The sequence below is a fragment of the Sturnus vulgaris genome, chromosome 14 (genome assembly GCF_052056855.1).
Source record: "Sturnus vulgaris isolate bStuVul1 chromosome 14, bStuVul1.hap1, whole genome shotgun sequence".
Lineage (NCBI taxonomy): Eukaryota > Metazoa > Chordata > Aves > Passeriformes > Sturnidae > Sturnus > Sturnus vulgaris.
Window position 1 is genome coordinate 11,946,890 of NC_142256.1, and position 249,858 is coordinate 12,196,747.

General features: G+C 45.5%; 3 protein-coding genes across 11 annotated transcripts in view; 1 reads left to right on the top strand and 2 right to left on the bottom strand.

Moving 5' to 3' along the window:
• Window positions 1-45, bottom strand: part of HPRT1 (hypoxanthine phosphoribosyltransferase 1) — a 17,174-nt gene extending 17,129 nt beyond the window's left edge. The window contains exon 1 of the mRNA XM_014887360.2: window positions 1-45. This exon is cut by the window's left edge and continues 167 nt beyond it. The gene's annotated coding sequence lies outside the window, so the exon portion shown is untranslated.
• A 14,240-nt stretch (window positions 46-14,285) lies between these two features.
• On the bottom strand, window positions 14,286-37,510 carry PHF6 (PHD finger protein 6). 5 transcript variants are annotated; one of them, XM_014887349.2, is made up of 11 exons: window positions 37,373-37,510; window positions 32,264-32,443; window positions 31,989-32,090; window positions 28,872-29,005; window positions 28,533-28,576; window positions 19,630-19,793; window positions 19,309-19,452; window positions 17,984-18,088; window positions 17,047-17,180; window positions 16,322-16,451; window positions 15,894-16,032 (listed from the first exon to the last, which is right to left on the bottom strand). In XM_014887349.2, exons 2-10 carry the CDS (start codon window positions 32,399-32,401, stop codon window positions 16,322-16,324), a joined length of 1,095 nt encoding a protein of 364 aa, XP_014742835.1. In that variant the 5' UTR covers window positions 32,402-32,443; window positions 37,373-37,510; the 3' UTR covers window positions 15,894-16,032. The 5 variants fall into 5 exon arrangements, with proteins under 5 accessions (XP_088029270.1, XP_088029269.1, XP_014742835.1 ...); XM_014887332.2 differs by having other exon boundaries at window positions 19,630-19,796; XM_088173144.1 differs by having other exon boundaries at window positions 14,286-16,451.
• Window positions 37,511-90,653: 53,143 nt separating this feature from the next.
• Window positions 90,654-233,024, top strand: GPC3 (glypican 3). 5 transcript variants are annotated; one of them, XM_088173146.1, is made up of 9 exons: window positions 96,742-96,885; window positions 99,648-99,809; window positions 113,052-113,145; window positions 156,412-157,106; window positions 177,018-177,151; window positions 179,726-179,851; window positions 190,431-190,551; window positions 206,916-207,075; window positions 231,867-233,024. In XM_088173146.1, exons 3-9 carry the CDS (start codon window positions 113,103-113,105, stop codon window positions 232,040-232,042), a joined length of 1,455 nt encoding a protein of 484 aa, XP_088029272.1. In that variant the 5' UTR covers window positions 96,742-96,885; window positions 99,648-99,809; window positions 113,052-113,102; the 3' UTR covers window positions 232,043-233,024. The 5 variants fall into 5 exon arrangements, with proteins under 5 accessions (XP_014741445.2, XP_088029271.1, XP_088029272.1 ...); XM_014885959.2 differs by lacking the exons at window positions 96,742-96,885; window positions 113,052-113,145 and adding an exon at window positions 90,654-90,958; XM_088173145.1 differs by lacking the exons at window positions 96,742-96,885; window positions 113,052-113,145; window positions 231,867-233,024 and adding exons at window positions 90,654-90,958; window positions 209,843-209,874.
• Window positions 233,025-249,858: the final 16,834 nt, after the last annotated feature.

The window sequence follows — 249,858 nt, forward strand, 5'->3', positions numbered from 1 at the left end:
CGCTGGGAGCAGGAGGCGCCGCGCCCGCAGCGGCCCCGGCGCCGCCTCCGCGCCCTCCGCGCTCCCCGCCCTCAACATGGCCGCGGCGGAGCCGCCCTCAGCGCCGCCGTGCTGCGGCCCCGGCCCCGGGAGCGGTCCGAGGGACGGGGAAGAGGGGACGCATCACCGGAGCTGTTCCCTCGGTGGGGCTGTCCCCATCCCAACAGGGTGCAGTGTCCCCGCGCGGTCCAACGTCCCCACTCCTGCTCTCCAGAGTTGACCCTCCCTTCCCACAGCACCATGTGCGTCCCCGTCCCCTCAGGATGGCACAGGAAGGTGACAGTGCTGTGTCCAGTTCTGGGCCCCTCAGCTCAGGGAGGACATTGAGGTGCTGGACCAGGTTCAGAGAAGAGCAACAGAACTGGGTGAAGCATCTGGAGCACAAGTCTGATGAGGAGCTCTGGAGGGAGTTGGGGATGTTTGGCTGGAGAAAGGGCGCTCAGGGGGGATTTTATCGCTTTATACAACTCCCCACAGGAGGCTGTAGCCAGGTGGGGGTCGGGCTCTTCTCCCGGGGAACCAGCGACAGGACAAGGGGACACAGCCATAAGAACAGGTTTAGGTTGGACATTAGGAGGAATTTCTTCAGCGAAGGGGTGATTAGACATTGGAACAGGCAGCCCAGGGAAGTGGTGGAGTCACCGTTCTCTGGAGTTGTTTAAGGAAACACTGAATGTGGCACTCGGTTGACAAGGTGGTGCTGGGCCATAGGTTGGACTCGACGATCTCGGGGTTTTGTTCCAACCTAATTGATTCTGTGCTTCTGTGACTCCTATGTCCAGGGGAAACAGGGTGGGTAACTGCTGTCATTCCCGAACAGGCACAGGGATTCACATCCATCAGGTGTTCACGTCCATTGAGGGACTCCATAGACAGAGGTAAAATAATAAGAAAGCGTGGATAGTTCCAGTGGTCTCAAATGATAGAAAAAAGAAATGTCAAGTTTTCCTGTAGGTGTGGACAATAAGAACAATTAAGGAGAATACAACAGTGCAAAAGGAAATTTGTGATTTCTTATATAACAGCTGAAGACTTTCCTCCTCTTTCTCTAAGGAATGGAAACCAAGTTTTATTTTATGCTGCATGAAATCTTGGTGTCAAGTAAAGGATAATGATTCTTAAAAATAACTTTACTCATAAAGAACTGTAGCAATTGCCCTCTGATATGCATCTAACATTATTACTGTTGGCTCAGAAAACACGCTGAAATCAAATTAAGTGTTCCTTTGTATGAAACAACCAATTTAAGCAAATTTTAACTAAGCAAATGGGCACGATCCTTCAGGAGTACAGTATTGTTTCGGTCTGGGCGGGTTAACTGGAGTGGGTGGAAGGAACCTTTATCGAGTTGTCTGGAGCAGCAGAATGAAACACGCCCTGCAGCTAAGGGATATCAGGAACGTGTCATAGCTGCACTGTTTCCAGCAGGCCAGGAAGAACAGCTGCCCTGCCTAGTTCAGGGAGAGCCTGACATTAGTGGGCAGCATCTATGGAGAGACTCTGCAACCTCAGAAGAATTGCAGGATCTGACTGTATTTTAGTTACTGAAAACGTTTCTCGTTAATGACTAAAGTCAATGCCTGCCATTAAAAGTAGCATCCAACAGCACCTTTCTGATGGCATGCAGGAGTTGTTGGCTTGACTTCCATGCCATTTCTCCCCAGCAAACAAAACCATTAGTCCTGTTTTGCCCTTCTGGATGAGCAATCTCTTTGTCCTGCCTGCCAAACAGCACATTCCTGGATCCAAAGCATTTCTGGTCCTGCTGGCACCCCATTATGGAGGGAAAAACAGATTTACAAAAGCAAAAGTATTTGCTGATATTACAGGAAGTGGGTGAGCTGAGAGCAGCACCAGATTTAGTAGGTGACCAGTTCTGCTCTTGCTGGTTACGAGGCCACTGAGGCTTGCAGGGCCTCAGTGGGGAGGGTGAGGGAGGGGGTTCAGAGGTACCTGGGAACTGCCCATCTTCTGTCTAGATGATGCATAGGGTGGGAAAGCCAAAGATTTGATTTCTCTGGTCTGCACAGCTTTTTACAGGCAAAATAATGTAATGAATGTGCCAAGTGTTTTGTCTCTGAGTGGACTCTTAATTTCATAATTATTTTGTCCTCTGTTGCCAGCCAGGCATATCTCAGTGCTCAGGCCCAGTGAACCATGGCCTGTGTGAGCACCAGTTGTAAATAATTTTGTTAACAGACTTTTAAAAACCTTTCTTGGTAACTACATGACCCCACTGGTGGGGTACCTGGAGGTAGCAACTGAGTATTCATCTTTTGGAAACACCTGAAATGTGTGCTGGGTCAGATCTTCAGGTCAATGCCCATTCATCAATCCCTGCTCTTCTCCCCAGTTCTCCCTCCCAGCTTTGCCATTGCTGCTGGGTGACTCACAGAGACTCAGCAGAATTCATCTGCTGGTTTTGTTTCACGAAATAAATCTCCTAAAAAAAGCAAAGAGTACAACCAATTTTCAGCAGATAAACCAGACCAGCAGGACTCCCTCGTGACCAGAAATTTGTCTGTGCAAGCAGAATGTGGGGAAATGGAGAATTCCAGGGATATTAACCCAGTCCTGAGAGAAGCACCCCATTTTTAATCAAGAGGAAAACCAAAAAGAAATATCTGATTAAATTATATAGAGAGCATTCACTTGGATGTGAATTTAGCACACAAGCATCCCATCTTCTTCATGGCTGCAAAGAAATCTTTCCACTCTGACTAGCAGAGCATATAATAGCATATAATTATTTTTCTAGCCAAATGTTTCAAATGGGAGTGAAGCCAGATGTACAAAACGTCATTTAAAAAGAGACACACCCTTCCTAAGAAATAGGGAATAGATGTTGTTCATTGCAAAATACCTTTTAAAATCATGTTCTTGCTCTCTGTCTTGTTGATTCCTGTGAAAATTTGTCATGGCAGTGATTCTCAGTGGTGACAGTCTCCATGGATTTTGGAAAGTGATGCTGATCTAATTATTGGTTTCAAGACTGGGATATCCTAGATGGTGAGAGTTTATCAAGTTTTCTCTCCCTGCCCAGATAATAAATGACAATTTACTGACCAAAACTAAGATAAGCAAAACCTCTGAACTATGTACTTCTCTGGAGCTATAGATAACTTCTCTTTTTCACTAAAAATATTTTCACAGTCCAGGATGGCAACTGGGGGAATTACAGACATTTAGTCTGTATTCAGTACTGCAAGGACTGGTCAGTGACACAAAAATTACACAATTAGTACAAAACACTGAGCAGCGGCTGATCAAAACCGTCAACCATCCAGAGAAACGCAGCCTGGATTGCTGCAGACCACGGCGCTCTCTGGGCTGGTATTTGTGGCATTTATCAGCTTTCGTTTGCAAACATCCTTTCAGAATGATCCCAGTCTGGCTCAGCAGGACCAGACACGGGACAGCTCTGTCACAACAGAGCCCAGAGCCGGCGCTTGGCACCGCGCTCGCCCCGGCACCCGCTGCCCTGCCCGGCGGGACGGACCCGGGGCCAGCGGCTGCCGCAGAGGGCCAGCTCGCCTCAGGGCCCGCAGAAACTCAAACAAGGATTATGGAAAATGGCACAAAACAGGCAACGGCAGATCCCGACATGCTGGATCCCAGAAACCTGGGGTTTTCGAGCTTTCTGTACTTTCTGGCACTGACTGCCTGGAGAACACTGCGTTTGACCTGAGGCCTTGGAGATGGCTTCCAAATTTGAGTGATGTTAAAATCATTGGTGTGCAGTGAAATAGAAGTGCGTGCTTTCACATGGTAAAGGGTTTTACATTTGAGGGTTTTATAGTACAGTAATAGGTATAGGACAAGATGGAGGATTTTGGGAAGTGTCTCATTGTTCATCTTCCTTATTTTTCATGGGTTTCAGGTAGTAGTTTCTGGTTGGTCAGTCAGTGTCACACTGAGGGTCATGGGAAGTTAAATATTGGGTTAAGAGGATAAATAATATAGGTGTTAATTCTCTATTGGACTATTTAACTTTAAGAGACCTTGTAGCAGCTGGATCTTGCTCCATTTTCCTCGCTTCTAGCAGGTAGCTGGAAGTGCTACTGAACGCTCTGTACTTTTTGATAAGATTTAATAAACAACCAAGCCCAAACACGAGAAAATGCATTTCCTTTGTGTATTTTTTCATCCTGGCTCTGAGTGAAGGCAGAAGAGACTGAGACAAACCACGAATTAAGTGGTGCAAAACTCTCACCACTGTTACACTGCCACTGAAGCAGGGCATGAGCTCAGCACGGCCAGACCTGAAGCACAACCCTGTGCTGTGGGGCCTTGAGCCCATAGAGGCACCCTAGACTTTGGTAGCCCAAGCCCCACGGCTGTGACTGAGCACATGTGTGGTGAACCTTCCCAGCAGCTCTGGGGGCTGGGCTTGCTCCTCTCCCTGCTCTCCAGAGACCTTGTTCCCTGGCACAGGAGAGCTGTGAGAAGTGACTTGGATGGAGAGAAAGGCGCACCTGAAATCCAGAGACTTGCCCAAAGGACATTGTGTTTGTTTGAACCTGTCCTGACACAAGGGCTGAAGCCTGAGCAATGCAATTCCAGGAAGGTATTTTTCTTATTTCTTGTTGGAAATGGCTGTCTTCCGAGCTCAGCTTGACTCACTGGATGGTGTGTCCTGATGAAGTTGCTGACAATAAGAAAATGAGAAAATTCTTAAATACAGCCACAGCTCAGCACCAGCAGCAGAGCCACTTTCACCCTTTGCTGTATGAGCACCGTCCCTGCTGCCACACGAGGGGCACACCAGTATTTATCAGCCACTGTCACACGGCTCTGCTCACCTGTGAGAGGACACGGTAAAGCCCAGGCTGACCTCCTTCCCCTCCTCCCACACCTCCATTGACTGCAGCACAGCCCCTCCCACCCTCAAGGAGTCACCTGAGGTCCCCAGCGATTCCTCAGCAAAGCAGAACAAAGAGCAGGGTCATGGAAGTTACAACAACCAGATTCCTTTCTTTGCTCTACAGCAAGGAATAATGAGAGGTACATTTTCTCCAAGGGAACCTTTTCTGGTCCCCTTATTCAGCAGAATATACATCAAGAAGAAACCTCGGTGACCCAAAAGATTCTCTGAGGCACATTTCAGTGCAAACTCTACCAAGATTAATGTCACTGGTGGCAGCCACGTTACCCTGCTGGTTTTCTCAAAATTAAATGGTCTCTGAGAACACAGGAGAGGACAGATGTCCACAGTGCAACATGCACATGCAGCAAACTCCCAAGGCTACACAGGACTAAAAGGACAGACGGAGTAAAAGGGAGATGGGCTGTACATGGGAAATGCTCTTGCTCTTATCCAGCACATTATTTTAGCCAACAACTCAGTTAACACAGCCTCAGTTTTTTCAGTCACTCCTTAGATGGAAGCATGAAGCAAGAAACCAAGGGAACCCTGCAGCAGGACTTCAGCCTGGGATATCTGCGCTGGAAGCTCATTTGCACACACCTTCCACTGAAGCCTGAGGGAAGGCTGGACTACTCCAAATGCAGGTGGTTAATGCTGGCAGGTCCTCCCACTAGGGAAGGGTGATTGAAGTAGCAGAGTTGTGGGGTTCTTCCCCTTGCTCAGTTGTTTTCAGAGGAGTGAAGAGGTTAATCTGCTTCCACCAGGCACCTGAGTGCAGGAGCTGCCTGCAAACCAGGAGCATTTCTAAAAAGCTGTAAAACACCTGCTGTGAGTGGCGTGTCTGAGGTGTCTGTACAGCCACACACACGTGAGCCAGGTGTGATAAAAAACAAACCTGGAGCCTATTGACACCAGCATGGACAAAGGGGCCAACAGGCATGAGGACAGAAACTCGAGAGAAGGTAGGAGGCAGTGGCAAGGCTTTTGAGTAGCAGGGGAGAAGGAAGAGGAAGAGCAGCCCAGAGCACAGCCAGCAGCCTGATCAGGTAACTCGCTGACGAGACAGAAGGGCTGCACTCGCCAGGGCCGGCGGATCCAGCTGGCACTGCCTCAATGCACACTAAGCATCAGGTGTCAGGGCTCACATGCCAAGGCCCCTGCCTCCCATGCAGATCCTGGCAGCCGTTCAAGTATCTCAGAAATCTTCTCTGGGCCGATTACAAGGGAAGCAGAGATGAGAGACAAACATCAGGCCAGGAGGGAGCTGCACTTCAGGACTTTCCTTTGCAAGTCTTGAGTTGTGTGGTACGAGCTGGCAAGACTGTAATTCAGATCTTCAAATACGAAATGCTGTTCTAGGAATAAAACCTGATCTGAATCTCTATTTGTGTTAAGGGTGCAAGACTGGATGAGGTGCCTGGCAAGGACAGAGTCCAGTAGTTCAGTCTAAGAGTGCTTTTAGAACTCAGTTTATATTTAAAAGGGAAAAGAAATGAATTCTTAGGGTCCCAAGCCGAACAACCAGGCAGCAGGAGCTAAAGTTCCTGCTGTCTTTTACCCATCCAGAATCTGCCTGAGCCAGTGGAAAGCACCTTCAGAAATCCATCCTCAAAAAGTCCCATGAAACAGGGGTGGGACGGGGGAGAACTGCTCTTAAAGCACTGCCAGACCCCATAGCACTTTTTTCTGGGACAGAGAAAACAGGACCTCACCTGATCCCTCCCTCCAGACAGCTAGAAAGCTGAAGGTCCCAGAAAAAGAAGTAGGCTTGATGCTTTTTAAAGCTTTCTGGCTGCAGACACTGACCCAACTTAGTGAACAGTATGTTCACATGCTTGCAGAGCAGAGCACCTGTACCTGTGGCTGCAGAAATGCAAGATATCATAACGTGCTCAACAGAGATGACAATAGGAGAATTTTGCTCCAAATAACAGGTTTTTTTGCCAAACCTCTGTTCTTATCTCTTAACTGAAATCCATTCCTCAAATTGTAAATCTGTGATATCTGATGGGCTAATACAAGTGTTACAGTGATAGCATCAAGAGTTTTTAAATTTACCAAGGCTTATCAAAGTCTCAGGTTGCTTGGTTTCTTCAGAGCCTGGAAAAGTTTTCCAAAACTCAGTTTCCCTGCTGGTGTAAATATTGTTTGGCAGCATCAGAAAGGTTTTCCAAGGGGAAGTGAGACAGACTGGAGCTCCTGTCTCTTTGAACCCCAGCCAAATGCATCTTAAATTACAAACTTAGACTAGTGTGGTCCTGCTCTTGATGAGAGTTTAAAGAGAATGTGAAACACAGTGACACTGATCTTCTGTTTAATTGCCACACAAACCAAATAATTGGATACAGAGTATTTAATAATACAAAATTGCCAGGGAAAAAACAGCTATGCAAAATTACTGTGTTATCAGTGATTCTTGATCATTTTCATAGCTGAAAATGACCCAGAGATTCAATTAGTCTTGGAAAATGTTCTTCCTACAAAATCGTGATAAAGGAAAATGTGAATCTTGCTATATCTAACCAATCAGCAACTATTGAAACGAAGGAAGATTGATACTGAAACATCAGTCTTCACAGTCAAAATGTACAGAAGAAAGTGATGTGATTTATTTTAGGGCGAAATGTTGGCACTAATAAGCAGTAAAACCACTGGAAAATATGGCAAACTCAAATAGCTCCTAGGCTTCAATGCCTGAATGAATCACTGCTGTCATTCAATCCAATTGCCCAGTCTTGTGTTTATTCTTTTTAAAGTAGTCTTATTTAAGGAACCAACTTTCCAATTTCATATCACCACAGTGGGATTTAAAGATGTTTAGTTAACAGCAATTTAGAGAATTTTAAAACCTTCTGCAGCCCAGCTACTGCACTTCTCACTCTGCAGGAAAGCATTTTCTGGACACGTTACCTGAGCATTTCAGTTTTAGATGAGAGGCCTTCTCCCTGCTTTGAACTTTGCAGACTCCAGAGACTGACAGCGCCAGTCCCAACCGTGGTTCAGGTTAAAAAAACTCCAGACCTTAGATCCTGAATAAGCTACCTGCACAGTGGAAGAAGCTGAAATTGAGACAACACAGCAGGGAATAGTAAGATTAAAAGCATTTCTAACTGTGACTTCAGTGACTTTCTGTTTTGGAGAGGTATTTGGGTTTAAAACTCTCAGGCAGCTGCATGGCTGCCTGCCAGAAGGAAGTTCACTGCAAAGCTGTTTGCACAGCATCAGCCTATTTTTAGTGTATGGTTTGGGAGGGAGTTTCTTCCTCCCCCTGTCCCAAGCCTCTGAAATGCTCTTAACTGGCAGGCAGAGCCTGATGGGAGTCTTTGCACAGGAATATGGAATTTCTTTTGGCCAGCACAGTAAAACTGGGTCTTGCCTGTGTGCCAAGCAAGCTGCATGTCCACCCAGGGTATGAAAAGCTGGACAGCACCAGCCCCGGTTGCTTTCTTCTCAGCTGGAATGTTGTTATAGGAAAAATAAAAACAGAGAACCCAGTTTAAACAAAGTAAGATACCATCTTTGGCAAAAATTCAGATAAAGGTTTAAGATTCCTGCTGCAGTAACTGGGTAAGAGAGCAGCCACTCCAAACTGTGTATCATCCCACTGCACATACACACAATTAATAAGTGGTTTGTGTGCACTAATCCTACATTGATATGAAGTACTGCTGTCACTTTGCTTATTCTTGCACAACAAAAATGTACATTTAAGGTGTGGGATGCATTCACTGTGAAAGTTGAAGTACTCCCAAAACTTTGAAATGGAAGCATGGAGAGTGCCTTGCACTGGGTTATGTTGGGAGGTTTGGACTAACTGCAGATGTGGGCCACACTGCCAGTGTGCCCACAGATGTTATTACCACAAGTGCTATTTTAAAAGAAGGGATGAAAAAGGAAACACATGGCTGCGAGCCCCAGGGCTGTGCTCCAGAGCTTTGCCAGTGCAGTGTTTGCTGCAGAGCAGCTCTGGGTGTGAGAGGGTCACAGGGCAGGGTATGAACTGGGAGCTCTGCACTGCCCTTATCCCCTGCACCTCCAACCCTCGTCTGTGCCAGCCCTGTACCGTGCCCACAGACTTCTTTAAAATCTCAAATTCCAGAGATTTCACTGCCTACCCAGGAAAGGTATTCCAGAGCTTTGCTGTTCCTGCTGTCAAGACCAACTGCCTGTTTGGATGTCTCAGGTCAGAATCTCCTGCTGTAATAGAATTTCTTTTCCTTGTCCTACCTGCAGCAGTGGGAGAAAGTGTTTATTTCCTTCTTTGCACCTACCTCTCACTGATTTGAAAACATCTCTCCCATCACCTTGAAACCAGCTCAGTCATCCATCCTATCACCCCTCTCATTGCTTTTCTCCAGTCATCTCCAGCTGATCCCCATTTTTCAGGAAGTGCAGTGCCCACAGTTTGATACTATGTTCCAAGAAAGGAAAATTTTCTGCTGCCATGTGAGGAAGAGGGAGCACGCCATGTATCTTAGAGATTACATTCCTGTTCATCCATTCCACAACAACATTGGGGTTTTTTCTCAGGAACAAGATGCTGCTGAATCATGTTCAGCTGGTGACAGGCTATACCCCAGGAGAACTCTTCTGCACAACTGCTGCTCTAGCAGCCTGTCCTGTCCCATCCTGTATTTGTTCAGCTGAGGCTTCTGCTTCGAGGCTTCTGCTGAAGTCTACAGACACGCATTTGTCAAATCCACTGCTGGACTCACTGCATCACATGCTAACTCTTTTGAATTTGTCAAGTTCACTTTCAATTGTATTTGTCTTCTGCTCAGTCAGTAGTTAGCTCAAGTCTGGTGCTCACTACAATTTAATCAGCATATGCCATCCAAGTTGTTAAGGAAAATATTAAGTAATCTCAAATCAGAGAAGAACTGCAGAGAATTCCCCTCAATATATCCCTGCAGTGTGAATTTTTAATAATTACTCTAAGCAGGGTTTTCCAAACAGTTTTTATCACCTCACTTTTAAATTGGTGTCAGACCACATTTTCCTGCTATCTTATGTAAAGTCATTAGAGTCACTTAAAATAAAGCTGTGCTCACTGTTTCTCCTCTGCTCAAGGGGGAGACTTGTTAACTTGGTGCAGATTAACAAAATTTGATCTTTCTTTTAGACACTCACTGATAAAGTTTCCCTTTTCCATTAATTTTCCAGTTTAAACTATTGACCCTGAGTTCTGAGCAGGCAGAAGGAAGCAGAGAGAAGCTGAGCCTTCAGAGGTTACAGCAACCCCTTTGTCTGTAATGCTGGGAAGTAATTCACCATATGGGGTGTCCGACTTAGGCACAAGGACAACTACAGTTGTGCTTGTGCTGCAATCCCTTACACAGGGCAGAGTAAGCAGAGCTTGTTCAAGTGAGCACCTGACCCCTCAAAGCATTCACTGCTCTGCTCTGACATCACACAAGGACAATGAAAGTATTTTCCTCCTGTGCCTATGGGTGCCCCCTCCACTGCTAGAAGTGTCCAGCTGTTCCAGTGAGAAATCACATCCATGAAACAGAGAAGGCTATTCCACAATATCCTGCTCTTGCCTCAAAGATCTCAGGTGATTGAATTAAACCACCAAAAAAATCCAGCAAATAAAGTAAACATGCATCCAGTATTAATTTCCATGGCATCAAAAGCCATGTGATGAAACTACTCCAACATCAGCTTTGGTAACAGAAGTCTTGAATAGCCTTTTCAAGAAACCTTTACAAAGATGGCTGTGGATCACAGCATCTATAATTACACTCTGGGGTTCTCTTGTGCAGGGCCAGGAGCTGCACTCAAGGATCCTTGTGGGTCCCTTCCAACTCAGGATATTCTATGATTCTATGACTTCATCAACAAGACCTGATCATTTGGCAACTCTTAATTGAACATGATGCCCAACAATTTTTCCTGACACCTAAGTCTGTCCAGACGGGATATGATTGTTCTCAGGTCCCAGTAATTACCTACTATGCTCATTAAATCAACTCCTTGTTTTAGGGCGATGACATAATAATAAAATCTTCATCAACATGGCAATAGTGCCCTTTCTCCTATGCAGCTTTCCCAGCACATTTCTTGATACTTTAAAATCACTGACAGGTATCACTGTCTTACTCTAGGCAGTTACATATTCGGTTAAATCCAGTGATTTCCAAGTGATCCTTTGCTTTGTTCATCTCTTATACTACATTTCAATGGTTCCAAAGTGCATTCTGGATGTAGCTGCATGTGTGCAGTGTAATTAACTTGCACTGTCATGGAACCCCAGCTGGTAAGTCAGCCCCACACAGCCGCTCACTCACTGCTCCTCCTGGCAGGACGAGGGAGAGAACTGGAAGAGTTAAAGGGAGGAAACACATGGGTTGAGATAAGGACAGTTTAATGGTGCAGAAAAAGATGAAAATAATAATGGTGGTGATGACGATAATGATAAAAAAATTAGAATATACGAATCAGGTGATGCACAATCCAACTCTCACCACTTGCTGACAGATGCTTGGCCTGTTTCCAAGCAGCAGCCCCAGCCAGCTTTCCCCCCAATTTATGACACCATATGGTAGGGAATATCCCTTTGGGCCAGCTGTCCTGGCTCTGTGCCTTCCCAACTTCTTGTGTCCTTTAGCCATGAGAAGCTGAAAAGTCCTTGACTTAGCATAAACACTACTTAGCAGCAATGAAGCCATCAGTGTATTATCAACTGTACTCTTACACCAAATCCTAAACACAGCAGTGTGCCAGCTACTAGAAGAAAATGAACTCTATCCCACCTGAAACCAAGACATACTCTGCATTCCCTTGGTCTCTTAGTCTAAATTAATTTATTCTTGGGTTAAAAAAAAAAAAAAAGTTCTTGAAAGGTGAGAAAGGGAACGTCCAGCAAGTCAGTCACTTTGCATTAAGCAGGAGTAAATCCAAAGCAGCTTACCCAGTGCAGAGTTAGAAACAAATACACGAAGAATTACCAAGTGCCACACTGGATGCCTTCTCAGCTCTTTCCTGGTAATGTTTCCCCGGGCCTGTAACCTCAATAGGAAATACTGCATTTATGCATTAAAATGACAGTTTCAAAAGTTATACTTTTGGAAAAAGGACAGATATGCAAACATGAAATTCATAACTCATTTATTGAATATATATATGCAAGGATACCAATAAAAAGAAACTAATACTGCAAACTACAACTTTGGAAGTAAAGCCAATATAACAGGAACAAAATATACATAACATTGTAGATAGGAATGCATTTACCCTCTTCCATACATTCCTTGTCTTTACACCTAATGTAAATATATGCTAGAGCAAAAGCTGCAAACATTGGCCTAACCTGAGTGCTTTCTGACAAGCAACAGCTCTCCAGGATTCATTAAGGGCTGAGATGTCACTGCTGACTAATGGCTGTGCATACATATGCAGGTATAGGAACTGCTTCACCAAGTACATAAATCAAGAGCTGTGTTCTGTTTTTTCACCTCCATCACTAATATAGTGGAATCTGACTCTGGTGACATGGAAGAAGAGTTACTAATTGCTATCATGCACTTTCAGTTCTCTTCAGATTAATTTAATCTAATGAGGATTAATTTTCTTGTCAATCTGATTCAGCATATTAATATTTTTGGAATGCACTGATTATCACCTGCCAGATAAGTCTAATATTTCAAACAGATTATCACCTCTTCATTTTTCACTCCATTTTAGCATGAAGTTCATTTTCCTACAGGCAGGAGCAAGAGGCAAACTCTCTTCTGTGACATTACATTTTAGGGCCAGATTTGGCAGACTCAAACTATTCTAGACCAGCACAGCTCTTTGTACCTAAAGCTGAGACTTTGTGGAGTGTAGGTGTGACTCCTACTAGAGCCTTATCACAGAAGCTCCTGTGATCAACCCCAGCTGAAGGAGCAGATCCTCTGCTCACCTCATGCTCGGGAGCTGACACTGAACCAGCCTTTTCCTTTTCCCCCTGCCCAGGACAGCACAGCCCACAGCTAAGGGGTTTGACCTTGGGACTCTGGCACTGCACCAGCTGCATCCTCGAGATATTGGAACAGGATCCTTGTGATGCCTGTCTTTCCTTGGCACAGTCCTTTCTGGGAATAGCACAACCACAGATCTGTGAGACCACAGAGAAACAGTGAGTTGGGGAGATCTCTTAATGGAGAGGTGCAGGGAGCTGGGGAGAAACCTCCCTTCTCAGAGGGTTCCAGGCATCTTAAACAGCACACAATCCTCTTGTGAGCAAAAGAAATGCCCAAAGGCAAAAACGTAACAATAATAAAATAAAATAAAAAAATTTAAGTGAAACCAGTTTTTTAAGACAAGTTTTGTTGAATTCATGACGTTGAATTCTGATTGTGAGATGAAAGCAGAAGGTGCCTAGTAAAAAAAAAAAAATCTCAGTAACGAATTGACTGTATTAATTTAACTAGCTAATTTAAACATACCTAGTTCACCTATAGAGCACTTTCATTACTTCTAACATTTCTGGGAAGGCAGTAGATGCTCCGGAATAATTTTCAATATATGCTTGCAAAGATTACATTGCTTTACCAAAAAAAACCTAAAAACAAACAAACCTGCAAACCAAAACAAACCCCAAAAATTCAGACAGATTGTCTGAAATTCCAAGCTAAAATACACATAAAAAGACAGTAATGGCAGTATTTTGTCTTTTAGAAAAATGATGTAAATGTTGTATACTATGATACATTGTCATGCTTTTTAAAACTACAATTAAGGACGAAAGAGATGTACAGTAAATACACTGCTGAGGTACATTTCTTCTAAATATTAACACCACGACAGAATTACTCCCCAGCAGGTGATGCTACTTGGGAACATATAAATACAATTTTTACATTGTAAGGCACTTTTACCCAGCATACATGAGTTGAAGTCAGTTATGACAAATTTGAGGCTTGTAAGAAAAGGTTTTTGCTTTTGACTTTGCTTCCATGATTTCTGAATTGATGACAGTTTCAGCAGGCCATTTCAGCACACAGGGGTAACAGGGAAACCAGCCACTTGCTTTTCTGCTACCCGAAGGTAAAGTGCTGTTCTGGTTCTTCGAGGCATGGAATGGGGTCATTTATCCATAACAGGTGAGTTATTGGACTGAATATTATACTAAGCCACTGACACAATGAATTAGAGCTCAGTCTCAAGTACAGTCAGTATGCTGGCAGATCTACCCCATGCAAACTTAGTTAAATACAGTAGCTGCAAACAAAGTGCCTTTTTTCCATGGGAGGGCCATGTCCCAGGCACAAACTGAAGTAATTTAAATATTGAAGGATGCTATTTTGCATTCTAAAACTGTTCTGAGTGGCTGAAAAATGTTCATATTCTAGGAGAAACAAAACACCTTAATAGACAATTTCAATAATCGATCTGTCATTGCAATTCAAGTCACGCTTTTAATATTGAAAGTTACAAATACAAAATAAAAATGATCAATGGCATCATGTTTAGAGCAGTAACTGAATATTTTCTGTACACAGCAATACTTCTTTCCAAACGGGATTATTCTCCAGGAAAGCAAACAGAATTGTTTGAATTCTAACAGGTAAAATGTTAGAAACTCCAATATACAGTAATTGAGTCCCTCAAGACATTAAGGGAATGCATAAGAAGACAAATGACACACGTTAAATCTTTTAAAAATACAAGTAAAAAATGCTACAGAAACTCATGTTACAAATGAACCGTTTTTGCAATACCAATCACAGAAGAACTGTAGCAGTTTATAGTCAAATCAGTGTCTTTTGCTTGTTTCCTTCCTTCAAATCCAGAAGTTTTGTTGGGAGTTCAGAGTGAAACAAGTCAAAACCCTAAACAAACAATAAGGTGATGCGGTAGCAACAGACAAACATGTGGACTAGATTCAGCTTTTTGGTTTTATTTAAGTCTGAGGATGTGCTTTAACAGACCAATTCAAGAAGCCAGTAATCATTAGAAATGACCAGGTGTTTTGAAAGCAGTCAGAGGACTGTTCTGTTAGGTTTGGTATAGCCTAGATCTGATCGTTCCCTCAAGGAACATCAAATTCTAGCAAGTAGAATTCCATGATGTGATTGTTGACTTGACAGAGAAAGGAAAAAAAAAATCACTAAAACAGTAAGGATGATACAAGAAATTTCCCATATAGTGGTCACATGATTAAAAAATAAATACCAATCTAGCAAAAAAGGTTGTTTCCTCATTCTTCTTACAGAATATGGGACCTTTATGCACATTCTTGACAAAACATGAAGTGTTCCACACAACAGAGAACACCTGAGGTATGGACGTCAGATATGGTGGCTAAATTCCATAGTGAGTTAAGAGTTGTAACTCTCTGAAGTAAAAGAGATTGGGCTGCAAAGTCCAGACACTTATACAGTTGGGTTTTAATCACACTTGGTGAAGTGTTCTTTGTAAATCAGGACACAGAAGGAGGTGGATTTTTGGGGAAAGAATGAACTACAGCCCTTTGGCATGAGTTCTAAAGCTCACAGCTCAGAACCAACAGCTGCTCAAGTAAATCTCCTGCAAACAATGCCAGGCGGAATGAGCAATCACAACAGGAACAACCTGAAATGTTCAAGCGTGCTTCGTGTACACCGAGTCCTTTCCTACTGGGCGCTTCCCAAGCAAAAACAGCGCGGCTTTGCCATGTACAGCCTCCGGAAGTTGTGCAGGAAGAAAATGCAAAATTCACAAAGTACCAGCTCGTTGCCACCACGGACTTGTCCAGGTTGTCAATTAAACTAGCTAAGACCTTCCCTCATTGTGTGAATCCACTAAACAACTTACACATTCCAAATCTTAAAGTTTTTATTCAGTCCAGAAATATAGATCTTACTTCATTTCAATGTCTGCCTTAACTTTTGACACTGTACATATTACATATCATTTATATAGTGTTTCATTTTTTTCCAGACACTGCAGACTACAAACTACATAATATTGACATGTAAAACTCTGCCACTTACTGAAGGCTCACACACATGAACGTTTCAGGCAGTTCAATGAAATTTCTAACAGAGCCGGGTAGTAAAAAGTTACTAACCCTTTTCTGATTTTTAGAAAACAATTTAAAAGAATTAGTAGTTATGATGTCTTAGCCATTCCCAGTTCTATACCTCTGTCCCTTGAACCTGTTTAAAAAATGATGAAAACAATAGTAAATTTTAAATCATACAGAAAAGCATTTCACAGCTCTGATATTACATCTACATTTAGCAATAGAAATCAGGACCTCCCTTCTTACACTGTTACAAAGTCAGTCGGACTTATAAAACAACAAATCCTCCCCATTCTTCTACAGTATGCCAATAAAAAGTACTCTGCATACACTAGATTTAAATACTTCACTGCAGTAAACTACATTAATTGTATATTGCGTTTCAGTCTTGGTAACAGATCTGTCAGGAGTAACTTCCATACCTAGTTTCCATTGAGCTGCTGCTGAGGAATGTCATTATGGTCAGTGCCTGATTTGCCACGGCTTTTGCTTTCTCTTTCTTCATCCTCTTCATCTCTTTCATCATTTCCACTATGGTTTTTACAATAGAGTCTGGCACAATAAAAGGAACAGTGAGGATTTACACTGAAAATATCCATCAAAACACGACTTATCTATCAAATTGTTCCGAGATGTGCTACCAGTCGGTTGCAAACTTTTAAGTAATTCACGGCTTTCAGTCAAGCATCAGTTAAAGTGAGAAGGGAAACGGGGCTCAAGGGCAGCCAACAGAGCCGTGAGCAATCCCAGCCCTGCAGCACCGCCAGGCGCCGCTCGGGAACGCCCTCTGGTGGGCACAGCGCGGCCCTGCAGGAAGGAGGGAAACTCGTGGGGTCCAAAGAGCCCCAGAAGGAAAGCACAAACACATCAACGTGGAGGAATCATGACATCAGCTTTCTTGATCTAAATTATAGATTACCGGAGAAGGAAAATATAAGTCAAATAATTTTCTCATTTCTCCTATTTACAACATTACAGAAATTTGAAATTAGCAGAGTAACTGAAACGTTTTGCAAACTTAAAAATACCATTTTAAGTTAAATAATATCCTCTTTTTTAAGAACATATTGACTAGCCAAGTTAGGCAGAAGAAGTCATGAAATATCTTTACTTTCATAATAGATTAAACAACTACATAGGTCCTTACTTATAAATTCCTCGTGACATATTCTCAATGTATTTAGCTTTGTCTTCTACTCCACAGTGGTAATGGTATGTTTTTATGCAGGCTTTGATTTCACACCCAATAGTAGCACCAGGCTGGCTGCAGAGTGTGCATTTCTGTGCAGGGGAAAGAAGAGAACAGCAACGTTCAGCATCTCAGTCTTTTGTCTCTTAGTATTCAGTTTGGTGTTCCTGATATTTATTCCTAACGTTTTGGAACAGAGTAATTCCTCTGCAGATCATCCTTCCAATGACACGTTAATCAAAGACATGGTAAACCACAAACTGTAAGATACCAACCCACTAAAACACAAACACTAGGATTTACCTGTCTGTTGCAAAGAAAATTGCTACATGATAGCAAAACATGTTATTGCATGTCCAAGGCCATTTTATTGCTACTAAAGTTAGTATGCTAATATATAAAGAGTCTTAAATTATTTCTTTCAAGGAACAGTATTGCTAGTTTTTACTCTCCCTCTGATCCCACATAAATTTCTTAGCACTTTAAAAATATCCCTGAGTTTTAATAAAGAGTTGGAAACACTGGTTTGTTTCCAATGTTAGAAAATATATCCACTACATGAACTGCATATTCTCTAATTTTATGTGCAGATTCACACAATGTTTTCAGTAAGACAGGTCCAAAGCTCTTACTCTCCTATAGTTACAGCATGGCCAATATGAATCATATGATTCTGTGATAACAACAATTATTACATTGTCATAAAGAATTCCCAAATACCACATGCCCAAACACCACTAATATTCTTACCTGGCTGCCCTTCCCACAAGTAACAATCTATTTTAATTTTGTGTTTAGAAAGAGATGGAAAAGATTGCTCTATAAAAGGAAGGAGGCAGAGCTGTACAGACTTTAGCAGAATCACTAACATTCACCACATTCTGCAGGTACATACCATTCTTTTTCCTCTCTTGATTTCTTGAAGTACAGTTTTGATATCAAAATCACCAAATTCTGCCCTTGAAGTTGTTGTTAGCTGGACAGTACCAGAAGAGAACAACTGTAAAACAAGCAAGTCAAAGTAATGTTAAGTCACCAACATGATTGGAAATTGTTTTACAGGAATAACTGAGCACTGACCATCCTGTTTAGTGACCTCAGACAGCATGTGCTTGACCAACAAACTAGGAAAAACCCTATGGTGAGCAATTAAAAGTATTCCTTCTGATCCCCACTTGACTGCTTTAATTAGTTGTTGTTGCCTTGGAGAAATATATTTTAAAAGACGGAAGAGTACACAAGAAATAATGATAGGATGAAAACATAAAGTAGCAAATGAGCAATATTATCAATTACACTACTCAACGTTTTAGGAATATTCCATTTCCTTGCCTGTGGCACATAAGTAATTCAGGTTCAACCCTGATGTCAGTACAGCTATGAAGTCCTGAGGGATGAAAATGGAGGACAGAAGTCCCATCCCTTTCATCATTATCCTGGTATTTTCAGCTTTAACAGCCTTAAGACTGAAGTTCAGGTAGACAAAATAACAAAGAGCTTTGCTAGAGTAAGACTGGAAGGTGCTGGCACACACCAAGTCTCTGTTTAGTGAAGCTGGGTACAGAAAGTCAAGGAGTAACTCCACAGATTGCCTGGACTATTTATTCATTTTGAGGTACAACATGAGCCAGTGAAGTTTGTTACCCAAAGGCCTACCTCACTCATAGAACAAGTGACATGAAGGATGGCATTTTCTGCTCACATTCATTGCATTTAGATCCTGTTCAGGCTGACAGCTCTATAAACGTGATCATCTAAAGGCAAGAGCTTTCTAGAACTTCCATATCCCACACTCTATATAAGTCACACAGCCTCAATCTACACATCAGAAAATTAACAAAGTTCATGGATTCTTCTCAGATTGTGCCTGAATGCCTGTGAAGCTGTTTTATTCTTGGAAAGGATTCTTTTAGTTAGAACTGTTTTCTGTTTTCCTTTTTAAATACTTCATATGCATTTAGACCCTAAGGGAGCATTTTTAATAAGCTAAAGAGTCTCCCTGAGCTAATTCCATCTCTTAGCATGAAGCCAACTTTTATTCATATTGCCTGCAGTGAAAATAAATGAATTGCTCACTTTGCAACACTTCAGTGCTTAAGGAGATCATCAGCATACAGACAATACTCAGCATAATTACATGTGAGGGTACTGTATTAAAATCCAAAATAGCAATTCAGACAAAATTCACAAAATAAACTGGTTAACAGTACTGTTACTCACCATGCACTTATAGTGTGCTGCAGCCTTTTTGGCATTAAATATATGAAGCTTTCCTCTAGCTTCATTTTCTTCTTCACCTGCATGACAGAATCCACATTTAGGTTTTGTATCACTGGGGCTGCTTCTGTGGGGAGACCTGTCTCTCTGAAAGAAAAACATTTTACTAAAATATACTGCTAGGATACAAGTAAGGTTGCAATTTTAAAAGCCTGTGGCCACCAGCTGGAGGCTCAGACAAATGCAAATTTTAATAAAACTTATATTTCAGAGAAGAAATATGCAATTCTGTCTTCTAAGAAGTTTAGCATATTTACTGCTTACATAGGAACTGCTTTCTATTTCATCTGTGCCATGTGAGGACGTAGATCTAGTGTCTTCTGATTGCCCTTTTAAATTTGTTTTTCTTGGCTTTCCCTTACGACCCCTCCTTTTTCCTTTGGGAGGTGAAGGCTCCAATTCGTGTTCATTGATATTTTCTTCTAAATCTGCTTTAGAATTCAGAAAGTATCATTAAATAAGATTCTCCACAATTTTATAAAAAGCAAACTAAGAAAAAAATCCAAACCAAACAAAAAACCCCACAACCCACCAAAACCAGACAAGAAAAACAACTTGTATTTTCTGAATTTTAGTCAGAAATAAAAATAGCACCTTTCCCCCATTTATTACAAACATGCAACTGCAGATCCTGAAAACATTCCTTTTTATATATCACACAGATTTGCATCTTTATAACATAAGAAGGTTTGGTGTTTCTTAAAACTCCTACTTTCAGACCTAAAATGTATCCTCAGATCTTCACCTTCACTGAAAATAACATTCATTTACACTACACTGAAACTGGAAAGTATTTTCACCCATGAAATATGCTAATAATTTATTATTTTAAGATCTATTTTAAACTCCAATGTAAATTGCCCTTGATAGTATGCCAGTGTACTCAAATAATACCTCTTCCTTGCTTTATTAATTGATGCCTGTTGACTTAAGAAAAAAATTAATCCATTGGGTTATAACATTAACATCAAGCTTTAAAACTGAAAAATATTTTGCCTTCAGTGAAACAAATCTACAATTTTATGTCATTACAGAATATCTTTAGATCTGCAGCTAAAAGCAGCCTCCAGTTTAGAGGAAATCATCCTCACTGACACCCCATACCAAGTATTTCCAGACCATTAAGAATATAAGAACACATTTTTTTAGTACAGACATACCATGCTATAACAGAGCTGAGCCCAGCCTTTGGGCACAGTGTCCTTTGCAAAACTCACAGCTCTACAGAGGCCACAGATCAATTCTGCAAGATTAAGATTGCTTCCAATATGATCTAATTAAATGGTATCTGATAACTACATCTAACAATCAGCTCTATTCAGTCACTCTATTCAGACAACGATCTTACTCACAAGAGCATCCATCTTTTTTCTTTTAATATGTAGCATCCAGCCCTGCTTGAACCACAAACATCTTTCAGCAGACTTGTTTAAAGAACACACACTGATCCCACTGAAGGATTTTTCTTCTCAAAATCCAAGCCACAAACATCAGTATGAGCCCCCAAACAGAAGGAAATGGTACTCAGAAGACTTGGAACATTCATTTGATGGATATTGCCATATTGTTTTAGTATCCAGATAGGACATCTTAGTTGGAGACTAAATGCTGCCTTGCCAGCACTCTCCTTTCTTACCTACTATCACATAAAAATCAGATCACATTTCTATCTCATGATAACAGTGACTCAACTGCACAAAACTTGAAGTCCAAGTGCTGAACATATTCCACAGCCCCCAAGTGGGAGCAGAAGACAAGTGAAGTCCTGGCCCAGCCTGGAACACAAGTACACCCTGTCCAGCCCCACCTATTGTATCTGCCACTAACCCCCAAGAAAGCCACAGCTTCTGCTCAGTTATTGAGGAAGGACAGAAAACCCATCCAAATGCACCACAGCACGTTATACTGAAATTTATCTAGATTATTTTGGTTCAAACTTACAGATTATTCAGCTATATACAGATTTGCCCAAGTTGCTACTAAGACACATCAGTCTGTCTACAACATCCCTATACTTTAATATATAAACTACTCTTTTCTAATTACATGTCAAAAGCACCATTTATTTTTCCCTGAAAAAAACTACATACCTGATGACACAGATTGTGTAATGAAACAATACATTTTACATTTTGTATTTTCTTCTTAGTATTTCCTATCTAACATTATTTTTCATTTGTCACCACTTGCTAAATTCCCCAAGCAAGACTATGAAATTTAGATATTGACCTCTTAGACTGCATATAGCAAATTTTTTTACAATCCAAAAGCCTCATTCAAAAAGAATTCTCTTTTATCTTGTTCATCATATGAATTCTCCACTGATTATTCAAAGAAATTTGTGAATATTTTTCTGTTTTTATATTTACAGAAATTATAGACAGTTATTCCAGAAAAACAATCTTACAAAAATGTGACTATTGAGTCCATGACCCTTTAGATGGCATCAATAAGTTAAAAATATTCCTTCAAAATTAATTCAATGGACTTCTCTACTGTATTTGATGAAGCAAAACATAGCCCATTCACCATCACTCCTTATTTCTTCCAAAGCTCCTTTTAAATTTTGTCAGCCAAAATGCTTTCCACCTCAGTCCACTCTTATTTTCTACAATAACATTAAAGCATGTTCTGAACTCTTGACAGTGCCACTTACAAAACCAGAAGTCAGCTGTAATCGCTAAAAACCAAACACACCTTATGAAAAGCAGCTTCTTATAAGAAATGTCGGTCTCCTAACACACTAAGTTCTTAATTTTAGTCTATAATTATTAGTATATTTAAGATTTGAAAAGTAAAAATGCTGTAGTTTTAAAATATAGTTTCAGTGTAAGATAAAAACCCATGAAGAATGCACAGCTTTCCTCAAAGCAGAAACCCTCCTCTGTGCTGAAAACTGCAACTTTCAGAGAAGTTCAGACATGATTAAAATCCAGATGCTACATGACCCCCCTTCACTAAAATACAATTCCTTGAGGATTTACATCTCCTGCTTTAAGTGACCTGGCCCTATGGAGTAAAAGCACCAAGATGTGAGGATCTGCTCTAACACATCTGTCCTTCAAGACTGACACCTCAAAACATTCAAGCTCCTCTCATTTATACAGCACCTTGGACTTGCAGAATACAACAGGGAGGCTGTAACCAGCTGTCAAACACATCTGCCCTGATGGTCTTCATGTTGAATTTAAAGCTTGGTGGGTGCCCTATCCCTCCCCTCAAGCCCACTGCCAGCTTACCCTGTGTCCCTGGCATCTGATGGTTGGGTGTTTCCAACTTCTCATGTCAGCTTGAACTAAGGAAAACACAAAAAGTTGTTCAACTCCTCCCTGACTAGGTGATGTTTTATCATGGATATCACCCATTCTCTGAATCCCCTGAGATTCCCTAGAATCCCTAGAACTCCCTCTTCAACTACCCCCATCCCATATCCCATTACTGCATTCAAATCAGGACAATTTTCTGAATATCAATTTACCTAAAGTGTTCCAAGGAGGCTTCTATGAGCTTCCCTCAGAAGTCCCTAAATGCTAGATCTGAAAAGAGCCCAATACACAACACGGCCTGAGAAGGGGGGGTAAGGGTAGAAATCAAGAGGAAACAATCTACATTTTAAAAAGCACCTAGGAATATGATATTGTAAATTCAGATGAGTAGCAACAAGCCCCTAATTTGCATTTTAGAAATCCAGGAGCAGTACAAAATACCACAGAAGGAAGCCTGACAAAATGCTGTATTACATCAACTGTTAACAGGGAGATTCGGCTTCAGAGGGAAATCTAAAAATTCTCCTTTGATCATGATTAGAAGGAAAAAAGATCAAGACGTTTTGCTGTTTAAAATAAGGCTTGGCAGAGAAGAGGTTGAGATATCACTGATCCATACTGCATCAGCTTGGAATACACATGGAATCATCCCTTTCCAAAAGCCAGGTTAAAGCAAAGTAATAAAGAATTGAGTGATTTAAAGGTTGTGAAAGAACAAGTAAAAAGAAGATGTGTACAATAAATATTGCTCTACTGATATCCTACATTACCTAAAACAACAGACTAAGAGAGCCAGAAACAGAGGAGGCTGAGTTTGTATGAACAAGAAAAAAATCAAAATCACTGGCAAAATATATTTTGCAAGTAGAACTGGACATATAAAGAAGCAAAGCATAGAATGCTGAGGTGGCTGAGACATGCTGCTATATAAATCTGAAATCACACATATGCAGGTAGTTTTACAGTGCATTTGGGATAAAAGAGAAACTAAAAATTCAAGGAAGAAAATCAATTTTATTAGATTTTTAGAAGAGAAATGAATATAACAGAGAAAGAAAAGAGTACTTCAGCATGCTAGATAAAATCTCCTTAAACTATAGCTAAAACCCAATAAACCATATAAGCCAAGATGATTATTTTAAATGGAAAAGAAACGTCAAAAAAAAAACAAAAAGAGCTTTAATGGCTCAGTAGTTAATACTAAAAATGCAGATGCATCTATAAGCAATAGTAAGAACCAGGGATTTGTATAAACCCCCTTGTAAGCAAATACAAAATTGGGGAAATAACAGTAGTTTTTATCAGCAAACGATGTGAAATTAACAACCAAAATGTTGAATATAATTTTTGGGTTATCTTTTTCAATGGAAAAAAATATAAGTTACATGAAACATATCTAAACCAAAGTAAAAGTGGAGAGGAAAAAATTAAATTATCCCTTAGGTCCTGCCACTAATATGTTTTCCAAAAGTCCCTAAACTTCAAGGAACTGATGATTCTTTTCTAAAAGTTATTTGTTATGAGGTACTTGAGATTATTTCTTTAATTAAATGCATTTAACGTACAAAAATAATAAAATAGTCCTTACTAACCACACAATTTAAATGCATTTTCAAGCAAAGAAACACTGGCAAAGACTGAAGACAGAGGATGCACTTGGCTTATTTGCAGTCACAAAGCCTCCGACCTGGTCTGATGACCTTGTTGAGAAGCTCTGTGTAACGCCCTGTCTACATGGAAGGGAGAATTAGAACACCACAGGCCAGCTCCTCACACAGGACAAACCATTCCCCACATGCCTTTGCCATTTTTCCTTTTCCATCACCCTGTGGTTTTCCATAAGAAAAACCTGGTGTGATGCTTCTGCACAAACCCTGCAAACCTGTGCTGGGAGCAGTGCTACAGAAAATGCAACAGGGAACAAAACACTGCTTGAAGAATCCAAAGATGAATCAAATGTTACCTACCTAGAATGCTAAAAAGTTGCAGATGTTTTTCCTGCCAGTCTCAGGTTTTCACAGCATTTTGGGAAAGTACTCAGTGCACTACAGACTGCAGTGTCTCTAAATAGGTCTCAGAGAAAAATCAACCTGACTCAACTTACTGAGCAGTGTGAGAAGCACAGATTTCATGTCTGATCTTTAGAACAACATGAAAAGGATGTCAAGACAGGCAATGTCCTTATTTCCACTGTGGAAACATAATTCCCTGAGGCTCTGAGCACAGCTACAACAGAAATTACAGACATTTTATTTTCTGACCCCACATTTCTCAAGCATCTGCTTTAAACATTAACAAGAGAAGTCACACGGCTCTGTTAGTCTTTGTCTTACCACTGTGTAACAGATGAAAACACATTCTTATCTTAGTTCATAGTAAACTATTCCTCATCAGCTAAATTTGTTTCATTAAATTCAACACATGAGCCAGGGCAGCCTCACCTGCAGGAACTGAGAGAGGCCAGTTTCTTAATTTTTTAACAATTATTTCCAGTACATTGGAATAAATTCCAACAAACAGCTCCAAAACATTAGTTCAACCATACTTCATTCTTCAAAAAGAATAAATGCAATTGTATCAAATTGAACAGTATTTCAACTAATGGTTAGCTGTGATCATTTAAAAGCACTGGCATCAATTCCTGCAACCTATTAGGTACTGAAAACTTAAGACAGCTTGCCTAAAATTATGAATGAAGCTGTTACCTGAAGTTCGGCTGTTTAGTTAAATTTGTAACTAGCAAGGCAAAAACCTAGATGCTCTTCTTCCAGTTAATGGGAACAGAACAGAGAAAAATCACTCTGAATTACACAAAGGAAATATAGGAGAAACACAATTTTCCTATTCTGTCACCTAAATGCCAGGCCATATAGGTAACTTAGATAAACCCAACAACCTGTTGAAACATAATGAATTTAAGTGCACAGTACTCTGCTGCCATGTTTCACATTTTTATATTCAAGGAAAGCAGAAGGTAGTTCATCAAGTCCTGTCAAGTGAAGAAAAATTAATTCCCATCACTCATTAAATTTGTCTTGATGAGTAGCTACTAAGTCTGATGAATCCTCACGCCACCCGAATTTCATAACAGCAATAAAAAAAAACATCTCTGAGGTCCTTTTTATTAAGTCTTAGCAGGTAACTTAATTCCAACACAGGTCCTTCAACAACATTTCCATGCAGCCTCAAGAGATTTTCTTTAACTATTAAGTGTTTAACAGACAGTCTTTTAAAACTAGAACTTCTAACAAAAGTACACGAGCCAGATCTCAGACTCAGCCATGTATGTCCCCAGGAACATCCATTTTCTAGGGAAGGGAAGGAAAAATCTCACAGTCCTGCTACAGAGAAGAAACTGTTCTGGACAAACCAAACACTCCTAAAAACTCTTTGAACATCTACTAACATAAGTGACAGAACAAAAATACTTGGACTGGATTAAATCTGGATACAAAGAACCAAGCATAAGAACCCACAGATGTTCTAAACTGACCAAGAAAAAAAAAACTGCAATAAATTAATAATAATAAAAAATCCCCAACTAAAAAGCAATCCAGAAAAGGAGCAGTTAAGTTTCCACTAGAAAGGACTGATGGTTCCAGCACCTCCAGTGCACCCACACTGGGCGACAGAAGCACAGATAAGCTTTAACTGTACTGTTAGGAAAACACTGCTAAGCAAAGATTAATGAAAATGAAACTAAAACAAGATTTTAAAAAAGCCTCACTGTGTTAACATCTAGTTTTCCAGCCCAGTCTAGTCACTCTTCTCTGCCAAGTCCTTTATCTGGTTTCACACACCACCATTCTTTCACATTTAAATGCCTTCTTGATGTGCACATTTTCATCAAGAAACAAACAAAATACATATATAAAGCTTAATCTCACCATCTAACACCTTCCAGTTGTCACTTCACTGAGCACACTTCAGCATTTAAGTATTAAGGATAAAAAACCTCCCAAGTCCATTCTGAAACTCTGAAAACCACCCAGTAATTTCTGTCTGCTAAATTTAATTAGCGTTCAATGTAGCAAAATACCATTGCTATGGAAATTGCTTAGAGCATTGTATCAGGTATATGCAATATGGATTTCTTCTTTCTTTGATTTAAAGGAGGTCTATCACAAAAGAGCCCCAGCTTCTGACGTTATCAAATCTACACTGTAATTAATAATTATTTTATGGCTAACGTTTTCAAAACTGTATGCAATAAAAAGAAAACATATTCTTTGGGAAAGACCACTGGGTGGAATTTCAGTGAAATATTAAATAAAGAACTGAAAACAGCAATGTGAAGTATAGATACACATGGTTCTAGAGGTGCAAAGCTATTTCTAGAAGTGTAAAGCATGAGAGAAGTAAATATTTTAAACAAAAAAATGTGTGCAAAGTGCTAAATATTGTACTGCTGGGTTCTTTGGCCTCAGCTGTTCTGAGTGACATTGTCTACTTCTTCTCTCCTACCCTCAATCCAAGAGGCTCTTTATATGAGTCTAGATTAATGTTTTAACAAACTACCCTCACCAATATTTAATAAAAAACCCACTATTTTTTCCCAATATATCTATATAAAATTTAAAAGCCTTTGTTGTTAGAAAATGACACTACAAAACTGGAGATAAGTTCAGATCCTGTAAGGAATCCCAAGCAGAAAAAGTAATCCCTGCAGAATTGGAGGCATTTTTAAACACATGTCAAACACTGAGACATTTGTAAGTATAAACAATTATTTTAAAATATCAATTAAAGAGATTAACCTTTCTGGACTCAAAATGTCTTTCATATTCAGTGTCTGCTAACACACAAAGCAACCCCCAAAACAAACAAAGTGCCAAATTACAAGATAGCGTGGCCCCTTCTATTTGGAGAACTAATTATAACATATATATTATTTTTCTTGTTTAAACCCAGTAACAGTAAAGTTAGAGTTTGATATATAGGCACACAATTATAATTACGTAAATAGACTAAAATAAAGAAATCCATTTTCTTTAGTATTTTCTGCTGCCTTCAGAATCTTTCTGAACATAGAAATAACATCCAATCTTTTACAATTAGTAAGTCTACCACCCATAGAATAAATAGCAATATATTATCTTTAAAATACATTTGGCATAGAGACTGAAGTAATTTATGAAGTTAAATCTTCACTAAACAGTTGTATACTCCTCATTAGTTAAATCTGATGATGTTTCATTTAAAAGCAATACAAGAAGTAAACTACCAACTGTTTGCTTACCCAAATTCAAATACAGTAGAAAAAAAGAAAAATACCTTAGTAAATTCTCAATAGCACAACTAGTTTGGAATTTTAACAGACCACCCAATATATCTACATTTGTGGCATTTCACTATTCTTTTCTGCAAAGCTACACAGCTTTCAGGAGTGGATCCATAAAACTTTTTTTTAAAATCAGTATGATTCAGAAACTTATCTGCAGTGAACTCATCACAACCCTTTTCATTTACTATGACATATTTCTTTGTTCAAGAGTTAAATTCTATTTACTAGTCCAAAAAATAATGAATATTTAGGAATATTAGCAGTAGCAAAACTCAGCTTTTACCTGACAAAATATTTCAGATGTTAATATTGTGAATACTTAACTACAAATATAAGCCAGCTTCTTCCAAGAAGGGAATGCACAACTTCTACCCAAACTTTGGTTGTATGGAGCATCAGATCTTTTGAACATCCTAAAATTTATGGTTGGGGCTTTTCTCCACCTCTATCAATAATTTTTAGAGAAAATACAGAAATCAGATGGGCTTCCAAACTCATTGCTTCCCAAAAAAAATGTAGTTCTAATTTTTAATGAAAACATTTATATTCTCCAGAAAAAATTAAATTTAACCAAGTATCTTTCTACAATGGGAAAAATTTATATTGAATAATTTTACCTTCAGAGTTATGCGTAGTTTTCTTGTGTTTTCGACATAAAATCCTATAAACAAAGTAGTTGAAAACTGTCAAGTCAGTCACGAATCACAGATTATTTACTCATCTTTTAAATTTAAATGCCAGTACATTTTTCTCCCACTTATAAGTCTCACTGATACACAAATCTTGCAGTGAAAATATGCTTTTCTAGCACATCACTATTTTGAATGCCACAATCATAATTAGAATTTTTTGCAACAGTTTTAGTGGGGTTTTGTTTTGCTCTGTTGTTTGTTTTTTAAACAAAGAATGTAAAATACAAATTAAAAAACCAAACGTAACAAATAAATAATAGTTACATGTAAATGCCTTGTGAAGGTTTCTCTCTTATCTGAGCTTTATCATGCAAAGCACAGTAGTAGTGATATGTCTTGTGACACGTTTTCACATCACAGCCAATGGTCGCTCCAGGACAGTGGCATAAAGAGCACATCTGGAAAAGAAAAGAAAGCACAATTCATGGTACTTTTTGTTTAATACTTCTGAGTTCAAAAATAATGTATTTACCACTCCTGGTGACAAAACAAATGGATTTATGCACTTGGGATTACTCTTCCTGCTCTCAGGTGTTTTGCATAATTTATTTTAAAATTAAGAAATTTGTAAGAAGTGTCCAACAGTGCAATAACCATCAGATGCATTATCAACTCAACCACCATTAGCAACTCAACGAAGAAAATAATTTATTTTTCTGGAATGCATCTGATGAAAGTGACCCAGCTATTCACCTGAATATCCCTCTCACAAGGACAATCTGTTCATACCAACCATTTCAGTAAAGTTAAAATCATAATTGTACCTGTTTAATTCTGAATTATATTATAAAGGCAAGAAGGAAAAATTACAGCCATTTGAGAATGAATCCTGCAGCCAAAAATACTGATGACCTGCAGATTTACCTTAGCATCAGCAGCTAACTTGACTTTTTTTCTACAGTTATGTCCTTGAGTCCTTTCCAAAACACTGAATTTAGTGAAATATTTGTAAACACAATTAATTTATTTCAATTAAACCAAATTTTGCTCTTTATACTTATATTGCAAAAAAGATTAAAAGTGAGGCTGTTGCTTTACTCTTCTTTCCCATTAATTAATTCTTCTTGTATCAGACACATAGTTAACAGCAGCTATCTGCCTTCTAAATTGATCATGGTCCTTATAGTATGGTAGGAAAAGAAGTAATTGACAGTGTCACAGAATTTTTCTCTTTATGGTTCTCTACTGACTTAATATTCCCCCAAATCTCAGGATTTCCCATTAAACTCACTTCCCAAGACAACTGGAGCTTTTTCTTTGTATCCTGCATATTGGCCACACCCCCAAAAAGTTACAATCAATTGCAAATTTAAGTATGCAATGTAGGATATTTCCTACAAATATATGTATCTGTGGATACTTTTTTTTCCACTGCACTAGTTGAGTCAAGTTCTCCTTGCTACTCTCAAATACTCCAAAAAAATATACCACCAAAGTTACCAAATATACCACCAGCCTGTTTTTCAATTTTAATGAAGTCAACTGAACAGTAAAAATGTCAGTGCCTTGGATCATCTCCATGTACTCCTCTGCAAGCTCTGAAATGGTACAGTTATATACTGTTCCCTAGTTGTTATCTAATTTTTATGGGCATTTTATCTCATAAATCTGTTATACATTATGGTTTTATAGATAATAATTGCTGATCAAAGTCCTTTAGAAAAGCCTAGACTTGTATATCCAGCCAATCAAGTTTAGTCAGAACCTCAGTTTATTTGAAAGCCAGAAATGACTAAAAGAAAACTTTATTTTTATGAACACCATGATGTGTCTGTGAAACAGAGCACACACATTTTATCCATGTTTCTAATAAGTAATAAAATACTTATTCCATTGGCACGTGTCTGCTGTCCAAATGGTCACTAAATCAAGTTATACTGGGTATATAAGAAGTTTGATAGGCTGCAAATTAGGTATGTTCTTCAAAAAAACCCAAAACCTTTCCATTCACTGCTACTAGGAATAATACAGATAATTAAAATAATTAAGATATCAATGACTTGTACTTCCAAATATTTAGACTTCATAATTGACTGGCCTACCAGCAGAACCTGCCACCTTTTCTCAGACAGATCTATTACCATCAGAAAGCTTCTACACCCTGTCACTGTCAGTGCCCACCTGGCCAGCAGCACCTCCTGAGGGAGCACAAACTGAGCCCAAACCATCAACATATTCACCTAAACCAGTGCATTGGGGTTTTTGCTGAATGTGTTCTGCCAGAATGGACCAGGCTAGAGAGCTGAGAGAAGGGATTGGGCTCATGATAAACCTTTACCTCTAAACTTCCTACACACCAATGGAGAAAGACAAGCTCTTCCACAGAGTGATTCAGAGCTGCAGCTTTCTGACAGCTACAGAGACACGGTACCTAAGCTAAGATCTAAAATTATCTTGTTCATTTTTTCCAAAGAAGAAACAACTCAGGACTATGAATCCATTAGATTGACTAGAACCAGGTTTTCTACAAAAACCTGAACAAAGTGCCTAGTACACACAGCTGGTGAACTGCAAGAATGGAGCCGTTACAATAGAAGGAACACAAAGAGATTCAGAAGCAGAAAGAGAAACCACCAGAGACATGAAAAGAAAAAAACCTTTAAAACCCTTTAAGAGACACAGCAATCAAGAAGTTTCTTTATGATCAGTAGTTTCATTTACTACCATGTTCTTTGGAAAGTCCTAATCACAACATCAGTGACTTGTGTATAGTTATTTCTTTATGCTTCAGCTAATTAGAACAAATGAAATTCCCTGAATTGGAAAAGAGTCAAACAAAACAGTGGATGAAATAGTAGACTTATTATAAAATTGTAGTTCTACAATAATACTCTGAACTTCTGTTAGTGGTCCAAGAACTGGTAAATACATAGAGTGCTTTAAATAACTAAGGTTTTAATGTGAGGAGTGAACTGATCATCTGTTAAAATGATTTTAAAATAATAAAATGAGCCTCATTCATTTCTCCAAATGGAAAACAACTAGTTTTAAATAAATAAATAATAATTAAAAATTCCTCATGAATTACCTTCTCAGGGATTAAAAAAAGTCATTGCTGCTCAATCGCTTTAATTTGGCACAGCTGCAATGACTACTGTACCCACATACCTCATAAGCCCTCTATATTCACAGCATTATTTTTTAAATCAACATAAAAAGAGCAAAAAGTATATTTGGTAGTTAAAACTAGGTTTTGGCAGCAAACCCAAATACTGGTAAGGCACAGTAACACCCTTCCCAGGACCCTAGAATGTGGGTTTCTTTCTGAAATCTAACAGAAAATATTAAATAGATTAAATACACTCAACAACTTCCTTGCAAACTTTATGGAAGGCATGAAAATTCTGTCTTCCATTTTCAAGAGCCAAAATAGAGACTTACCAGTTTTGTGCCTCTCTTTATTTCTTTCTGAATATCTTCAATAGAGAATCCACCAAGACTCTCATTGTCAGTGTGTGAAGAGACCAGCGCGGACGAGAACAGCTAAAACGACAAAATCTGTGTTTTAATTTTTAAGGCTGTAAGCGATAGAGAAATTTATAGATACGAAACCCACCAGACTGCAGTGGTTAATCGTGTGTGCCAATTCCAATCTGGTTGGCTTTTCCACGTGTTTGCAGCGTTTTCCCGGCTCCATCCCATTCCCATTCACTCACCATACACTTGTGATGTGCCGCCACCTTCTGGTTCTCCGACATCAGCAACTGCCCACATTCGTTATCTTTATTCGACCGACAGAACCCACACTTCCTTTGTCTGGAGGAGACTTTCTTCTGTCCGACTGAGCTTGTCATGATTTTAAATGACCTTAGAATGCCACTGCAATCCTCTCAATGCTACAGGGAAAAAAACCTGCAATCAGCGTGTTAACATCAACAAAAGGCAAATTAACATAGCTTTATAAATACAGTATTGGATGCTTGGAAGTGATTTGTCTCTTTTCTTTATGCTATTTCAATATAGCTAGATAAACAAGCAATTGGCAGAGGCAGTATTTTGCCAAATTTTAATGAATTTTTTTCAGCAAGAAAAAATAGTTTCTTTATGCAAAAAAAAAGTTTAGGAATTAAAAAAAAAAACCTTTGGGTGCTAATACAAAAGCAGAAAATTGAAAAGAAATAAGTGGGAAAACAAGAGAATCACTGGGGGAGAAAAGTTACTGCAATTCATTTTTATAATTATTTATTACAGGAAAGGCATTTGTAGAAAAAATATATATAAATATATATATGGACATGCAATGAAATTCACTCTAGTGAACTTCTTCGAAAACAGAAGCAAAGCAAAACCCAGAGTCCAGCACAGCCTCCAGCTCAGGTTTTGGCTGTAAAGGTTCACAAAGTCTCAGGGCAGATGAGTAAAGAGTAGAGATGAGATGATAAAATGTTACCATTTTTGGTATCAGAGGTATCTTGTGGCTACTCAAAGCGCATTAGGAACAAAACTTTAGACACCTCTCTGCATTAGGAACAAAACTTTAAACACCTCTCTGACTGAGGTGCTGCACTGGAAACCTCTCTGTGACCCACGGTTACTTTGGCAGTACCACACCAGGTTTCACTAGGTGTACAAGAGCTGCTGCTCGCTGCTCAGAAAAGTAACTTAAAATTAAACTCAGTATGAATCACAAACTTTTCACGTGCTATCAGCAATACATTTTAAAATGTAACACTGAGGTCACAGTGCTCAATTCAGGCAGATACAGCTCATGCAAAAGTGAAAATACCCAACCACTGCATTAATTTCTTGGCCCAGTATTAAGAAGTTTGTGTTCATTTGCTTTTACCTCTACCAAGAAATTAAAAAAAAAAAATTCTTCAAATAGACTTACTTAGAGCTTTTTACTTGGGAGATTTGAGCCTTACTGTAAGAATTTGCCACAACTGCAATAAAATCCTCCTCAGCCTTTCTCTTCATTTGACTCGGCCACGTAAGAAAAGCCACCGCAGAGTTTGATATTTGTGTTGGAAAAAAAGTGTAAAATCCAGCCATAAATAAGAGAGTAGAGTTGCAAAACATCTGGACTGGGCTACAATGGCACAGATCTGCATGAAAATGCACGGCTGGTCTGTGGAATTTGCATGGGCAGAGCCGGTGCTCCCCAGTGCTGTCAGAATCCCATAATGCTGGGATCACTCACTCCTCTGAGAGAAAGCAAAGGAACGTCCTCGAGTTCACGGCTGCTGCCTCCTGCTCCTACAGGTTGTCACAGGTTGTAAATGCTGGCCTCGCACTGTTCACTGCAAAAGTCCTGCCTCAAGCGGTGCCTGTCCTGTCCCCCTCGCCTTTGCTCTCCTCTCTGCTCGAACTGCGGCGCCGCTGATGCACACTCAGATCAAGAATGCAAAGATTTCGGATCTTGCTGATTTGCACAAAAATTGTGCCAATCTGGATAAACTAGTCACACCCTTTTGCAGAGGCAATAGGGAGTCCTTAAATGTTAAGCACAAAAGAATTATTATACTGTATTCTTCTAAAGAAAAAATAAGACTATTCTCTAATCCCTTCTGAGGAAAAAGAATGGTTCCTGAAGAGACAAGACAGATAGGTAGATACATACATAATTATATATATACACACACGTATGTATGTATGTATATTAAAAAATTAAAATCTGAGTAATTTTTAAAACTTAAATAATATTTGGGAGCAGAAAAAGACCTACAAAAGACAAGCAGGAAGTAATACCACAAAGATTTACTTGTTTACATCTCACATTCAATAGATCAACATAAATCACACGGGGATGTTTAGAAATATACTAACGAAATAATATAAAATGCAAAAAAGTTCTGAGTTGGAATAAACAGTGTGGTATATACACATGCAATCATTTGGTCCTACCAGTTTCATTTTATATTCAGATTATATTACTAAAATATGACACCAACGATACCAGTTATTAAAAGGAAGATCAGGAATTTCCTTACACGTGTAAAGGTCCTACTGACTCTCAGGAACAAGAATTACTATTAAAACAGAACTACCCTTCAATTTAAGCAGCAAGTTAGTATTTTAGAAAGTGAAAGCAATTTATAGCACACATTAAAAAATTTTAAGTGGCTCTCATCATGTTTAATTTATAGGAAAAACAACTTTCCAAGACACAAGATTATAAAGAACCTTCTCACAGCTCGCTGCTTTCCACGTCCCAGTGCACTACAGGCACATCACTGCAGCAGCCCCAGAACATGACACAGCCTGACTTCCTCCAGTACTTCTGCATAATTAGATTTTTTTAAGGCTCACAGTGAAGTTAAAAATAAAGCCAATCTTTACTCGATACGTGGATGCTGATTTTTTTAAAAAAACAAATATATATTTTTAAATACTTCACCATTACAAATAATTTAACACTTGAAAAATTATTCAAAACTCAAACAGGCCAAAAAGGAAATTCACGTTCTTTTCACCATCAGATTAAATTACTCCGAAAGCATTTTACAAGGGTATCTAAAAGTTTTCTTTCCAACCCTGCATTTCTTTATTTGGGTTTTTTTTGTTTGTTTGTTTTTTGTTTTTGTTGTTGTTTGTTTGTTTCGCTGGACATTTACCCGATTTATACACTTTTAGAGAGTGTTGAAAAAAACCTGAGCATGAGAAACATCTATAGACCTCTCCATAAATTACATTTGCTTTTTCATAAATGTGAGAAGACACTACTCTTGGATCTCTTTTCTTTGTGTCAAAATGCACTTATCCTATCCATTAAAAAGGAAACAAAACATTTTCTGAGAAAGATGAACCAAGTTATACAGCTACAGCCCCACAATTCTGAATGCAAGTACTCAAAATTCTGTTTTCATCTCTCAAGTTAAATTGTCCAGAACAACTAATCTAGTTTGCCAAGTATCAAGCTACATTTCACTGGAATGAGAAAAAAAAAAAGCAACTTAAAAACAGCTCAGTATTTTGGTTTTCCATGTTTAAAAGGTTAACAAATGAGTAAGGATTACAAAAAATAGTGATTACATCTACTGTTGACAGCATCTTGTTTGTCAGCTTTGTCAAAGTCTCACAGACTGGATCACAAGGAGTGACGTACTGTGGAATCACTGGCTGGGAGATTTCACTATCTCCACCAAAATGGAACACACATACTACAAACACAAAGATTATTCCATACAGATCAATTTTCCACGGGCTTGATCTAAGAAATGAGAAGTTACATGTACCCTAGAATCACACAAGCAGAAATTCGCTCGACCGTTTTTCACCGAAAAATTCGGGTTCATTAGCATTCACATTTCTTATGTGCACTAAAGTATTAAATGTGGTGCTTTCCCTCACAGCATCTTTATTTTATCTTTAAGACAGCAGGTTTTACACCCTCCTGTAACTTCTGTGCTGCTTTACCGAGCTCTAGACAACAGATTCCCCAATATAAAAGTCCAAGTTTAATGACGCTCAGGCACAGAATGTCCTCAGTGCCCGAGACCTTGTTCAGCACCAAAGAATGGAAAGTAACCTGGACTCTAATTTCTACTTATTGCCCAAATATGTTTCAGGAGTCTGATTACAGGAGTTAAAAACCTCACTTGTATTTCCTAAAAATACAGTAACCTACATGCTGCACTTGAGAAGTTTGTTTTCCTTTGTGAACTGTACAAATCCCAAACTACATTTCAAAAAATCTGAATTTGTATTTGTGAAGAAAAATTTCAGACACCTAGGGAAAACCTGTGAGAAGTAAACAAGCTTCAGAAAATGCCACTGTAGATGCTGAAGTGGTTTGGTCTCTCAGGAAAAGCTACAGAAATTATTTCTGCTGATTTTTCCAAGATGCTCACTGGAGGTACCAGTCACAAGCTTACAAGTGCCTCCCGGTTTCCCGGGTCGGTCACCCGCTGTTGGAAGGTTTATTTTGGAGAAGTGAGGAGTGAAGAAGGGGAGAGGGAAAAGTATCCTATAGGGTTCTGCGGCTGAGAACCCAAATCACAGGTCCTATAGAAATATTTATCCAAGAGTTACATTCACACAGCATCCTACAGTCACTATAAAAAGTAGGATGGGAATTTATTCATGCAACTTCCTTAAAAAAAACCAAAAAGACACTGAAGAGGGGACAGATGCGAGGGGAGAAGGGCAAACCCTCGAAAGCCTAAACAATGAGAGCAGAGCAGGTGACTGAAAATGACACAGAGAGAGCCCGCGGTCAGGGAGATCTGGCAGACGGCGCTGAGGGATCTCCAGGAAAGTTTACATCCTCCCACGGGGAGCGGGAGATGGGCCGATAGCGGCACCTCCGCCGCCGCCTCCCCGGGGGATCCACGGGGCAGGACGGATCTCCCGGGGAGGACCCGCCCGAACTCCCCGCGGGGCCTGGCCGGCACCGCCGGGGCCCGACCCCTCCCCAGCCGAGGGGCTACCGGGGACAGCGCGGGGGGACGCGGGAAGGGCGACCCCCTCCCGATTCCATGAAATTTTGGGGGAAACGGGACCGGGAGACAAGGGGGGGCGGATCCTCCCTGCAAGGAGGGCGCGGGCCGGGGCGGGCGGAGCGAGCGGCACCGCCGGCCCAGGAAGGGGGCAGGGGGGCGGTACCGGCACCCAGGGCACCCCTGAGGGGATACCGCGGGGTGCCGCGACCCTCGCGGGGCTGCAGGGGCCGGCTGAAGCCCCGGGACCGGCGGCGGCTGTGGACGGGCGGGCCCCGGGCCGGGGGCTGCGGGCGGGCCGGGGGCGCCGCGCCTGCCCCTGGCGCGCGGCGTAGCGGCGGCGGGGCGGGCAGCAGGCGCTCGGCGGGTCGGTCGTCGGTCACTCACCCGTGCGGCGGGCGGGGTGCGGGCGGAGGAGCCGCTCGGCACGGCCCGTCCCCGCTCGCGGGTCGCTCAGGGCCGCTCGCCCGCCGGGACCGGCGCGTTCATTCGGGGCTCGGGACGCGCCGCCGCCGCCGCCGCCGAGCGCACGCACGCACGCACGAGCGGACGTACGCACGCACGTACGAACGCACGCACGGCGCGCCTGGGCCGCGGCGGCGCTGCGGGGCGGTGCCCGATTGGCGGGAGCCCGGTGGGGGCCGCTCGCGGCCTCCTTTGCGCACGCGCGACGACACACGCGCCTTTCCCGCTGCCGCCGCGGCGCTTCTCCGCGAGGTCGGGAAACGGAAGATGCGGATGTGTGCGGAACGGCGGCTCTGCGCATGCGCATCCGGCGCCGCCACTTCCCCGTGAGGTCCCGGTGCGAGCGCGTGGGGCTGGCGGGAGGCAGACACACAAGGAGAGGCGCGCATGCGCAGCGCTCACCCGCAGCCGTTGCGGAGGGGCACGCGGTACTCGCGCTGCTGCGGCCGCGCAGCCGCAGTGCCGCGCGCGTGCGCAGAGCGGGCGGCGAAGGGCGGGCGGCGCTGCGGCACCGCGCGCGCGCCCCTTAGGGAGGGGGGAGCGGCCTCGCGCGCGCTCCCTCACGGTGCCCCCTCGTGTCTCCCCCACCCCTCCCCCCCCCGCCGTCCCTCAGGCCCGCTGGGCCCGGCGGAACAGAACGGAACGGAATGGAATGGTCTGGTCAAGGCTGTAAGAAGACCTTCGAGATCATCAAGTCCAGCCGTCCATCCAGCGCTGCCACTACAACCCCTAAACCTCATCACTCAGCACCAGATCTGACGCGTCTTTAACACACCTTTGGTTCAGGAGGTGCCGTGGTAGTGCTGGGTGATGTGGTTTAGTGGTTTTGGGGTTGCATGGCAGCGCTCAGTGGATGCTGGACTTGATCTTGAAGGTCTCTTCCAGCCTTGACGGTTCTGTGATCTTAAACCACGTCACTGAGCGCCAGATGCAGACACCTCTTAAACACCTCCGGGGATGGTGACTCCACCGCCTCCCCGGGCAGCCTATTCCAATACCTGATCACCCTAACACTGAATTTTATTTCTAATATCAAATCTGAATCTCGGCTGTGGCGGCTTAAGGCCGTTTCCCCAGGTCCTCTCCCTGCAGACACGGCAGAAGAGACCGGCCCCACCTCACTCCTCCTGTCAGGGAGTGATGAGGATCCCCCGAGCCTCCCGGAGCTCCCCGGCTCCCTCATCGGACTCGTTCCCCAGTCCCTGCCGGAGCTCGCTGCCCTCTGCTCCAGCACCTCCATGTCTTTGTAAAAGAGGCCATTAAGAGATCCAGAACTGAACGCAGCACTTGAGGTCTGGCCTCACAATAAGTAAAAAAAATTACACTTCTTTTTTACAAAGTTGTCATCATATTGTACGTGGTGACCGAATTATAATATAGTGAGAAACCCAATATTTAAATTTTTAATCTCTTACCATTTTACACCACAATACATGGATGATTTATACACTTATCGCTGCAGAAATTATTCTGCCATCTTGTTGGTTTGTTCATTATAATTAATTAATTAACTTCATTAATAAAAATTTACTTCGTTTATTTCCAGAAGTCCCTGCATATCTTGTGGAAAACCTCTCCTTTTTCTTTGGTGTTTACTTATCAGTGAATATTTACTATCAGCAGTTGGGGAGGGAAATAAAGCAAAAAAAATTGCTTTGGGTTTTGCCTGAAAAATACTTTTCCAGTGGTTGTGCTTCTTTCTGAGTACAATTATTTTTGTTCCCCTCTGGCAATATTTTTGTCCTCCTCTGGCACAAGGAGTTTTAAAGGGTAGCATTTGAAAATACAACAGTGAAGATGTGGTGATGGTTGCATTTGGCTGCAGTTGAAGTCAGTGTGTGCCAGGTGCTGCTGTAGAGCCCCAGCACCTGTAGGGGTGGCAGGAAAAGCTTTCTGGGGAGAATCATACAGATTTCACATTCGAGTACAAGGCTGAGAACCAAAAGTGTGGAGCACAGGCTAGAGGTGGAGGCTACAGTTTGTGTGCTTTATCAGAAAGTGATATTTAGTCCTATTTTATTCCTGATTTTCCAAGCGCTAGTGTATTTTCTTTTCTTTCTAAAGGAACTTGGAATGAACATAGCCAGCAGCTTTACTCCTTACAGCACAGCATCTAAGAGCACTCTAGGGATGCTGCATCTCACAGGAATACCAAGTTCTTACACACTCATTTTCAACAAGAGGCTCAGCAAGGTAGAAGAATTAATGAGTTTTAGAAACAGCACATCCAGCTGACTTCATGCTTTGTTGTCATGATGTTTTACAGCCAAAGATCCCATGAATAATGGTCATGTGAAGCAGCATCACAGATCTAGTTTGAATTCCTAACACTGGGTTATGATGAGCCAGTTGGTTGGGGGAAAATAACAACACAAGAAGATCCAAACTTTATGGTAAACTATTTTGACCATTTGGCAAGGAGCCCATAGGCATTAACAACTGTAGGAGCTTTCAGAATTCAGTGCCTTGGGTTTGGCAAGCTCATTACCTACAAACTCGATTATTTACATTCACCATCTCAAGAGAACAAGAAATGTCATAATAAAGAACCTAAAAAGACTGAAATTATGAAGAGGAGGTTGTCATTTAGTCATAGACTCATCATTAACCCAGTTACTTTATAGACCTCAGACTTATATAGGAGCTATTTTATCTCTCATCAGAGACATGATCAGCTTTGTTGATTTTCTGTAGCCCAGCTGTAGTGCAGTCCAGTTTACAGTGACTTCAGTGTGTGCAGCTAATTATTTTAGTTAAAATGCTGGGGAATAAAAACTCGTTTATTTCCCATGAAGCACTGCCTGATTAAAACAAACTCCAAACATATAAGGCCTGTAAGAACAACCCGGAGGAGGGGGAATTATTTAAGAAAAACCTGCAGGTACTCCCATTTATATCTTATCAGAAGGAAAAACAAAAAACCAAACAAACCAATAAAACTTCTTGTAATTTTATTATTGGCCATTCAAATGCAGTTTAAAAATGATAATGAGTAAAGTTGATTCTGTGTCCCAGTTGGAGTCAAATATGGACATCAAACGCCTGTGCCAAGGGAGCTTGTGTCAGAAAGCTTTGAGCTCCACCCCAAAACACTGCAGGCAAACAAATCTCTTCTCTGATTTCACTGTACAACAGCAACTTGGTTTTAAACTCTGGAATAATTCTAAGCCAATGTTTATTAGATACTTAATTGCATTTGCTTGGTTTTGTACAAAATTGTTGATCTTATTTCCTTTCATTCTCAAAGCACCTACAAAATGTCCAGATGTTAAATCTAAGGTGAAGCAAAACAAGTCCCCATAAATCCCCTTCAAAAGAACAAATGTTGCCAATGGTGACTGAAACCCTAATTACTACTACTGATTATTTTAGCATAAAGATGTCTATAAAGGTGCAGGTTCCCAGTCCTGAAGCAGCTCTTTCATCTTCCACAATTACAAAATACAGAGGTTCCTCACTCACTCACTCACTCACTCACTCACTCACTCACTCACTCACTCACATTCCTGTTAATCGAGCTCGAAGCACACGAGTACAGCAGCACACGGGCTGCACAGGTATCACATGTGCACTGTATCCATAAGGACACTGGTTTCGTGTTCTGTCACCTCTATAGCTGCATCTTCTATGTGCCACATGCTGCTCTCTGGTGTTCTGGGATAAATGCTCTGTTAAAGCATGAACAGATGCTTTTCCCAACCTAAGCCCAAGGTTTGTCTCTCAGTTTCTTGATGTTTCACATCATACATGTTGTACCCACCATTAGAGTCTCCTGTCACTCCATCTCACTGCTTTTTTCTCTGTCTTATCCATATAGGTTGCAAAGGTTACAAGCAGGAGTTTCAATCTCCAGGCTTACACTGCAGCCAGCATCCTGCTATTTCCTCGGCCTCTAACTGCTATGTTATACAAGTATTTAAGAGATTATATTATTTGTATGGACAGAGGTCTAGGTCTCAGTTACTTGATTCCTTACCTGTACTTTGGTATCTTGCAGAGTTAAACATGACATAAACAACCAACTCGGTCCTGCTCCTGTTCCTACAATTCACAAACTAATCCTTAAAAGGAGATCAGCATTACAGATCATCAGGATATTATAAGTACAAAGACAAAATGGCAACAAGAAGTAAGAATTTCCCACCATTTATGAGGTGAGAGATATAAATCATTGTTCAGATTCTTCTTTCAGAAAAGAGAGAACTGAGATAAATGTGAGTGCTGTGTGTAGGCTTAACCAGGTGGAGTTCACTGCTAATATCAAGAACGTTGGATTTTTTATCCTTTTATTTACAAAAGTAATAGAACAATTCCAAAGAAATCTGAAAAGGATTAATACAAGTTGTACTTGTTTTGATTTAAGATGTAATTAATACAGATTCTACCCTTGTTTTAAATACACAACAGATGTTTGCGGTTATAGTCAGTAACTGGAACATGCAAACCATTGAGGCTGGAGGTATAAAGAAGATAAATTTAAATATCAGTGAAGGACATTAGAACCATTTGAGTTCTAGTATTTTTTAAATATTTTTTCTGCTAAAATAGAAATAGCTGATGCTAATCTCATTTAAATAACCATCTTTAAGTTTCTGAATTGACCAAGTCAGGAGCACTGGATAGGTCTGGGAGCCATTGTCAGAGCTATTGTTTCAAGCCATCTGTTGCTTACAGCAAATATCTTCTCCTCATTTGAATTCAATATATTTTTAAAATCATCAGCACTTCCTTAAAAACAAACCAATTTCAGTTGTACACCTCAGTTTTCCTTCTAGGAGAGGATTTCACAGCTATGGATTTAACACATCTTTGTGTTTTTTGATACAGAATATCTTCTTTATAGTCAGACAATAAAGACATCTTAGACCAGCAGTTCCTAAACTTTCTGTATGAACAAATACTGTTAACTTCTTTATGAATTAGGGATCACTGTCAGATGTTCATTGGTTTGTTAGTACTGGCAGGGACATTGCAGACTGTCCTCTGGGAATACCTGCATGAGACAGGTAAAGCTGCAAAGCGTGTGTAAGACATGGGTGTTAGAATGACCTTCAGAGTGAAGACATTCAGAGAACAGTCTGTAGTTTTGGTCAGGCTCCCTCAGAAGAGGTGGATAATCTGTGTATGTGATTTGGGACTTGACTTTTGCCTATGTGGAGTTTATACCCTTTATCATAAGGAATATAGATCCTTCTGACTCCCAGAGGAGATGCGAGTGATCGCCTGTATCTTTATTTTTATAACCAGCTCAGCAACCTTTTCTGACCGATTTTAGGCCAGCAGCTCTGCCTGAGCCTGGGAGTGACAATCTGTGGCTGGGGAGGGAACCCACTTCCATTGTCAACACAGTCCCAGCTGGGACTGACACAACTTTGGGAAGACATTTTTTTCAGGCGGTTTTTCAAAGCACAATAGGACAATTTTGGTGTGTGGCCCAGGACAGTCTGTTGTCTGGAAACCCACCTGGCCCCAGAAGGTAACTTTCTGAGGACCCCAAGCTCTCCCTATGAGAAAGAGATTACTGATTATTCATTAAATATCAGCCATCATCACCTCTCACACAACACCCACACACGACTGACTTGTTGCCAGATCTTGTCCCAAAGCTGCTGGCTTTGAGCTCCGCTGATACAAACCACCCTGCAGAGCTCTCATTACTTCACACTCCAGCAACATTGTCTGTTTGAATGGTGTGGAACAGCCGGGCAGAAAAGCTGTAAACAAAACACACACATTGCCATTGTGTTTTATTGCAGCTTCCATGGTTTTCTGAACTGAAACTGTGGACTTTCCAGCAAATTACATTAGTGCTGCTGCAAAGTCTTTGTGTATTGCTATTTGTTACCTGGCCAGAAGCACAGAGGCATCTCAGTGTTATCCAAAGTGCTTTCCCATTTCCAGTACTTTTGGCAATATATGTTGCCTTCATACTCTCGTATCATCTTGGAGAGGATAAAATTTAGTTATCACAAGAACTACTGCCTGGCAGGAAACCAGCCTTCTGACAGGTATAGCAAAGGCTTGTAACAATAAAAGTATCTGTGTGTGGGCTAAAAACTCACCAGGATTTTACATATTCCATCAAACAGTTCTTGCCAGTTTTCAGCTCATCCATGGAAATGCACTGCAGTTATGAGCAACCTATTACATTTAAGATTAAAAAACAAAAAGCAATTCTCAGTACAAATAGACTGTGAAATGTATTTGAAAAGCAATGTAACAATGGCAAATTATATTTTAAGAGCTTTCTTCTAACAGTAACTATCACACTAACAGTACAACATTGGAACACTGGGAACACTTAAACTTGATAGTCTAGCCAAAGGACGGCAGTAAGCTGCAATAAGGCTATAAAGTCATTACCTGGAGTACCATTTACCACGGTCTCACTTGTCAGAGGTCAAGGAATGGACAGTATTTTAAAGACCCATGTCTCAGATTCTGCCAGTGTACACTTCCATGCTTCCATAGTCTGAACCTGAGCATTAATTCTCAGAAATACCTCAGGAGTATGAAAAAAATGTGCTAATCAGATTAAGTGCAGTGTTGGACTTTTCATTTTAAAATAGTAAGCCTTACCTTAAACACATGGAAAATCTAGCAGCTGTTATAGTGCTGAATTTGTTTTTATCTCCCATTCTTTCTATGGCTCATTCGGTGACATCGTCTATACAACAATATTGTGAGAATAAAGCCCCAAAAGCATTTAAACCCATGAAACCCACCAAACCAATCATTCCAAAGAGATTGTAAATTAAATTACATAATAAACTTTCAGAGTCCTCCTTCCAGAACAGGCATGATGGAAGAAGTTGCAATGCTGGGCAACATTCTGCATGTGAGATCAAGGACCCCAAGGACTAAAATCAGCAAATGGCAAGTGAGGGAGTTTTACTGCAGGAGAGGAGAGAATTAGGGAGAGTTCACCACGGGAGTCAGGCAGGAGATTAGTTTTCATTTGGTTTAGCTTCAAGTCAAATGTGCTTCTAAATCATCACAGAGAGAGATGAATGCAGTTGTGATTGTGGGTCTGGGAGACAGAGGAAGAGGGAGAAGATTGGCAGCAAGATTGCCCTTGGCCACAAACGCCGTTTTTGCTTTACAAAAGCAGAGATGAATACTGAGCTGTGCAGGCTCAGCCCTATGTAGAGCAGCCTAGAGAAGACAAGCCTCAAACACAGTATAGGACAAAGGCCACAGAAAGCTGCTTCAGCCTGTCACCCCTGAACTGGATGCTTCTGCTTAAAATATCTCAAACAATTCCGCAGTCTCTCCCCTTCCTCCACTTACTGAGCTCCAGACTCGATTATAGTACAGCTGTAATAAAAAGAAATGAACAAACCACAACAAGTCCAAATCAGTGCAATTAATTTTACTTTCTTGCATCCATTTTTGTTTCTCTCAAATTGCCTCTACTCAGTTACTTCTCCATTTTGAATACTCCATCCCCTGCCTCCCTCCCATAAAATGCAGCCTCTAGCTATAGGGTAATTTCGTCCTATAGCTTCTTATAACTTGATTTTTTTTTAAGCTAGCTATTGTTTAATTACTACTTTGAAGTCAATTTAGCAGAAGAAAAATCCCTAGTTTAAGGTGGCTTTTTGCATCCCCACCAAGCTATTCAGCAGGGCATTCATCCAGGATACAAAACTAGGCTGAAGCTTTAGGAGTTGAATGGATCACTCCAGTAGAGATTTAATTTCCATGAAATTCCTCCATGAAAATCCACTCACTCCTCTTAGATCTGACAGACAGGCAAAGACCAGCCACTACCTTTGAACTGAGTAATTTTTAAATGCATCCCACCCCTCTTTGCCCCCCATGTAAATATGAATTGCTGAGGTTCAGAGCGCCCTGGTAGACTTTAAACCACTCACAGAGAGCAGGCAGGAGGGGATGCAAAGGCGGGCACATCACTGTGTGATGACTGAACTTAGGGTGGTTCGATGCATGAGCCCCGAATCGCTCTGCTGCCGGCTCTGTCCCGCTGAACCCAGCGCTGTTCCCGCAGGGGCAGCGGCTGCGGCACCGGGCCACGGTTCACGGAAATCTGCGGGACCTCGGGCAGAGCCCCGGTTCTCTGGCCCCGTGTGACATTGCCCGGAGATGCAGGGCCCCCCCGATGCGCCATTTCATTGCCGGGGTGTCTGCGTTTGTTAACCAAACTCTCCCCGCGGGCGCGGCGAGCCCGGCCGGGTGCTCATCGGTCCCCGAGAGTAACACGGGAGAAGCCGCCGGGAGCTCGGTGTGCGACCCGAGTGCTGCCGGCAGCACGGTGCTGTACGAGCGCTTCCTGTTCCCTTCGCAGCGGGAATCCTCATCCCCATCCCCATCTCCATTCCTATCCCCATCCCCATCCCCGTCCCCATCCCCATCCCCGGCCGTGTGCCGTGCGGATCCCCGCTCCGCCCGAGCCCCTCGGACCCGGGAGGTTTCTGGACAGGCAGCACGAAGCCGAGCCGCTGGTGCGGTGTGGATCCCGCACCTCTCCCCCCGCCTCCTTCCGCCCCCTGCCACTTCCTTCCACTCGTGTGTTTTAGAAAACGCTCACTCCGAAGTCACCACGTGCGTCACTTAATGGCTGGGACAAAACATGGGCGGTTATCTATTTATAAAGCTTTAATATACAAGGCAGACAAGATTTTTCTACATTTATTCACTTCACTTTTCTTTAGCAGCTGCCAGCTCGCTCCTTATTTTCCGGAGCGGTGCTGCGTCCCCACCTCTCTGTGCAAATCCTATTCCCGAGTCCTGGCTGCTGTTTTAACTTTGCTCGGACGCACACTTGGCTGTTCAGATTTCAGCTAAGTGCTGCTTTTCTTGCCTGAAGCAAGTCTTCAGTTCATCTCCTGAAGTTCGCTGGTTTTTCCCTTCCGCTGTTTTAAACCCTGATCTTTCCTGAACCTTGCCCGTTGACTCTGCAAGAGGGGGTGTCCGCAGTGAATCCCATTTTCCCATTTTCCGATTTTCCCATTTTCCCTCCTCCCATTCCTGCTCCCCCTCCCCGGAGTTCCACGCGCGGCTCTGAGCGAGCTCCGGCGGCTCCCGGGCATTTCTCGCCGCAAAGCTGCGGATGCCTTTGCATTCCAGGCACAATGACCCTCTGTTCCCTGGAAGCTTTTTTCAGCTCCAACATCTAAATCACCAGCCCCACAGCAGGCAGAATCCCCTGCTCTTTCCTCCTTTGAAATGTTTATCTTTGCACCTCCTAACTCAGGTTCATGTGCTCCAACAAGGAATTTGGGAACCCCTTCTTTTCCTTTTGAACTCTTTTTCCTCTAGATTTTTTGTAATTGCTGCATTGCAGAGGGTTTTTTTTGTTTGCTTGCTTGTTTGTTTTCACTCTTTTTTCTCCCTCAGTCCAATTTTTCAAACATCAGTGATTCAGATTGATTAGCTTGACTAAAAGAGTCCCGACTACTGAAATTAGGAGACGGTATCTACTCCCAGTGTTTTCTCTCCATTCCTAAAAGTTTGTTGGCTATCACAGGCGAAAAAAAAAATAGTTGGAACAATATAATTTCACTTTGATGTGAATGCTGACCAGTTTTATTCTAGAAAGGCTTAATACTTTTAATACCTTTCCTTAGCAGTCCTGACGTAAGGAAACTCACACACCAAGGTGGTTTAATTCAGCGTGAGAGGGGTCTGACAATACACCAACTAAACACACAGGAGCTCAGCTGTGTTTTAACTGTTGGTGTGATATTAAAGCTGTTGGTCTGATATTACTTTGCTGGAGGAAATTCTTTTAAAAACCAAATAAATGTTATATTTATTAATTCATTCATGCATTAAGACAAAACTTATTTTCAAAATTCAGTCAATTTTATAGGACTTATGTTTGAAATGTTTACATTTATGGATTACAAACTATATTTGTTGTAAACTCACTTCATTTAATCGCATCACCACTCAAACTCCTCAGAGGTTCTTACTTTGTTTTAACATTTGCATTGGGATCTGAATATATGAAACACGGCTGTGGTTTAGGCGCTAAGTGTTATTTAAGAACTGTGGAGGTGTCAGACCTCATTACACCGAATTACTAGAAAGCTCTGCAGAGTACAGACAGGCAATATAGGCTGCCTCTGGTAACCCTGACAATTGCCCTTTAATCCTGACCTACAGGATTCCTGATATTCCAGCCACAGCCCATTCTTTGCATACAAACTGAGCAGAGACACATTTATACAGAAACACATTTCTGGAGGAACTTCAAGGGTATCTCCAAATCCCCATCAATGGAAACTAAATTAGGGCATGAATCAAAACTTCCAGGAGTGAAAAATTTGGAATACATTATTATCATGTTTACTCAGAGTTATTAGTTCAGTTATGTTTTATTGCACTGTAGTGGCTGAACTGAGGAAATGAAAAAGAGTTGTTGTTAAAAATGGAAAAGCAACAAATTTTATCTGGATTTACATCAAAATCCCATAAGAAAAACTATAATAAATGAAATATATTGCAGAAGGGTTATGGTAAGTGTTTGTTCTCAGAATTGGATCATCTAAAGTAAAAAAAAAAAAAAAAAGAATTATGAGGGATGTAAATAATATAAAATAAGATTTTTGACACAAACTTTGTATTTGTGAATGAGGAAAGTGTAAACGAAATAACAGAGTAATATTTCACTTAACCAAAATTAAATAATTGGGCAGTAGTGAGTTCAGAGATGCTTTATGAGGTGTTGAGGTACCTCTCTGTGGTATGAGTATGAGTAAATTGAAATACAAATGCTACAGAAAGGATGTCTTCTGCTTCAGTTTCCATTTAGACTTCTCACTGACATTAGAGGAGGTTCAGTGTAAAGTGGAGGCAGTCTGAAGTCCTGAATTTCTGTCTCAGTTGACTGAGGATTAATAATCATAGAATCTGTCTTCCTCTTCTGTGGGATTTTGATCCTCCTGATCCAGCAGTGATCAGACAGTAGCACAGTTGTTCCAGCCCAGATTCTAACAAGCAGGTACCTCTGTCTCAGAGGTCAGCACCATGCTGGGCTCAGAGACTAAATTAATCTGGAGAGGAGTCTGAAGTCACACAGGAAGTATCATATTGATATAAGAGAATGGAAACTTCCCCTGAAGTCATCCTACAACACGAGTGATGTGCACTAAGGGTGCAGATGACAGAAATCTGCAGCCTGTTCTGCTGTGAGCAGCCTTTCAGGGCTCCCGAAGGGCAATTTGCCAGTGGTGCTTTTATGGAACAGGTTAGGAACAAACCCACAGCCAGATAAAGAACAAAGGGAAAAGGAAGAAAAGAAGCAAGACAGGATGAAAGAGAAAGAAAAGACAGGAAGGAAGGAAGGAAGGAAGGAAGGAAGGAAGGAAGGAAGGAAGGAAGGAAGGAAGGAAGGAAGGAAGGAAGGAAGGAAGGAAGGAAGGAAGGAAGGAAGGAAGGAAGGAAGGAAGGAAGGAAGGAAGGAAGGAAGGAAGGAAGGAAGGAAGGAAGGAAGGAAGGAAGGAGGGAAGGAAGGAGGGAAGGAAGGAAGGAAGGAAGGAAGGAAGGAAGGAAGGAAGGAAGGAAGGAAGGAAGGAAGGAAGGAAGGAAGGAAGGAAGGAAGGAAGGAAGGAAGGAAGGAAGGAAGGAAGGAAGGAAGGAAGGAAGGAAGGAAGGAAGGAAGGAAGGAAGGAAGGAAGGAAGGAAGGAAGGAAGGAAGGAAGGAAGGAAGGAAGGAAGGAAGGAAGGAAGGAAGGAAGGAAGGAAAAAGAGTTTGTAAATACTATTATTTATCTACTATAGTGCTAACCTTTGACTCATTCCAACTGCATAGTCGAAAACTCAGCTCTAAACTTTGGAAACAGGATTTCTGACCAGATTACCAATGAACAGAATTAGCCATGACACATTTGCTTCAAAATAAGTGTAGGCTTAGTTCCAGTGCAGCAAATTAACAAAGTAAAACCAAACAACAAATATGCATTTAGTCAGACACTGAAAGACTGAATTTTCACATGCCCCAAAGGACGTGGTATTGTGTAAGCAAAAGAAGCACTTCTAATTTCCTCCCACCATCCTCTGCTGAACTTTTCTGCATCCTTGTTCAGACTCCAGCCTTTGCTTCATGCTGCAATCAGCCAGTTCAGCTCAGTGAAGAGAAACTGAAGGAGAGCCCCCTTTGTACCCCTGTCCCGCTTCAACACCAACCTGGGCACGCAGGGAACTGCCCCAAGCACCCACACAGCTCTGCCAAGCTGGTTTGCCACAGAAACCTCAGCACGACAGTAACTCTGGATCTCAAAACGTTAGATACCCATCACATAAATCGATTTTATGTGAGACAGTGTACAATGTGACCTACAAAAATAATTTGTGCTGGCTTAATTGCCTGATAAATCAACTGAAAATTAAATAGTAAATGAAGGAGTTACCAAAACACTACTCTCAAGCAGATACAGGTACTCTGGGCAGCTTACTCCTCTTCTATTACAGAGGTAACTTATATAAATTCAAAGCAACTGCCTTTGGAGCTTCCCACATTCAAGCAGCAGCTCTCCAGCCATGTGCTGATGAAAAGCTCTGAAAATGCAACAACTTTGGTTCAAAATCTTTGGGACTGGAAGTTTATCCTCTCAGTTTTGCCCTAAAAATGGGCTTCCTTACAATATATATTAGACCTCTGAGCTAAACTGATAGCTAAGGGGCACAGGAGAGGAGGGAAAGAGAAATTCGTCAAATTTCCTGCTGCAGCCGGATCTCAGAGGAAGTTGTTGCTTCCTGCAGCTTGGGTAGGGGAGCCTAAAAGCCAGATGGAGATTCACTTCAAGAAATATCTATTTAGTAAAGTCAAAAGCTGGGCAGGAGCAATGAGAGAGAAGTGCCAAACAAGGCTGGAAAGAACACCACCAGTCACAGAATCACAGAATGGTCTGGGCTGCAAGGGACCTTTAATGATCAACTAGTTCCAACCCCCCTGCCATGGCAATGGGCAGTCCTGCCAAAAAAAAAAACCAAAAAAAACAGAAGACACCAGATCTTATGCTCTGCGGATAGATAATCCCATCATTATGTTATAGGAACATGGTGCATCCACAGTCAAGCCCTGTATTTGACAAGGACATTGTGGAGGGGAATGCAGAGATACTGCTGCCTCCAGCTGGTTACCTCAGTCCTCTGCCAAAGATTGCTGAGCCCACAGATCTAAGGACAGAGTGACTGGTACTGTACACTCTCTTCTTAAAAAATCTTTTTTCAAAATGCAAATCGGTTGGTGAAGCAGCTTTGGTTTGGAAAGTATCCCTTATCTGACCCTCTGACATCTGACTTGTGAAGAGCTGCGTTGCTCTGTGGGTTCCCAGGTTTTCCTGCAGGTTCAGCACTGTATACGAAGAATTTTCTTCTTAATATAAATATTTTAATCAAGATTTCTCCCCCTGCAGGCAGGTCTATGTCCCTTAAGAACAGTGGAGGTGTCTCTACCTGACATCTGTGATTTCTGTGGGTTGTTCTGGTTGTTGGACACAGAAGTCCAAGGCAGTGCTGGAAAAAACTGTTTCCCATCCTGCACTCCATCCTCCTGCAGAACAGCCCTGACAGGGTTAATGGGGGTGGGGGAGCCTACTGTTGCCCTTTCACAGCTGAAAGGGCACAGGAGAGCAATTATAGCTCTTCATACTCCCTTCAAGGTATTTTGCTTTTCCTCAAAACAACAAACATAAAATACGCTCCTGAGGCTTGCAATAGAGGATGATAATTTTTGTAGTATGTAACATTATGCATGAAATTTTAAAAATAATATTTAAAATGTAATTATATGGTTTGGAGTGTATTTTATATGTGACTTTCTTGTACACGGTGCAGGTTCATCTATAGAATATGTCATGGAAATGTGTGAAATATATTATTATGTGCTTCAGCCTCAACATTTACTTAGCCAAGACCTTGACAGAATGAAGTACATCTAATTTGTATAAATAGTGAGTGTTTGGTCTATATTGAGCAAGAGCTCAGTATATGAACATTTATTGGAATAAGCCTTCCCTCTCAGTTCTTTCAGCTTCTGTCCTTGTCTTAAATGGAAGCACTGAACAAAAGAGAAATAAACCATTCTTAGCCCCAAAATTTGTATTTTTGTGATATTAGTTTCTTTCTTTTTGTTTTAGGAAATCCTATTTTACATTACCCTTCAGGCTGAGTTTAGGAAAACTGGATCATCAAACAAGACAGGACAGTTTGGAGCAGCCAGGAACTGCTGCTTCATTATGAGTTAAACCTTTACTCACAAAAATCAGAGCCATCAGCTGCAAAGGAAATCATCTTCTTATGGCATAAATGAGTGTGATCTATACATTCAACCAGAAAAAATACATCCAGTATTAAATATCAGTGATTCAAGGCTGCTAATTTGGAAGTGGCTCTCCAGTTTGGATTAGATACAGCCAATATTTGAGTATTCCAGTGGCTGATAGATAAACTGGTTTAATGCAATTCAGGTAAATCAGAAATACCTTCCATTTCCAAATAAACAAGATATCTAAACAACACAAATGAAAAAGTCTTCTGCATGTGGATACTTGCTCTTTTCTTCCAATTTCCAGGTGCCCTCCATCTGCTCTTAGGAAAATCAGCATTGTACCTTGAGGGTTGAATTCTTGGGAAGGGGAGGGGCTACAGGGGATCCAGAAAATAGCTTTAAATAGATTCTCTTATCTTGTTTTTCAGGGGAGATTTGGGAGGCTTTGGTATACATTTCAGTACAAAACCCATTAATTTACAAACTGCAGTGCTTATGTTGGGAAATGCATCCTGCTCTTCTGTAAGCAAAACAAAATGTCCTTATCTTGACGGATTCTTAAAAAAAAAAAAAGAAAAGAAAAAAGTGAATGGATCACAGAAGCTTCTGCCTGCCTCATGGGAGTTAGGCTGAAAAGGGAAGATGAGAACATGTGGCAATCCACTGGCAAGTGCCACGAAGCTTTTTGGAATTAACTGTTCCAGGTTTTGCACACATCTGTTTTTTTTATTTATTAGGAAACCAAACAGAGCAACACTTGCTCAGAGGTAACACACTTTCCATGGAACACTTTGCCTTGGGAAATAACTCATTTTCCATCTTTAAAGGATGGGATCAGCCTGACTCCTGAAGCACAGAGGAGCTGACATGGCACTGCAGGCTCCAACACTTGGTGTCAATAAATAAATGAGGAGTCTTATCTCAGCCCCCACGGCAGGGAATGCCTCTCCTCTCTCCTCCTGGATCTCCCTCCAGGATAAAACCTCGTGTTGATCACTCCCCATCCCTTGCAGCCCTGCTCCAGCTCTTACCCAGCTTCTGCCTTTTCTCTGCCCTTCTTCTACTGCTCTTGCTGGAACCTTGGGAGCTGTGAGGATGTTAAAGTGATTGACTATTGCAAATAACAACATTTATTTAGTATGATTAATCTTATTTTAAGGATGAAATACACATATTTAAGAAATGTGATGATTTCTTTCTTGACAAATTTCAAAGGTGGGCTGTAAATTTCCTGTCTGAAATTTAGTTTTCATTAGTCTTTTTTAAAGTGTAAGAGGTCCTTAAGAACCATGATTTAACTGGAAGAGATAACGAGATAATATTTAGATAATAAAGAAAAAAAATTGTTAGTGCTTCACAACGACGTTATAAATACATAGTGAAGTTCTTTTAAAGTGAGAGTACAGAATTAATTAACCAATTTAATTACAGCTAGATATTAAAATAATATGATTTTTTGCTGCTAGGCAATCATTATTTGAATCCTAAGAAATGCTCTAGGATTAATTATGTGACTTTATGAATAGATATTTATTAAAGTTTGGATATTGAACTGTGTGTTTAATGAAACCTTTTCTCTTGAACTGCAATCTTAATTGTATTTTAACAAATCCTGCAGCTTGAGTTCTGCTACATGAAACACCCTCTATGCCTTTACCAAATTTAAGTGCCTTTTTATACAGAATTTTAGGCTAGGAGGAACAAAAGGATGCACTTTTCACGACCCTGGAACCCTGTGACCACTGGGAAATCAAAAGGGTGGTGACACGAAGGAAAACTATTGTCCACAAAAATAAGCTCTTCAAGGGGCACCAGGAATGCACAATAAAATCCCAGTTTCCTTTGTGTAGCTGTTTATGCCTATGGCTTGCATCATCCAGAGCTCAAGAATAGATCTAAACTAAAAAGGAATTCAGGTTTCTAAGAAAAATGTATATTCTTAAAAAGAAAAATCCAAAAACTATGTGAAAAAAATCATTTAAGAATTCATCATTTCATTACAAATAAAATATGTAAGTCTGAGGTAATGGAAATCCTCCTGTCCTCTCTGTGGGAATTGGAGAGGTAGATTTAAAAAGTGATTCCAGCAAGTAGGAGCAGATGGGAAAATAACCTGATTTGTCAGAACTGGAGGATTTAGTGAATTTGTTGCCTTCTTTCATTACTAGAATGTAGCAGCATATAAGAGCTTAATTGGAGAATGAGCTCTACTTTGACCTGAAAACATTTCAAGTAAAAAGGCAAAAGAAAAAAAAAAAAAAAAAAAGGACTGGTCTTAAATTCTTAATTAAGCAAAGCTGCAATTTAACCTAGTAGCCTTTTTTCCCTCAGAAGACTGAAAAATATAGAAAATTAGCAAACAAAAAAAAATAGAAAAATAGATTATGTGTGAGTCTCATGTTACACTCTCTGAAAATAATTTATTGTGTCATATTTTGTTAGATTTTTTTTTCAAAGTTATTGTTGTTTAAGTCTTATTCAAAGACTTTTTCTAATTCAACTTGAAATCAGTGAAGAGAAAAAATTCCATTGACTTTAGTAAGCTTTGTCAGGGAACTGCCTGGTAATTTATGCACAACATTATAATTAAATTTTCTTCTCACAGAATTGTTCAATAAAAATGTGTAAAATTCGCAGTTGCCACACTTTTGTTTGTGTTTAAATGTTACTCGAGTGTTTGCAGAGCAAAGTGAAAGCTGTGTGAGTGGAGCAAGTTTAGGCAATGAAAATGGTCAGATACTCCTTGTAAGCAAAAATGAAATCAACAGATTTTTCTCATTTCTCCTTCGAGACTTTCCAAAAAAGTAAGCAACAGCAAACTTAGAGAAAAAACTCAAACAAACAAAGCCACAGTTCAAAAAGCTGTAGCTTTAACAGTTTGCTTTTATATCAGGAAAGTGCAGAAGGTTTTTTTTAAAGAAAGATTGTTTTAAAATTGTATATTTTTACAATTAAACCGATTGTGAGAATTTATTAATAGGGAATTATGCTAAAAGCAGACACAATTTATGTCACAGCTGTTGTCCATCTTTTAATAAATATGTAAAATAATCACTTTTGGAAAAGACAAACTGTGCTGAAGGCAGTAATTTTTAAGCAGTTAACGCACGTGATCATTTTTTTGCAGTCATTCTCGGCTGTGGGTGTTTCGGGGGGAGCAGAGGCTGCGATCCTGCTGGAGCTGGCTGTGCACAAACCGGCACAAGCCGCGGGACAAAGCCCCGAGGAAGCCTCGGGAGCCCAAAGCCAGCAGTGACCTCTGGAGCCCCGGGGCACAAACCGCGCTCGCCCCCAGCGCTGCTGCAGCCCCGTGTGAAGTGAGTCACCACAGCTCCTGCACAACAAAAAAACCACATTTACCTGCAGTTCTGTGCCATCTTGTAACAGAAAGTAAAGAACTGAAGCGCTCCTAAAAGGTTGATTTTTTTTTTTTCACGTTTAATCAAAACTTGCTGTTACAGAGGTCGGAAGGAGATTGCAAACAGGCAAATCTCAGGGGGGAGGAATCTTGTTAGAATTCATATTATTCTCACTGAATCTTCAGTCTTCATAAAGTTTTGTGCTTTCTGGTTAGTAAAAAGAGGAACTATTTCCCTTCTGGGCAAGGCAAAGCACTGTCACAAACTACAGTGATGCCACAAGGCATGGCAGTCATCAGCATATTTTAATGCATCACTCATCAGAAGGAATTTAAGAGAAGAGGATCTGCCTAAATGAGTAATGTAGAAAGGAAAAGTCAAGCTAAATCAAAATAAACAAAACAGAAAGGCATACTTTCTTAATACTTTACATTACACTCTGTGTAAGGTACAAAATCTCTGATGCACTGAATGCTTAAATTATACAGAGGTTCATGTGGAAAATCCTACTGTAGGATCTGCACTTTGGTTTTACATGTGAATTTAAAAAAAAAATATATATATACACTGAGTGTACTCTTGTATTATGCCTTCAAACCTTTTATGTTCTTAACAAATTGCACAGGGCTTTTTTAAGAAGAAGAGCCAAAATCTAACAGAGAAATACATGGCAGAAAATATACTTTAAATGACTAAACTGATATTTTTTTTCTGCCTTTTAATATAAAATTCTGGGTCCATTATAACAAAAGGATGCACTTTGCACGACCTTGAGAGCCTGTGACCATTGGGAAATCAAAAGGGTAGTGACACTGAGGAAAACTATTGTCCAGAAAAATAAGCCTCTCCAAGGGGCACCAGGAATCCACAATAAAATCCCTGTTTCCAAGAAAATTCAGGCATTTCCATCAAAAAAGACTGGTAAGATAAATAGAATGTCCTCATAAGCCACAGATTCTTAATAATACAAAATGTCTAAGTCCATGGTAAACAAAGCCCCAAGGAAAACTAACATCTCCTAACTCAGGCTTCTCAAGACCCGGGTCATGACCCAGAGCCTTGTCACAAGGTACCTCAAAAGCATTTCTGAGCTGAAATTGCAGGGAATTTGTTGTGCATAACATATATTTCAGTTAGAGTTTCACTCCTTGCAGAGCTCATGAAAGTCCTACAAGTGTCTCCTCGCTCATAGATGTGATTTCAGGGTTAACAAGGATTGCTGCCGTTATCTTTTAAGGATTTCAGTTTCCATGTGAACACAAACACTGATCTGAAAGAAACCCCAGCATGTTAGTTTTAGTTGCTTTCTTGTTTGCTGCCCTTAAATTTTGTGCATTTTTGGGTTTTTATCCCCAAGTTTTTCAATAAATCCATTTGGAGAATTTAAAAAATCAATAGTAAATGAATTTTGCTATATATTTTTCATTTTGCTTTATAAATTGGTATTAAGACTCTTAACCTTTCAATTACTTTTTTTTTTTTTACTTGATTCTTTTCAGTTTCTCTTAATGATTTCATGGAAGAATAAAATATTTGTGATGGATTCAAATCTCAGAATGTCACTATTTTGTGACAAATGAGTGTGGCTATGGTGATAAAGTTGTTTGCAGAGCATCTGGCTTTAGGTTGAGTCCTGCCTGTAGCACTAAACTCACCTTATTCTACACTAATCCTGAAGGAGGCAGAAGCCAACAAATCTTTCATCATTTTTTGCTGTTCAAAGGCATTTTTGCTATTGAATGCCATGGTTTTGCTAGTCAGCACTAGCAAGAATTTATTGAACAAGAGAAGTTATACATATCAATATCTTTAGTTGATTTATACTTTTGAAAGGCTCATTCTGCAAATATTTAGATACATGAGCAAATCTGCTCACATAAATAAAATTACTTGCATGTTTAGGTGTTTGCAGAATTAACCTATAATTTCCATAAAAATATAAAGAAAACCATCTAGAGAGTTAATAAAAGGGCATATGTAATGGGAGGATGTGAGAACTTAATGATTTATTTATTAACTCAGTTTAATACAAATCCTTAAGAATTATTGCCTCCAAGAATTTCTACACTTTGGCTTTAATTTTAACTTTCTATTCCTGGAAAAAAAACTTCTGGGGAGCATTATTAAAGGTGGAATACAATGAGTTTCAAGGGCTGAATCACAATAATCTGTGTGTTTTCACTGATTTTTGCAAAGCTGACAACTCTGTGATGTAAACTGCAAATCTACCATAGCTAGTTGCATATGGCTCATGTTTATCCAGAAAATAATTTAATGTAAGGAGCTGCACAGTAAACAGTTCTTAAACACTGACAGGACCTGGTGTCTCGAGATGCGTGATTTACATGGAAAAATATCTTTTGTCCACACCAGTTTTGTGTTCTTTGTAGGTTAATGAAATTACAGCACAGAAGCGTTACTTCCTAATAGGCTACAGAGCAGGAGTAAATTTATGCAAACAGGGAGAGGGATGTCTTTGCCGAACTCACAACCCTGATTTCTAGTTAAAGGCTATGCCAGGACGGACGAGTTTTTGCACATCAGAGAGGCAGGAGCCGTGTCGTGGCTGGAAGGCGGCAGCACGGACGGACGGACGGACAGACGGACGGACGGAAGGCTGTGTGTCCGCCCGCGGATCGCCGGGGCTGCGAGCCAAGCTCACCAGCTCTGCAGAGCGGCTTTTCCTGCGCTGCCGGATCCTGGACTCCCATCGGATGCTGGACTCCATCACATCCTGGACTCCATCGCATCCCGGGCTGCCACCGCAGAGCTGCGCGTCCCCGTGCAGTGCCCACCTCCAGCCGCTTCCCCGGCGCCTCTGGCTTCACCCCAGATGTCCCTGTCCCTGCCTGGTACTAAAGCGAGTGGATATGATTCCGTCTTTGGAATACTTTTCTTTCCTAGTGCTGTACTTCAGCCTGTTTGCAGCCTGGGGGCAGAGCCACACCGGCTGGTGCCGGCAGCCGGGAGAAGCCGCTTCCCGGAGGGTTCTGCAGCTGGGACAGGTTCTGGACGGGGAATAATAACATCCCCTTCCCTCTGACAGATATCTAGTTACCTCATTCTGAGGCAGAAAGGAGCTTCCCTCCTAAAAGGATTTTTTTTTTTAACCCCATCTTAGCATGTTTTTATGTGAACTCCAGCCTGTATCCATCCTCAGCCTTATTTCCCATCTGGGCTGGATCTGTGGACTTTATTACTCCAAGTAAGGCCATTTTCCCACTATGCTGAGGTCGATTTCATATTCCTCTTCGTGGTAAGGTTTGTTTACCTCCTGTCATGCTGTTCTTTTCCAACGGAACATTTTGAGCTCGGCATAACAGGATCATCCTTTTAGTATGCACATCCCAAAATGTGTTAAACTACTGTTAATGTATTTTATCTTCTTAGCAGGTATCTGGAGCACGCACGACACATGCATTGGAAAAACGTGTTGCCTTGGGATGAGAGGTGAGATCCTGTGTTATGCCTGTAGCCATAGAACTGGGAATATACAGCAGGTTTAAAATAGTTTTATGCCCTTCTAATCCTGAGCTGCTCTGCAGGTTGGGGTAGACATCCTAGTGCTTAGTCAGCCTGAACCTCAATGTATTTTAACCAGCCTGTGAACTCAGCTGTTCCCTGAATTTACAAAATGCTCCTGTGAGATGCAATAACCTCTGCAATGCACCTTCCAGCACCCAGCTCCTGCACAAGTGCTGGGATGGGAAATCATTGAAGGGGAACTTTGACAAGCTGCATAATGAAATACCTCCCCCAAATGGATGTAAAAACTACTTCACACTGTCCTGCTCCAAGGAGCTCATGCTGACTGGCAGGATTTTGAATTTAATGAACACATACAGAGATTTCTGTCCAGGACATCTGCTCCGATCAGGGCTCCTGAAGCACAATCTGATGTTGCACAGAGAAAAGGGTCTGAGGGATGCTCTGGGTGCTGGGTGAAGGACGAACATCCTGCCACTTGCAGGTGGTTTACAGAGCCTGCCCTGCACCTGCACAAGTTTTGTACATTTAACAGGCAACCCGAGAGCTACTGTCTGTAACTTGCTCATGTTTCTGCTGAAAAAAAGAGAAGAATCCTTGCATTTCCTATTGCATGCAACTGTCAGAATTCAAGAGTGGAAACAAGTGCCAGCTGTTTTTTTGCTGTGCATGAAGATCAGGTGTGTGTGTGTGTGTGTGTGTAAACTCCCATATTTCTTACATGTACAATATCCAAACCTCTGCCTCTCCTTAGAGGCTGCCTGACAGAAAAAGCTCTAAAATCTAATACCTGCTTGACTCCCCTGAATGCACACAATCTGATTAACAGGGGAGAAGTGCATGTCTTCCCTGGGATCAACATACAAACCACAGGACACATTGGAAACATGAAGACAAGGTCTGGTCCCTGGGTCTTCTCATCAGGTCCTTACATCAAATATTAGTAATATATTTGGATTTCAGAGAAAAATGCAGGCAATGCTGTACATCACTCTGCAGTAACAGTTAATGAGCCCAACAAAATAACAATTTATGTATAACCTGGAGTCAAACAGCAATTTATTGACTAATTTCTAAACGCCACGTGATGTAAGGGAAGTGTATTTTGGAAGGAGATGTCTCGTCTAGAAATGACTTGAGCGTATTTTTAAGTTTAGGCACAGAAAAAAAAAAAAAAAAGGTTAAACCAGTCCTGTTAAGTTCCCCTGCCCTGAAGGAGGAATTCAGAGAGTGTACAGAGGTGTGTGCAGGGCTGGGGATAATTCTTCCTGTGCTGAACCTATGGATGGGCTGAAGCATCAGCAGGAGCACTCATGTCCAAGTTACCCACTATGTGTATAAAATGTGTAAGATCACATTCATGGTGCAGCCTGCCTTCGTAGCTTGTTTTGATGGAAAGAACACTGCTCCTCAAGACACAGCTTTCATGGTTTGCAAACTTACATAGTCCTCATTTAAACTCCTTACACAGTTTTAAGGGCTTGAGCACATATTTGGATTATGTGGCTCATCCAAATATTAAGATTTACACAAAATCTAGAGAGTTCACAACATATTCTGATTGCCAGCTGTGGAGAAATAAAATCTATCAAGCAATTTTACAAAAGGGGAAGTTGTGCATTGTTACAAAATAGAAATTGCACTTCAGAATTAATATACAGGGACATATGCATGAATTAAAATGCTGTTGTTATACACACAAATTAGAAAACTCATCAAAATACCGGTAATATTTGGCAAAATTGGAAACCTATGTGTGACAGGAATTCACCCATCTGGAGTGAAATGAAACAGAAAAGTTGTTACACAACAAAAGCCTTCTGAAGAGAAAGGCAACTCTCAAACCACAGGGACCTTAATGCAATAGTGTAGGCAGGTATAATCCATGATCTATCAAAACATCAGGAGGATGCATGGGGCATCTGAAAAGGTGTTTAACAAGACAGACTACTATCCAGAGAATCTGAAACAGAAAATAGATGGCCAGCATTCAAAACCCTGCCTTCCAAGAATTGATTTTGATATGAAAAAGTAGAAACCCTGTTCCTCAGCAAGTTCATGTAGAAAACATTTTTAATTTCAGCATTACACATGGCCCTATCCTGTACCATGAAAAGGCTCACTTAGTCATGCAAGTAGCTGCCTTTTGATTTGACAACTTATATCCAGTTTTCAGGATTTAACCCACCTGTAATGGGAAAGAAATAGATGAAGAACTGAGTGCTGTGAAAGGATGAGTTCATTTAACTTCCCATGATGTTATGAAGGTGGAGGCAACTCACAGAATCAAACCCTATTGAAATTGCATAAAAGAGCTTTACAGAAATGTAATTTCAGCCTGCTACAAAGTAATACAGAAACATAACAAATGAAAATATTAGAAAGCTAAATGCAGACTTTAATATACTTAGCTACCAAACTGTGAAGATAAATGAGGCAGAGATCATTCTATACATTTAAATTTTGTTATAATAAAGATGTTTATAATAAATTGTCAAAGAGCTCCTAAAAGGACAGGTTTGAGACATCAGTATGCAGCAGTTCTTTATAGCATGTCAGAGATACAGCAAATGTTACATTATTTATTACAGCAATCAATACAGTAAAAAAATTAGACATGAAGTCTATGCCATTACTGTACCCTTGTTCCTTATTTTATATGTAGATTGGTCTTATTTGGGAGAGAGCTTAGTGTTTTTACAAGCATACTCACTTAGCTAAAATGAAAGGTAACACAGCTTATTCATACCCCATTTCCCCCCATTAAATAGTTTTAAAAATGAATCAAATAGAAATTAAAAGGTGGATGCCAGTTTCAAATCCTTACTAATACAATGACAAAAGTGTGAAATCTTTTTAATAAGACCTCTACTGTAAGTAATTTTTCATGACAAGAGCAAGCACATAGAAACAACTCAGAAAACTAATACTGAATTAAATTTTTCATTGACATTGAGGAAAATCTCAAAATATCTCTTTTTATTCTGTCCTCACAAGAGGAAAATTTCATTCTACATCTTTTTCAGCTGAATGATTTAAAATAAAGACAGTTCAGCAGCACATGACAGGTAATCCAGAGTTACACAAAAAACCCAAAGTGTACAGAAAACAAATGAAGACAGACGTTTAAGGAACTCCACTGCTGCAAAGATTTACCAGAGTCTGACTCTGTGAGAATTCACAGAAAGAGTTTGCAGCCTCCCTATTATCCGGGGAATAATTCTGTAGCTAATGATTAAAGTGTCTTCTCTTAAATACTGCTTTGGGTTTTTTGTTCCTTTTTAAGATGACCTGATCTCTCCAAACATTTTCTTCCAAAAAGACTCCAGAACTGGCTTTAAAATAGGGGTTTGGACATTAATTTCTTGCTAGTGTTCCGCAAGTTTAGGAGAAGATCTTCAGGGTTTCAACTACTCCCAAAGTTTTGAGAAATAAGTTAGATTTTATTAATCTGACAGAAATCTTTCCATACAGGAATTGATCTTTGGATAGTTCGTTTTAAAAGAAACTTGTTGTTTCACAAAGATTCATCCCTCTTAGTTGTTTCTGATTTATTTTATGCATTTGGATAATTCAGCACAATTCACTGTGCCTTCTCCAGTATGAAAATGGACAGACAATAATTCTGATTTTGGTAGGAAATAGAAGTGGAGCAGAGAGTCCAAGGAAAGCCTTCATCATAGTTGTTAGAGTATGAATGAATCAGTAATCAAAAAGAAAAAGAACAGAATTATCTGCAGCACTGAGAAAAAAAATACAGTGAAGGAAACAGAAATACCTTCTCAGCACATACGCATGCATGTGGCTCCATTACAAGAAAAAAAATTCAAATTTCAGTATATTTGTTGTAAGGGTGAGGTATAGCATTTCAGAATAAATTGTGAAAGTGATTTTCAGTAATTAAAATTTTTTTTCTCTCATCTCTGGATTGTACCTATTTTAGTTTTGCTAACAGAGCTCCAAAACCTCCCCACAGTAATGTGTTTTACAAGCACCACCTTGCAACCTTTAAATCACCGTGTGCTTGAAAAGGCCATCAAAACTCTGCCCAGCTGACATGGCAGAGAACTGCTCTCACTGCACAGTACTTTTAAAATATTAAGAAAAGTTCTGCATTTTTTCTTTGACCATTACTTTTTTTAGCAACTGGTGTATTTGCAGACCCCAGGACTCCCTTCCAAGATACACAAAAACACAAGTCAAAGGTCAGCAGGAGGGTGTAAAAATACCATTTAATCTTATCTGTGCAACACTTCATGTAGACTTATTTCACCATTTTCAGGCTCTCTTTGTTGAAAGACTAATATATTTCTGAACTGACAAAAAGAGATAATAAATTTTCAGCATGAATTGAGTGAATGCTCCTACACATAACTTTATTGTTCTATAAGATTTGAATATGCTTATGATACAAATGTTTATATTAAAGAATCAAAAATCAATGCACAGCACATAAAACATTTTTATATAAAGAATAAAGTTTTCTAGTACTGTGTCATGTTTATTTGCTGCCAGTTTAAAAAAGTTTTGTTTTACAGAGTTAGTATCTTGTACTAGTATGAAGTATCTTTTCTCTGGGAATGTTTTCCCTGTTATGCACATAAGAGTTACTGGGACACTTCTGCATTTTCCATCGCTGTGTCAACTCACTATTCTGTTTCTGCAGGGGTGTTGATAACAACTTCACACACGCATGCTAAATTGCTGACTTTAGTGTTGGGCATTTTGCTCTCTTTTAGCATTTGTGGGTCGGGACCTCAGAAAGGCATTTTGCCTAATCCGGAGAAAATTTAAATTTCGAATTTGCGTCCTCCATTACGCGTGATCTTCCTGCAGCTCCGAACCAGTAAAATCCCTATCAATCCCGGGCACTACAACGCAAAAGTTTGCAGAGAGAAACAAAGCTGAGGATTTCGAGTGATGACGAAGAAACAAATTGCAGTTTGTGTAAGAAAAGCAGGAGCAGGAGCCCGCGGCCGGGTCAGCCTGCGCCGAGCCCGCCCGTGCAGCCCCGGCCGCTTTGTCTGAGGCCTCACACGCGCAGCACCTCGCCCAGCTCGCCCTCCAACCTGAGCCAACGGGGCTGCCGAATTCTGATCAAGAAATTAAACAGTAATAAATATGGGGACGACGACACAAAAGCTCTTTTCTCGTTGTGTGCGAACGCAGTCCCGATAGATACTGCCCGGTTTCCATGGGGACATTTTGTTCTGACTTCAGATCCCCATGATTGGGGTGAGATGAGGAGGCACTTTTGGGGCTTTTCGGCCGAACCGAGCAGAGCCCTGCCGGGGAAGGGGAGCAAAACTGTTCGTTATCAATCGATTTTATGTTATTTATTCTTTTTTAAAAGATGATTACTCCTAATCCCTGAGGAACCGTGGCCGCTGGCTGGGCACAATTAGCACATTTTTAGCATTCCTGCGAGGGCCGCCCGCCAGGGCAGGACAAACACCCAGCGCTGGGGTCCCCAACACGGGCTGGGCGCGGGGGTCCCCTGGGGCTGCGCCCGGGGGGGCTCCAGGTGCAGCCGGACCCTTCGGGCTGCACCTCTGGGGTGCTCAGGTGCTGGAAGGCCAGCGAGAGCCACCAGCAGCACCGTGCGAGCCCAGCTCGGCCGGGACACGACCCGCCACGTCATTTAGGAGCTTTTCACCCCAAAACGGCCCAAATGTTCTGCCATCACTGCGCCGGTGGCCCTGGGCGACTGCGGCCACGCCTGGCCGTGGCGCCTGCGGTGGCTCGCTTTCCACCAGGGATGGGCGCAGCCCCCGCCCCACAAAGTCTCTCCAAAATCCCTGACTCTCGATCCCTCACTGCCCATCCCCGCCGAACCCCGCGGCCGGCCCGCCCCGTCCCGTCCCGGCCCGGCCCTGCCCGGGGTCTCCTCCATCGCCATCCCCCCGCGGGAGGAAGGGGCGGCCGGGGGCGGCGGCTGCCATTGGCCGGGCAGCGGCGGCCGCAGCTGCAGGACACAATTAATTATGCTAATGGCGCGGGGAGCGGATGTGCTCGCTTCCCCCCGATCCCTCTCCCCGTTTTTGGCTGGCCGGGCGGGAGGAGCCGCCCTGGCCCGATCACATGATATTGTCTTCGCGCCACTTTCGTAAAACCCTTTTTATTCCAGGGCTCAGCTCGGCTCTAAGGTACCGTGTTTATCTTCCCCTTTCCCTACTCTCTCCTTCGCGCTCCTTTTTTTGTTTCGCCTTCCCAAAGCCGACGCCAGCCCAAGGGCACTCCCCGCTTTGCACCTCTTCTATTATTTTATTTATTTTATCGCTTTTCTCTTTTTTTCCCCCTCTCTTTCTCTCTCTGCCCCGCACCCTTCCCGAGCCCCGCCGCAATCAGTGCCGGCCGGCGCAGGCTGCCCGAGGTGGGGGGGACACCCACCGGGACGGGCGGCCCCGACCCCGGGCTCGGTGCGGGGGGCGCGGGGGCGGCAGCGCTTTGCGGGGCGCGGGCGGCCGCCACCCACCTGTAGGAGTGCGCGGGGCTCGCCCCGCGTCCCGCCTTGGCCAGCGGCTCCCCCGCACCGCGGGGCCCCTCGCGCCCGCCCCGTCCACGGCCGGCGGCTCCCGCGGCACCAACAATGGACGGGGGAGGCGGTGGCGAGAGAGGCCGAAACTCGGGGCGATGCGGGGAGGGGGTGCCGGGGATGTGGGACTCGGGGCTGGTTTTTGGGGGGTCCCCGCGTGTTCCCGCTGGGCGGTCGTGGGGGGGGCGTGTGTGTGTGTGGGGAGGGGGGGGTGTCTCGCGCCGCCCCCGCGTGGCCGGTGCGCGTGGGGCGAGGGGGAGGGGGCGCGCGCGCGGCGAGCACATGGCGGCGGCGGGGGGGGGGGGAGGTGTCGGCGGTGCGCATGCGCGGCGAGCGCGGGGTGCGCTGGGGGTTGTAGTGCGGAGGGGGGCGGGCCGGCGGCGCGCGCGCGCGGGCGGAGGGGGCGGTCGGGCGCGAGCCGCACCACGCGCTCGGCGGAGCCGCCGCCGCCGTCGGGGCTCCGCGAGATCCCCGCGCGCGCTCCCGCGGCGGCCCCGCGCAGGCAGGACCGGGCGGGGGCCGGGACGGCGGGACCGGGCGGGGCGGGGGCCGCGGGGAGCCGGAGCGGCGCGGACACGGCGGCGAGAGGCGGCCGCGGTGTCCCGTCGGGCCGGGACAAAGGGGCCGCCCGCGGCCGTGCGGAGCCGCCCTCGGTGTAACTTCGCGCTGCGCTCGCGGCTCCCCCCTGCCCCGGGGCCGCGGGGCGGGCCGGGGTCCCTGGCGGTGGCGGCGGGTGCGGAGGGGGGGCGGGCGGGCGGCTTGGCGCGTTTTTGGGGCTTTGAATGGAGGACTGCATTTCCCACCGTGCTTTGTTCCGCCGCGGCGGCCGCGCGCGGCCCCGGACGGGGCGGGCAGCACGTGGCGGGGCGCCCCGGGACCCCTCCCGGGACGGGGCCGCCGCTCGCCCTCTGCAAGTGCCGGGGCCAGCGCCGAGCGGTACCCCCAGGGATGCTCCCGTTGCACCGGGCGTGGGGGACGCCGTGCACGTGGCGAGCAGGGCCGAGTAATCTCGGTTCCCGCCCCCCCGAGCAGATGGTCAATGCTGGGAGATAACGGCGGCCCCGGGGCAGATAAATCCCCGCGGGGGTGGGGGCTCTCCCTGGCACAGCCACCGGCACCAGGAGCGGCTCCGCTTCGGGAAGAGCCCCCCGGGCGGCGGCCCCTCTGCCCCGGGGCATCCCCGACCAGAGCCTGCCCACCCCCGCGGGTTTGTAAGGCCGGGTTCTGACAGCGCGGCTCCGCAGGGAAATGGAAATTCGTTAATAGAAAATTTTACCCCCTCCTATGCGGAGGCTCCGTCGCTTTTGTGCCGTGCCGCAGCTCACGCATCATCTGAAGTACAGATACTTCATTATCTGATGGGGAGCATGCGGGATCGTGTGTCAGAACTTTTCTTGCACTACTGGGGGAGAAAATGTTTGGTCGTTGGGTGATGCAAGACCCTCGGTAAAGCTCCAGCAGGAAGGTCAACTAAAACGTCTCTGGTGCTGTAGTAACACATGAGAGCAGGAAACCGGGATGTTTTGATACCTCTTAGGGTGCTTTTCAACTGCCACTAAAATCTGGAAGAAGCCATTTTTACCTTGCTTCAAGGGAAAACTAGCTGCAGACCTTTCCTCATTTGGAGTGCCCTCAGTTAAACTGCCTTCTCAAAACTCCTGAACCTATTTCTGCTCTATGCTTAAATAAGAAAACTCTCTTCTAAATTGAGTAGCAAATCCATATCTGTGTTATGCAACATTAATATTGGTCTTCTCTCTTGGCAGGTACTGTTGGCTCCTGTGCTTCAGTCAAGATGCTTCTGTGATGCTTTAGCTGTGCTGAAACAAGATCTTGAAATAGAAGAATTTGTGTCTGGTAATGGGCCTCGAGTTGTGCAAAAGTGCTTACAGTGCAGGTAGAGTTTAGGATCTACTGCAGTTTAAGCACTTCTGGCATTACTGTGGCGATTCCGTGATGATGGCAGGGCACAGACAGAACCAGGATTGTTGTGCTGCATTAGAGCCACGCTGCAAATGGTCCTTGTGTTAAGGTGCATCTAGTGCAGTTAGTGAAGTAGCGTAGAATCTACTGCCCTAAATGCTCCTTCTGGCACAAGCTGCTGCCTTTACATCCAGAAAAACCGTGTCCATCTGGCTTTGGCTCAGCAATTACTTCTTTAGTTAAAGTTTGGTTTTTTCCACTGAAGGCAATTGCTCAGGAAGTAGTTTTGTCCTAGCAGTATCAAAGTGCTCATAGTGCAGGTAGCTTGGAATTGGACCTACTGTAATGTGGGCACTTACAGTACTGCTAGATAAAGTGCATCCTAGCCAGTGCCAGTTGCTGGAGAAGATGGTGCTAATTACAGTCAGTTTTGCAGGTTTGCATCCCAGCTTGCTAAAATTGCTGTGCAAATCCATGCAAAACTGACTGTGGTGGTGGTGAATCTGTGGTGATTAATGGGTTTTCAAGCTTTTTTTTTTCTCCTTCTGCCCTTCCCCCTATTTTTTTTTCTTTCATGGAAGATTTGAAGATGCCTAGCACTGATTTCTCCATGGGTGGGGATTTGTTGCATTACTTGTAGCTGTATGTAGAGTATTGCACTTGTCCCGGCCTGTGGAGGAAAGGAGGACTTGTCATCAGACTGAACTGCCCCAAATTTGCCAGTTTGGTAAAGCTCCTGTTTTGCTGTTGTCGGGTGGATCACGATGCAATTTTGATTAGTTTAGTAGGAGAAAAATTGCACGGTATCCATCTGTAAACCGCAAGACCTTCATCGCTGACAGCGTGGTTTGTGTCAGTGGTCACTGCTCACAGGACTGTCCGTGCTGGTGGCTCCACAGCTTCAAGGGACACGAAGGAAGAAAACTTCTATACTAAGGTTTGTCCACCATTTAACAAGACCAAAAAAGCCCAAAACACAACCTGAAAAGGAAACCCCCATGAATACTTGAGGTGGTCCAGGGAAGCACATTTTGGGGGTTTGTTCTTGTAATATGTAAATGACTATGGCGGACTTACCAATAAAACATTTTAAAATAAAACTTGTGTTTGATGGATTTCACTAAGTGTGGTTGCAGTAGACAAGTAAGAAATAAAGGAGGTTGTTTTGGTTTTTTTTGCTGATTGTGGGTTACAGCCTCCAACAGCTTCTTCCATCTTGATCTTAAAGAAAGGTGCATCTTGCTGCTAATTCAGGGAGAATCTTTACTAGGAATGGAGGAGGTGTTTCTCTCCATGTCCACCGAGGATGTCCACTCAGTGCTCACCCTTAAGCTGTGGTCATGCTCCATTTTCTTTTTAGCTCTTTGACTCTCTCAGCCTTGAAGTTGGGAGTGGAGCTGCACCCTGTCTGGAATTGCTGCCCTGGGAGTGGGGACCCTTTGGTTTGTCCCAGCTTCAGAGACTGGCAGAATGGTGTGACCAGAAGTGGGGCTGGAGCTGAGGCTGCTGTAGAAGCTGAATGTAAGAGCTGGGAGGGTCTCTGTGCTGATGGATGGGATCTGGGGGCTTTGGCAGGGGAGGGAGCTGAGCCTGAGCTGTGGGTGTGCAAGAGTTGATGGACATGGTGAGACTGCTGCTGCATTGCTGTCCTGTGCCAAATGTTGGGTTGGCTTTGGCCTTTTTTGAGTGGTTTATCTACTATGGTGAACCTCTTGAGAGAGTTGCTTGGATTCTTGAGTTTCTGGGTGTTTTTTCTAGCCTGCCCTCCTAAAACTGTACGGTTACATGCACATTGTGTGGCCAAACTTGTGGATGTGCCCCAGCACCACAGCGTGGGGTTGCTGCAGTTGCCTTGGCACAAGCAGATGTGGTCTGTGAAGTGGGTGGGCAGCACCAGCAAGTTTTCAACACCCTTTCCCTCCCTCAGCTAAAATACTGTAAGATCCAGAAGAATTTTATTGCTGGTCTGGCTTACTGTGGCCAGCTGGGCTGATACCACAGTGGCTCCCTGATGGAAGCCTGTCCCCAGCGTCCCATGCCCAGATGTGGTCTGGGGCTGGTTGTGAGCAGCAGAGAAGGCAGCAGGCCAAGCACAGCAGTACGTTTTTGGTTGAAGCACAACTGCAGAGCTCCTACGAGGGTGTCCCTGCAGCTGGTGGCTCTGGATAATTTTCTACTCCAGAGTTTAATCTGAAGCTGAGTTGTGATCTGATCTTCAAATCCCTATGCAAACAAGAGGAAAAAGATGTTCCCTAAGTGTAGAGCCCTTCTGGCTGCACCACTTAGTGACAGCGAGGAACAATGGGCTGGAGTGTATGCTAATTGTGATTTACTGGAGTGTACCATACCCCAGCTGGGTGGAAGGCATTGGGATGTGTCTGTGCCAGGAATGAAGCTCAAGTTTGCCTACGGTGTTAGTGCACTCTTGGGAGATGCTCCAAGCCTGGCTTTGTATTGCTAATACTGGAGCTGCCCCCAGTTCCTGCATGGGGTCTTACTGGTGGTTTTGGGGTGGTGCAGGCTTGTATTGGTGGCGTGGGTGCTGGAGGGAATTTTGTGCCACCAATGTGTGCGTGCAGCAGAGTGTTTGGTGCGAGGGGCTGGTGTGGTCATCCTGGAATGTGTCACTGGTGAGGGCTTTGAGCACTGTGTGAGGACCAGATCCTGAGAAGAGCACCCCAAAACCACCCCAGCCAGGCTGAGCTGTGGGCAGATCACCAATGGCTTCAGCAGTGAGTGAGGTGGTGTCGGAGTTACCGAGCGAGGGGGATTGTTGTCTTTTCCCGTGGGTGAGAACTCTCCATCAGCAGTGTAGGTGTAGTGCTGTGCTGGTGAGTATCCACACAATCTGTTCTGAGTGACAAGCCTGAGGTGTGCAGTTTGGGTGGTTTGTGTGGATTTCACCGACTCAGCTCAGAGTGCTGAAATGTGGAAGCCAGCTGAATGTTCCTGCAGTTGTAAACCAGCTCAGGCATCGGGGGGAGCGAGATCTGTTCCCTGGGAGCAGCTTCTTCCAAAGTGGTGCCCTGTGTGTGCTTATGCTCGGGGTAGTAAGTCGATTTTATTGTCAGGCTCTGGTACTTGAGAGCACAGCAGGGCAGGTGCTCCAGGGATGAATGGTGAGGAGGGGTTAACCCACAGGGTGTTGGCATTGCAGAATTTGGAAGTCAAAAATGCTCCTCTTATCACCTGAGCAAATCTCTGAGGCTGATGAGGAGTGAAATGGTGTGAAAAGAGGCTCCATATGACAGCAGAGTCTGCTGGTTCTGAACGAACTCATCAATCACTGCATCTCCCATCTAGGCATCTGTTTTATCAGTGAGCTCCTCTGTCCTTTCCCCTTACTGAGGATAAACTATTGACTTTCACACATTGCAGAACCCTCTTTTCCGAGGAGGTCTCCCAGCCTTGCTCACAGCTGTGCCCAGCCTACAGCCTGTTTTACACTGCCCCAGTCAGTCTGTGTGTCAAGACTTAGGTTTTCAAAGGTTTAGAAATGCTGAACCTACTGTTTTGCAGCAACAAATGACCTGTTTTTATACTTAATTGCCTTGTCTTAAGCCCAGAGCATTGCTTTGGGAGCTTCTTCAGGAGATGCCCTTGATTCTGAGGTTTTAGGTGCTTTGTATGCTCAGGTGGAGCCCCAGAAGGACAGAAAAAGCTCAGAAAAAACTCCTCAAACAAGCTCAACTCCAAAGCAAACCGGCATGAGAATGGTGAGTTTGGGTATTTTGGATATCTAAACTCTGAGGGAGGATGCAGAGATGGGATGTGCAGAGCTGTGCAGTGGGGTATCCACTCCGTTTCTGGAGCTGTGGAGTTTTATCTCCAGCTCCCTGCGAGGAGGGAATCCACAGAATCTTGGGATATTCTGATGTACCTCTTGGCTTGCCCTGACCCTTCCTTTCGAAAAGCTGAAGCTGAGGGTTGCCACATCTGTTTTGGGACGCTCTGTGCAGCCCCTTCTCCCATGGGAAGCCCTGGGGGATGCAGGGATGGGCATTCCAGTGCTCCAGCAGAGGAGGATAGGGATGGAATCCCCTGGCTGTGCGTGCAGTGCTGCTGTCTGTTGCTGTGCTGGTGCAGAGGCGGCTGTGCTGCTTTTTAAACGAGTTTTTTAACTATGAGAAGTTGTTGGACATCGATGCTGAGGGGCTGGGGCCGTTCCAGGAGCTGCTGCAGCAGCTATTCCTGGGAGTGGGACGTCAAAGGAGTCGGCACTGGTAATTTTTTACTGCAAGTATATAAATAGGTACAAGCACACTGAGACGTGAGGGCTGATCGTGGAAAGAGACAACTCTTGTTCTGGAAACTCCAGAGGGCTTCTAACAGAGTGCCTGGGCTATTTTTATGGAGTGGGAATATTTCATATTATTTCAGTCTCCTTCCTGTCACACAACACTTTGTTGTTTAATCTGTGTGTGGTTATTCCCAGCTGTAATCAGTGGTTATTCTGCGGAGCACCCAGTGGGTGCTTTGTTTTTCTCTTAAGGGGAGCTTGTTAAGATAATTCTTAATACTTCTGGATTATCTTGTTTTTTAAAAAGTATCTTCTGCTCTTCTGCTGTTGATGGTCTTCAGAGTAGTTTTTAAATAGCATGTTCATCTCTAAATCAGTGCATTACACCCAGGTAAGCATTTCTAACTGGTGAGTTTTTCACGTGGTCTTTGTGCTCACTGCCCATCATCTTTGGTTGCTCCTAAGTTACTTTTTTTTGAAGTAATCACAGTCATGTAAAAAAAAAAAAATCTGAAGTGTTTTTTTCCTGTTTCCACATGTTACTAGGTTTAAATCATAGCTGACAGAGAGGAGTAAGTATTTCTAATTTGCTTATATTGGTCACTGGACCGAGTGTTGTCCAGACCCGAAACAGCTCTTGACCAGGACCTGCTGGCTGAGAAGGTGATTATGTGCTGCATCTGCACTTGTCTCCTCCTGCCTTTTATATCAAATCCCTGTGATAATACACCACAATAACATGCTTCATTCTTCTTGCCTTTTTACATCTACCTGGGGATTTAAGTTGCTGTACTTCTGCAGTTGGTGTGCTGGCTGCTGCAGCCAGGTCAGAAGTCACCAGTTATTTGGCTAATTACATTTCCCACTAGAAGTGTTGCTTTGTAAAGGGTAAGTTTCATTCGCCAAAGGATTTTATAAAATGTAGAGAATTGTTCTACTGAATCAAAGGGGAAACCATCAATGTTTCTTTAGATAGATATATATATATATAATACAGAAGAGGAAATTGGAAATTACCATTTTGTTATTCTGGTGATGCAGAGCTGAAGTGAAGTGATTTTTTTTAAAGACTTTTTTTTTTTTTTTTTTTAATGGATATGGTTTCTTTGGTGCTAAGTACCATCCTTGTGCTGTTCTTTGCTGGAGGAAACACCCAAGCTGATTCCTGGGTAGGTACCCTGCAACAGCAGCAAATGGCTGGCAGGACAGATTGAAAGCTTCAAAGAAATAACAAATCTCTTGGGACTTCAAAGGCCACTCTTTGTCAGCCTGCTTGCCTGCCTGGCCAGAGCTTCATTGCAGCAATGAAAAGAAAATTAAGGTCTTCCTGCCCTGAACCCACAGCCCCCTTCCTTCCTCCAAGGCCAGACCACTCCTGTGTGTACATTCCCTTCTCCCTCCCCATACCAAGCAATGCTGCAGGTGCCCATTGGTGTTTAATGAACAGCAGTTTTTGAAGTAGCACTGGCTCCCAGAACATCCACTTATATTAATTTTTAGTGCTTGGAGATGGGTGCCTAAACCCCTGCGAGTGGCTTGGAAATCCCAGCCTGGATCCCTGTGCTGAGGTTGGCTGCTGGAGGTGTTGATGGAACTTCAGCTGCAAACTGGTGCTGCCTGTAGCTGAGCTTGCAGCTTTCCAGCTGGGATGTGGGAGGAATTGGGGGCTGATGGGGAAGCACTGTCCCAGGAGACAGGAGGGAGGTTTGCCCTGCCCATCTACTCCAGGCATTGCTGTTCCTTCAGAGAGGCTGCAGGACTGTGCTCTTACATGGCTTCTCACTTCCTTTTTAATTTTCCTCTTCTTATTTGCTTACTAAAAAGAGTCCTTTGTACCAACAGACGTTTACTGGTTTTACTGGTGAAAAATGCAGATTTGCATTGATAAGGAGTAAAAACGATGCAGAAAGATGGGACAAGAATTTAGTCTTTGCTTTCTTTCTGAGTTTATGCAAACCTCCAAATACTTCTTTCCTCAAAGGACCAGTTTCTACTGAAACAAAATGGTGATGATGATGGTGATGAAAACCTTATAAAACCTTATAAATCGACCCTGTAACCAAAAAATGTTAAGCCTTATCCTTCAACCCAAAAGTAGCATATAACAGAGCTTGATTGGCTAAAAATGTTTTAGTTCTCTTTATCATGAGGTAAGAAAGAAGAATGACATGCCTGCTCACCCTCTGTTTTGGGAAAGCTTCATGGTAAGTGCTTCATCTGCAGTAAAAGCAGTGGTTAGCTTTGAAGAAAAATTTAAAACTAACAGAATTAGGGCTGCATCAGCAGAGTGTGGCTCTTCCACCACCGATCCCATGTGTGAGCAGTGGGGATGGAAGGAGCATTGCTTGTCATTCATTGCTCCTTCCTGTGCAGTTCTATTAGTGCAGTAAATAGAGCAAAATACCCTGGTGTTAACCCTGACTGCTGCCTTGCCTTGGCTCTGCTGTCGGGCCATTCCCGAGGCAGCCCTGTCGTAAACAGACCTGCTCAGAATTATTTTTATGTACCAAAAATCTCTTTTTACCCCGTTACGCCACACTCTCCAACTAAAACATGGGCCTGGCTTGTTTTAGGAGGTGATGACAAGCAGATAAAATGGAATTAGAGCCTCTGCTCGCTGCGGGCAGAGCTGCAGTGCTGCCTTTCATAGTTCCTTGCTCGGGCAGTTTGTGTTGCAGTGCTGGTGCTCCAGCTGCTGGAAGAAGACTGGGATTAGCAGGTCTCAGAACTTCTCAGATGTGGATCTGTGAGTGTCCTGCCCCGTGGACTTAGAGCTCCTTGTGCAGCTGCTCTGCCCGAGGTGCCTCAGTGCCTGTCGGACCCACTGCTGTGAGAGACTCATGTAAGATGTGGATGTTGAGGTGGAACTGCAGCTGCTGCTTGTCTAGGCTGTAAAAAACCCATGACCACCATCCAGACTGATGCCTTTCCTTGCTTTTCTCCTTATTTTCTACCAGCTGTCATAAGTCAGTGCCTCTGGGGAGGCCTTGAAGCTGCACAAGTGAGACAGGGACAGGACAGGTCGTTGGTGCTTGGTCTGCAGTCAAGGAGTTTTGCAAACAGGAGCATTAAATGGAGGCGTTCGGAAGAAGTGGGAAGATGCCTCCCCTGTGGCTCCACATCAGCGTGTGCTGCTCAGCTGGACACCCCCAGCATGTCTTGGAGTGATGGCACAAGACCTCGGGGACTCTCCTGATCCTGGGGTTAGAAACTGCATCTGTGTTGGGCCGGATTTGCTTTGCTTCAACTTCCTTCTCACCGTGGGATTCTGTTCTGCTTTTCCCATGCTGTTCAGTGAGAATCTGCTTTGCCTGTGTCCCATCAGAGGCTGGCACTGCTCTGTGGATGTGCTGGCTCTCGGGGTGGTGTGCAGGTACATTGTCTTGTTTTCTCACTGGGTTTTGGGATCCTGCAAGCCCCAAACAGGAGTAACTGTGCCCTGTTTGCATATCAGGGGGTCCTGTCTGAGCCATGAGCTGCAGCCTCATACCAGAGCTCTCACTGAGGCTGGCTACTGGGCAGTCTTGGCTCCTGGCCCACAGCATCACTCGCTGCCCCTGAGTTACTGTCCCATCTGCTTCTTGGTGAGCCTGGTCTTGAATCACAGCTGGATTTTCAGTGCTGCTTTGGAAAATTTGTGCATATCACTAATGTAAGAAAAAATTGATTGGATGGGGAAAATACAGCTTCCCTGGCTCTTGCTCAGCTTGGTTTTATTTATTCTGGTTAATGTTGATTCTGGGTAGAGCTTTTATTCCCTGTCACAATAAACTGTGGCTGCTCCAAGAGGCTGCCCAGAAATCACCTTATGTGATGTGCAATTGCCTTTCTGAGCTGCACCCTCATGGAAAGTGTCACTGGAGCTGTTCAAGAAAATCTACTTACTGCTTTGCCCATGAACTGACAGGAAATGGGGCTTTTCCTCATTTCAGCTGTTGTAGCCCCAGTGTTCTGCCTCCATGGAGAGCTTGCCTTGGCTTTGTGGAGCCCCTCATGCCCGTGCTGTGGGACCAGCTCAGCCATGGGAGTGGCTGCTGCAGCCCTGGTGCTGTGCTGGGCACACAGGGGCTCTCTCAGGGCACTTGCCCGTGGCTATCTGGGAATCACCAGCCAGCAGAAGTGGGTGCTGTGCGGATGGGAAGGGAAGCAAGCACAAAAATGACTGAGGAAAAGCTGTGTGTGACTTAGCTGTGAGGATACTTCCCTGCCTGGCTCCTGGCCCCTACCCTGACACATTGCTGGACAGTTTTAGTCCAAAATCTTCAGCCTCCTGGTTTTTCATTCACCACATGAGGGCAGGCTGTTTCTAAATAAAATACAGCGAGAAATCTTCAGCTCAGTGGATAAATTCTCCAGCTCCAGGCTCCCTCTGGCTCAGGGAGGGCTGACTGCTGCAGCACCCTGCAGGTTTTGTCCCCCAAAAGCCAAGGGGATGCGGTGAATGAGGATGGATGTGCAGGGTCCACCCGAGCAGCATCATCCCCCGTGCCCAGGAGAACCCTCCAGCATCTCCTGTAACCATCTCACTGCTTTGTTATTCCTCTGGGCAAACTCCGTTTACTCTAATGGCATTATTAGCTCTGCATAATAAATGTCTTTTCCCATTTGTGGCGTTTGCTTGCCCTGGTACCCATGTCCCCTGAGTGCAGGGATGCTCTTGGCAGCATCATGGTGCTGTCAACCATCTCCATGGGGATTTACCACCGTGGTCTCACCTGACTTCACAGCTTCTGCCTGCTGGCTGCTGTGCAAGTTAATACAGCTTCCAGTGGTTTAAAAAATGAGTTAACTCCAGAGTTAACTGGAGTTTGTCAGGTGGTTGTTAATGCTGCCTCTGACTTGAGTTTATGCCTCTGACTTGAGTTTATGCCTCTCCTTGATTTTCTTTTTTTTTTTTTTTTTTTTGTTGTATGGACATGTAGCAGCAAATGCCCAGTGGGAATATATGACTTGAAGAACAAAGCAATATGGATTTGTCAGTATAACAAATAATACCTATGGGTTTATGACCCGTGGACTTCAAAGCAAAGCAAGGACACTTGGGGTGTCGAAGGAGGATGTTGAAGGCTTTGTGGTTGGTGCCCTGGGCAGGAGCAGCCCTATGAGTGGCTCCAAGGAAACTCCTCTGAGATGTTCCTCTCAAAGCCCTCTTCAACTGCACTAACAATTTTTTTGTTTCTTTTTTTCTCTCACCAACAGCACCAGCTGCAATTTATGTTTCTGAGGGAATCCTCGTGCTCCAGTGCAGTGTTGGCAGAGCAGCTGTCTGTTAACTCCTCATTGGAAGTGACAGAACAGCCAGGGATGGGGAGAAAGCCCAGGCCTCTCAGTGAAGCAATGTGATTGCTGCTGGGCAAAAGCCTGCTGGATATTATTAATCTCCAAGAGTCAGACACATCTCAGTGACTGCAATAAACCCCAAGTCTCTCTCAGTTATCTTGAGAATGATACAGTTGGGAGACATGATTGGAAACTCAGCGTGGCTCTGTCCTGCTCGCCCCTGCTCTGCTGCTTCTTCCAAATTTTTCAAAGCTTCACTTGGGAAATAAAAAAAACCAAAACCCCACAGAAGAACAACAGAAAGCAAAGCCCCCAAACCCCAGAGGTGGCTGCGGGGAGAAGTGTCCAGTGTTGGTGTTTGGAGCCTTGGCCATCTTGCACTGTGAGTGAGTTTGTGCCCTCCTGCTGCTCCAAACCTGATTTCTGCCCAACCCCTGCCTGCCCTCAGGGCTGTGCCTGCAGAGCTGCAGGCACCAGTGGATTTAAATCAATGTAGATTGCTCCAGTCAACTCCTCCTAGAAATGCTTCTGGTTTGCTTGCTCTCTCAAATAATTTTTCATGTCCTCCTGTGTGAAGCATTTGGGAGGACACCTTGGCTTCATTTAAAATTTTTATTAGTGTCTTCAATCTGGTGGAGCTCTTGCAGCTCTGTGGGAGAAACGTGTCCTGTGCCACAGATATATTCTGGGCAGAGGATGGGCCAGGAAAACACAACTTCTGCAACTTCTGGCAACCCCTGCTCTTGTTCATCCTCACTCTCCACTGTTATGCCACTGTGACTGCTGATGTGAGGCAAGTAAATCCTGGACTTGAGGCTGCCAGAGCCAGAGGAAGTGTTGGTCCCTTGCCCTGACCAGTGACAAATTTATTCTCCCTTTCTGCATTTTTAAAAAATGTTTGGGTTTTTTTTCCATCTAGAGGGACATAAATAATTGGTGCTGAACTGTTGGGCATTTTCCAGGATGGGAAGAGGTGGTTTCCTCAGTTGTTTTTTTCTCACTGCTGTATGATGAAATGAAGTTCATCCAGGGAGGAAGATGACCAGGTGGGCAGTTGCTGCCTTCTGGATGTGGCCCTTTGGCCCCAGTGGGGACAGAAATTTTATTTATCTTTGGAAGTGGTGTTTCTCCTCTGCTATCACTCTCCTGTGGATTTACAGGAGTAAACAGCAAACAGGTCATGAGGGAGTTTTAAGGATTGAATTTGGAAGACCACTCTCTCCAAGACTGTTGTTAATCTGCTTAGAATGGGGAGGAAGAAAACTCAGTGCTCTGTGGGTGTTATCAGCTGAAGAGATAAAGCCTTGACTCCATTTCAGGTCACTTCCCAGCGTGTTCCTTGGTGGTCCCAGCACCTGGACCAGCCCCGTGGTGTGTGATTGTGTGGTTGGTTTGCTACCAGTGTCTGCTGGCAGGACTGGAGCTGGCTGAGGAAACTCCTCACCTTTTCTGGCTGCTAATGGTAGAATGGCTTAAAGTAGCTTTTCAGAGGAATGCTCCCTCTGTCCCCAAATCCTGTCCACCCCACCACCTAGAAAACATGGAGCATTAAATTGAAGAACTGTTTTCACAGTGAATAGATTCCTCTGCTAAATATTTAATCATGTACCAGCAGGCACAGGAATGAGCTAGTTGGATGAACAAAACCCAGGACTGGTGTGTATTAGCCCCTGGCTTGCAGTTGGTATTGTACTGGTCCCAGAGTTTGTGGGATAACAGCAACATTTCCACTGTTTCTTGGTACTGGCCCTGTGAGCTGTGTTCCTGCAGTTCTTTTATGCCACTGTGTCAGGGTCTGACCTAGTGCCAAGCTCAAATCCAAGGAAATACAGAGCAAATCTCTTTGCAGAGCTGTGTGATGTTGGTCGAAATGAAGGAAAGCTTTCCAGCTGCTCTGCAGGGAAATCCAGCCCTCTGCAAAATCCAAGGGCAGAATGTCAACGAGAAAATCCCCTCCAACTTCAGCTGGGCCAGGATTTGGGTTGGCATTAAAAGCTCAAAGTGCTGGTGCTGAGCCCAGCTCCATTGCCCCATTTCCAGCTCTGTAACTTGAGGACAAACCTCTGTTTTAGCAGAGTTCAGCCTTCTGGATTTGTTGCTGATCAGTTCAGTGGCTGCTGCAGGAGCTGAAGTGCCATCACATGCTGCACAGGGTGTTTGAGCCCCTCTCTGGCACAGGCTGTGCCTGCTCACAGCCACTTCCCCTTTCCCTTGGGTGGTAACTAACAGGTAACAATCTGGATTTCCCACTCCAGCTCCCTGCACAGCCAAGAACTTAGGTATGGGAATAAACCTGCATTTCATTTTCCTAGTTTGGGATCACTGGTGACCTCTCTGCGTTTTTCTCTGTGGCTCTGGCACCAGCCTGACTGTGGGCTCAGGATGCTCAGCCTGATGCCAAGAACCAGAATCTGCTGTGCTGCATGCAATACTCTCCTGCATTCAGTTCACCCTTAAAATTCCCACAACTAAATTTTAAGACTCAGCACTTCTCTGGATCTGACCCTGGGAAAACAAAAGGCTCCTCCTTTTGTGAGTGGTATAAAATGTCCAAGGAGACAAACCACCTGACCTAGGCATTTTTTAAAAAAATCTCTAGATGCATGAGCATTGGGAGGGGAAAACAAGACCAGTTTTTGTATTTATTGCTTTCCAAATAAGCCAGGATTGCTAACATGCTGCCCCATTGCTGACTGGCTTTAGTGACCATTCTTTAACATCACCCCATAATGCTTGAATACAGTAACTTCCCTTCAGATCAAAAAATCTATGGCACTGATATCCTTGAGTCCTTTGGGATTTGGCCTGTGTTCAGACCAATTCATAAAACACAGCTCAGAAGCTCACTCAGTGCCAAGTCTGTGGTGCTTCAGCTTGCCCTGTGATTCTGTTTTAGCCACGATGGGCAGAAGTGATTTGACAATTCCTGCAATAATGCCATGTAGCACCGAGGAGCTGCTGCCCATGCTGGTGCCTCTCAGGGTTCTGGGGGACACAGGGAGCCACAGGTTCTTCTTGGACAAAATTCTGCGAGCCAGGTGAGCTGCTCAGCTCTGCTCCTGGCTGGGACTGAGTGGTGCAGAGGGGTTTGGGTGTCCTGCCCAAAATGCACTGTTATTTGCTCTATTTCCAGGCTGTTTCTGGCTGCTGCACTCGCTGCCTGCCTGCGGCTCTTGTCTGGTGTAGAGGAGCTGCAAGTGGCAGAGTTCCTGCTGGGATCCCCATCTGTGAGCTGAGCCTTGGAGCTGAGCTCTTGCTTTCCAGCTCTCTCAGCTTCTGTGGGGTCTCACATTGTCTCCACCATTGCACCCCTGTGAGGTGGGGAGATGTTTCACTGGGAAGACATCAAACCAAGATCACAACAGTTTTGAGGCTTGGATATCAGCCTCTCCATAATCAGAGGAAGCAAAAGGTGAAATTCTTGGATAAACCTTTGTGAAAGTCTTTAGATTTATAATTAAATACTGAGCAAGCTTTGGTGTGTTCTGCTGGATCCCAGAGAGGCCCTTGGGATGGTCTGAGGTCTCCATGGTGGTTACAGGCTCTCCCTCTAAGGGCTGTGGGTGATGCATTTAGGGACTGGAGCAATCCAATAATCTGGATATTGCAATCTCAGAGCTGGCAGACTGGAGTGCTGAGGTCTCCATCCTTGAAATAAATCTGGCCAGAGCAGGGCCTGGTCCTGTTCTGCTCCAGTCTGGACAGTTGTTCTCTTTAACTTAAACCATAAAAGCTCAACATGGCTTTGTTCAAGTGGATCCCAGTGTGATGTTAATATCACCACATCCTTAAAAAATGCAAGTGGTGTCAATTTAATAATTATACTGTATTTCCACAACAGATGTTGACATTTCACTATTGTCCTAGAATTAAATGTCAAGTTATTCCTGTTCAGAACTAGCACTGGAATGTTCAGGGATTCCATCTGCAGCTGTATTTAGAGCCTGCCTGCCTGCTAAGCCAGCATTTCTAAGCAGGTTTTACATGGGCTGTGGTGAGTTCACGTGTGTACCAGAGAGCTGCCTGGGTTAATTAATTCCCTTTCCACACATTATAACCTAGAGAAGCAGGGCAGCTGGAGGGGGAGGTTTTCTTTGAAGAAATCAGTAATTTTGCACATTGTGGGACCAACTTTTGGATTTCTGCTGTTGTTGCAATCTGGAAAACAGAAGTAGCATTCAAAAATGAGCTGAAGGTGGATATGAATGCTCCAAGCACGACAGATACATGATTAATCCGTAACAATCCATAACCCAAAATCCAGTGCAGAAGCACTGGCACAGCTTTTAATTTTGCACTTCTCACTGCTTATGAGAAATCTCTAGCTATGCCTCTGAAGCCACTTTCTGTGCCCTTGGCAGCTATTGAAGCACTTTGCCTTCATTTGAGTGGTCAGGTAAATATCTCCGTGCACCACCGAGCCCGTACGGGTCCCACGTGCTCTGCATCTGATGCTCAGTGCCTCGAACCATCTCATCACAGGCAAACTCTCCTTTGCTCAGCTGTGGAATGTTGTTTCTGAGCATCCTGCCCTGCTGCCTGGTTCAGGGGTAAGTGCCACTGGGGGATTTGGGGCAGGGATGGAGGAGGTTCCTTTTGTACAGCCCTGATCTGCTCAGCTCCTGGCATTGTGACAGAGGAACTACACTGGGTGGCTTCAGGTGGCCCCAGCAAAGGCAAAGCTGGGGGTTTAGGGGAACCTAAGATGCTTAAGGTGATGTTAATGCCATGCTTGACAGCTTTAGCTGCTGTTGGTGTGCATAGGCTGTAGTTTGACAGCCTAAAAAATAAAGGCATTTTCTGCCAGGGCTATCAGCTCTGTGTGTCCTGTTCCTCTCTGGGGGGAAACCCTGGGGAGGAAGGGAAGGAAGGAAGGATTCCAGGAAGGAAGGAAGGAAACAAACTCCCAGGGTGTCCATCTGTAGCATTTTCAGATTGAATCCGGATGCCTCCAGACCAACACAAATGAGTGAGGGGCAGGTACAAGGAGAGGCAATTTGAAACTGTGGTGATAGGAGGGCAGATAATCCATCCAGTGCTTCTGATCTGATGGATTATGGATTAATGTCTCCTCAAACAGAGGCCTCGGGTGATTGCAAATATTTCCAGAAAAGAGACAGATTGGCATGGCTCAGCCAACAGAGCCATGAAATTGCAGCTTGGGCAGCTCACACCAACCATGATCTGAGCCTCAGGGCCACCTTTTAGGTGACAAAGCAGAAAATGTCCCTTTGTTTTTTGAGTGGCAGCTTGCAGGGAGTGAGCTCTCTGGGGGATCGTTGAGATTACCAGTCAGAAGCTCAGAGAGTCCCTGTTTCTGGAGAGTCTGAAAAATGAACAAAGAAGGGTAATAAGAAATAATTTGAGGAGGTTTTATTATTATTACATTTAGTGGTAGGGTTGTTTCTTTAATGCTTTATATGTTTTCTCCATACTAGATAGGTGAGCTTATATTACATAGTAAAAACCTATTAGTTTTCTCAAAAGATCGTCCATTTTCTTTCCAAATTGCTAAATTAAATTTTCTATTTTATGGGAATGCTCTTTCATTTATGCAAAATCCTGTGCTCAGATAGTTAGGCCAATCTCATCATGCAAGACCATTAGATGAACTAATTGGATCTGTCTTACTCATACATTTCTATCAGGAATATCTAATAAATGTGGAAATCCATTTGGAAATGAAGATGGCATCTTCATCTTCTCGGAACCTTGGAGATTTCTGGTGTTGCAGTTGCACGGCCAGTGGGAATTACCTGCCTTGTCAAAGCCTTTTTCCAAGGTAGGAACCTGAGCCTCTTCATGATTCTAAAGGATGTGGTTTCCCCAGGGTATTTAATTGGTGCTAATCCCAGGAACACACAGGGACATCTCTGGCCTGTCCATTTGGGCTGTCACTGGGGAAGGTGTGAGGGTGACCTCTGCGTGGTCACTGCTGATCCTCTTCAGTGTACTTATGGATTTATCTCCTCACTGTCCCAGTAAAGCAGAGTGAGACCATTACCCTGTGTTGGGAATGGAGAGCTGTGGGAGCCAGGCAGTGAAGGAGCTCCCAGGGTTGTCTGGTCTGGAGGCATCTGAGTGGAGCTTCTGCACTCTAAATCCCAACACTTCAAAGTTCACCTCTGCTTGATCTTTCCTCCTGTCAATGCTTAAGAGGCTGGCACAAGACAAGCAGTGACTCCTTTTTTACTCAAGTTTTTATCTTCTAAAACTCCTGACTGGATTCAGCCAGGGGTTTGCAGGCAGGGCTGCTTTTAATGGCATTGCTTTGCAATTTGGAGTTGTCATTTTGTGTCTAGGGGTCCCAAAGGCTTGGATGCTGCTGGCCCAAGTGCATGCAGGGTGTTAGAGCTGTGGGAGCTCTCCGTGGCAGGATTCCTGTCCTGTGAACAAGGATAGGTTCCCTTGGCAATGCCTGGTCTGGCAGAAACTCTGCAGAACAGAGTGAACCTTTTATGCATTTGCAAGGTGCTTGGACTGACAGAGTGTGCTTGTATTGGCTCAGTGCTTTGTATCACACAAAAATGAGGTACTTTGCTCTTAAACTGAATATACCTTCTTGCTGAATCAGTCTTGATTTCCAGGGGAAGCTAAACCAAAGCCACCCACACTCACTTTGTGAGTACTAAATACTGCTGACTGACAGCAATTCTCGTTTGTGAGAGCAGTTTCTAATGGAGCCAGACCTCTTTCTCCCTAAGATCTTCCTTCTTACTCTTTCCCAGGTCACTAATGGTGAAAAATCCCTAAGGGCCATGGGTAAGACCTGAATGCTGCTTGCTCCATGTTGCCAAAATCAGCAGGACATTTAATGCTGGCCTCAGAGAAGGTGCAGCAAGAGAAAGGGGAGCAAGGGGAGGTAAAGTCACTCAGCTCTAAGCATGTATTGTTTAAATTATTCACTCCCTTCTAAAACAGACCATTGAATAATACATCGTGGTCACTTTTATTTCTAAATGCTTGCACTTAGGTTGAGGTTAAAATTATGTCCTAAAATGCCACTTCCACTTGGGTTCCTCGGGAGATGCCTCCCAGGCAGGGCCTCAGTCCCTGCTCTTCTCACCTGTGTTTTATGGTTCTGGGTCCTGTGTTGGGCAGAGTCAGCTCCAAGTCCTGCCCAGTCAAGTCCCCCACACCTCCAGTACCAGGGGACTGATTTCAACAAGCCCAAAGCACTAAAAATAACAAGCTTGGGCTTGCTTCTATTTGCTTTTTCCAGTGCTGGCCAAACTCTCTGGAGTCATTTGTCAACAGCTTTGTTCATTCTTCATTAATGAGAAGTTTTGACCTAATTGCACTAATCCCTGAGTTTATTGAAAACCTTTGAAGTGCCCTACACCAGTCACAACATGGAGCAGTGGATAGAGCACAGTAACTTATTCTCCCTTTCTTTCCTATCCTGTTCCTGTAACATGCTCACCCACTGATTTCTGTATTTGGAGAGAATTTCTGCTTGAGAAACCCATAGTTCACTGGGTTTTGCAGTCTTATTTAAAGGACAGAGGGAGGCAGATGAAAATACCTCTGCATCACACTTACCTGCTTCTCAATTTCTGCTTCATGTTTAATAGTAATAATATAAACCAAATCCCTGAAGAACTGTTTGAGAGGTCTGACATTTATGCATTGTATGCAGAAATGATTTAGCATTTAAAAACAAAATAAATCTCTCTGTGTAAGGTGGTTCATTATTCTAACTGATTGGAAATGAGACAAATGTGAACATTTAGTGAGGCTCCTTTTAAAACAAAACTTCCTTTCTGTCGATGAACTGTCCTCCTCCACAGATCAGTGAAACCTGCCTGAGTGTCCAGCAGGATAATTAGTTATTATTTGGAAAATACCTTCAAATGCACCAGTGTTAAATCTTACTGGGTTCTTTTATTAAATTAATATTTGGCTTGTGCAGGTAGGATGCAATCTTAATAACCAGGCTCTCTGAGATTTATTAATATCCTCACAGATGCAAGTGAGGATGCTGATTCTGAAAAGCCCAAGGTGTGCTGTGCTCTGAGCCTGGCCATCCAGGAGAACTTGGATGGCTTCTTGGGCAGCTGCTGCTGGCATCACCTCTGGAAAGGTGGGGCCATGAATGCAGCTGACAAAAAATAGTCACTGCAAGGGGTTGTGCCTCTCCCAAAGGGATGGAGCTGGAGCTGGGGCAAATGATGAGGGAGCTGCTGATGGCAAGGGACAGCTCTTCTCACCTTGAGGAGCCCTCACCTCCCAGGCACAGAAGGGTTCTGGGACAGCTCAGCACAGACATGACATCTGTGATGGGAGACCTGGAGCAGGAAAAGCCCCAGGCAGAGCCTCTGGGAGCAGGAGGTGTCTGCAGCAGAGGGGTAGAACAGTGCTGTACCCCATCGTGAGCAGAACGTGCACCTGGGGAACATCAGGCACTGCTCTTCTGCAGGATGAGGTTCACAAAACCCCCAGGGCCCTGGTGGGTACTTGGAGAAAGTGGCTGTAAAAACAGAAATTCCTTTGGTTTGCAATTTTTTCTCCTTGCCATGGAGTGCAGTGACCTTTCCTTAATGAGAGAGAAGAAGCCTGAGAGGGAGGGAGGGGGAGGAAGAAGATGCTGTGGGGGAAATGTCAACCAGCAGAGGTGGTGCCTGTCCTGCTGCACAGTGGCTGAGCAGCTCAGTTGCCCTCTGGCAGCCCCAGAGCCACCCTGCCTGGGATGGAGACTCTTCATGCTGCTTCACATTCCTTTGTTCCGGGGTCTCCTCCCTTGCTGGGGCTGCTCCAAATCCACTGGCTCCAGCAATGACTCCTGATCTGTGTCAGTGAGGGAGAGGAACTCTCTGTCCCTACAATTTATTGAATTATTGGGTATGAAAGCTGACACTGGGTCACCCATTTGCTCTTTTACACAGAAAATGGTGTTTGAGGAGTAGTGTTACACTTCTGATACCTTTGGAAGTGCCTCATTACCATGCGACTGGAGACAGCTTCTGCATGAGCCCAGCAGAAATAGTCCTCTATTATGTCTTTTCACAGAGTTTTTGCATATAATATTAAGCATTAAAATAATTTAATAAGTCATAAATCAAGTTTTACTGTAGTGCCACTGCATGGGGAAAAAAGCACTCCTGGAATTGCACCTGAATACATCGTGGCCTCCTTTGGAGTGGGAACCATTTATATATTCAATATTACTTCCATTGGTTCTGCTGTAAATCCCATCTCAGAGCTGTGTGCTCTCCTCATTGTACAGTGGGACTTTGTCAGTGTGTGCAGCCCCACAGCTCTTCCTGAGGCTGCCTGGACTGCAAAGGTCCAGTGTGGCTCTGCCCTCTGACCCTGCACTGTGTTTATGTGTGCACCACATCACCTCTGCTCCAGCAGCTCCAGAGCTTGTGCTGTGCTGTTGAGCCTGTGCAGGGGACTGGGAGTGCTGCATCTCCCTGCAGTCACATCCAGAGTGCCCCCCGTGCCTCCCACTGTGCAGAGCTGATCCACAGCTCTGTGGTTTTACATCCCAGCTCTCTGTGTGAGCAGGGTGCCCGTGGTGTGGCAGCCCTAGGCTGGTAATTGTTGGCAGAGTTTTATTTCCAAAGGTGAATGCTCTGGGCTGATTCCTTCTGGGCTGGCTCCTGGTGATGTCTCTTCTGTTGATTAATCACCAGGAGATGATAAATGAAAATATCAGCTTGAGAAATGCCTGCCCTGTGCTCCCAGCAGAGGCAGCAGTGCACGGTGAATAGTTTTCTCCCATCTCTTGTGTTTGATTCCCTCTGCAGAGCTGTGTCTCAAGTGATTCTCTTGTACTCAAGAGCTCTGCCAGTGTTCAGCCCCACTCACTGGGTGCTGGAGAAGAGAGAGGGGCTGCAGCTTGGGCAGTGGTGAGGACTGCTGTGAGCATCCTCCCTCCCTGAAGGCTGCATCCCACCACCAGTGTGGCCCTAACTCCAGCACAGAGTGTCTCATCCTTTTATGCTCTGCTTTGTGTTCTCCAGAGATGGAGGGTGTGTGGAGAAGCTTTTGAGCTACACCAACTGTGTCTGTGCACTTTTAATTCTACAAAAGATGCAAAATCCTTCAGGTGGCTGCATGGTTAGCTATGCAGCCAGCTGCACCATGCAAAACCTGTGCCTCACCCACAGTTAAGAGCTAGTTTGGAAAAGTTTGGATCTGGATGGAATTTTGTCCCATGAAATATTCTGCAATTTGGTGTCCTTTAACAGGAGAGCAGACTTATCAAACCCTTTATAAAAAAAAGATGTCTAGGACTGGAGTGCAGAGATTTTCCAAGGCTCTGGAAGATATTTCTGATGTGTGACTGAAACCAGTTCTTACTTGGAAAAAAGTTCCAAGTCTGAAGTATCTAATTTTGGAGAGGGAAAGTGATTTGTCTGTGCATTCTTGATGTGCAGCCCTATTGGCATCTGCAGTGTCTTTAAGTGATGTATCTCTCTGAAGGCTTCACTGCTTCTGCTGTGTGATCTGCTCCCAACAAACTCCAGAGAGCGAGTGATTTATCAGCCACTGCTTTTTAGGGTGAGGAAAAGGCTAATGCTTTATGGATCTATCAGCATTCCTGTATGGCACATAGAATACAATATCCTGCCAAAGCAGGGAGGGATGTCTGCTACCTGGCAATCCATCATTTCTCCCAGTGCCCCATGGCAAATGCACTTTTCTTTTTTCCATCAGGCTATGTGCAAGTAGTGTTATATAGTGAAGAGCTTCTCCCTTCTCCTCCTCCACAAATGGTTATGAAAACCTGAAAGTGCAACTTCTGCAGGGTGCAGAATAAGATGGGAAGGGTCATTTTGACAGGGAGAAGACACCATTGCCTGCAGCTCCTGGTTCCAGCAGGGCCTACGAGATCTCAAGTGATGCAGCTGTGTCACAAACAGCACAACAGGAGCACAGCAGAGATGAGAAATCCAGACCAAACATACCCATGTAGACTGCCAGCTATATGCCAAAACCACGCAGATGTGTCAACAGATGCTCCAGGATTTTCTTTTCTCCCTTGCCCCACAGTGATTTCCTCTGTTATAGGCATGGTTCAGCTGACCTTGTCCCCATGGAGCTCATCCATCCATTCTATCCACAGAGTAAGTGAAATGTGTTTATAACCTGGTGAGCATCTACTGGGGAGTATGAATCCCTCTCCTACATCTCTCCTTGGTGTTTTAATTGATTCAGGGTTTTCCCAGTGGAGAACTTCATAAGAGCATTTGATAAAATCAGCTACACACGATCCTGCCTCTCATTACTCACAAGCTTGAGGCAGGTAGATGATTAAGTGAATTTTTTACGGTGTGAGCAGTTGTAACAAGGGAAATTATCATCCTGGATATGAGACAATGACTTGGCTCTTACTACATCTGCTGGCAGACAACTAACCCAGTGACTTTGCCTCTGATCTTGGAGCAAGTCTTCTGCTTTCTCCTCCAGGACAAACCTGCATTTGCTACCCTCACATTAAAAGGACAAGCCATATGGATGTGCCTGTGCTCAGGAAAATAGCTTCAGATTTTCATGGGGCTGATGTTGCAGTCCTGGTGAAAGTCAGAGAGTCTGCAGTTGCCACCTTGGGAATGCTTCTGCATCCTTTGGGCTTGGGGCTGGAGGTGCTACAGAACATGACACTATTATTGGTCCGTGGATGGGATTCACCCCTTATTTCCATTTAGCTGGGTCCTAGACTTTATTACCCCGAGAAAAGTCAGTAATGCTGGAGTGAGAATTGGGAAAAATATTTCCATTTCCATTAGGGAAAGTTTCCAGTTAAAATGTCTTTTTCTTCCTGCTGGCAGACTTTGAGTACAACTCAGAAGAATGACTGAAAGAAAGGGCTGCCACTTGATTTTGTTGCATGTTTCTAGAAGCTTTAACTTGCTTTTGACACATCTCCTTGTTAATAAATATACTTTATTTTTGCAGGGAGTCATTGTCAAGATAATGTCAGATCCCACTGCGAAGCCAGACCCAGTAAAGAGCAGTAATGTTGTTTTCTAATTTGTTTGAAATCCTAAAGCACTCCCTCATCTGAGCAGAGATACCTAAATGGCACCTATTTGGCGCTGGGTGTAATTCTTTGCTCTAATGGCATGCTTGACAATATCTGTGTACTTACCTGGAGCAGCACAAGCCTCCTGTATTTAAATGAAATACACACAGCAGGTTTGAAGATGAACACAGGAGATGCTTGAACGCCTTTTAGACAACTGCAATTCAGGCCATAAACATAATATAGATTGCAATATTGTATATAAAGGAGTGCTTCAAATACCAGCCTTTGTGTTCTGCAATTCAGTCCGATTGATTCCTGACTTAACACAATGCTGTACCCAAAACTGTTGCATAAACATAACAAATCCATCACTAGATCAATGAAGGAGATGCAGAAGAGGTGTGGTAGCTATCTGGTGTGATATGGCTCACATCAGCCACAGCCTGTGTTCTGGTATTCTGTGTAAGGCACCAGGAGAAATGAAAATGGGTAAAGGATGGCTCCTCATCCGTATCACCGAGCACATGCTGCCCTTCGCTTTGCTGAAATCAAGCACAGTTTGCATTGTGGAGCACCTGCACCTCTGAACAAAATGAAATTTCTGGATTTCTCTCAATTCCTGCAAAGCAGGACTTTTTGCTGCCCGGTTAATGGGAATTTTGTCAGTCATGCTTACTAGAAACAATAAAGGGATAATAAATAGTGCAGTCTGTGGACAGCAACAGGCTCCGACAATCCATTAAGCAACGAGACGTGTTGCACATTCCAGCTTATTAGACGCATATCCATAATATATTTAAACAATCTCTCCCTGGCAGGCATTTTCCTAGAACAAATACACAGTTTGGACTTCCATTTTTCACCCCTGTTCAAAATTTCAGAGTGAAAAAGAGCTGGTAGTGAGCCATTAGCAATAATTTGATCCTGCATTTGCGCTGGAAATTTTAAATAGATTTTTCTTCTGTTCTTCTTCTTGTACTTGCTCCGTCATTGTTTTTCTGTGCATGGTGCAGGCTGGGGGCGAGCAGTGAGGAGACTGCCTGGGCAAACACTATTTTGGCAGTTTTTCATACACGACCCTTGCTGTTTTAAATAGAGCCTTTCCTCACCCCACCTTCTTGCTTCCCACTTTGTACAGCTGCTTGCTGAGCGACGAGGAGTGTGGGCCCCTTCCAGCTGAGGGTGCAATGTTGGTATTTAGGGTCTTTTGCTGCTGAGATGGAGCTGGAATATCCTCCAGCTGGGGGACACAGGATCTGGCCAGGCCTGGGAGACCCCGGGGGACCTTCAGCTCAGTGAGCAAGGCATTCCCAACAACTCCATCTGGAAACTGGTGCAGAAATGGTCTTGCTGGAGGAATACAACCTGTTCATGTAAAGCTGCCTGTTTCCAGGGTAGCTCCTCTGGTGATTTGTGCTGTGCACACCCAGCAGCACCCCAGACCCGTGGGACTCCTTTGCATTCTGGAGAATGGGTTATACAGACTTCAGTGCTGCCCCAGGGGCAGTGATGCTCACGGCCCTGCACTCAGCACCCACTCCTCCCTCATGTGGAGTTTCCAGGAAAGTCCCACTCTGTCCCTGAGCCTTAGGAGAGGGATCTAGTGCAGTGTGTGGAACTTCGCTCTCCCTTGCAGCCCCAGCTGGGGCTGGCGAGGGCTTAAGAGACGCTCTATTCCCTCGCGGTGCAGCACTGTGAGCTCATGCAACGCGTGCAAACGAGACACCGCGCATCCCACGCCAGGTGCACGCGTGGGGCCACGCAGGGTCTGCACCGCACAGGCAGCGAGCGAGGGGGCACCGGGAGCAGCGCTCAGAGCGGCTGTGCCGGGATCGCGGTCGGTGTCGGGATCGGGGACGGTGCCGGGATCAGTGCCGGTGCCGGGACTGGTGTTGATGCCGGGATCGAGGTCGGTGCCGGTGTCGATGTCGATGTTGGAGTTGGTGCCAGGACTGGGGTAGGTGTCGGTGCCGGGCGGGAGGGCGCGCACAGGTGCGGGCGGGGCGGGGCGGGGCAGCCCCGCGGGACCCAATGAGCGCCGGGGCGGTGCCGCGCGCGGGGCGAGTTTCCCGCGGGCGGGGGGCGGGCACCAATCAGAGCCGGGGCGGGGCGGAACGGGGCGTGGCGCGGGCGGGGCGGGCACCAATCAGGGCCGGGGCGGGGCCGGGACCGGCGCCCCGGGAGCGCCGCGCGAGGCGCGGGGCCGAGCTCGGCTCCGCTGCTCCCGGTGCCGGCGTGTCCCGGCACGGCGGGCATGCCCGCTGGCAGCGCCTAGAGGAGCGCCCCGGTGGGCCGGGAGGATGTCGAGGAGCGGCGGAGTGCTGCTGCTGCTGCCGCTGCTGGCGGCCGCGCTGCTCGGTGCCCCGGGGGCCGCGCAGCCGGCGGGGGAAGCCGCCTGCCGCCAGGTCCGTGCCTCCTTCCAGGTGCTGCAGCCCGGAGCCAAGTGGGTGCCCGAGAGCCCCGTGCCAGGTGAGACTGCCCTCCCCGTGGTGTCACCGTCTCCCCGGGAATCGGCTGGTGCCGTTCGGGTGCGGGGCGAAGCAGCGCCTGGAGCCGGGGCCACGGACGGGGGTCGCTGCGCGGCTGCGGGACGCTGCGGAGCCGGGTGCGGGCTGCCCGCTCTCCCGCCGGGAGCTGCTCTCACCCGGCTGCTCGGTGCCAGTGGCCACCGGGCTCGGCGCCTCGGATGTGGGGATAACTTGGAGCCTGTGATTACGTCGCGGTAATGGGAGCCCACTGGAGAGCGGGTCTTTATTGCCCTCGGTTTGTTCAGGAGGGTTTTTACGCCGAGTGGCCAAGGTGAGCTCCAGCTGTCGGGTAGAGCCGCGGCGCTGCCGGAGGGACCAGCCGGCCCCGTCCTGGCTGTCGGGGGTCCGGTGCGAGGTCCCCAGGAGCCCGCGGTGTCCCCGCTGGCGAGCGAAGGCTCCGCGCACCCGTCACGTCTCTGCAGGTCCCGGGTCCGCCAGAGCCGCTTTTCCCAGCGCGAGGTTTGCCAGGGTCCGAGGCGATCCCGCTCTATGGGGCTGCTCCGAGAGCATCCAGACCCCCATCCCAGCCCGAGCCCAAACCCCCATCCCAGCCTGAGCCCGGGGGTTGCCGCAGCTCCCGGGGATGGGGCTGGAAGGGGCAGCGCGGCATCGCCCGGGATGTGCGGGGTTCTGTGACAGGGCTGCGAGAGGTGTTACTCTGCTCTGCAATTCCCATCACAGGTGGCTGCCGCCAAACCTCACCACCTACGCCCTGCAAGGCTGCTTTTTGTATATATGCCTCACTCTTATTTTAAAATACTCGAGTCCCTTGCCTTTTAAAGGTTCTTTTGCAGCTTTTTGGGAGCTAGGGAATGTCGGCTGCTCCAGGTGGGTGGCTGTGTGCTGGGAGTGTGCGTACACAACTGGATCAGTTTTGATGGCTGCGTTACGGAGCTGCCTGGAGAGCTCGGTGCTGTTGTGTTGGGTTCAATATGCAGCAGAGAACGCCTGCCCTGAAAAGCTTATGATCAAAGTATGAAAAGGAAGAGATAACAGGCAAACGTGACAGGCAGGGGAGGTGCAATGAGATCATCGCCAGCGGTGGCTGCTTTTAATGACGATGTGTTGAGTTACATTTCTTGCATTTGGTGTCGCACAGGCCAGAAACACAGGAGTTCCTTCAGCAGTGATCTGCTGCAGCACAGGAGAGGGAGGGGGGAATGGGGTGCCCAGAACTGGGACTGCAAGGTGGTGTGGCTGCTTCTGCAAATCCCAAGTCCTTTGGTCTCTAGGACTGTAGCAATGCCTCAGCTTATCAAGAGCTGTGAGAGATATGAGGGGAGTTTAGATGTGAGTCCTGGTGAGTGTACCTTTCCTATCCCTACCTGTCCTTATGTTCTCTTCTCATATAAATTTTGACACCTGATGCTCCTTTCAGACTAGCTGCAGGAACAGCAGAGACAACTCTCTCTGTCCTACAGGGGCTTGGTCTCCTGGTTCAGCAAGGAAATGGCACTGGAAATACTTTCCAGTGAAATGTTTGCATGAAGAGTTGAAGGAAAGGGAAGGAGCTGCTCTTATCACCACTGAATCGACAAATTCTGTTTGTCAGAAGGAAGGCAAGATGTTTCTTTGAAAGTCAGTGAGATTCTTGCTTTCATTCCTAAGTAGCTTTGCTGAGTATGTTTCTACACATCCCAGGGAGGTGCTGGAGAGCTGGGCAGGTTCCTGGAGAATGACTCCCATTGTATTGAGGGGCTGCTGGGGCTGCCCTGCTGCAGTGTGATCGATCCTTCCCCAGAAAGCAGTAGCATCCTCTGGCCTGGCTGTGATTGCAGTGGGTATTTTTGCCCGGGTATCTTCCCTTCCCAGCAGGGTTCAGCTTGCTGGGGTTCCTCAGTTACGTTCGTGCTCCCCTGTGAGCCCCAGCTGCATCCCTGATAGTCAGGAGGAGCAAGGAGCCCTCTGCCTCTCTGCAGAGCCTGTGGGCAGCTGGATCAATATCTCGTAACAGGGCTGGTGTTTCAAGTGAATGCTTCCAGCTTGTTACGATGATAAAGTTCCCACATATCAAATCGAAAGTGGATTTTACATTTGCCTAAGTACATAAACTTGATCATAATTAAAGCAATGACTGCTTGCTTATACCTTGGATCTGGCCCATCTTGCATGACTCTGTGTGGTAATTACACTTCAGAGCACTTGCTTCTCCTAGTAGCTTCTGCATAAATCTCTGTAATAGGGGAACATCACTCAAGGGCTATTTTCCAGGCATCTGTTTATCGCTTTTCTTCCTTTTGTACATCTGTCAATTAAAAAAAGTTTTGGAGTTCCCAGCCATAAATCACCATGGAATCAATTCTGAGAACTTTCCGTATGGATCACCACCCTGGAGAAACTGAAGCTAAACAACTTATTTAAAATGTGGATTTTGTTTTGTTGGTTTTTTTTTTTACACAAACAGAAAGCAATTGTTTCTGGGAGCCCCATTTTGCATTATGAGCAGTTGTTGCTGAAGGAGTCAGTAGTGGAAGCGCTGCTGAGTTGCAACACACCCAGGAGAAATGTCCCACAGCTCATTTTACTGCATCAGTGGTGCGTGGGCTGGAGGGACATAGGCACAGCATGCTCTGTAGGAGAGCTCTGAAGTAGACAGAGACCACACTTCTAATTAAAAAACAATCCAAAAAAAGAGGCAATTCTGTTAAATGTGAGGGAAGTGTCATGCTGTTTCGTGAGCGATATTGATGGCCTGGGAGTTATTCTAGCTGCAGGCGTGCACCAGGCAGTGAGGAGCTTGGTCTCCTCTGGTCCTGCTGTCTGGGGTCCGGGTTTGTGTCACTCTGGAGCGTGCTTAGAGGTGGGGAACAGCATGGCCTAACTCCTGTCAGCTGTGGCTGCCTGCTCCCGGGGCTGGGAGGGTGTAATTCATGGCAACATCTCCACTGGAGCTGGATCAGAGATCTTGTGCTGGAGAGGAATGAAGGCAGGGTGATGGCAGAGTGCTTTTCCTGGGTTTTGATGAAGATGAGACTGCCAGCTCCTGAGTCAGCCTGTGGTTCTGTGCTGGGGTAGCTTCATGCTCAGTAATAACTAAATGCTCTTTTTCCTATGTTGCCTGTCTGGGTTTTCTTCCTCCATTTGTCTTTTCTTTGCATAATTTCTGCTATCTATAAACGGCAGTTTGAATTTCCATTTCTCCTGGTCTGTTTTTCTCTCCTCTTTGCCATTTTGGTTTCTCTGTATTGGTGCTGGTGCCTGGGGGTGGAGGGGAAGGGTGAGCTGGTGCCTTGGCAGGATGGGGACAGGGGATGGATCTCGCTGCTCTAGGACAATGGAAAACTGAGGAATATTTATCTTGACAGAAATATCTGCTGGAAGGTCTGTTTTCCTTCTCCCACAGCAAAATGTTATTTCCAGCTTTTTGTTCATTTTCTTTGATGGAAGCAAATATGGATTCACCCTAAGAAAGTAGGAGATTAACCTTTTGGAGTTGAGGTGTAACACTTTAAAAGTGGTTGGCTGAGCATGTCAAGCTTTCTTGTCTTTTTTTTTTATTTTTGGCAGCTGGTGTGTGCCAATGTACAATTTAAAAATTAAAAATCCCAACTCTTCCTGCTGGTCTCGATGCCCCTTTGCTCATGAACTGGTTCCTTTTGTACTCTTGCTCTTTTATTCTGTTTTTCCTGAGTGGGACTAATGATGCTCCTCCCTGTGCAGCCTTCCCATTTAGCTTAGCACGGTGGTTTAAAAGCTTAGTTTACTAGATAATTGAGTTTTCTGTTCTTAATTATTTCAGGCCTGCAAGTTGCTCTCTTGATAGTTAAGAGAGCAGGAGCAGAACCCTAAAATTTAGTAACCTCCCCAGGCAGTGGTTTTATAGTGAGATCATTAATTTTATTTTTTTTTTCCCCAGAGGTTAACTTTAACAACATCCTGGACAGCGTTCTTCCCAGTCTTTGGAATGGCTGTGGGAGGTGTGCATGTGACTGCAACAAATCTGTGTGGGGAGTGGGTGCCCAAAGTTAACTCCATTGATGACACTGTTGATACATTTGTACGTTTGTTAGGAGGAAACTTCTACTCTGTAAAACCCATTTTTCTCTGTAATGTCTTCTTTTAAAAGATGTGTTTTTATAGGGTGTTAGATTTGCATGAGAATCATCTGGCCAACATTGTAAGACCAGGGGAGGAATCTAGAGTCAGATGGCCTTGTGAAACACAAGATGGAATAGAAAATAAAGGATAATTAAGCAGTAATAAATATCCCATGAAGTACCCATACTGTTCCAACTTAAATCACCTATTGAATGAGGTTGGCTTATAATTTATATCTCTTTAATTAGATTTATAAAGATCAGCATTCAGTCTGTGTTCTCGGTTCTAAACAGTTGCATTTCCTTTTCCTCCCACTAAATGCTGAGCATTAAAAGGTGCCGACAGATGTACAACCCCCTAATCACATAATTTAAAAGGTTCTTAATAAAAAGTATTGAAAAAGCTGGGGGAAAAATCCACTATATTTAAATGTTGAGTCACTGCTTTTATCTATTTCAAGCATGATGCTGGTTGTAAAACAATTGCAGGAGGAAAATTGACCCAAAACAGCATATTTCTTGTGGGTAATATTACCAAACTGGTGAGTTAGGAGGGTGGGAGGAACTCCTGACACTTCCAGACTGCAGAAGGCGAAGGTGCCACTGCATGGGGGTAGCAGAGCCCCCTCACATGGGGAGGAGGCTGCAGGAATGTAGCGTTAAGCAGGGACAGGCTCTTATTTTGGCAATGCCTGGGGTAAATTTGGGGGGAATGTTAATCTGATTTAAGCTGCCATTGGATCTGGGTAGGAAGGCTTGTGTGCCTCAGTGTGCACAGCTTGTCTGCCTGTATCTGATGACAGGGTTGGAGCTATCCTGGGATGCTTAAAATCAAAGGAAAATCCGTCAGCCTTGTGAAGGAGTTCACAACTCCCCAGAGATGATCTTGAAGGTTTTTATTTTTGACATTTAATCCGCTGAAATTATTTTCACTTCTGCTGTACTAACCACCTATCTGCGGGAATAATTGTACATCAAAGTCAAATGTAATGGTTTAAATTCACTGCTACCCGGCCGTCAGTAAAAATTCCCTGTTGGGAGGAGGAAAAGGCAGGGTGCTACTGAAATTACTGCAGCTTCAGAGTTTATTTCTGTCAGCTGGGAGCCTATGGGAAATTGCTGGAGCATTTACACTGCTGTTCCCCAAGATGGCATAAATGGCACAGCTCTGATGGTGCCTGGCGATCCTGCACCCATGGAAGGGGCTGCAGCCACTGCCTCCTCATCCATGGGAGTTGGGTGTCAGAGGGTCAGGCTGCTGTGCTTGGCATCTCATCATCTCACTAATCCTGCCGAGATTGGTATGTGAGCATCCAAATGCAATTTAATGAAACGGCTGCAGTAATTTGAGGGACGCTTTCTTTCTGAAAATGAGTTTGTAGTGATTTATAGCAAAAGGAGAAGGTTGTTTGCAAGGGCTGAGACTGGCATTACAAGGTGTAATGACTTGAAACTTTAAGAAAAAGGGGTTGTGTAGGTTGAGAGATAAAAACAGTCTTAACAGTAAAGGGCCATTAAGCAGCGGAATGGGCTTTGCTATCTCACGAGCCCGAGTATCGCTGGAGGTGTTTGTGTTAGATAAAATGCTGAGAGGAGGTGGATTGGGAGGCAGAGGTAGGATTTGATGACTCACAGGACCTTTTCCCGTGCCTTTTTTTGGAGTCAGAAACGTGTGGCACCCTAATTCATTTATTGCTGGTGTCTGGTCCGTGGGCTTGCCGAGTGTTGCCGGGCGTTCGTGTCTCTGCATCCCTCAGCCCCCGGCCCTTGCGGAGCTGCAGAGCAGCCTCCTGCCAGCACCGGCACGAATAAACCCCAAAGACACTCGCAGGTCAAAAGTTTTGTCTCTGTTTCGTCTGTGTCTGCTGGGGCTGGGGTCAGCACGGTGGGTTAGTGGCTCCTGGGGGACTGGCACTGAAAGCTCCTGGGCGACTTGGAGATGGGAGTGTTTGAGCCAGCTCGCCATCTGGGAAAGCCATACCCAGAAAAGAGCTGGCAGATGGGAGCCAGGCCCCCATTCCCCATCCCTCTGAGGCAGCACTGTGCCAAGAACTTGTCCCTGGTACCTTCCAAGAGCCTGCCCTGCCTGTGCTGTCCTGTTGTGTTTACTGTGATGTTTCTTACCGTGGTCTTTGGCTGTCTCTGTAAAACATTTTAAGCTGAGTTAATTCCCAGGCTTTTTCCTCCTCCTCCGTGATTGCTCTGATACAGCATGTGTCTGTCTTTTTACTGCACAAAAATAAAGATCCATTTAAGGGGAGAAGTTGGCTTAATTGCTAACAAGAAGGATGGGATGTGAGTAGATGACCTTGCTGCTTCCTCTCCTTGGCTTTAACTTGCAGAGACCTCTTAATTGCCAACTCTCAGATTTTCTATATTGGTATTTCCATTAATCATGGAAGGATTTTTATTTTATAATTTGAAATGTGTCGTAATATAATAAATGTAGGAGGAAATAAGCTTTGTATTAAAAAGAAATTTATGGACATATTGTCGTGTTAAAGAGACCATGCTAAGCCTTTTTGTGGTGCAAATTGAGTTGGGTTTGACTTTAAAAAACCTCTTTAACTTGCTGTTATATGACTGTTTCTCTCATTAACACAGTATCTTGCTGTTACGTGGTTTTATGGTCCCTTTTATTTTTTCTATGCATGAAATACCTGTCGCTGTGCTCCTCTGGAGTGGGTGAGCTCAGGGATCACTGAGGTTGAGCTTTAGACATTGGTGGTGCTGGCTCTGTGTCAGAGGGCTCGGGGAAGGGATTTGTGTTGGGCATCCTGCTTTGCAGAAGGGGAAACTGAGGCAGCAGGGAGCCAGGATGGGGATGTGGACCTCTCTCCACTCTTTGCATGAGGTTTTTTTGCAGCAACAGCAGGGCTTGCACTGGTTAAATCTCCTTTCCCCACATGCAGTGTGTGTTGTAGATGAAGTGTTTCATGTTCCTTTTCCCATGCTGTGCCAGGGGAAGGGATAGGGCTGGAGGGAGGAGGATTTCTGCTGTTGCTGCTCCTGAGCCCTGACAGCTGGTTTTCCCTTGGCACTGTGCATGGCTCTTCTTCAGGAGGCACACGATTGAACTGACATTAATATTAATCCTGTTCTTCTAGACTACACTTGCAAAAGTGACTTTTGACACTTTGTAGTAATTAGGGAGAGAGTGGATGTGGTAGAAGACTCTTGTGAAGGAGAGAAGACAGGAACCTGAAAGGATGCATAATCCTTCCAGAGCAAAGATGTAAATCACCAAAGTAGCTTTTATTGAGGGAAAAACCCTCTATAACAAGCAGGAAGGCAGAGTGAGGGCTGAGAGGTGTGAGGAGCCTTTACTCTGTCAGGGCTGTTGGTCACTGGCCTGGGAACTGCTCCCTAATCCTGGTTCTTGGCAGAGCCGAGCCTAGCAGGGAATTGCTTTTGCTTTGGCATGATGCAGACAATGAAATGTGGGGTCTGGCTGTTTTTGACCATGGATAGCCATTTTTTATGGAGCTTTTTTTGCTGTTTGAGTTTTTAAGAGCAGCATCCGATTAAATGTGTTTTGCATGAGGAGAGCTATTTGCTTTGATACGAGCTTATTGCTCTGCTGGTGTGTTTGGGGCCTCAGTTTGCTCTTTAAAATTGATGGAAGATGGGACTTTTTTTGCTGCTACTTCCAGCTCTTCTGTTTCATCTTCTCTTGTCTGAGCCGAGAAAGATTTTTATTTTCTTCCCCAGATTTTTTTTATTTTTAGCCAACAACACTCTTCTTAAAGTTGTCTACTTTCTCCATGAATAAATGCTTCGGGAATGTCAAAAAAAGAAGTTTAGCATCACTGAGCAGTGCTGGAGATGCCAGAGCAAGTGGTGTCCCCTGGCTTTTGTCCCATCCTGGTGAATGAGCCAAGGTGCTGCTGAAGAGGCTCTTGCCTTTTGCAGTGCTCAGAGCATCCCTGGGGATGTGCTCTGTCCCTCTGCAGCAGGACACCCATGGGTGAAGCTGGGCCCTGTGCTTTGCCTCTTGCAGTGGAGGAAGGATGGACACGTTGATTGTGCAATTTAAAAGTCAGCTAAAAAGCCAGGTAGATCATAGCTGTGTCCTTCTGCTGTTACTGTTGTTGCTGGGGATACAAAAGGGTAGAGATTGCAGGCAGATAGCCCTGTTACGTTCCAAATGACTTTTAAGTCTTTATGCAAATTACAAGCATATCCTCCTTGATGTACCACACACATTACTCTGTTCACTGTAAATCCACAGCCTCAAATGCTCCATTTTCCACCTCCCACTCCATCTCTCCTGCCCACCTGTGCCTCCTCACTGCTGTGGGCAGCCAGGGCACAGCAGGGCGAGGCTCGGGCTCTGCTCAGCACCAGCACATCAGAGCATGGAGAGTGTGGGAGCTGAAGACAAGCACAGCTCTCAGGGGTCACTGCTCAGCAATCTGGGCTCTGCCTTATCCATCCTGTCCTTGGGCCAAGCTGCTTGCTCAGGACAAATTCCAGAAAGGTCATCAATTTGCCCAAACAGCAATTGCGACCACAGAGATGCTTGGAGTTGGTTTTCTCTCTTCATTCCACCTCCTAATGTGAATTACTCTGCTTTTTCCTGTGCCTCTGCAGGGACTGACCTGCAGGTGTGTATCCCAAAGGGCTCCACGTGCTGCTCCAGGAAGATGGAGGAGAAATACCAGGCAACTGCTCGCCTGAACATGGAGCAGCTGCTGCAGTCTGCCAGCATGGAGCTGAAATTCCTCGTCATCCAGAACGCTGCTGTCTTCCAAGGTCAGTGCTGGGGCTGCTCCAGGCTCCTGCATTTCTGCTCCTCTTCCTCAGCACCGGGCAGTTGGGAGTGCAAGTGGCTGGAAGCTTTCTGTTAATTTGTTTTCACGTGTTTGTAGATATTGTATATGTATATTTGTGATTAGTAGTGTACCTGGTTTACTGTATGGTTGTGCTGCAGGGCTTGTCCTAAATATTCCTGCAGCTCTAAGAATGAATGGGAATTTAGAGGTTAAACTTCTTGAGGTGCAAGTTAAAACAAAAAAAAGCAACAAACCATCTCTCCAAGAATTAAAATATTTGTGCAAGCATTGTGTTGTCTGACTCTGTCAGTCCCAAAATATGGGTTGCAGTGAGGTGATCTGGTTGTCACCTCAGTGTAATGAATGCTTGGTAAGATCTGCCCCAGCTGTGTGTATTGTTATTGTCATCCACTGCACAACAAAATGGGTTATTCTGTGGGAAAGGTGGCAGAGCTGCAGGTTCCCAAATGTGGCCCCTGGTGCCCCTTGGGGTATTTGAGTGCTTGGTGACCTGATGCCCTGCTGTCTGGGGCAGCTCTCTTTCTAATGATAAAATGATGGTTTTGTTTGTTTGCTTGTTTTTTATTTGCAAAATGGAACTTTGAATATTTTTTAGTGTGGTTACACACTAGCTCGTGCCACTTAAATCTGCAATCATTTTTTTAGGGCCTTATGGTTAATGTGCAGTGAAATGATTGCTTATTTGTTGAGTGCTGTCTTATTGAGGTTCCATCATTCTGTATTAATGGTGTTTTTGCCTGTATTTAAAAAAGAAGTCATGGGCAACCAAGCGTTTTTTCCTTCATTATGATATTTTTGCAGAATAATCGATTTATTTTTGTTTATGCCTCACTAATAGCAAGACCCAAGACCTGCTGAAGCCTGTGAGATCAGGGCAGAGCTGTTCTGGGCCACAATTGACTGATGAAGTCTAATATGTTGTTTTTCTCAATGTAAGATCAAATGAATTGCTGAGGAGATAACAGCACATTTTTTCCCCTCAGTAATTCTTAATGCAGTTACCATTAAGTTCCAATTCTAATAACCAGAATGGAGTAAAACTAATGAAAGATTGGTTTCCTAGGCATTGAAAATGTGGACCAGCTTCAGAAATGGTGAATAACCTGGGTGAAATAGAGTGTCTGCCTCCCTCCTTCCCATTTGACAGAAACTGCAACATTAGATTTTACAGTGTGGGAATGACACCCTGTGGAGCTGCAGGTTGTGCACAGCACTGGGGTGCTCTGGCTCTGAACTTTCTGCCACTTCTGGAGAGAACTGAATCCTGTGCTTTGATTTTATCATTTCCCCCTTCCACCCCACCTTTTAAAAACTGTTATTTCCCCCCAGCCCAGAGACCTGTGCCGGGGCTTTGAAGCTGAAGTTATTCTGAGAAGCCCTGGTATGTGGGATTGCCGTTCTTGGTGGTGGGGAAGAAAAGCATTTAATTGAAGTTTCTAATCACTTCTGCTTATAAAAAACTCTAAAGTGACTAAAAATCGTTTGCAGTCCTATTGCAGAAGAGGAATTTGTAGCTGGAACCATTGAGGAGCTCGCTTTAATTATCTTGTATAAAGTGTTGGGGACTTTGAAAGATGATTCATTAGGCTTTGAACACTATTTACTTTTGCTATCTTTAAAATTAGTCTAAAAGTTTGTAGAAGACCGATTTTTAAAATAGGTTGATCTTTTGATTGCTGCTTGCTTAAGAGTGTTTTGAAGGCTGCAGTGCCAGAGGCTGTTCCAGCTATAGGAATTGTGCAGGATGCCCCTGGCAGGGCTGTGCAGAGCACTCAGCTTTTGGGAGATGCTGGAGTGGTCAGGGAAGAGGAACCTGTGACCACAATTGGAGCCCCAGTGTCCCCTGAGCATCTCCTGCAGGTCCTGGGGACAGATTCCCCCCTTGGGGGCTGGGAGTGCAGGGATGGGATTGCTGGAAGCAGTGCCAGCTCTGAGATGGGCTCTGGCAGGAGGAGAGCTCCCAACATGTCTTGATTCGGGTCAGACCCCCAGTCTGGGGACCCAGTGCAGAGGATGCATAATTGCACCTCTCTCCAGAGAGGAGAAATGTGTTGGTATGGAAACACAGCTCAGCCACTCGTACTAAAAACACAAATGTGAAATCCTTCAGAGTTCATTTTAATATTTTTACCCTGGCATCTAAAGGGACTGCTAGTCTGACAAGCAGAATCTCACCCAGATGTTATTATTTTGCACCAAATTTAATTTCTTCCTGCTGAAGCTAGAGCAGCATCTCTGCTGATAAAGATCAAGGGAAATTGTCTGGCATTTACAAGAAATCTCATCCAGGCCTATCTGTTACAATGTTCACTTAGCAAAGTTTATTAGATTATTAGTTTTAGACCCTTGGGCTTTTTCTTTATTGCAGTTAAGAAGGAAAAATCCCAACCAAAAAAACCTTCACTAAATTTAAATGCTACAATTAGCTCCTGGTCTTATCTTGCAGGCATTTTTTAAAATTATGAAGATGATTTAAGTAGTGATTTAATCTTTTGGAAACTTGCTGCGTTTGACAGTGTTAAAATGGATTGTGGCTGCCTCGACTGCAGTTAAATCTCACTCCAGGATGTTTTTTTTTGTAGGCAGTTTTTTTGCTTTCCCCTGGTGTATCCATGCTGGTGGTACCTGCCTGTGTGGGCACCTCCTGGCTGGGGTTCTCAGCTCTGAGGCTGGGATGAGCCCCATCACCTCAGAACTGCTCATGTATTTTTTGTCATGTGACATTTAGTATTGCTAAATGTTCTCTCCAAGCTAACCAGTAGTTAGGGCAACTCACCTGCTGGAGAGACTTGTGAGAAGCTTGGCTATGATTTGCTTTCTCCTCTCTTTTTCTTCTGATATTAGATCTTTGTTATTTTTCAGTGGGGGAATTTCTGGCCCTGCCACCATCCAGTATTTTCCTATTGAAACAATGACAACAAAAACATCCCTCAATAAATTCTGCTGATTTCCTAAATATTAAACCTGAATAACTCAACTTTGTGAAAGGTAAACTTGAGCAGGAAAATACCAGTGTGGTTCTTCTCTATCTCCCCTTCCCTTCACTAAAGAACTCTGTTCCCTGGGGTTGGCTTGTGTGTATGTTTATCAGCCTGATTCCTCCTGCTTCCCAAGCTTGGGAATTGGCTTTTGAATGGTCCCTTAATTTCTTGCCCTGCATATTGGCCACATTGCTCTATGGATAATTTTCTCTAGAAAATGAAAGCTTTAGCAACTGCTCACTCGCAGCTTTTGTGGTACATTGCTACCAGCTCTCTGAGGGGAAAAGAGACTTTAAAAATTGGAGAGATGGTGACACAATTAAGCACAGAAGGACCTCGGAGAGAAGAAGAGCATCGACACCCATCCTTTGTGTCAGATTTCCTGGTAATCTCCCCCTCCATCAAATGAGAAGAGCAGGGACAGGAGAGGTGACTGAGGAGCTGCTTCTGCACAGTGAGCTCCTGGGGAGAGCAGCTTTCAGTATTTTAAGTGATTGCTCAAATAAGTGAACAGCAGGGTCTCGTGCTGCCTCTCTGCAGCCTCTTCTTTGGATGCCAGTCCCATCCTGGAGGCACTTTTCCCACTTTTTGCAAGCACAGAGCAGTTGGAGTGTGTCAGTGGCTCTGCTCTGCTGTCCCCCAGCAGTGCTGTAAATCGTGAGATACAAAATGTGGCTTTTCCTGACCTTGAATTGAGCTGCCCCAATGCTTCTGTGGGTGCAGAATTGCTTCCACACACTTCCCAAACAGGAAATAGAAAATTCCACAAATTTGGGAATGGATGGTGGGAAGGTTAGGAATGCAGTAACCCAAACTGGAAAATGTTCTGGGATGCTGCAGTTGAGGCTGCCTTGGTGAAGATCTGGAGAGGTAAATGCAGAACCTGGTCTGTTCCCTCAAAGGCAATGGCATCTTCTCTTCTGCAGATGGCAGCTGGAAAATAACAAAAGCTGGATTGGGGGAAACCTGCAGGGGCTACAGAGATTTGAGGGGCTTTTAGGATGTGTGTTTCACAGTGTTTTCTAGGAAGACCATAATCAACACCAACAAACCTGCCTGTACATGTTTATTTTCTTATTCATGGGAGAATCCTGTTCCCTGTCTCCTCTGGATAGAGGTGGCTCTGGAAGAGCAGATGCTGTGGGGAGGGTGTCAATTCATCTCCCCTTGTGTGCTGTGGTAGGATAAAGGCAGAGCTGTAACTCTTAGTCCTACCAGGCAGCTCTGAAGGCTGTAAATCCTCCATTAGGCATAAATGCAGCCATTTTGGTTATTTATAGTTATTTACACTATCCATTCATATCTGTCAGGAGTGAAGGCAGTTCTGACAGTGCAGGCTTCTATCAGGTTATCTTTAATCAGTTTAGAGGCACCTAAGCCACAAATATATCAAATAGCCAATCCTAATGTTGGAGTCCTCTAAAGTATGACTGAATTATTTATTTTGTTATGATGAAAATGTCTGGGCTTTATTGGGTTTTCTTTGAAGAACTTGATTCTGCTTGAAGTCTGGAAGATAAAAGATTAGTGATTGTCTCTCCAAGTTTCTTACTCCAAATCCTTCAAGGCTTTTCATTTTTCACGAGCCTCTGTTACTACTTTAGAGTCAAGGTGAGGGAGCTGAGATTTCTTTTATTCTATTAAAGAGGTTTAAGTATATAAAGAATTTTATCTTTACTAATTATGCCTTGCACAGGTAAATCCAAGATACATTTAGCAATTAGGTGAGAAGAGATGGGCTGTGTGGTGGGAGCTTTTGCATGTTAATCACCAAGATGGGTCCATTGACACCAGCACTGCCCAGCAGAGCTTGTCTCTTACCATTTACAATAGTTTATTACTCCAGTGTCTTTAAGCCAATTAAGTTTTGATAATTCAGGAAGGTCTTCCAGGTGTTGGCAGTAGGAGGATCCTTGGGTGGACTTCAGCACTGCGTTGTTCTGCAGATTATTTGAGTGTGTGTGGGGAGGGAGGAGGTGATGTGGGGCCAGTGGGAGAAGTCTCCAGCTTGGGAAGTTAATAACTCTTTCTGAGTGTGGGGGTGAGAGGTGCTGGGACTCAGGAGGTCTTGGAGTTGAAGCAGCCCTGCAGAGGGGAGATGTGACCAAGGGCTTACAGCTGTGCTGTGGGGATGGCCTTGGCTGCCTAACCAGTGTGCAGGGTTGCACAGCTTTTCTAAACAGGAGGAAAGTGATTATGATTAACTGAATAAATGTATAAAATGATGCTTAGCAGGACTTGAAGGTGTCCTGAGTGGGGTGGTCAGTTTAGTATCTTCAGGTGAAAAGTGCATGTGAAAATGTCAACTCCTGCTTGTGGGCTTGTGAAATATTAAGCTGACATTTTAGAGTGGACTCAAAGAATGAATCCATTTATTGGAAGAGAATATTAAAACTCTTATTAGACTTTACAAGTAAATAAGGTCAAGAAACAGATCTCTGTAACATCATTCCTCTTCCTAATTAGTCCTCTGCTAACTGGAGTCTTGCTGCATCCTTCTGTGGTGCACCTATCTCCACTGTGGCCCTTCTCTGCAAAAGCTTTTTAATTTGTTGTTGTTCTAATATTTTCTTTTTTTTAATAACTTGAATTTAAAATAGGAATTGTCTCTCTGGGTCAGTTCAGGCTGCTGTTCTGCCTTTGGTGGGGCTTCCTGCCAGATGCTTGGGATGCACAAAGTTTGTAGTGGAAAACTATGCTGATCCATTTACCAGGTCGAAAACGATGTTCTAAACCAATGATTACGGGTAGGTGGAAATAATGTCTGCATAATGAGAGATCTCTGGTTGTCAGAATTGGTCTAGGGAGGTAATGTTTCCTTTCAAATAACCAGAACTTATTGTTCATAAATCACAGTTAATCTGTTTATTACACCAGCACACGAAGCTGGAAGTCTGGAGTGTGCCATAATGCTTAGCTTTAGGAGCAGAGCTGTAATAGTAGCAGCAATTTCAAATGATTTGAAATTGGGGGATCAGCAAAATGCAGGAGTTTGTGGAGGCTCTGGGCATTAAAAATGACTGCTGAGGATTGATGAGTTTCTTTAACAAATTGTAAAATCCATCATGCAGGAGTTAGGGCATGAAACTGCCCTCCTGAGCCACATAAACCATGGCTTTGGAAGAATTGCATGACAGTGCATGCTACCGGGAAGGGATATTTTGAAAGATGTTTGGTTTTGCTTTTGTTTCTTCCTCTCATTGCCTGAAGTTTCTCTGCCAGCACAGCACTGACGTGCAGCTCAGGGGGCTCTGGGGGTGCTGGATGGGTTTTCCCTCAGGGGAGCCTCTCAGTCCCGTTTCCCAAAATCCTGGTGCATCTTGGACAGCCTTGCTCATAGTTGGAGAGCTTGGAATGTGTCTCTGGAGTGTCTCCTTGCAGGAGGGACCTTGCTGGCTTTTGCTGCTGTTTCCCTGCACCCCCCTGAGCTCTGCAGTGCATCCCCACATCCCTAAATCCCCACACCCATGGCTTCTCAGGCTCCCACCTGCATTTCCATGCATCTGTTGACTGCTGCAGGAAGATTCTGTTCTATGCCCTTTGCAGCAACCCTCTGGCATATCCACAGAGGAGTAAAGTGTGTGTTAGGAGATATCCCTGGCCCCCCAGTCCTTGCTTTTGGGGCCTTCATGGCTTTAGGGGTGCAGCAGTGGGGAGCTGTGTGTGGTTGAGATCCCTCCCTGCATCCTGCCTCTGTTTCTGCCCTGCAATTAAACACTGCTGATGTCCTTCCCCTCATCAGTGAAATGAGGCTTGGAGGTTAATAAGGGGCTTTTTTAACTGCCTGTGTGCTGCTTCAGCAGTTTTTAAGCACAGCACTTGGTATCTGGGCTTAGGGGTCCCCATTTCCCAGTGTGTGGAGGAGCTCCTGGCTGCTTCTCTGCTGCCAGGCTGCTGTCCCTGCAGCTCTGATGCTTCTCTGCTGTGGAAGGGGATGGTGCTTTCCTGCTTCTGAGGAGTGAGGGAGCAATTGGCTGTGTGCAATTCCTGGAATTGATGCTGCAGCTCCATAGGGAATTTGGATAGACCTTTTGGACGGGGAGGTGTCTGGGCTGGGGGTCTGCAGGAGGATCACAGCCTTGCTGGGGTACCTGTGGCATTCCCTGCAGCTCCTGCACATCTGTGTGGTGCTGCTGCCTCTGTCCCATCTGCTCTGAGCACGATGCTGTGCCTGCATTCCCTGTCAGAGTGAGCTGTGAGACAGCCAGGGAGAGAGGGCTCCCTGTTCCTCGTGTCTCCTGCCTCCACAAGTGGGCTGTTTTCTGTAATTACCTTTCGAGCTCCAAGTTATCATCTTTTGATAGTTCAAGTACTAACGTTCTTTAAATGCCTCCCAACGCTATAAAGCAGTCCAATGACATCTCTTTAGCTTGCAGTAAGGTGATATAAATGTCATGTTACCCTTGAATGTGATATTTATAGAACTGTTTGGTGCTGTTGAATATTTGTGTTTTATCCTTTGTAGTTCCAGTAACAGAAATGGGCACAGCAGCATCTTCCATCACTTGTCCTGAAAGGATATATAGAGGCATTCTCATCCTGCAAAGTGCTTAAAATGCAAACAAGAGCTGGTTTGCATTTGCTGGGGAGGAAAGGGGAAAGGAAGGCAGCACTCAGCAGTAAAGACAGGGGCTGTGTCTGTAACGAAAACATTTTGCTAGATTGTCATCTGCTTCACTTTTAAAGCAGCAATAAGATATAGTGATAAAATGGCCAATGGTGCATTTCATCTGAGGGAAATGAACTCTTGCTGAGCCAATTAAACTGTCAATACACTGTGGTTTCACGTTCCCCTGAGCAGACTGGGTCACCTCAGGTGTGTTACTCACTCTGACTTCACCACTGATGTGAAATCAATTTTAGCAATTTATAATCTTTCATTCTACTGTGAAAGTATATTAATCTGTGAAAAACACTGCTCAGACAGTGAGGACACATGACAGTTTTCCTCACAAGTGTGTATGGCTGGCAGTGCCTCTTGGGTTATCTGGTGCAAGGAACCAGTGTAACTTTGGGACACTCTGGAGGCACTGACAATCCAGTTTTCAAGCATGGGGCTTTATCCTTAAAATGTTCAAAAAATCATAGCAGCGCCTTGGTCAAAATTTTCCTACTTATGTGAAATTGAGTAGTTTGAAATTGGCTTTATTCCTTCAGCCCAGAAGAAGCAGAGCTCTCCACACTGCTTTTGGTATCAAAGAAATGCTTGTGGCAGATCTGTGGTATTACTGCTCACTAGAAAGCAAAGCTGATACATCTGGCATGGATGGTGGAGAGATGCTGAGGGATGTGGGATCTTCTGTGTTTGTTTCTGTGGCTGCAGTATCTGAATGTTTGAGTTTAGGTTTTTATCCTGCAGCTGTGAAGGGGATGCAGGCTGGACTGTGTCTGGTTGGGATTGCCTGGAAAATCTCCTTCCATCCAGGTACCCTGGGATGCAGTACCTGCTGCTGTGTCTCCTTGCAGCCCTCAGAGTGCAGGTGCCACAGGAATCATGGAATCATTTCGGTTGGGAAAGACCTTGAAGCTGACAGAATCCAGCCATTAACCCAGCACTGCCAAGCCCACCACTAAACCTTGTCCCCTGGTGCCACATCCACGTGGTTTTTTTTTTTTAACACTTCCAGGGAGAGTGTTAAATGGAATCTGTGATTGCTGTGCTTGTTTAGGTATGTTTGGTGGGTGCTGGGTTGTGTCCTGTGTCACACTGGTTGGTCACAGAGGCACATCTGGGTTTGTGTGTGTCACCCAGGGATGCACAGGAGACGAGTGAAAACTGTAATGTGTGAAAGTAAAGCCATTTCCATGAAGTATTGCATTTAGGAATTAATGCATCTTCTATGACAGATTTAAATGTAGGAAGCCCTGCATGTTTAATCTGCTACTATTAAAAAAAAAAATCCCCAAAACTTAATTGGAAAAAATCATCTGAATGTGTGCTTGGGAGAAAAAAAAATCACAAACATGTTGGTTAGCAAGTAAAGATTAAAAAACCAACCTTCTGAGACAAGGCAAAACAAAGAGCAGTGTAGATAAATTGCAAATGAATTCTTTTGCTGATTAGCTCTTCCCAAATTTGTCATCTTCAAGTCAAAAAATCTATGAGTGCCATAAAGAAGCAATTTTAAAAGCAGTAGAGAACAGTAAGGCAGCCTCTAGGATTACAGCTCACAGCTTTGGAATTCACTCTTTTGGAAGGAAATTGGTGAGTAACAGATTGCAGTAATGCAGTGTATTTGTATTGGTCAAATTCCTATTATGATCACAGTGAAAAATGATGTTCCTTTTCCTAGGGAAAGGAAATTAAATAGGCCTAGTAATCCATGTAAGGAGATTGGTTTACATTAAAAGGAGGAAAGAATGTGAAGACTAATCAGATCAATGCATACTCTAATCTACCTCATTAAAAAAATAAAATCAAATTGCTACTGAATTTGTAAGGAATTACATTGAAATGACACACATGCTTTTACTGCCTTTTAATTATGAAATTATTTCAATCTGCTTGAGTCTGCCATGTAAGTGAGCTATCAACTGTTCTTAAATATTGGCTCATAAATTCAAAAAAGTTCTTTAAATGGAAGAAAATAGCATCCCTGGTCCTCCAGCTGAGAATGCCAGCCCAGATCATGACAGGGTCAGAGCTACCATTTGCACTGGGGAAATCTGTGCTGGTTGATTTAGGTGCACAGCTTCCCTCTGGATGAGGCTTTTAAGATTGTTATTTGTGCTCAGGGGAGTGCTTGGTCTCCAATGTCCGGCTGCACAGCCCTGATCCACCTTCTTATGAGACCTGTGGGGATGGTTATGTACTTAGTGAGAGCTGGATGATGGCCTGAGAAGGATTTTCACGTGTGATGTAAGGCATTGCCCCCTCTCAGTGGGGCTGTGGGGAGCAGCTGGTAGGTGGTTCTGCAGCTAAGCCTCCTCTTGTGTAGGTAAGACATAAAAAAAAAAATAAAACAAAGTGTTGTCTAAAGAGAAAAATTACAAGAAGAGTGCTGAACCTCTTGCACAGCATTTCTGCTTCCAGCAAACACTTCAGTCATGAGGAGTTAGCCTCTGCTGTTAATGTCAGTAAGACACATTGAAAACTTGGACTTTTTCTTTTTTTTTTTTTTTTTTTTTTTGGCTGAGGAAATGCAGGAGCCCAGCAGTGGATAGTTGTCTGCTCAGCTCCTTGTGGAGGGCAGGGTGATGGCTGGTGACCTTCTTTGTTTTTGCAGAAGAGCTGTGTGTGCTGCTCAGAGGGAGGATGATGTTTGACCATCAGGCTGGACCCTACCAAAGCACTGCCATGGACACACAGGAGCAGCACATGAGGCTGAGCCCTGGCTGTCCCAGCTCAAACAGAGCTGGTTTTGGGGGAGCTTAGGGACACAGGGATGGTTATTCCTGCCTGTGGTCTGGCAGGAGGATGGCATGGCTGCTGGGTGAGCTGTGTGCTGGGCTTTACCCTCTGTAGGAATGAGGGACAGCAGGAGGAGGAGGAGGAGGATGATGGTGTGCTGCTGAGGGATGGACTGAACACTGGCATGTGGTGGTTAGGGTGGTCTCTGGAGGTCTGTTGCTCCAACCTGGAATGCCAAAACCTTCCCAGAGAGAGGGTCCCACAAGGGACAGTCACCTAAGGGGGTGCTCTGGCAGGTCTGCTAGCCACCACATCAGCCTCAGCTGTGGCCTGTGGCCACAAGTGATCAGCTCACAGTGATTTCAGCTCTCCTTGCAAGGTTATCCCAGACCGACTCAGGGACAGAGAGACAGGAGTGTCATATGGAGATTCCCCAGAGATCCCTTTATTATCCAGCAGCTCTGTGAAGGGGGCCAGGGACAACAGCTCCCTAAAGAACTGGGGGAAAAACTGGGGTTTTTATGGGGGAAAGCAAGAGTGGCACCAAGGGGTTCCAAAGGATTACCATGGGTTCTGAGGCATGGTGGGATCACTGAAACCCTTGGGATAGCTCACCATGACAAGGGAGGATGTGCCCATCTAAGGAGCATCTTTCTAGGAGGGTGGAGATAAGCTAATCACAGCCCATTTAAGGGACATTCCTCCAGGGCAGAGGTGTGGCCAGAGCCATGGCAGGCCCATGGGCCTCCACATCTCCCCTTTCTGGATTTAGTAATAAGGCTTCTCCAAGAGATCTTTTAAAACAATGAAAAAGACACGAAGGCGTAAGTAACACAATAAGAATTACAATAAAAATACAAAACACCCTTAACCAAGTATGAAACTCATTCTGTTAATCCCCATTGTCCAAGTTCATATCTTGTTTATTTTTCTGTTGTGTCTGCTGGTTTGTGCTCGTTCAGCAACACCTTTGTCTCCCTGCAGGACTGGTTTGGTTTTGAGGAGCTCCTGTATTGACTTGGTGCCTGTAGGAGCAGCCCAACACCTCCTGGCCTGCTGTAGGTTCACATCTGCCCAGCTGTGCTGGGTTCCTCTGGCAGTTCCCTGGGGTGGGACCCAGGATGGGGCTGAGGTTCTCCTGTCCTTCCCCACTGCAGGGACCAGGAGGTCACACTGCTACTGCAGCACTGGAATAAACAAGGAGTGCCTGCATTTAGAGAGGGAGACTTGGAAAGGGGGAAAGATTTGCCTTTAAGAGCACTGTGCTGATGGAGCCTTCATTGGGAATAAACTTTGTGATTTCTGAGGAAAGACTAAAGGTGTGTTTCCATACTGAGCAGCTCTTCTGTTTGTTGAGAGATGGCACTTGTATGTTGGAATTTGCAGCAGCTTTAAAGCTGCAGGTGATAAGCTACTTTTCCCCCTTTCTTGCTTTTTTCAAAGGTTGTTTGTTTAGATAATGGCCTGGAAACTGTATTAGTAACCTTGTACATCACTTTTTGCTACCAGTGAGGAGTAAGCAGTGCTTCTGACATTTGAAGAAATGGTTCATTTTCTAAGGGATGTGATTCAGAATCTGCTTCTTGACCTAATGGACAGTATAACACTATTTTTTACTAGGTTGCATAGATTTTTACCTTGAAGATGCTCTACAAAGTGCACTGCATTACTAGTGTTAAGTAAAAGCAAATGCTTCACATGAAATGAGAAGGCAGTGTTTGAACTGGAGAGAGGTTGAATCCCATTTCTTTGTCTAGCTTGTGGTGCTTTGCTGTGCTGTAAAGCATGAAAAATAATTAGACTCACTAGTAAGTAAATATTTGGTCCTGAAATGCATCTTGAAGATACAGAGCTGGAAGAAAATAACCTCTCCAGATGCATGTTGATCCTCCTGGATTCATCTCACACCAGCAGCTGGATCACAAAATTGTGTCCAGAAAACTACATCAGAAGGACATCATTGAGGGTGAAAAGTTTATAAAGATTATGAACAAACCAGGCAATCTCTGCAATCTCAATTTGGTTTCTTACACATTGGAATACAGCCTTTAATTATAGCATCATCTGTTTTCCCACGAGCTTCCTCCCTTGTGTAAATGCACTGAATGAATCTCCCTTAATGAGTAATTTTCTTTATCCTTGTTGTTTGATGCCTATTTTTGAATACTTTAAAATGACACCTAAAGATAGAATTCCTCAAAATTTTCAATTACACGTGAGTACTTTATTTTCATGCTGCTTCATAGTGCTCAACACTGAGCAGAAGCACGTTTCACAGACAGGAAAACTAGAATTCAGAAGGACCCTAATGAAGACCTTTTAAGTTTGTGTTTACTGCAGTGTAACAACAGATATTCAAGATCTAGGTCCTGGGCTTGGGTTCAGCTTCTTTGGTTAAAGCTGGCTTTCACACCACACACCTTTTGTCCTCTGAAGCTGGCAAGGGCAAGAGCTGGAGGGGCAGTGTCCAGCTTTGAGTGCTTCCACTTGGTCTTCCAGTTAATAAAAAGAAGCATTAATGCACCAGACCCTGGGCTCTCTTTTGAAAAGTGGGAGATTTCAAGGTGGTAAATATATATTTTTTTTAAAATCAACTCTTATTTTATCTCCCACCTCTCAAGGCAAAAGTGATTTGGATTTGGGTGTTCCTGCAGATACAGCGAAAATGCACCAAACTCAACTGCATGCCCAAATTGTGACCAAAAAGTTCATATTTATATAGACTGTACAAAATCCTGTCAAAAGCTGAGTTCTGTTTCAAAGTCTGGGAAATGCTTTAGCTAATTAAAGAAAAGGTCAGCAGGATTTCTTACTGTAGGCAAAAACAGGAAAGATAAATCTTTCTTCTCTGCCTTGTTCTTAGAAGCAGTCGAACCGTTTTGGCTGAAATTAAAATTTGCCTGAGGCAGAAAAAAGGCACATGAAGTTGCAGTCCAGATGGCTGGAGCTTGGCAAAATTATAGGTAAGTAGGAATAGGGTCTAAAGATCAGAAGCATTAGGCAACTGTAATAAGCAGGGCTACCAGCTCTTCCTGTAATCAGTTATGATATTGAATCGAAATGTCTCTTGCAGAAAGCTCTTGTGCTGTTCTGAAGTGTGATCATTCATTCTGAGATTTGGAAGGGACTCAAAGCTGAAGTTAAAGCGAGTTTGCTTGTGCAATGTGAGAGGGTTTTTCATCCTCTGGATGCATGATGTTAGGAATGTGTCACTTCCTCTCAGCTGCATCTGTGTGAGTGTACCTGCTGTGGCCATGTAGACCTCAGCTGCCTGTGGTGTTGTTTTATTCATCCTGTAATCAGTCTGTGCAATAGATTGAACAAAACAAACATTGATCATAAGCAAATCTTTCATAACTTTTAGTTTGTAACTTATTTGCTGATGCATTTGTAAAGAAAAGTTTTGTTCCAATCCTGTAAATGGCTCTGCCTCTTTTTTGATTTGTGTTTGTGATGCTGCAGGAGTCAGTGTAAGCAGATTAAGGCATGTGTGGATATTTTTCCATTCAATATCATTTTCTAAAGCCTTTGGGGACTAACCCAGCAAGGGAACTTAGTTTATGGGCTGAGAAATGATCATCTGTTCAAGGACTTGACTCTAAACACTGTGAATGTGCCAGAAAATGTTTAGAATTCCTTAGTGTGCTCACAGGAGAAGAGAAATGGAGGAAGAAAAGAAAGAAAAGATGCGACGTTTATCTGTGACAGGAGCTGCAGAGAAGATGCTGCAGTAGCCCCAGTGGAGCCTCATGTCACCCTTTTGTGGAGGAAGCACTGCTCAATTTTGTCAGTAACGCTGATGCTTGTGGTTCAGGGGACAATAAAAAGTGTAAGGACCCCCAGCAGGCTGGGGCAAAGCTTCATTTGGGACAGGTGGCCCAGGGGGGTGTTTGAATCACAATCCCCTGAAAGATTTAAAAATCATGTAGATGTGGTGCCTGGGGACGTGGTGTACTGGTGGACTTGTCATTGCTGGCTCAGCAGTTGGGCTTGATCTTAAGAGGGCTTTTCCAGCCTAAATGGTTCTGTGATTTTTAAGCACTACCAAAATGTTGAGTTGCTCTGGGTAAGAGACAGTCTGCTCTGTTCATGAACATTTTGGTACCACTGGCCATCAGCTACAACAAGTGATGGAATCGGGTGGTGACCTGAGCCCTTAGATCTTTAGGGCTGTGAAACTCGTGTGGAAATGGATCTTTAGGGCTGTGAAACTCGTGTGGAAGTGGGGTTGGTGTCCTGCATGGGCAATGCCCGTTGTGTCCCAGCCTTTTGCCCAGGCTCTCCTGGGGAAGCAGAGATATATCTCCTTTTGTGTTCTTGCAGAGGTCTGTAAGTGCCCATAACTCACTGTGATGTATTTGCAGGCTTCAGGAAGGGTGTTTGTGCACGTTCTGGAGCTGGGGCTGCAGTAAAACAGCAGCAGCTGAGCTCAGGGGTGAGAGGGGACAGAAATCAGGACTGCCATGTGGTTTTTTTTCTGAAGATGACCCCTGCCTTGTCTTGGGTGAGCACTGAGGGGAGGCTTCAGGGATCCCTCTGAGATACAAGCAGAGTCAACACAGCACTTTTCTTCATCCTCTCTACAGACAGCTATAATTTTGGGTTGCCACCTCTGCATGCAGAGGTGTCAAAGCAGGAATTTAAGGCTGATTGAGCACTGAGTATCGAGCCTTGCCACTCTGCTCTCCTCTGGGCTTTTCATGCCCCTTCTTCTGAACAGCATGCAGCTTTTCAGCCTGCTCTCAAGGCAGAGGCATTTGGTTTGGTGCTCCTTACATTTAATTCTTCTTGTTTGCTTTTCTAAGCAGCCAGTGGCTTACCCTGCCTGTCTCCCTGGCCCCCTCCCACTCCTCATGGAGTGCCCTGTGTTCCTCTCCCGGAGTGAGATGGTTGAGGAGGTCATGCAGTACTAATAGGGAAGCAGATCTCTGATTTTGTTTCTGCTTATGGACTCTGACATTTCTGACGTTTTCTGAAGTGTAAAATGTTTCCGAGAAAACAGCAACTTGGCTTTTACTGAAAAATTAATTATGTTGGCACGTTGCCCATTGTGGTGGGCTTCAGTCAGAGGACAAAGCCACCGACATTAGGGGGCAAGGGTGAGGTGTGGAAGGACAGCAGGAACATTAGGGAGAGGAAATCTGCATTAATGTTAAGAGATCTAATTAAGCCTGGATTATCAGGGTGCAGTGGAAACTCTTCAGAAGCCATTAGCTTCTGTGCACTTACTGTATAGAGCTAACACACATCCGGGTTTATTTGCTTCATAAATTTGTTTTTTCTCTAATTACAGTTAACAGACTATGACTTTGCTCCTCTGTGATGTTCTCTGTGTCTCTGTTCCCCTCCATGCAGAGATGCACCTCGTACAGCACAGCATGTACAGCTCCCCATGTGCTGTCCTGGGGAGCATGTGGGAGTAAAATGGGGAAAACCAGCTGGGCTTGGTGCATGTGTGCACTTCTGAAGAGGTAGAAATCCAGTCAAAAGCACAAGAGGAGGTAAAATACCAAAGGGCTGTGCTGTTGATCCTTTATGACCTTTTCAATGTTGGTTTTCCTTTTGTCCTTTGAAAGGAGGAGATCATCAGGGAGCTTCACAGTAGGACTAAGGGAAGGATAATTCAAGTTCTTACTGAAATCTGGGATTAGGGACATTTTGTCCACATGAATTGCAATGAGACAGCATTGGTTTATAAATACACACACAAGTGTTTCTACCCAGCCCCTGTATTGCACAGTGGTGGTGGTTTGTCTGGTTTTGCTTCCCTGTGGGATTTGCAATCCAGGTGTACACAGGTGACAGCAGTTGAGTGTGGACAAAAGAGGGGATGTAAAGAAACAAACAGGTGTGTATTGATGAGCATGCAAAGAGCTGTGGTCTCAGCATCACAGCAAAAAAAATAAAAGAGGTGGGAAGGAAGAACCTGAAGGTATAGAAGTAAGTAGCTTTGCCCATGGTTCTGGTAGTTCTTCAGGTGTAGTGGAGCATGGGAGAAAAATTTGTCAGACAGTATATTCACATTTTCATTTTATTTCTTCAAGTGGTCTTCAAGAAGAAATGGAAATAAAGTATGGGCTGATAACATGAACAGAAAAAAGGAATAGTTATTGTACCCAGGCCTTGCTTGGCCATTAGTATTCTATTAATTTTCCCCCTGATACTAATGATATGAGGAAGACTGAATACACTTAAAAGGATGCATGTCATCAAAATGGTATCTGACAACAGTCCCTTCACTGCTTATGATGCTTTTGATTGTTAATGCAAATAAAATGTAAATGATCAGAATATAAAAACTCCCTTTTGTCTTTCTAACATTTTTATCTGCTTATTAAACAAATTGCATGGGAAAGTGAGTAGTCTGTTACTTAGTGCAGTGGTGTCACCCAGATACTTTGAAATGCTTAATGGTATAGAATGAAGTGTCCTTGGTTTGTGTATTTTCCTAGTAATAATGACATTCTAGGCTAAGTCATACTGCTCCTTCGAAATGTAGGTGCCTTGTCCTTACCAGATAATTGTAGTTTCAATGCATTGTGGTACTGTTTTACAGCGTTTTATGTCAGGATTTTAATAAGAACAAGTGGTGGAGGTGTAGAGGTGAGTTGGACTCTTCTCTGTAGACAGGAGTTGAGACAGAAAGAGCAGAAGACTTTACTGGAGACTGGGGTCTCCAAAATGGGAATCTTTGGCACCACCAGGAGCAGCTGTGAGGCTGGTGCTTGGTCAGGGATGAGGACAGGGCTGGCCTGGTGTCCCCATGGCAGCTGGAAGGGAAGACCCTGTGCAGGCACCTGCAGTGGCTGCAGGTGGGGAAGGGGCTGGAGCTGTTTGCTTCCATGGGCAGTGTGGTGAACCTTGGTCATCCATCTCGTGCTGCTGCTGTGTCACTGCATCAGGACATTTTCATGGGCATTTGTGGCTGCCCTGGGGCACTGCCAGGTTGGCACTGAGGTGGTTGTGTTGCAGGTCACCCAGGGCCAGTGATCAGTAGCAGCAGAGCCAAAGGTGAGGAGGCATTCTGAGGTTTCCTTGTACAGAGAAGTGCCAGATGCCTCAAACTTGAAACCACTGACTTCAAGTCAGCTCCCTGTCTCTCACAAGGCTTGATTTGCCCTTCTTGGTGCAGTACTGTTGCACACAGCTCCCCAAAGCATGCATGTTTTCCTTAAGGAAAGAGCAACACCATCTGCTGTTGCATCACAATCAGTCTTGTGCAGATATAACGGGGAGATGTAAGGTCAGTTCTCCTGCTTTCATTTGGTTCCTCCTTTCAGGAAAACTGCAGAAGTGTCCCTGGGTGCGTGGGGCAGCTTTGTTCCATGTCAGTGAGGGTTACATCCAAATGGGGTGAAGCATTTGCCATCCACCCTCTGCAGATGTTAACATTTCACACTTCCAAGCCAGGGTCTTCCTTTGAGCGCTGAGCTGGCCTAGATAAACTCCAAGGATTATCTTCCCTTTGAGGTTTGGGGTGCCTGGAGCCTGTGGGATCCTGCCTTGTGTTCACACAGGTTGCAGGTGGTCAGAGGAGATGCTGGTCTTCAGCTGTAGGGATGGGCTGGTCACTGCTTTGCACAGAGGGAAACTTTGGGGTGGTCTCTGGTTATTTGCTCAGTAGTCTTGGGGGCTCATCTGAAAGCTAAACAAGCATCTCTCCTTGACAGGTCACCTATGAACACACACACTGTTGATTGCCATGCTGGAAAAAAGCAATTTTTATAGTATTCTACACTGCAAGTATTTTTTTTCTTCAGTACTTTTTTGCTTTCCTGTAAAACGAGGTGAGCAATTGTTCTGTATTGACAGCTGGCTTATAAATCAGCCACTCACTTGCCAGATGAGAAAGTGGAAATGCCTTTTAAGCACTTTCATGTTTTGTGATCATTTTAATACCAGAATATTTAGAACCTCTTTGCATTGGTGCAAAGTAAAATAAAACATGATCTCTAACAGGTGCCAAGACAAGCATGGGACGAATCTCTCCTCTGAGGGTCTGAGAAAGGGATTTGCAGAGGAACTGCTGCAGCCCCAAGGGAAGGAGCAGCATTGGCTTTTGGATGTTAATTTCATTGTTTAAGGTCAGATTATGTTGATCTAAATCATGCAGCTAATTCCATCAACAAGCAAGACTATTTACATAGCAGATGGAATTTAAGTGCTGCTTCTCCTGCGTCTCTCCCTGGTTTTGTATTTAGGTTGCACCTGAAAAAATAAACTGGTGTCCGTGTTAGGAGTGAGTTTATTATGCTTACCTTGTTGGAGAGGTGTTGAGCTGGGTATTTCCCTTATGGCAACTTGCTTTTTATTGGTGTTTTTATGGCCCTTGCTGTGGTTGCCATTCATCTTATTTGACTTCACAACTGGTCTTCCAGTTGCTCTGTTTCTTTGATTACAGTGAAATAAAGCAGCTTCTTCTCCACATTTGTAATTGCTTTCTTTTGGCCTCCCTCCCCTGCTGGCCAAAGTCCTACCCAGAGTTAATTTTGATGTCTTTGTAAATATTTTCAGTGCATAATGCAGCAACAGTGGCACTGTGTAGAGAATCCAAGGGAAAAAAAATCAATTTGAGAGCTGGACAGAAAAATGCCTGCTAGCCAAAAACATCTGTTTCAGAAAAACCCCAAATGTCACAGCTTCCATTTTCCATAAGCCCAAGCTGTCTCCTTTCAGCTATCATGAGCCAAGGAGGTCTGTGCATGGGTACCTGACTCATGAACAGTTTTCCACAGGATATCCAATGGAGGGTTTCCATGGGAATGGCTGAGCCTTGTACATATTTATTGTTTTCCCTTCTTGCTTTATTGCATGGTACCCTCTGGAAGTGGTGTGAAGGGGACAGTACCTCCACAGGCAGTGGCACAGCAACAGTGCCCCTCTGATGGCTCTTTCCTTTGGGGGTCAAACAGGTGCCAGGACATTGGTGTGGCTTTTAAGGGGGTCTCTGGCTTTGTACAAGACCAGCAGCATGGCAGAGGTCTGCATGTGGCAAAATTCTGGCTGTCAAAGAGGGGACCCGAAGAGGGATGGGACAGGACCGTGTCTGTTTGTTGTGGTGCTGCAGCCAGGGGTCTGTTGGCTGCCCTGATGCATGAAAATGGACGTGTTCACTCTAAAGCATAATGAGCAAAGTGTGTTTTGAATTTTTTTTCTCCTCTCTAAAATTTTTAATCACTTTTTCTTCCCTCTTTACCTCCATGCAGAGCTCAGCACTGGTCCTGAGAGGGACTCACTTTTCCCTTCTCTTTCACGTTACTCTGAAAATTGCTTTGTGGCCTGCACACTTCTGACTTTACACAGCACAAACATTGCTCTCTCTGCTGCAGCTGTTCTGTCTCTTCCTGACAAGACTGGCTCTTTTCTACAACCTGGTGAAATATTAAATGAAGAATCTTGCGAGTTTTAAAGTTTATCAAACTGGGCTGTGCTAGGAGTAGGGTCCATGACCAGATCTTCTACAGTCCTCAGATAAACTTGCATTGGGAGATGGAAATAACCAGTGTCCTCATAGGGTCTGATCCTTTAGTTAAGTGATGATTACAGTGCAGTAGACTTTTTCCATTAGTAGAAATCTTCATCATCCTTTTTTTTTGTGTTCCAGTTAGAACAATCTGTTTTCTCGGTGCCCACTTCAGTCTTTCCCTTCCTTTCCTCAAAAAAATATCCTGCAAAACTTTGAGACACTAGTTCAGCTTGGTTTCTTGTATCAAGGCACTCCCATCCCTTTGGATGGGAATTTCCTTGCATTTCAAGACTGCCAGAGGAAAGCATCACCCTTGAGCAGGAGAGATGTGTGTGGCAGGAGAACTGGCTCCAGGGAATTGGTTTTCCCATGACAAACTGTGAAACTTCACCTGGCCAAGCCTGCCTTGCTGGAGCTGCCTGGGATCAGAGAGTTCCCACTCTGTTCTTTGGAGGGTGATGGCATTTTCTTGCCTGTTGGATTTCTGAATAGATAAGATGTTAAATGGAGCTAAACCAGCATTCTGCCCCTGAGATCCAGCACTGGGATTTTTGTCTCAGTTGAGACTGTTTTCTCTGGGATTGTCTTTCTGCTGGAGCCCTGCTAAGTGTTTAATAGGTGCACCAGCTTCTGGGATTACAAGCACTTTACTGGAACCCCATTCTGTGTACTGATATTCCCCAAGGGAAAGCAATGCTCAAGTGTTAAGAGACTGGATTCTGTTTCACCCACCTCATATTATTGCTACAAGTCATATTATTTTAATGGAACAGGGATCCATGTATTAGAGAATCTGTTGTGTTGGCAAAAAAATTAAAGATGCATAAGAATTGTGATCATGCTACAATAATTGCCTCAGTGGTAACATTAATGCTTTTTCACTTCACTAGCTCCTTGTTGATTGAACAACCCTTTTCTTTAGGCTATAAATCTCAATGGCACTACTAATAAAGAACTAAATAGTCTAATAATGTTCCCAAATGTAGCATGGCTTCACTGTTTTAGGCAAGTGCAGTCTTTTGTCCAAACCCCAGTCCAGTGTGGGAGGTGTGGCTGTGTGGTAGCTTCACAGTGACTTACAGCAATGTTTGTTACTGAACTCCTTCTGTGGGAGACAGGTTCAGAATTTAAAAAATTACGTAGTTACCAGTAACAGAGAACTTTCAGTCATTTGAAATGGGAGATCAAGAACCCCAGTGAACTGCATCTGGTGATGGTGCCCTTCTTGCCATGTGTCCAGTGCAAATACTGAAACGCTGCAATATATTCATGGCAGGTGCTTGAAACCTGTGATTTTACATCATGTCTGAAGTCCTGTTTTGCATCACCACCAGAGCAGTTTCACCATTCATTGCTCTGTTTGGCAGAGGCACTTGTTTTGCGTGGTGGGAGATTGGGTAGGGTGGGTTTAGGGCAGGAGAGCCCTGGGCATGCAGAGAATGGAGATTTTATCAGTTTTTATCAGCCCTTCTTCAAAGTAGAAAATAGAAGTTTCTTCTGAGCAGGTATGCCATCTGCCTGAGCCCTTGCTGGAGAGGTGCTTTTCTTCTGGAAATGTTGGTTATTCAAATTGGTTATTCAAGAAGCATTTAAAAGGTTCTTAACTGCAGTTTAAGATCTTATGAATGGCTTTTCTTGCAGTTGCAGCTGAAGAAAAGCCCCAAAGTGTTAGATGGTGCTTTTTAGCTGTCACTTGAAGAGATCAGCAAGTGTTCAGTCATTTTGAATTGCCAAGTTTGTCAGATTGCTACGGGGTAGCTTTTTGGGGAGTCAGAGAAATGAGACACTTGTACACACAGCTCTGGGTGCCATTTGTTTTCAACTCCAGTTGGCATCATCTCCCAGCAGCACTAAATACAGCAATATCTTTGGATTTCTTTAGGTGGTGGTGTTTGTCTTAAGCTTAAATGTTTACCAGTCCAGCCACATACTAGAAATGCCACAGGAGTTCATCCTCTCAGGGACTCACAGTGCTGCTGCTGGAGTTTGGCATTAGCAGGGTGACACTGCTCCACAGAGCTCTTCTGCAGATTCAGCAAGACCTCTCTGTGATGAAGTCACTTTGCTCTCTCTGAGTTTAGGCTGCCATAAATTATTGTTGCTGAAGCAAAAATGCAGTGACCCTTCATAAAGCTTCTTGTAGAAAACACCCTGGTCTTTTAGCCCAACAGAAAAAAAGTCTCTTCTGTAGGGAGGTGCTGCCTCTTCTGAAGCTTCATTCTGCAGCTCTTCCTGCACATCTGCTGTCCCTGGGCTGGGGACTGGGGACTGGGGACTCTTCCACAGTCAGTGCTGTACCTGCTGCAGAGCAAAATCCTGGGCAGGTATGCAAAATCCTGTCTTGTGTGGGAAGATGGGTTGTAAGGATAGTGCAGAAGGCAATTTTCCTCAATGAATTACAGGTGTACTGATTGCTGAGAAGTGTGGAGACAGCCTTGCCTGCCCAATGAGGATGGGGGTTATAAAAGAGTGGGTCAGCTAGTCCAGAGTGAGTTGGAGTTGGAGCTTGAGAACCAGGGTCTGCTGAAGTTTGGGGTGGAGTCTGCTGGCTGTGAGGAGGAGGGGACATGCAGCTGTGCAAGGGACAGACAAGGTAAGAAAATGTTGTGCAAGGGACAGACAGGGTTAGGTGGCTGGATAAGGGACACGTTGGGGTTAGCCAGTCCTGCAGAAGGAAGAAAGAAACTTGCAGAGAGAAAGAGAAAGGGAGTCAGTGTTGTTTGGAGCTGCCTGAGAGAAAGCATGAAAATAAGGGGCTGGTGATGATGCCTCAGTTGTGTCTGCCTCAGCATAATTACTACAGTCTTACGTGGGGACTTTGGTAAATGGAATTACTTTCATACTTTTTATAATGTCTGATAAAGAGTCAGTTGTGAAGCTGGTAGGGGGATGATTTGGGACCTGCTGGAAGATGGGCTAGAAGTGACAGATGGAGAAGAGCTCTGTCATTCTATCCATGGCGTGGTGTGCTCTCCTTATGGCAAACAGAGCTGCAGTGAGTTAATGCTGCTCCATCCTCCTGGAGAAGGGCCCCAGCTGTGCTTTCCTGAGCTCTGCCTCATCTGTTGGGCTCCCAGCTCATTAATGGACTGTGAGGCTCAGCTCCCGAAATTCTTCTCAAGCCTGGTGTGACCTTTTGAGGCTTTTTCTGTGTGCCTGTAGGATGTACAGCTCTGTGTGCTGTGGCAGACCAGGAGAGAGGCAGTGGTTGTTTTTTTTTTTTCCAGGAAGCTTATCTGCAGGTTTGTTGGCTGTGGAACACGGGCAGTGCTGAGATTCACGACAGGACTGACACCTTTGGTGGGCTTAGGGGGATTTTACACTCTCTGGAACGTGTTTGTGTTGCAAAGGCAAAACTCTGGCAAATGGACTTAACCTCCCAAGCACAGAGAAGCAGGAACAGACCAACTGCTGTAAAAGTCTCCCTTTGGAGTGTTTTCTTAGCAACCCAGTAACTGCTCTGGCAATAGATGATAAACGAACGGGGCTTAACTTCTAAGAGATAATGTTAAGCTTCCACAACTGGGCATTGTGCTGGGAGCAGCTAAGCACAGCGAGCTGTCGTGCCTACATAATAAGGTTTTTGATCTGACAAGTTTTACTGTAACTTCAGAGCAGGCTGGCAGGAGCAGAGAGGTCCGGGGGGAGCGGGGCTCGATGAAATCTGTGCTGAAGGGGTGCCAGGAGCCTGGCTGTAAGCAGCAAAGTCCTGCAGGGGACTTACAAAATGAGCAATTTATGCCTCGTTCCTTTAGGTTTTTTTCATAGCAGGTAAGGTTTTGCTGCAGTACCCTCAGAGGTATCTACGTGCCTTTACCTGCTGACAGGTAAAGAGTGTGAGAGTCACCAAAAGCATCTCCTCATCCTCCCCAGGCTGCCTGCAGAGGACAAATTGAAGTTTTGCAGGTGTACCCAACGTGCCTGGATAAAACAAAGTGGAAGGAAAGCCTATGAAGAAGCTCAGCCCTTGGTCTAGCAAGGGTTCTCTGAGCAATGCCAAATGCTGAACCAGCTTTGATAGCTAAATTGCTTTAGCTGGCTTTAATGTTTTCATTGCTTAAAAGAGGCAGAGGATATGCTTTTTGATGTGCTGGCTTTAGAGGGTTTTTTTGAGGAGGAAGGTGTTGGTTGATAAAGTGCACAGAGAAATAAATTTCTTGTATATATCTGAAAATCCTTATTTTGTCTGCATTCCACTTTCATCTTATATTTCCTGTCAATTTATATGTTTCTGATAAATGCCGCCTTTTGGTGTAAAACAGCTTGAATATTTAAAACACGGCATTTTGATTAGCTAAACTATAGATTTGCTTTGACATGTCATTTCTTTTGTTCTAAAATGCCCTGACAATTCATATCTGTGGCAGCCAAACAAGCAAATTTATGTACAAAGCTATTGTTCATTCTTGAAGTGTCACTGCTAAATGAGACGGAGTTTAAACATTTGATTCCCCCCTCTTTGCATGATGGGAGGTCCATTTCTCAATAATGAAACCAGTTTTCTTGCAAAAATTCAATTAAATGAAATATCAAACATAAATCAGAACGGAGCTTGCTTTGAGTTCCCATATGTGCCTATTGCTGCAATGATAACACTGGAAAAGGCATTCTTCAAACTGTGCTTTTTGTCTCAGTATTGTTTTTCTGGAGGAAAAAAACTCACATAAAACAATGATGAAAACCAGAAGTTTTGTGGGCTACAAAGGAATGGTCTTGATGTTCTCAAACTTGGAGGTGTGGCAGCCTCTCCCAGAGCACAGTGGGACTCCTGGAAGAAGGAAAAGTTTTTGGAAAATGCTATTTTCCTATTCTCAGGGATGGCTCTGACCACAATTGTTCTCCATGTTGTGGAGACTCATTGCAATGTCATGTCCATACCTTTCTAGAATCCCTGAAATGGAACATTTTGTTTTGAGACATAATTTCAAGAAGTGTTAATGCCTTTATTTCATCCATTTGTATGAAATAGGAGATTAAATCCCTACTTGAAGTTCTAGTTTCTGAAAAATCTTTGCTGCCAGAACCAATGTGGGTTTTTTTAAGAAGCTTTTTTTTTTAAAGTTTAAAAACCTGCTGGTGAACTCTTCGTGTGAAAATTCTTTTTTTTTTCCCTGTGTTAGAATAAGATGATATAAAAGGCTAACAAGGAAAGGTAGGTTAAAATACTTCAGATATATCTTGGAAAATCTATTTCAATTATGTTCTGTGTGCTTTTAGTGGAGACGATAAATCCTGAAGAATTAAGAGAGCCATAAAGATAAGTGTTATAGGAGAGCACGTCTCACATTTCACCTCTGGAAATTAAAATATTTGCTGTGAAATCAGACATTATAAGGGTCACTGCTTTGCTTGTGGTCATTAATAGCAGGAGCTGACTGTTGGAAGAACTAAGGGAAGCCACTTCCCATAACATGGAAATTAAATCTGCAATTTACTGAAAATTCCCTTCCTTGTGAAATGACTTGCTAATGCCAGGCTCTGAAGGAACTTTGCTTTATATTTCAAATTTGCATTTGGACGGACCATCTAAACTTTTATCTGCCTTGCATGAAATATTGATTACATTAGCATAGCATGAGGTCACTTTTCTGTCTGTCCAGTGTGGCTGGGCAATAAGGAAGACAAATGAGTTGTTTCCAAGATGTTAATGTTTGTGAGTGGGAGCACAGAGCAGCTCAGATCACAGGTGCCACTTTGCTGTCCCTGTGTGAGCATCTCCAGGGGTGTCTGTCCCTGGTAAATGCTGCTCTGCTGCTGCTCAGAGGGAATTTGTGTGACAAGTAACAATTACTTCAGACAACTACTGACACTGCACTCAAAGCCACCCCCAGACTTTATTGCAACAACATTTTCCACCAGAAAGAACAGTAAAACCAATGAGGCAGAGCCTGCCTGGCCTCCTCCTTGTGGCTATGGGAGAGTTGTTGCAATGTCATAAATGGCCTAATATGTCTAAATGTGAGCTCTGCAGCTGACTTTGGGCTTTTTACTGGGCCCTTTAGTGCTCATCTGTGGGTTACCATCGTGTGAAACGCAGCTCTGGGTGCTCCTGTGCTGATACTTTATTTTTTAACACCTCCCTATATATATAATGTGTCTATATGTATATGTGTGTGTGTATCTATCTCACTGTATAACACCTTCATTTGTTCCCAGTCGCTGGACTGGGGTGGATCAGAGTTCCTGGAGCAGGGGTGGCACTTGCTCAGGTGTGTGTGTCAGCCAGTCTGCCCCACTCAGCACAGGCAGGTTCTGGTTCTGTGGCTCACACCACCCGGCAGAGTTGGAAGGATCACAGTTTTTGGGAGGCTCTGTAGACCTTGAGGCTCCAGAGTGGTGCTGCTGGTTGTTTTTTTGTTCTCCCAGGGACCAACCATCAGTGTATAAAGACAGTGCAAACATTGAGTTGTTATGGCTCACACGACAGCTTTCTAATAAGTTTTTATTTCTGAGACCCCAAGGTATTGTCTGTGTCAGTGGGTTTTTACATCCTGACCTTTCTGCCTTGTTTTGCAAGAGCAGTGCTATCCAGGAGCAGAGCAGGATGTTCCAGGGATTTTCTTGCACTCTGATGTGGTCCCTGGGGGCTGCCAGGCAGCATTTGGGCTGACAGATGAGCATCTTAGTCCCAGGAGTCCCTCACTACCCCAGGCTGGCCAGCAAATACAACAGTTGGGCATTGTGCTGACAGTCCCAGGAGATGGAAATCTGTGTTTCAGCTGCTCCCTGCTGTGCTCTTCCAGTGAGGAGGGGAACAAAGAAATGCAGCACGAATCACCTTTTCCACTTAAATCTTTTGCCTTTGTATCTTGTAAGCTACATACCAGAGTTATTTGTTGTATGTCTCTACTCATGGATGACTTGCTCATAGGCTGGTCTGTGAAAGGCACTGAAATTTTTTGGACTGGTGGGGTAGTCTGGTCTCAGAAGTGATATTTTGTAGTTTCTAGGCTCTGGATTCCCCACCCTTTACATTTTTCCTTTTTTCCCCCTCTCTAATGACTGTTAAAAACAAAGCTGCTCTAGGTAAGTTGTTTGGAGAAGTTTGTTTTAGAGATGTGTTGCTGATCTGGGGTAGAGAGGCATCTATTTAACCTTGTTTAGAACTGCATCTCAATGGAAAGCCATACAAAGGATGGGGTGAACCCTATCAACAGACTTCAAACTACCTTTACTGTAGTCAAATTGAATTCTAGTATGATCTCTACAGTTTTCTTCCAACACCAGCCCCTATTATTGTAGCTTTCTTCTGGATTTCTTGTAGTTGCCTTGCATCTTTCTTAACATCTGGCACAGCAGAGTGGATTTGACATCAAGTTAAGATTTCACCATTTGATGAACAGAGCAGAGCAAATTTCTCCAGTTTTACATATGGCACTTGGCATCAGCACTCCTGCCTTCCTGTTCTTGCCCTTTGAGCAGCCTTGGGTGCTTTTCCTGCTGAGCTCCTGCCCATCCTGGTGTGTTTGTCCATGTGGCTCCTCCTGGAGGACACCTCTGGGCTCTTGCTTGAGCTAATTGAATCATCTCTCCAATTGGCCAGAAGATCTTGAATTGTAGTCTTGTTTTCCAAAAATTCGAGGGGGCTTTTTGGTTGAATTTTTTTTTTATCTCCTCTCCAGTGAGGTCCTAGGAGAGCTCCGTTTTCCATCAAAGGAGGGAGTGGGAAGTAGGAGAGCTCCCAGACAGCCTGGGGTGCTGTGCCCCTCCCCTAAGTCTGTTAAAACCACACATAGTTTGGGTGTCTGTTATGTATTAAGCAATAAGACCAGAAAGATGATTTGCAAAAAATCCTGATTTATGCCCAGTCTGCTTTCTTTCCTTTCCTTAATGCTGTTAACTAAGGATGGCCTTTTTAATGTGGAGGATAATGACCCTCAGGTTTTGTGCTGTCCCCCATCCCTGTTTCCCCAGTGGGACTGGGGGATGTGTGTGGGGTTCTGTGCCAGCTCCGTGTCCTTCACCAGAGCATCCACAGTGTGCTCATACCTTGCTTTGGGGTCCCCTCCCAAGGGAATGTCAGCCTTGCTGCCACTTTCTAAGGCTTCCTGTGTGCCTCTGTTCCTGTGTAAATAATGGCCAGTCTGCAGAAATGTCCCTGGATTTGTTCTGTCTAAAGCCACGGGTTTTAATCTGCAGACCCCATCCTGGGTCAGCTTCTGAAGGAGCTGTGAAACTAAAACCACTGGATTGTCTCTTGGCATAAATTTGCTTCCCAGGTGCTATGTGTTATTTTTTGGGGTTTTAAATGTGCAGCAAAGTGAACGATGTGGGATGCTGAGAAGAGCTGAGCCTGGTGCTGGGCTTGGTCTCAGGAGTGCCTGTGCCTTGGCAGACCCCTCTTTCATGTTTGCACATACAAATGAAACCTGTGATTCAAAGTGGCCCAACCTGGACTGGGCTTTATGAATCAGTGGTGGGAGAGACTAAAACATTCATGTGGTGAATATACAATGTGAAATGTGGGAGACAGTGCAAGGAATTCAGTTTGCTGAATTGCTGGAGGGGTACAGAGTTATCGAGTGCTCTGGGCCTTGCTGGGCTTTCAACAGAGTGTAGGAGGAAAAAGAAATCTGCCCATTGGGAACCTGCTATCTAGGTCTGACCTCTCCAGTCTGTTCACTGAATAATTTAAGCTGGTAAGGATATCTGGAGCTCATCTGGTCCAGCTGCCCCCTCAGGGCAGGGGTTGCAGTTTCCAAGTTGCCTCTGCAGCTCAGAGCTGCCCCAGCTCAGGGGCTGGCATCTCCCAGCCCAGTGAGCTTTGCCTGCATTTGGCTCCCTTTCCCTGCTCGTGGTCTCTCTGTTTATTAGTCCTGCTGCATTTCTGCCTTGGTGTATTGCTGTTTTCAAAGATGCCTTCTCCCCCAATTCTGGTTCACACATGAGAGTTGCAGGGTTGGTATGAAAAGGCAATTTGCTGTTGATTTACCTGGTGCTGTTCATGGGCATGAATTTTTCTCTTCAACATATTGAATTAACTTGGGTCAGTAAGTTTACAGGGGGCACCATTTAAACCAACAGAACCAGCTTGAAATGATTACCAGATGCCACATTCAGAATACACGAGTTAACAAAAATTATTTAGGGCTCATAGGGTATAGTAAGGTCCAGCTGCACATAACTGTGAAATATTAAGCTTGGTCCTGGCATCGTTAAATGTGATGAATCTCTGTCTCTGACACCATCCTCCAGTGAGCAGTGCCTCCAACAGGCATGATTCTAATGCAGAAGTGTTTGGTATTTGAGGTGATGTATGAACATTTGGAATGTTGTCTGCTTTGTGGAGTGTGTCTCCTACCTCGGGACTGCCTGGAGTTTCCTCAAATGCAGCCTCCTTGTGTTTGTTCTCAGCACTGGGATGTTTGTGCTTTCAGTTCTTCATTCTTCATTAATGATGTACACAAGTGTCAGCAGAGCCTTCCTCTCGTGTTTGTTATTTCTTGCAGTCATTGACACACAGGCATGTGTGATAAAGACTCATCAAAGTCGTCATTACTCTACAGTTATCTGCTCTGAACTGTCTGGTTTGTCTGTAAACCTCCCTTTGATCTGAGCCTGTTCCTGGCTACATGCCTCATTATTTACTTTCCTGTAGCATTCCCTTCTGAAGAGCACACATCTCTTCTTCTGTTTAATTCACGATCAAAATATATTAGTGCTCGTATTTGCCTCCCTTTTTTAGCACAGAATACACAACGGTGACAAAACCCACCCAGCCCCCAGGGCTGCTGCTTGTCCTGCTCTCAGGCTTGGCCCCTCCAGCTCCTGTCTGCTGTTGTGGAAGGACTGAGGGTCTGTCTTGGCTCGTCACTGGAGGGGCTTCAGCCACAGTCAGGAGTAAAACCTGGACTCGTGATTGCCTCCTGGCACAGCTCAGAATCCCTGTAATGAATTGTATTTCATGCATAGTTGTGTTTTGCTGGGGAAAACTGACAAAGAAATCAACACCAACTCGATTTGTCTTTCAGCTGTACTGCAAGAAATGTGTTGGAGAACATGTCTGTTGTTGGGAAGGAAGCAATAAGATGTGAGTGGAAGGGGCAGTCATCCCTCTGTACTTTGACATGCACTGTGCAATTGTCCCTCTGCTCTGGTGAGGCTGCACCTTCACTGCACTTCAGTTCTTGGCTCCTGCACTGAGGTGCTGGAGCACCCAGAGAAGGGCAATGGAGCTGGAAAAGGGTCTGGAGCACGAGATGGGAATGCCTGAGGGATCGGCCTGGAGAAGAGGAGGCTCAGGGATGACCTTATTGCTCTCTACAACCACCCTGACACGAGGCTGAAGCCAGCTGGGGCTCAGGCTCTCCTCCCAGATTACGAGTGACAGGATCAGAGGAAATGGCCTCAAGTGGTATCAGTGAAAGTTTAGCTTGGATATTAGGAAGAATTTCTTCACTGGAAGGGTGCTCAGGCACTGGGACAGGCTGCCCAGGGAAGTAGTGGATCACCATTCCTGCAAGTGTTCAGTGTAGCATTTTGGGGACATGGCTTAGTGATGAACATGGCAGTGCTGGGTGAGCAGATAGACTCAGTCTTAAAATTCCTTTCCAACTAAAATTATACTGTGATTCTGTACCTAGATGTCCCATACCTGTCCATGTGTGCCCCCAGCACCCAGCCCTGTGTGATGCAGAGCATTGTGCCCCAGCAGCTCTCCCACAGCCTCCAGTGGGCTTGGGGAGGTGACTCCCAAAACCTCCACCCATAAATATCACTTAAACCCAATTATGTGAAACAATTGCTGTTGCTGGGTGGAGGCAGGGGTGGCTGCCCAGGGACGTGGCTCCCAGCTCCCAAAATCCGTGTATTCAGTGTGTCCTTGCCTGCCATTGCAGCTGCAGTCAGCACGTCGAGTATTCCCGAGTGTTTGTGATGGGGAGAGGAGGAGCTGGAGAGAATTCCCTGGAGGATGAGAAGGTAACACTGATCATCACCAGCCAGAGATTTGGGCACTGGGTGTTCAGTGGCAGTTTGGCATGCCAGTCAGCTGGCTGCACATGGTTGTTGAGTTTTCATTATTATTTTCTGCAATGAAAACAAAAGCTTTAAGTTAAGGTATGTAGACCAGTATATGAATGAAATTCTATTAATAATGTAATATCTCTCCTTGGTGGTCTGAGAGTTTGGTTGCTGGTATTTCTATCCCCTCCTCTTTTGTCTTGGTTTGCAGGCAGATGAAGGTGTGGTTGTTCTTTATCCATATTGAAGGATTAAGACCCCAAAAGTTTATGTTCTCTAAAGTAAAGGCTGCAAATAAACACAGCAACTAGTTGGGTGCTATTGAATGCTGTGATAATTGCAGAGCATTAAATGACATTTGAGATTAAAATCCCTTATGAGCACACAACGGCTGTCAAGGTCAGGGTTTAGCAAAGCTTGTCATTCCCATGCCTTAAAAAGCAGATTGCATACCAAGTCCCAAATGGCCTCCTAACAGTGGAGTAGCTTTTTCAGCCTGCAGTTGCACAGAAGTTTGAGCATTTCTCCTGAACTGAGTGAACCATTCGTGAAGTCAGGTGCTGTTGTGAATTTAGCTGTTGAAGAGATTGTTTAATTCCATTTGGACACTTGAGAACTTATTGGTTAATAGGAGTGGTAGCTTTCTTAAAACACTTGATATACTATTAAGGGAAAGTTTGCTGCTCCCAATTTTATACAACTAGCCAAGGAAGAGGGTTTGCTTTTTTATTTATTTTTTCCCCCAAACAAAGTGGAGCCTGGATAACTGCAGGGAGAGGCTTGAAAACCCAGCCTGGTCTTGCCTTAGAGTCTTAAGATGTCAGGAGACAAATGAAACCAGCCTGCCTTGTTTTTATTAAATTCCCTCAATTTTTAGCCTAATGACTTATTTTTATTGCTTTGGGTGGGCACAGAGTGAGCACAGGCTTTGGTGGCCAGACACCCTGTGCTGCAGAACACCATACCTGTCTGTCCCACACCTGCCTCTCCTCTGCACTGCTTTTCCTCTGCTCCATTTGCCTCGATCTTGTCGCTGCTGAGGAAGGTTTCAGCCTGCCTGGAGGAGCATCCCCAGTGTGTGCTGCTGGCAGAGGGATCCAGGTGTGCTGGTGGGATGCTCTGCTCTGGGCAGGACCCCAGACTCTCCCCTGCCTCTCCCTCACAGAGCCTGCTGCCAAATCTCCTTGTGTGCCTGGGATGTGGTGGCACTCGGAGAGGAGGGATGGCAGGATGTGTGTCACTGTGTGCCCTTCCAAGTGCTCTGGCAGCTCCTGGGAGCATTTCCTTCTCTTCCTGCCCTCTGGCTCAGCGCTGGCACAGCAGAGCCAGCAGTGTCCAGGAGCCACGGATTTATAACTGGGTTTATCCAGGCCGAAGAGAATTGTGCTGCTTCTGCTGTCACTTTGACAGATGTTTGCACTTCACAGGCTGAATGGACTCGCTGTAGTTATATTTTGACTGAGGTATCACATAGAAAAAATTAAAATAAGAGGAAAATCCCAATAGTACAGCCTGCCAGGATCGGTAGGGCTGGTGGAGGTGGGGGAGGAATCAGCAGTCCTGGGCAGCATTTTCTCTCTGGATAGCCATTTCTAATTTTAACAGGGTCTGCAGGCACTTGCTTTGCTGCTTCTGCTGTTGAAGTCGTGCTTTCTGAGCAGGCTGCTTAATTACGGTGGTTTAGCTCAAGTCTGTTTGAAATTTTTTTTTTGACTAGCGGGTATGAAATAGAATTGGATCTCTCTGGAGCATTGAGATTGGTCAGAGCAGAAAGAGTAAGAAGGGAAAGTTCCTTTAAAGTGGGATTGTTGTGAAACTTGCATCTAACTTTGCCTGGTTTTATACCCAAAATACCACTTATGTTGATGTTCATGTGGCTGGTGTAAGAGAGCAGAATGTAGCCTGTAATTTGGGCTGCAGCTATTCACAGACCAGGCAGCACACTGAACCAGATGAAGCCAGGTGCCAGCTAAATCAGCAGCATCCTCTCCCTCCCTTTATGTTTTGCATTACAGAATTATATGTATGGCACTTGCTTGAATAATAACTATTGAGAAGGGAGAACTTGGCCTGCTAATCATGAGCTTAAAATAGAGTATTTGTCTCAAAGTTGTTGCTTATAGTTTGCTTTGCATCTTCTGTCTTGTGCCCTGTGCTGCTCAGTGGCTATGGGACTGTGTTGGTCCAAAATCACAGTCTCTTTTTAAAAAACCCAAACCCCTCATTTCAGTAAGGTAAGATGAAGAAATATTTAAGGCTTTTCAATCCAGCGAGCGCATGTCATCCCTCTTGAGATTGTTGGTAAAAATTGATGCAAGAAACCAAAACTAGAGAGAGGAAATGATAAAATGCCTCCCCTCCTCCCTTTTTCTTTTTTTTTTTTTTCCCCGAGTGACTTTAAAATATTCCCTTCTTGCAGATGGCTTGCTGTGCTGGAATGCCCCATATGTGGCATCATGTGTGTGCAATTACACATTTTGTCTTGATAAGTTCGACGTGTTTTTGTAGCTGACTGTTTGTCAGTCATCAGCTTCAGCCCCCCTCCAAAGAGCCAGGGCTGTTCTTCCTTAATAACATTTTAGATCCTTTTTCTTCTTAGCTGAATGACAGATATTTGCATATTCCTTTGGAGGGTGGTGCTGGGTGTTTGTACCAGTTGATGGGATATTGGCAATCACAGATATTCTGTTTGTCATTTAGCTCAGTGAGAAAAAAACGTGTCTGAATCTGATAATGGAGAACACAGAAGCAATGCTGGCAGCTAAACGTCTGCTTTAGCCCTAAATCACCTGTTTCCTAAAAGGAAAACAAATCTGAAGTGTGAAAATACCTTGGAGAGGCTCTGTCTGTGGGAACTCGCAGGTACTGATGAAACTCAGCACAAGGGGTTTATTGGACTGAATGAGTTTACTGCTGTTTTGTGCATTATTTCTTTGCTAAGTGAAGGCATGTTGTCTTTCTGAATAACTCTTCCCCATGGATATCTATGACAGCTCTTCTGTCTTGCCTTGCTTGCCTGTCAGTATTAGGGTGGATCCTGGGGGTCTGTTGAAAAAAGCCTCATAAAGGACAAGGTGGGTTGCTGGGCTGGATTGAAATTCCTGTTGCTTCTAATGTGGCAGATTTGGGTGACTAACTGTCCAACAAACCCATCTGTTTGGGATTTAGAGGAGATATAGGAAAAGCAGGAAAATGCCTGCTCTGTCAGTAGCACAGCATTAGAGCACACAGTGGGAACAGTTCTAGTCCATCAGCTGCAAAAATGATCTCCATCAGTAAATACCACTTTTCTGCACACAGGATCTGTTTCACTCTTCATGCGTGTGCCTGAATTAGGAATTATGCTATTAAACTAGCTGTGAGCAGAGTGGTGTGTGCAGCTAGGAGTGAAGGCTGCTCATGCCTCATTCTGCAGAGAATGCAAAGGGAGGAAATTTCCTTCTCCCCAGGCACGGCCGGATGGACTCGTTAGAGCATGGGGCTGGTTTTGGGCTCGGTTGTCAGTCAGAAATTAGTAACAAGCCAGAAATTAGGAACTCTCATACAAAAGTTTCTGGTAGAGCTCAAAGCAGAGGACACAGCTGTCAGTTGCAGTCACAGGTCGCAGTTCTTGCTGCTGATCCTTCCCTGGCTCTCCTCTCCCTGTACCCACCCTTTGCTGTCTTGCTCTTCTCTTGTCCTCTCCTCTTTGTTGAAGGCACCTTGGTGGTTCTTGTTCTGGTCCTTTTGGTTCTTCTGTTCTGAAGGTGTCCCAGGAGACAGAATGTGGGTACTGCAGAGGGACAGATGTGCTCTACAGTTCAGAATTTTAAAAATTAAAAGAAATAAAATCGTCCCAGTTTTAGCAATAACTGGCTAATAATTGCTGGCCTGCTGCTTTACCTCACTCTGTTCTTGTGGGGGCTGCTCTGGTGCTGTGCCCCATTTCTGTTGCTCTTACCAGCTGCAGGATGGAGAGCTTTGGACACAGCGCCTGGAGCTGGGATGGCTGACACATCCCCACAGCAGTAAAGTGCTGGATGTGAGATATTGGCTTATCTGCTTGAAGGTCCCTTTAGCAGCCAGAAGGGTAATAAAGACCACTTTGTACAACAACACTGAGGATCCCTTTGATCCATGAACTCCTTGTGGAGAGCTGAGGAAGAGATTCTTACCAAGGCAGGTTTCCAGTGTTCCTCTTAGCAGCTTATTAGCCCTGGGCACTCTTGGATAAAATCACCCTAGCATCTCTCCTACAAGACTGCAAAACATTTATTTTTCAGTGCAATAGATCTGCAGTTGCCACCTGTAGTGTTGGGTCACTGTCCTGTTCAGAGTTCTGACAATGAAGCAGTCAAAGCCAACTGGAAAAATAGTGCCTGAGACAAGCACTCATTCCTCATGGCAGAGTCTTCTGCATTGCTTCTGAATTGAGCCCTTGAGAGAGGTACAGAAACAGCACATGGCAGGGATGGGCAGAAAGGTGGGTGATGTTGGGCAGGTGGACTTTGTTCTAGCAGCATGGGGGAAGCAGGATGTGGAGAGGATAAGGATGCAACTGGGCAGCATCAAGCAGATCTTGCTGCATGAGTCAGGGGGGATCATTTCTGGTCTCCTGCACTGATGTTGGCAGTCACAGATGCCCTGTGGTGGATGCCTAGGCTGGGAACTGAGCTCTGAGTTTAATGGGCTGAGGTCCTGGCAGAGATACTGAGGATGTATCTGAGACTTGGCTCAGCCCCAACCAACTGTCCCAACTTGCACTTTGTGCCTTCCATACCGAGGGATTTTTATATTATCAGGCAGCCAGGACTCTTGAAATGTGCTATTAGTTGTTTTAATGCTGTTTTATTTGTTAATAAATTCTTTTAGCTGTAACTTTAATCTGTAATACTTTGGTATAGGGTGCCTGGGGAGGAAAGCAAGAATCCAGAAATCGTGTGAAAGCTTTTAATAAACCATCAGCCCTTCCTGCAGTGCAGTCCTGTGGGAATTAACTGCTCTGTGCACGAGTGAATTCTCTCTCAGCCTTCCATGGGTGGCATCATTTTGTCCTCAGCTGGCACAGCACATGCTTGACTGCTCTCTTGAGTGTAATAAATGGGGCATAACTTGTTTTCTTGGTGTTGGGGGCCAGCAGTTCCAGAAATGGACAAATCCTTTCAAAACAATGGGCTCAAGCATGTCACTAAACCCTTCCATGGAGCTGGGCTGGGCTCCTTCCCTGTCCAGGCAGACGATGGCACAGCCCCTGCTGAGATGCCCGGTGCTGCTGGTTCTCAGCAGAGCTTTCACAACAAGCTGCATTGAATTTGCAAGCAGTGGAGCCCGAGCCAGTGTGCTCTGAGTGGAAGGTGCACCCAAAAACCCTGGAGCAGGCTCCATCCAGGCTGTTTGAGGAGGCTGGCACAGCGGTGGCACTCGCTGTGTGTCTCCACTGCTGTGTTTGTGGGATATGTTTTGTCATTTTCCAGGGAAAGCTTTTATTTGAGGTTGAATTTTATCTTTTTTTTTCTCTGATGGGGGAGAAATTAATTACCATCCTTGCTCTTCTTACTGCCCTGAAGACCAGAGATAGTCAGGAACTTAATGTTCAAAGGGCTTTAAAAACCAGTATCTCTAAATGTCAAGTTAATGTGCTCTGGGAACAATGTGACTCAAGGACCTGGTATGAACATCAAATTGCATCTGCTGCCACAAGGACTTGTGGGATTCTCTGAGGCAAACACAATGGGGAGATTGAGAGTTTATTTCAGCTTTTTTCAGTCTTTCTTCTGAAAGTAAAGTTTTATTTTTCTCATGCCTGTCCTCGCCACAAATGCAGCCTGAGCCTGTCTGAGATGGCAGATTAAAAATGAAACCCTCATGAATGAGAAATGCAGCCTGCATTTTTTATGATGGCGGAAAAAGTAAACCCCTTTTAAAATGTGCATATTTTTAAGAAAGTAAATGACTAAGTAGGTGAGATGTAGGTATCAATAAATATTTATTCCAAAGAAGTAATCTCTCAACAGAATTGGATATTGTCTCATCCTTTTAGGCAATTAAAAATCAATGTTTGTTTTTCAGAGTGGAAGTAACATTTTCCCAGTTGCTTTTGGAGCGTGGCCACTGTTGAGTGAAAACTTTCACAGCTACGTGACATTTTTTTCAGAATAATTGCACTAAGAGGACAGGCTGATTTATAGGATGGATTGTAATGATCTTGAAAGGCGGGAGGAAAAAAACTCCCAGAGTTAACCCAAATGTGAAACTGTTCTGTGAAAAAGGAGTTGGAAATGGGGGTCTGGTGTCTCCAGGTGGGCAGATGGTGAATGCTGAGGCTGGGTCACATCTACTCAAGGTATGAAATTGCCATGGAGGTTTATAAAATTGAGACAAATAATACATTCAAGTGAGCCTTATTTTATAGACCAGATAAACCAATTAAAGCTCTGAAAAAGATGAGCATACAGGTTCATGATCTCAAATACAGTTGGTCACCACCTGACTGGCTCAGGTACACCTGCCACAAGAACTTGGGGACCAGTTTGTGGGGTTTTGGGGAGGGATGTTGGTGCCTCCTGAACCCCGTTTGCTGTTTGTCTTTGGAAGCCCTGGTGTTGCAGACTGTGGCATGGAAAGCAGCACAAGGGCTGTGATCAGCACGTGGAGCTGTGCACTGCTGGGTCTGACCTGGTGTGCATGGTGGGAATATTGTGCAGTGGGAGCTCCAGGTGGGTCCTCTGTGCCCCAGGGGACTCTGCTGATCCTGCAGTGAATGATCTCTGTCCCTCTCTGGGCATCCTGGCCATCTCACCTGTTGGATCCCAGAAACTTGGGGGTTTTGAGCTTTCTGCCTGGAGAACGCTGCTTTTGACTTGGGGCCTTGGAGAAGGCTTCCAAATTTGACTGATTGAGTTAAAATCACGGGTGTGAAATAGAAATGTGTGCTTTTACATGGTGATGAGTTTTAAATTTGAGGTTTTTAGAGCAGAGTATTAGGTAAAGGACAAGATGGAGGATTTTGGGAGGTGTCTCTTTCAGTGTTCATCTTCCTTATTCTTCATGGGTTTCAGGCAGTAGTTTCTGGTTGGTCAGTCAGTGTCACACTGAGGGTCATGGGAAGTTAATTATTGGGTTAAGAGGATAAATAATATAGGTGTTAATTATCTATTGGACTATTTAACTTTAAGGACATTGTAGCAGCTGGATCTTGCTCCATTTTCCTCGCTTCTAGCAGGTAGCTGGAAGTGCTGCTGAACGCTCTGTACTTTTTGATAAGATTTAATAAACAACCAAGCCCAAACACGAGAAAATCTGTTTCCTTCGTGTATTTTTTTAATCCTGGCTCTGAGTGAAGGCAGAAGAGACTGAGACAAACCACGAATTAAGTGGTGCAAAACTCTCACCACTGTTAGAGTCACGCAGGTGGCCCAGGGCTGGTCACCTCTGTGGCCAGGAGCTGGTCCTGCCTTCCTGGAGGGGTCAGCCCTGTGTGAGGCCACTGTGACCAAAAGACTGCAGCACTCAGGAGAGGGGTGTTTAATTTTGCAGGAATAATCAGAGGGAATCGTTTGATTTCCTCTCACTTACCTTTTAAATTTGTGTCGCCTCTCGAACCGTGTGCCTGTGCACACTCTTGGCTCAATGGCTTTTTACACTGGCTGCTCTAAATGCATTTTAAAGAGCTGAGGAATGCACACACAGCAAGGTCATATAAATTAATAATTATCTGAGCGCTTCTGCCCTTTTCTGCCTCCAGAAAAGAAGTGAGGAGGGAAAAACTTTTAACTATCTTTTTTTTTTAAAATTCTCCCAAACTAGTTTTTGGGGCTGATCCTGGGCACTGTTGTTTCAGCCACAGCCTTGGGCTGATTTGACTTCGTCACTTCACTGTCACATTTCCTGTATTTGAGCCAGCACATGAATTTTCATTTCCAAACGTGTTTGGGTTTGTAATTCATACAGTGCAAATAGATTAATCACAAGCCATGCAGAACTTGTAATTATCAAAACTTGGAGTACAGAAGAGGTATAAATCATGACAGTGCTGCTTTCCAGCTGCCAATTAAAAATGGGAATTTAAGCTGCCTGAGCGTGGAGGGTTTAGGTTGGGAAGTTTCTGTGTCTTGAGGAAGACTTAATGAAGAAAGTGCTTGCTCATAACTTCTCATTAAGCAACAACTGGATTTATGAAATACTGGCACTAGTGGAATAATTAGGAGTTTTCTATTATTGATGAGTTGGACTCTTAAAGAGGCACACGTTATCTCAGGGAGTGCCAATCCTGCAGCCTGTGCTGGTGCTCCGTGCTGAGGCTGGAAGTGTTCCTGGAGCAGGTGGAGCCTGCCTGGGCTGTGCAGGGTGCTGGAGGAGCAGCAGCACATCCTCCTGCTGTGCTGTCACCCTGCAGGGGCTGTGGGATCAGGCTGGCTGGGACAAAGTGAGGGACAGGATGTAAATCTGCTCTCCCTGCCCCTCGGCCACCTAGGAGTGATGCTGGGGTAGGGGCAGCACTTGCTGAGGGGTGGGAGGTGGCACTGTGGAGGTGGCACTGTGGACATCACTGCTGCCCCTGGGCTGTCCAGAGGAGAGGGGCTAAACCAGGGAGAGGAGACAGCAGGGATACACAAATGCCATTTGCTCTTTTTTCTGCCCTGTTCTTTGGTAACATGTTGGTGGTACCCAGCACACCAGGGCCCCTGTGCCAGCACCCTGGTGCTCTGGGCACTGCCAGAGCTGTGCAGTGGAGCAGATATCAGCAACCACGACTTTTAAGATACCTTTCCATGTGGAGGCAGAGTTGGTCTTGCACATTCTCCAGGGAAGCCTCAGCCTTGAGGCTCCAAGGGCCAGGATGTTGGGCTGATGGAGATGGGCAGCCCAGGGTTCTCCACCAGGATTCCCAGGGACTGTGGGGATGTTAGGCAGCCTTGTAAGCCTGTTGTAATTTTAAACAGTTTTGATAATGTTCCTCTCAGCTTTAATGTTACATATCCCTGCGTATGTTCCTCAGTAATTGAAAGGGATATCGGGCAAATTTGATCTGTCTGGCTTTGACTTATGCTGTCCTTATCTTGGCCTTCGTGTCATTAAGAAAAAAATTGATATTGATCTGAAACTATACCACTACATTGTGCTGCAATTTTTCTTCCTTGCTAGCAGAATATAAATCGATAAAAGGCAGCTGCTTGCAACGTGGGGCAGATATGATGCTGTCATTTATATATTGTAAATCCAATGATAGCTGATCAAATCAGTGCGTCTGCTGTTCCAAACCTGACATGATTGAATTGTCAATAAAAAAGATTTTACAGTAAGGGAAGTTCTGCTGGCGGTGTAAATGCCTGGAAGCCTCACTAAGTTTGATACAAGATGAAGCAATAAGCTAGGCTGCCATTATATAATTCCAACAGCCAAAATATTTGGATACTTGTGTTCTCACACGATAAGGGAGCTGGAGGGAAACCTTTTATTGCAACTTGTTTGAAGAAGAGTTATTCTGAGACTGAGGAATATGGATGGCTTCTTCTGAAATGAAGGTATGTTGGTGAGGACTAAAAGAAATAGTGTAGGACTTGTTTGAACTGCAGATGTGCAGGTTCGGGTCATTAGTTTATCAGTGTTTCTGTTTGCTTGGAAACAAATCATGCAGGAAGGAATGTGATTGATAGGATGGGAAGAAGACACTGGCTCTGCTCTTGTGTGGAGTCTGTGTGAAGGTGGAACCAGAATATGGTTCCTGGCTTTTTGCTGGACTGCAGAGAAGGCTGTTTTATGATAAATCTGTTCGTGAGCCTTTTCTTGGGAGTTAGGCTGGAAGAGGCTACAACCAGTGCAAGGTGGAGCCAAGCCATTTGAGAGCTGATGGAGTTGCTGCTGTAACTTCCCTGAGTTGATTCAATTTCTGCTACCCAAAACCCTCCCTGTACCATGTCCCAGCCCAGCTGGAGAAGAGGAGCCAGCAGGGAGAGAGGCTGGAATGCAATCTGCTCCCCTGTGTCCCCCAGTGGAGCGTGCTGGAGTGGAGATGGAGGGGAACAGGACTCAGGGAAACCCATGAAAATATGCAGTAAAATCTAAGAAAAAATGTGCCTTGCCACATTCCAATAAGACCTTGCACATTCAGAGCACGTGAAACTCTTGGACACAGTCTCATGTAGTGGGGTTTTTTTTTGTGACACCATTTGGTGAGGTTAGATGAGGCTGTGAGATGATCCTATGAGGATCCTATGAGATCCTGAAGGTATCCATGTAGATGGTCACCCATGGGAATGGGTCTGCATCCAGCAATGTGCTATTTTAAACTTTTTCATTCTCTTTGAATACATTTTCCAAAGTTAAATGGCCAGTGCTAATGTGAGCTTTCATTTCTACAGGTGAGCTTGGACCAACTGCTTCCTTGCTCCAAGGGTTTCCTGGGTTAGAAATGGAGAGCTCTGTGTCCCTGCAGTCCTGCTTCCCACATCCTTCACACTTTTCCCACAATCTGCTGGAGGAAACCCCATTCTCTGCCCTGCATTTCTGCTCCACTTTTTCCCTGCTTGCTACTTAGTCCTGGACATTGCTGATGGCCGTAGCTTTTAAAGGATGTGCTAATTCAATTGCTTGTGATTGACTCTATTCTTAATCTCTTTATTGTGTTTCACCAATTTAGCTAAATCCTAAATCCATTAGGTGCTCTCAGATTGCTTTACAAGTGTCCAGAGGAGGTGTTTGCAATAAATCCAGCCTAATTCTCTCTGCAGACAGGGTTTTAAGACTTCAGGACTGGGCTGGAAGAAGAGTGGACTGATGCAGGAGTGGGCTCTCACAGGAACGTGAAGGACAAGAAGCAATTTAGCTTCTGCTTCTTTACTTTCTTTTTTTCTTACTATCTAGTTGATGTTGCTGTCTACTTCACATTCTTGATGGAGAGATAAACTCTGAGATGCATGTGCTGAGAAAGCAGCTGTGGGGACTCCCAGTCCCCATTCACAAGAACCATTGAGGAATCAAAATAATGTTCTGTTGTTAAGTGAGGGTGGCAAAGCTCAGAGACAAGCTCTCAACATTTCCTGTAATGCTCTTCCTTCTTTTTTTATCCTCTCCTGTATGGAGGTCGATGTTCTGTCATTGCTAAACATAAACCTGCCATTTACTGACTCTTTTATTTTCCTGTTCCGTTTGCATTGCATTCATGCTGCTCAAGCCAGCAGAAATGCTTTGTTTTAGGACAGGAACTGTAGCTAATAATTCATTCAGGAGCAAAGGAAATTAGCTTTTTCTCCCTAATTTTCCTTTCCCAGCACTGGAATGTGTCTGGCTCTGGGGGTGCCATCACACCCTGGTGCTGGGGAGGGTGGGAGCCCCTGCAGGGTCCCAGCTCTGGTGCCACTCAGCCCATGGGGAAAACACGTCTGGATTTCCAGTGCTGCATCTGGGAGGAATCATTTGTGGTTTGTGGCTGTTTGGAATGGCATCTTGTGCTTATATACTGCTTGTTAGGTCTGGGGATAAATGGCATGTCAGCCTGGGAAATGGGGAAGGGTAGGATGCCCATGCTTTAAAACTGGTTGGCTTTGTTAATATATAAAAGTAAAAGCTGGGATTCCCTCAAATCAGGGTAGGGTTACACTGATGCTCTGGAAAGAAAAGGAGTAAAAATGCTCAGGGGTTTTATGGCACCATATCTTAAGCTAGTCAGTCTTTGGGAGATTTGGGTGTATTTTTGTTTTAGCAGGGAAGTAAAGATTAGGATGGAACATGGGCATCTTCATAGGAAAGATGAATTTGCAAAATGTTTTGCTGTCTCACTTGAGTGGAAGCATGTGGTTTTCAGTTCCCATAACCTCGAGGCATTGCAAAATCATGATTAAAGCCCTAAGAACAATGTGATCGGCATTAAAATTGGTAAGTTTGAAAAATGATACACTGTGAGGTTTTTCTTAATTTACTTTTCTTGTCTGCCAGCGCTACAGGTCACAGTTTCAAGCCTTTTCCCACAGCAGAAAAGGCTGGATTGTTTTGGTTTTTAATTGTAAACTGAGGTCTTTATGTAATCTGCTCTGTCCAAAGCTGGGGCTGCAGGAAAATAACAGATTGTGCAAGCTCTGAGAGCAATTCTAGGGGCTGGGAATAGATTCAGCCTTTGTCAAAAGTGAAAATTTGCTACAAATGTCACTTATTGAAGTGGGGAGTGTGCCAGTTGGAACTCAGATGGTATTTATATCCCTTAGATGATAAGGTATGAAAATACTCGTCTTGCAAAAATATTCACGATTGCAAAAAGCAATCGTTCTTATTAAAGGTCAGTTTAATAAGTATCTCTATTTGATCTTTTTGGGGAAGAAAAATACACTATTGACTGTATATACAAAGTGGATGATAATTCAGGTAGTGCTTGATGATGACAAATCAGCAGCACAGCAGTGGCTCTGGGCAGCAGAGATGTAGATGACACTTCCAGCATTTTATATCGTTACCCTTTTATTTTTAAAGTTGTAGCCTGTAAAATTGATGGTTAATGATGGTTAATTCATTCATGTGCAATTAAAAACGCCCAATGCAGACTTCATGGAGACTGCACATAAAACACAGAGGCTTAGTAGGGTATTAGGGATTCATCTGGGTGCCTGGAATACAGAGGATCTTTGCTTTGGCTTGTCTAAGTGGTCTTTGTTTAACTGATAGCTGCTAACTTTGTTTAACTGATAACACATGTTGTGCTGTTACTGGTGTTGACCTTTTCCCAGTTAAACAGGCTTAAAATGAAAGTGTTTATGGGGAGATTCTGCAGCCTGGCGTCCATGGACCCTTTGTCTGGGCAGAGGGGGGTCGGTGTCTGGGGCAGTCCAGCAGAGCTCCATGTTTGCAGATTTTAATGGCTCTTGTTCCAGAAGCCTTTTAACACACTCCCTGGGCAGGAGCTGCTTTTTCCATTGCCAGTTTGGGTTTTGCCACTGTGGTTTCATTACACTTCAGGTTTCTTGAGCATGTAAAATGCTGCCAAATTGGTAACAGGGGGAGGAGGAGGAGGAGGAGGAGGAGGAGGAGGAGGAGGAGGAGGGAGGTTTGCAGCCTCGGGCTCAGCAATAGTGGAGCTGTTTCTCCAAGGAGTCTTTTGTGCCCCACTCTGGAGCCTTTAGACTGGGTCCATGTCTGTGGGGGCCTGCTCTGAGCTGCTGCTTCTGGACATCAGGAGGGGCTTTTCCAGAATCCGTCACAGTGAATGGGCTGGGTTTGGAGAGAAGTGTCAGCAATGGAGCGAGTCCATCCCGTCTGATCGCTGGCAGCTCTTCACTGAGCCATGCACTGAGCCTCTGGGAGCCTGCTGAGAGCCTGTCTCAGCTTTGTTCACCTGCTTTCTTGAAGTTCCAGGGAATCTGTGAAGTGTTTGTGATGGAGAAGCACATGGGGAGGGTAGCCACGGTGTTACAGCATGACTGTGGTTAAGTGTTTCCCAGGATTGTTTTTGGGGATTCAGGGATGCTGTAGAGAATTGTTGCTCTTCTGCTGGCTCCAGCTCTTCCCTTGGCTCCAAAGGTCCCTCTGTTGAGGGCTCAGGGTATCCCTGAGTGGAAGTGCAGACTGCCCATAAGCTGTGGCCAAGCTGCCCTGGTGCTTTGCTTTTTCTGTCCTGGCTCAGGGTGAGGCTGTTCTAAGGGTCCTTCAGGAAGGTCCTTGGCTCTTGTGTGAAAAGCTGAAAACCTTGGAGAAAAGCAAGAATGTTTGTAGAATGCTGTTTATTTCAAGCAGGAAAATGGATTTTGATATAAATACAGGATACTGTCTGCAAAGAGGATGCTCTCCCCTCTTTGCCCATATTGAGAACTAAATTCTTTTCCTGACACCAGACACAAGCATACAGGTCTCTCCTTCTCTCTTCCCAGGGATCTTTTCCATGCCATGGTGCTGGAGCTCAGCTCTGTGTTGGGCAAGGGAGGTTTGAACTCAGATCACAGAATCATTAAGGTCTGAAAAGGCTCCCAGGATCATTGAGTTCAGCTATGAACCCAACACCTCCTGTCCATCACTAAACCATGTCCCAGGTGTCATGTCCATGCATCTCTTGAGCACTTCAGGGATGATGACTCCACCCCTTCCCACAAGCAGCAAATGATCAGTTCAGAGAGTGGAAAATGGATTTGCTTTGCTTTTTCATTTCTAGAGGCTGTTAAAACTCCCAATATTTCATTATCAAAAAGGATCCATCTCTGATGTTCTTGAGCCAGTCATTTAAGTGCAAACATGACAGGAAATGAAATTTTTGGTTCTTGACAAGAAGTGAAAGAAAAATGGCTTTTCAAAGGGAAGTGTTCTGGCAGGACAATGGTAGGCTTGGGGTAGGGGGAGGCAATTGTCTTCAGATCAGAATTCTCTGTATTTGAACCCGAGCTCTTTTCCCCCTTGGTTCTTCTCCATGGATATAAAAAAATCAGGTGTTGCTTCCCAAAGCAACTGAATAATTGTACCTAAATGTTTTAACCCCTCAAATAAGTTAATGCTTCCACTGGAAGAGGAGATGATGGATGGGAGGAGAAGCAATGTGAAGCTTTAGGAAAAGGTGATGCCTTTTCTTGTTCAGCTGGGGATGTCTGTAAAGGGAAGTGTGCAAGCCCTTCCTCAAAGGCTCACTAACACTTTAAATACCTGCAGAGGGGCCATTTTAAACAGGCCATGGTGCAGTATGTCTTTGAAATGACCCTCATGGGCTCTGCCCTCCCTGTCCAGCAATAAACTAATTCTCAGGACTAATGGTAAAATTCTGCAAGGCATGAATTCCTGACTTAAATAGATTTACAGTGGGTTAATAGATCTTCCAGCATATCTCTTGCAACCTATTTGTGGTGGCATCGTTTTAACATGCACAGTAATTGAAAAAATTGTCAGGATTTACAGTCTTCTCTGACCTGTGTTTATCATACCCAGGAAAGACTCCATAATAGACATAAGATTTCTAAGTATGGACATAGACTTTCTGTGGAAGTGTTGAGACAGGAGATCTCTCTGGGTGGCAACTTTTCCTTAGGAAAAAGGGAATTTTGGAATTATAAGCCGCTAATACTTTACAAAGGCCACCAAGAGGGTCACATGTGCCAAGAATTGCAGAACAGACAAGTCAGAACAGTGTAATGATGAAGATGAACCTTCAGCTTTGGAGGTAATATATTCTGTGTTGCTTTCCACATGCAGCCTTTGAAATACATGATATTTATTTTGAGAGGACTACAATGAAAGTACCTTTTAGAAAAGCTGTTTATTTTTTTCCCAGGCATATTTGTCCTTGCTCCTTTTGTTAGCATTTTTTATAAATCAGAAGTTATATTGATCTGGACATTATATGTTAAACCATGTCTAAGCAGTGGTTGCTCTATTACTGAGAAAAGCAGCTGCCATAAAACTTTTGGTAAATTTATCTATTGATACTCACTCTCCATGTTCATCTTCAGGAAAAGAAGAAGCTGAATTTTAATGTACTGGGAGCACAGCTGAACACGTTAGCCCTGTGTTCAGCAAGGGGTTTAAGCCTGTGAGGAACTTTCCAGAGATGAATAGTGCCATTAGTTTGCAGAGGATTATTCATGTTCTTGAGGAAAGCCTCTCTGGAGCAGGCAGTGGAGCCTCCAATCGATTCCTGGCAGCTGTGGTTGTGAGTCTTGCTCTTGAGAGCCAAATTATCATCTCGTGCTCCTGTTACAATGGTTGCCTTGCTCTCAGGGGGGATAAGGAGATGATGAAACATTTTCCTTGTGAAATGAGTGTTAATCAAACCAGGGCTTTGAGCCAGGACAAGCAGGGTGCAGGAGCCATGTGGAATGCTGAGTATGGACCAGCCATGGTGCCACCAGGACGAGATGTCCCAGCTTCTGCTTCCTCCCTGGGCTGGGACCTGCCCCTGCACCAACTTAGAAAACAAAGTCAAAACCAATCAAACAAAGAGAACCCACAAAAAAAACACCCGCAAAACAAAACAACCCACAAACCCAAACCAACAACCCCCTGAAAAATCCAACCAAACAACCAAACAACTCCTGCTCAAACAAACGAGCACAAGCCACAGAAAACCCAACCCAAAACCCCCATCAAAGCACTATCCCCAGAAACAAAACAATACCCAACCTCCCCTCCACCCCACTGGTGCTTTTGGGAGCTCCACTCAAGGTACCTCAGAAGAAGGAGGAGAAGAACCATGGGACCATAGTTAGGGATTCCTTTTTTAAATTTTTTATATTTTTTTTTAAAGGATGGAGATGGTGCCTGGGGTCTGTGTGCCTGGCATGCCTTGGGTCCTGTTACAGGGGTGCTGCTGGGGCTCTGGTGTCCTGTGTCAGCTCCTGTGGTGTTTCAGACAGGAGGGGTGTTGGGTACCCTGCTCCCTGTGGAGCAAGATGCTGCCAAAATATTCTGCATGTGCTCAGTGGATTAGGGAGCATTGGAGTTGGTTGCACGTGTGTTCCTGAGGTGATTCATGGTTTTATTTATGACCATGTTGGAAACCTGTGTCTTTCTCTGAGGTGTCTTGAGACAAAACTAGCTTGAAAATCATTGAATTGCTTTTGAGAGCCTGGATATTGTTCTGTGTTATTGGAAACAGTCACTCCTTAGGGGGAAGAGTTATACCAATGTTGGTTGCTGTATGTTACTGAGTAAATGGCTTCCCCAAGTTCTGCACAGGTAGGAAACTGATAACAGAAATAAAGGGGCTGGAGTGACTAAAGAATGGTCAACAGGTGCCCTGAAATAAGTGCAAGTCCTGTGTGTTACTATAGGGATCAAGATCTGATCTTCTGCCATTTATTTTTCATCAGACAGTTGAGATAACTTTAAAGAGAATTTGGCCAGGAGAGATTATTAAGGGAGGAATTTGCTGCTTAAATAAATAGTCTGCTCTCCATTGTTGGAGACTTAACAGGCTGATAAAAGCCCTCTGGAATGAAAGGGAGCCTGGAATGCCCGTCTCAGATCTGCCTTGCTCTAAAGTTACTGAGACCAATGCACTTCCAAAGAATTTTTTTGTACTTTTTGAATACAGGCTCAACTTGACCTGGTGGCTTGCTTTATTTTCATTTATTCTGATGAATAAAGGAATTTGCTAGGCTTGCATTTTTTCAGAAGTTGCTTAAAACTTTTAGTTTAAAATAAATTGAAGAACTATGCAAACTGGTATCCTGGTCTTTAGAAATGCTTGGCTTGTAAATTTGGGTGGGAGTGCACCAGTGGAGGAAATCACTTGCCCTCTGCTTGATATGTATGGCTTGTCATTCATCTTTGAAGAGGGATGCTGCTTTTTTGGTATCTTAATAACCCCATTAGGTGGATGTTGCAGCCTCCACTTTGTAAAATAAGGCTATGTGGGTGACCAAGTAATGTTGTGGCTTTTTTGGTGTTGCTTTTTTTTTTGGTGTTTTTTTTTGTTTGTTTGTTTGTTTGTTTGTTTTTGGTTTTTTGTTGTTGTTGTTGTTGAATTCATCTTTGTTTTTGGTTTTATTGTTTTGTTTGCTTATTTCATTTTGTTGGTGTTTTTATTTGATTTTTGTTTGATTTTGTGTGTTTTTATTTTGTTGTTCTGTTTCTGAGGCACGGGGAATACGCTTTGTGTTTAAAAATAAAAACAAAACTATTCTGGTTGTGCTTTTTCAGTGGTAAAATACTTGGGTTTATGATATCTGCTCAGTTACCCAGGGCAGAGAGGTCTTGTTCCCGAGGTTTTTGTAGCTATTCCTGCTGCACTAGGCTGTGCTCCCTGGCTGAGCATCTGGCTTGAAATAAGAATTGTAGATGGAGTTGGAGCAAATTGGAGAGGTAAGAGAGACTAGGAGCAAAGAAAATAAGTATTTGGGATAAAAAAATAGGGAAGGTGAACTTGAACCCCGTGCCTTATGTGGGTTTCAGCATCAGGATGGGGGCATGGAGAGAAGTTTATGTTTCTCTCATCTGACAGGTTACAGCACAGCCTTTATCTCTGCCAGGGACCTTTTAGCTGCAGGAGCCTCTTGCATCTTCTCTCAACTTTTCCAGCTTGTGCTCCCAGGGTTTGATCTCAGCCTGCTTCTTTCAGGCCCTTATTCCTCTTGCCCTTTGGTTTTGGTAATGAATCAGGTTCACCCATCACTTGCTCCAGCCTTGACTGTTTGCATTTTTAACTTTGTCTTTATTAAATTTTCAGGAATCTCTTAAGCATTCACACATCTGTCATGGCACGAAGAGTTATCGTTCTGGATGCTCGGGAAAACAAATTATACAATGGATGTGCAACCCATATTTAATCTAAAACACCAAAGCCACATGTTCCAGCATGAAACCCCAGAAAATATTTTACTGCAAAGTCATTCTTGTGAGGTGTTTGCTGTGAATTTTTTTTTTTTTTTTAAACTTTCACTTGGAGTGTAGATTTCTTGTATTGACTTGGGTACTCCCGAGGGTCTCTAGAGCTCTCCCAAGGCATCCTGGTGCTCCTCAAAAAATTATTGCTTGTCTGTGGTCCATTCCAGCATCCCTGACCCTGCCTGTAGCTGTCATGAGTTGTGGATGCCAGTGTGGGGTACAGAGCTCCCTCCAGGCAGGGGCTGGTTGGAAGTGGGGAGCTGTGGGCACCAGCATTTCTTCTTTCCTTGCTTCTGGGCTGGTAGCAGCTTGTGTTGGTGAGCTCTGCTGATTAACAGAGTTTTTGTGTGCAGGATATAAATATTAAATGGGAGAAGCACAGTGTGACTAATTGTGTAACAGTTGGGATGTTACCTGGGCTGGTACAGGAGCGTGTTTTCAGGGCAGTTTGAGTGGGTATAGTGAGATGGATCATACAGTATTTTTATTAGAAACTTCAAGGAGTGTATTTCAAACTGCCAGGGCACTATATGAACTGAGCAATTAAAAATAAATGGCTTTGGAGCTTGGTGTTTTGATAGAAACAGATAATTAGGAGAAGATGCTTTTCTGACAAAAGCAGAAGGATTGAGCCCTGTCTGATTTAAAGACTGGACCTTTGCTCTCTTGGACTGGTGGTGATGGAAAGGCAAGGGTAGAAAGTGCAAATGTTGATGGCTTAAAATTAAGAAGACAGAATAACAGAATTGTTCTACTTTTTATTACTAATGCTTTGAAGCTAATCTCATAAGCTTGGGAGCTTGAGACCATAATTTTTACGGTGACAATATTGTAAAAGTAATCTAAAAGGCTGTGTCATAGCTGGAAAAAAAGCATTTCCTAAGCTTTAAACCCAAATGTGTTCAGTGAAACAAGCTCTGTAAGAGCAGCAGTGGCACCATCTGATGGGTTTTGTAATGCCATAGACAAAAGTAATTATACTGCTTAGAAGAGCTTTTGTCTCCAGATAATGTTGTTAAAAACTTGCAGTGTAGTGTAAATCATAACAGAACAAATCTGGAGGCTGCTCTTATTGCTGCCAGGGGAAATTCTCTTAGATTTTGTTTCCTTTCTGCTCAATATATTGCAAACCTTTTCCAAGCTGGTAAATAAATATTACCTGCTGTTTGAAAAATGACTTGGGGTTCATCTCACCAGTAGTGCCTGTGGCAGCCAGGCTGTTATTGCAAACAGTTGTTCTTCTCTTGGTGAGCTCTGTTGTGTTTTGGGAACACTGGCTGTTGTGATGGGGCTGAAGTTGTCTGATTCATTGGAGATATTAAAGAAGCATTTCCTCTTTTTAGAGTTCACTCACTTGAGAATTCCTCTGGCTTCTTTTTCCACTTCTGAGCAGTGTCACAGCAAGAACCAGGTCAGAAAATACTTGGCTGAGCTTACAAACGCCCAAACTTCTAGCACTTCCTTGATGAACATTTGAATTCTGGTCCATGAAGGCTAGTATTGTTTTTGAGGGGCTGAGCAGTTTTGGCTTTTGTAAGGGACTTTTAAAGGTTTGGGAACCTTGAGCCTGCAGGAAATGCAGTGATTGCATTGGGAACAGATTAATGAACTGATTAATTTTCCAATGTCCTGCCTGGACACCCATGTGTTTGTCTTAGGTTTGACTCCTGTGGGCTGAGAGATTCCAGTGCCAAGCTCTCTCCTGATGATTTGTGATTTGTGTCCTGAGAAGTAAAGGAGGAAGTTTTGCCATCAGCAGGGAAGTGCCAGAGTGCAGGTGCAGTCTGGCCAGACCAGAGGCTCTCTGACCCCTGCAATTATTGCTGTGCCTTGTGCAGAGAGTTTGAGCAGGGACAGACCTGGGGAGAAAACCCAGGGACACGAGGAGAGCCACTGAAGTCTAAAAGAGGGACTTGAGCAAATCCGCTGAGCTTGCTGGCCTGGAGCAGTTGCATCATAGGTGAGATTCACTGTGGGAGGAGGAGCACATTCATACCTAAAAGGCATCTAAAATGTGTTTTGTGGTGCTGGTAAGATTTGAAAATGCTCCCATGTGAGGGACAGAGAATCTCCACGTGCCACATTTGCAGCCTGCAGTGCTCCCAAGCAGCAGCAGCATCCTGGGGAAAGTGCAGGAAATCACAAAATGCATCATCATCTGCAGAGGGAAATTCATCTGACTGCCAGTGATCTCTGTTGACCTCAAGGGAGGTTTCTGCTGCATAGAAATCAGTTTTCTGTTCATTTTACAGTTTGGAATAGTGCATGAGGATTCACCACTCTGCCACAAACTCCTGGAGGAGATGGCCCTGGAGTTTTCTGAGGGCATAGGGGAATGGTGGTGGACACCACCATCTAAAATTACTTGCCTGGTTTTCTCCTCTCAAAAAGCCAGCCTTGCTGGTACTGGCTCTTGGTAGTGGAATAATAAAAGTTGTCGTTCCTCCACTGTGAGGAGATATCTTGGTGGTCAAGATAAGACTGTGGGGAGGCAAGTTTTTAAGCAAACAATCCTTTGCAAAAGTGCAAATGGGAATTGTGAGCTCAGCTCCCCGAGAGTAAGGGGGAGTAGCCATGGTGGGAGCTTCCCTGCTCACAGAGGGTTTGTGGCTGCAGGATTTGTGTGTCTAGATGTCAAGAAACAGGAAAATCAGTGTTGTAGGTGCAGTTCTAATGCCTGCATGGGATGCATGGGTCACACAGTCCTGCACCTCCACCTCTCTTTGTTCCCTTCCCGGGTGCCCATGGCAGGTGAGCTGCTGGTGCAGCAGGTTTTGCTGTGCAGCCCCTTCCCCTTTGCTGAGCCTTTGCCAAAGAGGGCTTGATTGGTGTGCTGTGTGACCCCCAGAGAAGGCAGCTGTCCCTGTTGGAAGCTTGTCTTTGCAGCAAAACCAGAGCAGCACGTTGCTGGAGGGGCAGCATGAAGCCTATGGCACGTCCTGGTGCCTGACTGCCACACCACTGCCACCCTGCTGTCCCTGCTGCCAGTGGGCACAGTGCTGTGTGCAGGTGGCTCCAGGTGGATCCTGAGGACACACCGTGTTTCACCTTTCCAAACACCTTCAGCTGCTTGTGAAGCAGAACTTGCTGAGCTTGGAATCGGAGGAGCATCTCTGCAGCTGCCATCGGGTTTTGGCTCTCCCCTCTCCAGTGGGATGCTCTATGGGAATGGCTTGCCGAGGTCACTTGTACTGGCTCCTTGTAGCTCGGGCAACTGCATCCCATAATCTCTTAAATAAACCCATCAAGTGGCAGACTGGGCTGGAGCCTCCTGCAGCCTGGGGCAGCCTGTAGGTTAATCCAGAGCTCCTCTGCCCCCGCCGCCGACCTCTTTGAAGTTTGCAGCAGCTTAGGAGCCAGCAGCTTTCTCAGGAAAGCTGGCTTTTTTACTAAGCAGCAGACTCTTATTATCTGGGCTGGGAACGCAGCGATTTCCTTCTCCTGCCAGTAATCCCCACTCAGGGCACTGTTATGCTCTTTTACAATTTATTTTCTCTAATTGCCGGTTTGCAGCGGCCACGCAGCTCTCCCTGGGCTATGTTCTGGGGGATTTTTTGCACTTTGAAGGGAGCTTAGTCCTTCCCTTCTGGCTGCTGGAATCAGGCAGCAGTTCTTCTCCAGGTACTTCAGCAAGAGTCCAGCCTGAAAAATAAGTAATAGCCTGTGCTTTTCAACTAGTGACTGATATCTGTGCTCTAAAGTAGGTTCAGCTGTTTCATTCATCCTTTGGGAGTCCTGATAAACTGCCCTTGACTGAGGCAATCATCAGATGTACGCTGCCAGGGCACCAGTGCTTGGTTGGTGATGATGCTCTGGCTCCCATCCTGCAAATGCTCCCTTGGTTTCTCTTTCCTGTACAGGAAAAGAAAGCCTCAGGCAGTTTCTCCAAGAGAAATGCTGTGGGAAACTGCCAAAGTATTTTCTGAAGTCCTGGTAGACAACGTCCCCAGGCTTTCTTTGATCCACTCAGCTGCTCACGTTATCATGGGAGGAGATGAGATTGGCCAGGCAGGACCATGAGCCCAGTGGGCTGGGCCTGATGCCCTGGCTGTCCTGTGTGTGCCATGTGATGGCATTCAGGATGCTCTCACCCTCCCAGGTCCTGTCACATTTGCCAGCTCCAGTCACCTGGGGCCTCCCTGGGTAACCAGGACTGCTGGTAAGTGATGGGCAGTGGCCTTGTGAGTTCTGCCTGCTCCCTCAGTACCCTTGGGTGGATCTCATCCAGCCCCATTTGTGTGTATCTAAGTGGTGTAGCAGAACACTGATCGTTTTCTCCTGGATTATGGGGACTTCGTTCTACTCCCCATCCCTGTCTTCTAGCTCAGGGTGCTGGGTACCTGGAGAAAAATTGTTTTTTCTAAAAACTGAGGCCAAGAAGGTGTTAAATGCATCTGTCTTTTCATCATCCTTTGTCACTGTGTTTCTCCCCGAATCCAATAAAAGATGGAGATTATCCTGAGCCTTTCTTTTCTAATGGGTTTAAAGGAACATGTCTTATACTCTGCATTTGTGTGTGCACTCTACAGTGATGGAGACTGTAAAACCTGAGCCCTGCTCAGCCATGCAGTGTTTTTGCCTGCTGAAGTTGAGAGCAAGTGTGATGCTTTGCTTGGCATTCACACTGCTTCAGCCAGACCTGCAAAACAGCTGCCTTAAATTGCAGCTTTTGGAAATATCCTTGAAATTAAAAAAAAAAAAAAAAAAAAGAAAGAAAAGATGAATTATCCCCCAGCAATGAGTTTCAATAATGCTGTGTTATGAGTGGGGCACGTTTTACCTGCAGCAAATCCAGGCTGTGGGATTTTATGGGGGATCAGAAGCCTGTGTCATGTCTGTAATGCAGGGTCCCCCCTGTGTCCCTGTGAGGTTCCCTCGTGGGAGCACAGGGGACTGACCTGCGAAGTTTCCTCCCCTTTGAAGTGTCTGGAGCCTGGCTGAGGGTCACTGCAGCTGCTGGCAGCTGGGGATTTAGAATTCCTGCAGCCAGCGCTTTCTGAGGAATATTTCAGAATAAGCAACTACTGTGGGAGCTGGGTGGGAGAGATTTTGGATGTGTAAGACTTCTTTTTTACAAAGTTTTATTATTTCTTGCATCTATTAATAGGGCAGCAGGAGTCTCCATATGCTTTTATAGTCCCTGTTGTGCTTTCTAATGGATATATGCAAAAGCTCCAAGGCGCATAAAATAGACACTTTCAGCCAGTTATTACGATAAAAATTATGTGCATGTCATGACCTTTAAAGCAGTGGGACTGTGTGTGCGTGCTCCTCTGATACACCACTGTTCTCCATTCCTTTCTGAAGCCCTTCTCACTGTAGGAGGTTTGCATAGGAGCTTGGAATATTTTTCTAATCAGCAAAGAGTCTTTTGGCTCTTATGATAACTGGCAAAACACAGAGGAGTGAGAAAACGGAAGAGTGATGGCTTTTTCTAAAGGGAACTAACAGAGAAGAGGGTAAAGGCAAATGGTGAAGCACAGCATGAAAATCCTGGCACCATCTCCACTGCTGTCAAAAAAACCCACTGGTCCAAAAAATTCTTTGTGCTTTTTGAGGCAAAAGCTATTCTGGTGTTCTTGAGAATAAAGAACGGGGGGAAAAAAGTTTTATAATCCATGTGTCATCTTTAAAGAGACTTTTTTTTGTTTGTTTTAAAACTTTTAGTAATAGTGCAACCAGGATTTCATATAGTGCAACTGCTCTGCTTGCAGAGCCCAGTCTGTGTCACACTTGCTGTTGTCTTGCCTGGAGAGCTTTGCCATCCTCTGTCTGGGGGTGAGGGAGGCAGGGTTGGAGGGGCCCTGTGTCCTTGCACTGCTGCTTCCCTGGCTCTGTGCTGTGAGGAAGGAAGGATTGCTGTCACCTGGGAATGCAGATGGTTGTTCTTGGCTTGCTGGGACAGTCCTGGTGTGAGTGTCTGGAGCTGTAGACAGAATGCTTCAGCAGATTGCCTGGGAGGTGTGCAGGCACCAGATGGGATGGAGACACTGTTTGCAGAAGTATATCAGTAATTTCTGCTCTGATCACTGCTTACTCCACAGCTTTCTGTATGCTGGGCTGGCGTGCAGCAACAGCACTCTGTCCTTCCAGGCATTCCTGAATAGAGTGCACCCAGGAAGAAAGAGCTGGAAGTGCTGGAGATGTGATGGTCTTAAAAGCTCTTGAGAAATGCAAGAGGTTATTCAGGGCGAGCAGCAAGGCCTGACATAGCTTGTGACAGTGCTGATACTGAACTCCTGTGGAGATGTGTCAGGCCATGCTCAGCTGCATTCCAGCCTTAACAAATGGGGGAAATAACTCTTAGGGCTTTAAAAATTAAACATTCCCTTTAATTATTGAACATGAATAATTTTCATGCAAATTGAGCCAAGATGTGTGTTTCCAGAGTGACAGAGTTGAGAGCAGTTACGTCGTGGGGTGTCAGTGACCTGTGAACTGAAAGGCTGTTCATTAATTTTAGCATTTTATGAATAGTACCCTGGAGGGTGGGACACTGGCTGGTAGAGCAAGCTGGCCAAAGACTTTAGTTTGCACTGCTGGCCTCCCCTTCTAATGCTTTAAGATACAAGCTGGTGTGTATGTAGGTATGTTGTCCTTCTATAATGGGATATGGATATTTTGGAAGCCTCCTGATGAGGAGGGCTATCATTAAAGGAATAACTGGAGGGGCTGTGGGGGCTTCCCTGCCCACCTTGTGGAGGAAGCGTGGGCTGAAAGTCCTAAAGCCTTTGAAGGTAGAGATGGGAAAATGCACTGTGGTTTTTCCTAGCAAAAATGACAGTCTCTGTCTAAAACTTGAATTTCATGGGACAGTGTGGGACAACCTGATGTGTATGGGAGTATTCCTGGCTGGGCACCCCCAGGTGGATATGACACCACTGGCTCTCAGCATTGCTTTGGACAACAAAACAGCTCACATCCAGGGCAAAAGAAACATTGGATCTGCAGCTGAAGTGAGCTTGGTGCATTTGGGAAAACTGCAGCACTGTGGGGCCTTTTCCTTTGAGCACACTTGGTGCAGGGTACCTGCTCGGGGTGGAGTCAGAATATTGTCTGTGATTAAACTCCTATAAATATTTTCCTTTTCATAATGGAATGTCAGCATTTACTGTTTCCTGATTTTAAACACTGTACAGTTTGTCAAACATTTATCTCTGCCTTAAATTAAGTCTGGAGATAGAATTCCTGTTAATTTCAAATCAATATGAAAGGGGGGGAGAGAAAGAAATTACAGTCTAGCCCATTTCTTGAATCAATATTTTCTTTAAAAGCTGAAATGTTAACTAGATCATAGTGGGGTTTTTTGCCATTTTGAAATGTAGTTTCTGTTTAAAGAATTTATGCATTTCCTCTGTAAATTGCTGATGCTGGTGTTTTGCAGCTGGCACAGCTGCCAGCAGGTGTTTGACCCAAGGCAGGCAGGATGGGGCCAGCCCTGGCAGCAGTGGTGTGGTGAAACATTATCCTCCCTGTTTCTGAGCTCACCATCTCTTAATAACATTTTTTTTGTTGTTATTGTTCTGTTTTGCAGAAGCCTTCGAAATTGTAGTGCGGCATGCAAGAAACTTCACCAACAGCATGTTCAGGACCTACTACCAGAGCATGGGGCCCAAGGCTCTTAAATTTGTTGGAGAACTCTTTACTGACATCTCACTGTATATACTGGGCTCTGACATCAGTGTCAATGGCATGATCAATGAATTTTTTGACAGTTTATTCCCTTTGGTTTACTCTCACTTGATTAACCCTGGCTCCCCCGACCCCTCTGTGGAAATGACCGAATGCCTGCGGGTGGCCAGGAGAGACCTCAAAGTTTTTGGGAGCTACCCAAAGACCATGATGACACAGGTGTCCAAGTCCCTGCAGGCCACACGAGTCTTTCTGCAGGCCCTGAACCTGGGCATCGAGGTGATAAACACAACGGAGCACCTGAAGTTCAGCAAGGACTGTGGGCGGGCGCTGCTGAGGATGTGGTACTGCTCCCACTGCCAGGGGCTGCTCCTGGCCAAGCCCTGTGCCGGCTACTGCAGGGCTGTGATGCAGGGGTGCCTGGCGGGCGTCCTGGAGATCCATAGCCTCTGGAAGGAGTACATTGGGTCTCTGGAGGGGCTGACCAGAGGCATGCGTGGCATCTATGACATGGAGCACGTCCTGCTGAGCCTGTTCTCCGTGGTGCGCGATGCCGTCGTCCACGCGCACAAGAACGAAGGGAAGCTCTCGGCAGCTGTGAGTAACTCTGCACTTCCCCAAGCTCTCTGCTATGCCCTGTACACAAACTCTGTCTGTCCCTTTCTTCCTGCCAGCAAAACCCAAATGTTCCAATTACCAACCCCTTCCCACCCCCTCTGATCTTCCAAAATAACTTTTGGTAGCGTTTGAAACTGGTGTTTGCAAGGCTTGGGTTTCTGTTAAGGGCTTTGCTTCTTTTCAGGTTTGTTAGAGCAGAAGGGTCTGGACTCGCCCTGGAGTGTGAGGTTGGGAGCTGAAATGTCCCAGCATCTTCAGTTTTCCCCGAGTGCTGTTTTTGCCCTGGGTAGCTCTGAAAGGCTGGTTCTGCTCTCCAGCTGTCCCCTGCATCCTTTAACATCATAAAAACGTACCTCCAAATAGATGCCAAGCAGAGATATGTGCTGTAGCATCCCCTGGTTTACCAAAGAAGAGCTGATTCTCCATCTTTTAGTAACTCGTTCCAGTTTTGGGCTGCATTTAATGAGATGCTTTCTTATTTTTACTTGACTCTTTTGAAACACGTTGTGGGAATTTCTGAGCCTCCTGAGAAACTGAGGCTATCTTGTTCTCAAAATCCTGCTGCTCCCTTTGAACACCAAAGACAAATGTAGTGTGATAACACATGCTTATTCTGCAGAGGAGATTTTTCTTGGGATACAACTGAGCTGCTCCATCTAGGTAGGGAGGAGTTGGGGATGGGGCAAAGGTGCTGGAGTGTTGTAATGGTTTGCTTAAAGCCAAAGATGATTAAAATCTGACACTGTTTCCCTGTTAGCTGCTTGTTCCTGCCATTCTTGACTCCTGTTTACAAAAGATCTGTGTTTATGTAGGTCACTGTACTACTTGCACTGTAAGTAACTCTTATCTTTTTTAGGGGGGACCATAGAAATGTATCAGCTTATGGGCTTTGAGCTGTGTGGCACTAAGCCAGCAGCACTTTGTGCTGTTCCCTGTGCTGGCTTTGCTCAGCCACCACACTTGTGCAGGCTGTCAGATGATGTGGTGGCACTTGGATGTTGGCTCACATGGAGCAAGCTTTCTCCACTGTTCAGAAGGGGTTTGGGGACCAAATCACACCGAGTTGGATGCTCTTGTGTTGCAGTGGCCAGGAGGACTCTGTGGCTGGGCTGGGTGTTGGTCACCTGGGCAGGTGGGCAGCATGTTCAGCTCCAGGGTACAGTGCAGGACGTTGGCTTCCAACCTGCCTGAGTCCCTTTCTGCAGAAAATCACTGTTTTACAGCAGCCTGCCAAGCACTGCCTGTGCAGGGAGGTTCCAGCTGATGGTCAGGAGCAGCAGCTCTGCTGCCGTGGAGCCAGGGGAAGTTGTTCTCCCATCAGCCAGAATCATCAGTCAACCCTCTCTGGAACAGCAAAGGAGCAGAGATATAACTGTAGGTTTACCTTGAGTTCAGGTGAGATGAAGAATTCATATTACAGCTGATAATGAGAGAAAACCCAGCTCAACTCTAAGCCCCGTTAGCATTTCCAGGGCAGTAAGAAACAAAACTTTCTTCTATATGTAGAGTGAGCCTGTTTAATCTCAAAGGATTCATTGACATATCCAGCTGTGAGCAAAAGCACCCAGTGTGTTTTGCATCAGTGAACCCACCACGCTTGTAGGTGCTAAGGCAGAGCATTGGGCACGTGGGCTGTGTGCCAGGTTTTGTGAGCACAGACCTGGGCATTGCTGCAGGTCCTGAAAGGAGCAGTGTTTGTTCTCCTACATCTTTCTTTTATTGGCACAACAACAAAAATGCACTTTTTCTTGGAGATGTCCCTGTATATAGTGAACAGACATGACTGTCCCTTATATTACTGAATATTGACACCTTGATCTGTCTACAGAGAATGTCTTTGTAGGAGGACAAGTAGAGGGAGTGCCACTAAAGTCAACACAAAGCAGTAGAGCTGCAATCTGCCCATCCTCTGCCAAAACAGAACATAAATTGACTTCCTTTACAGTACAAAATTACTGAGCATTACAAAACCATTCAATGCTTTTGTACTTGGTAAAGCTGTTGGAGTTCATTACTGTCATGTGTAGCTAGGTGCTTACTTAAACATAACTCCTGTTGATTATTTAATACTTCAGTGATTAGTTTATTTGCTCTAGAGACATTTTTGTGTTATTGGAGTGAAGAAGAAAAAAATCCAATCCAAACAAGCAAGTTGCCTGGCAATTGTCACCAAAAAAAGACCACTGGGCTATTTGAAGTTAGTTTTTAAAACACTGATATTGCTCAGTTAAGGGTTTTATGTCAGACCTCAGCCCAGAGCAGCTTTTTTTTTTTTTTTTTTTTTTTACAAATCAGAATTTGAGCTGTTCAGTGGAGAAATAAGGCAATAATGACACTGACAGTCTTAACTACAGTATTGCAGAGGGCTGACTCTAATAGCTGAACTGCATCAGGACCTGGGGTAATCTCGGGTAAATATCTTTGTAAGAGATCATTTTGTAAATGATTGAATACAAGTTTTTTTATTTAGCCATGCTATGATGAAAGTTTCTCTGTTAAACTTATCAACACATATTGAGTTTCAAAGAATATACCTGGAAGCAAACAGTTGTATTTACTGTTATTCTGTAAATATGATTGTTTTTAGACCCTGTAGTCATACCAAAGTATTAAATGCCACAGGGATTGTCTTTGAAAATGTGGATTTTTACACTTGGTCTGGCTTCTTATATTGACCTCTTTTATTACTGACCTTGCCCACCACTGCTTCTGTAGGCAAAGTACAGTTCACCTGCGTGGTATTTAGAATAATGACAGGTTATTTAATTGTCATTAAAATCCTCCAGAATTATGGAAAATTTATCTTCCATGCCCATAGTGATGACACCATGAATAACAACACTGCTGCAGTTGCCTGTCCTTTGGGCTTCCTTTGTTTCCACAGAGTTGGCAGCATTTCTGCAGCAGTGGCTTTCCCTCCTGGTATTTCAGATCCTCAGACGTGTTACCTGACTGAGCACCTTTCCTCCGTGTGGTTGTTCCTTATTCCCCCTTGCCACCCACCCCCAGGCTGGCTGTGGGCACTCACACACAGACCTGGACCCATCTGTAGCTTGGAGCAGACCTGGGCACATGAACCTGAGCTCCAGAGGTGTTGCAGATCCTCCAGGTAGGTTTCTGAGGAGCTCTGCAGTCCCCAAGGGGAGGAAGTCATACAGCTGTAAATCTGCTTTTGGAAACTGTGCCTCCAGGCATGCATTTAAATGGGAGCCTGTGTGTTGTTCCTGGTCTGTAAACAGCAGTGCAGAAGAGTGAATTCAGTAATGTGGCAGTAAACAGCTCCCATCCCATGCCTTGCTTTAGTAGCTAATTTGTCAGCCGTGGTGTGTGCTAGGGCTTTATTATTTCTACAATTTGTCTGCTTAAAAACTTCACCCCTAAAACCTGCTATTAAAATACTTTATCAAGGAGGCTGAATCTCAGGGCACACTGGGAAAAAAATTGCTGTCTAGGCCTATATCTATATTAATTTTCTAATCTCCTACCTTTTCCCTGGTTGAAAATCTGCCTAGTATGTCCACCTCTTGTAGGTATTTTAATCATGAGTGTAGGGAAGAATGATTTTAGTCAGTCTGTGCTTTTTGCTACAAACCAAGACAACTGGGAGAGATGCAGTACAAATAAGCTTAAAAAAATATTCAACCCCAGCACCTCCAAAAGTTAATGCTTTCTCTGTTATTGGAATTACAAGGGAGACAGTCAGGGGTCTTACATAGGTAAAAGTTGATCTCTTCTGAGGTTAGAATCATGGAATGGTTTAGGTTGGAAGGGACCTTAAAGATCATCTTGTCCTGGCCCCCTGCTATGGGCAGGGACACCTTTCACTATCCCAGGTTGCTCCAAGCCCCATTCACTCCCAGGGATGAGGCAGCCACAGCTGCTCTGGGCACTCTGTGCCAGGGCCTCCCCACCCTCACAGGGAAGGATTTCTTCCAAAAATCTGATCTAAACCTCTGTCAGCTGCAAGCCATTCCTCCTTGTCCTGTCACTCCATGCCCTTGTAGTAACTCCCACTCTCTTGGAGCCCCATTAGGCACGGGAAGGTGCAGGAAGGTCTCCTGGCAGCTTTCTCTTCTCCAGGCTGAACAACCCTAACCTCAGCCTGTCTCCATAGCAGAGATGCTCCAGACCTCTGATCAACTTTGTCACCCTCACTCCAACAGGTCCATGTCATTCTTACTTTGGGGGGCCTTGGAGCTGGAGGAAGTACTCTAGGTGGGGTCTCACTAGAGTGGAGCAGAGGGACAGGATCCCCTCCCTCAACCTGCTGCTACCCAATTTTTGATGCATCTCAGCTGCCCAGCTCCTGCTGCTCCCCTTGCAGTCATTTGTGCAGCTCTACCTGCAGAGCATTGCCTAGAAAGGAAGGAGCAGGGAGCTCAGCAAAGTCTTTTTTTTCCCCACTCAGAACTGATGTCTGAGTTTCTAGAAAATCCTATTAAATTGCAAAATTAACTGGAGCTTTGTTCAGCCACTTGCACTCGTCAGAAGGAGGGAAGCAGGAAGGTGCCAGTGCTGTATGGGAACAGCCTGCAATTCCCAATGTGCTTGTTCTGTGAGCAGATCCCTGCTGCTTTACTTTCCTGCAAACACCTTTAAAAGACTGTTTAGGTCTGGGTTAACTGGGTTATCCAGCTGTGCTGCTGGAGGTGATGCCATTTCCAGGCTGGGTTTGATGTTATCCCGAAGCTGAAGGGCTCACCTCACCTGGCTCAGGGACAGTGCTTGGTGTGAACCCAGCTCTGATGGCCTTGGGAAGCCTCAGAGTCAGGAAAACTGGACCCTTGCTCCTCTAGATTTTTAGGGAATCTTGGCAGGGAGTTCATGAGCATGTTATAAATATAATCAGGTACTTTTGGTCGATTGTAGCACCACGGAAACATTGCTGCAGTCTGTGTTCAAAATAGCAGTTCCAGCAGATACACAGGGTTGAAAATCAGGAATATGTGAATAAAGGGGCTTTTGGCACCCAGGAATGAAAATATCACCTGTTGCCATACACGGTGATTTAGTACATTTGTCATCACAGTGATGCCAGGCTGGTTTTCCCCAAATACTGCCCGGGAGCTGCTTTTGGGGCCACCTCACCAGGTGACTTGCTGGAAGCTGCTTTGCTCAGCAGGTTGCACTGGCAGGGAGCTCTGGTGAGTTTTCCTATCTGCTAATGGATTTTTCTGTCTGTACTAGAGCTGGCAAGAGATTTGTGGGGAAAGCTTTGAAATTACAGCGCTGTTTGCAAAGTCCTTCCCTCTGAGACGCCGAGATCAGTTTCTTTGTACTTTTAATGTGGGTTGCTTTTTGTTGGCATCTCTCCTGGGAGAGTCAGCTGGATGTACAGCCTCTGTATTTTCAAGTTCTTTATTGGCAAAGTTTAATCCTCAGGCTATTCTCTAATACTCACTGGTAGCTAGCTCCATTTTTCACTTAAAGCTGGAAACGCAGGTGAAGTTCTGGTTTTCAGTGATCTCAGACCTCCTCAGAACTATCCCAAGGTGTGTGTATTGTGTATTTTGTTATCCATTTTGTGATAGGCAGTGTAAGGTGCCTGATAAGTTTGTTAAAGCAAGCATCTGTTCCCCCTGCAGGATGAAAATAAACCTTATTATGAGGGCAGTATCAGCAGCATTCCCATTCCTGTGAAAAGACCTTGGGAGTACTGTGATTAGTTGTCTGAAGAGGTTTCAGGTAGTAGAGATTTTCTGACACTTGGGGAAACATATGGCAAAGCTGAATTTCAAGGTGTTGATTTTGAGCTAGAAATCCCCGAGTTGGTGGCTTGGCTGGTGCCAAAAGAATAAGGGCAAAAGTTATTCATGCCTGCATTTTATAACCCAGTATCAACTGTTTTGGCTGTATCAGCTTTATCAAAATATCAGCTATTTTGGCACACTGCTGCAGGACTTAGATCTCTGGTTTAGTATTCAAATTTGCAGTAGCAAATTAGGGGCCTGCATCTCATTCTTGGAAGGGACTTTGGCATGAATGCTCTTGACCATCACTTGCCTCTCCAGGTGAGTGAGACTCAGGTTATTCTCAACCTAGAGAAAGCTTTACCTCTTGCCTGACCTGGGGAGGGAGACCATTGGTGCCACAATTAATTAATTAATTAATTGCTAGTAAGAATTTTGCCTGTGAGGATGCAGGGTAGCACATCTTTGGTCAGGGTTGTTCTTTTCCAGTGTGGGCAAAGTGGCAGGTGGTGTTCCCTCCTGCTTCCCTGGCAGGCAAGGCTTTGAGTCAGTTTGTCACTGGATTGGGTCTGGATGAAGCAGACTGAGTGTGTGGGGCTCTGCAGAGCTGCTGGGTGGAAGCAGTGGCCACTGATGCTCAAACCTGTCACTGCAAAGACAGAGGAGTTGGCACTGAACATCAGAAGAGGTTTAATTTAAAAATAGCATTTGATTTTGCTTCTATTTGTAGATTTTTATATTATACTCTTCTTTTATTTCTCCATTTGTCCTTTTAACTGAACATGTTCTGGCCTCTGAGATATGCCATTTCAAGGGAATTTGCAGTGAGGCCTTTTTAAAAATAAAAAGTAGAAGGTGGCTGCTGACAGTGCCCCTTCCTCCCTGCATGCACACACAGCTGCACGTGGAGCATCCTTTGGCAGCGTGTTTGATGTCCAACACAACTTTGCACTGAAGATCACTTGAATCTCTTTGTTGACTTCAGTCTTGAGGCAGATCACTCAGCTGGTGGCAGCTTCATCCCCACTACTCTGCAGCTTAAAAAGAGCTTTTTAAGGCTGCTGCATTTTATGGGTGGGAATATCTTAGAGCACCCACTGAGCCTGGCTTGATCTCCCTTCAGATCACATGTTGGCTGCATTGCAAGTGAGGTGCACACAGGTTTGTGTGTGATGGGATGCCTTGCATCTTCTCCAGTCTGAAGTCAGACCCAGCCTAAAGGCCTCATGCAGATTAATTACTGGTTCTGTGTTGCTGTCTGTGTGTCCCGTGGCTTGGAGTGTTCCTTGTTTTAGTGGAGGAGCTAATTTGTTGTTTTGCAACTGGCTCCCGAGTGTTTAAAAAGATATTTGGTTCTGAGATGCCCTGGCGTCAGTACAGAGAATTCCCAGAGTTAGTGGGGCAGGATACAGTCCTGACAGCTGGAAAAGAGGGTGCACAGCTTTGCAATGTTTTGCAGCTTTCTTCACTGCACAGAACAGCTTCTTTTTTTCTCATGTCTTTTTTTCTTTTTCCTGGCTCCCATCACAGCTGGCTTGGACAGCTGGACCTGGGATGCTTTGGGATGTAGGAGAGGAGGGAGCTGGTGGTCGTGCCATGCAAAGCATTGCAGGAGGGGATGTGTGAGCTCCCTGTTCCTTCACCTCTGAGCTTCAGGATTTGAAATTTCAGGCTGTCTGATTTTTTAATAAATTGTAATGGTCAAGGACATAATGTGAGGTCTTAAAATAAATTGGATTTAAGCAGAAAGAACCTGAGTTTCATTCTGAACCAAAGATCACAGCACCAGAAAGTTCCCTCCGGGTGTCTTGAGGCTTCGTCTGCATCAAGAACTGCAGGAGAGGCGCTGGCCAGGGAGGAGCTGCCCCTGTGAAAGGGGAGGGCTGGGACACAGCCCTTTCACTGGGGCTGTGTTTGCAAATGAGCTTTGCAGCTGAACTTCCTTCTGAGTTAAACCAGCCTCGTGCTCTGGGTGCTTGCTGAGATTTAGATTCGGTTTACCTGAAGGAGGCTTCAAGCTGGTGTGTGACAAAAACAGGAGACTGTGAAGTGTGGGCTGATCCCCCTGGCTTCTGAGAAGCCTGCAGAGAAGTGATATCAATGGCATGAACTGCCTTTATTCTTATTTAACTCAGTCCCTCCAGACATGCCATGGCCCTGTACACTTACTGTGGAATGGTGGAGCTGCCTGTGGAATTCTCTGTTAAAACTGCCCACACATCTTTCTTTTACCAGAGAGATTAAAGCCCTGAGCATCAGCCCTGCAGACCTGGCTCCCAGATTGCTGCAGCCTCCTGCAACCCCTATTAACATAGATGCTTTATTAGCAAAATACATTCTGGCCCATTTCCTTTCCTGAAGATTTTTATCCTTGCTTAGACCCGCAGCTTTGCAACACCAGAGTTGTGCTCACCAATATCCATCTCTCTGTGTGCTTTTTACACTAAACCCTCTTTTGGCCTCATTATCCGTGCCTGCAGTTTCCACTCCGGCCTCGGTCCGGGGTCATTCCCCGGGCATCCTTCATCTTCACAGCGCTGAGTTTACTTCCAGTGACAGTAACCCCCGTGAGTGTTGCTGCCTTAAAACCAGAACTATCTCTCCCATTAGCAATGCTGATGAATGAGCCAAGAACAAACCAGAAACTTAAAAGCGACCCTCTGCAAAGCAGGAATAGTGCCCAGAGCTGCCCGGGCGGAGCAGAGGTGTTTTGTTTTGTGCTGGAGAGGATGAGGGGCTGGGTTGCAATGAGTGGTTTGCTTCATTTTGAATTCTCTGCCTGTGTATGGTGCTGTGAATTATATCATTTTTGCATCTTATTGTAAAGTGGCTTTGAGGTACCAGGCATGAAAGATGCTAAATAGGTTTTGCTGGGAAAAAAATTTCGACAAACAATTGAGGTGGATTTTTCATCCATCTGCTGCAGCAGTGCTGGGTTCTCACTGCCTTATCAGGGTACTGCAAAAAGAACTGGTGGCCTTTTCCATCCCTACATGTTGTGTTGCCCCACTAATGAGCCCCCCAGGGCACGGAGCCTGCTTTCAGTAGGTGAAGTTTGCTGCTAACTGCATTATTCTTCCAAAGATTTGTTTAAGCAAGAGCAGGCTGGCTGCAGAAAGCTGTGCTGATAGCCTACAGCTACTTGGGCAGAGTTATTTCTGTTTAAAAAGAAAAGAAAAAGCAAAGCGGCTGTTGGCAAATTTTGCAATTCTTTATGCAGGTGTGTCTTTCTAACCTAATCACTTTTCACACCCAATTCTCTTCATGCTACTGGCAGAGGTTGAGAGAGGATGCTCTGAGCAAGTGACCTGCAGAGAACCACCTGGAGAGCTGCGTGGTTGCTGAGGATGACTTGGGGGTGACTGATGTGCTCTAAGTTATGTCTTTCTAAAGCTTATTAACTCCTGGATTGCACATATTGATCTGTACCACTGTACAAATAAACCTCATGCTGCTGCTCTCCAGAGAGCAGAGTGCAGGTATTTCTGTAGAAACCCAGCTGCCTGTGCTGATGCCCAAGTCATCCATCCTGTCTCCTCCCTGAGGGATGGCCCAAGAGCCAGGGAGCAGAGGGCACTGGGGCTGCAGGAGGTGATGCTGGGGTGGCTCTGATGACCAAAATGGCACCAAGAGCTCAGTGCAGATGGGCCCAAAAGGGTTTGCCCAGCAGAGACTAAAAAACATCCAGGAGGGTCATCTCTGAGCCTTGCTTCATGCACTTCCCATTGTTTGGAGCCAGAAGGAAATTTAATAACTCTCCACTTGTAGATTTTGGTGCAAGATGTTCTATCTTGTCTTTTATGAGTTGGGGAAATGCCCAGCTTGCAACTTGCAAGGTGGGTGGAAAGTAATGACAATAAACAAAAATGCATTACAAGTATTTTGTAAATTTTTTTCCCCATCTAATGCTTCTCCTACCTCATTTTGGAATTATTGTATATCAGTTTATTGGAATTCACTTCTCATAATCAAATACTAGTCCTCCGTTTGATGCTGTTAATAAAGGTGTTGTGATAAAGTCGAATTAATTTAATTTCTGTCTGCAAAAGCTATTGTTGAATGAGTCCCTTTAATACATTAATCAGACATATAGCATTGTAACAAGGTTAAAAGTGCACACCGATTTCCATTTTAAAGATATTCTCAATCAGGCAGAAACTAATCTAACGTTGTAAGTCATTCTGTAATTCAATTGTTCTAACTAGAGTACATGTAAAAACAAGATGTCTTACAACAAAGTCTCAAAAAGCCCTGCAGATATTTATATCTTTATAGAAAAGAATGATTTACATTTTCAATAAGGCTTATTTGTTTTTGGGGAAAAATGCAATTCCTTTATTGAGCAAAAATCTAATGGGAGCCTTTTTACCTTGTTTGCCATATTTTGGGTATATTATCTTGGTGCTGACTCTTAACTGGATTAGGTTAGGCCTGACTGTCAGGGAGAAAAAATTGCTATGGATCTGGTAGCTTCAAAACTAAGAAAAAATCAACACATAAAGTGAGAAAAAAAAAAAGAAAAAAAAAAGAACACAGGGCCTTCCCAAGCCTTTTGTTGGCCTTGAATGGATTCATTTTACCAGCAGCTAATCTCTGCTGCATGGAGATATTTTTACCATTTTCCCTTATTGATAATTATTATACTTTTCTTTCTTTCAGTGGGGAGCTCCATGGCATGGCCATGGGGAAAGCCTCATGCCCCCTTGCCAGGAGCTGCATAACAAGTGAGGTTGTTCTGAGCTTTGCTGGGAAACAATTGCTTGTAATTTTTCTGCTGAAGAAATTCAGCAGCTGAACTGTTGAAGTGATTTGCAGAGTTTTGGTGGCTCCAACCTTGTTGTCTTAGCAGAAACTGGTGCTTGGAAAGAGAAAGGTGGATGGAGGGAGGAAAAAGTTGCTGCTGGGGGATTATTCCTATCTGAAGGTTAAAATAAGTAGGGTGATAAGGGCTGGTGAGTACCAAACCTGTTGGGGTAGGAAGGGTTTCCATTCACCAGAGAAAGGGAGAAGGGCATTTTATAGCAAAAAGTACTTAGTGGTGTAAAAGCCTTTGGGATGGTTTCAGTATGAGCATTTATTGAAATCTAAATCTGAAAAGCTGTGTGTACCTGTGAGCATGGTCTGTGCAGGCTGCAAAACAGCATTGCCTTTTACCTGCTTGTTTTGATATCACCTTTTACAGCAGATTTAGTGGTAAGCCCTGTGCGCTCTATTTTAAATAAATATTACACTTGCTATTGGATTGCTGAAAGAGAGAGAGAACTAATTAAGGAGATGGGATATCATCGGTAAATTTTTCTTCCCTGAGATTTTATGAGCAGTAATTTGAAAAGAGCCATATTAAAGTCATTGAGGAACAAGTTAATGCTGCGTTTCTGAGAATATTGCCCTTCTACTCAAAGATTATATTAAAGAATAAACAGTGTACAGTAGCTAATTGCTAGCTGACACATTATAATGGCTTTATACTTCCAAAATTGAAGCGGTCTGGTTTAAGGAAAAAAAAAAAGGGGAAAAGTAATGCCGTAACTTTTTAATTATTTAACAAAGTATTTCTCAAAGAATAATTGAATCTGGGCTCATGGCTGCAGGGGGGAAGAGAGACTGGTAGGTATTGACCACATTTGCAACCCAGCTGACACGGCTGCTGTTAAATACCCTGTTACAGGCTCTGACTCTGGCTTGTGTTCCAGACTGATGGCAGGTATCTGTTTTTCCTCTCTAAATTAAGCTGCTAGGAATTTATTTCTCTCGGATTGTTCCTTTCTGTAGTGCCGTAGGCACAAACATGGTGCAACATTAAAACCCACAGAAAACTGCCAAGGAAACCGATTAACCCATGGAAGGAAAATAACAAGCACATGGCAATTGCCTGGAGCTGTTGTGCTGCCTGGCTTTGCCCAGTGAGGGTTTTTTTTAAGATCTTGGTACAAGCTGGTGATCCCTCAAGCCAATTCCTTGTTTCTCAGTCTGTTGGGATGAGGTAAATTTAATTGCCTGCAATAGGAGGATCTTCTAGGGACCCATAGTAACAATTGTGCATTAGAGCATGCACAGAATGCAGTTGCATAATTAAACTGTATTTAGCATCCTTAGCAGAAGTGGGCTTGGCTACCTTGAGTCCTGATTTTCTGTCAGGTTGGATGAATCACTGCTAATGTTGAAATCAGCTGTTTGAGTTTGGAGCATCTTCAGCTTCCTGGGGGAATCATTCCCAAAGGCAGGGCAGCAGCCTGGGGTCAGGAGCAGCCGTGTCCCCTGCCTCTGCTGTGCCACCTCGTTAGCCATGAAGCTAAAGTGGGGCTTCAGCAGGAGATGGACCCTGGTTACTGCCACGTTCTGCTCCTGAACCTGGCTTTAGTCAGTCTAATATGTTCTGGTTTTCTCTGGATTTTGCTCCATCTTCTCTTTTGCTCTGCTTCCTTCCAGGCAAGGCTGACTTCTCCTTCCAAGAATAAAGTCTTAGTTTGGTTGTCTAAGGAATATCAGATTGTGCAGATCTAACTTAAAACCATAATAGTGCATTAGTATGCTACAGGGCCCTGTTCCAGGAAATGTCTCCACATGAGAAAACTGCTTAAGTGTGTGCCAAAAATTAAGCAAACCCTTTTTTCTTCACTCTCCCAGTTGGTTGGCTGGGTTGAGTCTGAGCCCTGGCTCCACCCGCCCTGTGGTTTGCTGCTGAGGTCCAACCATCTGAACTGAAATACCAAATTCTGTGTTAAATATGGAATTAACACGAATACTGGAGGGAAAGGCTGACTTGAGAAGTTGTGCTTTAATTATGTGTCATGGATTATAAAGACAGAAGGAACAACTGTGATCATTTAGTCCGACTTCCTCTCTACCTACAAATAACAATAAACAGGCTCTCACTGAAACACAAAGCTGCTTTCTTTGGTGGATTAAACACTCCATGCTGGGGACGCCAGAGAGAAGAAACATCTTGTTTGCATTATTTTATGTAGGTTTGAAAGGGCTTGCCTCAAGCCGAGGTCACGGTTCCTTTGAGAGAAAGGGCATCCTGGGCTGGGAGGAGCTGGGTCAGTGCAAGGGTCAGGATGTGGTGGGACACTGGAGGTGCCTCGTGTGCTGCAGCACGTGTGTGGTACACTGGCCACCACATCCTCCTGGGGACAAGGTGGCACGAGCTGATGGGAGCAGTAATTGGAGCTGCAGTGGTTGTCCCTTTCCAATTTAAGGAACGTGAACCCTGATGCTGCAGAGGGAAGTGCAGGTGGAAATAATCCAGCTTCATCAATGGGCACCAGGGATTGAAACCCACAAAAAGTCCTCGTGCTCCTCGCTTGTGCTGGTTTGAAAGCAAAGCCAGTGAGAGACTCTAAGTCAGAAATACAGTTTAATAGAAAAAAGGAGAAAGAATAAAATACATGCAATAGTGCAAAAGAAAACCACTGACAGAGCCAGAATACAACCTGACACCCCCCTAGTTAGGGTGGTGGTAGCAGTCAGGATGAAGTGTTCTTGTTGAAGCAGTGATGCTGTAGAAAGGTCTGGTAGCTCTTGTCCTCTGGAACCCAGTGGGTGAGGGCTGCCTTGGTGTTCCAAATCTCAGATTTTGTCCAGGTAGGAAATGTTTGGCTCCTCCACCTGGCTGGAGCATCTCCCATTGGGATGATGGAATTTTATCAGTCATGCAGTGGGACTCAATGGCCCATTAACAGGAGACATCTCCCTGGAGGAAGGATGGGTTGTGGAAAATAAAAAGATCACTGCCCCACCTGGTTTCAACAGATGGTGATAGAATACAGACTTTTGGGCACATCTTTATGTTGTAACCTAGGACACCACTGCTCTGCTGAGCTGATGCACCTTTGCCCTGATGCAGTCTCTGGGGTAGAGTGATGGTGTAACCACACCATGTGTCAGCCCTGCCAGCTGCTGTGTCACCTCTGTCACATGAGCACACGTGGCTGTGTGTGGGGCACATCCTGCTCCTTGCCCTGAGAACCAGTCCCACCAGTCCTCTCTGGGCCCCGTGTTTCTGCTGTGACACTGACCCTCTGCAAAGTATTTGGTGATCCTCTGTATGAAGGATGGCAGTTGGGATTTAGAACTAGATGATCTTTAAGGTCCTTTCCAACCCAAACCATTCTAGGAAAAATTAAGTTATATTTACTTTGAAAGATGCCTCCTTAATGCCTCTGGGGTTCTGTAGCAGTTTGAAGGACCTGGTCTTCAAACCAGGTGGTGATGGCCTTCAGCACAGCCTGGTCTGGTGGCTGCAGGGTCCCTGAACATTTGTAGCCCATGTTTGCAGCATGTGTTGGGCGTCACTGTGGGCACTGGTGTGACAGGCACTCTGTTATTTTAAGCATTAGTGTTTGTGTGCATTTTACACATTATAGCGTTGCATTATTTAAGGGTGATGCATTATTAAACGTTCTCCTCAGTGTGGAGAGTAGGTCACTTCCTGCAATCCTGTCTCTGCATGAGTGAGTTGGGATGCTGTCTCTTATGTAATCCTTGCAGTCTGAATAATCGAGCTCGTAATAGTGTAGAGCTGATTAATAACATTTAGTACTCCATTAATGAGGAATTTTTGTTGGAGTGTTCATTGAAGACATCTGTGTTACCATACTCGGTTTGTTCTTTCTGCTTGAGTGCCTGGAACCAGAAGAACAATCATTACTTAGTTAACAATGATGTGCTTCCTAAAATAAAGGCTTGTAAATTCATTTTTATGCCCATAATCACATTTTTCTGCTGTGAGAAGAATGGGGGAGCTGGGAATTGTCTCTTTCCCATCTTCCTGACAAAATGTATCTAATGATTAGAAGCATATAATAAGAGTGTTTGTCCTAGCCAAATGTTTCTCCACTCCTGCTAATCAGCGTTCCTTTGAGAGCCGGCGCCCGTTGTGGAAGGCGATGCAATCACTGGGGCAGTGTGGCAGATTTAAATCAGTAATAAAAGCCCTGGGGAAATTAACAAGACAAAACATTAACCACAGACTAAACATTAACATATATTAGCATTTTTATTACACCTGTAGAAATGGTAAATGTGCTTGGTTACTACTATTAAAAAGTTTATGTTCTATCCCACATCATCTCAATGTATGTTTTTGGTTTAAGCCCTTTAGAATTTAATTAAGCGGAATTCTGTAGCAGCACTTGAGTAATAGACTTCAGATTCACTTTTATGGTGACTTTGAAGATAAACGGGGCACAAATGCAATCTTTATAATGCTAATAAGACTTGTGATGTGTAGTGGAGCAGGTTGTTAAAAAGAATTGGGGAAGAAGCACCAATTCAAGCTGCTGCCTTACTGAGGCTTTCAGCCTCACTGGTCAGACTGGGTTCCATCACTGGAGGATGCTTGGGATTTAGTGGGCACCATTTGGTTCCTCCAAAGACAGCATGTCTGTGGTCTCTTGATGTTCTGTCTATATTGTAGCTAATCACCCTTTCAGAAGCTGTGTTCAAATCAATTATAGTAGTTAATCTCTCTTCAGTTTAATGTGTGGCTTCTCCCAAAGGAAACTCACAAATAGGTATAAAATGACTTATGTGAACTCCAGAGAGCAGAGGAGATTGTGGGAGGAAATCTTCAAAAATGAGGCCATCCCCTTGAGGGGAAAAAAATACTGTGTCTTCCTGGAGAATGAATCTATAAGCAGAAGAGTGCATAGAAAAGACAAATGGAAACTCCATGTAAAGTTTAAGCAAAGGTCAAATGCAGCATACTCTCCTTTAGAGCAGAGTGGAGCTCCTGGGCTGAATGAGAAGTGGCAGCAGCAGGTATCTAGCAGTGTCTAATGCACTCTCTTCTTGTCCAACAAGAAACTGATTAGCTACTTTTTTTGGTCTTTTTTTTCCCGCCCTTCTAAATCATCTAGAAAATTACCTTTAAAATGTTCTTACTCCTAAAAGCAAAGCTCAGATTGGCACTGAGGATCACAATGTGCTGCTTTCCAGTCCTTTCACCCCTGGATTTCCTTGCTGATGTGCAAGGTAAGTTGTTTTTGCCCCGTGTGGCCATGCTGCCTCGTGCCTTGGCAGCAGAGTGGCTTCATCAGGAGCCTCAGGGGTGTCAGCAATGCCATCCTGCCATAGCCAGGCTGCTGCTGCCCTCCATCAGCTGCACAGAGGCTGTGATGCCTGGCACAGGACCTGCTGCTGTGGTCGCTATTTCTTTGATAATTACCCCCAGTGATCCCAGTTTCTGTGGGCTGGCAGGTGCTCACGTGGATCAGTGCTGTGCTTTACACCCGTGCATCAGCTCAGCCGTGGTGGATGTGGTGCCTGGCTGCTCACAGTGCATCGTTCCCTGCAGTCCTCAGGCACCTCTTATCTTAAATTAATGGGGAAGCGTTAAAGTGGGCTGATAGTGCTGCTCCATTAGCCTGGTCCCTGTGCTCCTCTCAAATCAATGTTCCCTCTAAAGCAGAGCCACTGCAGCCCCCAGGGGTGTTGGGAGCCAGCTGCTGCTGCTTCCCCATGGGGCAGTGCCCAGGAGCCCTGCCCTGCCTGGCTCTGGGGTCTCCCTGTGGCTGGAATACACAAGTGGAATTGGGGGTAGTGGTCCTCAAAAGGCAAAGTGTTCCCCTCGTGGCTTGGGTCACACTTGCATGGACAAGGTTAATTAAATCGGGTAATTAGTGAGTTTCTTAATGAGCTGGGGCAGGGAAATTTTGCTTGGGCTGTTACAGTGTTGGTGGCTTTGGGGGTTTGTAAAAGCTCAGGGCTTTGGGAAGGTTTTGCTTGCCTGGTGTCCCCTTGCAGCAGTTTTTCAGCGGCCTGGCAGATTCTTTTAAAAACAAAGTCCAACTCTTGTGGCCTAAAAAACACACTGGCATTTGATTTACTTAGTCTTTTTTTGTGGCTTGATGTGTCAAACTTCTGCCTATCCTGAATTAAGGCACAGCTCTAGCACTAACTGTGCTTTAGATAAGTGCTGGTGTATATTAATGGTCCCCTGGTAGCATGGGGAGGCTGAGGAGAGCCACTGGTTCTGTTCTGTCCGTTTGCTTTGAATTTCACATTTATATTTGTGAGGTGGGAAGAAACCACGTATTAAACACTGTTGTTTGATACAAGTTTGGCAAGATTAGAAATGCTCCCTTCCTTTCGTTCTCCCTCTTGCAGACACAGCACCGTGCTGGGGAGCTGACTGTCCTTGCTCCTCCCAGAGCAAGCAATACCTGGAGACTTGAATCATCACACTTGGTTCTCCTCAAGGTCTGAGCTTGTATCTGTCCCTTCTCTGACTGCCCTATAGTGGGATTTTCTTTTCTTTTTGGAATGTCCTTTACAGTGGCAGTGGTTAGGAAGAGGCTGGGAAGCTGCATTCCTGAGCCTGCAGTGCGGACTCAAAAAGAGGGAAAGATGGAAATAGGATTTCTGAGCTGCTGTCCTAGGACTGCTTGTGGCCCAGCAGACTTTGGCAGATGGTTTGTGAAATCCTTCCCTCCCCCAAAAAGTGTACACGAAGCAGCCGGCCCCTGCAAATGAGCAGGCAATCTGTTACTTCTACTTTCACTCACTTTATTTTAAGTTCAAATCTCAGCCGTGTTTTTGTTTGACTAAAGGGTAACAATCATTTCACTGTGACTTCACAAGATGGGCTGCAGGGTTGGGCTTTTTTGCTGAAAAGGTTAGTTGGTCCTTGAATAAATAAATAAGTAAAAACTTGGTGGAAAGTTTGAGCAGTGCATCTTTCCATCTGTGAAGATTTCATCTGCTGTCCCATGTCACAGCTAACACCATCCTGTTTGTGGTTCCATCCCACACAGAAGGGACTCGGTGATCAATGATTTTAACTTGATGATCAGTTGTTGAACTCGATGGCTGCAGAGGTCTTTTCCAGCCTTCTGGATTTGATGACTCTTGGAGCCTTGGTACCCAGGAGCTGTGAGGATGCAGCTGAGCTGCAGCTCCTGAGCAGGACTTGGGAGCAGAGGGGCTGAGCTCCCTCCAGTGCTGGGTGGGAGATGAAGCATCCCCACTCTGAGGGTCCCTTTGCTGTCTGGAGCTCTCGGGTGCTGCCGCTGTTCGCGCTGTCGCTCCCGCCCTCCCCTCCCATTCAGCGCCTCTCTGCATCCTTGGGAAAAAGCCTCCATCCTGGACTTGCTCTTCTCTCAGGGTTTGATGGATTTTGCCGGCTGAAAGCTGGGCTTTGGAAAGGGATTGGGGAGATTTTCACAGAGCTGGGGAGAGTCAAAGGGAGTTACCACAAACGGCAGGTTAAAATATCTGACCTTTTCCCACTTCTCCCCTCCACTTTACATGTCTGTGCAGAGTGTGGGTGCAGCAGTGCTGCTTTGGGGCATTGCTTCCTTTATATACCCACTGTCCTGGAGCTTTCGTGTGTCTTGTGTTTCCCTGGAGGAGGTTTCATGGCAGGTTTCATCTCTGACTTGGGCAGAGGAAAAGCCCACAGACCCCCTGAGCACCCTGCAGGTCTGCCCTCTGCAGGGTCAGTGGCACCAGCCAGTGTAGAGAGAGCATGGGACACCCAGACCCATTCCACAGTGTCTCAGATCCCAAATGCCCTTCTCCAGGTCTCCCACTGTCCTATGATTTCCTCCTCTTCCTGTCTGCTTGCATTTAACCTGTAAATGTTGTGAGAGGGATGAGTGCTGACAGAAAGCCCAAAAGGCAAAGAAAATAGCCCAAAATGTGATCCATTTTCTGAATATCTCCCTCCCTCTCTTTTTGAAGCCTGCCAAATGATTTATGGAGGGCAGTAGGGCTGACATATTCTTATGCAGAACTTGGTTTTGGCAAGGCAGAGAGGAGGCACAGCCAAGGGAGGACAGAAGAGGAAAAACCAGGTAAGATGATGCAGAAATTGCTCCCCTGGCAGCTGCAGGAGGAGCTGCTTTGGCAGAGGAAACTGCAGGTGCAGAAGAACCAGTGGCAGCATCTCTTCCCACCGTGATGTGAACAGAAACTGCAGTGCCCAGCTCCCAGGAGGTTTCTGTTTTACTCTTTGTTGTATGACAGCCTGAGCAAACAAATTGTGCTGCTCTTGATAATGAAAGAGGTGACATTACTAATTTATTTGCCCACCCAAATGTAGGATGTAATAGAACAGAATTAATCTCTTCTCTTTACACATCAGATGCTACATCAGTAGCTTTGGGTGTGCTTTTAACCTCTGGTGTGCAGCTTACTGGGATTGCCTTGATTCAGTGTGGTGTGGAGATAAATGAGGTGCTGCAAGGAATGGGCATTTTATGGGTGTGTGGTTGATCCCAAGCATGGATGTGGGTGGTGGGATGAGGCTCTGAGAAGATAAGGCTGGTGTTAACTGTGGTGCCTTCGTGGTCCCAGCAATCAGCCAAGCTCCTTTCACAGCCCAGCATGGACGAGTCTTGCAGGAGCAGCACAGGATGGATCAAAAGGAGACTTTCACAGTGGCACTGGTGCCACAGGGGGACAGATGTCTCTTGGCAGTGTCCCAGAGAAGGAAATGGTGGCAAATCCATCCGCAGCAGGGGCTGCAGCAGTGGCCAGTGCTGGGTGAGTCTCGGGACAGTGGCCATGGAGAGAGCTTGAACGAGGCGTGTTGGATTCCTTCCCTCGCTGCTGCAGCTGGCTCCTGAATCATCTGTATGCTAATGAGCCAATTTGTGCCATTAGCAGAGCCCTGTTAATCAGGGCCTCCCACGATACGACTGGGCTGTGGCCCCAACGCTTGCTGTATTTTAGTCCCTGGATTTTTTAATTAGTAGTGATGTGTATGATGCTCGTCCCTGGGCATCTGCAGTGCAGTCTGTGCAGAACCAGGGTCTTAGGATTTTCCTTGGAAGGAGAGGTGTTCCCTAAAAGTCTGACTGGAGAGCTAGAGTTTAGAGTGTTGAGATGCTGAGGAGTTCAGGAAGGAAGGAGCAGGGAACAACTCAAGCCCCCTCCTGCCAGCCCAAGTTTAACTTGACACAGGAAGATTTGCCTGTCACACCTGCACCTCAGGGGTTTTGATAGCCACAGGGGCACTTCAATGCCCCAACATTTTGCCTGAATCTTCCTGCATTCCTTCCCAGGGGGTGGGTATTTATGCAAAAGCCAGGTTGTACCTTAGGGCAGAAGTTTGCTTTCAGGTGCTTGCTGAGCTATGAGCAAGATGGGGATGACAGGATGGTAGCAGCTCATGTGCAGGTGCCAGTTTTGCATCTCAGCTGTTCCCTGCAGTCCCAGCCCTTCCTCACACGGCTGTGTTTGTGTTTTCCAGATCAGCCGGCTATGTGGCCACGCTCAGCAGAGGCAGATCCGATCAGCTAATTATCCAGAAGACCTTTTCATTGACAAGAAAGTCCTGAAAGTGACTCACATTGAGCAAGAAGAAACTTTGTCGAGCAGAAGGAGGTGAGAATGCTCGGGCTGAGTGTGGTGCCTGCTGGATGGGCTGCAGGAGCAGCCACCATATGGAATGGTCCTGTGGAAGCAGATGGAAAAGCTCCTTATTTCCCTTACCCATAAATCTGGCTCTGAGCATCAGAGCTGCTTTGTAGTGGGCTCTGAAGTGCAATGAGGCGTCTGCATGGGTTTTCTCACCTAGTGCACCCAGGGTAATACACCAAATGCCTTGTCTGGGTTTCTTGGGCACTGCTATAGTGTCTGAAATACTCACAGGTGTAGTTACAGATAGAAATGGTCACTCCAGCCTGAATTGTTACATGTTACACCATGTGTAGGTAAGGGGAATGCGTTTCATACTTTTTGTGTAGTGTTTTATGGTAGTTCAGAGATGTTAACAGCCTTTTACTGAATATTTTCAAAGGAAGCAGGTGCCTCCGGTGCTGGCACTGCACCCTGTGCTTCCTTCCCCATGTAAGTATAAGCTGTAATTAAGTGGTCTCACACTGATGTGAGCAGCATCTCCCCTCTGGATCTGAAAGCACACCCAGAGATACACAGTGCCTTTACTTCTGTCTTGAATAAAAGAAAAATCCCCGTGGAAGAGAAACAAGCAAGCTTGGCAGTTTTTGAAACTGGCGATGGGCTAAGTTGGGTGGATTTCTCTCTGAAGACTCACAGGGCCACATTCTTGATGTAGTTCCCATGAGATACAGCACCAGGGCTTGCATTCCTCTGTTGTCTCAACACGTCGGAGGTTACACAGCCCAGACTCTGACACAGATGTCCTTTGAAGACTCTGAAGGCTCATGAACTCTGCTGAGATGAATTGCATGGGTTCATACCTGCAGGTACAGAGGAATTCCTCCCTGCCCTGCAGGGAGCTCTGCTCCCCAGGAAAGTTTCCTTCTCCCTCTTCTCCCCAGCTCTGCTGGGGTTTGTGGAAGAGGGGCAAGGCAGTGCCTAGGGTGTAAGGGGCTGAGTGCCTGGGGCAGTGAGGCTCCTGCTTGGGGTTTGTCATATCTGATGATCCGGGTCTCACCTCATTTTGGCTTTCCAAATGGTTGGACCTCCCCACTGTTAGGCCAGTGCAGGAGATGGATGTAGGAAGTGGTTCACACAGGAGGTGACTGCCTGAAGCATCCCTTGGATTTGTGCAGGGAGCTATAGGCTGAATACACATCATTTGGAGGAGCTTTGACTCATCAGACAAACGCTGGTTCATTTGCCTGGGCAGTGCCAGATGATGCCATGGCCGGGCAGGGTGTGCTGTGGTGCTCAGAGGCAGGACTGCAGTGATGCTCTGCCTGCGGGGCTGTGGCAGGAGCAGGAGCAGGCTCCTGGCAGCACAGAGCACAGGTTTCACAGAGCACAGGTTTCACAGAGCACAGCCTTCCTTCTCTTGGTGTCGCCTGCCCCCAGCTGGCTGTCACAGGCTCTGGCTGGAGGGAATCCCAAAGCAAGGAGGGAGCTGCACACCAAACTGTCGAAGGCTGCAGGGCAGCTCCCCACAACTGGCAGGGCACAGACATCCCCGGGGGATGCCCCTGAGAGTGCTCCCTGCTCCGGGTGCTGATTCCTCATCATTCCTCCCAGGGAGCAAGAAGGCTGAGCAATAACCCCTTGCCAAAGGGGGAAATGTGCTGAAACCAAACAAGACAACTGTGAGGCAAAGTTTTACTGCCTCCAGTCCCTGCTATTCATATTATCTTACTTTTGTTGCTATTTACCTATTTAAATCTGCCAGTATTTCCTGGTGATGTCTGCCGAGTGTCCCTGAGGGATCAGACCTAGGCTGGAGGGATGTCACATCCCACTCCCAGAGCCTCTGTCACCTCTCTGGCAACATCAGAGATCCCATGGTCAGCCTGGCCCTCTGGACCACTGCTGCAGATCCTTGTTGCTGGGAAGGGAGGGCACAGGGTTGGGATGCAGCCTGATTCACATCCCCTCTGTGTCCTGCAGCTCCTCCTGCCTTCCTGCAACAGAGCCATTCTGATGAGTGTAACCTTCCCCTTTGAATGCAGACTGTGACTCCATGGCCAGCCCAGTGCATCCCTTGAAGTTGTGTCCTTTTGATGGTGCAGCATGAAACAACAGCCTTAGCCATGAGTACAGATCTGTGCTGACAATGTCAGCTCTGGTCTACCACCAAAACTGCCACCTGCCAATGTCAGCCAGACAAAACCCCTGAAGGGCCTCTGTTGCCTTCTGCAAAGCAGAGGGGACACTACAGCCTGAGCCCTGGCTGCTCAGATGTACCCCGTGGATGTGTGGCCTGAGCCAGTAGCACCTTTCTGTAGGTGCTGTGGGAGTGCAGAGACTGTGTTGGGCTGAGGTTCTGCTGCCCCACATCCCTCCCCATCACCAGTTTTGCCCTGGGAAACATGGGCTCAGCCTTTGACGGAATAACATCAAGGAAAAACAAAACCCTACTTTGGTTCAGAAATAAAACTGATGCTTTGTGGTTTGTTTGCACCTAGCTGCTTTAATGTTGTGTTTATGTGACTGCCTTCATGGTTAAAATGCACCAACCTCTTCTCTTTTTTTAACTGAGCACCCTGTTCTCTCCATTTCTTCCAGGGAACTGATTGCAAAGCTGAAATCCCACAGCAGTTTCTACAGCAGCTTGCCAGAGTACATCTGCAACCACAGCTCTGCTGTTCAGAATGACACCCTTTGCTGGAATGGACAAGAAGTCGTGGAGAGGTGAATCACATCTCCCTTGACCTCCTCCTCCCCTGTCCTGCTTATCCTTTGTTCACCAGGCACAGGAGCCAGGACATGACTTGCTCCCTTAGGGACCTGGTGTCCAGCTGTGCTGCAGCTGTGTGAGGTCTGCACAGACAGCAGGGCTTGTGTGCTGCCCTGCACTGAGTTTTCTACCTGGTGAAAAGTCTGCATCCATGATGGGATTTGGTCCCCTGCACTGCACGGGGTGGGGATGTCTCCAGCTGGGCTTGGTGCCCTGGTGGCAGGACAGGGTGGTTGGCATCCCCTGCCCCAGCCAGGGAGGGCCAAGGAAGACTCCCTTGTTGAACTTGTCCTTGCTATGGCTCTCAGCTGCAGGAGATGAGCATCACTGAGCTCTGGGGGTGCCACTGCTGCCCTCTGACCACCTTCCCACCAAGTCCTGGCTGTCCTCTCTGGATGGAGCCATTCTCACCAAGGTCCAGCTTGTGCTGTGGGTGCTTTGCCCTGCCCCATTTGCCATTTCAGAGGATATACCAGGGGTAATTGAGGTTAACAGAGGCAGGCACGTGCAGGATTCACACCATAAAGAGCAAGGAAGTGTTAATAGAAATGGAGATTTTTCTTGCAAAAAACACCCCTTGGGAACGTTAAATAGAACTTGGAAATGTTTTTTATAATTATACATAAATCTCCTCTAATCACTCTACTTTGCAAAGCATCTTTTGCTATTAAGTAGTTTTTATAAGGGAAGAAATAGAAATAAAATCAGGAAGTGGTGAAATGTTGAGATATTAATTATGACTTCTTGATCAGTAAGTTACTTCAGGTAGTAATTAGCCTGTACTTGCAATACTGACCTGAAACACTGAATAGACCAAAATAGCATAAAACTCTATTTTGAAAAAAAAAATTGACATCTAAGATCACATGCTTACTAAAATGTACTTATGTTGCCTAAGGAAAAATATGTCCTCTATTGGTACTTATTTCTGGAAAATCCTGAGTTTCTATGCCTGAGACATTCAATTGGAAAGAAAAAGATTATTTCAATGTTGTCTCACTGACTGTTAATTAAAACTTCTAAAGCAGGGCTAGAAACACTACAGCTCTGGAGAGGGGACCTGGGCTTATAGCAGTTCACTGGGGTCATGGCCAGTGGTCCTGGTCCAGGTCCTGCTGACACCACAGCTGGGTGAAGTGGCAGCAGTGGAAAGATGCTGAGTCCAAATCCTCCTGGAAATGTAAATTCAGAGCAGATTAAACATGACTTCAGGTGATTAATGGCCTTCAGCTTTCTGCTGAGAATATCAGGGGACCATCGTGAGCACATGATGGCTTGTCACACAGGTGCCATGGCATGCAGGGGGGGCAAGGCAGGGGGAGGATAAAGTCTGTGTGCATGAAGGGGGCACCAAGATATCAACCCCTGGCTGTTGAGTTAAGGAATAAATGTGCTTGAAGAGTGTGTGCCTTTCCACTCCTCTCCTTGCCCCTCTGATCTGTGCACAGATGTTGCCACCTCTGCCAGCTCCTATGAAATATTAGGGACAGTTCCCTTGCAGGTAGATATTGGAGTTTTTTGCTGTGAGCAGGGAGACCTCAGCTAAATAAAGCTGAGATAAGATAATGGTCAAGAGTGCTCTTCTCCCAGGACCCACTTGCAGAATGTTTCAAATAGAGGCAAATGTAGTTAAAATTATTTCTACACTCATGCGTTTGGACTTCCCAGCTTGGCATCTCTTTCAGAGTGTCTGGGAGGATTCCTGAAAATCAGGAGCATATAAGGTAACAGTGCTGAGTACCCTAAGCTGCCAGTTCCTTTATTTCAATGTTTTCCCCAAGAGGGAGCCAAGCAGCTGTTCATGGTGTAGCAGCTCTTAAGCTATTCTGAGAATGTGTGTTATGTACTGAAGAAATTCTATTCTCCTGCTGGACTGGTGTGTGTCTGTTGGTGATCAGACTCCATCTTGCCACTTTTTGAAAGAAATTTGGTGTGGTTTAAATATCTACTGTTAATTTTGGGTGCTGTCCTGGTGCTTGTCTCACATATGTGGTGGCTGCCAGAGAGGATGGTGGAGACGTGCTGGGATGGTTCCTGTGGCTGGAGTGTTGGCATGGAGGGGTACAGGCTCTTTGGAAGGACAAGCAGGGGAGACAAAAATGGGGTGTCTATGCCAGAGACCAGCTGGAGTGCCTGGGGTTCCACCTGGGGATGGATGAGGAGCTGACCAGGACCTTTTGGGTCAGGATTAAAGGGAGGGCAGAGACAGGTGATGTTGCAGTCTAGCTCTGCTTCAGGCCACCCAAGCTGGGTGGAAGAGGCCCTTTATAGACAGACATGAGCCAGCCTCACTTTCACAAGCCCTGGCCCTCATGAGTGACTTCAACCCTGGTCTCTGTTGGAGGGACAGCACAGCAGGGCATGAGCAATCTCTAGGTTCCTGGATAAACTAGAAAGCTCCTGCTGAATCAGCTGGTCAGATGAAGACCAGGACAGAGTGGTGGTTGGGTGGGTTCTATGCTTCCACGTGTTTCCATGTCTGGTGCTGTGTGGGCAATGGATAAAATTGTTTGAACGTTGTTGGGTCTGTAAGGTCAGTGTGAGCATCTGTCTGAGCATGTCCAGGATTTGATTGTGTGCTTGTAGGGATTGTGGTTATTTACCTCTTGCATTTCTAATGTAGTACCTGAGTGTTCATTAAGTTACTGATTTATCCATTTCCAGACCTCCCTGTCATGGCAAAATTTGTTAGTTATTCTAAGCCCTTTTCCTTAACATGTTCAATCAAGCCTGGAATAGCAACTTCACAGCCCTTGCACTGCACCCAAGGACTTGATAATACCAACAATGTGTATCCTATTATTTGATGCAAACAGTCCTTTCTGCACCCTGCAGTCCTCCTCCTGTGGTTTTTCTGGCTTGGTATTTACTCTGTCCTGTTTATCCCAGTGCTTTGTTACCCAGAGGCAATGAGAGTGTCTCTCCTCCCCATGGACTGGATGTGCTCAATGTCTTTTCCCTGGGTTTCACTTCCCAGTTTGAGCCTTGAACCATCCTCTGTTTCCTCCTTGCTCTTAAGCCCCTCTGCCCTGACTGAAGGTGGCATATCTGGGGCTCCAGTTCAATGCAGCTGGCTGGAGTATTTTATCCTGTTTTTAATCCCTCGGGTTTTTTAAACTGAATCTTACTTTGTGATCCTTTGTGATCATTTGCTTCTCCACGTTGGATCATCTTAATGGCAAGAATTCATCCTCCTTCCCGAGGTTTGATCTATGGGTTAATAGTTTGATTGTAATCCCTATTGTGGGTTTAGGACCTGGTGCCTCGAAATGACTGCTTGTAAACAGTGGCACCCACACAGGAAAGGTTGATTTTTCTGAAATGCAGAACAGTGCCTTGTGTCTTTTCTGTGCTTTTGCGTGGTTGAAGAACATAAGCCAAAGTGGGAAGAAAAAATAAAAGGCAGCTCATTGCTGCTTTTCACACTTCTCAGAGTGTGCAAAAACACACTGTGCTTTTATGGGACGCCACAAAGGTTCACAGCAAAAGCCACAAGTGTCACGTTTCACCACTTGCAGAGAGCTTGCTGAGGGGTCACGGTGCTTGGGTGTTTGTGGTCCTGGGGACCAGACCTTGCTCTGTCTCTGTGCATCCCTGTGCACCTCTTGGCAGCTTTCCTGGGCTCAGTTCCAGGCACTTCCCTGAGACAGACGTGTAGGCAGGGTGGGTGTGCAGCAGCTTAAACCTGCCTGATCGAGGTTTAATGTGATGCCCTTCCTTTCCTCTGTCTTAGTGCCCCATCCTCTCACCAGACCTCCTGCTGCTGGTGTTAGGTGGTGAAATGTTGTCCAGCCTCTCTTATCCTTATCTCCATCCCAAGTAGAGAAAAAACAGAGGTCGATCCTTGTCACTGAAGTCCTGACTGAGTAATTAGCTCATTTAAAGCCTTCAGCTTAAGTCAAGCAGGTGTTGAGATTTCAAACTCACCTCAGTTACTATGGGAGCTCAACGTTGGAATCTCAAAGGTGATTCAAACTTTACATATAGTATCAAGGTTTTGCAGCATTTAATACTAAAAGCCTATTAAATCTAGATTCTCAGAGTTTAATAATCTGCTTACATGAGAATATTCTTTTCAAGCTGTTCTGATTAGAATGACAGCAACATCTGCCTGCTGCAAAACTTGTAAGCACATTAAGCCTTACTGCCATTTCCAAATTTCTCAAGACAAACTCATACATTAATCTAAATAACCAGCATAACTCTTGTTCTCTTTGTACCAATTCAAAATTAATATATTTTTAGCACCTTGCCAGATTCTCTTCTTCAAGCTGGAAGTCTCATATTTCCCTGCTGTTGCCAGCGTACTGTGGTTTGTTTTAATCATACAAATCGTAAACAATGAAAGCACAATTGGAAGCAAGACAGAAAAATGAGATTCTGTAATTGGAACAAAGGAAATTCCATGCCAGCAATAACCCTTTAGTTCATGAACGGTTTGGTTATTTCTGGCAGTGCTGCAAAATATCTGATCCAATGGAATCCCCAAAGAGGGGGCTGTATAACTTTTCAAGCCCATAAAACACAGCTTTGTAGCAAGTATAAGCTATAATGAAAGGATAGTAGGCAAATTCAGTGGGTTATTGAGTGGCCATGATTGTTTCCAGGGTATTTCAGAAAGGAAGATGGTGAATCTTCCTCTATCCTGCTGCTTGGTCTCAGGTTTAGCTGATTTTTCCATAATCTATTTGTCTTGAACTGAAATAAGAATGGAGGGAGACTTCAGGCTGTCTATAAACTCCCGTTGTTCTGCTATGAATATTAAAGTTTTTGCTGTTCCTTCTGAAGTGCCAGGGTCGGGTGATTACCTGAGACCTCACGTTTCTGACCAAGCCATCACCTGCAGCACACTCACTGGCTGTAGAGCTTGGTGTGGGGCAGTTGGGAAGAAGCAGCACTTCTCTTGGCAGGGAACTGACACAGCACGATCTCAGGGGGCTCTCAGAGGCTGCCAGGTGTTGATATTTGGAAATCCAGCAGAAAATGGTTCCTTTTTAGTTAGGTGAGAACACTCCCCACTGAGAGCGTTGCATCCTCCTGGTTGCTTTTGAAGCAGCTTGTTTGGAGCTGCTGGTGGTGTAAATTGACTGCAGCATCACGAGCTCTGCAGTGACTGGAGGACTCTGCCAGCAAGCAGGCAATGCCAGGAAGGCACCTGGGAGCCACACACCCCACCTGTCTCCTGCCTCTTGCACTCCCGTGAAACAGATGCCTGCACATGGTCATGGGCTGGTGGGGACATGCAGCCCATGTGGGAGAGAGCAGTGAGATGGACCTGCACCCCACACCCCATCTGGCATGGGGTACGAGTGGCCAGAAATCTCAGGACAATCTGTCTTTAGAGAGGAAACTGTCAGGAAAAGAATTGTCACCTCTTCCTGGAGGCTTGTGGGCACATGCAGGGCAGGATGAGTGGGTTGGAAAAAGCTTTTCAAGCCTTTTGGCCTCTTCTGCTGATGTGACAGAGGTTGTCTCACTAAACCAGAAATTAGCAGGGGCATAGAGTAAAATGCTGGCTTCACCACTGCACCCACCTTCACTGACCTGTGAAAACCAGCTGGAGGTGAGAGCTGGGTTCCTGTAAGGAGTGGGGGGAGGAGGAGGGAAGGTGAAACTTCTCTTCCTCCCCTTTTTAACCTGTTTTGCCTCCAATGTGGTAAGGACTCGATGTCACCAGTCCACATGATCTGTAGTGAGTCACATCTTGAAATGCAGAACAGCTTTGGGGGTCCGGGGCAGTGTTGCTCTCCCAAACTCAGTTATTAACTCTTGTGCAATGAAACCTCTGTGTCGTGTTGTGTTGTGTCTGTTGTGTTTGTCCCCCACCCACTCTCTCTAACAAGTATAATTCAGTGAACCCAGGTAATGGAGAGAGAGCCTGTGAGGGATACTGTGCTGTTTAAACTGGAGATGAGTTTGAATAAATAATTTGCAACTGGAAGGCAGGCATAAATTAATTGTTATTTGAATGACATACTTACTTTCCTTTTTCTAAAAGGTGTAATTCTTTTTGTTTGACTTTCAGGATTACTTTCTCTAAATCACATGTCAGGCATTGCAGTAACTCATCTCAAAGCCTAGCAGGGCCGAGTAGGATGAACACACATTTTACACTTATTGCCATGTATTTAAATAACATTTGTCATCTTGTCTTCTTTGCTCTGAAATGAAAGCTCGGAATGAGCTGCATTTGGACTGGAAAGACCAAACATTCACAGGAGACATTTGTGAATGGTGGAGAGGAAAGGAGAGGAAAATCCCTCAATTTGACAGCATACTTGGGCATTTATGTCTGGTGGATGAGAACAAGCAGGAAGGGTCTGCAGTTTTACTCTCCCCACAGGAAACTTCAGATTATTGGTGTTTTCATAAGGTGGTTGCCTTTAAAGTAATTTTTAACGAGGGCTGCTTATCAGCCCATTTTACAGTGACATTTGTGTTTGGAAAATACCACATCCCCAGCTAGAGCCCATACCCAGGGAGCCCAGGCAGGGAGATGCTGCTGACTGACGTTGAGACACGTCAAAGACAGAAGTATTTTGGGCTTTGCTTATGAAGTGTGAGCCAGACCATGCTCATGTTGCAACACTGATATCCTTCAGCACACAGACCCCTGGGGACCAGGGTGGGGGACTTTATCCACTGTGCATATTTGCTGTTCCATGCTGGTATCAATCACCATGGCAGAGGCATGTGCTGGCTATCATGAAGTGGCACAAGTGTCCTGCAGAAGGGACAGTTTTATTGGCATAAGCTGAAAACAGCTTGAGATGGCTCAGAGATTTCTCCTTTTCTGCACTGGCTGGAGAACGTGGGAGGAAGGTGGTGCTTTGGCTTTTTTGCCTGCAAGCCCACCAACCCTTCAGCTTGGGGGGATGCAGAGGAGCTGCATGGGTACTGCCCTGGGACCCCCATCCTCCAGCTTGCAGGGGGCTGCAAAGGCATCTCTCTGCCATATTAAGGCCTGGGCTGCAGGGAGGAGTGCCAGCTGCCTTTTCCAGCTTCTCTGGCATTTCAGGAATGCAGGTCTCTTGCTGAAGCTACATTTCAAAGCCTTTAACCCTTTGGCTGGCTGCATCCCACATGCCTGAATGTGGCCGCTCTGTGGGGCACAGAGTGGCACAGCTGAGGGGAGCTGGTGTCCCCTTGTAGCTGAGCACAGCACGAGGTGTCAGCTTGGAGGGAGTGTCCCCCAGAGCACCCAAATCGTGCAGCACCATGTCCCTGGCTGGTGGGATGAACGGGTCCCCATGCATCTCCTTTTTTGCTCAAAGATGTGCAGCCTGCAGGGCCCATTGCCTTGCTGCTGCAAATGACTTGTGTAAGGGTGCAAATGATTCGTTTTGGGTCGGGTACCTACCCTTGTATCTGGCCAGGTGGGAAGCGCCAGGAGGTGACACTCTTTGTCTAACATCACTGTTTTAGGGAGAAATCCCTCTGCAAATGCTGTCAGGTTTGCTTTGCTTCCTTCTCTAGTAGACTTTTCCCCCTGAGAAGGCTGATCTGAGGTCCTCAGCACCCCAGCAGAACCTGGAGAACAGTTTCAGTCTCTGGACATGGAGTTACAGTGTAGTATTGCTGTAGGACTGTGTTCCTCCCTCCTGTACTACGTTGTGTAGGCTGCAGAAATCCTCTCTGGCAGCCGTTGCATGGATTTCAGAAGGGATTTCGCCCACTCAAACCCAAGCTATTGTGTTTCTTTGTATAAAACTGTTTAGGAGAGAGATTGTATTAATTTAGGGATGCACCAAGAGGGCTTGGTTCTGCTCTTGCTAAAACCTGTGTGAGTTTTCCTGATTAATTCTCTGAAACCACAAGAGACCTTTCAGCAATGTACTTCTGAGTTCCACCAGTGTTTTAAATTAAATTTACAGTGACACCAAAGATAGGAATTTCTTTGTCATCTCAAAGCTCACGTGCGCTGTGGCTGCTTTTGTCCAATCTCCAGATGTGTTTGTCGGGTCAGCACGGTGGCAGTAAGTGTCTGTGTGACAAATAAGCAGCAAGATTAATGCCTCACTGCTCCCAGTGCTCTGTCCCCCTGCAAAAAAAAGTTCAGCCCAAGTTCCAGCAGGTCTGCCTGCGGCAGCATCCTCTTCCCACGAGATGGTGCTCGGAGCATGCAGGGCTGTGCCAGGAGCGCAGGGGCTGCTGCAGGCTGGCCCGGGCTGGCCCAGGCTGGCCCCAGGCTGGCCCCTGCTCCCACCCACCCTCCAACTGCACGGGTGAGGGCTTTTCTGAGCCGGGAGTGATTGTGTCTCAGGTGTAGCCGCGTTTTGTGCTTCCCAGGATACCATAACTATTAAAAAAAGGTGTTTTGCAGAATGCTGAGTGCTAACAGGAGAACCCAGGGACAGGGGCAGGGTGTTGGGGTGCAGAGCTGGTGCTGGGCTGGTGCTGAAGTGCAGGGGTGGGATGGCTGTGCAGGCAGCTGCCCCCCTGTTCAGGAGCTGCTGGGGCCTGGGAGAGCCAAGCTGAGGAATCTGCTTTGCAGTGACCTGGACAAGCTGCTTATGGCTGGGAAAGGAATTTATATACACAGGTGTGTGTTCCTGTGCTGTAGGCACAAACACCTCCTTTCCCCTGTCCTTTTTCCTGTGCCATCTCTTCAGTGCAGCACCTTGCAGGGGTGCCAGCCATTAATGGAGATGCATTTGGGGAATGCCTGGTGTTGGGGACCCAGCTGGAGGTGCAGAGAGCTCCTGCACCTGGAACTCCTGGTGTGAGACAGCCTTGGAGTGGAAATCTGCCTCAGTTCTGTAATTAAACTCTGTGAGTGTTTCAGGTCGGGGCAGATTGCTGCTGTGCCAGTATAGATTTGGGGTTGCCTTTGCATCCCCACGTCTGAGTGGATCTCATCCTGTAGTTTAGAGTTTAAGCAGAGTTTAAGCTGAGCCCTGAGTATCCCCAAGCTCCTTTGTGTGCCCTGGTAGCTCTTGTGGCCAAATGTCCACATGCCTCTTGCTTTCTATCCTAGCAAAGCATCCTCCCAGAGTTGGCCCCACCATCCCTCCTGTCTCCCTCCCCTTCTTTAAATGCCTGCTAAAGTCCCTCAGAACCCATGAGAAATGGGCTGACTGTGATTGCCTGAGCGTGCCTGGCAGCATGAGGATGGAAGATTAGCTGGGCAGGGGAGCAGGGAGCTGACAGACAGGGAGGCAGCCACTAGGGCTGGTGCTGGGAGCTGGGTAAAAACATGATGTGTAGGAGATTAATGCAGGAAGGAAAATTCATGGTGTTTACCCATGGCACTGGAAAAACAGATGTACAGTAGAGCAGAGTGATGCTGGTGTTATCTTGGTGATCTCACTTTCAGAAGCTGTGCTGGGGTTTGGCAGTGCCTGTTCTGGCTGCCAGCTCTTGGAGATGAGGGCTTGTTTTGTGCTTGTGGAGCAGCACAGCCCATGGCTGGGGCTGTGATGAATGGCAGCAGCCCAGAGCTCGAGCAGGCTCTGGTGTGCTCTGTGCCACTGCTGTGGCTGCCTGCAGGCAGTGGTGGCAGAGGATTGCTCTGCCTGACCCCGAGTTAGAGTTTGGTGCTTGTCTTGTGCTGGAGCATCATCAGCTGTTAGCCAGATCCTGAGTGTAGAGATGTGTTCCTCCAAAGACAAGCGTGCAGCAGTTCTGTCCCTCTTCCCCTCCCTTTAATCACTCTGGTAAACTTTGTAATTTCATAAATCTTGCAGCAAGTGAATGTATATTTCTTTCCTAAGTGCTGATGAAAACGCTGAGTGCAGCTTGGCCACCTTCCTCTGCAGAGCTGCCCTGGCAGTTTAATCTAGTCTGTGGGGCTTTGCTGACTCCCATGGTACCCATGGTGTAAATCGAGGTACCCTGTGGTGCAGAGCCCAGCACTGTACCAAAGTCAAGGTACGTTCTGTCTGAGCAGTTACTTTGATCCCTAAGGCTGGATCTCATCAAAGACTGAAATCAGGATTGTTTGACAACACCTATTTTCCATTAGCAATGTTGACAGCATTAATTATATTCTGATGCTTTAATTCTTTATTACTGAAATCACACATCAGTGATAGTCATTATTTTGCAAGGGGGTTGATGTTATGCTAATCAGCTTCCAGTTAACTGGGTCATCCTACTCATTTTTTTGGCTGTGGGCACAACACTACTGCTCTTGTACTGGAGTCTCTGTGGTCTGCCAAGATTTATTTTAAACAAACACTAGCAAGCCAGAATTTCTGAGCCAGCTTTTTTAGGACTCTTGGGTGCAAGTTATGTGAAAATATTTATCTCTATTGTATACTGTTTAACATCTTCCTTGGTTACTAATGGACTGGAAAGGACTTCATTGTCCTCAAGTGATACAACTACATCATCTTGCTGCTTTGCAAAGTCAGAGCAAAAATGTTTATGGGAATCTTCTGTCCTTTCTTTGTCATTATTAACTGTCTTGTGCTCTCTGGTTTGGAAAGGGCCTGTGCCTGTCTTGGGATTTCTCACGTTTGTACTGAACTTTAAAGATCTCCCCTCTATTAGCCCATCACATCGTGGTCTTCTCTCTTCTCATTCCTGCAGGTACAGTCCCCAGATCACAAGGAATGGAGCAAAAGCCCAGGCTGGCAACCACGAGGTGAAGGTGAAGGGTCTGGAGCCAGTGATCAGCCAGATTATTGACAAGCTGAAACACATCAACCAGGTTTGTTGCAGACGTGCCAGCAGGGATGTCTCCAGAGTGGGCGGTTTCCAAATCAGTTTGGCCTCCCCCGCACTCTCCCTGGGCTCATCCCGGGTGTCTCCATCTGCAGCAGCTCTGGGAGCCCTGTGTGCAGAGCCTGTGCCACCCTGGCCTGTTGGATGCCTGCTGGTGTGGTTCTGCATGGTGCAGCCTCCCAGGACTCAGCCTGTGCCTGGGTCATGTGTGGGTGCATGGCTGCAGCACAAGAATGCTTCTGCTGGGCATCCATGCCCTTAGCAGTGCAGCTCCAGGAAAGATGGAGCTGATGGGGTGCCCTTGAGCATGATGTGCTGGAAGGGGATCATGTGGCACCTACCCGATGTCCCCTCTGGTTTAAAGAGTTCCTTTTGGCATTGCTCATGGCTGGCAATAAGGGTCACTTTTTTCCTTGATGTATCTCCCTGGGCATTCTCTCCCAGTCAGTAATGGGGCAAGTTACTGTTGAATGGGGAAATGGCAGAGCTGGATGAGATCCTTTCTGCTGGGGAGGAAGCTTCCTTCCCACTGCCTCAGACCTGGCATCCTTCCTGGGACAAGCAGTATCTTGTCTCTACCCATTATGCCACGCCAGGTTAGGCCTGTGAACAAGCCCTGCTGCTGCCAGGGAATTAGGTGGCAGCTCTGCAGAGTGTTCAGCTTGTGGCTGAGCCTTCCCCAGCCTTGGGCCAGCAGGGCTGGGGTCTGCTCTGGACTGTGTCACTGTGTCACTGTGTCACTGTGTCACTGAGTGTGGATGCCACAGTAACTCTTGGAGGAGATGCTCTTCGTGGGCAGATAGTCTGGGCTTGCTGCTTTGCCAGGACACAGCACTGGGAGCTCATAGGCAATCCTGGGGTGGTAATGCTGTTAACAGAGCTGAGCTGCCCCATCTCTCCTGTGAGAGCCCTTCCCAGTGGGGACCTTGCCCACGGTGGCTCTGGCACGAAGCTCTGGGCAGTGGTGGGTTCCTGGGGTTAAGCCCAGCTTTGCTTCCCAGCCGGGTGGGCTGTGAGGGCGGCTCTCTTTGGAGTTGCTGGCTTAGCAACTTTTCTGCTAACCTCTGCTTTCCTGCTCTGAGACTGCCAGGGACTGTTTTCACAGCCATTCCCAGTTTAACCCCCGTGCCCTCCGACACAGGCATGCCTCATTAGGTGCTGTCTGGGAGCAGGATGCAGCGAGGGGTTTGGGGTCCCCAGGAGCACCCCACAATGCAGGACCTGCCATGGGCAGCAGCCCTGCAGCCTGCTCTGCCTTCCCACACGCTCCCTGTGCCGAGCAGTGCCATCTGCCAACAGCCCATAATTATTAGAAGGGGAAAAGCGGGGGGAAAAGCACAATCATCTCCCTATTAAATGGGGTAGAGGGCAGGCTTCAACCTGCAGGTGATAATGATATTTTGCCATTCACAGTGAGAAAGTTGCACCGAACAAAACATGGTTATTATGTACGTGAAACTGCTGACATAAAGTGGTTGTGAAATGCTGGCTGCCAGACTGGGTCAAGTTAGGTCTTTGCTGAGCAGCTTGGGCTTCTGAGGAGTGGAGGTCTGTGGAGTGGGAGACCCTGGGTAAACACTGCTGTGCTCAACTCAGCTGTTTGCAGCAGCAGAGTGTCTCTGTCAGCTGCTGCTCAGAGAAGAATTGTGGTGAGGGGGTGAATACTCAGTCAAGATCTCTGACAGTGCTTCCCCCCCACTGGCTTGCAGTGTCAGGTTGGAATGTGTTATGGGGGGGCAAGTAAGCTGTTTTGGTTTGAACAGCATAAATGTAAGAGCCTGAAAAATGTCAAACCTCTTGTAAAGCTGTGTTTGAGAAAGAGGAGGAACTGAGAATAAAATCAGGAGAAAACGGGAAGTGATTAGTGCAAATTAGTTACAAAGCTTGCCTAGAGAAGCTGTAGCTGCCCCATTCCTGGAAGTGTTCATGGCCAGGCTGGATGGGGCTTGGAGGAAATTGGTCTAAGGAAGGTGTCCCTGCCCATGGCAGGGGGTTGGAACTACATGATCTGTAAGATCTCTTCCCACCCAAACCCATCAGTAATTCTATGATATGATTTTATTCCTGTGGAGGGCCTGTAATCAATGGTCATTAACTTATATACCAGGAAAGTAACTGTGGGGGGTTATTTAAATTGGGGATTGGGGGTGTCAGAGCTTACCATCACATTTTTATTTTCTTTTTTTCACACTTATTTTCTGGCTGAAGGAAGTTTTGAGCTCTCTTTCACATCTGGAATGCATCTTGATTGCCAAAGAGTATTAAATGTGGAAGGAAACAGCAGCTCTGGATGAATTACAGTTGTGTCTTTCAGGTGTTGGCTTCAGATTTGGGAAGCAGTGGGAACTCCCGAGCTGGAGAGGGTTGAAAAATCTCCTTATCCACCAAGCTCAAGCCAACAGTGGCTTTTAAGGATTTTCAGACATCCAGGATCTTTTGGAGAAAAGATCATCTTTGTGGTGCTCAGAGCTGTAAACTGGATTCACCTGTAAATTATTAATCTTGTACAATGGTGTGGCTTCCTCCCCTTGTGTTAGAGATACAGCCTGGGTTTTGTGGGTGTGTGCAGACTCAGGAGCCATGCTGTTTGGTACACAGCTTTTATTTTTACTTGGAGATTTTTGCTAAATATCTGTAATTTGCTGATGACTTCACCTTTATTCCAGGATGCTCATGCTGCTGGAAGTGTCTGTTCTTTCAGTGTTGTGTGTAAAAATTGTGCTTGCTCTTTAGTTCATGTCTTCTCAAATATAATTTGGGTAAATGTTCACACATTCACATGAGAAATTCTCATCCAACCTTTGCAGTTTGAAATGAGAATGGGGTTTGTTCATTAGAATAAAACCCATGGGGATTGAAAGAAGTAGAGAAAACCTAACCCAGAGAAAAGGGGAAGGCAAAGTGCCCCAGACTGTGGTTTTTTGCTGTGAGCACCTATCAAGCTAAAATAAATAAATGAATAAAGCACAGTGCCTGAGTTGTGTGCTGTCTCAAGTCAGCCCTTTCTGGATGAGTCCCCCTCAGTGCTGCCTATTCATCACATCAGGCCATTTTTGTTTCACCCAAACGTGTGATTGTGGCTGATGCTATTTTTTGTGCATTGGTGGGTGAGATGCTTTATTATTGCCATATTGGAATTTTTTTCCTCCCAGTTCTGTTAGATGTCTACCAAGTTTTGATTTGAGTTATTTTTGTTGTGTGCCCAGAGGCATGAACAGCCCATCCATAAATATTAGCATTGTTATCTCAGCTGGGAGGCTAAGGGTCACCTTCAGGAAAATGAGTTGGAATTGGTTCCTAACTTTTATTTCCCAGAGTGGATGGAGTCTGTTTCTAGCTCGAAGGGTTTTCACTCATCCTTTGAGTGAAACTATATTGAAACTGAAAGGTTATTCAGTGTCAGCACAGGGTCTTGCTCAGATTTTTTGTGACTTGGTAACATCCCCAGGCAGAAAGCTGTGTGCAGGGTGAGCCATTGCCTCTGATCACTCCATTTTCCCCTGGCCACAGGCACATTGGAATGGCTGATGGGGATGAGCTTCAGGATTTAAAAGCTATGCATGGAGGTGGGAGATGTGGTGTCACATCCTGGGAGCTCTGCCACACTGGTGAGCTCTGCTGGTCATCCTCCTCCACGGAGGGCTCTGGAGACAGGACCTGGGTGATGCTGGTGGAAGGATGCAGCAGGGGTCACATTGACTGAGGGGACACTCTTGGTCCTCCCTTCTGTCCCTGTCTGTCCTGAAGTGACTTTTATGTCCTTTGCAGTGCCCATGGGGCTCTGACACCTTTGCAGCAGATGCTTCACTTCATCCATGATGCCATCACCTCTTTAAGCTTGTGCCCAGTTGCAATCTCTTTTTATGCTTAGGTAAATCCTGGTGTTTGTCATAGTACTGTCTCGAGGAGGAAGAGCACAATATTTTAAGAAAAGGAGGGAAAAAACACACAAAAAATTAATAGTAAAATCCATAAAAGGAAACTTAGCTGGGGAAGATGTGTCTTTACAAAATTGAATGGCCTGGAAACATATTGTACATTTCCAGACACTCGAGTTAAGGGCTCATTTAGAATATTTCAGATATACTGGAGTTTGACAGTTCTTTGGTTTCCACATCAAACAATCTGTAATTTATTGCCCCATATAGGGACTGTGTTTTTATCATATTGCATATTTTCTAGCCAGAAATCTAACTACCATATAAGCTCTTGAAAAAATAAACCCTTTGGGGATGGGAATCCAGGCAATATGCTTTCACAGACCCTGAGAAACTCCCTTTGATTTATTTCCTTGGAAATAAGGGGAAGACACAATTTCTTGGAGCATTACAGCTGTTCCCCCAAGCAGGGTCTCGCTGCCTTTCTTCATGTGCTCCGTGTAGAGACCCAGTCCTGCAGTGAGCCCCATGTGAAAGAGCCTCACATTGCTCTTAGAGGGGTTTGCAGGAGGATGAGAACGAAATTCAGAAGTTTTACGAGGCAGTAAAACACACAGCTATACTTGGAAGGAAAAAAAAAAAAAAAAAAAAAAAGCCAGGAGGCCCAGAGGTGTGAATGACCGAAGACAAAATAGACCTGAAGTTCACCAGAAAAAAAAGAAAGAAAAAAAAAAGCACGTCCTGGCATTTCCAGAGCCGTGTTTGAAGCTGGTTTGATCAAGCAATATGTCCCATATTTGTTTGTGGGTTTAATGGGCTGTTTCCCGGCCTGGCTGCTGGGAGAGGGCATGGTGGAGGTCACCCAGAAGTTAATTTGGAAAGAGGCCAAAAGGCCACAACTTGATTGAATCAAATGTAAACAAAATAGGCCTGGGAACGGTGTGATGCCCTTGTGCTGGGTCCCCTGCACCCTCTTTGCTCAAAATGCAGTGGTGGAGCCCTGGGGACCAGTGAGGAGGGTCTGAGCCCACCACCCTGACCAGCTCAGGGTGGAAAAGGGACCCAGAGCCTGCTCAGGGCACACAGGGAAATACAAATTTTATTATGGGAGAGCCTGGGGAGCTGGGGACTTTTCAGGAATGTATCTCCCCTTCAGAAAAATCCATTACTTTGACGGATTTGGTGAAAGTTCCCCTATGCCTGCTAGGCTCTCTGAGGTTTATTATTCCCACTGTATTTTAATTCCCCGATCAGATAAAGCTGCATAATAATTAGAAAAATGTGCAAACTGCCAGATTGTTAAATAATGCAAGGCACAACACTAATCACTTGAAAATACAATATTTAAATTGCACCAAAGCAAGTCACTTTGGACTCATTTTCCACCTTTAATAAGTTAGTACTACAGTGTCTGAAGTGTTGTATATATGCAATATAATCTATCAAGTCCTCAAAAGAAATGTTAATAAATACAATAATTACTTGGACACGCCTTTTGTTCATCATTATTAAACAGTTTGTAACAATTAAAATATTAAAACCACATGCTGTTGAAAAGCAACCAGACATTGCAATTATTTCTTATTAAGGCTATTAAATAAAATGACAGAAGATTTTATTTCAATGATAAATGCATTTTAGAATGGATTGGTTAATTCTTCTTTAGTACACAAAATAGTCTATAGCTCCACTGAGTCTAGGCCTGGTATTTAAGGACTAACTCCATTGTCCTTTTAGCTGTGCCTTGGCTGCCATTAACATTGGGTAAATTCTCTCCCACTCTGCATGCAAGTGGCACTGACAGGATTTTACCAGGGCAGTTAAATCAGGGGAAGTGTGACCCTCGGTGATGAGAATGTCATTAAATCTGAAGGTATCTGACAGTCATGTGGCTTTTCAAATCCAAACCCCTTCTTTCCCTCTTCAGGAAGAGCCAGCACCTGCTGGGACCCTATGGCAAACCTCCAGGGCTTGTTGAGGGAATGCTGCATCCACAGGTCACCCACACTGAGTTTTTCTAAAGAGCCAGAGGTTTGTACCTGGTGTGTTTGTGTGCCTGTTTCCAAACAGGTTTATCCTGGAGTGGTCTTATATATGTGAAGGGTTTCAACTTTGTGGCTTCAGCAGGAGACAGGTGCTTCAGGTGTATCCTGCAGGGACCATCCTCCAAACAATGCTGTGGAAAAAACCAGACCAACGCCTTGAAATGAGATTCATTTGCTTTTGTGTACAGAACATGCAGCTGATGCACAGTGGTGCCTTAAAACAAACACCAGATATCCTGTACCAGAGCTGAAGTTTATCCTGTTGTGGAGGAAACAAACCTGAAGGAATCCTTGTGCAGCAAAACCCGGTGTAAGTGGAGCTATTGATAGCAGATTAACAGTTAATTACAGTTATTCTGGGCCTGGCTAATTGTATCAAGTGTCGCCTTGTGCTGTGGCTCAGGCTGTAATTTAATCAGTGGATGTCTGAGGTGGGCGTCCTCCCCCATGGGCCCAGTGACAAAGGACACAGCTCTCTGGTGTTACTGGGGTGTTAAGTGTTTTTCCCCAAAATTTGACTTAACATCAAGGTTTTCAAAATGTGGTCCAGACTGAGAGGGGCCTGGGATTCAAAGAGCTAATCTTGATTGTTCAGAAGGTAACCTCTGGTCTTTTTGGCTGCAGAACAAATCAAATTGCTTTTGTTCCCAAGAAAAAGCCTTGATAACAATAATGTTACTTTTGATTCCAGTTTGAGGTGGTGTAAAACTGCTTAATGATGTTCTCAGGGGTGGGAGGGAAAGGCAGCACTGTCAGACCTGCTGTGGGCAGAGAGGGCCAGCTCTGACAGCAGTTTCCTTCTCCAGCTGTGGGAAGGTGGTGCCCAGCTGTGGCATGGTGTACAGGCAGTGTGCCCAAATGCCTGTGAGATTCCCACTCCACTCTGAGCTGTTGGTGTGCTGGGCAGGTTGGAGCTGGGAATTTCCCCAGTGCAGTTCTGACACTTCACCCAGGCCCTGTGTGTGCAGGAGGAGCCAGGCACAGGCACTGGGGCAGGTATTCCCCTGTGCTGGCACACCCCATTCCCAGTCAGGGAGACCTTCCTGACCTGCCTGCACTGGGGCCGGTGGAAATACCCCTCATGGCTCAGGAGGACTCCTGGTTAATGCTGTTGCTCATTAAACTTCTTAGCTTGGTTTTGACCTGTAGCTGGCTGCAGAGACTGGGTTGTGTTTTTGTGCTTGTGCTGCTGACCCCATGCAATGAGAGATGGCCCTTGCAGCACATCAAACTGTGAGCAAAGAGAGAGGGTTGGGTTGCAGCAAGATTTGTTGCCTGTGGCCTCGCCTGGCTGCATTGCCAGGAGTGATATTTAAGAGAAGGAAATGTGCTTGGCTGAGGACGTGTAAGGAGATGCTGCTGATGCAGCAGGGTCAGCAAGGAAGTGGGAGGCAGCTGGCAGTGGGTGGGTGTTTGAGCCACCAACAAATACCATGATGGGCAGGAAGTTACCTTTTAATTTTGGCAGGACCCCTTGAATGCCTCCTGCCCATGGGTGAGGAAGGACTTTACTGACCTTTTCCTGCAGCACATGATCTCAAAGCTGAGGGTGAGACTCATATAGGTGCATTTCAGGGCTTCCTCTGAGAGTGTTGTGTCTCACTGGGGGAGGGTATAAAGTCACCAGCTTTGAACTTAATTTAAACACTGAGCTGCTTCAGCTGTTCAGTTGGTGTCTGTGCATCTGTGTGGGGGAGAACCACACCAGGCAGGGCTCCTCCTGCCTGCAGCTCCAGAGGCCTGAGCCTTGCTGTTGGCTACATTCAGCATCAGTGATGGGTGTGACACCAGTGTGTCAGCAGTGCCCATGCTGGAGCCTGGATGCTTGGTTCCTTATCCTGTTGGTAGACCCATCCTAGGTGCCAATATTCACACTGGAAAAATTGTGTCCCTGGAGTTTTTTTGTTTTTGCAAGCAGCATCCATGTTCTGCACACTGGCGAGAGCTCAGACCTTGCCCAGGAGCCAGTCCAGCCATCAGCCATTAATTAGAGACCAGCTGCTTGATCCTGCCTAGCTAACAGGTTTGGGGACATTTGCTGTGGAGTCCTCCTCCTCCTCCTGCCTGATTTAAGGCTCTGCTGAAATCAACAGCTTGATAATTAACCCCACGCTGGGGTTGTCTTGTCTGATGGGTGATAACTGGCTTATAAAGCACCTGTTCAGTTCCCTGTGATGCTCTGTGGACCAGGGGACATCTATCAGAGCTGCTTGTAGCTGCTTTTTGGGCTTCCAGAGCCTTGAAGGGAAGTGAATGCAAAAGTAAAGTTTGGAAAGAGGAGCCCCCAGGAGGGCAGGAGGCAGCCAGGGTGCCTCAAGCTGGTGTTCTGACAGAAACCTCTGTGCACAAAAATACACAATTTGAGGAGTGCCTCTCCACTGGGAGCTTTTAGGGGAAAAGGAAAGAGGCTGGAACAGGGGTTTGTGTTGCAGAAGGAGAAGAGGAAGAAAAAAAATCCTTCCGGCCCAGCTCTCAGCTTGCTGTTTCCTACCTGGTGCCAAGGACGAGATGTTTGTGTCACAAGCAGCCGGAGAGCACCACGTGTGCCAGAGCCTGAGCCAAGAGGAAATGTCCCAGCTGCTCCCACAGCCTGGGCTGGGCTGGAGGAGGCTGTGCCAGGATCCCCTGGCTGCTGCACCCCTGCCTGGGTCAGCTCTACAGAGCCTGATCCCCTCTACAGAGCCTTGGGGCTGTTAGAGCAGATGGCTCGAGGTGGTGAGACCTGCATGTCCTTCAGGGTGCTCCTGCATACAGAACACCATCCATCCATTCCTCCATCCATCCATCCATCCATCCATCCAGACCCTGCTCAGATGTCTGAAGGATGTGATGACAATGAGGGTGGTTGATGGCTCCACCTCTGCCCATTTTGTCTTGTTCCTTGTGCTCCTACTTTGCTTGTTGTCTCATGTTTCATCTTCTGGTGGCTGCACTTTGGACCTTCCTGAGTGGTGTTTGGATAGAAGAGCAGGGTTCTGCTCCAACAAAACTAAACAAAATATGGAAAATATGGATAATAGCAGTGATGGGTCCTGGCCCATGTAGGCTCCCACACCCCTCCTTCACTCAGCTGCCAATGCCTCGAGGGGTGGCTGCTTGAGAGGTGGAGAAATTGGTCCAGGATCTCATTTCTAGTGACTCAGAGCAAGTGGAAAGGAGAGGGGAAGGCAGCTGGGGCTACTGGTAGGAGACTGAGAAACTTTGTGGGGAGGAGGAGCAGGAATATGATGCCAGAGGAAGAGCAGTGTGGAAAGGGGACAAGATAGACAGCCCTTGCAGGTAGCAAGAAAGGGAACATCTTTGCAGAACCTTTTGCACCACCTTTGACAGGTGTGGGTGCTTAATGTGCCTGATCATCCCAGGCAAAGTGAAGAAGAGCTGGATGGGAGTGTTTGCAGTAAATGGCTGCATTCCTGTGTTGCTTCTAAAGACGTGTAGCTTAAGGAAGTCTTTCTGATCCTGAGAGGAATTGGTCCAGGCAGACTCTAGCAAACTGCTCAAGGCATCATCTACTGCATGGTCCAACCATGTCTGGTGATTAGTCTAATTATTGGGGATTTGGAGTTTGAGGGATGTGTGTGTTTGATGGAAGCAGATGTAGGAAGGGATGCTGAAGGGCCAGAAATGGTTAAGGCTTGGAAAGGCAAAATAGGAGAAGGGGCTGTAATAGCCCAAAGAGGAAAGCTGCATTTCTGCAGCATTGGCATTGGTGTAGGGCTCAGGGGATGAGCCAGAAGCAGACAGGGACTGCCCAGGACCCCATCAAACTGGGCTGGACCCTTCAGCCCTGCTCAGCACCCGAATTATCCTGTTCCTTCCTACTGCTGCACAAAAACAAGCCATAAATAGCTGGAGTGGAAAGGGAAGGAACTGGATACAAGGCGAATGAGCTGATCATAAAGCCTAAGTAATCTCTTTTTCACATGTGCCCAGTGATGAATGAATATTTGTTCAGGCCAGGGAAGTGACACCTCCCCTGCCTGGGGGACAGCAGACAGGAGCTGGTCCCTGTGCCTGCCAAGGTGCCAGCCAGGGCTTAACCTCCACAGGAACTTCCAGTCCTGGGCATCAGCCTGCCCTCACCAAACCAGAGCAATCCATAATGCCTTGGTAGCCCCTTCTGCTTCCAAAAGAGATTTACTGTCCAGTGCAGACTCGTGTTAATTACTGCCAGCACTTAGGAGTCTTTATCTGTCTTCCTTTACCCATAGGGGTGTTGTCAGTTTGGATAGCTAATCTGGAATTAAGCTGATGATCCACAAAGTAGGGCCACCCTTTGGTCAATAATTCACTGCTGTCACCAACTTCTTTGTGCTATCAGGAGAGTGACCAGGAAAACTGATTTACTGGCAGCCAAGAGCATCTCCTCTGGAGCCTGTGAAGACAGCCAAGTGGGTCCTGCTGTGCTGGTAAACCCTGAGTGATGCATGGTAGGGATTTTTCCTGTTGCAGGTATTCTGAGTGCTATAATTAAAGACTAAAACATTTTTATGGCTAAGAAACCACAATATATGCTAGGTTCACAACTTCAGTCACCCATCACCATGGACTGGTGTGGAGCCACAGAGCAGGAGTGACTCAAGATCAGTGTGTGGGGAGGGAATTCCAGGGCCATCCCTTGCTCATGCTGCTCAGAGCAGGCAGGAGGTGCTGTCTGGGGCTTGGTCTGCTGAGTTCAGCTCCAGCAGCACAAACCATGGGATGTCTCAAAAGGAGGCAGCACAGGGAAATGCAGGATTGGCTTTTAGAGCAGCTGAGAAAGTGGCCATGTCCAACTCATCATTTTTCTAAGCACTGAAAATTACTTTTCCATCTCCAAAGTCTGCTTTCACTTTATTAACTTTTGATTAGTGATCATTCTTTGTTCTGCTGAGCTTGAAGGAGTTCAATGAGGAACAGGTTTCTTCTCTGCCATGTCTGTGCAGCCAACTGGAAGGACCATAAGGAGACCAAAATTCAGATGTTCTCCTCCCAAAATGGGTTCTTCTGTCCATGGGCCAGCAGTGTGATCAGAAGAGCAGTGGTGCCTTCTGGAGTGCACACACTCATGTATTCACTCTTGCTAGACAAAAGTACAGACCCTGGTATTTACAGATATTTTTAGAGTTTTAAATATCCTTATTTTCAAATAGATTTCAGTGCTTGGTGCCAGGGAACACTGAGTTTTTCTGCAATATGTGTTGCATTTTGCTGCTGCCCAGGAGGGAGAAGGCTCTCTGGAGCTTGGAAAGAAGCAATGAAAAGAATGATGCTGTTGATGTTGCATTGAATTTGTGTTGGTGCACACTCCTGTGCCACCAAGGCGCCTCTCTACAGAGTGGATAAACCTAAGGGAGCTGGGAAATAGAAACGTGGTGTGGAGGGCACCAGCAATCTCGTGAGGGTTGGTTAAATAATAAAGTATTTGCTAATAAAAGATAATTTTTTCCATGCTATTTCCAGGGCTAATAAGCAGAGGAAGTGAAGAGAATCGATTCTGTGTTGCATGCTTGTGTATGATCAGGCCACCAAATTCAAAACACATGAGTTTTGAAAAAGTCCACAACTTCAGCCTTATAAAATGGGTTCCTTTCCCTGATTCTTGCCTGTGATCAGATAATGACCTTCGTAAGCAAAACAGCCCCAGCTGTATTTCATAATGGGAATATACTTCTGTACATTGTAATGAGCTGTTAACAGGGAACAGTATCGTGTGAAAATCTGCACGTTTCCCATGATGCTGCCCTGATTCAAAAGCCACACATAAATTGTTTGGTATTGCAGATTTCAAGGTCGGGATTGGCCACATAAGATCCAGTTTTTCACTCTCAAAACCCAATGTTTTTAGCAGGCTGGAATTTAAAATAGAAAAGGCTGGTCTGTTTGGAATCTCAGGAGTTGTGTGAGAAGCACCTCAGTGTCAGGTACTCAAAAGTGTGTGGCAGGTGTGGGTGACTGGAGTGATGAAAGGGAAAATAACACATTTGCTCTTCCAAAACTCTTCCTTACCAGGCTCCTGAAGGAAGGCATCCTGAGCTTTGCAAGAAGTTGTGAATTGGTGAAATTCATTGAATTTTAGGAGGTTTCTAGCAGAGCCAGGAGCTGCTTTTCACTGCTAGGATGAGCTCCCAGGGTTCCCTTCCTGATGCCAGGCAGCACATGGACACATGGCTGGGGCTCCAGAGTCATTTGTGCACTGAGGCACTTTTTCTGCTGGCTATGAATACTTGATTATTAAGCATATATTACAATTCTGAATATTATTTTAGCTGTAAGTTTAGTCTCCATCCTCTCCAGCTTTTTAGGTTTGATCGTATTCCAGAGGCTTACTAAAAACATGCGAAGAATTTCAGCAAAACTCTCTGGAACACTTTTTGTTAAATTCTTTCAGTCATGCAAGCTAAATTAAATGACAGCTCTGTCCACCAAAAGATTACAAATATCAATCAGGCTTCTCCCCTAAACTCATGAAGGAATTAAATGTTTTTCTAAAAGTCTTCTATTCCCCTTAATAATCTCTTTGGCTGTTCTCTTTACTTTACATATTTTTGAAGTGTGTTGAAAGGGATGATTTCTGCCCTAAAGGAGCACAGTGCTTGTAGTTTGCTGACAGTATTTAATCTGAATTTGTGGGCACAATTTTGGTTATTGCTCAAATTGATATTTGCAATACTGTGGGCTTATTTCCAAAAGGAGAAAACAGCTATTAAACTGCAGTCCAAGAAACATGATGTTGAGCTCTTTTCAGAGATGGGAGATTAATGATAAGAAGTATGTTGCAGCTCCCACTGTTTATGTTAAAATTGGAAAAATAGGACCAGGTGGCTCGGTGGGATGGGGAGCTCTGAGTAAAGTGGTTGTAAAGAATGAGGAGTTAAAAAGATTTCAGCATACAGTGGCCTGTCCAAGACAAGCTGAGTCATTACCCTGCGTCTGTTTTTGTCTGGTCACTGTGCAGTTATGAATAATTGTGTAAATCACACCGGGATGCCCTGGGGAGCTTTCCTAGCAGGAAGACTCAGCACACCATTCCCATCTGCCTCGTGTTTTAAGCTGTAGGCAGACCACAAGAAAACCAAACAAGGAAGATGTACCTGGAAACCAGATGTGACTGCCCAGCGTCTCTTGGAGTCCCTGACACTGCCCATCCAGAGGGTCATGGATTGAAAGGGATGAGGCTGGAAATAAAACTAATGGATCCATTAGACCTTGTGGTGAGGAGCAGAGGGGGTGCCTGCCATGGTGGTTGTGTGGGTGGGGAGGAAAGCCCCACAGCCCCCTTGGAGGTGCTGGATGTGTGTGCCCAGCCTCCCACGGAGAGTGCTCCAGTTTACATCAGCTATGTTGCAGTGTATTTTTGCCATTATGGTTTAACAAAGAAGAGCAGATATGACAGTAAACTCTTACAGCTGGGTGAATTGTGATTAAGTTAAAGCTATCTCACTGTTACATACTACTTTAGTGATCACCAGACTGTGTATTTTCCTGCCTCTTACCATGGGCTTTAAACCACAAGACATGAATAAACTGTAATGTTAGGGTACAGTCAGCTCTGCTTGCTATTTAAGGATGGGGAATCTATGTTCAGTACACCAAATATAATTTCATAAAGCATGCAAACCATCAGGGAGGTTGTGGAATGATTGATGAGTGGGACTAGGGCTGCTGCTCTGGATGAAGATGAGACATCCAACAGCATTCCTGGGTCTGGATGTACCAATGGAGTGGAGTGGGATTTCCACCCCGTGCCTGATCTCCTGCTAACTCTTCCAGTAGGTTTTGTGTCATGGGCTCTATTTCTCCCACAGGCAGCTGTAAAATTTAATTGAACCTCTCTATAGTTATCAGCAGCTAGGGAGGGCGTGCCTGAGGATGGAGCTTTTCTCCTGGCAAAGGAAAGAACAGTGTGGCAAAGGGATGTCACGTTCACTTGATCCAAAGTTGGGGCCCACGTGATGTTTCTCAGAAAGTTCCTGTTTTATTGTAGCTACAAAGGCATAGAAATTAAGCTGCTAATTTATGGCATGCCAGGGAAAAAAAGTAGTACTACAAGAAATGCTCAGTTATTTTCATGTTTGAAAACACACAATTGAAAAATCCTGATTTTCCCTTGCCCCCCACTGAGCTTATTAAATCTGAAAATATCCTAAAGCTTAATTCTCTCTGCCAGAAAGTTCCTCTGCTCTTTTGGGTAAGTCATGAAAGTTGTGCTGCCTGTGCTGCACAGTGGGGTCCTGTCTGGTTTACTCTGTTCCTGGGATGCAGAGGAGTGAGCATCCCACAGGGGAGTGAGCATCCCACAGGGGAGTGAGAATCCCACAGGGGAGTGAGGATTCCACAGGGGAGTGAGCATCCCACAGAGGATCAGGATCCCACAAGGGAGTGAACATCCCACAGGGGATCAGGACCCACAGGGAAGTTGGCATCCCACAGGAAAATGAGCATCCCACAGAGGACCAAGGATCTCACAGGGAAGTGAACATCCCACAGGGGAGCAAGGATCCCACAGAGGATCAGGATCCCATAGGGAAGTGAGCATCCCACAGAGGAGCAGGATCCCACAGAGGATCAGGATCCTTCAGAGGAACAGGATCCCACAGGGAAGTGAGCATCCCACAGGGAAGTGAGCATCCCACAGAGGAGCAGGATCCCACAGAGGATCAGGATCCCACAGAGTGAGCATCCTGCTGCTGACCAGTCGTGGCCCCTTCCAGCACGATGGGCTTGGGCTTTGGTTCACTGGGTTTGAACTGGTGTGTGAGTTAATTATCCGCTGTGCATGGCAGACCCTCATTCCAGCTCAGGCTGAGGACTGCTGTTAGCTGGGGGCTTTGTTTGCAGGAGCAAAGAACAAGTGATGGTGTAAGGGCTTGGGAGGTTGGCACGTTTGGTTCCTGGGCGAGATCTTCCCTCTGCTGCCCCCAGCTCTGCGCTTGCCTTTCTGTTTGTTATTTTTTTGTGGTTGCACCATATTCTGGGAGAGGCCTGTAAACGTCTAAACAAAGTAAAATTCCTGAAAAGTGAACTTACCCAGCCTGAGCCAAAGCCTGTTGGAGGCTATGAAAGCACATCCCTGAGTTTTGAGGAGGAGAGCTGCATTTTGCTGCCTGCCATGGGTGTGGGGCTCACCCAGCATGGTTGTCACCCCAGGCAGAGTTTGGCACGTGCCAGGGGGAGCTTTGCTGCAGGGTTTGCTGCAGCTGGGGAACCCAAAGGGGTCTCACAGGGAGACATTTGCTTTTCATTATGTTCTGCTCCTCTAATATAAACACTAAGGTATGTGGACATCGCTGTGGACAGGGCGAGCCAGATGCCAAAGGCATTCCTCCAAGGCTGTATAAACTTCAGGAGATAAATATTTTAGAAACTGTTTTCTAAGGCTAGTCTAATAGTTTAAAAATATAACCTAGATTCCAAATATTAAAAAATGCCTTGCAAGGCATGCATATTGCTGCAAGAGATGGAACTAACCAAACCCTGAAGCATGTGGAAAGCTCCCATTTTGCAATATCTTCTCTGTTACTTATCCTTTCATTTTTTTTTTCAGCGCTGAGATTAAATTCGAGAAGCTTTTAACACCAGAGTGGCAGTGATAGAAATTTTCAGCATATATTAACTAGCTGACTCACACTTTTTCAAAGGGGATCTGGGTTTATGATGGAGTAGCTAGCTGCTTTCAGCAACAGCAAAATCAGGAAAGTCAGTGAAGAGAAGAAGCTGATAGTTTATAATGTGTCTAATCCCTCTGTGTGCTGTGATGGGAGTGTGGGGAGCTCCCATCCATGTTTGGAAAGTGGTCCTGACCCCGTGCTCAGGGGAGGCATTCATGTCCCCATTCCAGGGGTGTGCAAACTCTCACTGTTACTTCGGACTCAGCTTTAAAACATCCTTTAAAAAATGTTTTCATTGTAGCACTTGGCTACCCCCAAAATTTTCCCTAGCATCCTCTGTGCTTCAGGAGTGAGAAATGAGATTTTTAGGTTATGTTTGGGGGGTCCATATAGACCTGAGAGATCTGCCATTTCCTTTAATCTAAAATGGGGGAGAGTCCCTGAAAGTAGCGAGATTCCCTGAACAAAGATTGCTCTTGCTGCTGTTTTTTCCCATCTGGCCTAACTCTGGACATGTGTTTTGTAGCTGACCCCAGAGCTTTGGTGACATTGGGGTCTTGCAGGGCTCATGTGGTTCTCACTGGGCAGAAGCCAAAGGGCAGAATGACTCAGAGTGGTTTTGCCTCCTCCTTTTGTTTCTCCCACTGAAGTTTGTGTGCAGCTTTGTCCATGAGTGAACCTGAGCTCCTCAGTGCTTTGGCACAAGGAGTGTGCTGGGCTCTTGTCCCACTGTCCTGGCTGCACTGAATCTCGTCCCAGCCGTGTCACCCAGTGCAGGCTGCAGCAGGGAGGGTGGAGGGGAGCAGCTGAGTCACTGTGGCCCCTCTTGTCTTTCAGCTGCTCCGAGGGATGACTTTGCCCCGTCGGAAAGCTCCAGGAAAAGCCGCGGAGGAGGAGGAGGAGGAGGAGAGCGGAGACTGCGACGATGAAGATGAGTGTGGCAGAGGCTCTGGGGATGGAGAGCTGAGAGTGAGGAACCAGCTCCGGTTCCTAGCAGGTGATGGGATGGTGGCACTGCAGCAGCTGCCCCTCTGTGGGCTACAGGTGTTGGTGATGGTGATGCCTAGAGGAGCTGGGCAGAGGCTAGACAGAATTAAGAGGAATAAAATGGATATTTATTGAGAGGCCTTCAAAGGCCACATCCTGGCAGTGCCATTGCCACAGTCATGGCCCTGCCTGGATGGCTCCAAGATGGAAGCAAAAGAGGCCTTGGTCATGAGATCTCACATTTTTATAGGTTTTAGTCCATTTGCATGCAGGAGTCAACTGTCCAATTAACAGCCTCAAATCAGGAAGTTTCATCCTCCTTGCCTTCTTGCCCACCCTCCTCTTTTCACGTTGTTTATGCTTGAAGGGCCTGAAGTTTGAAGAGATTGTCCTTGAGTCCCCAGCTGGACTAGGACTGTTTTGTCTTCACCACCCAAGCACAACAGAAAAGCACACCCAAGCACAACAGAAAAACTTAAGGCATCAGTGGTGTGGGGAGCTGGGGTCTGCTCAGGCTGACTCACTGCAGGCACCCCCAGTGCCCTCCACAGCCATGGCCCAGAGGCTGCAGATGCCCAGAATTGAGAATTGTGCTGGCCAGCCGTGGTGGCAGTCCAGGCAGCAGCTGGAGAAGAAATGCCTCTGCTTTTGCAGGCTGGTTCTGTAGGGGTGTATTGAGGGCAGCCCATTGGAGAGGATTTGAGGGAAGTTGCAAACCTGATGTAGGTTCCAGGGTCACCCTTTTCTCTCCTTCCCACTGCTGCCTGCAATCCTGAGATTTGAGATGAGCTTCTCAGCATCCTGGAGGGCATCAGAAAGTCAGGAAGGCTTGTTTGTCTGCATCAAATGATGGTTATTTCTGATGCAGGATTTAGAAACCCCCCCCCAAATGATATTTTGCAAATACCTCAGGCTCATTTTTCAGAAGTGATCTAGGTACTTGGGAGCCTAAAAATTGCTTTGCTTGCCAGTGTGAGTCATGTTTTGGTTGCTCTGAAAACCCTGAGTTACCCCTGATGTTATTAATGAGGCAGCCTCTGGTCACTCCTTGGGAGGAGAAACCAAAGGACCAGTTGTGCCTTGGGCAGTCACACGTGCTGCTGGTTTGGACCTTCTGGACCCACTGAGAGCTCCCTGGGGCTCAGCAGCATCATCTGGTGTGCTGGTTAGAGCAAGCCCTGGCTGTTGGAGGCTGTGTCCAGCGTGGAGAGCAGTGCTGGATGTTGGGCTGTGGGCTGGAGGCTTGGCCCAGTTCATGCTGGTTCCACGGTGCTCTTTGAGAGACCAGACAACTGAACCTGGATAAAATCAGCTTTGAAGTTTAAAAGGCAAATTTGGGCTCCTAAACGAAGCACAGATGTTTCTAAATTCCCTCCCATTGGTCTGGGATAATTAAAGTATCCTTAATGAAGTGAGAGCTGAAATATTAAATGCCAGTCTCATATCAAAGATTATTGACACATTATGTAAAATGCATAAAATACATATATTCAGATATTAAGTAAGGGAAGGAAAAGACTTTTCAAGTCCTCCACTCCGAGTCTGAAAGAGAAACAGAATTTTGAGAGGGATAAAATACAATTTCATTCAAGAACTAAATAACAAAGTTTATGTTAAAGAAATACAGGTGATTCGCAGTGTCCTGTGCTGAGAGCAGAGATAAGTGTTTCATTTTCCAGGATCTTTGTGTCACACCTTGATGCTATTTTTAATGTGTTTCTAATTTCCTTTTAAAGCCTTCCCCACACTATCACCAGTGATCTCTGAAGTCGGATATATGATCCTTTCTGCCTTATTCTGCCTCTCTAGGCTAGTTTAATCACTGTATTGATCTCCCTGGTGACTTGCCCTTCTGGCAGCTTAGACCCCTCTTGTCACTGTGGTACAGGAACATGCAGCAGGAAAAGAGGACTTCTCCTCCTGGGCTGCTCTGCTGGAGGGTGTTTGCTGCTGCCTTTGCTATGGGATGGGTAAATATTAACTTTAAAGCAGCTGTGTCTCTGGGACATGAGGTTCCTGGCAGGTAAAGTCCTTCAGGTTGCTGAAAGTGTGGAGAGTTTGTCCAACAGGGTTTTAAGGCACTGGCTGAGCTCAGAGGGCACGAGCTGTCAGAGAGACCTTCTTCCTTGCTTGTCCATGCCATATGCTCTTATTCTGTGTTTTGCTTTAGAGCAGAAAGGTGAAGCTGATATGACAGTGACAGAATCCTATTTGGTTGGTATTGGATATAAACTGTGACTCTGTTCAAGTTTTATGTTGGAAACCAGCCCAGGAGAAGTTGCTGATGGTGTGGAAATACTCACTTTCAACATTTTTGAGAATGATATTTCTTTTTACTTTGAAAGGGTATTTTTCAAGTAATTTTTTTCCATCATATCACATGTACATAGCAAGAAATAAAAGGGACCAGAAACCATTCCACATTCCCCCCCCCCCTCCAATTCCACAAATTCTAAATTTTAGGGTAGCATGCCGATTTGAACTGATGCCAGGCTTTGAAATCTGGAAATAGTTTACAAAAAGAACTTTTACATTTAATGTGGCTTTATCTCTCTCCTTCCCAAGGTGGTTACCCTGTAATAGAGGCAGAGCAGGGACTGGGAGTGGCTGGGGTTGTGTTACTGAGCCCCTGGTTTATCCCCTGCTGTGTTAGGGCAGGAGCATGCAGGCTGTGTGAAGTGCAGTGGTCAAACCCATCTGAGCGTGTTTGAGTCCTGCTGACCCTCAAGGTCTGCAGTCAGGGGACAAAGTTTGGGGCTTTTCCCTCCTTTTCTCAGGTGCTTTGTTCAGCTGAGGAGGAAATTTGGAGTGGAGAACTCCTCCCTTCCAAAGGGATTCCCAAGCCTTGCAGATGGACTTGGTGATGCCTTGAGGAGGAGGAGAGGTGAGTGTCTTGGGCTGGCACCGATTTTGGCTGTTGGCTGAGTGAAAACATTGGCAGAGTTTGCCACCTCTGAGGTGTTTGCATCTCTCGGATGCAGGAGAGTTTCTCCTGCTCTCTGGTGTGGGTGCCACTGGTCCTGCCAGCTAACTGCAAACATCTGCTGAGCTCTGGCCTCACCAAGATGTCCCCTCAGAAGGTCTTGAAAATAAGGAGATGAAAAAAGAGCAAAAGAGGGGGAAAAAAAAAAAAAGTCAGTCTAAAATACAGACTAGTTTTGATTTATCGCCTGTTGTATAAAATGTAACCTTTGTTTCCTATTTATAATGAGCCTGTAGTAACTGGACAGTCAACCTAAACTTTAATGATTTAAACATACTTGTAAACTGTCAAGTCAAAAGTTTGTGAGTGACTATAAACATATGTTGGTGAGCCCTATATGCTAATAAATTCATTATTATGTTGCCCCAGTGGGAAACACAGAGATGGCAGGCTTTTTTTCACGATAGGTCTTTTATTGTTTGTCACATCTGCAACACATTAAGGGTTTTGAAGGCAGATGATGTTTACAATAAGGGGGAGGACTGAAAACCTCCCAGCTCAGAGAAGAGTGCATCCTGTTTGTCAATGGAGTACCCATGGAGCCAGCACCCTGGCCATGCAGCTCCAAAAATAGAGCTCTGTACACACACACACATATATTTATGCCACACCAATGGCAGATCATGCCTGCAAATGAATTATAGTATTTCCCCCCAAATTATGAGTCAGTGCAAATGTCTTCCAGGCTCTGTGATGCAAACGTGCTCACAGCCTGCTGGGATCAGTCAGGGCACCCAAAGGAAAACGAGCTTGGGGTGGTTGGTGCTTTGCTGATGCTCCAGCCAGCCACTCACTGATCAGATCACCTCGGGTGTGCTCACTCCAGATGCCACTGGGAACCCAAGAGGTTGTTGCCAGGGAGCCTGAAATTAAAACATGGATGCTGGACAGGCTCCTGTGCCAGGTGTGGGCTTTATCAAATGCTGGGGGTGAGGAGGTGCAGGCGTTTCAGAGGCTTTGTAAATGTGGTTTGGTCCAGCTCGTCTGTGCCCCTGGGCTTCTCACAGGCTTTGCTGGGAGGAAAATATCTGGTTTAGTAGCTGAAGCACTCAGAGAACATTCTGAACAATCCAGCAACTTGGAGAAGGAGCTGGGAGTTTGAGGGGAAGATTTACTTTTCCAAAATATCTGTGTTAGGCAGCAACAAAAGTTGTCTTGGGAACAGATGGATTTGGCAGAATTAACTAGAAATAGTTTGTCCTGGGAAGGGAAGTTGGCCTCATCCCATGAGATATGTAAGGATAGATGTGTGCAATAAAAATATATAAAGATGGCTCTGGAAGTTTGTGTGTGTAAAACAGCTCCCCTGCCTGGCTGCTCCTGCCTGCAATAACCTGCAGTGAGTTTTGCTCTCAGCTGTCCCTTGGCTATTTCTTAGGGAGTTTGTAGTTCAAGCCCCCCAAGGAAGCCTCAAATTTTCCTGCACCCTGCCCATTTGCTGCCAGACCCTTTGTAGATTTCCAGCAATTCATGCCATACCTAGGTGCTTCTTGAAGAATCAGCACAGCCTCCCCCTTGGCTTACCCAGATCTGTAACTCTTTAGTAACTTCTAGCTTGCTTTGCCGTTGATTTATCCTCTTGGCAGGTTTTTTTTTCTGAATGCTGTCATCATCAAATTGCAGGCTGGAATATTGTCTCTGAGCTGGCCAGGTGGGGTGTTTTCCCAGGTGGAAAGGCTGTTTGTTGGTAGCCCCTTTTTCCATCTTACCAAGGCGTAGTTGCTTCCAAACGAGAATTTGGAATGCAGGTCACAGGGCAGGGGAGTTTCTGTATTTCTGTGGTGGCCATCCCTGTGTGGGCACAGAGTGGGACCCCTGTGTTTTCTATCTTGCACCACGTTTTTAGAAGCTGCTCTGTGAGTTGCAACTTTCATCCCTTTCTGCTTTTAAACAGCTCCCAATGCCCAGAAAAGCATTCTGTGTCTTAGAGTCTCAGTGCTGAGGTGTTCCTACAGCCTTTGGTGACCTTCCTCTCCTCACCCTCTCCTCTCCTGGGTTTATTTCAGGAGGGTGCCATCAATCCAAGCCCCCTCCCTGGGGCTGCTCATCTGGGGACACAAATCTCAAACAGGTACCAGGGGTTTCCCTGCCAAGGGGGTGGCTGTGGATGGCAGAGGGGGAGCCAGACAAGGTCACTTTGGGTGCTGCCCTCCTGGTTTCTGCTGCTCATTTCTATGGGAAAAGTTCCTTAGAAATGAGCATTTGTGCTGGAAAAGGGAATAGCAATCAGAGTCTGCCGAGGCTCACTCCATGTGTATGCTGGGAGACAGACCAACTCTAGTTAAAATATTTACAAGATCGTGTATTCCCACCCTTTATCCTTTATCACAGTGATCACTGCTCTGCCAATGCCTCCAGGGTGCCCCTATCCCAGCACCTGGATCTGCTGATGCTGCTCTGCTCCATTTACTGCTGGCTCTGGGGCTGTTCATCCCTCTGCTGAGGCAGGCATTCTCAAACACCCCAATGCCTTCTGAAATGCTCCTTCCACAGGTGGGGGACATCCCCATCTGTGTGGGTTTTGCTGACAGTGCAGGGCCATGCGTGGCTGCTGTCCCATCCTGATGAGCAGCCTGCAGGCTTGGAGGCTCCTCCTGACAAATATCGTGTGTGCAGTACCAATATTTGCTGTGCATGGCTCTGCTCAGCCTTCAGCAGGGCTGGCCTGTCCTTGGCTCAGGCACTGGGTGTGTGTTGACACTGCATCCTTCCCATGGGGTTTGCTATCTGCTGAAAGCCTTCAGGCTTCTAACTATCACTTTAGTAGCACAAAGTTACCTTTTTTTTTTTACCCTTTTTTTTCTCCTTTTTCTTTTTTTTTTTTCTCCAAAGAGAGTGCTGTTGAATGCTTGACTGAAGCAAGGATAGCAGAAACATGCTGTTTTACAAGATATTCATCCTGTCCCAGGGTGAAAAAATGACAAGGCAAAAAGTCAGCTAGATTATCCTGATGGAAGAGCTGGAATTGTACCAACTAAAACAGTGCAATAGTCTGATTATTGCTTTTCTATTTCAAATGTTTGTGTTTATTGAGTTTTTCTTTTAATGAAGATCTGGTTGAAAGTCAAGAATTCCTCATCATTGTCTAAATAAAAGCTAAAAGATGGAGAGGGAGTCACATGTAGCAGTTGAATGACCCTCTAATTGAGTGGCAAGTTCATTAATTTACTTCTGACGTCAGCAAAAAATGATTTTTTTTTTATTGACAGACTGGGAAAATTACTGGTGGTGTCTGGAGAAGGACTTGTTCATAGCATCCTTCAGCTGGCTGTGCTGCTGTGACCTTTGCAGGCCCCACACTGTACACAATGTGTACATTTTGAAGAATTCGTGGGACCTCTGTGCCCTGAGTTCCTCCAAAGAAACACTGATTCCATAACTGAAGAACTAGAAAGTCATCTGTCAGAATCTGTACTTTGAGAAAAGCTGCATATATGCAAAAACCATTTAGGGAATCAGCAAGTAAATCCACTGGACATATTAATCCCATGGTTCTATTTTTTTGTTTGTTTCAATTTCACTTCATTTTTTAAATTTTTTTTTTTTTTTAACTTTTCCAGTGTTGTGCTTACAAATCCAAGTCCATCTGAGCAATTTATATCCAGTATTTTTAGGACTTTTTTGCCTTTGGTCCATTCTGACCCAAAGCAAAGAATGATGTACCATTTTTTAAAAAGCTGAATCAGAGGAGGGAATATTCATACATTCCCAGAGTGAGCAGACATTGTTCTAAATCCTTTTGGAAGATGAGGCTGCTCTGTGGGCTCAGTGTGGGGTGACTGGGTGAGGCTGAATGGCTGGAAATGTAGTAAAGATTAAATGAGATGGTGCTTCTGCTAAAACACGTAAAAATGTGCCAAGGTCTTTGGGAATCTGTGACTGCTCATCACTCCCAGGTGTTTACAGCTCCAGTCTGCTGGCAAAAGGCTCACCCTCTAGTTAGGCTGCAAGTTTGAATAACAGTTTGTACTATGCCAGGGTGTCTAAGGAGACACTTTTCAACAGTGTAATTTGGGAGCTAATGTTTCTTTAAATTGTTACTGAGTGCAGCATCTTACATGACTGAACACCTCCGAACAATTTCAAGTATGCAAAAATCTGCCCGGTTGCAATAGTGATGGCCATATTTATCTTTAAAGGATGATGAATCTGTTTTTTGTGGCTGAAAACACATGAATTCTGATGAAGTTGGGAAATACAATTCCTGACTTGGATACAGTCATGATTTTTGGTTTTTGGGTTTGTTTTTTTTTCTGTTTTCCCTTGTGGAGAGGCAAAATAATGTAACTGGTTTTCTTTTTAAGAGACAACAATAAAGGTATATTTCAGACAGAAGCAGATCAGGTGCTACTTGCTAAAGGCCCAACAAGATAACCTTACACTGATAGTCAGGGCACCGTATCTGCACATTTTGTTGTACAAAGAGAGGTTTGTCTGCGAGCCTGATAACAATATAACATGTTGATTGACTTTTCACATAGGAGAGGGTGCCCCTTTCATGAGTGGCTTGGCTTTTAGTAATGCTTTACTGCAGGTAAGCTGATAAGAGAGATTATGGGGATGTAATAAATGAGGCTGTTGGGCACAGCCCTGCTGAGTGCTGTGGGAGAGGGCTCTGGCCCTGGAGAGGGTCCCAGCTCTCCTGGCTGGTGTGTGTGCCCAGCACTCAGCTGTCAAACATCACAGCTGGGCCATCCCTCTCTTGCCCCGTGCCTGCTGCAGCTCCTGTTCCAAAAAATGTGCTCAAGGCAGCTTGGATGGGGGTCTGAGCAGCCTGCTCTAGAGGAGGGTCCCTGTCCATGGCAAGGGTGGTGGAACCAGATCATCTTGAAGGTCCCTTTCAGTGACAAAAGAAGACAAATTCACAGAACCGAGATCCATCAAGGACTATAAAACACATCTGCCCAGAAAGTGTCTTGGGGAAATACAAGTGTGTCAGTAGCTGAAGACACAAAGAATGTTGTGCCAGGTGGCCCTGTCTCATTGAGAGTGCCCAGGGAAGCCCTGGTCTCTCAGCTGTGGATGCTGCTCTGCTGCCCAGGCTCTTGCCCTGAAGATGTGTCACCTGGATCATGGAAATCCTCACTGGAAACATTCTGGGTACAACTTTCAGAGCACTTTTAAGCCCTGTAGGGAAGAAGATGGGGAATGCTGAAATGCTCCAGGCTGCCTTAGAAAGCCTGACCTCTTGGTTCCCCTCTTCAAATTTGAACAAAAGTGTTTGTTTTTGTGCAGGTGGTTCTTGTGGCAATGACCTGGCAGTGTGAGTTGCAGCATTGTGGCAGTGACCAGGAGCTCTGGGGAGCTGGTGTTTACTTGGATGTGGTTGAGTGAGAGTCTGCATGGCAGCATCTCCCTGCCTGGGATCCAACAGGTCCCTACATGCTGCAGACAGCAGCACTGCATTTTGAAAATTAGTTTTTACATCTTTCCATAAATACAAATGTATGTGTCTATGAAATAATCAAGCCTGATTAAATGAAGCTCTGAGTTAAATATCTGGAAGTTGTCTGGATCTAGATGTAACCTGGATGGAGGAAGAGCCTTTACTTGAGATGAGATTTTCAAAATTAAATCAATGGACAGCCCATGCTGGACTTGTGCACAGACCTGACCACAGAGCCTGTTGCTGGCTGCTGTTGGTCTCCAGAAGAAAGAAACACAGACCTGCTCAGAAAGTAGCCTCTTTTTCAGTCCTTGCCAAAAAGGTATTGGAAAGGGGAAGAAGGATGCTTCTCCAGAGAAACCTCCTAGGATCCTGGTGTTTTAATCCTCATTTCTTTCTCTCTTCTCACCCCTCACTTTGCAAGTGAAAATAGCATGAATTTGGGTCTGGCCTGCAAATCACTCATCAGTCAGTGCATTACCAGGACAGGATCAATTACTGAGTCAACACTGCTCCGTGTGCTGCAGAAGCAGGGGATCCATCATGAGCTCTCCTCGGCTGTTGTGCATTAGCCCTGAGCTGTGCACACACATCTGCTGGGGCTGACACCAGCAGTAACATGAACTGAACCAGGTGTGTTTGCCTGAGCTCAGGCTCCCCTCATCCCCAGGTGTATCTCCAGCAGATCCCTGACCCCTGGTGCTGGGATGGATGAGCTGTGAGCTAGAGGAGGGATGTCCTCCTGCCCTGCCACGCACTGTGTGTGCTCTGCCTTCTCCCTCCACCCCTGCCCTGGGGCTCTCACAGCTCCAGGGAGGGCCCACATGGGTTTCTTCCACAGGAACACATTTCAGGCAACCAAGTGGCTCTGGAGTCTGCTGGCTCTGCCAGCTTTTCTGGGGCATCTTCCTTGGGGCAAAAGTGCCCTGGCTTCAAAATTTAATCTCCCCTCATGTTCCTTTTAGGGCAAGCCAGAAACTTTCTGATGGGAGACTCTGTGTTGCAAACTGTCTCTGCTGGAACCGGGAGGCAGTGAAGCATGCTGGAGTTTTGGATGGGATTTTCTTGTTTTGGAATAAACTGAAATATCTTTCTCTGCTCTTGCAGCAGAGAAGTGAAGCAGCAGCAGCCTGAAGCACAAGGTAATGCTGTCTGCTTTTACTCCACAGCAGCTTCTTGTCTAAAAGTCTGCTTGAAATTACGTTTTTAATTATACCACAAAAAAAAAATTGATTGGACTTTGTTGGAGTGGTATGTCAACTTGCCTTTTTTTTTTTTTTTTAATTTAAACAACAAAAAATTTGGACACATTTTGCTTTTGTTCTGCTTTGGAGCAGTAGCACATTCCCCCTCTTTTATGGGAATGGAAATCTGGCATGTTGACCAGCTTCTGTTGTTTCAGAAAGTGTCTTCAGTGGTATTTGGAGCTCGTAATGACATCTTGCTGTCTGTTCCTGCTTTTCATTTGCTGTTTGCTTCCCGTGGGACCTGGGACGATGCTCTGCCCTTCCCTCCTGCAGGAGGCTGGGCCTGAGCCCAGCACAGAGCTTGAGTTGAACCCAAACCCAGCAGCGCCTTCCCTTTCCCTGCAGGTTCCTTTCTGTGTATCCCATCCCCAGGCAGGTGGGAGCTGATGCCTGAAGTGCTGCCTTGGGGCTCTTTGCTGGGTGCAGAGGGAGCCTGTGCACCACGGAGTGCCCACGATGCTGCTGCATCCCTTGATGGTTCTGTGAGGTGTGGGGATGGATATTTTGCAGGGGCAGGTACTGCTGGCTGCTGAGCATCAGCTTTGGCAGCTGGACAGATTGCCAGAGCATCTGTCACTGCCTCAGTCCAGTGCAGGAGTCCCAGTAGGATTTCTACAATGTAAATTACAACTGCAATGTGAGACACATCCTTTTGCTTGACTGTTTTTTTTTTTTCTCCCTCCTTCCTGTTTGAATTCAGTATCTCGAGTCTCAGTAAAATTGCTGGACTCTAAGCTATTTTACTTTTGTCTCATGGATACTGGAGACACTTCCTGCATGGGGAGGCAGACATCTGCTCCAGCCTGTTTTTGGAGTTTTTTGTGTCAGACAGCCTGCAGTTGGCAGGTGGGAGCCGGTGGTTATTATCAGAATCTGAGTAATATCCTCTGTCTCCTTGATAACTCTGCTGGCTGCTCTGCAGCTTTGGTATGTTTGCTCGTCCTCTTCTGGTTCTCTGTAGATCATTCCAGTGAAAAGTAAATAAAGAAAAAGGTTGTGTGCTCCCCAAAGTCATCACAGAACACAGCCTGCACTATCTCTTCTCTTGTCCACATAAATCACTGCTAAAGCATGTGCAGAGAATGTGAAAGAATGCATTTATACCCCAAATTCTCTCCTCTCCCCTTCCCTGTGCAAGCAGCCTTCCCCACTTGTGCTCCAGTGCCTGTTCTCAGGGAGCATCTGATGCACCATTGCTTTTTGTGTCCCTTCCTGACTCTTGTAGCTTTATTTAGGTGTGGGCTTTGGTGACAGTCAGAAAGCTTTGCCCTGGGCACTTGGATTCTGGCAGCTCTTGTGGGGATGGAATCTGAATCTGCCCTCTCCAGGCATCTCCTTGCTGGTTTGGGTTCCCCCCTTCCCACCCCTCACTGGCTTTATTTACCCCGGAATCATCAGGGATGGATGCTCTCCAGCCACTGCAGTTACCTGAGCTGGATGGTTTTTCCTGGGCCTCAGACCACTCCTCCAGGTCTGCTGACCTTGTTTCCAGGGAATAAATACCAGTTGGTAGGTCAGGTTTTGATCTTGGAGGTTCAGCTGACGTCTTTCCCTCTATTTGGCTCCTCTGAATGTTTTTTGTGACAGCCCTGAGCAGCTGAAGGCAGCAGAGGTGATACAGCACCATGGGCAGAGTGGGTCTGGTGCAACCTGGAGTTCCCAGCTATAAATAATTCCACTGAACTTGGCCTTCAAGTGCCTGTGGACTTGAGCACCAGCTTAAGTCTCTTGTTGATATGTGTCTGCTGGGCCAGACACTAATATTATTAGCAGACACTAAATAGGTCTCTCTTATTTAGTGGCCTTAATTTATTAAATCAGGCAGAAGTGCTCTCAGAAGAGGAGTGCTGGAAAAGGGAGCAGAGCAAGCTGTGAGTTTGTAATTTGCTGGATCAGGCCCCTGGAGATCCATGTGATCTGGTGCACTAGAGGCAGTGCTATTGCAGTGACTCATAAACAGATGTGCCCAATTTACATTGCAGCTTAATACCTTTGTTTAAAAATAATTGGCCTTTTTAAGAAGACAAATGTGTTAAAGCAGATGTTTCCAGTAAAACAAATACTTGTGTGATTTACAAACAACTTCCTACCGCCAGAACTCATTAGAAAATGTGGAAAAAAGAAAAATGGTTCTGTGTACCCAAAAATATTCCAAAATAAGGACATAGCAAGGCAGTATTGCTACACACTGAACAAAAATTACTGCTCTGCTTGGGTTGGAAAGCAAGAGGTTAGAGCCTGATTTGATTGCTAATAACTAAGGTTCACCCTGACCAGTTGCATACATTCAGGAGCAGAAACCTGTCTGTAAAAACACTTAACCAGCTCCTGTTATGTAGGATAGAGGATAACTGGGACCACTATATGGGATTGCCTGGAGGCTCCTAAATCCCCTCCATCCCATTGAAACCTACACTGAGGGACTGGATGGCTGCAGGATGGCACAAACCCTAAAGCAGAGCTAACAGATACAGCCCCAGAGCAAACCCTGCTCTGAGGGATCCCTCTCTGGGCACGTCCCCACAGCAGGGTGGGATGCACAGGGGGATTCTGCCTCTGCTGCTCAGGTGTACCTGTTCACCTGCTCCTCCCAGTTTTTGGGAGGGTAAAGGCAGGTGTGTGCTGAGAAACTCCTGTTACAGGTTTCTGGTCTCTCTGAATTTGCTTCCTGCCCAGCTCCTGCTTGCCCTGCAAGCCCAGCACTCCTGTTAAAATTTGACACCCATGTGGTCTTAATGGCTTTCCCAGCCACAGCTCCAGCACAGCCACCACTTTTTGTTAGCTGCAGGGGCTGGCAATCTCCCTTTGCCTTCCAGCTCTCCACAACGCAGGTATTGTATTTATTTCATGAACTTGTCACCTATTTTATCCAGGCATTTGTTGCAAAAGAAACAGTGACAGCAGATGTTTGTGGGTTGGCAGGCTGCTCCTCTAAATCCATTGTGAGTGCCCTGGGCAAATGGCTCCTCCAGCTTCCAGAGGACACAAAGTCATCCAGGCAGATGGAAAGATGGGGAGGCTTCCAGCTCCTGAATGGAGCAAAACAGGGAAATCAGGAGGCAGAGAGGGTTTTGTTTCTTTGTAGAGCATTGCAGAAAAGTGATGGAGGCCGTGTGGATTTGTTCCAGTGGAGGATACCAGCTCAGCAAATGCTTCAGTGAGGATGGTATCTGGAGCATCTTGGAGCACCCCTGCATCTTGGGGTACCTGCCCATTATCTGCTTCCCTGGCTCTGCTGGGGATGCTCTTGCACCTGGAGAAGCTGGGAGGGTGTGGCTGAGGATGTCTCACCCAGGAACAGGTCACACAGCAGGCAGTGGCACACAAGGAGGCAACAAGGATGATGTGAGGAGCTCCTGCTGCTTCTTGGCACGTGGATGTCTCATCAGGGGTGTCCAGTTTGTTATTAGGAAAAATGAATGCTAATGTCAGAGACTCTTGAGGAGTCCTGGGGAATAGGGATGAGTGGATTCCCTGAAGGGTGGATGTGGGATGGGACTGCCCCTCGCCCTCCCAGCTTGCTGAAGAGTGATTCAGAGCCAAACCTGCAGTGGCTGCCGTCGCAGGGGGACTTGCTGGGACGTGTCCAGAGGAATTAGAAATATCCTGGGGGGAGGATTCCCAGGGCACTCAGAGGAGCTTTTCTCAGCTCTCCCGTCAGTGTTCCTGAAACCTCATCACAACCTCAGCTCAGTTTTAGCCATTAGTGAATGGAGGCTTTTGCTTGGCTCTCAGGGGCCATACGGTTTCAGTGCTTAATTAATTTCTTCAAAGTGGAGGGTGTAATTAATGCCTGTGGTGTGCTTTGAGACCCTTTGGTCTCTAGGGCAGTGTGAAATCTGGTTTGGTCTATGAAAATCATCCCTGGCCAGTACCCCATGCCAGGCATGGCCATCTCAGTGTGGCCACTCATCCTGTCACTGTGTTTGGGGGTCTTTTGGTCTCTGCTGGTGCTGTCTTGTGGATGGCCACGGGCAGGTGTAGCCCAAAGCATCTCGTTTGCCCTCCATGCTGACAGTCCCCAGCCAGTGCAAGTTGTCCTGGGGGCATGGAGCCAAATGGAGGAAAAAAGTCCCCTCACTCCTTAAAAAAGGGGTATGCCTGTCTTCTTCCCTCCTATGCCCACACACACACTTTTGTTATTTGTTCCTGAATTCCCTTTGTTTTTCAGCAATTTCTTCAAAGAGGGGAAATTGTCACTAGCTGCTTCGTGCTGACTTTAGAGTAAACCACTCTTCAAAGTCTAGGCAAACTGGGTTAAAAAATTATATATTTTGGCACCTTAGGAGAGCTAGGCAAATTTTCTTCCTGATATCTATAAAGTTGTGGTTTTTTTCTTACTGTCAGCATTGTTTTTGTGGGTATTAAACATGAACATATAGGAGAGTGCAACAGATTGCAGGTCTGTCAAGTTCCAGCACAATCAGCTACCATTATTTGAAGAAGATGCTTTTAACCAAGTCTTTAAAATTCCCTCCTCATTTATCAATTTTCAGGTATGACTGCACAGATTTGCTCCCTGTCCCACCCCCTGGTGACACCATTGCTCACGCTCTGGGTGATCCACAGACATTTTACACCACCAAGCATTAACAGAAATAAATTAACACTTTAAAAGCGTAAATGTTGTATTTCATAGGAGTCAGGCAGGATATTTGGAAGGGAAAGAAATGTAAATGGAATGAAATTCTTAAGCAAGATTATTGATATGACAGGACTAAAGAGCTTGAGATTCTGTGAAAAGTGCCTCTTTTCATCCCTCTAATAAGTCCATTACTTGCACTCGGGAATATTTTAAGGTCCTTTTCATGCTGACTCTGGAGTTGAGCATGCTTTGCATTTCAAGCTTTGTCTATGAATCAGTAGAAGCCAAAGTTATTTCTGCTTTAAAATAACAGGAGCAGGGAACAGCTAATCTCTTTTCATTCTGAGTCCTTACATTATTTTACTGGACAGAGTTTGTGTTGGCTACAAAACAGGGCATTCACAAAATCTATGAGAAGGAATTTAGTCTAAGAATGAAGCCTAGATTGCAGTATGCATAAAGACTCCTTTTCCTAAGGCCATTAAGAAATTCCAAATCTGAGCTATTTTGAACAGTGACATTAAATTAGCCTTGCTAATTCCAGTAATTCAAGCCGATAGCTGAGTTTACAAATCTACTAGATGAGGCCTTCCCATAATTACAATCTCAATGTGCTTTTCAGCTAAGGTGAGTTGGCACAAAAAAAAAAGATAAATAAATAAAAGGGGGGAAAAATGTTCTTTCTGTTCTGGCTTTTGAGATGAATATCTCTAAAGAACAGTTAAGCAGCTGTATTGCACCAATAAGACGTCCCCTGTCCTGGACTGGTAAGTTCATTTTGCCTCTAATGTGCAAGTGAAATGCAGAAGAGAGACTGGATTTTTTCCCTGCTTTGTTTTTTTCTGTTGTCTCTTTACAAAGGAGAATTCACACTGCTTGTAGTTGAGTTTTTATTTGTTTATTTACAGGTGGTAATTCTTTCTGGGAAAACAAGGAGTGTGACTGGTTACCCTCTTTTGTGGGCAGAAAAAAACCAAACCAACCTTTGGTGGATAAATCCAGGTTAGAGCAGGTGGAACAATGATACAAAGGTGTAACCCTTATTATTCCTCTGTACAAAGGTGTTTGATTTGCAGATCCCAACACAGCTAAACATTCTCAATGTGATGGAAAGGTTTTGAGAATATGTTTTCAAAGCCATAAGGCACAAAAACATGAAACAAATAAAATTGAGTGCATTATTTAAGAGAGTGTTAATTTTATTAGAACCAAGCTAAGGTAATATAAGGGCGAATCTAAGTATTCACACCAGCACTTAACTCAGGCTGCGATGTTCATAAAATGTCCTTTTGATCAAGCTGTGAGTGTTTTGATCCTTATTCTATGAGCATCATTCAAAGTGACCTAACTGAAGCTCCAAACAGGCATCTGCAGCTGCAGAAGTCCTTGAGCAATAACAGGTCAGGAACTTGAATGTGTGCTCTGCCGGGAATGCTAATATTGCAATCCCTTTTTGTTGTTGTTGTTGTTCCAAGTAAGAAGGAAGGGACAAAGACTCTCACGAAATAAAAATTCCCAACAGAAAATTGTTCTACCACCATTGACTGTGGATACTTGAGTCAAAATATTAAACAAAATTATGATTTTAATCTATGTGAATAATAACAGAATGGCTGCTAAATAATTTTATATCATCCTCACATGGGATGGACTGGAACACTTGCAGAAGCCTGGCAGTGTCCCCTCCCCTCCCCTCTTTGTTGCAGACAGGTTTCCTACCATGATGCACGTTGTACACAGGCTCAGGTATATGCAGCAGATTGTGCCCCAAAATCCTGCTTATGGCAAAGTCAGGTAGGAACAGCTATGCTGTTTTTAGGGGTTGGAGGGAGCTGCTTTTGCTCCCCAAGACTGGGATGATGTCTGGGAAGGAGTGAGGTGGGGTGGAGGGCACAAGCAAGACTCTTATTCTGAGGCAGTGAAGAGATGGGGAAGCTGAAATGCAAGTCTTGATTTCCAGGAAGCTTTTATCTCTAATCTCTATAATCCATTTTAGAAAGGATTTTGTGATTTTGAAGGCATTTACAAACATTACATGGCCTTTTTATTTTGATTTTCCACTGTGATTGTGACATTCCTAAGAGAGAGCCATGATTGCTTCAGATAGGATGGAAAAGGAGGAATTTGTGGGCTTGAACCTTGGAGCCCTGTTGAGTTGTCACCTCTTTGTTTCACTTCTTGCTGGGTCAGTGGAAGTGTCCCCAGAACAATTTGGATTCTCCCACATGAGCAGTGTGTCCTTGTCCCTGGTACCTTCCTGTGGCTGTACAAGCTGATCCAGGGAGATGCCATGCAGAATCCCAGGGCCAATCCCCTCCATCCCTTGCTCCCTCCTTCTGGACTGGGAGCAGTCAAGGTGATCTCCCTGAGCTCCAGCATGGTCCCAAGCCTGACAGGGAAATTATTTCCTTGGCCCCCAGGAAAGTGTAAGTGTGATGGCAGAGGTCCAGCACAGCCCAGGCTGCAGCCACAGTGTCCTGGTGCTCAGCAGGGATGGCACTGGGATTCCCATTGGAACTGCCACCACCATTCAGATCCAGCTTTTAGCACCATCATTCCACCAGTGCTGTGGGGTCAGGGTTTGCTCTCGGCCTGGGAGGGAGGCAGGGAGCAGAAATCAGCCAGGGTTTGTGCCAGATGTTACAGGCACCCAGTGAGCAGCTGGGCTTAATTTGGGTCTTTCTTCACAGCCATGCAGTGCAAAGCCAGGTCCTGGTTTCAGACTACAGAGGCTGTTCCTGGGGCTGCTTCCAGTACAGGGAACATGTCCTGAAGCTGTTCAAACATTGCAGCCTATGAACCCAAACCTTCTTCTGTAGAAAGTGGAAAAGTTGAGTATGGTGATGTTTCCCAGGACCTTCTGCATTACCCCATTTTTATAGGCTGAAGTCACTTTAATGTTGTTTTAATGCAGGTCCAGGATTTTATTTATTTATTTTTATTTGTTTATTTATGCAGGTTAATGCAATGAAAAAAGCCAGGCGATGCTGTTGCCACTTGGCTCCCTTCCCTTGGCAGCTCTCTCACCTCAGCTCCTGCTCTACACAAACATTCCCCTGCCATGGCCAGGGGGAGCTTGCTGTCCATCCATGCTGGTGATCCTGGGCAGTGTCAGAGCACAAAACCTCAGGAAGTTTCTCCAGGAGCAGAGGCAGGCTGAGCAGAGGAGCATCACTGTGCCTGAGCCTACCTGCCAGCTCTGCTGTGGCTGAGCAGGTATGTCCATGCACAACCCAAATTCTTGGGTTTTGACCTGAAATCTCACTCGAGATACTTCCTTTGGCATCGTGAACTGTAGCCTAGTGGATGTCCAGGGATTTCTCACTGAGTGTAGACATTGCACAAAGTCCTTGTCCCTTCTGATTGAAGAGGCACATTCCAGGTTGCCTACTTGAAGCAGGAATGCCACAAACCCCTGGTCTCTGTGGCCTGGGCACTTTCATGTCTGGTTTCCACACACAGTGAGTCACAAAGGAAGGTGGCAGATGTTCCTGGGTGCCATAACAACACCATGAGCTTTCTAATCAAGCATTGAGAAATATCCTTCTGCCTTGAGGGCTGCTTTTAGTGGCTAACATCTGGAGGGCAGTGACCATTGCATTCCCCTTAGGACTGCATTTTGTCAGGTCCTGCTAATACCTGAATGTCCTGAGCTTAGAGAGTTGAAGGCCAGCATGTAGCAAGAAAGAACTTCCTCTCCTGGTCATATCTGAGAGCTTTTGGGGAAGAAAACATGAAGGAGAAAATTTTAGTTCAATGAGAGTATGTTGTTTTCAGTCATTAGAGGGAATATGAAGCATTTAATTTTGCTCTGCTATCACTGGGAACCTTACTTCCCAAAATCAAGACTGTCTCAGGTGGCAGCAGAGTGATCAGAAGGGATGTCTTTGTGATTTAGGTCTTGAAGGTCTTCAAGCAGGAAGAAGATGACTCCACATTTGAGTGGGCTGAGATACTGGGGGATCTGCAGGACCATTGCTTGACCCAGTCCTGTATTGCTGCCACTTAAATAATTTCACTTCTATTCATACTCCTCTGTTTCCAGCTATTCCTCTTTTTATTTCTTGACTCCTGTCTTTGTAGATTTTTTGGCTATACATGTTTATCTCCCTATTTTTCAGTGTTTTTTTTTCTAAGCTCCTTCACGTAGCAGCTCTTCTTCTGGACTGTACATCTGGATATCAGACCAGGGTAACGCTGCTTCATCAGCAAGTACAAGTACTCTGGCACTTCCAATTAATAATGCTAATGAGATTTGTTAATTTTTAATAGATTACATGAGTGCATTTTGCTAAACACGTTTTTGTGGCTCTGCTCTGCAAGCGCAGTTCAGAAACTCTTTCACGCTCTGCCAAGGGGAAAACGAGGAATGCAATTGCAGATGCCAGATTCTCTTCAGGGTAGATCTAGAACAAACCAGGGAGCAAAGAAGAATGTAACGAGTATGTTTTCAAACTAAACATAGGCCCAGGTCATAAATGATGGCCCTTCCTTGGCCACCAGCCTCTGGCCAAGGTAGGGGGAAGGAGCAATCGCTGGAGTTGGGGGCTTGGTGCAGCCCCTCTGCCTGTACACTGTGTTGGGTTTTGAGGGTGTTTTGTCCCTTCACCACATCAAAAGCTTGTGGATGTGTGTGGAGAGACTTTTGTGGCAGTACTGGAGGTTGGGGAGCCAGGGTGTGCATACTGGCTGCCTGGCAGAGCCCATTGCCTCGTGTACCCTGAGCAGCACCTGGTTACAGGCATGGAACTGAGATGGACCTTCCTCACATCTGGATCCCCCCAAATCCATTTCCTGCTGCCTTCCAGAGAGCAGTGATCCCAGGGGAGCTTCCTGCCCCATTGTTCCTGGTGGCACCTGTGGTCTCTGTGTGGCTGCAGGCCACGGGCCATCACTGGTACACCAGCAGCCAAGGGGGGGCAAACAGGCAAACGGGAGAAAAGTCTTGGTTTGCAAATGAGCAATCCCAAACCTGATTCCTTTAGGTTCCTGCCCAGGAAGTTGGTTTTACCCCTTGCTGCAGAGCCATGCCAGGCTCTCTTGGCCATGTTGCCAACGGCAGCAGGGTGATGTCGAGATGGATTTTTTATTTTTCTTTTTTTTTTTTTTTCTTTTTTTTTTTTTTTGTTCCAAATCCATATTCCCAAGAGCCGCACCTCCTAAATTGCTGTGGAGGAGGTGGAAAAGCAGAGGCACAAGACCATGCACATGCTGCACATCCATCTGGGAGATCTGTGCCAACACAAGCACCACGGCCAGCCCTGGCTCAGCGCTTTAATTACACAGCGGCGCGGCCGCACCTACGGCTGGGCTGTTGCAGCTCGTTGTGCAAGAAGACAACTGGCAAACCTGTTGGTGCTCCAGGATTTTAATGGTAATAAGCCAGAGGGCAAAACCTCCCTGATGAGATGAAACCATGCTTGGCTAGGTGTTTGGAAGAGTTTAAGGTGTTTTGAAGGAGCAGAATGTTGGGAGTCTGGGCTGTATCCATGCAGTTGTGGCTGTTTGTGCCATGTAACCCAATGGATGGTTTCAGGGGTTGTCTTTGGGAGGCAGAGGTGTGTTTGTAATATGAGTGTTTGCATGAGAAAACCAGATAACTGCAGGCTGAGATGAGCAGAGACTTTGCTGTTCCAGCAGGAAACGTTTGGGATGAAATTGGACTGTTCTACATTTCAGGTGCAATCACCTGTGAGAGTGAAATGGTTGGTACTGTAAAGAAGGAGAGATTTGGCAGCCAAGGTCAGGCTGACTGGCCTATGGAATCACAGGCTCTTATGCTTCACCTTGTAATGAGTCAACAGTTTGGGCTTGACTCAAACATCACTCCCTTTAAGAAATCCTGTCCTGGTTTGGACACAGCCAGTCTACTGCATCTATTGGCAACTTCCCCACACTGAAGATGCTCACTGTTTAAAGAAATGGAACAAAGCAACGCAGGCTGGAGATTGTCATTTTCAGTTGTAATGGTAGCATGTGCTTTCCTACGAAAAAACACTCCTGAAGGAGAGATGCAGGCAGAAGCTTGCAGATGCAGAAGCTTGCCAAGCTGCCCTACTTGTCTGTGACGTTTCCACTTGATGTGTTTTATGCTCACTAGAAACATGATCCATTCCCTTCACACCACAGGGTTTCCATCATCTGCAAACCAGGGCCATCACCACAGCAGCCCAGCTGGCTGAATATGCTGTGTTGGGCTGAATGGCTTCACCTATGACAGGATCCCCTCACACCCCACTGCTGCACAAGGCACTGGCAGAGCTATCAAGTGACAGGGGAGGCAGTTTCCGTGCCTGGCCATCCATTGTGGCTCTGTTACTATATTGGGTCCATGGCTGGGACCATCTGCTGGGGCAGGCTTGGCAGGCAGGCAGCCCAGATGCCTGGCTGGGAGATGACATTCCCTGGCTCTGGGCTCTGGGCAGCAGCCGAGCCAGCCTGAGGCAGCAGGGCTCTTGGAGGTCGTTTGCCAGACATTTGGTAGCAGTTCTTTGCTTAAGGCCATGTTGTCCTTTTTGGGGTGAAAAGGAGTGTTTTGGTAGGCAGTGTGGATTTGGCAGAGGAAAGCCTATGTGCCTCTTCCTCCCAGCTCCTGCTGTGCCAGCTGCCACGGGACACTTTATCCCAACTCAAACCCAACTTTCTGTTCAGAAAAGCCAAGTTCAGCCGTATTTTGTAGCTGTCTCCAAAGCTGGTGTAATTCAGCAAGAAGAGCTTTCTAATGCCTGCTGCCCAGTAAGCTTGTGCAGAGTCAGTACGCCCAATTCCAGCCCTAATCCATGGGAAAATGCCGCCGCTTTATTCTGTGGATGCGGAGCGCGGGCGTTGTAGGGCTGGCGCCGGGTTTTGTCATCCACGCTGCGAGGCCATTGAAGCTGCTGCCGTCCTGGGAGCACAGCACAGCAGCTTTGTGTTAGAGGGGCTTTGCTTACAAAAGATGCTTCCGGAGGGACCGGCTTGTGTGCGGCTGGAGACCTTTCACCAGCTGTGCGAGGATTCCGGGAAACGGCACGGCACGCTCGGCTTGCGTGGGGAGGGGGGAAAAGCAGAGCTAATGATTGACTATTATTTTAAAGGGATTATCTAATCTGCAGCCCAGAGGACAAGAGGGACCAAAATGAGTGAAGATTGAATTTGTAATTAGTGCAGATTGTTCGTAATACCCCCTGGACTCTGACTGATTATAAACAGAAACAGATTTTTCTAGTTTCCTGCCCTCCCCTCAAAGTCTTTGCAGGCCAGAGGGCCACTTTGTACTGAGAAACTGATGCCAGTGAATTGGGTGATCAGAGGTGGGGTGGTGGAGATGTTTAATGCAGAAGGTGGCTGGGTAGAGGGGATGCAGAGGAGTAGCTTCTCTCAGGTTATTTTGCAGCGTAAAGGCAAAGTTTTGGGTGGAAGTGGCCACAATTAAATACGTGCAAGGTTGGTTTCTGCTACCCCAGCAGCCATCCTGCAGATCCATCCCTGATGCCAAGTGTCTTTCATTCCTGGAAGCTGTGGGAGCAGAAGATGCAGGGATGTAGAGGTGACCTGGTCTAACCAGGGATCCTAAGAAAAGCTGGAAATCATAATGGAGCTGTCTCAAGAACTACCTGGTTAGGATCATTTGCTAATTTGGATTCCTGAATTTGAAATCTGTTTATTATCAATAAGCAGTAAGACCAAAGGCAGTGGGCAGAAACTGATGCACAGGAAGTTCCATCTGAATATGAGGAAGAAATTCTTTACTGTGCAGTGACTGAGCACTGGAGCAGGTTGCCCAGAAAGGGTGTGGAGTCTCACTGGAGATATTCAAGAAATGTTTGGACTCAATCCTGTGCCATGTGCTCTGGGATGACCCTGCTTGAGCAGGGAGTTTGGACCAGATGACTCACTGTGATCCCTTCCAACCTTACCAATTCTATGATTCTGTGATGAATATTTTTAATGTTATTATTGCCTGGATTGTCTGGCTGAGGTCTATTAGAGGCTCATACTTTTTATTTTCTTTTCCTCTGATGTAGCAAAGGTCATTAGAAGTTAAGTGAAAGGGTTACAGATCTATTATTAATACAAAATAAAAGATGTTTTGCTAAATCCATCACACCTAAAAACACAGTTAGCACAACTAAGGAGTAGGATACAATAGAAGGAACAGTGAAAACAAATGGCACACCCAAGCACTAATGTTCTGAAGCAGTTAAACAAGGCAAGGAAAATAGCACTGTAATCTCTGATGACAAGATGGTTTCTATTCCCTTCTCTTTAATTTGGCCAGAAGGGAATAGTGAGAGAATCACCATCCCCATTTGGGTGAAATTCTGTGATTTAAAAAATTACCCTTACTCAAATTGAGGTGAAATCCCAGAATTTGAACATTTCCCACGCAAAGAATATATTTGGAACACTCATTTTGGTACTGGCTGAACATTTCCAACGGGATTCAGCTGCTGCATTGAGACCCTGCAGGAACTCAAATCCCATAAATTACATCCCAGAACAAGACTGTAAATGGGGCTGTCAAAACCCTTTGTGCTGTTAAGGACCTTGCTGAAACACTCTTTTGTTTCAAATTTCTTTTCTAAAGGGAAGGCAAGAGTAGTTACTCAGTTCCTGGGGACTTTTTTAGTTTTGCTAGGATGTCCAGTAAGAGAATATTGTGCCCCAAAAGCTCTCATGATCACGGGTCTGGGAGCACGTGGGTGCCTGATAGTACTGTGACCCCATGGAGCATCTTTTATGTTTCAGGAGCCTTTGTAATGTGTGGAAATACCTTCCAAAACACACTAGGGCAGGCTGTGATCCACCATTGTGCCAGCAGAGGAGTCTTGTGTCAAACAACCAACTGTGAAATAATCTCCTGTGATTTTATTAACTCCAAATCCCTTCACTTATTTTCCAGAAATGAGCTTGGGAAAATAAGGTGGTGCAGGCAGGCTGCTCCCAAACTGCCCTGAAGCCTGAGCATGCCTCGTGCCAGAGGGACTTGTTCTTTCTGTGCTTGGAAAGTCTCCCAGCACATCCCTTTCAAGGTGGCACCTTTCTTCCCCTGCTCTTCCCGTGGGTGTGCAGTGCAGAGGACAGCAGCATATCTCTCCTATTTAGAAGAAAAGCTGTGGGAAAGAGGAACTGCAGTATTCGTGTAAATCTACTCGAGAACTCAGTTAACCAGGAAGGTTCTGCTTGCACCTGGCCCTCTGTGTGCATGGATAACTGCTCCCTTTGAGCCATTGCTGTCCCCCTCTGATGGCCTGGGCTGACTCACTTGTCACGCTAACATCGTTCTGCTTTTGTTTTGCAATGTTTGGGTATTTTTTGATTAAGAAATACTGCCTGTTTGCCTTGGCAGTGGTGTGCATTGGATTGATGTGGCATTTTTTAGATAGAGTGTTTATTCAGTCTCTTGGATTCTTTCTCAGGGGTGGGGTGGGATGATCCAAACCTTTCCAACATGCTAGTGATCCAGGAGGCTTGTAAAAGGCTTGAGCCAGGGTCTCTTCTGATGGAAACCACCAGTTTCCTCCAGCTCCAGGGGCCAGGCTCTGAAAATAAGACAAACAGGCCTAACTGATTCCCATTTGGGTGAGAAACCTGAATCCCAGAAGGAGATGGCAGCACAAGCCAGGGGAGCAAGAGCCCCACTGTCTTGAGACAAGCATGGGTGCACCCACTCAGCCCAGCTGATTGACAGGTTCAAATGCCTCAAGTAGATCTGGCTAATGGCATCTTAAAACACCTTTTACTCTTTGTTCTTGGCCCTGAGATTTCTTATTTGGACTTGTTTATTCTTCCCTGACCCAGCAAGACGAGAGTGTGAGTTACTGCTCAGCAGGTCCCTCGCAGCCAGTGATGGGTTCCCACAAACTTTTCCCTCTATTAATGCCATGCTCCTCTGCCAGGACTATCAAAACTTTTATACTGGACGTTTTCTTGGATTGCAACCCACATGTGCTTCATCTCAAAGTCTCCATGTTGCAACACCAGCGTGCCCAGAGTGCACGATCCATTCACATTCCTCCCTTTGATGAGGTGGGCCAGGGATGGGATGCGTTCTCAGTGCTGTAAGGAGCATATTTTGCACGCTCTTACATAAGATTACAGGAATGCAGACTTCCTCAGGTCCTACAGCCAGGAGGCTTTGGTGAGCCAGGCCTTCTGCTGACTCTGGGTTTGGGGAAGTGTTAGTGCTCGCCAGGATTTCCTCACTCCTGCACGCATCCTTGTTGTGCCTGGGTAGCAGACACAATTTGCATTGCTAAACACCCCCTCCAAAGCTCAGCTGCTTTTCTTTGGGAGTAGCTCTCCGCTAAGGCACATCCCTTATCTCTTTTGTTTTCTTACTGGGGCACCTCACAGTTGTGATTTTTTGGTCTCTCCAAGCATTAATATTTGGTACAGGGTACTGAGGCTGGAGGGTGCAGGACTGACAAGATGCTTGCTAAGCTCTTGTGGCCCATCAAGCCCTATGATGCCCTTGACTGCACCCAGACCCAGCTGCCCTCAGCTGTGACACGGGCTGCCCCCAGAACCCCAGTTTTTGGGGGGGCTGAATGTGCTGTGTGTCAGAATGTTGGCACACACCACCTGTTACTGATCACCTCTCTCCTTCTGCTTTCAGAGCTGGCCTATGACCTGGATATGGATGACATCTCTGCAAATAAGCAGCTTCTGAATCAGCAAAGCAAAGATGGTGCTGCAGTCCCCAGCAGCCACCCTGGGAGTGCAGCAACCCTCCCCAGTCCCGCTGCTGGCATTGCCCTGGTCCTCCCACTGCTGCTGGGCCACCAGCCATGAGCAGTCCTGGTGGCATCACTCCGTGTCTCTCCATGCCTTTTCTTAGTGAGGAGGATATCTGTAACCTCTTCTGAAATATATGCACATTTCCAAAAACAGGACAAATGACCTGAGTCAGTTTTTCAAGACTCTTCACAGAAAAAAATCCCAATTTAAAACGTATTGGTTCATGGCAACTAGTAAATATCTATCAGTGCTTTTTAAAGATAATCCTGTTTAATATAAGCAGGTTCATATTAAATTGTGTTCCTCGCAGTTTTTGAACACTGAGGTCTCCCTTGCTGTTAAGGTGAAGACCATATTTCATTTTGAGTTGTTTGAATATGCATGGGGTACAGAACACCTATGGTTTATGGAATACTCTCAGCAAATATCATACCCCTGATCCTAGTTGACTTAATTCAGATTTTTTCTGTAGTTCAAGCAGATTTTGTACTTACTCCAAATTCAAGTCTCACCCCTGGGAATCTGGTCAGGACGTAACAGAGAGCATGTGAAGACAGGGGAGAGAGAAGATCAGACACGTGGCAGGAGGAAAGATGCTGTGGAAGAGAAGCTGTTGTGCACTGGGACTGTGGTGGAGATGTGCTCCCCTGGGCACAAAGCCCACCTGCATCACAGCAAGTTGCAGGTGATTTTGCTGCTCACCTCCCAGCCAGGTCCTGAAGCCCTTCAGTGCAGGGGGCTGATCCCCACCAGCATCCTTGTGGCACATGCACCAACCTGGTTTCATTCTTCAGAAGTGAAGCACCTCCTTTCCCATGGGAATCCTGCAAACACAGCTCCATCCAAAGGACAGATGGTGGGGATGTACACGCTGTGCTCTGCAGGGTGAACAATGACTGTCCAATGTGCTGTGCTATGAAAGGGGAAAAGAAAAGGATTTACAGGAGCCTGAGGCAGATGAGACTCTTACTCATGTGTTTCTTTGCATGTTCCTTTACGTAAGCTATCTCTAAAATAAAGATTGGTTGCTCTCTAAGTGGTGCTCTGGAAGTAGCCTCCCATGTGTGTGAGACAATAGCCTGTGTTGTACTGGAGTGGGCAGCCTGGGAGCACCAACTGTGCTCAGCTCAGGGACACCAGGGAAAGACTTGACTTGCTTTGATTAAATGGATGGGTTTGGTTTGGTTTGTGGCCAAGATGGTTGCATATTTCTGTTTAAGATCTGCCTTTACTAGAGTGTTTATATCTGCAGTATCTTAAGCTGCAGCATGTGCATGTATGTTTGCATACACCCCCTCACACACACATGCATGCTTCAAATATTTGTGTGCATCAGGCCTCTTTTACAGCACCTTTATGTTTAGGGAAAAGTAGATAATTCCAAACCATGCAGTCAGATGGTTTGGAGAGTGAAAACCTTACCCAGTCTAAGTGGTGGGGCTGACCTGCCTGACTCTGTTTTGAAGCCTTGGAATTGTGTGCAGTGCTTTGGGTTTGTGGCAGAAGGAGAGATGATTGTTCCCCCCCTCCTCTGCAAGGAGATGTTAACTCCCAGTCCACCACTCCTGATGCAGAGGAGCAGATCTGGGCTAACTCATGGCCTGACCTGATGGTTAATTGTTGGAGACCTGTCCTCTGCGTTTCAGAATCCTCCTGTCCCATCCACACCAGGGTGAGTGCTGGGGCTGTTCAGGCACTGCTGGTGACATTCCTGTAAGGGCTCATTTTTTGCATCCATGAACTGTGATGTGGTTTTGTATTTTACATGTTTTTGTGTTTTATATTTTACACATTCACAAACCAAACTGCAATCTCTCTGTCTCTTGGGACTGTGCTTTGACCCCTGGGTCAGAGGGGTCCTGGTGCATGGGGTGGTACAAGGGAGAGCTGTTGGTGGTGCTGGCAGAGGCATTTCTTCACCTTCCTGCTGCTCAGCTCTTGTTCTGGCCCAGCTCTTCACATCACCCCAGCTCTCCGTGCTGCAGCTGGCTGAGCCCATGAGCCTCTGCTCCACCAAAGGGAATATTTTATTAGCGCCACTTGAATTTGAATCACTTCTTCCCTTCTGATCATTTTCCTTTCATCCCCCGGGAGTGCTGGGGGTGGAAGTGGGCTCTGGGTTTGTTCAGAGATGATTTGCTGTCTCTGCCTCGCCAGGTACCAATGCAGGGACATCATCTCCTCTAATACTATGTCACTAATATTCTGTGTGCTGCTGCTTCCTTAGATAAGCAGCAGGATGGGAGGGTGGCAGCAGTTTTTCAGTACAAGTCCAGTGTGTTTTCTCTCTGAGGAGCTGGCGGGGGCTGTGCCTTGCTGTGTCTCACAAAGCCTGATGGGTTCTCCCACTTGTATCACCTCGGTGTGATGCTGATGCTTCTCAGCAGATGACCCCTCTGAGGCACACTGTGCCTGGATTCCCTTTGCTGTTTAGCAGAGCTATGCTTGCTGGAGACTTTGTTATGATCAGAGGTCACAAAAAACAGCCTTTGAGCCCACTACCTGCCAAGTTTATAAAATAACAGATTATAACCTGAAAAGGCATGTTGAATTATAACCTGAAAAAGCTGTTGGATTTTCCCCTGCCCTGGGTTTGTGCACATCTTAACAGGGGGTTTGCAAGGAATGCCCTGGCCACCAAGGTGGAATAGAGCTGATGTTCAGTTTTGGGCAGTGTTTCATTCCCATCCTAAGAGATAAGGAATATTTTTTCCCTTGTTTGTTTCTCTACACCACTTCTGTTACTGTGACCTGCCTTGCCATGGGATGGGGCCCCTCCATCAGGAGATGGGCACTGTCACCTCCCCTCTGCATGTGTACCTGGAACTCCAAACCTTGTCCCAGGGCATGCAGGTTTAACTGCTAATACACAGTCGAGATTATTTCAATTTTTATCATTATTGATACTATTTTATATTATTAGTGAGTATACATATCATATATATGATAATATGTTTATATGAGTCAAGGAGGAGGGGGGCTTGAGCTGCTGGCAGGTGCCAGGGCTGCAGCTCAGCTGTGCATACACACAGCACCATGATAACACAGTGATGGGACTTTGGCACCAGTGGTGGCCACTCCTGGCCAGCAAAGTGTGTCACCAGAGTAAATAACTGGGGTTTAGCTGAATAGAGGCATTTATGGCATGAAGGTGCTTCTGGGGAGAAAAAAATAAACAAACAATGGAAAAACTCCTTTCCAGATAATTTTTAGCTTTGTGATGAAACCCAGGGCCAGTCCTGAGCTGTTGCTGATTCCAGTCCCCACATCTCCCCGTGCAGAGCTGTGGACTCCTGGGTGCAGCTGCCAGCACTGTGTCCCAGTGGTGCCTCGTGGGCTGTGACCTTGTGCTGGCATCAGATGAAGGCCTGGAAACATTGGGAATGTTTCCTGTCTCAGGTGGTCGAGCCCTCACTCCTGCCAGTTAACCTTAATGCTTCCTGCATTAAGTTTAAGGTTCTGCAGATCCTTTAAGCTCCACTGGCAGCAGTGGGGTGGCAGGAGCCTGCTGGCCCCGTGCACATCCCACATGTGGGCAGGACTGAGCAGCATCACCCCTTGTGTACTCTGCAAAATGAAAAACTGCATTAAAGGTAAAACTGCATTCCCTGGAGGGGTTTGCAAGCAGCCTTAAAAAGGTGAGGAAGCCGACACCTTTCCCTGTGTCTGAGGGTGGTGGTGAGATGCAAACATGTGCTAAGCATGTGTAATGTATTTCTGCACTAACCACGCATCAAATTATAATTTAAAACCAAAATATTTTTGTTGGATGGGAAGTTCCAGTTCATTAATCAATTGACTAATAGTTTAGTGCTGGAATGGTAAAATCTAACACACTGAACAGCTGCTAAAAACAGCTGGTGCTTACAGCTCATGCTGTTTTGGGAAGTGAAATCTAGAGTGTCTCAGTTTCGTTTTTCAGGGAGGTTTTCGGAATTCTCATTCATCTCCATGAGCAAAGCCCTCAAGCCCTCTGGAGCGTGGGCCTAACAAGGATCCAGGGCTGGATTCACTGGGGCTCCCAATTGAAACAAAATGCCCCTTGCATGGAGAATGCAGAGAGCAGCATCAGAGAAACCTGGCATCTGGACATGGGTCTGTTCCTGTGGGTCTGCAGAAGGGGGACACGTGGAATCCTGTGCTGTCAGCTATTTTGATTTGCTTGTCAGTCCAAACTGGTGCATGCTAAGCTATGGGCACAGCAAGGGAGATGCCACCAACCAAAAAGGCACTTTCCAGCTGCTCCCCAGCCCTGGGGGGTGCTTGGTTGTGCACAGCTCAGGGTCCTGGTGGGACTGCTGTGCTGGCAGGGAGGAGGGACTGTCTTGCACTGCCTCCTGCTCTGCTTTGTTGGCAGCTGCTGGCCCATGGTGAGGTGGATGGGAGGCAGTGGTGGTGGGCAAGAGGCACCAAAGGAGCAGGAAGACAAGCAGGCTGCAGCAGGGACCACGCATGGGATGCCGCATAAGTCTCTAAAATAAAATATATGAAACCACACAAACACTCAAAATGCTCCAAACAGCCAGGTGTGCTGCTGAGATGCCTCCTTCCCATGTTGGAGCACACAGCTCAGTGGTGGCACTGGCCAAGCCCACCAGACCAGTCCTGCCCTGCAGGCTCTCCAGCTCACCTAAGCTAAAGCAGCCCGGAAAAATACCCTCTGGTTCCAAACAGGTGCCTTGGTGGGAATTTCCTTGAGCTTTCCAGCAGCGCTGCAGCTTAATGATTGACAAGTGCTGCTAAAGCTTTACCAGATCACACACCACACCCCCTAGAAACAGGTGTCCATTCTCAGAAACCCAGAGATTTTTATGTTTGAGCTCCACACCTGGGGGTGATTCAGCTGGGCGCACCAACAAAATCACAAATTAGCCCAGTATGTTGTTACCTTAGCAAAGAGTTAGGTATGGAGGTACTGGGGGATGGAAATCTGCAGCCAGAAGGGAATGGGGTGAAACTATGACATTGGAGGATGCTCGCTGGTCCTTAGAAGGAATTTGGGTTTTCTCTTAGGGACATGGTGAAGGTCCCTATATGAAGAGAAGGGGTGGATTTTCTTCAGCTCCAGCCTGTGGCTTGCTCATGGGAGACCTCCCTAAGAAGCAAAAGTGGGGGGAAAAAAGCAACCCAAACCCACAAACAACCCCCTAAACAGGCTTGTCAAAATGTTACTAAGAGTACTCCCTGGAGATGAGGTAACTGAAGTTTTGGCAAAGGAAGATGAAGCACTGTGGCATGTTTATACAGTCAGCAAATTTACTGCCTTCAAAAAAAACCCCAGAAAAGCAGTGGGTATTAATCAAATGTCATTTATTTTGTCACACATTGTATCCTTTTGAAAATAAACATCTTGGTGTTGCTTTGCTGAGAGCATGCTAGGATCTGAAGTATACGGCCATGCCTTGGGGCTGCAAAGTGCTGTACCCCACAGCCCTTCCTGACAGATAATGCCATTCCCTGCAAAGCCCTCACGTCCAGCTCCTGGGGAGGCTCTCCATGTGCCAGCTCTGCAGCCCAGAAGGTTTGGAGAGGGAAAAATCATTCTTGCTGGTGTGGAGTTTTTCCTCCTGGGTGCCGTGTGTTGGGGTGGGAGCTGGAGCTGGTACCCCAGAGCACTTTGTGGGGAAGGAAGGACCCCATTAGGGATTATCCAGCGTTATTTCAGATGCTCCTTGGTGGCCACAGGGAGAAGGAAGACTTCCCCCAAGTGATTCAGCACATTACCAGTGTTGAAAAGCAGATTTTTCATAGCAGAAGTACAGCTTTAGCCTCAACCTCCCAATTTACTCGCTGTCTTCTCCCTTGTAGGAGCCCAGCAGAGACCTCAGCAACTTCTTGCAACAAGTCAACACATTTAGGGATCTCTGCCATTTGTTTTCGTTTGCTTTCACTGATTTCTCTCCTGTTATTATTTCAATGTGCAAAGATGCTGCACATCCAGAAAGGAAATCACTGCTGGATCCAAGCAGCACAACCAGCCTTTGCTCCAGCTCTCTGCAGGCAAATCACTAGAAAGAAGTGGAAAGCCTGCCTGTAGCAGCCTGTATCCCTTCAGTGTCATATTATATTACCATCCACCATGTTAGCAAATGGGAAAATAAACACGGGCTGGATAGCAAAGCAAGAGGCTGTTTAATTACAGATGTGAGGAAGAATGACATTTGTGTACATTCCACCCAGAAGTGGATTAAAGTGGTGACCTTTCCTGTGGTGTGAAACGGGCTGGCTGTGGAGCACAGGCATCTCGTGTCACTTCAAGATCTGCCAGACATTTTGTTGCCCGTGTTGTTTATGGTTAATATTGGATGATGTCTCTTGAATCTGAATCTCAGCAGCTGACAGCATTTTCTGAGAACTTGTCATCTGGACTCCATCTAGCAAAATTCCTGGTATTGGGTGTATTTGTTCCCATTTGATGGAAAAACAAAGTTTTATGGAAAAAAAAAAAGTAAAGGGAGAATGGTGGCATTAGTGACTCATGATGTTGAGCTGAAACTTGTGGAACAATCCAAGATTTGGCTCAGGGTGCCAGACCCATGGTGTAAGTTACTGCTATTGCCTGTCACCATGTGTGGGATAAATATCTCCTGAATGTGGTAACCAGCATGGACACTGTGCCATGGCAGTGCCACAGAGGTATCAGGGATGGCTTTGCTGTGCTCAGCCTCCTGTGACCATGTCAGAGGAGGGCAATACTATTTCCAGCCCACCAAAGTACCAGTATCTTGCTTTCTTGAATCATTCTAGCAGGGCCCTTGCTCCAGATTCTTGACTGTTCTGCCCGTGACAAGGATGATAGAGCAGGAGGGCAAGGGAAGGGGATTTTTTTCCAGTGATGTCACCAGCCTTGGTGCTGTGAAACCCCCTGCAAAGGATCTGCTCATCACCTTGCTGATTCAGGCTGGGCACGGCACCTGAATGGCCATGGAAGCCCTTGCCAGAGCTTCCAGAAAATGCTGGGAGCTCACAGGGCCAGGCTGGGCAGTGTGGGGCAGGGAGATGCTGTCTTACAGAGGAGTAAAAGTATTAATTGTCCTGGTTAATCGCAGAGAGAGTCAGCTCAGGCCTGTGGGGTCACACTGGTTTGTTAGTGCAGGACCAGTGGCAGCAAGGGGGCTGCTCTGTGCCTGTGACCAGCAGCTCTTCCCAAGGCACAGCTCTGAAAGGATCCAGGGCACTGCTGCCCTGAGCTCCCACAGCCAGCCTGGCTGGGTTTGGGGAACCAGGGGGTGTTTTGCTCTAAGCTGGATGCATTTCAGTGCCCGAGGCTGGGTACAGAGCAGCCCAGTCTTGCTTCCCCATGGCACTGGGGTGAGGGGCAATAGCAGCTGTGTGGGCTCAGGTTCCTGCCCTTTCACTACCTTGAGGTGCTCCCACACAGAGCAAGGGACACCAAGGCCTGGGCTAGGAAATGGTGCCCCACTTCTCAAGCCATGGCAGAGGTGACAGCTTTTTGAGAGTCACAATGGGGAGGAAATCCCTGGCACCAGGCTCTGCACTGGCAGATGAGGATGATGCTGGGGGCTTGACCAGTCCAGAGGGTCATAACACAAAGCTGCTTTGGGAGGGACAATCTTCATTAACAGAACAGGGATTGCCTTAAAGCTGGAGATGATCCAGCAGAAAGGCTGAACAGGGAAATGAGCCTGGCTGCATGGGATGGCTGTGTCACACAGCTTGGACACAAATGTTTAGCAGCAGCATATCTGCTGGTGAAAGAATAACTAGACATGGGTCTTGCACCTTTTAAACATCCCAAGTCTGCAAATGTGGAGATGGGATTTGCATGCTGCTTTATTTAGTATTGTAAAAGCTGTGCCACGTTTATGGAAACCACCCTGCAGACACCAAATGTGTGACCGCAAAAAAATTAAAAAAAAAAAAGTAAAAAAGAGCAGAAAAGCGGAGAATAACTCTCGTCATCAGTGTCCCAGCTCCAGCTCTGTGGTGATGCTCAAGAGGAAGCTATTGCTTCCCCTCAGCTGCTGCTGCGTCACGAGGCTGAAGGGTTTCACCACTAATAATTTATGTATTTTCCAGGCACAGACAAAGAAGCCCACTGATGTTGGGACTAACTCATCCCCCTGTGGGGCCACTGCTTCAGAGGTGCAGGTGACAGGCACAGAGGGGAGATGGCAGCTGTAGGTGGCATGAGCCAAAATCCCCAGTTTTGGGGGGGGCAAGCAAGGGATGAGGTAGAAGCAGGAGCACTGGGAGGTCTCAGAACAGAGTGCAGGTAGGGTGTGAGCACCCAGGGAAGGAGGGGACCCCCAACTGCTCTGTGTGTGGCTGTTGGACAGTCTTGTTGTCACCTCCCTCTGTAGACACCTCCACAACAATCATTCACTCCTAGGGGGGCAAAGAGCCCTTGTATGTGAGGGCATAATAATGATAACTGTAATAATAACAATAACAACAACCACTGCTCTGTAGCTCATCCTGCACACTCACTCAAACCTCAGTGCATTTTCCATGCTTCTTGCCTGAAAGTTGTTTTTACAGTCTTTGAAGAGTGATCATTTTAAGCATGATATAGACAGATCATTTAATTATTTTCAAGGAGACTGATTGATCCCACTGCCTGATGGGCTGCCAGACTCCATCTCTGGTGACTGTCTGGCACAAGCTCCTCGTCATTGTGGTCTTGATCTGCTAATCCAATCTCTAAAGGAGTAAGTCAAGATCCTGATGTTCCTGTTTGCTGACTGTGGGATAAGTGGATTCCACTTTTACCACCTCTTTTGCACAGCCTCACATGGCACTTCTGCTCTTGATCTTGTTCCTGACAGCGTGGGATGGTTTGCAGGGCTGCCAGGGGTGCCTGGATGGGCTCTGGGCTGCTGCAGAGGGACTTGCAGAAAGTTGTTCCTGTTACCAGTGTGAAACCCAAGGGCAGAGCTGGCTGCAGGAGCAGGGGCAGCGTGGCTCAGGCAATGAAATCACTGCTACCAGAGGTGCACAGGAAGGTCAGAGCAAGCCATGGCCAGAGTGTTTTCCAGAGGGTGTCTGGAGCGTGCAGGAGAGACGAGGGAATGCTCTCATTGTCAGCCCAGCCAAACCTGCTCTGCCTCTTCTAAGGGATCTCCACCAATTCTGCCTCTCCCTGGGCAGTGTTTGGCCAAGGGATTTGTGCAGTTTGTGGTGCTCCATCCCAAAACAATCATGGTTAGACAAAGTGTTAAAACGTAATTTGTTCGGTGTTCCTGAGTGTGATGAGCCCTGAGGTGCTCACAAAGTGGGAAGGTGCTGCTGCCTCACCTGCTGGCATGTTCCCATGCTCTTTTTCCCCTCAGTCTCCTCTCTTCCATGGGCTCCTGTGCAGGTACATATCAATGGTAACATCCAGGTTAATAAACCCTTTGTTTTTATATTTTTTCCACTTGAAAGTGTCCCTCTGAGAGAGGCCAGATGCTCCTGCTTTTGAAGCATACTTCTTCTGGATGCTGAGAGCACCTCCTACCTCAGCACTGCTATCACAGGGGCACACCTTTCACACAGACTGAGGCTGCACCATGTCCCAGCAAAGCAGGAGCCCATTCTGCACCAGGTCCTGCAGCTGGCATGTGGCTTAGGTGATGTAGGAGCATGTCTGTGTCTCTGGGACATGTGTGCCAGCTGACAGGCTCTGGGAATAAAAACACCCATAGGAGCTGGTGTCATTGTCAATGCCACAGTGTTGTTATCCCAGCAGTGTCAGAGCCGGTGAGTGAGCCAGGCCTGCCTTAGAAACCAAATCAAATTTTAAGGAATTTTAAAATTAAGAAATAATTAATTTGGATTTCCATTCCTGCCATGTGGTTTTTTTGCATTATTTGGGTGTGAGTTTTGAGTTTTCCCACTGCAGCCATGGGACTTGGGAAAAAAAAAACCCAAAACTTTTTTAAAGAGCTGAGACAACAATTTCAAGTGCCGGGCACTTACATTAAGTATTGTGAAATCTAAATTGCAGGATCTCAGCATTGCTTACGGTTATTTTCAGGCAGAAAGCCCCATGTCACAGGAGAAGAGCAGGCACACAGCTACCTGATGCTTTGCTTTCTCAACCAAAACAGAGATATGAGTCACAAAGAAATTTTCCACAGGGAACTTTTTTTTTTTTTGCCCATTAGTAGCAAAAACTGCTGAGTGTTTTTTTTTCCCCTCTTGTACAAGAATCTGTGGTGAGCATCTGCCCCATGGGATCCACGAGAGCTGGTTGTTTTGGGGGCGTGGGGGGGGTTGCTGTAAGGAGGAGAGATGGTGATTTTGCACAGAGGCAGATTTGGAAGCAAGGTCTGAGCATGGCACAGAGGGGATGTCAGTCTTTCAGACTGAGATGGAGCCAAGAGAGTGCAAATTGTGGACATCAGAGCCAGTGGGATGCCAGGTCCTCCAGTGAAGGGTTCTCCAGAGGATGTTTTGGAGTCTTCACCTCCTCCAAGACACCTTTTTCTGGAGGAAGATGTGGGGCTGTGCCCAGCCCTGCACTGGTCATCCTGGGAGGTTCCCGGCCTGTGCACATGGGGATGCTGAGCATTGCTCCCACATAGGCTGTGGGAATAAGGTATCGAGAAAAGTCCTTTCTTCTTTTTTTTTTTTTTTTTTTTTTTTTTTGCTTTGTCCCTCTCTTAATTCGTCCCCCACCCTGCCCTGGCTGTGTCTGAAGGCTCCCTGCCTCCCTGCTGGGTTTCCAGGGGGAGGCAGGGGATGGGCACACACCGAGGGACAGTGATGCTCCCGCTGTCCCCATCCCATGCGGGCACGCTCCGGCCCCGTGGGGACCACCCACACCGCCCGCACATCAATCAGCCCTGCCTGAATCTCGCCACTGGCCACCTCCCTGACCCCGTATCTCCCTCCTGCTCCCTTGGGATTCAAGTGCAAATGCCCTGGCCCTGGGCTGTAGAGCCCCTAGCACCGGCCCCAGCCCGCGGTGTCTGCCCGGGCTGATGCGAGATCTGATTTACAGCAGGAAACATCGACCTGCGGGGTAACCAATGGCCGGGTGGAGTTTTTGTTTTCTCTTTTTTTATTTTTATTTTTATTTTTCTTTTCTTCTCTCCTGATCAGCTGTTGAAATAAAATAACTTTCATTCTTCCCCCCCCCCCCTTTTCTCCCCAGTCTATGCCCAAACCACAATATCGGTTAAAAATATCATCTGTGAGAGTGGTAAAGGCAAATAAATGAGTACATCAAAGCCAGCAGCCTGGGGCCTTTGGGTTGGGAGAAGAAATAGGGCTAGGCCTTGGGCCCATTATCTTGCTGATATCTAATGCCACCACTTCAGAGTGTGAGAATGGAGCCTTTTCTTTTCCTCAGCTGAGCATACTGGCCCTGCTGGTGTTTGGGAGCACAAAGGCCGCCATCCACCCCGGCTCTCAAGACAGACCGTTGACATGTTGCTCTCAGATTTCACTCCTGAAAATCTGGAACTGTATGCTGAACAAATAACATGATCTTTTTCCTTCATCTGGAAAGGATAAAAACAATTGCTGGCACTCTGAGCTGATCACTCTTTCTTTTCCTCCCTCCTCCCTCCCTCTTTCCTTGCAAGCCCCGACTCACTACCCACAAGTCACAACTTGCATATTTTCATTTGAAAACTTTAAACCATGGGGGGTGAGGGGCAAGAATGGAAGGGAATGAAAAAAGAAGATTAAAAAGAAAAGGATTTCAAGCAGCAATGATATAACCAGGAATGTCCGGCAGCCAGCGTGCTGCCCCAGCCCTGCTGGACAAGGAGGATGGAGCCAAAGGCAAGGGATGTACATCCCTGCTGTGGTATGGATGGTGCTTAATCCATTTAGGGGCTGGGATGGTGAGAAGGGGTTGCACTCTCTAGGACCCACATTATACCCTGTGATGGGCATTGAACCTGGGAGGGGGACAGGAGCTGTGATCACTTTGGTCCAAGGAAAAGTCCTCTCAAGCAGCAGGATTTGAGCCAACACTCCCCTGGCTTGCTCCTTCATGAGTTTTGTGTCCAGCAGTGCACTGTTAGGAAGAGGAGCCACATCAGCCTGTCCAGCCAGGTGATCCAGAGGATGAGCAGTGTGTGCTGCCAGTACCTTCTGCATGCAGCAGTGGGTTTTTAAGCAGGTTTTGTTTACTTCCACCTGTGTAGCACACATATTTTCCACTGTGTGTTTACAAATTCTTTTGAAATAGCCTATAAACAGAATTAACAAAGTGCCTGAGGGTTAAAAAAAATGTTTCATCTTTTTTTTTTTTAATATCTCATTATTTTATTTATACTGAAGCCTGGTACAGAAGAGGACTAGGTCATGTCCTGCTGAGAGCTGGTGCTCCCTCTGCTCTCCTTTGACCTGTTTTACCTTCTGCATCCCAGGTGATATTAAAGGAGAAGGCCACTTCTGCTCCCCTCTGCTAACAAAAACCTCAAAGGCAGTGACGTGCATCCCCGCTGGAACGAGGCAGATGTCTACAAACCAAACGCTGGCTGGACTGGTGCCCAGGTGGAAGTGCTTTGAGCAGAATGAAAGGCCCCAGATGAAGTGCTGGTTGCAGTAATTAAGACCTCTGGAGCTCCCCCTGGTAAGTTCACACTGATCTTCCCAAGTTCTCAAAAACCAACTCTGACCTCTGTGCTGACCATCCCTGTGCAGCTCCATCCCTGGACAAGCACAGCATGGCCTGGGCAGGGAAACCAGAGCTGCTGGTGGAAACCAGCTGCCTGCCCACAGGTACCAGCTGCCAGGAGTGGGGATGCCCAGCATCAGAGGGGACTGGGACGGCCTTGCTGGTAACTGTGGGACAACAGGCTCCCTCTCCTCTGGCTCTGCTCCACAGTGTTTTATCTGGCATGAGGGAGTTCAGGTGATACGTAGCTATTACTCATTTTTAAGTAATGCCAGCTGGCTGGGTTATCTGCTGCTCTGAACATGCCTCTCCCTCTCTCTCTCCTTTCCATGTTGGAGAATATTTCCTGCTGCTCCAAATAAGGCTTGGGGTTGTTCCCTCTGCCCCAGGTCTGCAGGGGCTGAGGCCCAGAGTTGCTGGGGCCACCAACAGCAACAGGGGCCATCTCCAGCCATGCCGTGTTGTGCTAGCCACATGTGCCAAGAGCTTTGGGCTCTGCTGATAGCAAGGTATGTTTTCTCCATGTACAGGAGATAGGAGGAAAAAGATAGCCAGCTTGAATTGTAGCCAAGGAGGTTTAGGTTAGCCATTAAGAAATGCTTTTGTGCAACGAAATGTCCAGTCAGTAGCTGGGACAGACTGCACAGTCTTGATTGAGGAGGGATTTTGAGAAGAGACAGGGAGAAGACAGCTTGAGGTCGGTTTTTCTGGGCCAGGGAGGAAGACATCAGGTGTCTGATGCTTTTTCCAGTCCTAATCTCTGCAGCTCCAGAGTTTTGTGACCCCTACAGATGAGTGAGCTTATGTGTGGACCAGGAGGCTGCACATTCTGGAGTGTGTGTGCTGGCCGTGCCACTGCTCACAGCACCCACAAGCCTCTGCCCCTGCCCTGCCAGTGCCCACCCTATCCCAGGCTGGCACCAGCATTGAACCAACTCTTAAGAGTGGAATAAAAGGAAAATAAATCAGCTCAGGCAGCGATACCTGCTGTAAATATAGCTCAGAATGTCCGAGTGAGGGCTGAGCAGGGGATTGCTGCTGGGAAGAGCTGAAAATTCAAGAATGAGATGGGGGCTTGTTTCCTCTGTCATCCCTGGATTGTGCTGTCCATCTTCTTCTCTGCCCTGCAAGCATTGTCCCTCTCAATCCCCCTGCCTCAAGCAGTCCCCATTCCAGCCCCACCTCATGGCCATAGGAAGATGATGTGAGTGTGGATGGAGAATTAAACATCATGGCTGTCATCACACTGAGAAAGGCCCGGGTGAGGCAGACACAGCGTCTCATCCCACCTCTCAGTGGCAGCCAGATGTAAGGCCACCTGGGGCAGGGAGGATGGGGACATGTCCCCAGGAATGCTGTGGAAGATGTGCAGGTGAGTCAGCATGGATCTGGGATGTCAGCCCAGCTGCCAGCATCAATCTGTGTGATGCCACTGGGGAGACGCAGCCTGGGGACCCTCTCTGCACCCCCAGATGGGGGACTGAGGAGGACAGGAAGCCATGGCCAGCTCTGGAGCAATGGTGACTGACGTTCACTTGCCAGGAATCTGTTGGGGAATATTTTTATCCTCTGGGTGTGAGTGTGCTACACGTCAGAGCCATCTGCCACACAGTCACTTTTGGGAGAGCTAGGAAGTGCAGGCATGAAAATCTGTGAAAGTGAGTGCATTCCTGTGCCCTTCAAAGCTGTGTGTCCTCAGGTCTCCTCCCTGTGGTGCCTGGGGACAGGGCTGGGATGACTTCTTGTCCTTCTGGGGAAAGAGAGAAACTCTTGCATTCCCTAAAATGGAGATGGTCTTGAGCTCTGCAGAGCAAGCCCAGTGCACTGCAAGCTCTTTCAGACATGGGAAGCTGAGTGACACTGGCAGCAGCCTCACTGCACAGCCAGCCTGATCCCCCTGTCCTTTCAGCATCTTTCCATCTTTTTTCAGTGTGCACAGCCCGTCACACCCAGCTGGCATCAGCCCATCTACAGAAGGCAACAAGGAGCTAACCCACCCTTTGTCCCAGAGTGGAGCAGTTACTGCAGGAGGTTTCTGTTCTTCTGTATAGGGTGAAGTAGCCCTTGGATAAAAATAAGTGATAAAAATAAATAGAGACATCAGCCCATGCCAAAACACTGGATCTGCTCACCCTAAAATATCAGGCTGTTGACATTCAGAAATCAGATTCAGACCATCATTTTGCAACTAGCAGGATCCCCCATCCTCATGACAGATGCACTGGATTAAACATCCCTGAATTTGTGGTATCTGGGGTTTTATAAAAAGAGACTGTTTTTACTTGAGCATCCCTCAGTCCAGCCTGGCTGCTCTGCCACAGGAGCTCGCCTGGTTTGGGTTTACAATGGGCCATCTCCTGTTGATGAGCTGGAGCTGGGTAGACATGTTTGTCCAGTTCCCTTTCAACACTTTCTGACCTCCTTGTGGCCCAGACTTTCCTACCAGAGTGTAAGATTTAATCATCCTTAATGATAGCCAGGCCAAGGACAGCATGCAGCCAGGTTTTCCTAAACAGCTACATCTGAAATCCTTATCCGAGTACAACCCCCACTAAATTCCCTGACAAATGACTGGAAACACTGCAGGGTTGTGGCAGACCTATGGCCATGACCAGAATTAAATCAGAACAAAGGCTTAAGCCCTCGTATAACTCCAGAGGGATTTTTGGATGTAATTGGTGCTGCAGCTGGGCTTGGTGTTCCTTTCTGCTCCCAAGATTTGCCAGTGCTACAGAACTGCTCCACTCCCACCAACTTGAAGTTACAACTGATCCTGGGAATCCTGTGCAGTTGGCAATTACTGGTATCAATTTTGAGTGTAAGCCAGTGCATTACTGATGTGGACTCAGTTGATACCAATAAGATTTGTCATGATTTAACCACACCCCCATGGAGGGTTTGTGCTGATTCCTTTAGAGTAGATTCAAAGTGGTTTTAATTAAACCAACACAGTTTTGCTGTGTTGATGAAGGCTTGGGCAGGAGCAGTGTGGCTGGAGATCTGAACTGGACAAGAGAGGCAGCACACGGGAGGAAAAGAAACTGTGGAGAATCATGTCTTGTCTGGCTTCTCCTTCCCTGCCCTTCCTTCTCTCTGAAAAGCTGGCAGGGCTGCAACTTTTTGACTGAACGAGATGATGGGTATTTGAAAAGCCAAGTCGTGCAAGGTCCATGGCATACACTGGAAGAGGCTCCGTGCAGACACAGTGTGGGTTATGTCACCTTGTCACTGTCTCCTGCACCCTGGCTGTGCCAGCAGGTCCTGCCCAGCCCGGGGTGCCCACACTGGTGACAGGGACAGAGACGAGACTCACAGCTGAGTGTGAGCAGGTAGAGAGAAACAGCTTTGAAAGGTTTGCAGGCAGCACTCTCTGCCAGGTAGGGGAGATGGGGACATGAGCCCCAGGATCGAGGAGCATCCTGTGTCACCACAGCAGGCCTGGAGATAGGGCTGGAAAAGAAAGGAGACAGAAATACAAATGGAGAGAAAAGAGTTTTAGAGGACATGCGACGTCAGAAGTTTTCAGTCTTTTTAAAATTAAACCATGAGTTTTTTCCTGTGCTTTTCTCCATCTTTTTCTCCTGGGAAAGGGAAATTGCTCGAGCAGTTTGGGGTGAGGGGGCTGGGGAGGGTCTGCCAGATGTGCAAAAATGCTGCAGAAAGCAAAAAACTCAGAGAAAAAATTCTCTTTTGAGAGAGGCTACTTTTCCATTCCTTAAAAAAGGGGAAAAAAAAAAAGAAAAAGAGTTTTTCATGAAAATTTTCAGGCAGTTCCATTGTTTTGCTTCAGCCTTTGATTTAACTACTTGAGCAAGTATTTGACAAAACCCTCCGTGTTTTTCAGGAGGTTTCTTAAATCCCACCGAGGTATGGGATTATGAGAAACAACAAATGGCAAGCTGTCTCTAACCCCACAGACTTTCTCACTCTCGTTTTCTCTCTCACTTTGGAATAAAAAATGCAGTGCTCCCTGCTGAGTTCTCTTTAAAATTCACATTGTCTCTTCAAATAAAGGCTGGGAGGGTGAGGTAGTGCTTTGAAAACCAGAACTCAGTCATACATTGCAGGGCCAGATCCTAGAGGATTATTCTTTCTCAGGACACTTTATAACTTCATGAGAACTTCTGGCCTGGCTTGTCTCACCAGCTTAGTGTGAATGGCCTCAGTGGATGGCAGGATGACTGAGGTCCTTACACCCCTTTTCCATCAGGATGGCCGATGGAGACTTTTTAAATCATGATAAAGCAAATTCCATTTTTTTCTGCCCTGGGGATGGTGGGGCCTATTTTCTGTGCAGCCAGGGGATGCTCCCTGCATCCAGGCAGAGGGAAGCCCTGCTGCAGCATGAGCCTCGCCATTGTGGCTGGCACAGGCCAGGCTATGGTAATGTGGTTTTCCCCTGGTTTTGGTGTGACTGCAGCAGCCTGTGCTGCCCTAAGGCTGTGGTGAGCTGCCAGTGTCACCGCTGGGAAGCTCAGAGCTGGATGAGAATCTTGCTCCTAGGAGAAGTGCCTGGCAGGACAGCATGGCTGTGTTTTGGTCTCACAGGGAAAATAAATAGAGGAGCTTTTCTTCCTGACCCACCTGGACTTTTGGTAGCAAAAGCTTGGGAGCAAGGGGGAGAAGCTGGCAACTTCCTTAGCTGTTGTTCCAGCCTTTCCTTCCTCATTGCAGCAACGAGAGAAATAAGCTCATAGAGGAGCATTGCACTGTAAACTGCTGCACGTTTATTTTTCTTAAATGATGCTCTCACCAGGCTATTACACTGTCATGGGGCAAATGGGTCTGTGCTGAGGACAGAGCTCTCCATGCAGCATCTGCACCCAGGGGACAAGGACATGGAGACCTCACCATGCCAGACAGGGAGCAAGGGTTGAGCAGATCCTTTAAGTGACATTGCAGCCTCGTGAAATTATGATGGTGCCTGTCATTCTTGCAATACTGTGTCTGGGATTTTTCAGTAAACAGAAGCAAGGAGCAACTGCTGGACTCTGGTCCAAGGGTTCAAGAGGGCTCGTTTGCATCTGTGCATGTGTCTGGGTGCTGGGCTGGCGTATGAAGGAGAGTGACTGGAGCACCTTGATGTCAGTTTTCCTGAGGCCTTTGCCCTGCTAAACTCTTTGGAAACAGAAGATTGGTGGAAAAATTTCGGTTTTGACAAGTCTTTCATGCACATAGTTCAGACCTGTCACAGCGATGTCAAAATTCATCAGCGTGGTGAACCTATTAAACCCGGGGCAGAGCTGAACCATCCACAGCTCCAGTTCAGGAGGCACAGCAAAGCCAGCCC

Bases quoted from the DNA above. Each gene is read 5' to 3' on its own strand.
- GPC3 (XM_014885959.2), top strand. From the start codon at position 90,790: ATGTCGAGGAGCGGCGGAGTGCTGCTGCTGCTGCCGCTGCTGGCGGCC. The intron at 190,552-206,915 runs GTTTGTTGCAGA...CTTGTCTTTCAG, and splicing joins AGCTGAAACACATCAACCAG to CTGCTCCGAGGGATGACTTT. The intron at 207,076-231,866 runs GTGATGGGATGG...TTCTGCTTTCAG, and splicing joins CCAGCTCCGGTTCCTAGCAG to AGCTGGCCTATGACCTGGAT.
- PHF6 (XM_088173143.1), bottom strand. From the start codon at position 32,401: ATGACAAGCTCAGTCGGACAGAAGAAAGTCTCCTCCAGACAAAGGAAG. The intron at 32,091-32,263 runs GTGAGTGAATGG...TTGTCGTTTTAG, and splicing joins CGGCACATCACAAGTGTATG to CTGTTCTCGTCCGCGCTGGT. The intron at 19,453-19,629 runs GTAAGCAGTAAA...TTTTTCTTTCAG, and splicing joins AAATAGAAAGCAGTTCCTAT to AGAGACAGGTCTCCCCACAG.